Raw genomic sequence first — 288,358 nt, forward strand, 5'->3', positions numbered from 1 at the left:
AAAATTTCATTAAAAAATATAAGAAATTAGATTCTGATTCATTTTTAAGTGAGGGTTGGGCGTTGGACCGATGCTGTCTGCAAAGGAGTGGCATCGTTTAGCTGCAAGGCTTTCGCAAGAGTGCCTAAAAGAGCCAAGCAACTTGCCCTGCACCTTTGGCAAGAGCAGCTCAGGCAGATGAGGAAGGAACAGCCTGAGTGGGGAGGGACAGACTACGAGCTGCAGTCACTTGATTCCCAATAGCAGATGAAGTACTTGTTGGTGGAATGAAGAGTAGCTAGTTGTGGAATGCTGCCCAACAGGGTGGGGCAGCTCATATCTCACTGGGGGAGAAAAGAAGCCTCTTTGGACTTCCAGTCATAATACCAACCTCCAGTTATCTCTGTAGAAACATTTTAAAAACACTTGACAGTAAGATGGAATGCATGTCTCATCAGATCCTGAACCAAGGAAGCAAATGTTGAGATTCTTTACTCTTTGTACAGGGGCTTCGTTTTGTTTCCAGGTGGGGAGTGCTGCGATTAATACAGAACGTGTTCTAGCTGTTTGCTGGCTAAGTTAGTAGTACTGAAATGTTAGATCTCTGCGGACCTCTTTTAAATTTCAGATTACACAGCTGTTCTGGCTGAGGCTGATGGGAGTTGTAGTCCCAAAGATCGAGTCGAAAAGATCGGGCGAGCACCAGGTTGGGAAAGGCTGGTATGAGTTCTTACATCTCAGTGTACCTGTATTTCCACCATATGCGGTAAATACTTTAATGCAGTAAGAAGATACCTTCAGCAGGTCAAACGAAAGATAGGAAGGGTTTTTTCAAGCAGTTGTGATGTTTTCTCAGTGCAGCTGTTTGCAAGTTAAGGCATGGCTGGAACAGTGAGGGACTGAAAGCTGGATACACAAATTTTTCGTTTGAGCACTTAAGCAGAGGGAAAATGTCCTTTCAGCACTGATTCCACCTCATTTACGCATATAATTGCACTACTATGGGGAAAACAGGGGACTAAGGATCTCTGTCCAGGGTGACTCCCCTCAGACTACAATTCCCAGGAACATTTTGGGGAAGCATGAGACTGATTTCTTGTCACTGATTTGCCTTAGCAGAATTTGTTAACCATTATTTCCCTTGTGTTCTGAATGGTCACTTTGCTAAGCAACTGCTAAACATATTGAAGCATGTTAAAAATTAATTTGAAAATCAAGCTTTTCAGTGAAACTTTACACAATTATTCTGGATTGACTCTCTTAATGCAAGTCACAATAGGCTGGTAGCTGTTAGAATAAGATTGGTGTTAACCAGCATCATTTGCTACTTCTGCTGTTTATCTTTTCTACAGCTCTTTTAATTTACATACTATTATACGCAATAACTGTATAGTCTGTTGTGAAACTGGAGTCACAATGTTATAATTTTTGCAGTTACTCATTAGAAAGTTAATCTGTTAAGCACTTAGATAAAAAAAATGAGTTCTGGCATTTTCCAGTTTAGTCCTGCTTATTGCAAAATAAATTCCTTAACTTTATATGTACACAGATAATGTTCAAACTGGACAGAGTGCACATAATTTTGGATGAAATGGTATTAAATGGTTGCATTGTAGAAACCAACAAGACCAGAATTCTCGCACCTCTTCTTGTTCTTGACAAAATGGCTGAAAGCTAGGAAGACTATGCCAGTGAAGGGTGTGTTCGCACAGAATTCTTCAAAACAGAAAGAAGGAACAATGAACTCTGAGGATTCAAAGGCTAGTCTTGCAACATTCCAAATGGGCTGAACTGAACCTTTTCATGCTAAAAGACAACTGAAGGAAGCAAGTGCCACACCTTTACTATCTACCTGTGAAAGGTTAATTAGTTACTGCTTTAAGTTTTTAAGATAACAAAATATTCTCATTGTGTAGCCTGTAATCCAGCTGGTGAAATAAATAGACTCTTTAATAATATATCTGTGTCTCTTTTTTCATAAAACAAAATGAATAAGGCAGGCTGGGAAATGCTAAAAAAAAATAGACAGGTGTGTTTTGACTACATACAAAAGCAACCATGTTTGCCTAAATTGCAGAACTCTAGCATCCATTGTATCTGAAAGTGGACCCTCAACCACAAAACCTTATACCTTAATAAATGTAATAGTCTTTAAGAGTTAACACCCTGTGTAAGTCTCCATCTGACTCTGGTGAAAAGGCTCCATTGTTCACTGAACTTGCATGATTCCTCCCCTAATTCCAAAGTGGGGGGCGGGGCTCAATAGGTTATCTTCTGATCTCTACCATGACCTCCCTGGAAGGGAAACTTGTACCTGGGCCAGGAGGGATTGAACTGAGACTGAAGATGAAAAGATGTGATGATCAGTTAGATGATTTAGCACCTTCAGGGACTGTTTCCTTAAGTTTGGTCTAACCATAAACTTTTCACCTCCATAGAGGGTTCCAGATTGTATGTGGATGTAAAAACCTTTTGAAGAAAACTAAAACGAAGTTTGAAGATATATCTGCAGGGAAGTATTTTATGTAGATTGGGTGTAATGGTTGTTGTCAGGGGATACAGAGCTTTGAGCTACTTAGCTGACAAGATAGCTCCCCTAGAACATATTGAGGCTCTCGAGGAAGCTTGAATAGCAAGGGCAGAACACAGTGAATGTTATCTTCTATCTGTTGGCTTCTTGAGGACAATCTATGGGGATAAAAGCTTTGAAAGCACCATGACCAGGGCATGTAGAAAGTGAACTTGTAGCACTTTCAGAGTACCATGGAAAGTGTATAAACATTTTACTAGGGTCCTCCATGTTCCCTACCTTTGAGGAGGCTCCTTCCTATCTCGATCATGCAATCACTTCTGAAAAATAGGCTACTGATCCCGTTTCATTCACTAGCTTGAGAGCTGTAAGCAAATTCTCTTTGTCCCCCTGATTAAGTTGAAGAGTTTTGATGCCTTTGACCAAAAGCCTGTTGGGAAACCACGTACTTGAATAGGTCCAACTTAGCTACAATGGAGACAACTGCCTCCATCTCCCTCACTTGTTAATGTAGTCTGGGGTACTAAGGGGAAAACATCCCCCAGATGCAAGACCAGAGTGGGAAAAGGAACTAATGATCATACCAGGTTTTCTTCTCCACCATCCTTGGAGAGAGACAGACAGAAGCTATAGGCGGAAAACAAAGAAATGGGACTGACCAGTTCTGTGAAATCCTTCCTTTGCATTGTGTCGAAGAATGAGACACACAGCTATTGATGGGTTAGCTCTGCCTTCTTCAAATGTGCTTACAATGCTTGTGTCTTTGCTTACTCCAAGTAGGACTGGTGGAAGCTGCTTGATTCACTGTGTCAAGAAGCCAGTGGGCTAAGTCAGGATGGCATTTCTTCTGATTCATGGTATGAGTGGGGCACAGAGACGTTCCCCATCTGGAGTTAGCTTAGGAAGACGGATTGCCTATCTGGCTAGTATCGAGGAGCTTACTGGCTTCATTGCATCTTTCAGTGCTCAACGGTACAATGCTACTGTAATGGTGCTTAGTGATGGTTTCGTAGATTCTTCCAAGCGCAATGGTGGGGATAGTTTCCTGGGACGTTAAGGTATTTAGAAGAAACAAATTAGAGGTTGGGATTGAGTGACCACTGAGTTCTGTCACTTGACACCCAAGAGGGCAATTAGAATAGGCAGGACCTATTCTAAAGAAATTTATGGACCTGGCCCAGGAGCTTCATCTAAACTGTTTCTCTTATCCCATCCATACATCAACAGAGAATGGTTTCTTACTAGCAACTCATTTCTGTAGTTTAATGTCAGATGCATTGCTGAATGAAATTAATGTCTAGCAAAATGAATGGGTCTGGCTCAACATTCCATACACCTTTAATGTGAACTAGAACTCCAAGTGAAGATTACGAAGTAGCAACTGCTCAAGCAATCTCCACTCTGCACAGTGGATGGGTTAAGGGAGTGGGGCCTACTGCTGTAAACATATCAGACACAGGACATGGGACATTAATAATAATGATGATAATAATAATAATTTATTATTTGTACCCCACCCATCTGGCTGGGTTTCCCCAGCCACTCTGGGCGGCTTCCATAGAAACCAAAAACACAATAAAATATCACAGATTAAAAACTTCCCTGAACAGGGCTGCCTTAAGATGTCTTCTGAATGTCAGGTAGTTATTTATCGCTTTGACATCTGATGGGAGGGCGTTCCACAGGGTGGGCGCCACTACCGAGAAGGCCCTCTGCCTGGTTCCCTGTAGCTTTGCTTCTCGCAATGAGGGAACCGCCAGAAGGCCCTCGGCGCTGGACCTCAGTGTCCGGGCAGAATGATGGGGGTGGAGACACTCCTTCAGGTATACCGGGCCGAGGCCATTTAGGGCTTTAAAGGTCAACACCAGCACGCGGTAGGCACACAGCAGGTGGCGCTGTGGTCTAAACCACAGAACCTAGGGCTTGCCGATCAATAGGTCGGCGGTTCGAATCCCTGCGATGGGGTGAGCTCCCGTTGCTCAGGCCCTGCTCCTGCCAACCTAGCAGTTCGAAAGCATGTCAAGTGCAAGTAGATAAATAGGTACCGCTCCGGCAGGAAGGTAAATGGCGTTTCCATGTGCTGCTCTGGTTTTCCAGAAGCGGCTTAGTCATGCTGGCCACATGACCCGGAAGCTGTCTGCGGACAAACGCTGGCTCCCTCGGCCAGTAAAGCAAGATGAGCGCCGCAACCCCAGAGTCATCTGCGACTGGACTGAACAGTCAGGGGTCCCTTTACCTTTACCTTTAGGGTAAGGCACACAAGCCCAAGAAGTGCTACCATGACTTACCTTTAAGATACCCAAAAAGCCAATTATCATGTAGGTTATCAACTCAAAAACTATCTCTGTACTTTAAAGGGGCTTGAAGTAGTTAGAGCAAATGTAGCTGCTGCTCCTGTCATCCAACTGCTCACTCTGTGCAACTCTTATAAACAGTGTGGAGAAGAAGAGAGGCATCTTTTCATGGCTTATTATGAAGATGCATCTCTTGATTGACTCTTGGCAACTCTACAGAGACACATAAAAATTACAGGATAATTCAACACACCTAAGAGTGGATTATTAAATATCCTAATAGGTCAGTTCCGAAAACAAAATCTTACCAGCAGTAATGCAACCAATTAGGCATTATAAGCACTTGGGGAAATGACTGTATTCTGGAATATTAATTATTCTAACCTCCAATAAGGGCCCTTCCCTGCATTCAGTTTAAATAGCTGCCTTTGTTTGCTGACAACCCATTTTTGTATAGTGAATTTACAGCTTGATTGCTAAAGTGCTGAACTAGCAAGTGATTGAAATCGGCTTGTTGTGAATGTTAAGAAAGAGTGCATCCCTCTGGTGAACTAAAAGCACCTGGAGATTAAGCAGTTGGTGCTATTGAGAGTAATTTATCTCAACATAATGGTGCATCAGTTCTATAGAAAAGAATACAATTTCATCATCAAGGTTAACCAAAATATGTCTGTATGTGTCATATCCTACTAATGCAATGCATAAACAGAATGGTATAGTGAGAATGATTACTGCCAATCTTACCTTTAAAGTTTTTGCTTTGCATTCAGGTTTTGATAATAATGGTAAATGTATTATATAAGTTTGTCAAGAAAGCAATGTTTTCATTGGGGTATTCCTGCATTGTAGGGAATTGGACTAGATTACCCTCAGTATCCCTCCCTACTCCAATTCTATGATTCTATGATATAAGCACTCTTGTGCCAGCGAAGTATCAAAACCCTGTGAACTTGACACCGGTTATACAAGGATATAAGGCCTGATATTGCAAAGATATGAGTTGCTGATGTTTTTCAATAATGTTAGATTCTGCAGCTAAATTATGTGCAAAACCAATCTTCACTGTAAAAGACTATCATTCCATTTTAGTTATATAAGAAAAATCCAACTACATTTACTAGTGAAGAATTACCATATTTGCAAGATAGGTTCTTTCAAATTAACACAAACCAGGAGTCATCCTTTATTTAAAATATTGCTGTGGTCAATAGGCCAGTCAGGCTAGCAAGATTTAAAACCACCTGACTATTTGTTTGCTGTGCTAGTAACAATGCAAGCTTACAACTATGAAGGATCTCTGACTCTCAGGAGTGGCTTCAAGCAAACATTATGGGCCGCAGGAAGAAGAGGGACATTTAATTCTGCAAGTGTGCAGAATGCCTTGTCTAAGAAGAAATACCAAAAACTACCAGATACAAAATTACCTTGAATCTGAAATGGTTTTGCATGGATTGCTTCTAAATAAATCAGCAAATGCAATTTAAAGAACTGGTCTGGAGTTTATTAACTAATACTAAAATTCACCTGGCAAAGCTGCAAGGAACTGTAAATGTAATACATTGTAGGGCAAAGCAACTGGCTCATGGGACATAATGCATAACAGCCACCTGCTATACAACTGACCTGATTTTTTAAAAACCACTGATATTTGGAGCCCTTTTTGTACTTTTAGAGGAGGTTTGGAAACAGAACTGTGTAGTACAAGACCAAGTATTTTTATTTGAAGAAATAAAGCATTAGAATTCAAGGCACTATTCTGTATACCAACATAACAGAAGAACTAGTAAGCGGTTTCATACGCTGCAAACTTTTTAATGATTAATGTTGAGCATACACATTGGAAATCTTTTTTTAAACTTCAAACTGCAACAAGTTAAATAAATGTTTTTAATATACAAAGAAAATACAACCAAAAGTAAAACTTGCTTTAAAGTGGGCCTTGCACCAGGGATCAGTGTCTTTTAAAAGCTTTATTGTTGAGCTGCACGCACACACACATACACACATACAAGGATTTAATCTTTATAGCAGGGCATTTAGAAATCAAAATGTATTCCCACTTGAAATAATAATAAAAGGTTGTGCATGATTATACGCAAACACCCCCCTCCCAACACTAGCATACTCCTATAGTGCAGGCACCATGAAAGGAAGGAAAGGAAGGAAGGAAAGCTTGAGATGCCCAATGACTAAGTTTTATGGAAGCAGATTTCTGACCAGTTAGCTTAAAGCCAGCAAAACAGGGATCAGTGATGGCAACTGTAGTGTACAGGGTATTAAACACTAAACTTTACACAAATACACTGTTATAAATCTTGTATCAGTGAACACTGAAAATCGGCAGATCTGCTCTTTGGAACAGTCAAACATTTGCTTCAGCTTCTGGTTGCACAAGCCCTTGGAAGCATCACACAGTGTTCTTGCCTTTTTCTTGCTGGCTGTGTAATTCATTGGGATTTGTTTCATTAGCAGCTAACAATTTTTCCATGTGTTTCCAAAGCCTCATGGATGGGGTGGGGGAAAGGCAAGTCTCAGTAGAGCACAGCGTGGAGATTGTATTTTCTGCACATACAACACAAGAGGCTTCACTAGTTATCAATGCAAAACCAGTTTGTCATATCCTGTGTCCTATTCATCAGCTCAGTTGAGATGAAAGCCTTTCTCCATGGTAGCAGCTAGCAGGCGCTCTCGCATAATCTCTTCAGAAGAATACTCAGGCAACTTAAGGTAGTGCACACATGTATTCACAGATGGGTAACTTGCATCCGTAGCATCAACCTGTGAATAAAAATCCACAATCAACTTTTAAAATAGTGAGTGTAGCGCACATTTCCTTTTCAATTCAGTGTTGTTAAAGGTACCCCTGACCGTTAGGTCCAGTTGCAGACGACTCTAGAGTTGTGTGCTCATCTTGCTCTATAGGCTGAAGGAGCCGGTGTTCGTCCGGAGACAGTTTGTTTGGTCACGTGGCCAGCCGCTTCTGGTGAACCAGAGCAGCGCACGGAAATGCCGTTTACCTTCCCGCCGGAGCGGTACCTATTAATCTACTTGTTCCCCAAGGTCTGAGGAACAGTGGACCGGCCCCCTGCTGAAAAAGTTTGCTGACCCCTGCATTAACAGGATCCATGAAGACCTCTGCCAAAGGCCTGACAGGCACCTTGTGGAGTGCAAGCCATTTTCTGAGTACAAATGTGTGAGCTATCTCAAAGACAAGACTTCATAAAAAATATCTAACACACCTTTGCTTAGATATATAGTCAAAACCTTTAAGAAATGGCCATACCTTGCGTACAACAGTGAGACGGGGATGTAGATTAGCCAGACCTCCTGGGGGAAGTGTTGAACAGCCAGTTGTGAATTGCAGGAATGCTTTTCTTTCATCGGAAGACATGCCACACAAAACTCTAACGAATCTCAGGAATCCAGGGCTAAAGCACAAAACAGAACAGATGTTAAATATACCTACAGTGTTGACTATGTGTTGCATAATCAAACCAGCGTTGAACTAGTGCAGAAGCATGCACACACTGCATCTGCACATCACAGTACCTTGGTTCTTGAACTTAATCCGTTCCGGGAGTCCGTTCGACTCCCGAAACTGTTTGAAAACCAAGGCGCAGCTTCCAATTGCCTGCAGGAGCTTCCTGCACTCAATCGGAAGCCACGTTGGCTTCCAAAAAACGTTCACAAACCAGAACACTTACTTCAGGGTTTGCGGTGTACAGGAACCAATTTGTTCGACAACTAAGCTGTTTGGGAACCAAGGTACCACTGTACACCCTAGTTAATAGTTAAGTGGTTCCCACTTCACTCTTCCCCTAGCACAAGCAACAAACCATGCATCTGGTTTAACAGCATTACAGTCAAACTGGGAAACCAGCCATGATATGAAGTCAAAAGTAGTTTGTTTGGACTGAAACAAATGCTAAACCAAAGGACATGGTTTGTTACTGCTGCTCAACTGCTCCATAATGAACTAAGTGTCAAATGGTTGACATAACCAAATGGCTTTTAATGCTTGTCTTTTAATATATTAAATTCCTAAATAAATCACCTTATCAAACATTAGCATTTGAAGATAAAGATATGTCTATAGGTATACTTTTATTTTTGCTCGGGAGTGGGGAGATTATTATTAAAGAAATATTTCCCAAATATTACGTGACAATGTTAGTATGTAAACACAGCATTTCCCTGTCTTCCTCTTTGCTGGCATGAAAGTTTATTTACTTATTGTGTGTTCAACTCCTAAAGCAGTCTCCTCCTCATTACCTACACAGACCATGAAAACAACATACAAGCATCTAGTTTTGAGTCTGTTTAGGACAATCCACATTGTACATTACTCTGCATGAGGTGGACCAATGCTCAGAACATTGTGAAGCAATACCTAGCCATGTACTTTTAAGCCTTATCTTATTTACCTTCTCCTGCCCACCGCCCCCCCAAAAGGAAGACAGATTGCACAATTGAGATGTACCCACGTAGGCATCAGTTCAGTGAACTATAAAAATCTGATTTTGTTTTATTACTGCACCAGACAGATCAAACCAAGTTGTTTGACAATAGTCCATTTACTGTGATTTTCTAAAAGCATTTTCTGTTTTCTTTTCATAATAGACAAATTACACTTTTAAAAGCAGGGACCTATTAAACAGCACCTTCAAATGAATTGCTACAGTGAGGGAGTGACAAAAGTTCCCTTTTATCTTGTGTTTTACACTTGCTATGTTTCTCCTGCACACCTTATGCAGGGGACCTGGTACATGTGAAGAAGAAGAAAACCTTGCTTCTTCTAGCCAGCTTAATAATGAAGCATTCAGAGACAGCTTGATAGAACTATCCAGCCATAAACATCAATGTGGGAAAAGTGTCTGGGTATGCAACCCTGCCACCCACTGGGAGATCAGTGGCATATGCAAAGCTGTAGACACCCATTTGGATGGCAAGTGCTGCTCAAGCTAAGCACCACTGAGTAACAACGCACTCATATCTATAGGAGTGTATGAAGTGTTAGGTGAGGGGGTAGTACCTCTGGTGGAGGACACATCATGCTACTTCTGGGGTAGCCTGTCCACCTTTGGTCCCCCACCCTGCACTCAGCTCTTACCGGAAGCTCCTAGAAGCTGTCAGGTGTAATTATCTAGATTGAATTTTCTGCACTTGCCACACCTTTTCAGTGTCAACACCCCACAATTCTTTGTTGCCAAGTCCTGAAAGTAGCACGAATATCTTGCCACTTGGTGAAGTACCTGTCTCGAGTGTAGCCAAGTTTAGGTTCTGTGTAGTTGATTATATCTTCAGCTGCCCATGACGGTGACTGATTCCCACAAAGAATCATCTGCACTTCTTCATGACTGAAGGAACTCAGCTTTTCCATTGGAAAGACTCTGTTGAAGCCATCTTGAAATAAAAAGTAAAAAAGCATAAGCACGAGCTGAGAACCATGTTATGTTTGAAATTCCTTAACTGATCAATATTTCCTTTAAATGGTTAAACAGCCCATATATGCTAGTCAGTTACATACCTCTAAAAGCATCCATCTGTTTCTGTATGCCAGAATGCATGCAGAAGTCAAATATCAGATCCACGTACTCCTCTGCATTATCCATAGTAACCAACTGTAACGAAATCGATGTAAATGGACAGAGAATGTTTACATTACATCACATCACAGAAGAATTTTGGGGAAATCAAGTAATATTTAACTCTCAAAGAAGAATTTTTCCTCTACCTCATCTTCACCACCAGGCTTAAGATCCACTGCTGAAAAGCCATATACTCTGGAAGAAGGGCAAAACTGGAAATTCAGCCTGTAAGGTAGGAGATGGAATTAGTAGATACACAGCAATAGTGGCAGAAGACATGCTTTGCATGAAAGAGGGCCTAGATTCAATCCCTGGCATTTCCTGGAAGGGTTGGGAATTCTGTCTGAAACTCTGAAATGCTGCCATCAATCACTTTGCATCATATTGAGCAAAATGGAGAAATGTTCTGAGTTTGTACAAGGCAGTTTGCTTTGCTCTTAAGTGGGAATCATCTCACAAAATTTGAAAATTCCAAACAGGAACACAGTAGAAACGATATGGATAAAGCACTTTAAAAAAATAATTCTCAGTGTATGGAACAAAATGTCTAAACATGCATAGGTCAATTTATTACTCCATAAGGCGGCCACATGTATTTATGAGCAAAAGGGGGGGAGTGTAATACCTTACCCTAAATCTTCTATGCTAAGAGAAGGTCCCGATCCTGATGGGTTCTTCATCATTAGTTCCTGCAATTTTGTATTTTTCTCGTCTTCTGAAAGTCCTTTGTTGCTTAATATTAGACGTCTCTTTATTGCAAGGTCTTTAATTTCTTTCAAAAATCTTGCTCTGTGAGGGTTTACCAATTCAAAATCTTCCCACGTTAAAATCCCATTAAACCAAGCTGGGGGTTTAGGCTTTGGTGGATCAAGGATAAATTCTGATTTGGAATCTTCTTCAAAGCTTCCTACTGAGAGAGAATCGTGCCCCTCTTCCGTAGACGCCTCTGATTGACTTTCTGTGCAGTGCAAGTCTCTGTCACCCCGCGACTCATAAATCAATTTGCTCATATTGCTTTTAATGTCTCCCATGCACATGAGTTTAAAGAACGGCTTAGAAATAGGCAAGTCCACCAGTCTGTTGTCTTGGATGCATTTGGCTAAGAAAATCCCCAGAAAGTGAAAAAGTTTGGTTATTCTTTCAAGTTCATCACTATCCTGTGGAAATGGTGCTGTGAACAGACCACAAGATCGCTGTACATAATATCCTGGAGGTTTTAATCCGCCACCTATATCCACCTGTTTTTTAAAAAAAACAAAAAAGTGAAGGGAAGTGTTAAGGCATTTAAAGAGATGCACAAACAGAATCTTATCAGCTCTACTGACTGATTACAGAGACAAAATATACCTGACGCGATTCATCATCCGGAAAGTCATCATCGCAGAGCCATGCTCCCAGTTCTGTCCTCTGGAATTCTGCTGCCACCAGTGCGTAAAACTCCAAGGTGGGTCCCAATCCTGTTCCTTCTTCTCCCAAAAACTCCACCTGGAAACCAGAGACCACAATAATAGTACTAGCAGTCTTTTGGAATATATCTTTTCTAATAAACAATTGTGCTCACTTAACACTACACAAGTGAGAGACACAGTAAAGTATTATTTTTTAAGAAGAATCTATTTTTACCTCTAGGACTGACTTTCTGTCTGCATGAATCTGCATTACATTTTCTGCCCACTCCATCAAGGATTCACCACGTGGAACTTTTACTCTTTCATGTTTAAGGCGCCCAACTCTGAATTCTCCTGGATCATCTCTTCGCACTGTGCCTGTAGTTCGTGTTCGCTCAACAGTGGCCTCACGTCGATTCTGCAGCCACACTATTGCTCTGGTATCAGGAAAAAATGCAGATATATTGCTTTAAAACTCATATGCATCATGACTCAGAAAAGCTTTTTAATGAGACCTTCCATAGGCCAATGTTTGCTTTCAAAAAATGATGTGGTTGTGTTTTTTTTAAAATCTATAGTTTATAAAATAACTAGGTTTAATTTTTATATTGTAGATTTTATCATTGTTCATACCCTGCAACCTTAGGGTGAAGGATGGGTAAGAAATATTTCAAATAAATAAAAAATAAGTGATATCTTTGCAATAGCACTGAGTTCAATGGGACAGGGTGGAGCAACGCTGGGAGAACCATGGGTTGGCGCTCCCTGTCTCCCAGAGATGGCCCACATATCTGCCACAAGCTACCCCCACCTCAACACAACCTCACCCTGCCCCATCCCAGCAAACACAAAGCTGCCACTGCTGCTCTGTCCCTTCCATCCGCACACACTATTGCTGTTGTCACAGCTGTGATCTCCTTTGTCAGTTGCTGTCATTTTTCCAGAGGCTATGCTGGAGAACTGCCTCTGAAGACACTCTCTCTCTATCTCTCTTTCCTGGCTAGCTTTCCTCAGCCTCTGACACCAGTGTTTCCTTATTATCTTTCTGCCTCTTCCTAGGCTCTGGCCAACTGATTGACTCCCCTCATTCATCTGACCCTCAAATGACATGCCTGCGCTTAAATTCACTTCAGTCAAACCCTCTAACCAATCATAAGGTTATCCTTGGAATTCTGAATTCCCACTGGCCAATAACCAAGAATCAATTATTTTTAATAGAATGTGCACTAAACATCCTCTCACAATTAGACCTTTTCCATACTCCCAATTCACACAAAACCTAGATTTTGTTGTTAACGGCCAGAATAGCAAATTTTGCAAATTTGTAACCAAAACACCTCTTGTAGCAGTCTACTTGCTTCCTAGAAAAATGCCAGCTGAACCCCCTCAACACTATCTTTTCTGACTATAGTTAGACATAAAAGACCAGAGTCCCCCACCTTCACAGTGTTAACCATTTTCAAACCAAACAGCATCCATATCATAACAGAATTCTTGTATTTAGGATTTACTACCTAAAAATTCAATTTCTTCACAAGGAAACACTGATATTCCAAATACTGACATTAAAGAGAGAAATTAGTAATTAGCAACAGCAGCAAATAAGCAATTTGCTTGTCAGGTTTCTTACCTTGATGCCCCAAATGCTGTACATGTGAAATATAGCTGTCGAGTTTCGAATGGAATTAAGAAAGGGCACTTGCTAGTTATCTGTTCACACCAGTCTGGCAGAGCTCCGCTTGCTAGTGCCAATGGCTCCTGTAATTTAATACACCCACTGTTTAAAATGCAATGTCTAAAGAACAAAATGTATGATGGATAAATAACTATTTATGCATTCATATTTTCCTACACACTCACCTTATAGCACTAGTTTTTGTACTTTGTAAAAAAACAACCAATTGTTGTAAATAGGATGGTCATAATTAAATAAAAATCTACTACTGTATGTTGTAGGAAATGGTTTGTTCTAAATGCATTCAAACGTCTCAATATATCATCGCCCAACTTGACACAAGGGTTCCCAAGGTGGGGGTGGGGTGGCAGTTTTTGTGGACATTGGGCTGTCAACCACCATTCTGAATAAAGATGGAGATTCAAAATGTGACTTTGGTGTGACTTCATCTGATCCAGGCTTCCTCAAACTTGGCCCTCCAGATGTTTTTGGCCTACAACTCCCATGATCCCTAGCCAGCAGGACCAGTGGTCAGGAATGATAGCAATTGTAGTCTCAAAACATCTGGAGGGCTGAGTTTGAGGAAGCCTGATCTGATCTTTGGCATGATGGGCCCAAACATCACTGATTTCAAACTCAAGATTTCAAACTCGGCAGAAAGGGGTAGCAACAGCCAGTTTGAATAAAGATGTCAGTCTGTAAGAGGACTCTGCCTGATTTTTGGCATTGTTGCTGTTGGCATCTGTCTGTGTCAAGAGACAATGGAGTGTGCCTCTGGGGGTGAAGTCAAACCGCTGCGTTAGCAGCACTGAAGTTACTTCCCCAGGGGGCAAGCCTAGGCAGTGTGTAGGGAGGTCCTGGGCTGCCCAGATGACAAGAACCCACTCTCGGCCTTGGGCTGGGGTGTGTTCACACAGTCCCAAACTTCACAAATTACACTATCCATTTTTTAAAAATAATCCTGCTTTTTCAAATTCCAAGGCAACGTCAGCCACTTCCTGCTAGTACAAAATAAAGTAGTAGTTTTCTTAAATGTTAAGCTGTCATTTTTAATCACTGAATGTGTTGTATTCATTTTTTTCCCAGCTTTCCTCCAAGGTGTTCTAACTGATGGATAACCCACATTTCACCCCCATTTTTATCTGCAAAATAATCCCGAGATAGATTAGGCTGAAAGGAAGAAACTGTCCAAGTTCACCCAGTGAGCTTCATGGTTGAGTGGGAGCTTGAATCTAGTGCCCACAGTCCAATGCTGCAGCCGTTAACCACACTAGACTTCATGCTTTTATAACAGTGCAATTTAAAGAAAATTATAATTCTTTTATGACTTATGTCAGTAAAATCCTACCAATCTATGTTCAGTTTTCAAGATCAAGGCTGCAATTAATTGAACTGTACAACTGACTCAGCTTTGGATGCCTCACCAAAGCTCCCTTCCAGCACATGGCAAATTTCAGTATCAAGTACCTTGGGCCATCTAAATAATGAAACAAAACCAGCAAATAAAGAAAAACCACATTCAAATAATTTTCACTGCTTCCTTTAAATAAGATGATATTTCAGACTTCTACCATCTACAACAGCTTCTATGAAACTAAAATGCCTCAGAAATAATCTCAATAATATATATATATATATATATTACCTCAATCTGTTGAAGAATTTTTGTGGTGATTTTTTTGCTTGTGAATTCATCTGGTGGGAAATTAAACTGAAGCTGTTCATCTCCTTCTGAAATTATTAATAGAAATGAATAATAATGTACTAATAATAGGTTTCCTTTGTGGAAGCTTTTAGAAATGTATTACATCCTACTTACCTTCTTGAGAATTTCGAGTTGAATAAGGGTCACTTGCAACAATATACAAAATACGGAGCAACTGTAGAACATCTTCTACTCCACAGGAATTCTGTCCACTACCAGCTTTGGCTTGAGGCTGTTCTTTTATTGAACTAAGAATGTCTGAGTTCTGAAGTGTGGAAATAGCTCCCTGGCTCAAACTGGACTTTGATCCATGTTCACAAAAATCCTGTGTAAATAAATGAATGGAAGGAAAATAAATACATAGTAAAGGTTAGAATTGCGATGTAATTATTTTGAACTTTGAGATAGAGAAAATGTAAACATGGTTTGCATGACGCAAATACTGAGCCTTTAGCTGTTGTTAGGCACTATATTATTATTAATAATAATATAATACTGTGTCTATTCAAAAGCATACCAAACACTGGAGCTGGTAAAAGTTAAACATGAGGGTCACACGTAAATGTATTTAACCAGAGTAAATCGCATTAGTCACACATCAAGTCCGTCTGTCGGGACTCATAACACGATGCAAAATAAAGCATAGACATTCCCCAAATCAATACTTTTAGATGCAGACATATACCTTGTATGCAGCTATGAGCTGGGAACAATTTCTGTTTTTCCTAATGCTTTTATTAGTGCCGGTTAATTTCCAGTGGCGCAGAAAGGCTGAATCCGCATTCTTCTGCAGGTAGGTTATCAAGTCATTCTTTGGTAATTCATCAGTGCCAAGGTACTGTTCCACATGCTCTATTGACCAGCAACCCTACAACAGGAACCACCAAATGTTGGTATTTCCTGGTTGTAAAGTTTGAAACATTTCACATGCACTACACACATTTCTTTAGGAACATGCATTTACAAACATTCTTTAACATATCTTCCATACAACAGAACTCAGTTAGTGTAGCTTTTTAAAAAAGCTGCTGCTTTTTTTTTAAAGTGCACAAACTGCACAAAAATCTGTTGACAGCCACATAAGTATTGAAAAGTTAAGATTTATCTCACCATTTTCCCACTTTCTTTCTCTTTATCAGAATCCTTCATTTCTCTGTATACAATTCTAAACATGAAAAGATTTAGAGTTATTTATGTACTGGCTTTCTACAACAGAACGCACTATTTCCAAATCAGTATGAATCTTGCGATATAATTTAAATTGTCTTGTGCTTACACTCTGCATACTAAAATAATTCTGAATGCTTTGCTGCTTGCCACACAAGAGTAACATTGGTGAGTCAGCCAGTGATGCTTCTTAATACTAGACTGGCAAAGCAACTGATACAACGCATTCCAAGAATTCAACTGCTGGCGCAACAGCTCTTGAATCTTGTTTTTAAATTCTTTAAACTATAAAAACCATGAATACATTTTGAATTACAGGCCAGCTTGAAGCACAACTATTCATTTTGATGTAGCAAGTGCACTCTTTACGGTAAGAATTCTTTCATCAACACTTATTTGTTACAATTTCAAAAACAGTGTAAGAACCCTAACATTGAAATGTTAAGGCAGGGAAAAAGAAATGATGCCAATGTTTACATAAGACTACCACTATCCAAACACTACTGCCGCACAACCATATCCACAAGATAAGAGATGACATAGCAGCAGTTTTGATATATATTGTAAATGCACATTGCAAAAAATGCAGCCTTAGACTGTTTTAGATACAGCATCGGATTTTAAATGTCTTACGTGTATGTTGGCTCCCAAATTCGTCTGAGCTTATCAGATTTCACGTTGCCATTGCAGGAAAGTTGTAGCAATTTTTGAACATAGTAAAAGATAGTTGATCGAAAATTTGTTAGGGGCAGCTCAACCTCGCGAGATGTACCAAGGCCTGTAACTTTCAAGGTAAGTGCTAAACGGGGAGATGGTGTACACTCAACTTCTTCCAGTAGTTCCAAATGGGGTGTTCCTGTAATCAGTGATAAATCAGTGCAATGAGTAATAGGTTTTTTTTAAGTCTGCAACAGCTTTCAACATCTCATATATATTTCATGATATCATAATTCTGATCTAGACCTGAAAATAAATTCAAAGTAAAGGCATTTGAAATTTCACAAGGGGGAGGAGGAGAGAACAAGCATTTCAGCTTTGCCCTGTTACCCTTACATGGTACCTGACTCACTCATTCAAATCTCACTTGCTTCAGACCCCAACTCCTTTCTCCATTCAGCATCTCATTCTCATCAGCTTCTTCCCTGTGAAAACAGAGTGTGTCCCTCCCCTACTACAACCTTGATTTGTGAAGGGAGAAAGTTTGAGAAGGTGGTAGGCATCTTAGCATGTCCTCCCCCAACCTAGTTGTGTCTCTCCTCCTCCAATCTTGTTCTTCTCTTAGGTTCTCTGACATGCTTGTGTATTTGTACGTGTATCTTATATATTTATACTTCGCACATGGTTTTTCAGACAACTCATGGATATACCTGGGGGAGGGATTTCAAGATCAGTTGTCTGTTGAACATTAGTACGGCCAGGTCTAGGATCAAACGCAGGTACTAAAGCAGAAAACTGACGTTTCAAAACATAATCATCATCCCATGTTCTTCTACGTCCTCCTTTTGTTTCATACTCTTCTTCTTCCTATTATGTAACAAAAATGGCAAAACGAACAAAAAAGTTATTTTCATTTTTTAAACCCACACTGGATAGACAAGTACAAAAACTATCTATTGCTGCTGCTGCTAATTACTAATTAATTAAATTTGTATACTGCCCTTCACCTGACGATCAAAGGGCAGTTCACAAAATGAAAATACAAAATGAGAACTCAAAATACAAAATGAAAGTACAAAAAACCAATAACCCCTTCTCCCACAAACACATTTAAAAGGCCATAGAATGTCCAATCAGCCAAAGGGCTGGTTTAAGAGAAACATTTTTGCCTGGCACCTAAACATATGTAAGGAAGGCACCAGGCGAGCCTCCCTGGGGAGAGCATTCCACAAATGGGGAGCCACCACAGAAAAGGCCCACTCTTGTGTTGCTGCCCTTGGGTCTCTTGTGGACGGGACACACTAAGAGGGCCTCAGATGATGATTGGAGGTTTGGGTCAGTCCGTACGAGGAGAGGCAGTCGCTGAGGTATTGCTGTCCTGAGGCTAATAATAATAATAATAATAATAATAATAATTTTTATTTATATCCCACCCTCCCAAGCCATAACCGGGCTCAGGGCTGCTAACATCAAAATATAAATACATCAAAACATAAGATTCACCAATCAACTTTAAGGCTTTATAGGTGCCTGAAATCATGGGTGCGCGCACTCACGCACATGCACAATCCGGCCCACATAGGGGTCTCTGCAGGACCAATCCCGCTCAGGCAAAGATAAACCTTGCTGGCCTCTGACTTAAAGCATCAATGCTATCCTGTTTAACTTACTTAAAATGCACAAACATAGCTGCCACTTGTTTAGCCAAATTTATAGAGGAAATTATGTGAATTCTCATCCTAGATTCTTTTCAAGCAGAATCAAGACTCAAGTTAATCTGGCATCTACAATTCAGATTTCTAATGAAGATCACATATATGCAGTATTTTTGTGGGTGTGACGGTACTCACCAGTATGAAGTACCAGCATCTCTTTTTAGGCTGTGCATGGCAGCCACTTTGCAGTGGCACCCATAGAAAAATTATCAAAATACAAGTAGCAGCACCTCATTTTTAATCCCCCAAATCGCTACACATACGCATACAGCTACTCAAGACTGTTTGCAGCCCATAAGCCATATCCAGGGCCATATTCTGAAAGAGTTCACCTCAGATAATTTGACACTGATATAATGGAATGGGGGAGGGAAAGTACCAAAGTGGACATTTATTGTAGTAGAATCTATTTACATAATCTGTTATTTAGGGGTTTCTTTCGGCATTCCACTGAACTAATATTATGAGGACTGTTATCATTTGATCTGTAAACAAGGTAGAACTTTTGTAATAAGCTACTGAAATGGGAACAAGCTGCTACTGATACTTTAAAAATGTACACGTTCTCTAAATTGACAAAACTGGTCCACGATGAACAACCTATACTATACTACAAGTTCAGGAGAGTAGAAGGTTTTTTGATATGTCCCCAAATAACTGCAGATCAGACAATATTGTAAAAATAGATATGAACTCTACCATAACTTCTTCATACTCTTGATCTTCTTGATTGTCATCTTCATTTTCGTCATCCTCTTCATCTGGCTCAGGTAGATCTTCGTCATCATCTAACTCCGCTAATAGAGTGCTGGCCCGACAGCTATCAAGAAAATCTACACAGAACACACACAAACCACACGCTAAGAACTCAGTTGCTTGTTGTTTGCTTTTTTTTTTTTTAAAAAAAAAAAGGCTGTAAGGATGAAGACTGATTTTGTTCTATAAATTCAAAGCAGGAACAGGAAAAAGAGGCTCAAGACAGTAGAGAAGAAACCTATTTAAGGAATTTTGACAAAGGGGGAAAGCATTTCAGAAAACAACCTGAAAAGGAATGGGAAACTATTTGGAATAAGGTAAGATACTCAGACAAACTGATCCCATTTGTAAGCACAAACCATTAGTGGAAATGGATAGCAAGCCAATAATTTTGCTACTATAGTTGCAATACATGTTTCATAGAACTTATTTCCTTTTATTTTCAAAAACATCATATAATATTAGCAAATTATCTCATAAACCACTTTCATTCCTGTAGCAATGTGTCAAACCATGAAAAAAGGAACACCTCTAAAATTAGCAGTATTCCAAGTTCTACAATGACAACTACTAATACTGGTACATAGCAGCCCTCCAACCATTCATGAAAGACAGGTTTCCATTTCTTGTTCTGTATTCAGAGCACCCAAAGAACTGCAGGTACACTGCTAACAGCACTGAACACACAACAGTAATGACACATGTAATACCTACAGTTTCAAACATGGAAGGGTGGATTTTTTTCTCTTTGAAACCAATTATCAGTCCCATCAAAAACATAGCAATGTACATCTGCCTACATTGCAGGAGCAAGGCAAGAAGGGAATTGGAAAATGGTGCATTGTTTCCTACACAGGCAGAAATTGTGCATATGTAAAAATCCTAACTCTAGAAAAGTCATAAACTGCACATGTTTTTTACATACAATTTATGTTCATACGGGATGCTTGTCACATATGAAGCAGTCTAAATCCCAATACAGCATAATCTCCTGGTTTTATAGGAGGCATTTTTGCATTTCATGGGTCTTTAACTTTCTTAAAACATATTACGGGCTCATGAGAACATGCAAATGGGACTAACCAACCAGAAAGTCATCGTTAAGCTTGACCTCCCATAACAGCTGAACCTGGGACACTGGCTTCTTACTCTCTAATAACCATGCTCTATGGAGATTTTAACAATATATTCATAATTCAAAACTAATGTGGCAAAAACAACAACTCCTCAGGGATAAAAAAGACAAACTGCTACTCTGATAATCACTTATACCTCAAATATGGCAACTAGCACTCAAAGCAAATTGTAAGACAACTTTCTAAAGTTTATGGTATTAGAACATCAGCCTAAAAGCATCTTTAACAGATACATGAATATATTTGAGAGATGCTGAGAGATGCTGAGAACTTTCAAATTCTGCTTCATACTGCAGTCTGGGAATTCAACAGGTGCCACTTCCAGACTAAAAAATTAATTCTCACTCTAAATTCTAATTTGCAAAGGCCCACATAATTTCTTGAATCAGTCTGTACTCTGAAAGGATGCCTTCCCACAGCCAGTGGCATGCAGCATTTCCCAGTGGCTTCTGCTGATACAATGTGAAGTATTCATTACAATTTCCAGCACTGTCTAGGTTCATTCCCCCAAGAGCTTGATATAATTTCTATCCCTTAATTCTACCATTCCCTTTTGTCCCCAACGCTTCCCCGAGAACTTCCTCTTCAGCTCCTAACTCAAATGGAATGTATCCACGCCAATGTGCGGGTAAACCCTTTGAGGAATCTTACATTTATTCTACAGTAATAAAGCCTTTTGTTGGGGATCTTATCATTTCCATTTTGTGTGCAGTCACCCCTAAGTACCAAACAGGAAATGGGAGAAAACTAGCACTCTCTCTGCAGAGCTTTTCCTTCAACCAATGATCCAGCGGTCATCTGTACAGTCACACAATTTGTTATTATCCGTGTACAAATAACAGCTAGGGACTTCCTAGACCTCTAACTAGTGTAGCAGATTAGGTGATCCCATCCTACCATTCCATCTCCTAGAACATTGCATTTGTGTGTGTGTGCTTTAAAGGGATGAATGACAATCTTCCCACTAAGTTCTCTTCCTACTGCCATGAAAGCAGCTCATGTAACATTTTTTTGCAGCCATCCCCTAAATAAGCTCTTTATTTTTAATGCTATTCTTCTGCCCCTCCCAGAATCTGGGCCTTCAAATCTCCACTATAATGTCTGAAAGACACATTACTATTCAGACTTTTCCTGCACATATATGATGCAACTGATTATTTTAAAGAACTGCTACAGCCATGGCAGGAAAGTTCTGACCTCCAACAGCTCTGACTGTTGCACGTGTCTTAGGAGAAGAATATAATGTTGATCCCTGTGCTTACTGCAAGATATACACCAAGAAACCTAACAGAACCCATTTGCCCAAACTCCAAATCTCTCTTTGGGAATAAGCATTAGCAACCCCAGGAGTTTCTGCTACTAAGACATCATCCTGCGATTTTCCCCACATGGAAAGCTATTTGAAATGACCTGTGTGTGAAAATGATGCAGTTAAGCTTCTGTAGGTCTTTACTATTTCGAAGCAAATGTGTGTATGCCAAGCTGTTTTGTTGTTTCCCCATAAATATGACTACTTATAAGCATGGCACCAGGTGTAAATGTTTCTCTATAACCAGGCCTTTGGCTGATTAAACAATCTATGGTCTTTTAAATGTTCGTGGGAGGAGAGTTATTGGTTTATTTCTGTTTCTCTGTTATACAGTTTGTGGTCTCATTTTGTATTTTTATGTTGTGAACTGCCCTTTAATCTGTGAATGAAGGGTAGTATAAAAATTAATAACAATAATAACATTGGCCAGGTTTAGACCTAATGAACCCAGTTCTCAAGGTCATGTTGGGGGACTTCTGTAGGCTTGTGTGCTCTCTTCTTTCCTGACACATGCTTCCTCTTCTATTTATAGGATTTTCCTAGAGTTTGCTGACATGTTGAAGCTGGCAAACTATGGCTAGCTGCCACTGAATTATGGTTTGCCATGTGATTTCACAGTTGTGTTTGTGATAATGGATCAGTACACCAGTACAGCTGACTGGAGATTTTGCCTGTGACAAGGGACCAGGCTAATGCACATGAAACAGTGAATGTGCTGTGGAGATGTGAAGTATTATTAACTGTCAATGCCTTTCAACTTAGAATTTTGACTCACAGCGGTTCTAAATTCATACATGTGAACTTTGATCCAAAATGTGCTCTTCTATCAGAATATTCCACCCATGGGAGGCAACTCCTAGGAGCCAAGCTCCCTTCAAACCCCTCCATAACATATTTAAGGGGGCTGAACCAAAATTTGATGGGCATTGCCATTCAAATGGTGTGCATGCACGTCTTGTTATCAATTATGCAGGATGGGGCTTACCTGGGGACCCCAAATATTTTATTCAAGTTGGTACCCGTGTTCCCACCCAATTCTGGATGGTCCACCGAACCCCAGAAGTCACTTTTGGAGGGGGGGGGAGGTGAGCAGGGGTTGCAATTGGAAGATGGGAAAGTCTCATTGCACAAGTGGAATTCTGCTCACACAAATTTGGATCTAAGCCACTGTTTTCAATGTGAACTTACTTCACAGAATCAATAACTGCAGCACACCATACTGAAAGACTAGAATAACAGTGATATAATACATACATATATATCTGGATTTCTGAATTTTTAGAAGTTTTCTTAATAGGCTAAGACATTCAAATCAGTTTTCCTACATTTTAAATACCTTTATACTGAAATGCTATATAAAAATATCATAAATACAAAGAATGTAGAGGATTGTGAAGAGCTGATGTTTATAGAAAAGATGACATTGGGAGTAAAAGCCTTTGCTGGGGAACCCTTTATGTAACTAGTAACAGGGTAAACAGCTCCGTTATTTGATATGCTTTAGTAATGAAATAACTAAGTGAGAAACCCATAACAAAAGTAAAGGTGAAAACAGAAAATTATTAATGGGAAATCTGCTTATGTTCATTTAAAAATGAAACTTACCATATAAAGAATATTCTGCTTCCTGACCTGTATCGCTCTCACTAGATGTTGATGTTAGGCTAGTAGTTAGAGTGTTACTAAGTGACTGACCAACAGATAAAACTGTAGTTGCTGTGGCTACATTGCTGCTGCTAGTAACACTGGATGTAGACATGGTCACTGTTGATGTGGTACCAGTTGTAGTCAGATTAGGAAAACTTTGGGCACCCATTAGAGGAGAAGCTATAGATAAAGATATGGTAAGATAAAATAAATGATCCAGAGTAGAACAGTTTGCATTCATGAGTGCTTCAATGTGTTTCAATATTTTAAATAGTCACCAAGTCTATCTTATTCATCAGTGCAGAATTACAGGCCACTGCAAGAAAGGGCTTCAAGTAAAACAAAAGACCAAAATAGAAATCTGCTTGTGTTGAAGTAGCCCACATTCTAGTTTTGAACAAGTACTATGATAAGAACTAAGTGAATGTAATGCTGCTTCAATCGAGGCAGGAAAAACGGTCACTCCAAGAGAAGAGTCAAATAGAGATTCTGTTAGAGTGATGACATTTGTGCCTCTAGCAATAAGAGGAACATACCACCCACTAAGAGGTGGTCCTAGTGCCCTTTGGAGAATACTGAACACATACGTTGGTCCTCCAGAGATAAAAGAGTGAGTTCAGCACTGCTTTTGGAGAGCCCTTTCCCTTTCCGAGCAGATTAGCAGAACAGTTGCATTAACAAATTCCTCTTGGAAGCGGAGGGGAGGACAGGAATGCTTTCAATAGGAACAATAATCTTTTGTTTAATTTCCATGAAGAAATTTGAACTTTTAAACAGGATTGTCTTGAATAGTTGCTGTAAATAGATCAATCCAAGACATAGTCTCACATTTTCAAAAGCATTGGTAGTAATTTAACTAATCTAGAATGAACCAAGAATCATCTAATTTTCTTTATCTGCTTTGGGTCCCAGGTGTGCAAGCAACTGTGTGTGTGGTTTCTCCCTCTTTTCTGAGAATGCCCTCTTAAAGGAAGAACAAACATCTCAAATCATGCTTTCTTAGTGCATATATACATCCCAATCCAGTTTGTTAAAATTGTTTTTGCAAACTAAAATCAAATTATGGTTTCAAGTTCTTACTTGGTACCACTTGAAAATCATGATTTGCCAAATAGTTTAAGTTCAAGCATCACAACAAACTTGGTTTAGGTTTGCAAACTATGGTCTGGTATTACATTTGGACCATCTCACTACTGACTCTAGTGAGTTAATCCATTTTATTAGCGCTTATCATCAATAATATGGGGTGGAAAAATTAAACACAGTAAAATAATTATATAGAATAAAACTATGTTTTACTAAACTCATCTTAGTTCAAATAAGTTTTCAGTCATGTTTCAACTCATTTTTTAAATATAAACATATGAAAAAATGGATTTTTACAATATTCTCTAAAGTGCAAAGAATAACATTTCCAAATAAAGGGAAAGGTGAACAGCAGTTCCCACAAATGTTCAAGTAATAAGGGCAGCAGTTCAGTTTCCAATGCACACGCTAGTTGGCTATTCTTTTCCCATTTCATATCAGGCACTGCTCACCACATTAAAAAAAAAGGACTAGAATGGCTGCACTTCCATGGCTCAACCCTCTGCCAAGCATGGACCATAGTTGACAAAAGACAAAATAGAGAAATAACTTGTCATCTTATTCTTTCAATATAAAACTAAATCAGGAGCAGTATCTCCTTAGTCTATCTAAAGAAGCCCTTTGTCTACATTCTTAACATTTTAGCTTTGTAGCAAGAAACTGCAGTAAAACATAGAAACAAAAATAAATGGCAGCACATATAAACCTGTGTTTGTAACACTCATTTGTTTTTTAAAAGTATGAACAATTTTAAGACAACACTGTTTTCCCTAAGCTTTTTACCTATTTCAGATGAATGAATTTTTTTTCAATATTTTGAAGAGTGAGAATATAAGCACCAGAGTTTCCAAATTAATTCAGATTCAAGTACAACATTCTAAGCAAATTTCTGTGAGACATGCATTTATTTCTAGGAACATCACTGATAGATTAGAATTAAGAAACAATTTAATGCTCTTCTAATCTATCCAAAGGATTTCAGTGCTGTAAGTACCAGAATAGACTTAGCTATGATGTTGTGGCACCTAGATTTCTTCTTAGCAATGATATTTACTTTAATTCCCCCTGAAATCAAACATTAAGTAAATGGAGTAAGTAAATCCTGCTGCACAATTCTTTAATTACTGCAGCAAGAGCAATTTTCCAAGACAATACAAAATTGGGGGTGATATAGCTATTATACCACCCCAGATGACTCTTCAAAGCTACCATTATGTCAAGAATGTCAAGCCCCTTTCTTCCCATTTCACAGGTGCAGCGTAAGTTGACAGGTATTTATTTTTACTTACTTGCAGTGCTCATGACATTTCTTCCTAAAGTATTAGTGTTGTTATCACTGCTACTTCGGCTTAAATTCATGTTGTTAGTGGCATTGGTGCGAGCGATGTTCGCCACTCTCCGGACGAAGGACTCCAAACTAGAGGTTTCTCGTGAGGATAGGTTAGGAACACTTGCACTGGAACTCATTGGAGCCCCAGCAGCCAGAAGCGAACTCACTGATAGTCTGTTACTTGCTGAAGAACTAAGGGGTCTCTGAGAAGCAGCTTCTTTATTCGTCAGCTCAGATACCGAGCTAACATCTGGGGAACTCACACTAACAATTCCCATGGATATAGCATTGGACTCCCCAGTTGTGCGGATTGAATTGTCAGTTCCTAGCTTTCTTTCAACATTTTCATTTCCCACATCGGCTGTCAAGGTGCTGGTACTTGCACTGGACGCTGACCCTACTTCAGTCTGAGGCATGCCATCAGCAGAGGAAAGGACAACAATTGGCTCATGGACGTCAGTGCCTGAAACTATATTTTGTTCCATTACATTTTCAGATCTCCGCTCCATTTTTGTCGAACCCAAGCTGATGTCGCTGCTACTGGCCACGCTACACACAGAACTGCTACTTCCTTTTCTACTTGAAGAGCCTGCAGCAGCAGTCATCTTGTCTGGACAGTTGTTTTTCACCAAGCTGCTCCATGACTGCGTTGTGCCTGAAACAGTGGATGAAACAGGTTTGGGTGATGCCGCTGAATCAGGGTCGTACCCTGGGGCAAGCTTGAGGTCAAATTTTCCTTCTGCGCCCATACGGTAAGAGTTAGAGCCACCAGCATCCCAGGTGACATCAATCCAGCCTAGAAAGGGACAGGAGTTTGTGAGACCCAGCAGAAAGCAGACAGGAGCGTGTCAAGACAGTAGCTCCACAATATGGGATCAGCTTCTCATTGGGCCGCTATCTTGAGTCACAGAAATTACTTAATAGGCTTTAAAGCCAAACAAAATAATAGAAAGATTTGAAATTCAAGCAGTGTGATCATTGTAGGTGTACTACATTAAAATGGACAGCTCTTACCACAGTTCAATTTAATACTAAAGATCTGAGAATCCCGTCAAAAATGTAAAAAAAAAAAATTGTATTAAAAGTAACTATAACTTTAAATTTTTAATTCCCTTAAAAGTAAAGTTTGAGCTATGTGTAGTAGAAGTGTGTGGGCATTTAAATGGTTTTCTTATCAGAATACTTGGTAACTGTTATTATGTTTCACATACTACAGTTACTGGGGGAAATCCATTATTCTATTTTAAGTCAGCTTGTTAAGTATGGTTGGCCTCCATCCTCAGTCGTTGGTCAACCACAGCAGTGGCAAATGCAGTCCAATCTGCACCTGAAACCTGGCTTTCCTTTAGGTTGTGGCAAGGCAGTCCTTGAACCTTTATTTAAAAGGTGGGTGGGAAGGGAGGGCAAACAGACCACACTTGGGTCCAAAAAGCATCCTTGCAACTTCTTTCTGCTTATGATATGAAGACCTTTCTCTATGCATTATTTTAATTACATTTTAAATAACTGGCACTCCAGTTTTTGTTTAACAATTACTCCCTGGGAAGAAGATCTTTAGTTGATATGGGAACGAGAGAGAATTGGTTTTTTTTTGGAACTTGGCCTAATATGGTTCATAGAGTGATGGATTCAGAGTGGGGGAGCTAGTTAATCAAATCTTGAATGCTAAAGAAGACAAGCACATTAAAACATCACCACAAAATTTTCTATCTACTTTTCTACTTCTATCTAATTTTCAACTACTTTTCACAAGTATTTTTAAGTGAATAATTATTAGGATGATTTTTCTGCATAATAGGAGAACGATCATTCTAAAGAAAAGATACACTTGAGATGGAGACCTTGAATGTGGCATCATATCCTTCCTCAAAAAATATTATAAATCTAATTGCTATGCCACTGGAAATTTAATACCTGCCTCTTAGCATTCCCCACTTTGGTTTAATCATATATTAGTATTATGAAAACAGAAACTTGATCCCAGCGAAGCTAGTAAGGTAAGAAATGGCAGAGAACTTGACAAAAGCTGAAGAAAAAGCAAGTTGCAAATGCCAAGCCAGAAAAGGGATAGCAAGGTATTCTGATATTATACAGACAGGAAATATTTATTCTTCTTAGACACTGGATCAATTATTCATACCCATAACGCAACACACAAAATATAGGAGCAGAAATGCCACAGCTAATCTGTATATTGGAGTTGCATGTAATTAGCACAACGTGTATGCAACACTGTATTTTATTGACATGTGAAAATCAAATGTGAGTGGTGGTACTTTACTTCCCCAAGGAATACTGTTCCAATAAGACCTTGTTCTTGATCTCTAACTATCAAGTAACTCTAACATTTTCTTTCTTGAAATACAAGTTTCCCAAAGTACAAGTCAGAATCTCCAAGAACTAGGGAAGTTAGGTGTGACTAATACCTGGGGGAGTTTATGAACCGGTTTGTCCTTCTCAATTTCTGGATGCTTCTTGAGGTCAAGAGGCAAGTGATATCTTAGGACATCTTACCCACCCAGTAATTAAGCGAGAGGTTTTCTCCTGGTTTTTCCAAGGAATTTCACTTACTACTTCTGCAAATCTTACATTATTCTACAGGCTCCCTTTGTGCCCTGTAAAACTTATTTTGAGGTAGAAATGTTTAGAACTCGGGTGCTAATTTTATCTGAAGAAGCTCAAACAGGTTTTCTTTATGTCGGCAGGTCACTATGACAAATGCACTCTTTATTTAACATGACCAAACAATACACTATTTCCTTTCTGTCTTCCTTTTGATTTCTACATTTCCCTAATCACCAAACTAGAAAATGCAGTGAACTACTATAAATAACTTGTGGAATAAAGAGAGCTAATTGTTTAAGCAGTTGCTCACCATTGTGCAATTCGCCTGTAACAGTGCCTTCACCTTGTGAACTACCATCCTGATCTCTCCATTTCCAATCAATTCCTCTGATGACACGGGCACCTGGAACCATGTACTTCAGAACCTGAGAGCGTACCAGTCTCCTCTGCCTTCGCAGATTAGCCTCTGCTTCTTTAGCTGCTTTTCCTACATGCAATCAAAACTAGTGATGAAACACTGCTGGTTAAGCTATCTATACAAGATTTAAGCATTCCAACTTGGTGGCAGGTATTTCAAATATCAAACTGATATTTTGATCTTAAAACGTGCTTAGAAACATGCTCTAGATTGGCATTAAGTTTTTGAAAAAGTTTAATTCATGGCCTACATTACAATAGTTGGTGGTAAGAACAAGAAATAAGTTTATCTACATTGCTTACCTAGCTGATCCTCACACACACCATTCACAGTGCCATACAGTTCAAATCCAGATAGAGAGAGGTAGTGTGTTTGCCCACTGGCATTCTTCCCCATTTGCTTAATTCTTACATGCCTCCAGCCTTGCTTCTCATCCTTTTGTAGATCTAGTGGCCATGTTGCTGTTGACCTTTACATTAGTTTGGGGAAGTTGAAGGAAAAAATTAGGTAATGATAAATTTAAGTGTCATGACAAAAACACAGATAAATATTAATTATTTGTATGGTGGTTTTCATGGATCAAAAAGACCACCAGTTTACAAACAGAAAATTACTCTCTCTATTATACCATCACATGAATTAAATTTTTGGACATGACATAGGGTTGCCATGTTTCGACAGACATGCCCTGGAAATTCCAGACGTATGGCAGCCCTAACGTAACACTAAGCCAAGAATTGTGGTTGTTTCATCTATATGCTAGAAAAACAGCCAAGGCTTGTATGGTTTACCATGTTTAAGCCAAGCCATTGTGGAAGGCCAACTTTTTATTATTCATTGAATTTCAGCACAGTGAAGTAAATCCTGGACCCAATGATATCAAGAGGTTAATTTCCAATTACTTCAGTGGACTGAGAATGGCCCATACGTTATGGGTACTAAATTTATTGTCATAAAGTCAGAAACAACAATGGTCCATGTAAATGGAAATATTTTTACATACCCTGGTTCATTCAGACTGCAGTCATCCACATGAGTATATAGAGTAGTCCAGTTCTGTCCATCCTTAGATACTTGAAAAACCCAATTTCTGAGAGCAGATCGTCCATAACCACGAGCATGGCGTAATGTGTAAGCTGATGGTATCACCCAAAGACCAAGGTCTATAGCAAACCATGCATTTTTATCATCGTTAGTATGACAATTCAGAGCTGAACTGTCACGGCTTAAGATGTCTTCCAAACGGCCATAAGGCAAATTTCTTCCTTCTGAAGATGTAACTACCACCAGCCCATAGGCGGCCGGATTTACCCACTCATAAGCTGTTCTACAATAGAAACAACAATGTCACTATTACTCATGAATATTTGTTTAAAGCATTTTAACTCCCCTCTTCAGCTGAAAAGACTTCCAGAGAATGGGGAAATAATACAGACTCAAGCATCAGATCTTATAAGAAACTGGGATGACAACAGTTCAGGGAGCCTGATGGAATGGCCATAGGTAAGTGACAGACAGTATTTTAAAACCTAAATTTTAAAAGCTAAAAAACAAAAGCTAATATGCCATGCATATTGCAAACTATGTCCCAATAATACATTTTTTTATTTAAAAATGATGCATGGAAAATCCAGTGTTGCACTTGGAAAATATTCAGAATTGGCCTGCAGGTATTTAAATACAATGCTATTTCATTCAAGATTTTAGGACTGTCTCAAACTGATGTTACTGAAATCTTACTTTGCATTTGTTCCAATCCAGTAAATAATTCCATTTTCATCAAAATCATGCTGGTGTCTGAAAATGAATGTCTGGCCTTCTCTGAGTTTTCGTACAAAAACAAATGATGATCTATCAAAGTCATACCACTGCTTTGCCACCTAAGGAAAAAAGAGGCAACAAAAATGCATCATATAAGTATAGAGTTTCTTATCATCATCATTATTATTTATATATCACTTTTTGGTCCAAAGACCCCAAAATGGCTAACAGCAGATTAATACATGATCAAAATATACAGTAAAAAGGTAAAGGGACCCCTGACCAACAAGTCTTAGGCTCTGTGGTTTAACACACAGCGCCACCCGCGTCCCCTAAAACATACAGTAAAGCACAATTAAATGACATAATTCCATCAACAGAAACCATTTAAGATGCAATGTAAGAGAACAAGAAAGCCTTCCCAAGCTGGAGGATTAGAGGGTGCTCATCCCAACCCCACATCTCACACTTGAGGACTAGAAACCTGAACAGACAATGACAAATAACTACAAAAAACCAGTCACCTCAAACAGAAGAATTAATGTACAGTGGTGCCTCGCAAGACAAAAAGAATCCGTTCCGCGGGTCTTTTCGTCTTGCGGTTTTTTCGTCTTGCGAAGCAAGCCCATTGACGGAGTAGCGCTATTAGCGCTATTGGCGATTTAAGGGCTAAAAACGGCTTTTTAAGGGGTGGGGGATTAGCGGTTTTGCTGCTAAAATGCTTTTAGCAGCTTAGCGATTAAAAATAAGGTGTTTTGGAGCAAAAAAAAAAAAAAAAATCAGTTTTTTTCGTCATGCGAAGCAAGCCCATAGGGAAATTTGTCCTGCGAAGCGCCTCTGCAAAGGGAAAACCCTTTCGTCTTGCGGGTTTTCCGTCTTGCGAGGCATTCGTCTTGCGGGGCACCAATGTAATTCTTGCTGTAAACATGATAGGCTGGATCGAGTGCTTGACCCAAATTTGACCTTCCATTCACACAAGTGGCTGAGATTCATAAATGCTCCAAACAGAAAAGGCATTCATCAATGCCTCCTGCCTTTTCCCATACGGTTCCCAAGGATCTCCAGACCCTCCAGAACAACTTTTCAGGGGCATGGGAGAAATGGGAATCTGCAAAAACTGCACTTCCTCCAGTGGAAACTACCATGGGCTGAGCTATGTGTATGGGTAGTCTGAATGCAACCTGGGGAGAAGAGGAGTTTGCTCACCATTTTTAGGAGATATTGCTCTAAAGATTCTACAGTTGCCAAGGGCTCCATTTTCAACATTCGACCTGTTCTGTCTATTAAAGCTGTCTCTCCAGAAGCACGCTCCAAGCGAAACCGCAACCGTCTTGTTAATATCTAAAGTCAAAGCAACAATTTTTTTACTTAGAAACATCCCTTTCATTTATAACAAATACTAATGATTATATTTTCAAAGTCAAGCAAGCATTAATAAATTAGGAAAATCAGCACAACTGACAAATCTGCATAGTCACTATACACACACATTTACACAAATGCACAGATCCAACAGCATTCTTACTCTAGTAGAAAGTCTTTACCACTCATCCGTAGTCTGTTTTGGACTCAATATGTCAAAAGTGACTGACATTGTCTTGTGTGGACAGGCTGCAGCTTTGTTTTAATTCCTATCAATAACATTTTATGGCCCACTAGAGTTCACATGCTTTAGTCTGTATCTTCAATATTCACAGTTCTTTTCATATTGTAATACAACCCCAATTACATTCCAAGTTCTTTCACCAGGAAGTTATTTCACCAGGTCTCGCAAAAGGAACAGCACTGCTACATTTTCTTCTTTCACTCATAGCTCTTTGGACCCGAGCTGATTATTAAAACTTTTATTTATTTAGAATGTTTTTATACTGCCCTTCATTGTATTTAGGGTGGGGTACAGTATAAAACAAACACAAAAAAGGTCAGGGAAGAAGCTCCCACACCCAACAAATTAAGTGTATAGGCTGCTAATTTTTTTACTTAATACTAAGAATTAATATGACCAGAAATGTCTTGTGAAATCACTTTTCTATTTACAGCAATTATTTACACAACCCGTCCTGGATCCCCAACTAGAACCTTCATGCGTACACAGCAGCAAATCTAGATGGTACCCATAAATGTTTTTTATGCCAAACCCACATTCCATAGAACTTTTAATGGGTGACACCCAGAGTTGTGCAAAGTGGAACTTTGTAAACTGGATGCTCTGGAGGGTGGGATTTTTTCTATATTCCTCCAGAGGGCTGGGGGACCCTCCAAAACAACATGGTAGATGGTGCTGGGGGCTATAGAGGGAAGAGAGAATTGGGGGAGAAATGCCCCTCCCACTTCTGTCTATGAATTTGTCCAGTTTGCAAAGTGGAAGACTCCACTGGATCTGACTGATGCATTATAAAAATGAAATAGGTCTGTATCCAACCTAAAGTTGGACAACTGTAATTTATGGAAATTTATAGGAGGAATAGCAGAGAAAAGGCACAGAATCATTCTTATTAGAATGCAGTAAATTTCTACCGTATTGAAAAGTTACCTGCAGATTATACGTTGATCCTGGTGTATCATACAAGTGTAGAGGTAGACGTTCAATAGATTCTAATACTGCTATGAGTTTCCGAATTAATGCAACTGCTGGACGACTATGAACACAGAGAAGACAAATGTTACTGTCTATAATACAAAGGGCTTTGAAAAATGAACAGAAGTTATGAAAACTTCAGAGTACAACTAGAACTTCAAAATGCTGTAGCGATGACAAGCTATTTTTAAAACCTAAACTCTGCCTATTTGAAAACAGAACTCAAGCCAGCTTGCAACAATAAACATAATCCAACAATATATAAAACATAGATATTGCAATGGTTTCCATTATGAGAACAAGTAAGCACAAGCCTCAGACTTCTGTGCTCCCACCACACAATTGGGAGAAAATGTAAACCAACAAAATTTGTAACAAATCATCATTTCTCATTATACCCTCATAGTAGAAACTGCTGTTTGTTACTAACAATATTATATGCTGTGCACGGAAAATGTAGAACTTCCTGTTCATGCTTGCTTGTTATCACAGCAATAATGCATGATTTGGCATACATCTGAATCAAAGCCAGGTGCATTGATTCATCAAACGTCAACACTTTAATTTTTTTTAGATCATCTTAAGCTATGTTTAAAATGCTTCGTACTACATATCAAAGCTCAAAGCTATTTTTAATTATAAAATACTGCTTGGAGAATCTGAGATAAGGAGATCTTGCCATAGTTACACATAACTTACAACTCTACTAGGTTAGATTACTGCAATGTGGTTTTACCACTCTCGTTTTTTATTGTAACATTATTGTGTTGTTATTCCGGCAAATTATCTTGGGGGCCTTGTGAGAGCCGAAACACAGTACAGTATATGCATTATTCAATAACTAAATATATGGGCAACACTCTGTTTAAATGGGATCTACAACTGCAAAGCAACACTGATGCGATAAACATCGGGCAATTTAAATACAAAAAGCTGCAAGTTATGTTCTAGTCCAAGACCAATATGCCTTTTACTATTGAAAACCGAGTATAAATAATAGTTGTGCGCACACATTATTTTTCATAAGGTCAGGAACAACAAAATTACCTTTCATCATCTTCATTTTCACTGAAAGCTGTTTTGAATACATTTATTCTTTCCACTAGCTGACTACAATCTTGTTTCAAATCAAAATCCACATTCTAAATGAAAAAGAGGGAATTGTTAAAAGAATGGCTGCTCAAAATTTGGGATTAGGCCATTATGGCTAACTTAACTCATTACGTAAGGAGAAAACCAACTTCTCAAGCACTGCCTGCCGAAGTGACAATGAGAAAGGAGGAGAAGTCAGATGCATAAATCACACAAGTTTTGAGGAAGAACAAAAATTAATTAATTTTTGCTTCAGAAAGACAAGTATCTCATTCTGGAATGCACTGAAGTTTGTAATAAAAATTGTGACTGTGAGTGACAGTCTCCTGTTGCTCCAAATACCATCAACTTCAACTGCTCAGCTCTTGCAACGAGAAATAAATGTGCAGCCCTATTGAGGGCAAAGAAACAGCAAGTGTTAACAACACCCACCTATCCTAACAGCACCATTCCCAGCATTTTAAAATCTTCTCCTCCTTCACCTCTTCTGATATTTGCTATGTGATTTAATGAAAATAAAACAAGTGTTTATAGTCTGATTGCCAGGCTGCATCTTCCCTCTGAAAACTCTTTGTTTTATGGGCAGCACTGTCTGTCCAAAGCATGGTTAGACCACTAGAGCAGCACTAGGTTAACAGTGCTGGTGCAAACAGAGCTTCAGGTCTCTTGACCCCTGTTCTTTTTTAGGTTAAGTTTAAGTGAAATCATTTCTCACAGCTAATAGACTACACTGTAGATATTCCTTAAGAAAATTCAAAACCTTTTACTTAACTGTGATTAATACAGTTTCACTGCATTCTCCACCTGCCCCGCCCCCCAAAGCTCAGGTGACATACACAGTTATCCTTCCTTCATCCTCACAACAACCTCACGAGGTTAAGTTAGGCTGAAAGATGAAGTTAACTGGTCTAAGATCAGCCAGTTAACTTCATGGCTGTGAATAAAGACTTGGCTCCTTGGCTCCGAAGTTCCCACTCATTCTGCAATAAAACTTACATTATTCAAAACAGTAAGAAGAGCCTGCACCAAGCCACTGCTGCACATTTCATATGGTGAAATAGTATTTTCATCCTTCAGAAGGACAATTAAGTTTTCCAGAGCAGTTTTCATTAAATCTCGCCAAGTGTTTTCTCCCTCAATAAACTGAAAAAGAAAATCAGATAATAGTGGTTCCATTCACTTTATGGTATTACACAATAGCAGTCTAACTGCGGAAACAAGAACTTCACCAAAAAGTACTGCATACACACAGTAAGCAGTACACTTCACACAGCATGGTGCAGATTTAAAACTACCATTTCCAGATCAGGCTGCTATCTGCCACTCACCCTATTTCATATGCAAATTCCTGTGGCCCACTTTGACCTGGGCTTAGTATTATGAGCAGCTGTCAACAGCCCAAGTTAAAAGTAACCTGGAAATACTAAACTCACTTTGAGAATCTGCCAATACCATCAGACAAAGACAGATGGATTAATTTTTATGTCTGAATCAAGTCAACATTAATAACAGCAGCAAATTATGCTTACCACTGCAATTTACTCAATGATACTTACCTGCCTATTTGTATGGAGCTCCCATGAAGATTCTAATTGTGTTGCTATGTTCCTCAGTGTTACAACTACACCTCTAGGCATACTTTCAACAGCTTTGAAATGGTCATCGTACAAGTCTCTTGCCATAGTTCGTACCTGAGCATCATTTAAGAAATCAGGATGAATTTACAATTTCAAACCAAATGAAATATTTTCTTGATATTTATGAATGCCAACCCTGGATCAGCTTCGCTTGGAATGACAGTACATAAGTAACTTACAACTGAGTCAGAATGCTTTGTATGATTTTGTCTACAATGATAGCAAAGGTTGTTTTCGGCTTTACCATTTGAAATGCTTTTGTAAATGGAGCTGACAAAGATGGAATCTGGAAACCTTTATCTACAAAACATGGGTTCTAGCACTGAACTATCCCCCGCACCCACAAGTCAGGATGTCAGTTACATTTCTCCTAATAACCCTATTAATCTTGGTTTGTTAAACCAAAGTCCATTGGGGACTTTGCTCAAGGCTGTCTGCTAAATGTTATGGCTACAGATTTGATGTGTTTTTAAGAAGTGCATTTCCCCAACTTATTTTCAGACCCAATCCAAAATGCTACCTTTGTACCATACCATAAAGTCATAAACAACCTGCTTGAAAGACTCCCAAATGAACTTTATCCATCTGTTCAAGCCATCTTCTGAAGTCTTGCTCCAGGTAATGACTTATTCAAGAGTTTTTAGAACACACTTTTTTTTCATGTTGCCTCCCTGACCCCAGTCTTCCCAAGGATGTCTGAAAGGCACCTTCATTCACTGGGAGATGCAGCCAGCTGTATCCCTCCCAATAACAGAGGGCTCTATGATTCAGTAGAGGCTTCTGGGAGTTTAAAGGGAGGGGGTGATTTTTCCCCACAAATTCCCCCTTTCTCTTGCAGTCCCTTGCTGCTGCTGCCACCGCCACCACACTGTTCCAAAGGGTCCCCCTGCCCTGTTGATCTGATGGCAGAGTGCAGGGAGGTGGGCTGCAGAGGGAGAGGGGAATAACCTCCTCTCCCCCTCATTTTCCACTAATGGAAAATTCTACTGGATGAAAGAGCCTCTCATCAGCAGAGGGGGACAATACATCTCTGAAAATCTTTTTTTTGGGGGGGGGATGGTTGGAAACAAAGGTCTTTGAGGAACTATAATTCTTTGTGATATCTTCTGTAATCTGTTGCTTCTTGAGGGGGACCTCAATTAATACTAATGTATTAATGCATTTTTGAATGGACTTTAGATTTCAAGTGGGTCACGCTAAATACTGATGCAAGTGGAAAAACAAGTTTTGATCCAATGTTGCATGAGTGCAGTACTACTCACACAACAGAACTCCCCCATCTGCCTCAAAATCTGCTCTGCAGGTGTAGGGCAAGTAGGCTTGGCTGAAGGGGAGGCCTGGCGAACCTAACTGGGCTGAAAGTTCCTCACCACTGCTCTAACAAATCCTTTACAAATCTCATCACAGAAGTGAGAATTAATTTATATGCTTTTTAAACATAGATAGGCTAAGTATCTAAACCACCTGAAGCCAGCAACTAGCATGTACAAGAAGCAATACAGAAAGTAACAAACTGAAATCCAAATTCTCCATTAAAATGTTTTTAAAACATACTAACCTTTTGTTTGGTTTTTTCCGACTTTGATTTTGCCTTTCTTCCCCTTTTGCCAGTCCAACCAGTCACAAATTCTGATCCTGCAAAAAAATCCAGATGACAGGATATTATGTTGCCAGTTCATTTCTGTGCCCAATTCAAGGTGCTCACACTACTGTTTAAAGTCCTGTACGACTTAGGCCCCCAAATAACTGAATGATTGATTGCCTCCTTGCCTACAACCCCTCTCCTGTTTTCAGATCAGCAGAGAGGGCCTTCTTGGTAGTTCCATCACACTCAGAGGTTGGGTCTGTGTGACCCTGAAGAAGGCATTCTCTTTGGAAACCCTTAAGTTATGGAATTCCCTCTTCACAGAGGTGCATCTGGCAACTTCATTGTATGCTCAAAACATCTCTCTTTAACCTGGCTTTGACACTTTAGATATATTTTTACGATCCATTCCAGCTGTGATTGCAATTTGTTTCACACTGTTTTAAATGCTATATTTTATATTGTTGTAACCCACCCGGGACCTTCTGGGAAATAAAAATGATGGTGATGGTGTCACCCCTACACTGGCAGTTTAGACATTACAATCCTAGTCTAACATATCACAGTTTGCTAGATCAGGAATACACTGTGACCCCATGTGTATCTTCTCCCCTCTACCCTTGCAAGCTTGTTTAATGTAAGATTTCCCTGGTCTGTTAAACTAGTTTAAGAAGACAAGAACCATCTACTGGATTAAGCTAATGGCACATCTAGTCTAGCATCCTGTTCCTGAAGTGGCGAACTAGTTGTCTATTGAAGCCCCAAAAGAAAACACTCCCCATTTGGGTTTCCCAGCAATTGGTATACATAACGATATTGCCTCTGATGGTGGAGGCAGAGCATAGCCATTGATAGCCCTATCCCCATAGAAAGTATAATCTGGATTTGGAGTCATAATTCTCTTTTAAAACCGTTCTAGTTGGACACCATCATTACTTCTTGCAGCTGCAAATTCCATAGTACTGGCCAGATGGCCAGGGCATCCAAACCAGGAAATTATGGCATAAGTGTTCCCTTCAAACCAGATTTATTGAAAAAAGAATGTAATTTCTGACTGGGCCACTGCAGATATATACATGCGATTACCTTATTACTCTTATCTACATACTCACCTAAAGAGGTTTCAGCAGCAAATGAATGTTTAGTTCCTCTATTGGACTCAAAAACAAAACCTGGAAGATCTTCTTTTAATATTGTAGCTTGCTGACCATCTGAATTGTGAATAGCAATTTCTCCTTCCTTTAGACACGTAAGAGACCAATTCCCCACTGTGAGTTTAGCTGGGCCGGGGACAGATAAAATTGGCTGGCTTGTTGTGGATGGTTTCACCTGGCTTCGGGCTCTCTGTAACTTCTCTAAAAATTCACTTCGACTTTCTGTTAAAAAAAAACACACACAAAAAGAAGTAAAGGCTAACTAGTATTTGATTTTTAACTATCAGAAAGTAATAGTTTAGTTTCCATGAAGCAAAATGGGTGGGCATTCAATGCAAATTTATGTTGTAGATTCAAGTTCTCAGGATAGGTATTTCTCACCGGCCTCGATATCACAATATAGGACAACAGAAAATGTCTACTGGCCAATGGTGAAACTTTTATGTTTTGGAAATCATTATATTACATAATGATTAAATATAAACAAACTGAATAAACTGAGCTAGTTGTTAAAATCCATTTCTACTAAAAGAAATGCATCTAGGGGGAAAAACCTCAGATTTGATGGAGAATGGAAGCATCCAAAATTTGGAACTAAAGAAAAAAGAACTGATTTAACAGGAAAAGAAAACCAAATGCAGAGTTGTAGTATGGAATTCTGGGAACTGTAATTAACTGCTTTAATAGCAAAGATGTCAGTGTTGTTTGTTGTACATAACTGCGTAACATATAAATACATTTTATGTTTATGTATTTACTACTACATTTTAAATCTATCTTTCTTTGAAAATAAAATTCATTACAATGCCTAAATGATAAAATACACATTACCCATGTTGACTGGGCAGACACTAGTGACAGCTAATGAAGTTGAGTTTTGCTATATGGTCATGTCCAAAGTACCTTAAGTAGACATTTAGGGCTGGTTCATGTGGCCTCATACCATCACCTCAAGAACCGGTTAGACTTTCATGGAAGCCCTGCTTATTTCAAGTTGTGCTTTCATATGCACAATGACCATATACAACTGCTGAGGTTTCCATTATAACAATGGCACTATGCAGAAATGCAAAATCACATATGTAATGCCATCACAGCTTGTCATCCTCCATCCCTCACAAAAATGTAAAAAGAACAATCTTAGGCATTCAATGTTAACTCATAAGTTCCCTTTCCAGACAATAAGATTACTTACTATAGTTCCCCATTCTCACTCAATGCTCTCCACCCTGGATGTTCACAGTATTTTTCTGAGCAGGTAGAGGGGATTGACCTTTAAGTTTACAAGCTTCTATACTTCTGTGGACCAGGGCAGTCTCCCAAATATGTATAACTCACTCCTTTACTTTTTGGCTGCCTGTTTTCTTTTGTAGACAGACAAGTAATTCATCACCTAGGACAGGCATGGCCAAACCAGGCCTTCCAGCTGTTTTAGGACTACAACTCCCATCATCCCTAGCTAACAGGACCAGTGGTCAGGGATGATGGGAATTGTAGTCTCAAAACAGCTGGAGGGCCAAGTTTGGCCATGCCAGACCTAGGATATTCACAAGAATGATATAATCTCTGACTACAAGTGTTTTTGTCATAAGTAACTGGGAACCTTCAAATCAAGAGTTCTACTGTGTCTTGTGTTAAGCCATGCAGTGTGAACAAAAAAAAAAAAAAGTTCCCAGGGGAAGAAGGCTAGGAACTCTTTTTAGGTTCTGAGGCCGCTCCCTAAGCAGCCAGCTGATTGGCCTGACCTGAAGGACTATTAAACCCTTGCAGTAGATATGGGATTTGCATGGGCAAACGGTCAGCTAGTCTGGCTGGGTCCTATCTCTGGCTCCCATTCCATTGTCCTTAGGCCCAAATCAGAGAAACTCATGTAGCCAGCCTACTACTTTACCAGGTCTCTATAGTCCAGCATTATAAACAGGTATCCATTATAAATGAAATATCCATTACAACTGATAAGGTGTCAAAAAGTGGATATGAAAGCAGAGATAGCTGGCTTTGCATTTACATGATCCCTGCAGATCAGGAAATTAACTGAAAATTATACTGCCAAGTTATGTTGCTATAAGCCTTATGTTGCTATAGCTTTAAATTCTATCACCCCAAATCTAAAAACTGATAAAATTAGCATGAGATAATTAAAAAGCTATTTTATGAATAAGTAGAGTTTAAGAACTGAACAGAAAAGCTTTGACCAAAGCATCAGAACCAGCCTGTAGCCTCACACTACTGGAAAAAGCAATTTCCTGAGAATTTGAATCAGAAGATCTATTACAGCAATTGTTCAACGGAATAAAGCAATCTTACAATTCACTGCACACTTGGCAGTGAAAAGGGGGCAGCAAGCAATATCAACTATGTTTAAGAGCTACAGATAGCTTAAGTACAATGTGAAACTTCTAGCTCAATGTCTTTCAGTTTCTCAGTTCTGATCCACCTGATGAGAAACTTTGCACCACTTTTCACACACATGCAATTTCATTCTGCTAGCAAGTTGCAAGCCACGTCATCATCATTCCAACTTGCTTTACCTGAAATGCAGTGGATTACCACTAAATATTGCCTTTTAATTACTGTTTGACTAATATTAGTATGCATGGAAAGAAATGAAGACAGAATGAAGCTAAGATGTTCACTGAACACAGTTACAAAGAAGTCAGTTGCTGTCACATGCTAGTTGACAAAAGCATCACAATAAACTGACCACCTTCCACCTGTTTACATCCTTTACTATTTAGTGAGCCAATTCCTGTAAAAAAGAATGTCTCAAAATCAAATATATAAAATGTAAGATTCTAATGATATCTTTAAAGTATTAGTTGAGAACAACATTGTACCTGAACTATCAGATCCTCCTTCAGGGCTGCCACTGGAATACATTGTAGCTAGCTTCCCATCCAAGATAAATCTGAACCAGCCATTGCTACCATTTGATAGCTCCAAAGCTGCAGAATCACTCCAAATATACAAGCAGTCTCTTCCCCTAATGATTGACCAGTCTCTCCAGTGATAGGGTTTACCCTGCTGCAACTCTTTAGCATCTTCTTGAGGTTCGTCTTCCTGTAAAGCAAGATAGTTTAAATTCATTGGCTGTGGAATTCCTTAAGGAATAAATTGTAAAACACAACAAGTATACCTGCAGGCTACATTCTTACATAAACACTTAGAATTTCAGCAGACACTGTCTGAATATAATATACAGAAAGACACTTAAAAACTGGTACAGTGGTACCTCTGGTTACGTTACTTAATTCGTTCCGGAGGTCTGTTCTTAACCTGAAACTGTTCTTAACCTGAAGCACCACTTTAGCTAATGGGGCCTCCTGCTGCCACCGCGCCGCAGGAGCACGATTTCTGTTCTCATCCTGAAGCAAAGTTCTTAACCTGAAGCAATATTTCTGGATTAGCGGAGTCTGTAACCTGAAGTGTATGTAACCCGAGATACCACTGTATCTTAAAACATACTAGAGACACAAGACAAGTTTGCCCTTTTCTCTCCTATCCAAGCAGAAGGCAACAGACTGCAGCACCAAAAAAGTTTCTTAAATGAGTGTTAACACATTAGGTCCAGCAACCCATTACTAGAATTTAATGTACTTTTCACTGATATTTATTCACATTAAGGCATCCCAGACAGCAGTTGGGACATATATGCATTCAAATATTGTGTACTTACTTTCTCTGGTTTAGATTCTTCTTCATTCTCATCGTCAGAGGTTGGTCCTGCCAAAGTTGAAACTTTACTTATCACACCAAGCCTAGCAAGCTGATCCAAGAACAGGTCACCTCCTTTATCAACCAAATCTCTTATAATCTGTAATGCTAGCAAGTGGCCATCATCGTCATCCTGTAAAAGTTGCACAGAAGTAAATTAATTGGGATGTACAGTAATTCACTGTATATCTTGATGTACAGTTAAACATTTATTACATAATTAACACCCACCACTCCCAACAGAAAGGCAATCACTCATGGCCATACCACTGCAGGAAAGTGTTAAGTCTAATTTTTGAGAAGCAATCCTTTCCCAGACAAGAAATGTAGGGCCATTTCACAGATTAACAAACCACTGTACACCCAACAGGGAATCACAATCAACCCCAATTCCAATGGGATATTTCTATAGGAAGCACCACAATCAATCTCTTTGCTTCTCATATTGAATCCACTTAACTTCCTGGACTAAGCATTTCAATGCTCCACCACACATAAAAACTAAACTGATGTCATTAGAAAAGAAATAAAAATATAACAATTACCTCTTGATCTAGAACAGTAGCAGTGATCTCTACCAGAACAGTAGGCAAATTATGCCCAGCATCAGAATCACAAACCTCTTTTAGAAGAGCTTCAGAACAAAAATGAATCATTTTTCTAATGAGAGCAAGACTTGCTTTCCTTTTAGAAAGAGAGAGAAATAATATTTTAAAGAATGAAAAGGAAACATACATACTTAGAAGAGCACCACACATTGGTAAATGCATTGAATTGCTACCCACTTTACTTGCTGTCTATTGCCATCATCAGGTAACAAAATATTCTGACTCTGGCCAAGCTACAAGCTGGACTTGGAGTTTGGTCATTGCTGATTTGCGTTTTCGAATTCCATTCAACATACCACCATATATAAATCATCCAGATTTTACTTTGTTTTGGCTTTGTCATTCTTGAAAATCCAGAGCCTTGAAAGTATTCTAGCCACACAATATAGCATGTGAATCTCCACAAGTACACACAGCCCTTTCCCCTTTGTACCTTATTGAAGGCAGCATAGTTTGTTGAAAAGTTTGAGCAAACACAGGCAGCAGTCTTTTCAAATATATTGGTGCCATTTCTGGATCACCTCTGGGCTCATTTGATTCTTCTTCATCTTTGTTTGAATCTTTCTTTTTCTTTTCATCGCCTTTGTTAACTGGACACATCCAGTCACCTATAATTGTAGACCACTATTAACACTGTTATGAGTTTCAAAATAGTTTTAAAGAAACCACATATAAACAATTTCCTTTCCAATGCAGATACAGACTAGGGTAAGAATCTCCACAATAGACTACTATAGATTTGTCTAGTATTAGGATCTACATCTTATATTCTATTTCCTATCTCTGGGGAACAGTGCACATGGTTATATAGCTGAAAAGGCAGTGTCCATGCAAAGACAGAGGTATTGGCAGACTCTGGAGGAATCCCAAGTTTTACAGAAGTACAAAGAATCTTAAAGAAAAACCCTTGCCTTCCTGCCTCTGTCACGTGAAGAGGGTTGTAACCCAACCCATTCTCCTTCTCATCCACCACCTAAAATGTTTTGGTTTTGTGTGCTTGCGCCTACAGCAGGATTTCAGTTGGCCTGCTCATAGCTGCATGTAAAGCTTCAGAAAGAAGTGAGACAAGACACTGCCATGTCAGGCTGTTGTTACTCTTCTGCCCTAACCCCCACAAAAATATTATGCCACAGACTATTATGGCATTTTTTTCTGGACATTCGGCTGTCATAGCTACGTGAAAAAAACATCTCTTATACTAGTTCCATTTGTTTTGAAACAGGACAACAGTGAGCTTATGGCTGAATGCAGTCTATTTCAAGAAAAATGATAATAAATAATCAAACTGATAATATTTCAGCAGTATATTTTTTTAAAAAAAATTGCTATCTTATGGCGCAGATTGAATTCTACCTTATTAAATTCAACTTAAATTCAACCATTGCTTTACTTTGACAAAAACTTCCTGGAATCTTTTTACACTAACCTGGAGATTGAAGAATAGCCACTACTTCACTGTGCCCTCTTTCACGAGCTTTGTCCAAAGGAGTCTTTCCATCTTCATCTCTCAAATCTGGATTGGCACCATGTCGCAAGAGAGTCTAAAAGCAAGTTATTATTACTGGAATAAAAAAGCTACTCAGTATGTCAATGGTACAATTTAGGTTCCTCTGACTATGCACAGAACAGATTAATGACTTCCTCCCTCCCTCTCCTAAAGGGCACCATCCCTTACTTACTACTTGAATCAAGTCACAATATGTTGTGATATCTAAACCAGCTGGCTACAGTTTGAATTATTGCTCCAAACCAGAATTGATTCTAGTTTGGAGTAAGCACTCCTACTAATTTGCTGGTTCAGCAAATGGCTACATTCTCTGGAGAATGTAAGAACCAAATGGTTAATGTTTTTGATTTTGTGTGGATGGGGAACAGTGGTGGAAGGGGAGATGTTCTACGAGACAATGTAAATTGGTTTCTGATTTCATCATAGCAAACTGGTTTTTGTTTCAAAAACTAAGGAATGCTTTACAGAAGGAAGGAGGACATATACACTGCTCTTGCTCAAAATAATCCAGATCACTGAGGGTTGTCTGAAGGCAGCTATTGAGATGGTGAGATATGTTACATTGTTATGTTTTTGTGAAGAGTTTTGCACAACTTTCATATTTGCCAAGGGCACAAACACACACTAAATAAATGTGTTTCCAAAAAATAAAAATCGCATATGCCAAACATGAAGTATTAAGGGACAGGACACTTTAAAAAAACACATACTTCAGCTGGTCTAAATGCTGATAAGGGATGGAATGATTTGTTATGATAGAAAAGATAAATATTTAAAAATCACCTTTGCTACCTGAGGTCTTCCAAAACATGCTGCATAATGTAAGGATGATGACCGCTGACCCCTATTAACATCAGCACCTCGTTCACAGAGAAATTCAACCTGTTTACAGATGAGCAACAGTTTATTTTTACTTGCATCATTTCCTTTATGCAGAATATCAAAATAATGTTTCTTTTCCTTGTTTACCATTTCCTGAGTTCCAAAAGCAGAGGACCAGTTTAAGAGAGTTTGTCCTACATCATCCATAAAATTTGCTTCAAAAGCTAGAGAAGTGGAAAGGAAAGTGTCATTATATGTTTGCAACGATATAAATGAAAACAAAATGTTAAGTCTCAGTATTCTACCCTGCATATCAAACAAGTTAAAAATAATTTTCAACAAAAATATTATTCTTAGAGCCCATCCATTATAGAGATAAACATTAAGAAGCAAACTAGAAATTACAATGTCAAATAAAGGTCATTTGCTTACCACCTGTGTCAATAGCATCTATTAGGGCATCGGTATCTTTGCTGCGGATGCAATCTATCAGCTGCCGATGGGAACGGTCTCCAGTACTATCAAGTCTACGCAATCCTGGGATTCTGCCTGTAGATCCAGCACTAGACTTTGGCAAGGCTTTCCGTCCTTCAAACAGTAGCACCAAAAGAAGATCTACCAAACGCATGGTATCAAGTACACATCTTTCATCACCCTGCAATGCACTCTCTATAGAATCTGGAAGCTCAGATCTTAGGAGATCCTGGAAATAATTAAAAGTCTGAACAATAAAAATATACAGGACTTTAGAAAATCCAATGAGAAAGGGATTGCATCTCCATATAAAAAAGCTAAATTTATTATTTATTATTATTATTATTTCAATTTACATTCCATCATTCCTCCCAAAGGAGCTGAGGGAGGGTGTATAAGCAAAGTTCAAATGTAGCAGTAACAATTAATATTTTAAGGATTTTAGAATGTGAAATAAACGAAGGTCTACACAAATTTATTCTTATTTATGATGATGACAGAAAATTAAAGAAACAAAGAACATACATACAATATCTGCCAAGAAGTAAAGCTTAATTTTTAATAAAATAGATATTTAACAAAGAAATTCTTACATGTGTTACTACTGGAGATCCTCTGCAGAGTGTTGATAACAGGCTTACAATAGTTGACACCTGGTTACTTAATTTGGAATCTGCAGTTGCAGATGGTGCTCCTGTGCTACTCCGGCCAGGTTTACAGGCTGAAGATGGTCCTGAAGCTGTGCCACCTGCTGCAGCCATTCGAGATAATAGCTCCTCGGTTAGCCCATGTTTGGCTAATGGCGCTGGATCAACTCCACGGCGTGTAAATCGGTCAGCTAACGAAGCAAAACAACGCAGTGCACCATCTGAAACCTGAAGGAACAAATCATATGGTTAAAAAGTATCACACAGACCAAGATTTGAAAGACAGCAAATTTAAAATAAAGTCATCAATATTGACATTTAGTAAATTATACAAGAACACTGTTTCATATCAATCCACAGCTTCTATACTTTCTTAGCTATGAATGATTTCTTTTACGACAACAGTCATTTTCTAATGCAAGTTCTACATAGGGATTGTAATTGGGGAAATGAGACACAGCATTACGTTACAGATATGTGTGGGATGAATAATCTCTGACCCAAACAGCATCCACACAACTGTTCAAGTGCAAATCCTAGCACCTAAGAAAGAATACCACAAATCCTCATTAGAGAGTTACTGTGGTATGGTGGTTAAAAGTATCAGACTAAGACACAGGATCAAATCTACATTCAGCCACAAAGCTCACTGGTGACCTTTGACATCACTTTCTCTTCTACCTCCCAGGATTTATGTGAAGACAAAATGGGGAGGAGATACCATGTGCACTATCTTAAGCTTAAATAGCAGCTAGTGCTTTTCCATAAATACTTCCATAAAAGCTTGTGCAAGAGTTTGCATAAAAATTAGGCAGGTTCTATGGCAGTCCCAAAGCTTTCATTTGTGCAAAAGTTTGCAGTTATGGAGGAAACTCTTTGGCTTTCATTTCACTCTATGTGAAATTAAATTAAAGCACAAAGTGTAACCAGATCACTGTTTACTGATCACCATGAGTAAAATATAACTTGCACATGTAAAAAAGAACATTTTTCCCCTTCCCGTTTCCATAAAAAAGCCAACTGCAATCCCTCTAATTCCCCATAGGAATAAAAAATTAAAGTTACATTAGAGCCAAGGATTTCATGCTAATTGAAACTAATCCTACTACCATACACCCTACTACCATACAACTGTTTACTTGCACTAGCCAATGCTGGCAATATGAACTAAATTCTCTGTAATATTTGTTATACAGTTCTCAATTCTGGAGTAACCTATTTACAGTGCTTTCAAATACATATTCTAAATTGTTTACCTGATGGTCTTCATGTTTTAACAGACTCGAGAGGGATTCAACACAAATCTCTAATGAGGAATCCTGAGGTTCCATTTTTCCACAGAGTCTGGACACTACAGCCATAGCAGAATGCAATGTATCTTTATGAACCAGGTGCCCACTGTCACGAATAAATGTCAACACACAGTTCAGCCCCCCTGCTTCAAACACAGCGCCTGATTCACGGGTACAGATGAGTTCCAACACCTAGAATGAAAATGGAATTACACAGACAATCATACAACAAAGCATGCAATCTTTCCAATTCAATTCTCACTTTTTATTTAAAAATATTATTGATCAAAATCGTCAGTATGAATGCATTAAACCTCTCATGGTGCCAAAAAAGCTATAAACATGTAACAGATTGGGGGCTGTGTATGCTGGCCCTGCCCCTCCACCCCAACATTACCCTGTTGAGCAGAAAGATCTGAAGGGAGTTTATAAGCATGCGTGAATCCATGATCAGGAGCCCTGTGCTGACACACATACAAGCTCTTTTCAGACCTTGAAGCTCAATTTGGCAAGTGGGGGGCGGGGGGCGGGCGGAACTGGAGCACACAGGCATGCACCTCCTACATTTTTACAGTTTTCTAACAACTGATTAGGGCCCCAGTTTAAAAAAGTGTTATGCATATCTAATATTAGAACACCAGAAGCAGTTTGTGTCTGGAAGATACACAAGCCTAAGGTAACTGGATAAGACATATGAGTTTTAACGGGCTATGTCATATATGGCTTTAGCAGTCTCAAGGTTCAAATATCTATGCGCCAAGCAAGATACATTGCAGAAGATCCACAAACAGGATCTCACGCAGGTTTTTACAAATAATGTTAATAGCAATTGTGGAAATGCAATTAGATTTCCCACTTTTCAAGACAATTTGTCCACTAAGGCATCTACTTGAGACTGTTTGGGATAAGGGTATATTTTTGCAGAAGTTTTATTGTTTTGCTTAAAATATCAAAATTTAAAGCAATTATGTCCTGGTCTTGTAAATAGACAACTATTATAAAAACATTTTCTTATCATGGAGCTTTATTTTCTGTAACGAAAGAAAATTAATACACCATACCTTTACACACTGCTCAGCCAAGTCTCTGCTGGTTCTGTTGTTAAGCTCAACAACTACTAAACGATTACAAAGTGCTTTGATAGCACCATCCACTCCCACAATCCGTCGAGTGCATTCCGCTGATACATCCAAATAATAAGTTATAGCACGAGCTGTTACCTCCAATACATTGTCAGGAGCACTTTCATCAAGGAATATTTTGCACAATGCTGGCAAAAAGGTACGAGGGGGACATCTGCAAGAAGAGACAGATTACTCATCACTAACATACACATTTCCATATACATTTCTGTGATCTTCGCCATTGCAGGGGGTCTCAGGGTCCCTTCCAACTCTACAATTCTATGAAAGATTTTATGAGCCACTGTCTAGATTTAACATCTAGGCAAAATAAAATGATTACAAACTGTTCTGGGGTCACAGATATGGGCTTCAATACTAATTTCAGTTTCATGAACAGAACACTTGTCCACTGTCTGAGTCTCCCTCTGCAAAAAAATGTTCCTAATAGTTGGCTGACCCTCTGTAAGATACTCGTGGCACAGGAGACTACAAAATGAAAACAGAACAGTTAACAATTGGAGGGACTTTCCTGCAAGTGCATAACTGCCTTTGACTCACACAAACAACTTTGGATCCAAACCAATATCCACAACTGTAGACATATATTCTGGTTATAAGCACACCATCTATATCTGGAATGGAAAAGGAAATCTAAACTAGTTAAAAGCCTGTATGTGAAAATATTTTTGTGTATTTTTTTCTGAACTTACAGAGGACCTATGCTTTAATTTCGGTTACATAGTAAACCTCCATTAAAAGTCAAAATCCAGTAATTCAAGGTAACAAAACCGCTACAAGCAAATGACAATAGAGACCACTCTGCACATCTGAAACATATTTTGACAGATTTAAGTTCTTTTGTCTGGATAGTTAAATTAATGCCTTCTTATACATTTGACATACTAATTTGATAAACCTTTGAGTACATGAAGGCTTGCCATAATGAGAATAACGGTCAGTTCTCCTCCTTGCCTAGGTTGAATAATAGGTTCAAGATCAAATGTGTGTATGTATGTGTGTGTGTATATGTTGGATATTGTCATGCACTAAATATTGGGGGAGTGCCACAGCTGAACAGTAGACTACATGCTTTGAATGCAAAAGGTCCATGTTCAATCCCAGCACTTTCTGGTATTTATTATGACATTGTCTGCCTCCACTTAACAAAGTTCTCTAGGTGAGTTACAATAAGTAAGTTTTTAAAAAGTTGAACTATATTGGAAACCATAAACCCATTAAAGAGTAAAACTATACAACTGGGTTTTTTTAAAAAAAGAACATTGCACCCCTAAAATTAAAATGAATTTAAAATGAAGCACAGCCTACAAAAATATGTAAAAGCCCTATGTGAATGGAAAGCTCTTCACTCAGTGCTTAAAATACTACAAAAATTGTACCAGACTCCCTGGAAAGGCTATTCTATAACCAGAACTAAAAGGGACTCAACTGCATTTGGCAGGGGCAGCTGGAGTAGGATCTCTCAAGATGGATCTTACATTCAGGTGGGGCTGGGCAAGAACCCTGGATAACCACTTGCTAGTCAATGTAGACAGCAGTGAGCTACAAGGATGAATGGTTTGAGACAGTATAAGGCAGTTTTCCTACATTCCTTCCTGGACTGCTAGAACACTAAATGAATTACGATTATGACACATGAAGTGCATGTTTGTGTTATTCTGTATGTTCACTCCATAATCAGATTTGTCTACTCAATTCTGAGTTTTCAATCCACAATAATGATTGTGCACAGAAAATTGCTTTGCCTAAAGCAATAAAACCTTTTTCTTTAAAAACTCTGAACTTGGAAAATAAGTTAAGGAGCTAAATGCCTTTAAATTTTGTAATGAAATGGCAGCAAGATAAGTGAATCAAGTTTTTTGTACATACTCCAATTCAAATAGGTACAAAATAATCGCCCAAATTACTACTGTGATAAGAAAAGAGGCATAATATTGAAAAAATATGAAATTAATCAGCAATATGTTTCACTATCATCACCATTCTACCTTTCTAAAGGCTGTTTCACACAATATACCTTACATGGAACTATTTTGTACTTCCTCTATAGGGTGGCTTCTCCAGAGTTTTGTATGTGCCTGCCCACCATTCGGAACAGCCCATACATGAGCTGCCACAAGGCACCACCCAGAATGTTTTGAAGATGCCTGGAGATACAGTGGAACCAATTTGCCTGGAAGAGGCAGTAAGCATTAAGTACCTTATTGCATAAAATCATGCAAAGTGGCCCTAAACCACTGAAGGTTTGAGTCAACCTGGATGAACCTGAAAGTTTAGAAATTCCATAAATTAAATCTTTATTCTACCTGCAGTCCTACTGTATCCCTAGAGCCTGTCCCTCTCCACATATGGCAACTCTCCATTCTGTCCTTTTCTATTGCTGAATTGGAAGGATTTAAGTACTGTTCAAGAAACATGAGTCTAGGTAACCTGGGTAATAACTTGTAGTGACTAGCCAGCCATCTTGCTACTCTGTAACACCGCATTTGTTGCCTCAAACAGCAAAACCATTTTACTCACTGTCCACAATTCAATTTAAGTAAATACTATATTATTCACATTTATTTTTATATTTATTTGTTGTTGTTGTTTAGTCGTTTAGTTGTGTCCGACTCTTCGTGACTCCATAGACCAGAGCACGCCAGGCACTCCTGTCTTCCACTGCCTCCCGTTCTTGCCAATTACTCCAAGCAAGCAATAGCATATTAACATTAGTAAAATAGCATTAACCTGGTGCAATCACCCCTATTGTGTGTAACTGTCTCCAGATTAAAGATTCCACCCTCCTTTTCTGTAGGTAAACATGCAAATTGCATGTTCACGTATACATATAAATAGAAGCAGACAAGCCTAGGAACACAAAGAATTCAATGCCTGAGCAGGGCTGCTCATTTTAGCAAGGAATATACTTTAAAACAAAGTCAAAATACACATACACATCATGAAACAATTACAAGATAATTAACTTTACCCCACAGAAAAAGACCAAGAAAAACCCAAAACTCTTGAGTTCTTATTTACCTAACAAATGAATCCAGTATCACAATTAGTTTTAATAGAGAGGGAAATTTAAAGATTTCTGAAATTTACAAACAGAGTAGCAAATAGACAGGAAACACCATGCACCAATGTTACCCATAACCATTTTACTATGGTTCTGCACAACTTCAACTATAAATTCTAGCTCTGTGGTTAAAACTCTGAGAGCGATATTCAACTAACAAGTCCCTCTAACAAGGATTTCCCCGCTCCTCCCCAAATTGGCTTGGTGCATGTCAAAAGAATCCCCAGAATAGTGCTGGGGGGAGGAAGGGGGATCATTCTAACTAGCTGAAATGCTGATGCTGATGGAACAATTGCCATAGAGCTACAATGAATTTCTCCCACCAAGTCTATTCAAAGTATGACTAATACTAGATATTTTTATTATTTATATTTATTTATATCCTGATGGTTTCCCGCACAGGGACCCAAGGCTGCTTACTTACAGCTAAAATAAAAAGCTAAAAACATAGGGCGGAAGCAATCATTTTAAAATTCAGTGGTAACTGCATCAAAGTATATATAGTATTTAAAACTTTCTGAAGTGTTACTGTGAAAAAAATGTGATGACTAATGATCAGGCTCCCTGAATCACAGTCACAGAAAGGTGACTTAACACTACCAGCTAATATTAACAGGACAGAAGGACTGAAATGAACATCATTACCTGTAAAATGCTTTTTGAAAGTCAACAGTTTTACAAACAAATTTCTAACCTATATACCGAAGTGGTTGTCTTTAAACTAGTTAAGTGCACTAAGGACCAGAGTGCAGTGTCCATCTCGCTAATTTTAAGTTTGTGGTTTTAAGGCTCTCAGTCATAGTAACATACTTTTAAATAGCAAAGATGTTCCATTTTCCTTGACTTTAGGTAAAATATGGTTCCAGAACTAATAGACATAGGGGCTCAAGAACAGGCAAGGCATTCATGCTACCATTTCCCCTCTAAAATTTGTGGTTTCTTAAGCTCTCTGGTCACAACAAAGGGTTTACTTACTCTTGGCAGATGTATTTCATTACAACTGGGAAACTTTTCTAGTTCATAATAAAAAGCAGTTTACTGCTCAGAAGAAAACTTTTAAAGCAATATTGTTCTAATAACAACTACTCTTACAAGCTCTTGAAGGAAAGAAAAAAATCCTATTAATCTCAAAAACAAAAGGCACCTTATTAAATCTCCACAGTTCTTTCCTAATGTATCAATAAGTAAAGGTATCTTATTTAATAATTGTTTCCAGTCATCCGCAGCAACTGACACAATTTAGAGACCTTAAAAATTATTAACTTTCAGTTCAGCTTCTCAGAAGAGAATCATGTTTTAAAACATTAAGATATGGTATAAGCACTATAAAACAAACTTGTCCACTATGACCCATAATTTCTAAGGTTAGTACTAAAATCTATTTCTGCTAACAGCTGCAACATTTTATAATTGTTATTTAGTCAGGGCACAGCTGAAACCCTCTGCTAAGTTTTAAAGTTAACAGTAACTGAACCGAACACTAATCTTAAATATTTCAGAGCATAAAGAATTAGAAGAACTTGAAATGAAAAATTGATCTTTTAAAAATGATCTTGCTTCTGTCACCTTTGCTGGAAACACGCTTAATTAAAATTATCTTCCACCCCCCAATAGATCCATATGAAGTAGAGCAAAAGCTGTAATGCAGATGTTTTTGTTATACCCCAGGATCTGCACGCATGCTAAAAGCAGCAAGCAAGCTCCCAAGAAGGAAATTAGTCCAGCTGCCTCCAGAAGAAACATGCCTTTAACAAGAGTACAAACCTGATGTTAAAACAGATAGTGCTACAGTTGCTCTTTTTTTTTTTTTTTTTTTTACTTCTTTTAATGATCACTACAGGTGTCAATGGATTGCTCAAGTCTGCCTAGAAACACTAGTTAACAGATTCAAACAGCAGTATTTCAGCATGATGTGGATGAAATTGATCAGCAGATGTAAGCCTGCATGAAATTATGAAAATAAAAATTTACTTACGTTTCAAAGCATCGATCCACATTGTCAGACATCAAAAGCAGCATACATAACTGCTCCAGAGCTATTAGTTGCATGTCTCTTTCATCTCCTTGCCCCATCTGCAGCCACTCGAGCAATGTATCTGGGTCCACATCTGCCATGATTTTAAAGAGCTGCCTTTTCTTAAATTAAAAAGTAACCCAAAAATATTTTTAAAATATGGTCAGAATAACTTGAGTGCAAAAAATCTTCCACTCTGCAAAGATCCCAGGTTTCTGTAGTCTTCGCCTAAAAAAAGAAAAAGCAATCCATCAAGAGGTGTACAGTCAAATTTTAAATTGTGCTTCCCAACCGTATCACAACATTTTTATGCTGCAATTCTATACATACATACCCAGGAGAAAGCCTGATTGAACTGAATGGAATTTATTTCCGAGTATATGTGTAGAATTGTCAAGCAGATACTTACTGCAAAAAAAATGCACACTTCAGAAATAATTGTGCACCACAGTAACCTAATTCTTGCAGTCAGGATAAACTATGCACAATAGATTATATCTGATGATTTAGTATACTTTATTTTCTTTGTGCTAATCATTGAAAAAGTGCTGCACAGTGTCATCCTTGACCAACAGAATTGGTCTTGTGTTGGAAGATTTCGCAAGGCACTGCTAAAACAGTTTCAAGGTTATCATTGCAGCCATAACAACTAGAAACATGTTTAAAAATATCACTATATAAAAGTGTGTATGTGTGCTGCCCAAAGATGTAGTAAACAGTGGTACCTCGGGTTACATACGCTTCAGGTTACATACGCCTCAGGTTACAGACTCCGCTAACCCAGAAATAGTGCTTCAGGTTAAGAGCTTTGCTTCAGGATGAGAACAGAAATTGTGCTCTGGTGGCACGGCAGCAGCAGGAGGCCCCATTAGCTAAAGTGGAGCTTCAGGTTAAGAACAGTTTCAGGTTAAGAACGGACCTCTGGAACGAATTAAGTACTTAACCCGAGGTACCACTGTAATTAGAACAGTACTCAGATATTAAACATTACTCATGTTATTAAAATAATTTATCCAGGGTTGTAAAAGTGCCAAGTGCCTGATCACCCAAGGATACAGAACTAGTATTGATACCTAAGGATTTTAGTTAGAGGGAGCCTGATGCATAAAAAATTAATAGTGGTTCCCAGGAATTTGATATGCTTTTCTGCCCTAACTTTTAATCTTCTATATATCTTTTCATTCATCATGTTAGAGTTTTGCATACAACACATAGGTTGATTATGCGAAGGTGGCAACAACAAGCCCAGCAGTTCCAAAAAGGGCAACACCAGCAAAATGTCACAATCACAATGTTCCAGCACTTCATCAGTGCTTGTATCTAATACTATGCATTCATTTGTTGATGTTGTAATTATACCTTGTAAGAAATGACTATGGTTGTAAAGGGAAAACGGAACACTAGCAGTTCAAGAACTAACATCCTCTTCCTAAATAATAATCAAGTTGCTTTTTTTTTTACAACTGGAACATCTACTGAAGCATTTTTTATTTTCCTCTTAGGCTATAAGGTACTGACATAATGATCCCCTCCAAGATTCAAGTAGTGACCACATAATGATTAAAATGAATCCTAAAGACTAAGAAGGAACTTTTTCTGCTGCCATAACATTGTTAATTATGACCAAATATTCCTTAAATATTTAAGGAAATAAAGTTAGTGTGATATCCAATATTACTTAGAGTGGACTCAATGCAATCAATGTACTTGTCCATAAGTTACAATGAGTCTACTCTGAATATAACCAACACTGACTATTACCCTAATAAATTTTGGTTTAAAGAATTCCGATTGTTGCTGTTACCATTCACCTTGACACAAACATCCCTCTAACAGACTGCCTATTTGTAACAGAAGGGGTATGTATATCAGTGAAGAGATACCAACAAATGTGGCAATTACAGGCTACACTAGGATCACTCTTTTGGACTGCACTACCCACAGCTTCAGCCCAAGCCAATTCATATTTACTTAAAAGTTTCACTGAGCTCAGAGCTGCATCTTTCTAACAGAACATACCCTAAACTCCCAAGAAAGCTGTCCAGATCCTCCAGACCTTCTCAGTGATCAGAGAAATGATATCTACTGCCACTGCTATTCCACAGGCAGAAACAATCATCTACAGTGAAGGACAAAGGGAGACATTCTGTGGGTATGTCAGGCAAAACCCTGACCCACAGAATCCTACGAAATCCAAAAATGGTGGCAAAACTATGCCAGCCCAGGAACTAGTGTTATTCCCACCCCCACCATAGCAGTCCATGGGTGGGAAATTTTTAAAAACCCAACCTCAGTAGGTAAAAGTAATAGCCACTCCTTCCACCTTATTCACTGACAGGCAGAAAGCAGCAGTGATTAGAAAATGGTGGTATCTCCACCACATAATATCCCATTACTACTTTGGGACTGGATGCCTTGTTGCTAATGCCCCCTTTCTTGGGCAAGGTGCTGGAGTGGCCACCTTTAGGTGTTCTTAGAAGAATCAAATTATTTAGACCAATTTCAGTCTGGCTTCAGGTCAGGCTTTGAAACCAAAACAGACTTGGTTAACCTGATGAATGAGCAGCTTTATGACAGAGACAGGAATATTATGACCCTGTTGGTTCTCTTGGACTTTGTATCAGCTTTTGATACCACTGACTATGGTATCTTGCTGGACCAATGCTGCAGGGTAGGGGGTTATGCTGGACCAACTCTACAGGCGTGGTGTTATGGTAGCTCTGCTTCTACCTGCAGGATAAATTTCAAAGGGCTACATTGAGTCTTTTGCTCTTCCCCATAACAGCTGTGCTGTGGGGATACCACAGGGATCCATCTTGTCCCCCAAGTTATTTATATCTATATGAAGCCATTTAGAGAAGTCATTAAGGGATATGGAGTTGGGTACCTTTGGGTAACGCGGGTGGCGCTGTGGGTAAAACCTCAGCGCCTAGGACTTGCCGATCGCATGGTCGGCGGGTTTGAATCCCCGTGGCGGGGTGCGCTCCCGTTGTTCGGTCCCAGCGCCTGCCAACCTAGCAGTTCGAAAGCACTCCCGGGTGCAAGTAGATAAATAGGGACCGCTTACCAGCGGGAAGGTAAACGGCGTTCCGTGTGCTGTGCTGGCTCGCCAGATGCAGCTTGTCACGCTGGCCACGTGACCCGGAAGTGTCTGCGGACAGCGCTGGCTCCCAGCCTATAGAGTGAGATGAGCGCACAACCCTAGAGTCTGGCAAGACTGGCCCGTACGGGCAGGGGTACCTTTATCTTTACCTTTGGGATGGTGATGGCATGACAACCACTTCTATTACTTCTGTCATCTAAGTCAGCTGAGGGTGTGCAGGCGCTGGACCACTGTAATGAACTAGATTACAGTCAATAAATTGTGACTGAATCCTGGAAAGATGAAAGTCCTTTGGGTTGTTGGTTCTCATGTTGGGGAATGAGGCAGACAGCCTGCTCTAGATAGGATTGCACTCCCTTGAAGGAACAAGTTTGTAGTCCCTGGGAGTAGTCACCAAAGGTCCAAATGGCAATGGCAAATGGCAACCTTTAGCTGCCTCACCAGCTACAACTGCTCCTGGAAAGGCATAGCTTGGCCACAAAAGTGCATGCTCTGGTAACCTGGTTTACTGTTAACTATTTTGAAACTTTTTGGCGTTGTCTTCCAATGCAATGGAGAGATCAGGAAATGTATTTTGAATGCTACACCTTATTGACTTGTTTTACATCAAATTATATCTTTCTATATATGCACTAAGCTATGTATGCCATTCCCACTGCTTCTGGGCATTGCTTACTTATTTATCTGTTCCTAAAGTTCTGTTCTTGCTGTCATTCAATTTTTTATAGTTTTTAGAGATTGATAGTAAACTTTATGTCAATGTTGCTTTTAAAAAATTATTTTAAAGTTTCTTTTTTAAAAATTAATTGGTCTCAGAGATTTGATAGGCTACTGATATGGATTACTATCTTAATGTACTGCTGATACGTTGTATTACTAAGTTTTTAAAAAATTCTGATACACATCACTCTTTCTTATGTATTAAGCCACTTTGGGTATAATTTGTTATAGAAAACCAGTATAAAAACTAATGATAAGCTGAAAAATTCTCATAATTCCCTTGTACTTCAGAAGCTACATGCTATCTTTATTGGCATATTAAAGCTTCTTACTCTAACATACAAGTAATTACCTGTTTTTGTAAACCTGAGGCTGTTCCTGGATCAATATAACCACCACACACAAAAGCACTTTGCTGAAGTAAATATGCCCTTTCACACATTTGCTTTTATCCTTCCATAAATGAATTATATTACAAACATGGAAAAAGTTAACTGTACAAAGTTTCTTCAGTTACTGACGTATTAGGGAGAGGAAGACTCTCTCCAGAATTGTGCCTTTAAAAAATATATTGTCGGGCAAAGTCTGCTTGTGTTTGCTTGTGACGTGTTAGCAATTAATGATGTTACCTTTTAACAACATTGGGGGGGGGGGAGCATTCCAGGAAAAAAACTAGCCTTATGATGTAAAATACTACCCAGTTATAAACAAAGTTACATAGAAATTAGTCAAACTTACTTTCAACTTGGTCTGCATGAGAGACCAAACTAAAAACAATAGAATAATTCCTGCAGGCTGAAAAACCCCAGGTAAGAACAACAACAAACTTTGTCCTGTATTAAATACATATATCACAAAGGTAAATCCTTCAAAGGTTGCCTACATGCACAGTGAAAGACACACTTAGCTTAAATAAATAAAAGTCAAACACACAGTCAGGCACACTCTCCCACAAAGTAATAAATGTGGGGGAAGGGGCCAAACTTTTGTGGCAAAGCACATGCTTTCCACACAGAAGGGTTCAGTCCGCAGTATATCCAGTTAAAAGGATCTTAGGTAACAGGGCTGGAAGTTACCCAAGACTTTGGAGAACCGCTGCCGGTCAGAGTAGATAAATACTGGGCTACACAGACCGACAGCCTGACCATGAGGTACCTTCACACGTTCGTGATATAATTATTTGCCGACCTTCTAGGACGAGATTGAATAACGCCAACGCCAGACAATACAGCCAGGGATGTTACACTGACTTTTACAGATCCGGCTTACAATCCAACCCCACCCGCAATTCTCCGAGAGTAAGCCCCGCTGAGCTCAACAGCATTCCCTCCCGAGTAGACACGGTTAGCATTACAACCCCTAGTCACAAAGGAGAGCCGAAAACAACGTAAGGCCACAAGCTCAGGCACCGAGAGGAAGCCGATCACTTCCCCTCCACAGGGCCCGCAGCCCAGGGCTCAGGCGAGCCCCGAGGAAGAAGCACCTGCTCGCCTCGCCTCCTACTAGGCCCACAGGCCCCAACCAGATCTCTTCGCGGCAGCCCGGACAGGCGACCCCGCTCGCTACCCTCCCGTCCCCAAACCCTCCGTTTCCCCAGGCCTACCAAGCCCCGCCGCGCCTGGACTCGGCGTGGCCTCTCTCCAGCCTCCCCGCTCCAGCCGCCTTCCCCACACGGACCCCGAAGCCCAGCGGCGGAGCCGTCCCGGAACCGCCTGCCTCGGAGCCCCAGCTCTCCCCGCCTCCTCTTCTTACCCGGGCCGGGCCGCGGCGCTCGCGTTGTCTGGCAGCCGCAGGCCTCGCAGGGTGACCCGGTCAGGCGGCTTAGGAAAGGCCGCCGCGAGGCCCCGCCGCGCTCTTGTTTCCTCCTCCCCGCTGCCCGAGTGAGTGACTCGCTCGCTCTCCGCGGCGCCGCAGACTTTCTCCTCAGACGCCGCCGCCGCTGTGGCCGCCTCAGCTTCCCAGCGTCCTTCGCTCACCTCCCTCAGTCCATCGCCAGGCAGCGACGCACCCCGTCCATCTTGATCCTCCCGGCACAAGAGCGGGAGGGGGAGGGTGACGGGGAAGCGAGCGCCACAGACACGAGAGGGGGAGGAGGAGGAGGAGGGAGGGGAGCGGGAGGGGGAGGAGCCCGTCAGCCTCGGAGTCACGCTCGGGCAGACTCCGGGAGATACCGAGGGCCGGCAGAGGGGGCGCTGCGGAGGCCAAGCTCGCGCCGGCGTTTCCTACGCTGTTTTCTTACCCGCCGCCGGTTACTTCTCGGACTGGTTTTCCCTCAGCTTCCTCGCCTCTCCGTAACGTCGGGGAAGCGTCGGGATGGGTTGAATTGGAAGCAGCAGCAGCAGCAACAACAGGAAGCGCCCTATCGCGTTCCTCAGGGCGCAATGGCGAACTTTTATTCTCCTCGCTCCCTCGTTAAAAACGAGGAAGAAGCGACCTCCCCTCATATCATATACTACACAATGTCTCCCCCCTCGGCCCAGTTTCTCCTGTCCAAAGAGGAGCGAACTTGAGTCGCAGCAGCAGCAGGCGAACGAGGGACTGGACGAGAGGGACAGAAATCAAAACCTTTCTTCTTCCCACGAGTCGCCATTACCTTGCGGGATCCGCCGCCCACTGGCTCCTGTGGCTTTAAAGCGGGATGTGAGGGGGCGATTTTATTAACGACAACCAAGTTTCTTGGGTGAGCGGAGGGTCCTCCTAGCTGTAGCTCGGACAACGGGGTGGCTCCCCTCAGGCCCAACAAGCCTGGGGAATGGGCAGGGATTATAAGAACTGCAGGTCCACCTACAAGGGCCGGGGTGAGGGCCTTCAGAAGGGAAATGCGGTTGCCTTCATTATATGTTTTTTTTACAAAAAATAATAATTTAAATATTATTATTTATACTCCGTCCATCTGGGGCAGTGAGTGCACCTGGCGAGTTGGGTCAGCAGGTTGTTCTCCAACTGCATATACTGCACAGACACTGTCTATTTAAAGCACATCGCCCACCACCAAAGACTTGTGGGAACTGTTAAGGGTGCTGGGAATTGTCACTCTAGGAGGGTGAACGACAATCTCCAGGGTTATTTGTAGGAAAAGGAAAAGTGCTTTAAATGTATGGGGGGGGGTGTACACAGTCTAAGTCAGAGATAAGGTGACCCTCCAGGTGCTGTTGGGCTCTAAACTCCTATCAGCCCCATCCAAAGATGCTGGAAGTTGGGAGTCCCAACAATTAGTCTTAGTCAAGGTGGTCCTGTAGTGTTTTCTCCACTTGAAGAGCCAATCTATGTGAGCATGTGGGCAGCAAAGACATCACATTAGAAGGGCAATATAAGGAGTGCTAATTTTACCGCCCAGCATTTAATAATATTTCCTATATTCCTTCTCCCAATGTGCTCAGGATTCAACTCTCCTCACCACAATCCTACAAAACAATTTATACCAAGAGACAATGAGCGGCCAAGTGAGTTTAATTAATTTATTTTATGTTATTTAATTTAATTAATGGTTGAGCAGCCATTTGAGTCTATGTGTCTCCAGTCTAAGCCTTATCTGTCTGATGCTACACTGGGGGGGTTGAGGTGGGTGACATCTGCAGTGTTTCGGACCACAAAGGAAGTATTTCTCAGGGACACCTACATTTCTGACTAGCTCACTGATTCTACATAATATTAAGTAATTGAGTGTAAGTTCAGTTATATACAAAGTATATGTAAATATTAACTAAAAACAAACAAACAAACAAGGACAGGGCTCTTGCACCTTGAATGTAAGAGGGGAATTTTAGCAGGTGTAGCTTGTCATACAATTATCTCTTCAGTACAACTATTAAAGGTGCAGGAGGCCTTTGGAGCTTGCTGCATCACTCCAAAATGGGAAATGGAAATGACACTCTTTATGAAGTAATGTAGTAAACATATGGCCAAACCGTTAATTTACAAGGTATGTGTATTTCTCAAGCAGTTCCAGGGGAGTTCCCAAGCAGTTCAAAAATTTTAGTTAAAATGAACAATTCTCCAGTGAGTACATGTGCTAGTTATGGTCCTTCTCTCTTTAGCATAAAGGTTGATGGAAGCAGAGAATCCATATGTGTATGACTGCAGTCAGTGGCAGAGCTTCATGCTCCGGCACTGGGGGGGGGGGCGAAGAGCAGGCAGGGGGGCGGGGCTGGTGTGCATCATGGGGGTGGGGCATGCTGCCTGCAGGGACGGGGCGCCAAGCGCGGGCAGCCACGATGGCACTCTACTGGGATCGCGCTGCCAGGGACGGGGTGCCCCCCCCCACTCCTCTTCCTCTGCCAGTGACTGCAGTTCCACAGGGCAGGGTTAACTCATTGGTAAGGATTTCAGAGGCGAGGACCTAACCATTTCAGCCTTGTGGACTTATGGGCAAATTGGAATGTAAATCTGAGCATTAGTCTGTGTCATTTACACACCAGCAGAGCCATGGGGACAATGCAAGTACACTAAGTAGAAGGCAAAACAAAATAAAAATAAAATATGTAGAAGGCAGTTCTCTGACCACCTCATTTCTTTGTATATTATTATTATTATTATTATTATTATTATTATTATTAGAATTTATATACCGCCCTATAACCAGAGGTCACAGAAGAAAATCAAAATATAAAACCACAAAATATATAATCAAAATAAAAACAGCAACCCAATAACCCCCCCCCCCCCGCCAAAATAACCCTCATATTTTAAAAGGGCATAGGATGCCAATCAAAACAACCAAAGGCCTGGTTAAAAAGGAATGTTTTTTGCAGTAATCTAACCTTGAGGTTACCAGAGAGCAGACAACAGTAGGCTATCCCTGTCCAGATAGAGGCGTAGCTGGGCCACCAGTCAAAGCTTGATGGAAGGCACTCCCGGTCACTGAGGTCACCTGAGCCTCGAGCAACAGCAAAGGATACAGGAGTATCCCGAATCTATGAATCTGCTCCTTCAAAGGAAGTGTAACACCATCAAGAGCAAGCAATCTCCCACCTATCTGGTCTAGGGAACCACCCACTAACAGTGCCTCAGTCTGATCTGGATTGAGTTTCAGTTTGTTGGCTCTCCCCCAGTCCATTACCAAGGCAAGACACTGGTCCAGCACTTTCACTGCATCGCCTGCCGATGTAAAGGAGAAATAGAGCTGAGGGCCATCAGCATACTGCTGACAACGTACTCCAAACCTCCTAGCAGTTTCATGTAGATGTTAAACAACGTGGGGTATAGGATTGAGCCCTGTGGAACCTTCAATGTGGGGTTCCATTCCCCACAAGTAACACCATTGCATTCCCCAAGTAACACCCTTGGGGAACAGCCATCCAAGTAGGACTGGAACCACCGCAAAGCGGTGCCACCCACCCATAGTTCAGACAGTTGCTCAAGAAGGATACCATGGTCAAAAGTATTGAAAGCTGCTGAGAGGTCGAGAAGAATTAACAGGGACACATTTCCCTTGTCTCTCTCTCTACCGAGGTCATCATACAGGGTGACCAAAGCAGTTTATGGCCTTATCCCCAATTGAAATGGATCCAGAAAATCAGTTTCTTCCCAAAGTGCCTAGAACTGGTCTGCAACCACTTGCTCCAAAACTTTGCTTAGGAAAGGGAGATTAGCAATTGGCCAAGTAGTTGGTTAGGTTTTCCGAATCCAGCGAAGGTTTCTTAAGGAGTGGTTTTACCACTGCCTCCTTCAAACAGGCAGGGACCACTCCCTCGTAAAGAGGCATTGATCACCTCCCTGGCCCAGCCAGCTGTTCCCTCCCTGCTGATTTTTATCAGCCAAGAGGGGCAAGTGTCTAGAGTGCAAGTGATCACCCTGACTGATCCGAGCACCTTGTCCACATCCTTGAGCCTTACCAACTGAAACTCATCCAGCACAACATGACTAGACTCTGCTCTGGTCACCCCATGATATTCATCTGCTATAACAGCAGGTATTGGTAGATGCAGGCGATTTTATCCTCAAAATGCTTTGCAAACAAGTCACAGTGAGTGAGGTACCATTGGTTCTATCACCTCCTTTGGGCCAGCCTGTAAAAGGCCTTGTACAACCCAGAAAAGCTCTGCTGGACTACATAATGATTCAATCAAGGCAGTAAAGTAAGCCATCTTTGCTTCCTTCACTGCCACTAGGTAGGCTCAGGGGTTATCATGTCAATAGCCTGAGCCATTCGGTTGTAAAGGCTTTACAACTTTGACATTATGACATGCCTATGTGCTTTTTTTTTTTTTTTTTTTTTTTTTTTTAGTATTTTAAGATACTCCCAGGAAGCAACCATATGCCATAATGTGTAGTCCCTTCCTAGGAAATATGTGCCTCTGGAGACTACAGTTGCAGTACAGTGCAAAGAAGCCAGTCCAAGGACTACCTCATAAGTACCTGGTTTTTAATTTGTTTGTTTTTTAGTAGAACTGTTCAGTGTTCACTCTTTTATTTAAAAGTTTGCACATGAACAGAGTGTCCTGGACTCGCTTTTGCATGTAGGAGAAACTGACACAGGACAGAAATAGGCTGTTTCATTCATTCCTACACATGAGGCAACCACAGCCTTGAGACAAACAGCTTTCTGCAGATAGACCCACCATGTGAGACATATTTTAACAGGGACTATATACATAAATTGTTGTTTGTTTTCACTATTGGTGAATGTATACACACCATCATTTTTAATATTTCAGAGAATTTCCCTCAGCATGAAAGAGAATGGGCAAACCTTGTTCATATATGGTTGGGTACATTGGATCCCCTCAACTGGGGTTAATGTGTTTAGAAATGGGGGTAAACAGGTTGGAGGTTAGTTAACATTCTTAATTGTGTTTGGTTAAATCTGCATAAAATAGAGCACCCTTTAATTTTTTTTCTTGGTGTTTATTGTGAACTGCCTTAGGAAGGCCTTTGATCACGACATGCATTATGAAAAAAACCCTAACTAATCAGTAAACATTGTGTTACGACCTTCAAAGCTGCAGTTCTGAACATGCATTATATGAAATATAGTTTCTGTTAAATTAAATCTGCTGATCATGTTATAGGATATAAATTGAACTGTCATTCTAGTGTTAGGATTGAGCTCATTCTTTTTAAAACCTGTAATCTATGGTTCTGAGATCCATCATTAAGTAGGAACCATCTACTCAGAACATTCTGTATATAATTACTCTCTGTGATTTGCTGTGAAAAAAGGCCACATTCAGGCACACTGGGTCATCACAGTGGTTCTTTTTGTAGAGTTGCATGACATTTTTAGTGAGGCCATTAGTCACAAAAGAAGTTAATAATATAATTAACATAAGATTATAGTTTATTTAAATAGTGGTGACTGTGCGGCAGATGCTTCCTGTAGTCACCAGGAAAATGGAAGTATGCAGAGAACCTGAAGACAATGGCAGTTCTTCCACCTCACACAGGACCAGGCAGTCACATGTCACTGCCCTAGGCAGACATCATTTAGGAAATCTTTAGTTACTCTGACTGACATGTGATGTGTCAATATCATTATAAGTGTAAAATAATACTGATCTTTAACAACAAGAAGTTATATTTTAATTCCCACTGAATGGAAATTGGGAAGATATGTGGATTGTAAAATATAAGATGTGTATAAGATGTGAAGTATGTCAGACAAAGCCGAGATTAGGGATGGCAGAGGAAATTAGTTCACTTTGCATTTTATTTTGAACCTACCACATTCATGCTTCCGAAAACAATATGAGAACTGAAACACAGTTCTCAGAAATTTGTACTTCTCCAAATGTTGTGATGCCACGTACACACACAAAAGTGCATACTGGTGAAAATCATGTGCAAAATACACTCCATTAAATATTTTGCAAAAATCCCACATACTGGACAACATACAAAAATGTGTCTATTAGGAGATATGAACACAAAGATGCATCTGATTGTTCATGTGGACTTCTTTTTTTAAAAAAACCCAATAACACGTATGTATCTTTTCCACAAACAGGAAAAGAGAGAGAGACTGAAATTGACATTGCTGTGTGGAGTGTTCTGTTTAGTATTCCAGTCAGTTATGCCATCCTCCAGGATAGTCCATTCCATTCCCACCCAGTTTCCATCACCTGCCCTGCCCACATCATTGGTCAGCATTCCATGGCTACAGAGCACATTCAGTCTCCATTCAGCTATTCTGGGTTTTCTTTAATGATCAGGGTGGGGGAAGCTGATTGTAATGCCATCAGCTCCTGTTTCAGGTTCCAGGACAGAACACCAGTAAATATTAACTTAACTTTAAATACTAAATCTGGTAAGACACAAACCTGACTACCTAAACCTAACACAAAGGATTGATAGTATTCCCATGGATGGAGACTAGTTTATGAGCTGGGTGGACTGGTGAAACATGGAGATGGGAGTAGTAAATTGATGGCTTGAGGGGAATTTGTGAGGGTAAGCCCAATGGAACATTTGTCCTTAAGGGCTTCTAAACCAAAATAAATTTCAGGCAGTAGGCAGTAGGTTACCAGGGCCTATAGATAGGCGTGAGCCTTGTGGAAAACATTTTGATCCCACTGTTGGGGACAGAGCTGGAGATAAGTGATTATCAGAAAAATATTTTAGTTTAAATCTTATTTATTGATGCATAATTAAAATGGGGCAAAACCTACCTGGGATAGAAAGCATCAGCATTTATTCCAAATAGTCTACAGTGAAGCAATTAAAAGGCACTGTGGAGTTGATGCTTTTTACCATGTCACTTTTGACTGTCAATCTGCCATTATTCAAAAGATATACAGTTGTTTTAAAAAGTAAAACAAATGGGGATAAATTATCAAAATGGCATTAACAATACAAAATATTTTTATTTTAATCCTTTGGATTTTTGTTTTATTTATGTGCCCCCAAAATATCACAAAAACAGTTCCTGCCTCACACACTTTCCCAATTAAATTTGTGCCATTTTTAAATTTTAACATAAACATTTTCATTAGTCATATTTCAAAACACTGCATGACTGATGCTTCTGTGTATCAAACCATTCCAGGATTCAGAAATCTGAGCATGGTAGAGGTACCCTAAATGACCCCATAGATCTTAGCAACACGGCTTGGAATGACACAGTTTTCCAAGTGTAAGAAGAACAAAACACATTTATTATACTTGTGATCAAATGTTTAGCAATGTTGTTTTTCTGTACTTCTGCTTTATTCATACCTAGCACAGAATGCAGAACATTAACCTTTTCCATCTTATCCTTAAATTAATCACCATATAAATTATTTTCTTAAAGAAACAAATGTTTCAATCTGTTGTGCTTTTTCACAGAAAAAAATCATTTCCTGTTTCAGATTATTCTTGTTACAGTCAAAAGGATTAGCTACTTACTTGATACGTCCACTGAAAGGGTTACACAGTATACCGGTAATGTCTTATTCAGTCCAGATGGCTTTTCAGACATCTTCTTGAAAAAGACTTTTATCCAGAAAAGCAAATCCTGCTTTAAATCTTTTTCATTTAAAAAGGGGGGTTTGGTGAAACTTCATATTAAGATCCCAGCAGTTCTCTTTCAGTTTGGCTCTTGTAAAATCCTAGAACATGTCTGAACATAGGGTCAACTTTGTGGCTTTTCCATCGTGTCACTGTCTGTAATCTTGGATCCCGGTAATCACAAGTGCAGCTACGTCAGCTGTAAAGCACACTGTTTACCATTCACCAGCTTGTGCAATGTGCTGCAATGAGAAGTGTGTTAAAGGTTGACTATTACATTCTTCAAATGTTTTGATTAGTCATGTTGCTGTGGTTTCTGCCTGAGGACTGTATGCAATGTAGGTTTTGATCGTGCACTGTTTTTGAAAACATCAGTCTAGTCTTTATATAGCCGTTTCTGCTCAACTTCCACTTTCAGACATAACTAACAGCATCTTTCAGACAGGATCTTTTTCTGCTTAAAAAAGAATCTATAATGGAGCAAACGTTCTATAGATGTAGCCTCCTCAAGCTTGTGAGTCCAGCAGACAGGAAGTGAACTCCCTGCTTAAACTTCCTGCTTGTGCCGGCCGAAGAGCTGAAGTGATGAGGAAGGCGTCACCTTTGATTCCAGCCAATCAGGAATTGCAAGAGGATGACCTACAATCATTCTGTGAATGCAGAACCACACTTATTCTAGGATGACTAACACTTTTTATGTAGTACAGCTTGGCTTGCCTAACCACAATAGCTGTGTATGCCCTGTGGAACTTTTGACTTAGGGTTTTTGACAATTTCCAAAAGAGTTTGCAAAGTGGTATTTAGCTGTAGTTCGGTGAAGGGGGATGAGTCAGTCCCTGTACTTGGGAACAGAGAGCTGGTCAAAGGGAGAACAGAAACTCCTTGTTAGAACAACACCACTTTCTACCGGTCTGTTTCCAAGCATGATTCAAAGCACTGGTTATCACGCCCTACAAAGCCTTATATGACTTCGGTTCAGTTTGTGGGACATTAGCAGCCAAACCTAACAAATGCATATTATTGCTAGTTAACATGAGAAGGGGCCTAGTCCACAGAGCTATATTGCTAATAGGCAGATACTCAGACCATTGAAGTACAATTGGTAGGGAGGGCTCTATATTATGTCATTTCCCCTCCTCTCCTAGAGAGGATGAAGCATGTGGAATTCTTACTTCTCTCTCTCTTCCTTTGACTGGCATTGGTACACACATGCTTCCGCTTGCTCCAGCTTTAGACACATTCCTGAAGCTGGTTATGCTCTCGCTCTCTCTCTCTCTCTCTCTCTCTCGTGTGTGTGTGTGTGTGTGTGTGTGTGTATTTGCTGCTGCCTTTGTTGTAAGCCAGTGCATAATTATTATCCCAGCAAATGTCCGTTCATTTATTTAAGGAATTGCTTTTTATAAGAGCAATTATGTATGACTGGCATTTACTCTGGCCTTAAGTCTTTTATGACAATCTGAGATATATGTGGCATTTATCAAAAGCACAATTTGATGAACATTTTGTTCTCATTATATTGAGGACACTGATAAAGTATGTTGAAATTCATTGCCAACCAGGCTGTGCAGGATCACAACACTGAAGGCTTTCTGAAAATATCTGGAGACTTCTGTTTTTTTTGCAGGCCGTATCTCAAAGGAAGACTTAGTTTGCAAGTCTGTTTTATTTTGTTGGTGTTGGCTATAGTAATCTGAGCGTCTACTTTTTTTTACTATTTGTTGGTTTCTAGCATTTCACTTATCAGTATTTTGTTTTTTTCTGTGTTTTATTGGAAAGTTTTGTATGTTATGTGCTTATGTTTAACTTAAATGTTCACTAACTTAGGGGAAACATTCTGAAAATCAGGATGCACATTTATTAATAAAAATTTATTAAGGTTTCAAACAGCATTTCAATAAATGCTAAAAACAAGATTTTGGGATACAAAGCCTTTTCCAGTCTCTTATCATTCTTGTATCACCAATCTGTTGATTTCTGGGACGTCTGCACTGTGAACATTGTGAGTTTATATCCATGAGAACATACTGTACATATGTAAATCTGGTCCTGATCTTTCTTCTGTCTCTGAATTAAGGCCCTTCACGTGGTCACTGTTTTCAAAGCTGCTCTCTGCAAGGGTCAACCTATATATGACATGAATTGCATGGATGCACTTAACATGCAAGGTTTTTGTTGTTGTAGTATAAATAGCAACCTCTTGAGTGCAGGGTTGGGCAAGTGAAGTTTATTCCTGCCTCTTTATTCATGCCACAGCCTGATCAAAGCCGCCTCTCTGCACCTGCTGTTTGCTATTCCCTTCTGCAGTACTGTGCAAGAATCATTATGCAGCACATTGAACAAACAAAAGTAGTGAATATCAGAAAGAAAGCTCCCACCACAGATAGCAACAAGAAAGGAAATTCCGAATAAACATCAGGAATAACTTTTTGATGGTAAGAGCTGTTTGACAGTGGAACAGTCTCCTTCAGGAGATTGTGGACTCTCCTTCTTTGGAGGCTTTTAAGCAGAGGTTGGATGACCATCTGTCTTGGATAGCTGAGGTTCCTACATTGCAGGGGGGTGAACTAGATGACCCTTGGGGTCCCTTCCAACTCTACAATTCTACCTTTCTATGATCCTACTATGATTTCACAGTTCTTTAAACAATTGAAAAATTAATGCAGCAAGGAAAGCAATTCAACATTAATCAATCTGATTATAATCAAATATAGTTATTGAACATAGAACATTGTAAAGTTTTTAAAATATCAATTCATAATTTGTACTTGTTAATCTATTAATATTATATTTCACTATATTAAATACATTTCTGTTTACAAAACTGCCTTGACATTGTTTCCCTTCTCAAAACCTAAGGAGTTCAATAAAACTGAAGGCTTAATTATTCAACTTCTGGCACTTTTGGTATCTGGAAAGTTAAATCAAATACTTCCCTTTAAAATAAATTAAGGAATTATCTCCTTATCTCTATTGCCTCCCTGTGGACCAGCTATATCACTACAAGAAGAAAACAAAGTGGAAAATGTAGTGCAGGAATATCCCATAAGGTATTCAGTGTGACAAACTTGCTTTGTCAACTGATTGAAGCAATGGCCTGCCTTTGAAGTTCATGGCTTCAGACTAAATTGGGTACATGGTGAAAGACTCATGTGATGTTTTCACCACATGTCTCACTTCCAGTGCAAGGACATTTTGCCATACCACTGCCCGCCCACTTAATCATGTGGAACCTGACACATAACCTTCCACTTATGCTCAGCTCAGGCTGGGCTCATTCAAATCTACATAATCCCCACACTGAATGCTGAATTTTTTTCATGAGGAGGTTTTTTAAAAATTCACAAATTCTTCCAAAAATGTGAAGAACTGGATTTAAGATTTTAGAAATGAGGAACAAAATTTGGAGATTTGTCCATCCCTAGCCATAGGCCTATGCCCCGAGTCCTGACAAGAAGTACATTGACAGTTCTACAAACGATTGTTTATTACAGTACTTTATGTCTTCCCAGGAAGTCGTACGTATTAGTGTGATGTCTGGGCGCTTCCTTATTCTTTATAATCAACTTATATCTGGCCTATTTCATGCATCTTAAAATCAGTTGTTTTTATGTTTCTATATCAAAGAAGGGATTAGATTATAGCAGAGACAGGCAAAATTGAAGCTTGTTGGATCTAGTTTGTTTTTGTTTTGTTCTTTTACTCGAAGTCCAATATCCTCAGTCTCTAGTTACAAAATCCAGTACACAGCCATGTTCCGCTCTCATGGGTACCATTTCCAAATATAAAAGCTTTCTGTTGTCATCATCCTCACTACCAGCAAAGCAGAGCAGAAAATTAATATTCTGCATTTTGCTATTTCAATAAGCCTGAATCACAGATGGAGATTTTTGAAAAATGAAGAGATTTGTGTCAAGTGGATTACCACTAGCATGAGTTATGACATCAACTAGTAAAGAAAGTAACTGATTTGCTGGAAGCAAAATGACAATTATGAATGCATAAAAACAAAGAAAGCACAGTATCTGAAAGACATTATTCATTCTGGACTTTTAGAATGGGTGTGGGGCTCAAGCTTGGTTCTTCCATAAAGTTCTAATCATGAACACCAAATGTAATTTATCACATTATTCAAGATAATATACACATTTTTGTTCCCACTTTTTTTAAGTAGGCGCAGAGGTTAAGTAGGCATTTGGAGAATTACGTTGCAAACATATGTTGCATGTGAAGTCTCAAGTTCAGAGTTAGATATCAACCTCAGAGCATATCCTAACATCTTTATAGATGTTTGTGTGAAAACCTATGGAAGGATTGGGTGAGATTTTGAACCTGAAATGCCAGCCTCGGGTCACATTTGCAGATATCTTTGTCACACAGATTAAAACACATAAAACATGTTCATGACCAGCCTGGCATTTACCAGCAGCACTGCTGGAGGAGAGGGACAACTGACATTATCATCCCAGTTCTGCATTCTGGGAAGCAGCTAAGAAGTGTTAATGATTTTATGATGGTAATGCCTCTTCTTCTGAATATTCACACTTGCCTTGCAATGCCATAGCTCCCCTGCCCATCACCACTGAGATCCCACCCATAATTCCCTTATTCTGAATAGGATTTCCCTTAAAAAAAGGGGAAAGTTGACAACTTTGTTCCCATCCCCACCCATACTACTTCCCTTCCTCCCAGGCACATAACTCAAAGGGGCTCAAGGGCCAAGTCATAATGGTTTTGATGATATTCCACAGCTACAACCAGGTGTTATTTTCACTTCAGTAGCGAGATTCACCCTATTAAGAACCTCAGCTACCTTACCTTCTAATAAGGTACAGATGATCTAGATAACGCTCCCCCACCTCCCACCCCAAAAGCCACCTTAGTAGATACCCAGCAACAAACCACAATTCAGCCCCTACTGTAGGGCCTACATATATAAAACACAAAGTGCAAAAATCTAGCAGCATTAAGTTGTTATATTGTCATTTCAAAGTGCATCTGTAAAGCACCATTCATGCACCATTTAGCACAAGCATATACTTAACATATTTTATGTGCTTTGGTTTTTTTTTATCTTCTCTACTGGTAATTGACCAGAACTATATACAGTGGTACCTCGGGTTAAGAACTTAATTCGTGCTGGAGGTCTGTTCTTAACCTGAGGTACCACTTTAGCTAATGGGGCCTCCCGCTGCCGCCACACTGTCACCGCACGATTTCTGTTCTCATCCTGAAGCAAAGTTCGTAACCCGAGGTACTATTTCTGGGTTGGCGGAGTCTGTAACCTGAAGCGTCTGTAACCTGAAGCATCTGTAACCCAAGGTGCCACTGTATACAGTATATATATCATACACATACCTTTTAATTTCCATAGTATTCATCAGCAGTATACCTAAGGTGCAAATCAATTCATATCTTTTTATTGGGGGGGGGAGAGGGGGGAAGGCGGGGGAGATCTTAATCTGAGCAGTCCTTGCCTCCTTAACTAAAAGCTTATTTCAGCTGGAAATATTCGCCATCTTCAAACTCCTCAAATCCTGTGTGGAAATATGCTTAGCACGAGCACTCTCTTAACCAATTGGCATGGGAGCCATTTACATATTGAATGAGACCATACTATGTCTGGCATTTATCACTTCAATCTGCTTCCTGCATCCATGCTGGTGTTAAATGATTAGAGCTAATAGCACAGAGGCATTATCAGAGATGCACTGGCATAATTCAAGAGGAACAGATGGGAGGTCTGGTGTTTCTCAGGAGGTCCAGGCAGCTCCCTCTCAAACATGCAGCTTTTCACAGGATGCCAAAATGTTCTTGCTGTGCTTTAGCTAATTTTGGAGAAAAACAGTTTTAAAAAAACCTAGCTCAATTTAGCTTTAGGTAGTAAACTGACTGATAGGTGTTCATAAATAAAGATAAATGCAAAGAACCAAACATTTTGCTATTAAAAGGAATTTTAAAGGCCAGACAGAAGAGAAAATGAGAGAAGTGGAGCGAACGAATGTCTAGTTTCCATGCAGTAAAAAGTAATGGTGACTTTTTGAGTTGGTTTTTAACTGCAGTACTAAATCTTCCTCCCTCAGTCAGGCTGAAAGTGTCACATCGTACAGTTACAACAGTCCTTTATAGTTCTGTTATTGGTAAAGTAGGCGGTCTTAAAACATCTCTTTTAATCTATTAAATAAATTATTCCACTTCCAGCTCTAATTTGCTGCTGTTAATAGTCATGTGCACTCACATTTTTGGTGCGAGCAAATCAAAAGCAGTGAAAAAGAATTGGGACTACAATGGCCTAAATTTTTAAAATATACTTGTATGAGTGGCCAAAGAAGAAAACAACTTGCAAAATGAAACAAACCACACACATACAACTAGTTAACTAAATAAATAGAAGAAAACCCACGACTCAAATCCCACCAGGATTATACTTTTAGCATCAAGAATTAAGCTTAGGCATACGGTAAGTCTTAAAACATTGATCGGAAAGAAGAAAATGGGACCTTGCTTTGGGAGTCAAGAAATACACAAATTTCTACAACCACTGAAATAAACTGAAAGGAAACCCTTTTTTGTAACCTGTAATTAAATAAATATTTAATTGGACTTAAAAAATGTAAAATTTCATTCCACTGCTAATATATTTACTGCATAGAAATTCTCCCCCCCCCATATGTGAAAACTAATGCAGATCCACACGTTCTAAATATAACAATGAATTGTTTCTTATAATTATGTCTCTTGATAACTGAATCAACATCCTGTAGTTAACATCTATGGCAACTCATTAGGAGGGATGAGCAAGCACAGCAAAATAAAGGCAGGAAGTTGCTTTTTAACTTCAGTGGTTACATAAAAAGTGCAAGTTGTTTATACTTGACTTTATGCTGCACTTAATCTTTAAGAGGTGGCATGGCAGTTTTCTAAATTCCCTGGAACTGAGATGGTATCTTCTTCCTAAATGCATTCAGTATAATTACCTATACCCTAGAACCAGCTTAACTAAATCAGTTTCCTGTCTTCTCCTGTAGGCTCACATAAATTTACAAAATATGAGTGAAAACTACTTGTAATAAAGATTCTGGACAGATAAAACACTTCTTCATGTAACACATAGTTATGAACTACAGAACTTGCTCCCACAGGAGGCAGTGATAGATAACAACTTGGATGGCTTTAAAAGTCACAATGGTTTTGTTCTACACCCTCTGTCAGAATCACAGAATTGTAAAGTTGGATCATCTAGTCCAACCCCCTGCAATGCAGGAATCTTTTGCCCAACGTGGGGCTCAAACCCACGACCCTGAGATTAAGTGTCTCATGCTCTGCTTCTGAATATCAGCTGCTGGAAATTGCAAGTTGGGTGCTGTGGTCTAAACCTGCTGATCAGAAGGCTGGCGGTTCGAATCCCCGAAACGGGGTGAGCTCCCGTTGCTCGGTCCCTGCTCCTGCCAGCCTAGCAGTTTGAAAGCACCTCAAAGTGCAAGTAGATAAATAGGTACCGCTCCGGCAGGAAGGTAAATGGCATTTCCGTGTGCTGCTCTGGTTCGCTAGAAGTGGCTTAGTCATGCTGGCCACATGACCCGGAAGCTGTACTCCGGCTCCCTCGGCCAATAAAGCGAGATGAGCGCCCCAACCCCAGAGTCGTCCGCGACTGGACCTAATGGTCAGGCGTCCTGTTACCATTACCTTTACTCCTGTCATTGCGAGTTTCTCACAGGCATCTGGTTGGCTATTTTGAGGAACAAGATATGGGATTAGATGTGCCATTGGCCTGATTCAGCGGGTTTTTCTCGTGTTAATATACATTTGCTCCAATTTAGTGATTGAAAAGAGGCTTTCATTTTCTGGGTATTTCTTATGCAAAAAAGAATGTTCTGTGTGTAGATGCCATTTCTGGATTTTCCCATTGAGCATTTTCTGAGCTGCCTCTGCAGTTCCTGCTCTTGGACACTACAAATGAGACTAGCAGCTACGACAGCACAAGTCATGATGTGGGAGAGGAGTTCTTATCAATCCTTATTTCTGCTCTAATATGTTGCACTGCTTCCAAAAACAAAGGGTATCATCTGTGAACATCAACTGGATATAGGGATCTGGTGGTTTCTTGTGTATGTTGAGAAGGACTGTGCCCTTTGAATCTTGAAAACCTATGCCATAAGAATATGAGAGGTCTTCAAAAGGCGGTGGTGGTGAGGAGATAATGGATGGCCTTAAACAAGTTAAGCAACTTTATTAAATAAATAAAGGTAAAGGTAAAGGGACTCTTGACTATTAGGTCCAGTCATGACCGGCTCTGGGGTTGCGGCACTCATCTCGCTTTATTGGCCGAGGGAGCCGGTGTACAGCTTCCGGGTCATGTGGCCAGCATGACTAAGCCGCTTCTGGTGAACCAGAGCAGCACATGGAAAGACTGTTTACCTTCCCGCCGGAGCGGTACCTATTTATCTACTTGCACTTTGATGTGCTTTTGAACTGCTAGGTTGTCAGGAGCAGGGACCGAGCAACGGGAGCTCACCCCGTCGCAGGGATTTGAACCGCCAACCTTCTGATCAGCAAGTCCTAGGCTCTGTGGTTTAACCCACAGCACCACCCACATCCCATTAAAGAAATACCTGTTGATAAATCCATCAGAGGGAGACAGGCGGACACCCTGAGACTTCTGCTTCTTCTGGACCATCTCCCTCCCACAGCACAAACCCATCAAAAACCTGTAGGAAGGACCAGGACAGGCAGGTGAAGACCTCAAAGTGCCTGCTCCAGCTGGTCTGGTTTTGTTTTAAAAACAGGGTTTTTAATGCAGCCATGGCGTTTTATGAACATTGAGAGCTGCTTTGAGAACACTAGAAAAGAGGGGTACCAATCTGTAAATGAATGAAATATCCATGTTTAGATATACTATACTAACTCTGAACAACAGGTGCTAAGAACAGTTGTTCCCTTTATGCTCTACTTGTAAAAGACTGCTGTCCAGTACATCCACTTCTTACAAGTTCACAGTTATACCACCAGTAGCCACGACTGACCGATTTCAAAGCCTACAGAAAGTTCTACCAAGATGTTCAAAATACGGCACACTTACCGTATATTGAAGAATACTTCCTTAGTAACATTTTAATTCTAAATAAAGCACATTTATCCACACTTACCTTTCCTCCACTCTTTCCAGGCACAGTCCGCAATTTAAAGCTGTGTCTGAGCACCCTGTTTTTTTTCTCCTTTCCCTGTGGAAACCTGCTCTTTAAAGCTCAATAGGAGCAAACTTCAATGGAAAACACGGATTGATGTTTGCTCCGATTCAGCTTTAAAGAGTGGGTTTTCATGGGGAAAGCCTGGGGGATTTATTTATTTATTAAAAAGCTTTGGCACAGAGCATTAAAAGATTCTGCTTGGAAAGAACAGGGCAAATGTTAACTGTAAATAAGCCTATAGAGAAGCTGAATGCCAGGGTACCCCAAATGTGGGAAGGAACAGAAGTAATAGTTTCAGAGACCAACTTGTTTAAAAATGTACTTAAGACAAGGGTTGTAGTTTTAAAAAAATTAAAATCAGGTTTTATTAATAAAATAGCAAGCACACCAATTTAAGTGAAGAAAATTAGCTTTATGTAAATTAGAAAAATGACTTGTTAGAATTTTGTTCAAATGGTCAATTCTGTACAATTTACAATTTTATATACAAAATGTATAGCAAAATACAGTACACATTCCTGAGTCTCAGTTCTATGGATGATATTTTTTATTTTTCTACTAATTATTAGATGGAAATACTGTAATTATCCTAGCATTTGGTTTATTTCAGATAAAACTGGCACAAAAAGGCAATGGTTGCCAATACAATTCTTAAAACAATTAATAGCTCACGCTATTAGTATAGACTTCTATATTAAAATACAATCCACTGCTAAGATGTAACGTTTTGTTTATTCCAATGACTCATTTGCAACTGAATACAATACAAGCCCACCTTAATAAATCTCCCTTTGATTCCTATACATCTGAGTTGATACATCAAATTTGCCCATGGGGAGATCATCAAATGATCATGATAGAGAATGAGGTATCTTATGCAGAAAAACTGTGTATCAGAGCAGTTTTCATATTCTGAACAAAATATGAGAGCTTTAACCACCTCTTTAGCATGATAAATTTAAGAAGATATTTCCTGCCTAGGTGGGATTTTGTGGATAGTATAAGGTATGTTCAATCATAAGTATATGTGCTTAACTTTGGAAATGTAAATCCTTCAGATAATAAGTGGAGCTTCATTACAGTCATGTGAACTTAAAGTCCCCAATAGTACTTCATGTGTGGATTTAAGATACTCGAAAGTAATTTTACACACTTTTATGGACTATTATTATTTTATTTTTATTTATTAAATTTGTATGTCGCCCTCCATTTGAAGATCCCAAGGCAGTTCACAAGAGACCAAGAGAACATCCAATAATTTTACTTAATGATGTCGTTTGCTAAATTAGCAGCTGGAACATGTTACAGCATTGCAAGGAATTTATGAATTAAAATTACAATTCAACTGTGAATGCAGTATTAGTATTTTAAACAACTACTGCGGCTTAGTGTTGAATAGTATCCCAGATTTATGTATTTGAGCCTAGTCAAACGATATTCCAAACCTGGAGCCCTGGTGGCAACAGCTGCCCCCGAATTAACACTCCACCTTGAGCTAGCCACATTTTTGTGCCATTAATCCTAGTGCAAGATATAAATTTTCCTGTTTATGGTCAAAGAGGCACATTTACCATACTCCATGGGAGCTAAACGTGAACACGTACTCAGTAATTCATTAGTATTTTTGCTGAAGAAGCTCTCAATGCTTAACCTGCAAACTGCTTTTAAAAATGACAAGTTGTGGTTGTTTTTTTAAAAATGTTGATAGTTCCACACTGGGAACCGCTAAACAAAGTAATAATGGTAATAAAAAGCAATATAGGGGGGCATGGATGGTTCTGTTACATTGTGCATTGACAAATCGGACATGATTTCCTTTGATGTATTTGTGCTAATATCAAAGTGTGAAATAAATAAGCATGTCAAGGTTCCTACATATCTAATAAAATCTTCATTAGGTTAGAATGCTGCAGAGTGCTGAGAGAGAACTTAAAGAAGCTAGTAGCATGGTAAAAAAAAATGATATAAAGTCTGCACCCTGACTGAGCAAGAGAACCCCTCTTCTGGACTGGGAACTGTGAATACACAGCCTATGGGTTTCTCATGTCCATATACAGCAGTAATGGCTGTGAATGTAGTTCCTACTACTGACTGACTCAGTAGGCAGGCAGGCACATGCATACACATCTCTGGAATTGGGTTATAATGTGCTGATTTTCAAATATTAGCAGAATTAAATTAAAATAAAAACCCTACTTCATTATAAGGACAGCTAGAAATGAAAAGTTTGCCATCTTTTATCAAAGTGCTTCGGATTTAAAACATTATTCACAGAAAGTTGGTCTTTAGCTGAATACTTTTCCCAGGGTTCTTGGAATGCCTAGGTGCTGCCTTGTCCTTGAGGCTTTCCTGATTGCCCTTCACGGCCGATTCAAGCCTCGCCTTCATTGGCGGAGAAGAAGCCATTAGTTTTTTAAAGACCAAGGAATATTGTGGACCAATCTGCATCAGGTACTGTAAAGCAAACTCATGAAGACTCCTTGCTGAACTCGTAGCTGATCCTAGGGCGTTCTCGTCCAAAAGGAAAGAGATAAGGATAGGGAGAAAGCAAGCCACTAGCTGAGCTCCTGTGAAAAATTAAAAACAAATGATTAATACCACTAAACGTCATTTAGGCTGCAGTTCAAAACATAAAAGCAAACCCCACTAAACCCAGCAGGATGTACTTCTAAATAACCATGCAGTGGATTGCACTATTAAAATCATTGTTGCAACTAGTTATTCAGGCTTTCCCCCCTCTGAGTGCCCTTCCTGGGGCCAGTCTCAATGTGGGAGCAGGGGTGGGTTTTGAATGTAAGCCCTCAGAAGGGGCTAACAAGTAGCTTTACTGTGACAGAAGAACCTTTACTTCTCCCTGCATGTAGCAAGTACCCTTCCAGCTGCTTGCCACCTGACCTCCCCACCTTTTCTTAGTGGCACTCTGAGGCCAAATATCTGGAATCAAGCAGAGAATTCCTCCAAAGAGTATTTATATACAAAGAGATGGCCAACTACGGAAAAAGATAAATGCAAAGTTATTAATGGCATTTTAAAACCCAAGTGATACAATAAAATGTATCTTTGACTTTGGCTATAGTCTACAGGCTACTAAACCTAGCATATGTGATTTACACTGACATTTCGCTGACTGGGCGGTTTACCTCCTCTTGCCACCATTTGGTTTGCTTTGTTATTGGTTAGTTTTGTGCTTTTTCATTTTCATAACTGTACTTGTTTTAACTGTGACATTTGTAGCCCTTAAGTTGCAAATAATAAATAAAATATAGAGAATAATCATGCCACAGACTTTTAATGGAACTGAGCTGGTTAAAAACAAAACAGCAAAAATGGATAACTCTAAGTTAGCCCCATCTGTTCCTAGTTGTTTTCCTCTGCAAAGGGAGGGCCATTGTTAATTAGCTGATATATTAACAGTGGCAACACAAAGTTTAAAAAACACACTTTTAATTAGGCTTAATGAATGTGTGCATTTCTCTCTACTAAACAATATTGGCAGGGAGTTCAGCAGTCATGGAACATACTGTCAGTCGTTTTGCAGTCCTAGATGTGACATGCAGGTTGCTAGATAGGAAGCTGGAATCCAGAATGTCCAAGATAAACAAAAACGTTTTAAGCAGGAACCAAAAAGAGTACTGTACAGCGAAGGCAACTACCTGAGATCAATCAGCAGGGAGTTCCAAGGCTGCCATGCTAAAAGACCAGTTTATTACAAGGGCAGAACAAATAAGATGCACCACTTTTAACTGTCCCATTTCCACAGACTGAAGCAGTTGAGTGGGATCATAGAGAGTATTTAGTGATTGACTGCTCTTCTACCACGTCCTTTCTCCTTAAAACCTAATGTAATTGTCACAAATTTAAAATTGCCTAGGGAAGAGTAACACAATGTGGCTGACAATAAACTCTTTCTGTTAAAATGAGCCCCTAACTACCACAGATCTAGATGTGACATTCAGGTTGCTAGATAAGAAGCTGTAATCCAGAATGTTCAAGATAGCTTTCTCCAAAGTGCTACCCATTCCAGGCACAGGGCAAACCAGGCAGTCAAAGCTGAGGGGTTTCACCAAATGAACAAGATGGTGGTGTCAGGAGGAGGAATTTGGATTTGTTAGACTCTGGGTCATGTTTTGGGGGCAAGCTGGGTCTATATAAAAGGGAAGGGTCTCACATGAACAGAAATGGAGCCACACCCCTCCTTGCTCTTGACATCAAAAAAGTGACTCAGCAGCTTTTAAACTGGGGGAAACAGATAGCTGGAGAACATCCATTTTGGAATGAAACTATGAGGAGAAGGATGAAAATGTTTCTGATCATCCAAGTGGGGACAGGGTAGATCAAAGCAATGAGTGTACAGTAAGACAGACTAGCCGATATGACACAGCAAATCACCAGTTTGGCAGCATCTGCTTAAGGTGCACATTCTCTACATAGCACAGCCTCTAGAAGGGTTATTGTGTTCAGAAGGTTTTTCCAACACTGCATGCATTTGCTAGATTAAGTAATAATTTAAAGAATACTTTTAGAAGTAGTTTCCAAGTGATGAAATGTTAACAGATTAGCACTGTCATGAGTCCTCAACATGTTGTCACAACTGAAATTGCATTAACAGAGACATATTTTAATTAGCAACTGATTCAGTTTATTTTGCCCTACATAAGACACTTACGATGTTCCTCCTCAGCGAGAGCTATAACAGCAGCCACAACTTTGATCCCTTCCTGAATAACCTGAAGTTCAGCAGAATTCTCAGGCTTGACTTTCTCCGTTTCCTGCAGTTTGCAAACAATTGATGATGCCAATGAATGAATGTAAGGATATGAGATAGTTCGATTTGGATACTGGAAAATGGTAAGGAGAAGCTGGTAGCATTTAAGTTGCACCTAAAAAGAAAAAGGAAAATTCCAAGTTAAAACACAAAAATGTAGTATTAGGGAGCACTGCTGAACTGCATTTGGGGGGATGCCCTGTGCATCAGTACATTTATCAGAAGCAGAAGACTGCACCAATGTCAGTAGCAAGATCTGCTTTCAGATACGGCAGGAAAAGACCAGACAGAGTAAATTAGGTGTATTAATGCAGGTATGTTGCCAGATACCAGCATATATGAGTACACTCTTTCCCTCTTTCCGGTAGCTGTAAGCTGTTCTATGTGCAGTGATCCTGAACTTAAAAGGTAAAGGGACACCTGACCATTAGGTCCAGTCGTGACTGACTCTGGGGTTGCAGTGCTATACTGGCCGAGGGAGCTGGCGTACAGCTTCCGGGTCATGTGGCTAGCATGACTAAGCCGCTTCTGGTGAACCAGAGAAGCGCACGGAAATGCCGTTTACCTTCCCGCCAGAGCGGTACCTATTTATCTACTTGCACTTTGATGTGCTTTCGAACTGCTAGGTTGTCAGGAGCAGGGACCGAGCAATGGGAGCCAACCCCATCGCAGGGATTCGAACCACCAACCTTCTGATTGGCAAGTCCTAGGCTCTATGGTTTAACCCACAGCGCCACCCGCGTCCCTGAACTTAAAAGGTAAAGGTACCCCTGACCATTAGGTCCAGTCGTGGCCAACTCTGGGGTTGTGTTAGGGACTCCATATTGCCCAAATCAAAATAGAAGTGCTGAGATCCATACAAAAAACAACAATCCTTCAGTATCAAACAGAAGGAAGCATACTTTTTAGCTTTTCCACAAGATGTATTATATACTATATATGCATCACAGGTGAAAATACCCTTTCCACTGTGGCTATTCCCTTTCTTCGGATGGTGGAGGCAGCTGCAAGACAAAGATTTGCCTTCATCATGGGCTGAGAGATTTCCTACTGTTTGGCCCTACTCTTGCCTCAGTGATAATCAGTGGGCTCTGCTGCCTAGTAGGTTGAGGCTGAATGTGGACACCAAAGAAGACTAAGGATGAAGGCAGGAAATTTCACTAGAATAATTCAGGCTCCATAGTGTTGCCATGTTATTACTGTTCCTGATACCAAACCTGGAATGTGAACTTTTATTTTGAGAATCAAGCTGCTTTGAGGGCCTCCTAGGTGAGATAGAAGTATTCTAAATAAATCATTCAAGGCTGAACATAAAAACATAGCAATTGTAGAGTTCTAAACAATAAAAACAATATGCAGGACTTACAATAGGATCTTTAGATTCCATTGCTGACTGAAACTTTTCAATGCAACACTTCTGAAGGCACTCCATGGTAGCAACTTCTGGACTTGTAGACAAAATGAATATTGTGACTGCAGTCAGCAGACTACCTTCATCCAATTCTTGATGAGCACCACCTACCAATTGAAAACAATCTTAAATTTGTGTTCTGAAACTGGAGCATTTCATCAATCAAAATGCATAAATCAAGACACTAAGATCAATTGTATCACAAATCAACAGATTTTTGAGTTAAACACAGTTGGCAGATAAACACATAATTTTAAGAATGTACATTAGATACTCTTAAGAACTTTTACTCAGCATGAACTATTGCTGAAGAATGTTTGAGCCCTCCTCTTCAGTCAGATTTTCCCCCCAGTGAATTGTATGCATTTGCTTTTTATTAAAAAACTACAATATAGAGCAAGGGCGGATAACTTTTCAGAACTTTATAGTCACCTACAGTTAAGGATATGCCATCGATGAGACCTCTGCCTAAGATCATGGAAAGTTGTTGGCCAGCCCAAATAGGCTGGATAATGGGCCGGACAGGTCATCTGTCTTAACATGACAACTTCATATACATTACTACTGCTACTACTACCATGTATCTTTCCAGAGCTGAGCCTTACTCAGGTGTGCTCTGGGAAGCCTCAACTCTGATTAAGTCATTCTTCCAGGGAAGTCCATTGGGAGAAAAAGAAGGAAAGGTGTGAACAACGAGTGGCATCCAAAGGCTTTTGAAAAAAAGAGAAGAAAAGTGAGTAGAAGGCAGGAACAGAAGGTGCTCGGCTCTAAAAAGATGTACAACATCAAAACGGTAGAGAAAGCAAAGACAGGTATGGAAGAAGGGTTTGACAAGGGGAAGAAATGTGTGTAAGCCAAGTTGCCCAAAGTGCAGTGGGATTGAGAGAGCAAAGTAGGGACTCTGGGTAGAGGAGGCGGCAAGGTCTAAGAAGCAGCAGATCACCATAAGGGGAGAAGAAGCCAATTCCCTACCTTCTTCAGCAACCCAACTGTCACATACCAGTTACCAGAAACTTGTTCAGATGCCAGACTTCGTTTTTTGTACCCAGACAGTTCTAGTACTAGACAGAATGTTGCATACTACTTACTAGGAATCACTCATTGGTGTGGTGTTTATGATATTTAATTGCTGGCAGACCTCATCCCCCACTCTTATACTGTCTTGAGTTATAGACCAAACACCTTCCTCAGCCTTAGTACTGTTGGGAAACTGTGTACGTGCAGCTACTCATACAGAGTCAATTAAGGTTTGGCAGACCGTCAGAAGGCAAACTGAAGGAGTTAGTCTGCCTGGTGATAACAGAGACATGGCGACAGCTCCCTGATTGGTCAAGCTCTCTCAAGGGAGTGATAATTAATTGCCTACTAACTGGAATGTGTTAGTTAAGTGTTCAGAGGTTCAGAGTTCTGTGTGTCAGTGTAGGAGTTGTGAGTCGTGTCAGAGAGAGCTAGCAAAAAATCCGTGTTCTGTTCCTGTAAATAGTCCACTGTATATAATAAACACCTAACTACAAGTTCCTGGTTCCTGCTTCGTCTATCCTGTCTGCAGCCAAGTCGCCAATTGCTTCCATGGATTCTGCGTTTACTCTGCTAGGTCTGGCTAAGGTCCTGCAACTAGTCAGAAAGTTGTGAAACACCAATAGGTTTTGCCAATAAGTACCTTGATCCCAAAAGTTAAGAATAGTGACCAAAGCACTGCGGAGCAATTCATTCCAAGCAGTCCGGCTCTTCTCTGCCCGGGCCATGGGAGAAGACAGCACTCCTTTAAGAGCTTGTAATGACGAAGCAACAGTCAAAGGCAACTGGCCTGTGGGTAATTTCACAGCAGTTTCTCTGAGGACTCCAATAATCAGATACAAGATAGTAGGAAGAACGGCAATGCTTCCTGTAGGATATGACAAAGGGGCGATGAAAATATCATGGTTAAGAAGCAATAGCTTCTGGTGCACATTAAAAAAGGCTAAACATTGAGCTTGCATTCCTAGATCGCTCCCTACACTGCCTCTTTCTTCCTCGCAAATGAAACATCTTGGGAGCATCCTACCTTCTGGTGAGCAGACTGCAGGAACATCAGAGAGGATTCCTAATGCCACCGATACTAGTCTGCTTCCATTCTCCGATAACAACTGAGGCTTTCCAGATGTAATTCCAGGGCTGCCTGTTATCTTAGGGTTCAGCTGAGGCAACTGCCTTACGAGAATGCACACACACATCTCCAGGGTTGCAAAGACTAAGGACTTTCCAGGTATCAGTCCTCCTGTGTCTTTGCCTTCTCCAAACTCCGGCAAGGTTTCCTTCTCTTCAGCTCCATCATCAACTAAAATGGAAGGACAGTGATAGATAGGAGTGAGGCCTTGTCAGCATATAAGCACCTGGGCTGAGAGGTCTCCACTTGATCTGCTTACCAGGCTGAGTTCAATGTGTTAGTATATAAAGCTCTTAACAACTTGGAGAGCAGTTTACCTACAAGATCGTCTTACTCCATATGTGCCCATGCAACTGCTTCAATCGGCAGAACTGGCCCTTTTACATGTGGCACATAATACCTGCACCACACCTGAAAGATCTTGATCTTTTAGTGTGGCAGCACCAGGACTATGGAACTCCCTGCCTATTGATAGCAGGCAGGCACCTGTATCGTATTCCTTTTGGCACCTGCTGAAGACATTTTTATTTAGCCCCAGCACCTGGGGCTTCTTTATTTATATAAATGTTTTTGTATACTGCTTTCCCATCATGAGTGGTTTCCATACAACAAAACATTATTAAACAAACACCATCAAAATACAATTAAAACACCAATAATAAAACCTCAAGCACACGTTTTGCTCCTATAGACCAGTAATGAGTCCTGTCAGAGCTAACAGCATTGAGAATATATACCTCCAGAGGAAACTGGACACCAGAGGAAACTGGACACTTTTATCAATGTCGGTCCCATATAAATAATAATAATGATTTTATTATTTATACCCGGCCCATCTGGCTGGGTTGTCCAAGCCATGAAACAGATGTAAATGTTGTGTGCTTGTGTTATAAATTGGGTTTAACTTGGAGGGTTGCTTTTATCTGACACATTATTTTGATACTGTGAATTCTAAGATACCTGGAGTTCTTCAGAAAGTAGGCAAATAAATAGAACAGGACAGTCACTTGCACCCGTGAGGGATAGAAACCTCCTGTGCTTTTACAAAGGAAGGTTCTCCCAGCAGAAACCATGCCACAGAGTTCTTTTCTAATGCCATATATGTAGATGATGCTTTACAAAGAACAGGTCTGACAGGTCCCTACCTCAAGGCTCTTACTGTCTAATAACAGACACAAAGGAAGTGAAAGAGGGAGGGAAATGGAAGCAGAGGTCAACAGGGAAAGAATCTACAATTGCTTCAGCTGTGTGGACTTGGATTTTTCCTGCTGTGGAGACACATAGTTTGCAAAACAGAACTCTATGTTAACATGCATCACAACTCCCAATTTAGCTTCACTCCTCCTATAGCTGTACTACAAATTCAGAGAGTAGTTTTATTCCCAGTTTTACTGCTGTGGCATAGCATGAGGATTTGATAGATAAGAAGAACACTTGTGTAAGCACACCAAAGGCCTGTTTTATCCAGCAATCTCTTTGCCCCACAATGGCAATCTCTACTTAAAAAACTGCTACTTAGAGGTGTTTGCTGCTTCTAAACCCGGAGACAGTACCTAGTCATCATGACTAGTTGTTGCTGGTAATTTTATCCACCATGAATTTGTTTAATCCCCTTTTAAAGCCATCTAAGGGGTAACAAATTCCATCATTTAGCTGCACTGTATGAACTTACTTTGCTTTGTTTGTCTCCAACACTAGAAACTGTAATTTTGTGAGGATGGTGAGAATGTTTGATTTTCTTAACTCCCTTTCACAATTAAAATTGGTGAGGTTCTTGGGGAAGAAAGAAACAACAGTTAAGTTGTTTCACTTGTAGGGTATGAATGCCAACTGTTAAAACAAGCTACAGTGGTACCTCTGGTTACGAACTTAATTCGTTCCGGAGGTCTGTTCTTAACCTGAAACCATTCTTAACCTGAGGTACCACTTTAGCTAATGGGGCCTCCCACTGCCACCGCACCACCAGGTGTACCTCTTAACCCGAGGTACTACTTCCAGGTTAGCGCAGTCTGTAACCCGAAGTGTTTGTAACCCCAGGTGTTTGTAACCCGAGGTACCACTGTATATTAATTCTGAAGCATACTACGCTTAACAGCTATGTTCATTATTAAAAGGAGGGATGGCTTAAATTACCATCACTAACTAAAATAATCCTATATGGGCGCAGCTCCCATTTTCAGAAAGAATCTAATGCAGGACAAATGTGGAAATAAATTAGAAATACAGGTTAAAAATCTACTGTTAGCATTATGCTACCGGTGAAAAGAACCGCAGCAATTTATTTATTTTTACCCACCATGGTCATAAGGTATTTATTCAATTCTAACACATAATAAGAAGGGCCCTGCTTAAGGGTGGCAGGAGAAATTTGAGCCAGAGAAGAGAGAAGCATGAAACCTGTGTGTTTTTATGTATTGTCCTCGATCGATTTTATGTAAGCCACCTTGTGCGTGGAAAGCCAGCATATTAAGTTAAATGCCAGCAAAAACAATACCTTCTGCACTTCTCCGTTTTTCCTTGACATGTTCCTGAGCTGCAAAAAGAATCTGTCGAACAACTTCTAGAGCAGCAAGTTGAATGTCAGGGGACTCTCTTGTCACTATAAGCCGATGTAAAACATTCAGCAGCTCAACACTCAGCTCCTGTATAAAGGGAAACAGGAAAAGTGTGAAACACACAATGCAGCAACACACATGGTGAAATGTATCACAGAGGCTATTTCAAGCGTCCTTCACATTATGTCATGAGAAATCACGATGAGAGAAAACGAAGGAAGCAATTTCTTGGAGACAATTATTGTTAACACAGAACAATTCATAATTCATACTTAGGATTTCCAATAGATTGTTACCTGATCGCCACCAATCTTAGACCTTGGCCAAGGAACATCAAGCAGCACCCGTAAGGCATGTAGGCAAGAAGTAATATTTTCCATTCCTGCATCTGACCGAGGAGAACACAGAAATTCCACACTAATTCCTAAGAAGAGAGGGGAGAAATTATGCTGTGAACAGAATCAGAGTTGAATTTCCAATAACACATCAGTCAATTGACTAGTTTGGAACTATCTGCGCCTGAAATTTGACTTGTGCTCTTCTTATCCATCTTTCGGTGCCAGATTTTTGCACCAGGCATTTGAAATAATTTTTATTGGGCCTGTGCTGGGACGAGTATATATTAGTACCCTTCCAACTGTATGTTTCAGTTTTGTTTTGTTTTAAATTGTTATACACCCTGAGATCATTCAACATGAAGGGCAGATTAGAAATCTTTTAACAAATAAGATATAAGTAAATAAAATTCCAATTCCCAGAGACTGGGAGAACTGGGTTTCAGATCCTCTGACATTCTGGGTTAACAGTTCTCAGTTAGATGGGACAATTAGCTCAATTAGATGGACCACTGGCTTGATTCAATGAAATAATGGTGAAATTCTGTAGTAATCCCATACAATGCAGAATTTTATCAACAGTAGCATATTAACCACTTCGACATGTGCCTAACATCTCATACTGATTTCCAACAACAATCAGAAAAATTACATGAGAAAATAACACCAGGAAAAGTTCATGCATTTACTAACCCAAAACCAGATGAAATCTATCAGTGTTCACGTCTTCAGGTGATTTTACAGCAGCTCTAGATGTTGAATCTTGACACATTGTAGTTGGGGTGACAGGTCGAGAAAGGTTAGTTAGACCTTCATCTGAGTCACCTACAAGAAAACCTGTGCTGGTAAGCCACAATGCTGTTGCATGGAGAATCAATGCCCAGGAGTTTTGATAGTGTGGTCTTGAATTTTCAATTGTCTCTGCAGTATAGAAAGCACCACCTACAATTAAAAGCAACAAATGTTGAGCATATTCCAAACAGCTCAAGGTAGCTTTGTATTTACTACTTTAATTACACTTTTTATGGTTAAACAATGAGGAAGGTTTGACTAGTTATTCTTTAAAAGTAATATTCACAAATCATCAAAGATGACTTCATTAAATTCTTTTTAAATTCTGCAATCTTACAGGCATCTTATCACTTATGCATCCACATTTTTGAAATTTTCATTTAAATTTTTTGCTCACAAGAAGTTATTGGCTACATTCTAATTTACTGAATCAGGCCCAAACTATGTGGCAACAAAATTAGTATGTATTTGCAGAATGTATTTTATGTGTATGTATTTTGATGAACTGAGTCATGAGGGTGGGGAAGGGTGTGTGTGTGTGTGTGTGTGTGAGAGAGAGAGAGAGAGAGAGAGTTCAACAGTGCTTAGTTTGTTTTTGGTTGTTTGTTAATCTTGTTAATCTTATTTTGTGGATTATGAGTGCAACAATGCCTTGTGAATCTTATGACTTGTGATATTTAGCTTAATTTTTAGTTGTTTTGTTAACAATATTGTACAGAAGGTGATTGTTTTACTGTTGATTTGCAATTGTTTTGCTGACGATTTGTTACTTATTTTATACGATTTATGTTGTAATTGTGATGTTCTATTATTGTTATTCTTTGTAAACTGCTTTGTTACTCGTGTGAGTGAAAAGCAGCATAGAAATATAATAGATTTAATGCATTAAATGAAACTGTATTGTTCTATTTGCCTGCCTACCTTCAGCAGGAAGCTGAGAGGCAAATTCTGAAGGCAAAGTTAAGAGAGTATAATCCTGGAGTGCAGCAAGCCAGAGTTTGCTCAGATTGCCCAGATCTGCTTGGACTAGCTCCAGAAGTTCATCCCCTGGAGATATTTGATCCCTGCAGCTCTCCTCTGTCATGTTTATTACCAAGGGTGGTCTGTTGACGTCGCTTTGCTTTTTCTGCCTTTGTACTGCAACTATATAGACCTGTTGAAACAACATGAAAGGACAGTCTCATTGATAGGCCATTGAATATCGGGGCAAGACCTACTGGGAAGTGTTGCTGAGTTGTATGCCTTTTCCTTGAATAAACAGTTAACTTCACTGGCAACTGACTCTGCTTCTTCATGCTGACTTGCATCTGACTCCAGCCCTGACAACTGAATGGACCAATGGTCTGACTCAGTATAAGCAAATAGGAATGCTCTCCAATTCCTTGAACATCAAGGTAAAATCCAGATGTTTTTGCCAAACACCACAGCTCAAAACTAGAAGTTGACCCCTGTAGATATTCAAATGTCTGATCCACAAATTACAATTGCAACGCGCTAGTGCCACCATAAATATGTACATTAAAAAGTACCTCTGCCCAAGCTTTCAACACAGCTAGGATCTCCATAACTGATGTGCCTTCATTGTACAGTTGACTTTGGGCTTCTTGTCCCGCCTGTATTTTGGTCAAGGATGTCACAAGCAATTGATGAACCCTCTGAAGGTCACTAGGGTCACTTACTACACCACTTGCTATCCAGGCACTGCAAACCTAGTATGATAGAACAGCAAACAATATAGTTATTTTTGTAATGCTACAAAACGCTATGCCTGGGTTTGTGCTCTCTTATTTACTTACTTACTTAGGTTATTAGCTTTCTCTCTGCTGTGGCAAACCCATTTTGCAATCATATTTAATGTTCAGAGGTGAAGCAGTCTCAAATACAAATTTTTAAGAGATAAGATAAAGATATAATCTTTATCAAGTTTTACCTGTGACTGGTCAAGAGTTGATAAAATTTGAATTCTATATATATAGTTTTAAAAAACTTGCCTGGCATGCTTTTGCTGTTACATCAGGTGGTGTTTCAGAAGTAAAAGCTGGTCTAAGCGCTGCACCCACCTAAAAAAAATAATTTGATAACATGCTAAAAAATATTTGAATATTTTGAAGAAATTGGCCCAGTTAACATATTCTCTTAAAAGGCAAAAGATGCAACATGCAAAATTATTCCTAATAGTTTGCCAACTTGATGAACATTTCGGGACCAAGTTATACACTTCAGTTGCCACAGAGGCTTTCTGATTTCTGCTACTCTTTATACTGGTAATTTGGTAAGCTAATTTATAGTAACATGTTACAAAATATTTTCCAAAAATTCATTTATTTTAGGCCAGTTCCACCACACATTCACAAAATGAGCTCTTGATTCACTACAGTGAGGGCTATTGTTATAAATTCTATTCAGCCTGTGTAGTAAGACGCCAATAATATATTCCTTTATAACACAAGTTTTCAAGTGCAATGTAGGGTTAACTCTTAATATGCATTTTATTTTTCAAACGCCTCTAGAACCAAAAGCCTACTTACATTTGCTTGATATTGTTCCAGAATCACATGACCTGGGAACTCTGGCTCCGGCACAGCAGCAAACTTCCGAACTAGAATTAACAACATCTGAAGGCCAGAAAGACGAAGCTGGTCACTGTGATCTGTGGCAGCCATGAAAGCCATGCGGATCAAATCAGCTAAGTGCAGTACTAGGAAATCATCTGGCGGGGTGGAGAAGGAAAACATCGTTTTGTTAATATGAAAAATGTAGTTTAGTGTGGATACTTAAAGCATTGATGCCTATCTCCCACCCCCTCTTCTTTCCCATCCTCTGAATTGTACACCTATACATAAATAGGCATCATTTCCTGCTGAACCAGGAAACCACCAATAACAACTGCAGATTGTCAACATTCTGCGTAGAGTCAACATTTTAGGTGCAACATCTGGAAAAGTTTGCTTCAGTAATATTAACTGGAATAAAGCTGTGTTAGTCTGTAGCAGAAAAAACAACAATAAAAAGGTGTGACATCTAAAAGATGTAACAGATTTATTATGGCATTAACTTTATGGACCAGATTTCATTTCATCAGAAGCGTGAACCATTACCCTCAAGTTGACGTTTCTATATGGAAAAAGCAGGCCAAAATGGTCTTAAAATATAAAAAGTCCATGTTAATTCAATTAAAGTTCAAATGTCTGCAAAGTTACACAATAGCAGCGTTGGATGACAAAATCCCAGGTTTACTCTCCAGTCAAAAAAGGCTCCAGAGTAGTCTAAAGCCACAAGTTATAAAAACATCCCCTACCTTGAGGATTAACATCTAAGAGACATTACAGAAAAAGGAAACATTGGGAGGGAGGAGGGGGGAAAGGCAATCTCAGGCATAAATTCATAGTTACAGAGTTACTGAAAATGCCCAGCTGGAATGGAAACAGTTCAAGGAGATGATGAGCAAAATGTCTGGCCTTTCAGCAGAGCTGGCAGAAAGGATTTGTAGAACCATCTCTCTCTCCTATAGTTTGAGGAATGACTACTGCTAGATGCCAGCTTGGTATATGTAGCAGGACAGGAAGCCATACTGTGGTTTGTTTTTTTACTCAAATAGCCATTTGACCCCACTGTTACATTCCCCCCCCCCATCTATATCCACCTGCCAACTAAGGACAATACAACATGTATCTAATAATACTATCTGCATTAAGTTGACTCTAGTCTCTGAAAAGTTTGTGCCATAATAAATCTACAAACCTCTTTGTTCTTCAAGAGTATTCATTTTTCTCTTGCTCACAAATGAGCCTACTAACAATAATCTGAATACACACCTCAACGAATGTCTATTGCAATAGCTGGAAAGAGATTTTGTTGGATCCCGTTAAGCTACAGTTTGTCAAATTAAATTTAGACTGCAATCCTATACCCACTTACTTGCAGTTGATGCCTACATAAACATTAGGACGTACCTCTTGAATCTCTTTGCTTCATTTCTTGTGCCAGAGCTATGTCAAAGTGAGCGTTGCCTGCATTCTCACACTGGCCGATAATTTTACACACACACTCTGCAGCAAATACTTTAGTAGACCATCGAGGATGAGGGAAGGGGTGCAGCTTTTCATTGTTTTCCAAAGCTAATGCAAATTCATCATCCCCTTGAGCTCCCTCTTCTTCTTGGGTAGTGTCCACTGAAGCCACTGTGATGAAATCTGCATTGAGATACAGGGAGGTAAAGTGCAAAACACTTAATGGATCAGAGTACTGTTGCAGCAGTACCCATCAAGGCTTGGGGTGTATAACAGGGCAGAAGGGGAGCAGGAGGAATAGAGATAGGGGGGAGGAGGAAACAGAGCAAGAGGTGTGGGGAGTGATGCAAAGGAAACTTATTTATATTAAAAAATGTAACAAAGCTACAGTCGTACCTTGGAAGTCGAACGCCTTGCGAGTCGAACATTTTGGCTCCCGAACTCCACAAACCCAGAAGTGAGTGTTCCGGTTTGCAAACGTTCTTTGGAACCCAAACGTCTGTTGCGGCTTCTGTGGCTTCTGATTGGCTGCAGGAGCTTCCTGTAGCCAACCAGAAGCCGCGCCTTGGTTCCCGAACGTTTTGGAAGTCGAACAGACTTCCGGAACGGATTACGTTTGACTTCCAAGGTACCACTGTAATAGAAACTACCAGCAGCTATGTCTAGGAAAGTAAAAAGATCTTTCTTTGTGCCAAGAAGTAGGCACCAGCAAAGCTTTGCTAGGAAGAGAATCCCATAAAATTAAGTACCACCACTGAGAAGGCCCATTTCGCTGGGGCCACCTGACTCCCTTCTGATGTCACTGGAGGAGGGCCTGCAATGATCACCCTGCATAAGGCTCCTCCTTTTCCTCTGTGGTCTTCCGACTTAAAAGTTTTTATGAGTCACTCTTCTCACTTATTACATGAAATTACTTGCAAAATAGGTTAAGATATCAGCTGATAGTATGGTCAGTTGATTCATGGATTCATTTATCTAATGAGAAAATCTACTTTCTAGGAAGAAGGCATCAGCACATACCAGCAGAGGCAGCTAGAACATCTTTGCAGAGTTTAAGCCAGAAAGAGAGTTTTTCCACTCCCATTGATATAAGCATATGGCTCAGGGTCTCTCTGATATCTTGGCATAGTTTTGGATCCAGTTCCTTGTCCAATAAGCTCAGTAATGCACCTTCAAGGCCTACTTCTCTGATATTAATGCCTGTAAAAGCAACAACAGTGTGATCTGAATTCATCTGCTGAGAAACAAGCATGAATCACAGCACTTAAAAGCTGACAAAAGATTTTAAGTGCAATACTGTGGCAAAATATTTAACCCTGAAATAATATCAAAAGGCTGTTGCTCATCCCATCTCTCTAGCATCATTAATGCCCAAAGCATAATTAAAACCAAACACATTTCAAGACATTTCCTGCCTCCATACCATGACTCTGATTTCCCCCCCATGATTCCATATAGTAAGAAAATGTCTTGGCGGAAGTGTCATTGTATTATTTTCAAACCTCATTTTTAGAGCTACAGCAATAGTCCAAATTGACTTATTTCAGCCCTCTGTTCCAACATACAGATGCCTTTTCTTTTAATATGACCAACATCCAGCTCTCAGAGATGGAAAGAAAGAAAATGAAAGGAACATCACCACTTCTGACAGAGGTAGTCACAATTTCAGGGGAGGGGTGATGCTGATCCCTGTCCATTCAGACAGCAGACCACAAACTAGCTAGGTCAGCATGGGTAGCAGACTCCAAAAGAAGGGTTGTACACTTCCATACCCCTCCTTCTGTTGGGTTACCTCTATTGCACAAAAGCAGCCATGGACGAAGCTGGTATTTCAACAGATCATGAAAGCTACATCCCAGGTTACAATATAAGGTCAGAAATAAGCTCCTACAAGCCATTTATGTCAATCAAAATACTTATTTATTTCATTTGTATTCCACCCTTCTTCCCAAAGTCACCCAGGACAGCAAGCAACAAGTGATTATACATCTTTAAAGTAATTCCAATACTGGGAACAGTCTCAGCTTAAAGAAGGAAGGTCTTCAGTAGGCATCAAAAAGATAAGCCAGGCATGCCTTTCTGAGCAAAGTGTGCAAATCAGAGACCAATCAGGCAAATAAAAAACAACAAGTGTCTGTTTCTGGACTCTACTGTTTTTGACTGCAAAGTGAGTGATTTCATGCAAAAAGAAAGCAAGAAAGCAAGAAAGCAAGCAAGCAAGAAAGAAAGACCCCACCAGCCTTGCACATACAAAACTAGCATGCAAGACAGAAGACTGAGACAGATTCATCTCTCTGGCATGACAGTTTTATAGGAGGATATAGTTTTTGATGTGGTGCAGCAGTCAAACTCCCAGTCCTTCAGTCTGAAGAACTATAGGTCAGAACAGATAAACATGTGCCTTTTGTGCCTCCAAGCAGTCAGTTTGCAATACACAAATATCTGCAGGATTTTGTATGGCAAGATACAAGTTACACAAAACAAAACAACAACAAAAAAACATTTAAGAGGGGAAAACATGATGAGTGACACCCGGCTATGGTGGCCTGCTTGTGCTAGCAGGATTCTGCTCCTCTCTCATCTCCTGCAATCCCCTGCGTTCCCCAAGAATCAGGTCTGGGTGTTTGGGAGAACATCCAGAGGTGACTCTGGGAGCATGGAGGGGAGAGGAGAGAGAAGTCCTGTTGCATCCACTGGTACAAGGTTGAATCTCAATATTACCTGGACTAAAGTCTTCTCTGCTGTCTTTAGCAAGGGCCACAGCATGTTCAGATACCTCAGCTGCCTCTCTTTGTACAAGCTGATGCAAACAAGCTAGTACTGCTCTCCTCAACAACAGATATGAACTAGAGAGATTCACCTGAAATATATAGACAAAGGATGTGATCTGGGTTGCACTTTTATAGGTGGTATCTGAATGACAGGAGCCTGAAGTTCTTTAAGCAATAACATTTCTGAAACAAAATTAGAAATCAGATATTAGAGAAGAAAAAGCCTGAGGACAGTAGTAAAAATATCTGAGCCAACCTCCACTATCTTGACTGTGTCTGGCTGGTGTTAACAGTTCCATCTATTGTTTCATGTTAAGTTTCTCTGTTGTAAATCACCTTGAACACACTTGGGGGAAAGGTGGGATACAAATATTTGTTTAAAAGCAAATGAACAGAAAGATTTCAACTATTTTAGCTACGAATAAACTAAACCTTTATAAAATAAAAACTACTTTTGGTTGTGGTCAATTAATAAGCATCATTTATTATTTTGCACCTTCAAAGAAATGCCATTCACATCACAGGCATATAATCATTTTAAATAGAACATTACAAATGTTATAATATGGGTAGGAAGTTGTCTTTTACTGAATCAGGCCATTGGCCCATCTAGTTAAGCACTATCCTATACTGACTGACAATGGCTCTCTGGGGTTTCAGACAGAAGTCTGTCCCAACATTACCTATCTGTGAATGATAATATAATAAGGGATGCTATGAATGGTGAAATAGTGATGTCTTTCTTACATATACACAGTACATCAAAGATACTGAACTAATATAACACCAATCCTGGCCTGACTGCATTGCCTGCCAATTAGTTTCCGAGCCTAATTCAAAGCACTGGTTTTGACCTATACAGCCTTAAATGACTCGGGACTGCAATACTTCTCCCCATGTGAACCAACCTGGACCCTGTGATCATCATCTGAGGCCCTTCTTCATACATGAGAGGTCCGGAGGATGGTAAACAGGAGGACAGGCCTTTTCTGCTGTGACTCCCTGCTTAGGGAATGCTCTCCCCAGGGAGGCTCATCTGTTGCCTTCTTTACATATATTTAGGAGCCAGGCTGCTTCTCCCAGGCCTTTGGCTAATTAAACAACCTATGCCTTTTAAACTAGGGCGGGGGGATTACTTTTGTTTGTTACCATGTTACGTATTTTTGTGTTTTTATATTGTAAACCGCTCTGTGATCCTCAGGTGAAAGGAAGTATAAGGTAAAGGTAAAGGGACTCCTAACCGTTAGGTCCAGTCGCGGATGAGTCTGGGGTTGCGGTGCTCATCTCACTTTACTGGCCGGCATGACTAAGCCGCTTCTGGCGAACCAGAGCAGTGCACTGAAATGTTTACCTTCCTGCTGGAGAGGTACCTATTTATCTACTTGCACTTTGATGTGCTTTCGAACTGCTAGGTGGGCAGGAGCTTGGACCGAACAACGGGAGCTCATCCCGTCATGGGGATTTGAACCACTAACCTTCTGATCGGCAAGCCCTAGGCTCTGTGGTTTAGACCACAGCGCCACCCACATCCCTTTGAAAGGAAGTATAGACACCATAACAACAACAACAACAACAACAGGTTCTCTACCAATGGATATGGCATACTACAAATACCCACTATAGCAAAGCCTGCAGCTCTCTTACATTAGCCACCAAAATATTGCTGTTTCAATACTAGTTTAGAGAATTTCATCATCTTAATTTACAAACGCAGACATCTTTAAAATGTACAAATTTTGCAGACTCATTAAAACTACTCTCAATAAATCCCCAAGCATATTAAACTTACTGAATTATATCTAGGCCAGAATGATAGTATCTTCTAAAATTCGAGTTTAAATGGAAGTTCTAAAATTACAATGAGACAAACTAAATGAGCATGGAATTATAGAGGAAGTTAACAAGTTCTTTATCATTTGCTATCTTGTGTCCATTTAGAAGCCTGAAAAATGGGGCAGAGCTGGATGCATGCTACAAAGAAACCTTGTTGGGAGGTCATGTACCTCATTTGTCAATGGGAACTCATCAGAATGATAGGAGTAACAAAAGGAGGTAAAATGGACACAAAAAGTGCTATGCATTCACAGTTAATCAAACCGAGTCTGCATCTAATAATTTCTTACGTTGCTGCATGCTTATAAACTTATAAAGGTAATTTGATGCATAGAAAAATATGCCTAGCACATATTTAAGAAACCAAAAAATAAAAAGATGTTTGAAGTTAAGATTTCAAGTATACAAATGCTTTATGCAACATTGATTCAAGCTGATCTCACACTGAGATTTATGCATGCTTAAAAAAATGCCGGTTCCTTTTTTTTATATGAAAAAGCCAAAACACACAAGCTTAACGGCAAGACAAGTAACAATGCTCATTTCTGATCTCTTTCATTTTTAAGAGACCGAAAATGGCAAAAACAAAGACAGAAAAAAATGCAAGCAGTACATACAAACCACACATACAAACCACACCCACACACCCTTAAAATGGTGGTCTCCTTTATTTATTTTTTAGTTTAAGATGTTTTAAGTTAAACTAATGCAAAAGTAAAATAGACACAAAAATAAAATATACACAGCAAAGTGTGTGTGCCAGCTATAAAAATGTTAAGAAAGAATTTGGTTAGACCGGAACAAAACATAACTCAACATGCTAAAAGTTTTTCTTGACATTAATGGTTAAATAGAGAAAATGAGAAAATTAAAAGAAGAACACTGAAAATTGCTGAAATTTTAACAGTGCACAGAGACCTACCAACACAGAATTTTCCAACAAGATCTCCTGCACAAAAACAAATGATAATCCAGTCATGACAAAACCTAGGTATCAGAACCCATAGTGATCCCAACCTTCAACAATGGAAAACAAATTTACTGCCACAAGATGACCACTTGCACATTTCAATTTTCATTATGTATTACTCCAGGTCCTTAAAATGAAAAAGCCAAATGCCAGTACTAACTGCTGAAAACAGCTTTAATGATTTTACTGTTTTATCTTTTGTAAACCTGCTTTGAGGGTTGTTATTTTAAAAAAAAACAAGCAGTTTATAAATCTTATGAAACAAACAAACAAACAAACAAACAATGAACTGATAATGTTAAATTGCATTTGAAACCAATTTATATTTTTAAATTTACACCAAAGTACTTGCTGCTTTTTTAAAAGAAAAACCAGACCATAATACCTATAGCAAGATGGGATAGTTCATATAAGGTCTTAATCTAGAGAAGCTTGGATGCTATGAGCAGTGGCTGCCTTTGGATTGCAGCCAAAAGTTGTCAGGAGCGATTCACAACTAGTACTCTGAAGTCATAGGACCGCAACCAAAATGTGCTGCCTGAGCTAGACAGAGAGCCTAATCATCACACAGTCTGATATAAAATTATGTCCACCAAATCTCTACACTGGCGCTCATTGTGACTGGAAGAGTGGAAGGCAGGGAGATGAAAAGTAGGTGGAGTCAAAACCCAACTAATTCTAGTTTTGTCCCCATCCTTCTCTCTGCTGACTTCTACAAGGGGAACACGGAGACTAATGAGGAAGAAGCTGACAGCCAAGGCCTCCCTATGAACTGGTTTTAAGTAAGTCATGTGGGGGCTGAGGAAGGCAGAATGGGCTAGTGGGGCAGCACCAATGAACTGTCTCTAAAGATTCATTATAAAATAATATGTGGGAGCTTTTTTCTCTTGGACAGCATTAAGTCCATATATTTCTATTCAAAAATTTCAGTATTTTAGAATGAAGACATGGCAAAAGCATTCACTAACTTCGTATGTTTCCTATGTCTCATTCCAACTCAGGCAACATTATTTTACAGACCTATCAAGGAATCATTCACTAGCACATATTGTAATGTGATACACAGATGCCATGAACTGCTAGCAATGTTTTTCTGCTGCCCACAGGACAGAACCAGTAAGTGGTTACACTAAAGGATAAACACAAACCAGACACCACACTGACAATTTTCAGGAGCCAGTGAGAGGACTTTGCAATATTCCAGGACGCTCTGCTAGTAACCAAAGACTCACCATACTTCCAACAAAAATTTATAAATTGTTTCTTCAGAACAATTTGTTCATTTTCCATTCCCACCCTGAAAAGGCAGGTTTTCAAAGAAATTAACCGGCCTCATGGAAGTAGTGCATGTTTCAGTTTATGCGTCTGAAAAAGTGGACTTTAATCACTAAAAAAGTATAGCATATTAACCATTTTTAAAGCTGCAGTTCCAATGCTCTGTTTCCAAAGTTACAAAAAAGCTTAACATGTAAATATGTACTTACACACAGGCACCGTACGAGGCTAGACAAGTTTACATGACGAGGAGCAAACATATGAAGTTGCTGAAGGCAAGAGATGGCTTGAGCTTGGACAAGGCAGTCAGGATTATCTTGCATCACTGCACAGCCTAGGAGACAAGATGCCCTCAAGGCTGAAACTGTAGTGCTGCTGCCTATAACACAGGACAAAGGAGGAAGGAGAAAGATTTCCCTCTGTCATGTTCTTTTCACTCAGATAGAAGTTAACAACATCAAAAACTGCATTACTATTTGTTCAGCGGGTGCACCGCCTACACTAAATCTTCTAGATTACTTCTAACATTTCAAAAAAACAGAAATACATAACTGAAAAGACATAGGCGCACAAAACATCAAACAATGAAGTTCCTGCGCTAAACAAACCTATATGTAAAAAAACATTTCCCTATACAAAAAGGGCAATAATAGAAATTACTGAGACAAATTGGCTAGGAGGAAGATGTTAACTCTAAAGCCCCAGAACTGTGCAGGGGCACAGGACTAGGCTTTACCCCTTTCCCCATGGCTGCAGTCCTAATTAGGCCCCCAGTGCTGGCAATTTGCATGAGAAAAAACCTGATTAGCTTCATTAGGAGTTCCTTCTCCCGCTGCCCACCCTGCAGACATGAGATCTCAATCCACATTGCAGCAGGCAGCAAGTGGTTGAACACCCAGCTTCCATGCTAGGGTCCTTGAATGACCTCTCACCCTGCACTGGCTATTTCTGCAATAAAAACCACACACCCAAGGGCAAAGAACATGCCCAATGTCACTTGCTTGGGCCTCAACCAGATAGTTGATCTAGGCAATCAGGGAGAAGGGCACCTATATGAACCCAGAGGGAAAATTTGCCTAGACCTCAAGACTAGTAGGGGTTCTCCAGCCAGGGGAAAAGAGCACTGGTCATTTGAAGCACTCAAGAATAGAAGCATGCTGGTCACATTCAATTTATCCATTAAATGAGCTTTGAGGGCTACAAACTACACCAGAGTTTCTGAAACTTGTGTTTCCAGCTCTAGGTGGACTACAACTCCCATCATGCCTAGCTAGCAGGGCCAGTAGTCAGGGATGTTGCTAGTAGTAGTCCAACTACAGCCGGAGACACCCAAGCTAATGATGTGATTGTGCAAGACTTGGGAAAAGAATTCATCTCGATATGCAGAAGTCTGAACATTGTTTTAGTTCTTGCTGTACTCCATACACATTTCGCTAAGTGAGAACTAGCAAAGCATTATCTCCCAACTCCATAATCAACAGCCTGGTTCCTGTCTTGTCATTATGTCGCAAATATGTGCATACCTTGCAACTCAGGACCCAAAGTAGCGATAAGTGCATTTAAACAGCGACCAAGGCTTTGATGAACTTCAGCATAAGCAGGAGGCACAGTCAACAACAACATAAGAACAAGAGAGAGGGTAGGTTCCACATGCACGTGATACAGAGGACCAGCAGAATCAATGACCAGTGACAGAGAATGCAGTGCCCAGGTCTGTAAAATACCAAAAATGCTGTGCTGTCACACATACAAATGCACAAACATAAAATAATTCGCAAACAGTGACCAAAAATAAAATTATTGTGTAAAATGAGTGTACTTCTGTGAGATGGTGCTAAATAATATACTAATAATTCGGTACGACAACATGACTGGAAATGATAGGAGTTTAAGATGAATGACCTGAAGAAACGTAATTGCTCCTCACGGCAGGGCTAAGGGAAGGGAGAAGTGAGTAAGTACCGATTCTGGCATACATGAATATAGACATGATATAAACTGACCTGAACTTTCTTGCCTTCCTCAGTGGCAATAGCTGCTCACTTAACTGCTGATGGGTTTTATTTGGTAGGTGAGGGAATATAATTAACTATATGTTATTCCCCTACAGACCCATGTTGTGGGTTAACAGACAACATGATCAGTTGTATTTTTCTCACAGTCAAACATTCGTCCTTAGCGCCAACAGCATTAAAAATAAGTGAAGGTGAAATACTTGTGTTTATAGCAAAAACAGCTTCAGGCATATGCATGATGCTGGAATGATTGAAGGCACACCTCCTTCATGGCTGGCTGACGACAGAGAGTACTATATGCTTCTTCCTCTCCAGGAGAGGAGGGGGAAACCACATCACACAGAGACTTCTCTACCAATGACGTTTCTATGGTCTGAGTCTGCCTATCAGCAATACAGCTCTATGGCCTTAACTCTTAGAAAAGAATATCCATAGTTAGATTTGTCTGCATTTCTGCCGCACCTGCATCTAAAATGGAGATCAGAATAGATGGCCCTAGCACGTGTAGGAGGAGGGGTGTGGTGCCACGTGGGAATCCACGCAGATTAGCTCTAAGTGTTCGTGCTTATCTAAGAGCTGATGCCCCCCCCCCCCGTGTGTGTGTGTAAGTTCAGGGAGCAAACACTGTCCTTTCTGACCTGAGTTTGAAAATTCCATCACCCTCTTGCCCTCCATTCCTGTATCAGAAGAAGCAAGTAGAGGGTTCAATAAACAGAAGAACTGCAAGGAGGAAAGGATAGTGAATAGGGCACTTTGAACAGACACTGATCCTTCGTCCCAGATTCATGTGCCTTTCATGGTGAGTCTTCACTTCCCCCAACTCAGCTCAATATCAGTAACAGCCAACAAGAAGAACAACCAACAAGAGCAACAACAACCAAGTTAACAGCTCAAGGATTTGAAGTCTGCTTTTATGAAGGAAGACATACTTTACAAAATGACTCTTAAACAATACTCAAACGAGATAACATTTTTTAAAGGTTTGCTTGTTCACAGTTATATACGGGTGGGGCATAAATAATAAAACTGTTATACTACTTTTCTACCTGAAGGTCCTCAAAGCCACTAACACAATAAAAAAAGGAAAAACAGTTGAATCCAATAAATACCTGTACTTCAGGTGAAGTGCTGTCCTGAGATAATGTATAAAGTATTCCAACACAAGCATTCAGGTGCTGAGTGGAGCCTATTCCTCCTAGATATCTATAGAGGGATCCCAGAGCCAAAGAATGTCCTGTTCTTGATATTACATCTCTGGCAGATTTTAGTCTATGTATCATAAAAAATAAAAAATAAACTGGATAAGAGATGCTTTGACCTCAACTTAGTTTTGGGAACACATACATATTAAATCAAACGGAATTAGAATGGTGATTATAGCAACTGAGTCCAGCTTTACAAGATAACTTTCATGAAGCAAAGAGGAAAAAATATGTTACTGGTCTCCTTATACCTAAGTGGTATCCTCTGCCCAGAACCCAGAGGAGAAGCTGAATGAATTATTTGCATCAATATTCACAACGGAAGATATACAGTAGCAGATCTCAAAACTGCTTTTTGCAGTTTGCAAACTAACTTTTGCAGGAAGGGAATCTGATGAACTGAGGCAGATAGTGGTGATGAGAGATGAAGTTCTAGGCCTAATACACAAAATAAAAACTGGCAGATTGCTGGGTCTGGATGGCATCCACCTGTCAAATTGCTGACCTTCTAACAAAAATACATAACTTGCCCCTCAGATCAGCTTCCATCCCTGAGAACTGTAAAGCAGTAAATATCACACCAATTACACTGGGCAACAATTTTTTACTTTTTGAATGTTGTCTAGATTTCTACAACTGATTTAGGGTATTTTTGCACTGCTGAATCAGGAAATGGCATCCGTTTCTCTCCATCAGGTCATGTTTTCTGTAAACTGAATGGTGGGCATTGATAAAGGTAAGTACACGTAAATTGCATGTTGCTTCACCATTTTTCAAACTTCAGGGCTTGAACTTCTGTTTCTTGGAACTCCTGGAATGCTCAGCAGCACGGAGGTCTCTCTTCAGAGTCCAACAGTAGTCAGCCATCATGACTGGGTCCCAGCGACCATGATACCTGGTCTCCATCTCTTTCATGTCCTGATGGAATCTCTCCCCCTGCTCATCACTCATTGAACCCAGGTTCTCAGGAAATCGGTCCATATGTGAAAATAGGTAGTGCATCTTGACGCTCATGTTGCAGCCCAGGTTTCTGAAAGCAGTCAGTATGTTGTTGACAAGTTCTGCGTAGTTTCTGGCCTTATTGTTGCCAAGAAAGTTATTCACTACCAGAATAAATGCCTTCCACGCTTCCAGTTCCACTTCGTTCATTGAGTTTCCAAACTCTGGATCTCTGATGAGCTGACGGATCTGAGGACCATCAAAGATGCCAGCTTTCAACTTCTCCATGGTCAATCCTGGAAAAGCCTGGCACAAGTAAGTGAAGCAGTCACCATCCTTGTCCAGAGCCTTGGTGAACTGCTTGATTAAGCCGAGCTTGATGGGAAGAGTATTCTGTCTCTGTCCACCAGAGGGTCGTTGATGACGTTCCTTTCTTTGCAAGGCACCAATTCCTCCCGCACAGGCCAGTCCTTCTTCGTGTAATGCTGAGCACGGTCCCTACTATCCCACATGCACAGAAAACATGGGTACTTGGTGAAGCCAGACTGTTGTCCCAACAAAAAGTTCACCATCTTCAGGTCAACACAAATAAACCACTTATGCTGATCATAACCAATTTTCTCCAGCATATACTTCACCGCTTCATAGTTCTCCTTCAGTGTACTCGAGTGAGCCAGGGGTATAGAGGCAAACTGGTTGTCGTTGTGTAGCAGAACACATTTCAGTGATCGCTTGCTGCTGTCAATGAACAGTCTCCAATCTTTGGGTTCGTACTGTGGCACTCCAAGCTTGAGCAGAAGCTGCGCAATATCTGCACAGAACACCAAGTCCTTCTCTTCCGAGAAAAAACGGAGGTACTCTTGATGCCTGTTGCGCAAGAAGCTGATGCGAGCACTGTCAGAGAGGAGGTTTTTTCCTTCAATCTGGATGCCAACAGTTTGGCAGAGTCCTTTGACAAGCTGAGGTCCTTTTGGGAAAATGGATGTGGAGCATCATCTTCAAGAACCACTTCTTCTTCTTCATGTCCTTGAACACTGGAGGCATCTTTGTCACTAATGTCAGGAAGTTCTCTGAAGATAGGCACTGGAATTTCATCACAATGAGCTACAGGACGACGTGCTGATTGAAGATCAGGATACTTTGTGGGGCAGCTGCCCCATTAACTTAGTTTTGATCCCCCAACTTTATGCTTTGCTGGACCAATTTATGGAAGATTTCGAGGTTTTATGACTTCAAACTGATCCCTTTTTGACATAATCACCCAGAACTATCGGACCTGAATACTTCTTGTTATTAAAATAATCATTTCCAATCAAAACAATTATTTGACAAGGCATTTTACCCCCACCAACTTCTTCTAAAATGCTCCACACAAGCGTACATGTGAACAAAAACGTAAAAAAAGACATGTGGCCATAGCTCAAAAACTTGACCTGATTGAGCAAAACCAATGTGATTTTTGGATTCAGCGCATCAGATTCATCCTAAATCAGCTGAAAAAATGCAGACAACAAATTTGTTGTTGACCAGTGTTATTTAAAAGGGATACAGAGTGATCCTGGAAATTTCAGGCTGGTTATCTTAACATTTGTCCTGGGAAAACTAGTGGTAATTATGGTTAAAGGTAAAATAACCAAGTTTATAGAAGAGCAAGCCTTGATGAAGTAGAGTAAGCATGGCTTCTGCAAGAGCAAGGTCTGTTTCACTGAATTCTTCAAGAATGTCATCAAGCATCTGGTTGACACAGTGTACCTGGACATTCAAAAAGCTATTGAGAACCCCCTGAACAGCACACAGAGGGAAGAAATGGGAGATTTTTTTCATCTAGCAAACTTAAAAGTTTGCACAGATGGAACATTCATCATAGCATGACAATGAACTCTACCCTTGAAGTTTTTCCTTACTTCTGAGTATATATGCATAGGACCAAGCAGTTCATTTTGTAGTACAGTGCAATGTAACAAAACAATGCAATAAGAAGTGTCTTACTTGTCAAAGCTAATTTGCACCAATCCAGCAGTGAAGGTACTGTCAGCAGCTACTTGTGCAAGTCTGGCTAAGGATTCTGCAGCAGAACATCTTAAGAGTGGGTTACTACTTTCCAAGGCACTCATCATTAAGGTCAGGGCACAGCTTCGAATTTCTTCAGAACCTAAATTTCCCTTGCAGCTAGCCAAGTGCTAGAACAAAAGATTTATTTTTTTAAAAGCTCAGTATGTAGATACAGTAGACAGAATTTTACAGGGATAAAGACTATCTATTAAATATCCCTACAGAAGTAGTTCCAAAGGTCGTATTATTCTACCACTCTAAGCTGCTAAATTTTGGGCAATGATGCCTGAAAAATGAATATAAAATATATAACCCATCTTCTCATGCATGAGCAACTTATGAGCTGTAGAGAAAAGTTTTTTTCCAGACAACATCAAGCAGATGAAAACAGAGGTAGGTTGTACACATAGCAGTATATTTTTCCATTTGACTCTAGATGCAAGAGGAAGATAATTATGTTGCCAATACAGGACACCTCCAGCTATACAAACATGGTTTCTAGTAGAGAGTTTATAAATAATAGTGGAATGTGGATTCCTGCATTGCACCAGTTTTTCTCCTTGTCAATGCAGCGTGTTTTTAAGGTCAGAAAAGACAGTGTCCATCATGCAATTCCATAGTGTGCACAAGGTTAAGAAATAATAAACCGGTATGTGCTTGAAACGTTAGAGAGTCTGTAACATGTTCCCTTCAAAAAAAGAAGTGTATAAAGCACCTCTAAGTCTAAAAACAGAAAACTAGGACAAGATCTGGTGTATGGTAAACAGAAAGAAAGAGAGAAAACATTTTAGAAGGGGCAAGCAACAAATACACATATTTAAAGTTGCATTTATTGAAATTATATTCAAACTCTAAATTTTCTTCCTGGTGATGAATACTTACAAAGAGCATGTAATTTAATACAATGCCACAATAATGTGATTTATTTTCAAGGACATAGAGCTCTCAGAAGTATTATTCGAATTTTCTAATTCACAGAAACAGCACTATAGTAACACCTCTCAATGTTTAAGGTATAATCACTTTTTAGCCAACGGACCTGTTTTTGTAACAAAGGGAGACTTACCTTCAGAACATTAGAAAATGCTGATAGAACATTTTGCTGTACTATCTGCTGCCGTGATCCTTTGGTTTGTTTTATAGATGTCAATAATTGTTCTAATACTTGCAACCTTAAACACACAAAAACAGAAGAGACAGGGGATATAATTAATCTCTCTGTTATTCAACCAAGTTCAGCAGATATCAGGTTGTTGAGCAGGGAACACTGCTTTTGCTGTGGCATGTCCCCTAGTGTAGAACTCACTATTTCCCAATGTGTCCCTAGGGTCCTTTCTCTGGTTGTCTGTTAATCCCAATCTAGTACACCTTTCTTTCTATCTACCCCTTTAAAAAAAGATTATCATCCAACTTTATCATTCTAAGTAACTACTATAACATTGCATATATTTTATTATGTTTTTAAAAAGTGATGCATGTGAACATATTTGCATATATGGATAGACACCCCCACTTCATAAATTGTTTGTGTTCTGCATTTTACAAGATATTGCATTATGTAGGCTTGAGAAGACAAGTAGGAAACCAGTAACCATTGCTGCTGCTCCTACAGTGGCTGGATTAATATTCAAAGTGGACAATCACAAGAGGTCGAACAATATCTTTTAAGTATTCTTCCTCCCCACACCCTATCCTGTTCCTACCTGCTCACCATCAATAGACCCCAATGCTCTTGTTATACCACAGATTGGTTTCACAAATGCTTGTGCACCTGAATTAGAAAATGGCAGGGCAGGAAGGTGAAGGAGCATCATGAGAAGTTTTGTATGCACATGAAATATAAAATTAGAACTAGATTGGGAAACAGAAAAATGTTCACGTATGTTATTTCAAAGGCAGCATTCCTTGGAATGCCAGTTGTTTTCTGGCTGGGGTGGGTGAGTGTAGAATGGAGACGGCGGTGGAGAGCTCTTGCTTTCATGCTCTACAGTGGCCTTTCCAAAAGGACATGGCAGGCCACTACAGGCAACACACTGTGGACCAGGCAGACATATGGACTAATCCAGCTGGACTTCTACATTTTTGGTAGAAGTTTCTGTTCTAAAGGAACCAGAAGGATCAATATGTCTCAGACTTTTCAGATAGACATGAATGGATTTGGATCTGGGAAAATTAATTTCAAATCTCACCTATTCAGAATCAGGATGGGTAACAGCACCACTTTCTCAGCAATTCTCGGTAGCTAATTACTTTCACACATAAGCTAACCTGAGGCTGAAAATTAATTCAGCTTCTGTAGAATATTTTATATAGATATATATTTTACACAGAGTCCTCAGGCCACATAACCATTTACTTTAAAAAAAAAATTCCTATGTGCTGAACATCGCAACACCCTGTTTTACATGCACTAGTCATGATCTTTTTTATTGTTTTTACCTTTGGGACTCTGCAACATGGGAAAATACGACTCCAAAGAGACGGGTTGCTGCTCCAATAATGGATAATGTTGGCGGTAAGGGTTTAGGCACAGAACCACCTTCTGCAGCTCTCTCATAAACCGAATATGGGTCATACTCCAGACTTCCACCAGCTATACTGTTAACTAGGAACAGCTGCAAAGATTGGAGAAGTGCAATTGTTATCACCAGACATCAGACTACCTTCTCTGAATGGGTAAGTTACTGCTGAAGCATACCTGCTCTTCAATAAATCTGTGCTCTGTCTCCTGTAGTAAGGGACCCAGTAAGTTAAGTTCATCCTGGTGACAGAGAGATGGAAGGTAAGCAGCAGAGGGTGACATCTGGTTATCGGGCTGAGTCAAATCAAGCACTAGTTCTTTGAGAACAGCAGAGAAGCTTCCTGTAAATTAAGGAGATAGAAGAAAATTACTTTTATATAAAACTAGTATCTAAAGATATTATTGGCAAGGTGCTTAAGGACGAGATTTCTTTTTTATCTTTAACACAGAAGAATCAAGGGAAGTGCAAGTGCAGTCGACCACTGCCACAGATTCTGCACTCAAGTCAACAGCATTTGGGGAAACTGCAGGGGTCAGCACACCTGGAGTGCAACACACGAGCCTCATCTTCATGATTATGGCACCTCCCTTGCCAAGTACGTATGGTATTTGGGACTTCTGATAAATGTGCCTTTTGGCAAGTCATAACACTAAACAAGTTAAACAAACGTGGAATGTCAAAACTTTATAATACAGTGGTACCTCGGGTTACATACGCTTCAGGTTACATACGCTTCAGGTTACAGACTCCGCTAACCCGGAAATAGTACCTCGGGTTAAGAATTTTGCTTCAGCTCGAGAACAGAAATTGTGCTCCGGTGGCACAGCGGCAGCGGGAGGCCCCATTAGCTAAAGTGGTGCTTCAGGTTAAGAACAGTTTCAGGTTAAGAACGGAGCTCCAGAATGAATTAAGTACTTAACCCGAGGTACCACTGTATCAGGAAAAGGATCCTATTAGCTATTTTGAGCCAAAGAAAAATGTAATGAACAATTTCAGAAAATCCCACTATTTGTAGAGCATCATGGTCAGGTTGAAAGAAAGCATGGGCACAAAAATGAATTCAAGTCCCTACCTATAAACACAAGTTACTGAAGTAAACAAACAAACAAAATGTTTAACAGAATTACACTTTCTTCTTTCACCTCAACACTTTTTAGCTTTTGTAACAGCTTTGTTACAAGTCAGGTTTAGTTGTATTGAACACAAAAGTTACTTTAGAATGAAAGTTATTTTTCTATTCTTATTCAGTGATTATGTGAGCATAAGGCAGCTTGCATAACCAGTCCTTTTATTTCCCTACTCCATGTCTGCAACCTCCACAAAGCTTCTGTGAAGTGTTGGGGAGCCCTCCTGCAATTGGTTTGGTGTGATGTCTGAATTAAGCAACAAAGGCCATCAGAGCAGGCAAGCGGCATCTTTTCCTTTCCCAGGTACTCTAGATATGGCTTAAACTTCATTCAGGTGAAACTCTCTTTCCATAAACCACTGTATAAATGGCTTGACCTCCTGGGAAACAGCTCTCTCAATTAATATTTTGGCTTGATTACTATCCACACATTTGGTATAAATATAAATTCATGATGTTAAATTACTTTTCCATTAAAATAAGACTGGTTTGTCCATTTGTCAATAAAACAAAAAGGACAAGAACAAAACCTTTGGAAGTATTTCAGGGAAGTATTGCTTGATGACTTACCTTCATAGCTCTTTGGAGGCAACAAAGTAAGCAGTTCATAAAGTCTTTCCCTGTACATCACTGCTGATGGTTTTAAAGGATTGCCATAGGTTTTAGTTAGTGAAGGAAGCCTTAAAACATAAAAAAAACACATACTAAAGTCAAAAGAGAAAAACATCTATCCAACAAATTCCAGCTACTAGTTTGCTTTGTACCTCACCTAAAATTCAGTGTCTTAAAAAAAAATTTAAAACCACAGTACAGCACTATATATGTATAGTAGTACCTCGTTTCTCAAACGTCTCCATTGATGAACATTTCAGACCCCAACACCGAAAACTCAGAAGTAAATGATTCTGTTTTCGAACGTGCCTCGGAAGTCAAATGGCTTCCGCTGCATGTTTTTCAATTTTCTCAACTGAATTTGCAGAGAGGCCTTTGTGCCTCGGTTTTCAAACGTTTTGGAACTTGAACGGTCTTCCGGAATGTATTACGTTCGAAAACCGAAGTATCACTGTATAGCAATTCTCAAAATATCACTCCCTCTAATGCTGAACTGGGGTGAATACAGAACGTTGCGTTATGACAAGTCTCATCATTAGTCCATTAAACTTGGTATTGTCTACACTGGCCAGCTGTGGCCTCTCTGGGATATCTGGCAGGAAGTCCTTCCCAGCTGTATCTGGAGATGGCAGGAATTGAACTCAGGACCTTCTGCATACAAAGCAGGTGCTCTACCACTGAGCTACAGCCTTTCCCCATCAGGCTAGTCCAGACAGAATTGGAGCCAAAACAGGACGGCAAGAATCCTGCCCTAAAACATTCTAGTAAACAGTTAAGTCCAGTAAGAGAGACCAAGAAGGTTCAGTAGAGTTTGAACATTGAAGTGTGGTAGGATGAAACAGTCTAAGTGAACTCCTTATAATTTATAGCATTCTGCAAGAAGACATGGTTGTCTAGCTTCTTCTAAAACTTCTTGACTATACAAAAATGATAATACATTTAAAAAGAAGAAAGAACTACTGCTTTTTGTGCTGCAAACACACAAGTAAGGACCTGCTAACCAGTTTCTGTATCGGATATAATCTTGCACTGAAGGACTGCTCTAGAAGTTTCCAAGCAATATTTTCCTCTCTTCACGTATAAAATTTCAACCTGGATTGCCACATTAGTACAACTATCCACACAAAGCCATTACTTGGTTGATATTTGTAGAAAACACCAGAGAAATATTCAGTGATTTTATTTTTTGCTATGAAATCAACAGCTTAAACTTAAAGTTTTAGTTAAAAATGAGCACTGCTCAGCAGCAATACTCACTGTGTCAGTAAAGCAACAGCACATGGGAGGGGAGGAAGCAGTCTTTGAATCACTTCATCTGTAAGGAGGCCCCCACAATGGACAATAAAACTTTTAATAGCTGGGAATAAAGGATACTGACTGTTAAAAAGTAGAACTTCTATTTTTATAATGAATTATAGATGTATACCTAGAAATCCAACAATAGAATTGTTTCATATGTCTAACAACTATTTCTGTCTCCAAAAAAATGTAAAAAGGCTTAATAAAAATAATCTAATCTATAGCTAACTGGTAATATCTATTTCTAAACAGTAGGCTGCTGCAAATGGTCAAATTCCCTTTATTTTACTGTGGAATGTTAAGAACAGTTCTTCTATGTACTTGAATCCATCATTTCTGCCATAAGTGGGAAACCGGGAAAAAGAGATCTCAGGAAGTATACTACATATACACACAAAGTCAAAAAGAGAACATAATTTCCCCTTCAAAACATGAAGAGAGGGGAGAAATTACAAAGCAGCCAAGATAAATTCCACATACCACAGAGAGCACCTGCCCGGCTTTCCAGCGTCACTTGCCATGTAAATGAATCACCCCGGCTTTTCTCAGTTTCTAAATCTTTAGGCGATAATGGGAAAGCACATTTCCACAATAACAGCATTCTTGGAAGATGGTGCTGAACAACCGCTGGACCTATCATGTTAATATTGGACATTTTCTCATATTATTACTATGCACTAAAATTCTGATGTCATCAACGAACCTTCAAAAAACCACCTTCTAGCTGCCCAGAGGCTTCAAGGATGATGGGAACTGTAATCCAACAACATCTGAGAGGCACATTTGTTAGCTGAAATGGAACTTCACCAAAAAGGCATAAGCCACAGCACCCAAATGATCTAGTTGAGATTCCTGCATTGCAGGGCGTCGGACTGGATGCCCCTCCAAGTTCCTTCCAACTCTACAATTCTGTGATTCTTATGAACACAGAGTGCATCTGGCACCTTCTCTATACAGATTTGGCGTATGCTGAAAATGCTATTTGTAACCCTGGCCTTTGATGCCTAAGATATATATATAGGGCTCAACCTACTTTTACAATTGCTGGAACCCTGGGATGAATAATGGGTAATAAATTAAAATCATCACCAACACCGTATTGTGCCATGCTACACAAGCAGTCTGTACAGGAGTGGCAGGTGAATCAAAATGCTTGCAAGCCCATACTACCACCTCTGTTTTAAACAATTGCTTTTCCTGTTGGGTTTTGCTTACATGTTCTGTTCATGACAAGGCTTAGTACAACCTGCTGTTCTCCTCTTTCCGCCATATGTCCTCTTGTGCAACAATCAATACATTAATCTAAGCTCTAAAACTTTTGCTGTAAAAATGAAAATATTTTAACTAAAATCAGGAGTGGCGAGGCCTCCATCTGAAACAGCACATATATTGCAGCTTGGTTGGTGAATATGTAGGCCAGTAAAAGGAGCTAATAGGGAAATGAGGAGCTGGAATTAAACCAATCAACTGTTCAGCAGAGCATAAAGACAGGGGAAATAGAATCCAGCCCCCATCCAAAAATAGGATTCCAGCTTTGTAGATGGGCCTGTGCCTGGGCTAGGCAATTGAGTGTACATAATCCCTAGCTAGAGGTGACATGAATTATTTTGCATAATTACCATGAGCTCAAGAATTCAGGGAGGAATTCAACCTTGTGTCAGGGCAAGCATTTCAGCTTTCCCTCTCTCCCTAGCTCACACACTTTTCAGAGGGATCTCTCAACCCCCACCCCAGCCACTGCCAGGGGGATGAAAAGCCCTGGTATGCAAGCACAAGTCCTTGTCTAGGGCTTCTGCTGAAGGGATTCATTAGTTGAATCTCACACTTACCTTTTCTTGATGCATATTTCAGACTCCCTCCATGCAGATTGCTTTGTTGTTAATGGTTGTTGTTAAAGGGGGGGGGGAGAGTTAAGTTTGCTAACTTAAGACTGACTACAAATGTATGCTGCATATAGCTACCGACTTCACCGTTTCTTAACTCTGGTGCTTATTAAATAATTAAAAAGCCACTGCTATTAGGGGAAAAAAAGTTAAACAATTTAGTACAGTGGTACCTCGCAAGACGAATGCCTTGCAAGATGAAAAACTCGCAAGATGAAAGAGTTTTTTGTTTTTTGAGTTGCTTCGCAAGACGAATTTCCCTATGGGCTTGCTTCGCAAGACGAAAACGTCTTGCGCCTTTTTCTTAAAACCGTCAATGCATTCCTATGGGAAACCGTCAATGCATTTCCTATGGGAAACCGTGCTTCGCAAGACGAAAAATTCACAAGACGAAAAAACTCACAGAACGAATTAATTTCATCTTGCGAGGCACCACTGTATAGCTTAAAAGATGTTACAGGCTTAGTGTGCAACCACTTTTGCCTGTCAGTGCATGAGCCAACTGGATAACTTCCCCACCTACTGGGCACAGTATGGAATTCTGATACATACATGTATGTAGCAAAAACAAAGCCATTTAAACCAGAAATGGGCACACTTTACAGTTTTCAATGTATGCTCTTGTGCTGTAATGGGAACACACTCAGGAGAACGATAATGTTGTAACTATTTAGGTTATCCGTGTTCCCAGGCTAATCACCAGCTGGGTGGGAGTGTTTACTGAGGTGAATAATTAGAATATAAAAAGCCAGGATTTCTTCCTTGCAAAATAAACTAAAAAACCACCATACCAAGCTGATGTGCAGAACGCCACATTCATATACTGAAATAAATAATGAGTGGGCTAGTCAGTCTTACCCAGTGTCATTAAGGCAGCTATCAGGAGCCATCCAGATTGCATTCGTTGTACTGAGATGCGGCTATTCTGAGAAGCAGAACGCAACGAATCCTCCGCTACTGTCATGACTGCCTGTGATAAAAAGTGATGGTTTTTGCATTAACAATGAAAATACATAATTAAACACTTTCCGAGAAAGGCTTGCATATTGTTTCTCTATATTTAACAGCTCCCAATGAGGATAAATGGGAGCTGTTAATAATCGGCAAAATTCCAGAGCAGCCGGTTTTTAATTCTGGTTAGCAAGGAAATCTTGTGAAACCTTAAAGATGAACCAATGTATTGTGGTGAAAGCTTTTGAGAACTCGACTCCATGTCTTCAGATGCTGTGAAGTGGCCTTCTGCATGTGAGAGATGCATATTATGCCTTCTGACTGGCCACTCCTTTGTTAGGCAATTGTGTTTTATTTACTGTAATTCCCTTGGACTGGCTCCAGAGAGGCTGCTTCATGAATGGCTCCTTCTATTCACAGAAGGCGCCAAGATGCAGCAGAGCTCCTAGCTGGATGAACAGGGGTGGGTGGACGTGATGTTCAAGGATCCTAAAAAATTCCTTTTGCCTGCAGTCTTTACATCATTTTTCATGTTGCCCTGAAGAGTCCTACAACCCTGGAGGACAGCTTTTCAGGCAGCTGCAGGAGGAAAGAGGAATCAGTAAAGATCATCTCCCCGTTCTCTCAGAGCAGAACTCTGTTCAGAGAAATTCTGGACTGAACCTAATTGTGATTATTTTAACTTACTCTTGTTTTTCTCTTGTAAGTCACCCCAAAAAACCTCTGGTAGTAATAGTATTTATGTATGCATAAACAAAACAAAATGCTGGTTTAGAGGCTTAGAATGGTGGAGGGGATAAGCTGGCAGTCTCTTGTTCCTGAATAAAATACCCATCAGGACTTTGGATGGAAGGTATGCAATAAGGCTTTAATGGCAAGAGCTGTTGTTTCCATCTGTTTGAACCTCTACAGTGGCAGCAAATGCTTACACTAAAACTGCCTCCTATTTTGCTCGAGATCCCATTGGATATTTTAAAAATGGCAATAGCTTGAATATTAAGTTTTTAACGAAAATATATAAACCACTTGTGCATGTTTTTTTCTATCAAACCTTCAGTTACTTATAAAACATGATTATAATACACAAACCAATGAAAACAAATATGCATGAAAGCACCGTTAATTAAAACAAACATAAAATCAAGAAAAGGTTTAGAACAAATTTCACTACATCATGTGTCTTGCTGGAGCATAAAAATGTTCAGCAGGTGTCTTAAACTGTATAGTAAAGTCAACATCCAGGGAGTTTCAAAGCAAAGGTGCTGCCATACTGTTATCCATTGCTTCTCTTTAATTAGGCTTGTAATTGCAGGTACTGGACAGATAAGCACTTAGATTAGACTTATTGGAGAGTCACACTTCAATTCCAGAGAGGGATCTTGAGATGCATATGGCATGCAAGCAAGCCAGCTGGCATGCAAGCTACCCACTTCAGATCCAGAGAGGTAGCAATGAAAAACAGAAATAAGATCCCTTGCCAAAAAAGCTCCCGTCTCCCATCACAGAGAAGCAACTTATCTGTGGATGTACTTCTAATTAGCCGTTTTAAAAGAAAATCTTTTGCTTGGCAAGGCCAAATGGGTTTCACTTCCATTGTTCAGGAATACAAGGCTCAGATTTTTTCCCCTCCTCACTGACAAAGCTGCAATGTCTGTGGGAAAGTGGTGAGCTATGGTAATCTGCCAATTTAAACTAATACCACGCCAGGATGAGGTTATGGAAGTTTGAGTCTTTTAAAAGAATTTCACCAGCTCTTAAAGAGATGGAGAGAAACTCCATGAATTCAGAAAACATCAAGTGACTTCCTCAGATGAGAATTCCCCCATCTCTCTTAGTTCAGTCTATTATCAAGAGCGGTGTTAATTCTCTATTTAAGAAGCAGTAATTGTTAATATTTTCATTCTTTCACTGACCTCGTGTTTTTGTTTTTAAAAAATCAATTCACAGAGGATTATAGTCTGACCAAAACTAAGGAACATCACACTGAAGCTTACCCGAGAGTAAGTTCCTTTGAAAACAATGGGGCTTACATGCCAGTAAATATACTTGACTGTGCTGTTAGTTATATATGAAGAGTAGAACTCAACACTCTGTAAAAATGATTTATCAGTGTAGCTATATGATACATGGATGGAATAAAAAATCTTAGATCTGGTGCGCTCAGTGGTCTAATACATTGAAATGGACAAACCAGTCATTTGAAATATTCCAGGTTTTTCAACACTTTCTTCATCATGCACAAATATTCCCTGCAGTGAGGAACAGGCTGTTAAAAAAATGTTGTCTATAGCTGTATCAAACAGTTAATTCTGCCTTTGCACTGAATACCAGGACCAAGGTTCAAATAATTACCTTTCCTTTGCAATGTGGAATTCCTAAAGGACACATTCTGACAGCTCCCAGTAGGGCAGCAACAGCAAAACTGTAGCCAGTCACTGCTTCCGGGGAGGATTTGAGTGCTGTGAGCCGCTCGATACAGCGATCCAGAAGTGGCGAGAGAAAGCAGGGCAGTGCCACAGCAATGCAGCGCAAACACCATGCCGCTGCCAGCTGAACTGAAATACTGGGGTGGATAATAATGGACACCACTGCATCCAAAACCCCTGGAAAGTCAGAAATGTTAAAAAATCAGCACAGCGAATTTTCAGGAACGGTAACTGAGCTAGATTCACAACTGACTTCTGAACACACGAATGAACTAAGCAATTCTAGGATGCTTCATGTCATAAATTCTAGGATGTTTCATCTTGCTCTTGACCATGTAACTGCTAGTTTTCTCATCAAGCTCAGAAACTTCAAATATTTTAATTATCTTTTTTTCCTGTTTTCTCCTGCTCTTGGTCAAGCCATCTCATTTTCTCTCTACATACACTATCAAAAAAAATTGTTCACTGTCTTTTGGCTTCCTGCATTGACTACTGGCACAACATTCATCTGATATGATGGTGCCCATATTATAATTTTCTGCTCATTCCTTTACTCTTTTAATTGCCATCCCATCGTCCCTCATCTTCATTTAAGCTTCCTGTACTTTCAAATTGTTCCACAGTCGATATTCTCTCCCTCTAGCCTCTTGCCTTCTACCTAGATACTAAAAGATCCAATCTTCTAATTATATGTAAGATTACTTTCTCTTTTATTTGCCCTTTCACTTGCAGCTCCCTATCACTCAGATGTTCTACCTAACACCCACTTTTCCTTTATGATCGCATCGAAACACATAACACACCCTTTCAGGTGTTTTCCCATGGACACTCCTTCCCCTTTTACCCTGCTTTCCTCTTGAAAAAGTCTAATCTTTGATTAGATTATAAACCTGGAGGAACACCTACCAACCACAATTTCTATACAGGGCATAGTGACTTTAAGGTGCTTTCTAACTAATAAACATTATTATTACATAACACTATTGTCGTGTTGTACAAAGCTACGTTACCTTTAGTAGAGGAAATAATTCTGAGAAACTTGTCACAATTGCAACAATTCAACTTCAGAGTCTGCTGTGAGTAGTGAACAGCTCTTTTCTCATTATATTTCTTTAAAATACTCTTTTTGTAAGATGTGCAGCCAAGTTCTAACATTTTATTTAATTAGAAACAAGTATCGCTATTTTCAGATAACAGTTACTCCTAAGTAAATGCAAATAGGTTAAGGCCTAAATAATGATTATATAGAGAATATACCTATTTTAACTAAGAGCCAGAGTATTTTGTGTCCTACATATGGTTTAAGAACACAGAGTAATGAACTTCAAATCTGTGTTGTTGTTATTTCTATGCTACTCATCTGACTTCAAACAAATTATAAAACCACAGGAAAACATCAAACATTAAAATCTTCCCTAGACTTCCCTTCATATGTCTTCGAAAAGTCAGATAGTTGTTTATTTTCTTGACATCTAACAGGAGGTCTTTCCACAGATTCCCACCCTCCCCTTGACAGCATGAAAACTGATTCCAAAAGCCCACTCATCACAGATCTCCTACATATTATCTGAACTAACACAGAATCTTTATCCAATAAGGATTTAAAACACACACACAGAGAGAGACAATTGGGTTTATCTGAACCTGTATTAGAACTTGCTTTAATCCAGCAGCAAGCTGGATTAGATCAAGGTACCCATAACATTTTGTTTTCTTAAACTGGTTTTTTATATAATGAGTCCAAAGTCTCAAGGATCCAAAACATACATTTCACAAAATCACGGAGAACAAAAGGTATGATCCATTACCTGTACTAGAATCTTGTAGCACAGGTGCAGCTGTAGTGCCTAAATTCTGAATGAGGTTTCCAAGCTCTTCCAAGGAACATATAAGCATATGTTGGCTTGCTACCACATCTGTTGTACCAACGCGGGTTTCCACGTTACTGTCACTCATGGCAGCATCTAGTAATATGACAGAATTGTGTTATCTTTGCTACATTAGACAAAAGAAGAGACTTAAAAGACTAGGAGGAGATGGCTGGTACATCGACCATATCTAATACAGTTTTGCAGTAAAAGCGGGGCTCCATGAAAACACTGACAGCAGGAGACATTGAGTAGCCAAAAAACAAACATCAGCTGACAACCAACTTTGCAGATATTCTTTGTACCTGCGCATGTGTAGAGGAAAATAGGCATGTGCTTGTTAAAAGAGTATGGGAGACAATATTTCGATGCCATGTTGTGGCAAACATATAGGCCCAGAGAATGTTACTCACACGGAAGGACAGCTGAAATTAATGAGTCAAAGCTAACTTACCCTATTGATTTTAATGGCATGATTAACTTCCTCTGAATTTGGGCCCAAGTCAATTGAGAAGAAAAAGTAGGTAGAAGGGCACTTCAGTCAATGAACTGGTGTGCACATAAGCCTCTCCCAATCGCTTAGCCATGGAAGCAGTTCGTGGAATCCCAATCCCAATTGCTTAGCCATGGAAGCAGTTCGTGGAATCCTACATTCCAGTCTCACAGTCCCTTCCCTTTCAAGTGTGAATAGTCCTTACTGCTAGTACCAATCTTAACCACATTTAAGTCAAAGAAAAGTTGGCTATTAACCATTATTTGAATCAAGGGTTTGAAGCCAATTTCAAAATTCTGATTAACAGTAAGCCCTGGTTAAGCAAGTCACCTCCATATCCTGATTCAGAACCAAGCACTGGCCTGAATATTCTCCGTTTTGAAACCTATATATCTGAGTAGCAATGAGTGGCTGGGGGCCCATACGCTTCCAGAGGCCCTGTCTTCTCATATTTGCCCCTGAAGAATGTAAAACTGGTACTGTAGACGATCCCTGCAGTAAGTAAGCAGGACTTGAAGTCATCACCTATCAAGTGGTTGTCAGTGCCTTCAAGCCCACTGGATTGTCATAATCTAGATTCCAGCATTTCTGACACAACGTTCATAGATGCAGTGTACAAACACAAACCTCCCATTCTGAGAGAGACGACTGGACCATATGGTTATTTTATCTTGATGAAGACTAGCTTGATGCCACAGGGAAGTTCATAACCAATGAATATGTGCATGATTCCCACACCTGTGGAAAATCCTCAACAGCTAGAAGTCAGTCATACACAATAAGGTAAAAAGTAAAGGTAAAGGACCACTGGACAGTTAAGTCCAGTCAAAAGCAATTATGAGGTTGCGGCGCTCATCTGGCTTTCAGGCCGAGGGAGCCGGTGTTTGTCCACAGACAGCTTTCTGGGTCATGTGGCCAGCATGACTAAACCGCTATTGGCGCACGGAGGACTGTGATGGAAGCCAGAGCGCACAGAAACGCTGTTTACCTTCCCGTCACAGTGGTACCTATATCTACTTGCACTAGCATGCTTTCAAACTGCTAGGTTGGCAGGAGCTGGGACAAAGCAACAGGAGCTCACGCTGTCACGGGGATTCGAACCGCTGACCTTCTAATTGGCAAGCCCAAGAGGCTCCGTGGTTTAGACCACAGTGCCACCCGTGTCCCTGGTACACAACATGCAGTTCTGACTCCCATGGCGCTTAGTCAGTCATCAGACTTACATTCCACATAATAACCCTAACCTAAATTATGGAGATGGGATGCGGGTGGCGCTGTGGGTTAAACCACAGAGCCTAGGACTTGCTGATCAGAAGGTCAGTGGTTTGAATCCCCGCGACGGGGTGAGCTCCCGTTGCTCGGTCCCAGCTCCTGCCCACCTAGCAGTTCGAAAGCATGTCAAAGTGCAAGTAGATAAATAGGTACCGCTCCGGCAGGAAGGTAAATGGCATTTCCATGTGCTGCTCTGGTTCGCCAGAAGCGGCTTAGTCATGCTGGCCACATGACCTGGAAGCTGTACGCCGGCTCCCTCGGCCAATAAAGCGAGATGAGCGCCGCAACCCCAGAGTTGGTCATGACTGGACCTAATGGTCAGGGATCCCTTCACCTTTAAATTATGGAGAAATATTAAAGGAACTCACAGGTATTTTAATTATTATTCTGAAATGAATCCCAAAGGGCCATGTGGATTTTTCTTTCAGATAAGGCATCGCTGGAGATGCAAACAGTACTGCATAGCCTTCATGAGCAGATTAGGAAATGATACAAAGTACTAGTGAAAAGGAGGGGGAAGGGAGAGCACATAATCTTGTTAGTCCCATACCCACAACTTTCTTCAGCTTCCAGATGGCTTGACAAATCTCCTTGGCAGTTGCAATTTGAGCTTTCCCCCCAAGAAGGCCTCCTACTGTAGCTCGGAGGATAAATGAAATACAGCGGCGGCGACAGATAGCGTCCATCTGAGTCTGAATAGCTTTAGGGTGAGACTGGGAAACGAGGTCCAGAACATGGGAAAGCAAGGCAGAAAAATTCCTTTCAAGCCACTGCCCTCCCAGCATGGAGATAAATACCACATATGCCTGAAAGAGATTTGATTAAAATGCAATGTTTTTACATCAAAATCTTCTCAAAAATATAATGCAGTACTAAAGAAGTCATAAAGGCTACCATTAAATAATATTAACAGGACACCAAAATAATTTTGTTAATATTTTTTAAGACAACATGTTTCCAGCTTCATTATGTGAAGTAAGGTGGAAACAAACTGGCTTTTAGTCATCTAAGTCAAATTTAGATGCTATGTTGGGGGCAAAAACTGCTTTAAATTCAACCAGTAGCGACAAGGCAGCTAGTTCATTCAGCCTCTTCCTCTCTTATATTTAATAGCAGAACAAGAGAACAAGAGAAACAGCTGTTACTTGTTATGTAAACTGTTGCATTTGGCATCAGTATGCAAGAACTTCCAGCAATTTAATATTCTGCATGTAGCACCCACATTTAGTGCAAAATGAAATTTAAGAATTATTAGGTTACAATAAACTACACACTTGTGGGAATTAGGGCATTTTTACCCTCACCCTACAGGTTTTGTTTTTTTAATGTTTGCCATGACTGGACTATTCCTCCCTATTACAAATGAATTTTAACTGTTTGCAACTTAATGAATCAGAACAGAAGGGAAGAATATAGAGAGCCCTTATTCTGAAGAAAAAATTATCTTACTGGGTATCAACTTCTACTCAATGCAGTTAATAGCTCAACCTCATAAATACTACATCCACATTGAGAATCACATTGGGAAGAAACACACCCAGAAAGAAAATCAGTGTTGCACAATGCTGACTGTCCTATCAGCACAAGCATTGCAGAATGCCAGATAGAATTATCCACCTCTCCTCCTCCTGAGCATTGTTTTCAGGGTTCTCCTGCACCCCACACCCCAAAACAATTTCGGGGTCATGGGGGGAAAGAAAACCCATTGCATAAGTGGAAGCCCTCACACAGGACTTTTGGTGACAGGACTCATTAGGTGTATCCCCACCAATATATTGAATTAGTTACGAGAGAGTTATTTTATGGCAATCTAACTTTAGAATTTTTAAAAAAAACAGGTTTCAACATTATTTTATTTGAGCATAGAGAAAAGAATAAAAAGTAGTTGGAGTAGTTTAGCTGAATACATTTTCTAAGCATAATCCCTTCAGGCCTTAGACATGAAAACACAATTATTTTTCTTCAAAAATGTGCGGCAGAAACAGCCCTAAAATAATTTTCCTGAGTAGCCTGCTACAGGTTCTGGACTTCCATGTATGATGGAATTGTTTAAAGAAGAAACTGTAGCTTTATTTTTATTTTAGTTAGGGTATTTTGAAGGGACAGCTGGCCTCAACCATGCAGCAGGGTGCATTTGCTTGTTGGACGGTATGGGGAGAAGAGAAGGAATGAATTAGTGTTTCAATAATACAGCAAGATTTTTTAAAGCATATGCCCTACTGGGGAGGGGATTTGGGTGTCACTTCATACTGGCACCCTATGAAGGGCAATCAATTAACAGATGGCAAAGAATTAATCCCCTCCCCAATACCGGATTTGCATTTATGTCACAAAAATCCTCAGCTCTACTGACTCTGTAACAAAAAGTCTCAGAGACTAAATTGCTAAATATGAAACTGCTCTGAGATTAGTTAGTTCTCTCTGCCATGGCTCTCTGTCCTTGACAGCCACTGATCCGAAAAAATGTGAAAGATGTGTTATTTTAGTTGCTTTATTAATGCTTAATCAAGGAACAAGTTCTTTCAGACATCAGCTAAGAGCAATTACATGTTTGTGGGAAACCAGTCAGGCTCATGGTTTGTTTCTCACACAGATCACGAGTGAAAGCCAAGGTTTTAGAGAGAAACAAATCATCAGCCCAGGTTCAGATGAGGCAACAAGTCAGACCAGGCCTGGTTTCCTGGCGGTGCAGCAGCAGCAAGTGAAGGAGGAGCAAATCTCCTGCGATTTCAGCAGCATGCACAAGCGCACTGCTCATTCACATCAAGCCACAGTTTATTTTAACTAAGGTTTAATGTGACACGCGAACCAGATCGCAGAGAAGGCCTCACCATTGCAAGCTGCAGAATATAATAGCTCTTAAACGAAGGCAGAAGGGTTTTTGAATGTTAAGAAACATTTTTTTAAAAAAAATGAAAAGACAATGAACTAACTCAAACATTATGAAAGAAAATTATAAATAAACATTAAAATAATTTCATTATTAGCAAATTAATTTCTCTTTCAAAAAGAGAAATAAGCACCATTAGCATCCAAGTAAAACACTGGGAAATATTAGAAGACAAGTAATTAGTCTTCTGTATAAGCCTGTAAAATATTAACATGTAAAATCAATTAACTCGTTCAATACTTTCACAGAAAAAAAAATAAAATAGTAACTTTTACAATATATAACATAATCAAACCTGAGTGACTCCAACTCTAACATCCCTGCTGACCGAGCTTGTCCCTTTCAGAATATCACCACTGGCTCGTAGAAATCCTGTACTTCCCCGAAGGAAACCTGTACCCAGAAGTTCCAAGGCTTCTTCAAATGAGATCTTGCGAACATTTTGTCTGGCAGATGCTTTTTCAATGAGGGGGGAAATGCATCCACATTTATTTATTAGTTTCTACTGTGTTACAACAAAGTCTCAGGTATCATAACTAAACTTAAAACATTCAGTTCATACGACATAGTTATTGGGTTAAAGGTCTGAAGTTCAGTCTAATCCTATGAACATTTATCTGAAGTAAATCTTAATTCATTGGACTTTCAAGTATGCACAGAGGATCATGGCGTATGTGTTTAAGCCTTATGTAACCACCTTGAAAAACCATGGGCTTGAGACTTTGTTGTAACACAGTAGAAACTAATAAATAAATGTGGATGCATTTTCCCCCTCATTGAAAAAGCATCTGCGAACATTTTGTCTGGCAGATGCTTTTTCAATGAGGGGGAAAATGCATCCACATTTATTTATTAGTTTCTACTGTGCTACAACAAAGTCTCAGGTATCATAACTAAACTTAAACATTCCGTTCATACGACATAGTTATTGGGTTAAAGGTCTGAAGTTCAGTCTAATCCTATGAACATTTATCTGAAGTAAATCTTAATTCATTGGACTTTCAAGTATGCACAGAGGATCATGGCATATGTGTTTGAGCCTTATGTAACCACCTTGAAAAACCATGTATACCACCTTGAGCTCCTTGGAAGATAAAGGAGGTATATAAAACAAAATGTGATGAAGTTACAGTGGTGCCTCGCAAGACGAAAAGAATCCGTTCCGTGAGTCTCTTCGTTTAGCGGTTTTTTCGTCTTGTGAAGCAAGCCCATTAGCGGATTAGCGCTATTAGCGGTTTAGCGGCTATTAGCGGCTATTAAAGGCTTAAGGGATTAGCGGATTAGCTGCTAAAAGGCTATTAGCGGTTTAGCGGCTTAGAAAAAGGGGGTGGGGAGCGGGAAAAAATCTCAAGACTCGCAAGATATTTTCGTCTTGCAAAGGAAGCCCATAGAGAAATTCGTCCTGCGAAGCACCTCCAAAATGGAAAACCCTTTCGTCTAGCGGGTTTTCCGTCTTGCGAGGCATTCGTCTTGCGGGGCACCACTGTATTAGTGTTCACTGGAGACACTGGCTGAAGGCACATATGGCTAAATATCAACGGACATAAGCTTTGGGAGGAATACACACAGTTGTCAGGGCATGCACTCACAGGAACATTTTCGTTTGGTTTCCTGGATGAGGAAGATGGCTTAGCAAGGCTTATAAACAGTATAATTCCTGATCTAGGTAAACTACAGGGTTGTTGTTTATTTTTACTACAGTACGTAATGGAAGAGATGAGTGAAAACAAACACATTTTACTGGTAGTTTCAGGCTTAGAAAAAAATACTATTGATTTCCAAATTTATCTAAGGGGAGCAGCAGGCCTAGAAGTAAAACTTCATTGGACGAATCACGAATCATTCTAAGTGTTATTGAAATGAGAATGGAGCACATTAAAAGAATCCAAGTTGGATCAGTTGTCCACTAAGGAGTGCTTCGATTAGGAACAGGCTCTTCAAGTTGAAACATGACTTCACAGTCAGTCCTCCCCTATATTAACAGCCATTTTTCTCTCTTTCCTTCTGTTATTCCCTGCCTTGTCTGCCTTGGGTCTTTATCCACAGTGATGCCCGTTTTGCAACACGATAGATCATGCCACGGATAAACTGTTATAGATTTATTTACATCTATAATTGACCTCTTTAGCTACAGCTAAATGCATCATATGTATATTTCTCTCATTTAGGCCTTAGAAGCATCTCTTAGAATAAGCTAGCCATCTGGAGTCAGTTTCCAGTTGTCAACTGGAAGTATAGATGTGGTCAGGTTTACGGGTGGGTTTGTATAAGAATGGAAAAGTACAAGCACCAATCTTGCTGAAACACTCAGCACACATCTGATTTCTAGGCAGTAGGGCAAAGTCACATGGGAGAAAGCTCAGACAGTGAGCCAGTGGGGTACTGCACTTGAGGTACACCACCTTGTACGGATGCCAAGGTTTTAAAAACTAGAGAAGTGTGCTCAGGGTGTGTGTGTGTGGGTGTGTGTGTGTGTGTGGGTGTGTGTGTGTGAGAGAGAGAGAGAGAGAGACAGACAGACAGACAGACAGACAGGTCTTTAGGACTGAAACCCTGCTCCTATCGGAATGAGTTTGAGAGTATGGGCTGACAGAACACCATTGCTACTTTTAATTTCTACTACCCTGAGAATGCAAGAAACATATGTTTTGTTTCTTCTTTCTATGTTTGTGTGAAGCTGTGTGAATGTCTCTTTCAAATGAAGCCATTGTTAAATCCCAACCGTATATGTTCTGATTGCATTTTAACTCCAGCAAGTGACCAAAACCTTCACATGGCAGGGGGATCATATACAATATATTGCCATTTGTTAAAACCACATCTATTTTGAAGGCTGCTCACTATTTACTGCAGTTTGCCAATAATTTCTACATTACAGCCCTGTTTAGGGAAGTTTTTAGTGACTGATGTTTTAATGTATTTTTAATCTTCTGTTGGAAACCGCCCAGAGTGGCTGGGGAAACCCAGCCAAATGGGTGGGGTATAAATAATATATTATATTCTTCTTCTTCTTCTTCTTTTTATTATTATTAGTATTATTATTCTTATTTTCGCACATCAACATAGGAAGAAAGAAAGCCTAATAAATTTACCTGTGCCGCCTTGTTTAGATGTTACAGCACTCACTAACACACTGCCTAAAAGCTTAGAAACAGCAATCCGTACACCATAATTCGACCCTTCAAATGACTTAAAACACAAAGTTACAACACTATCCAGGTCTGTACTCCACATAAAACTTGCTTCGCTCTGCAGTTCAAGAAGACACTATACAAAACAAAAACAAAAACAGGGAAACAAGAAAAGGAATAGGTTCAGTCTTTTTTGCACAAGTACAATGCAATGAGCTGTGGAGTGTCTTCTGCCAGCTTAAGCTGGTGGTCCAACTAACACCCTTATCTAAGCAAGGATAACCTGGCTAAAGTAATCATGTTCTGCTGATCTCAAGATTGCACTACTGAAATGTGCTTTATACGGAGCTGACTTTGAAAATGGTTCAGAAGCTTCGATTAGTGCAGAATGTGGCTACACAACCATTGACAGGTATGAGGCAAACAGATCAATTTATTTTTGGGGTTTTTTGAATTCTTGTATGTTGTAAAATCAATTACCGTATTTTTCCGTGTATAAGACTAGGTTTTTTCCCTAAAAAATAATGTCAAAAAGTTGGGGACGTCTTATACACGGATACATCTCCCTCCATTTTTTAAAATCAGAGTCCCCCAAAATATGGGGCGTCTTATACATGGGGGCATCTTATAGACAGAAAAATACAGTATATAAATAAAAAATTTTTGTTTAAAATGAAAATAGTTTGGATTTGGATTTGATATCCCGCTTTATCACTACCCTAAGGAGTCTCAAAGCGGCTAACAATCTCCTTTCCCTTCCTCCCCCACAACAAACACTCTGTGAGGTGAGTGGGGCTGAGAGACTTCAGAGAATTGTGACTGGCCCAAGGTCACCCAGCAGCTGCATGTGGAGGAGCGGAGACGCAAACCCGGTTCCCCAGATTGCAAGACTACCGCTCTTAACCACTACACCACACTGGCTCTCAACCTCACTGGTGTACATTATTTTAAAGTATTCTAAACTTGGCAGGGTGATCCACTTTGGCGACAAGATATTCAACACCTTCTGGGCCAGAGTGCTAATATAAGTTTGTAATATATGGGAATGAATAGTAACTTCAAACCACACAAATTCAAACGGTGTTTTTTAAAAAAAATCTGTTCATGTGAATTTATACTTTCCTTATAAATTGACTGTAGACTGACCACAGGAAGAAAACTTAAGCTCCTTGAGGAAAAGGTGAGATATAAATGTAAAGGAAAAAGAAGGATAAAATAATAAAACTTGACCCGATTACTAAAACATGTGCTTTTTACTCTAATTTGTGGGGCTTTATTTATACAATGGCAGTCAAGACTGCAAAATCCTATGCCCTTTTAAAATATTTTTTTGGGGGGTATTGGTTTGTTGTTTTTATTTTGATTATATATTTTGTGGTTTTATATTTTGATTTTGTTCTATGAACCACCCTAAGATGTCCGGGTATAGGGCGGTATATAAATTCAATCATAATCATGATAAAAAGTACAGCTGGATAAGATGTACAAATTCTACAATACAGGTTGCACAGAAAACTGACCCAAAATACATTTATGTTCATGGTGGAAAAAGCTTCCTAGCAAAAATATTACATGGATGTATTTTTTACCAATTGAATTGCAAAATGTAACAAAAATCTTTTCTGTGCCGTGAGAGAGAGGGAGACAATTGATTTTCTTTTATCCTCCATTTAACATATGCAACTGTATACAGGAAGATTAATTACTAAAAACAATTAATAGGGCACTTTACCTTTGCAGCAGCACAACGAACTGCCATTGATCTATCAGTTAAGCATGAACGGGCAGCTTTGTAAATATCTCTGTGACATGGAATAGCAGCAACTCCCAGACCTTTCAATATATTTTGCAAACTTAGCATGATCTCATACCGCCCTTGAGACTAACAAGACAAGAGAAAAAGGTCATGTGGTTTTCAACTAAAGGACATTATTTTATCTACTCATTAGTTACATTTTCATCCCATTCTTCCTTGAGCAAGTTTAATGTTTTTAGCATTACTGAAATCATGTGAGGTAAGCTAGATTGAGAGATCTTGCCGAAGGCCCCCTTAGTGAACTCCATGGCAGGAGTGGAAACTGGAAGATTAATTATCTCACACAAACCGCAGCATTCTAGTCTCTGCACTATTCGAGATCTCAAAACCTGTAGGAGGAATACTCTTCTAAAGCAAAACAAATTTATTTATGAAGTTTGATTCAAGACTAAAGTAGCTTTGCAAGTATGTTAATGAATTAATAATATTATTTCATCTTATACAATCATTTATGTTTATTTAAAATTCATTCATCCATTCAATTTATATTCTTCTCTTCCTCCCAAAGGAGCCCTGGGCAGCAATAGAAAGATGATTCTAAAAATATGCACCCAAAGGTAATTGTCAAGCCTCATATTCAAACAGTACTCTCCTACTGGGAAACATTTTCTCCTAATAAATATAATGTTCTAGAAATAAGTCTTCTTTGGGCATTTTTTCCAACTGTCAACCCACCCAACTTGTTTCATGCTTCCTTACCTCTGCATTCTTCATTGCTTTAAGGATATTCCCGACAGTATCCACAAAGCTGTTGCCCAAAATTCTTCCCAGTTTTTTGTACAAATAGCCCAAACAAACCACTGCAGCACTTAAAAACAACAACAGAGAATTGGAAATGGGGGGAGGAATGGCAGTCAATCAACATATGTTTAACAAAATGTTCTTAGTAAGTTATACGATGCCAGCATTTTATCGTGCACCACTGAAGCTTACAATTACAAAAAGCAATTTAGTATTAAATTACTTAGGAAGTAAACTACTGTATTGCTAAATTGCATGATCAACACTTAAAACAAAAAAAGCTAAACTGATTTCACAATCGTACAGAAAAGAAAAAAAATTGGATGATCCTCTTTCAAGGCAGTTCACAACTTAATGGATCTATCTGAATAAATAGATCTATCTGAATAAAGAAATAAGCCAGATGACCAGGGCAGCCGTGTTCATCTACACTGTCACAAAACAACAGCAGGAGGTCTGTGATACCTAAACCCACCCGCCCCCCAAAAAACCAGCAAAGTGACACTGGCATAAACTTTGATATCAGGCATGTCTGAAAAAGTAGGCTCTTGTCCATCCCTGTCAACATCAGTTAGCACAGCTGGATATCTGTCAGGGCACATAGCTGAAGCCCAGCTGTAGTGAGGGGGAGCAACAGCCACTGTTGCTTACTGTTCTACCCTCCTGATTAGCCTTGCCACCCATTAGAGTGTGTCCAGCAAATGCAAGCAATGGTGATGGCCATAACAAGCAACAAGCCAACATAAATGGGTGTGACGGACTAGCCCATGTGGACCTGCCAATGAGCAAAGCTACGAGGCCAGAAGGATCCCAGCATGCCTTTCCTATCTCATTGGGATTGAGCTTTCTGGTCCTCATCTGAGCCTGAAGGGATTTTTCTCAGAAGGACTTCCTCCTGCTCTCTTGTGATTCCAATACCATGTCTGTGTTCTACTCCCCCTTCCAAAGCCTTCTGGGACATCCATATCTTGTGAATTCATCTCCATAGACCTAGCAATGATAACATTTTTCATGGCAGTCTCTGCTACCATATCAGCTCAAACTCTCTAGCTGCACCAAGGAATATGGGATCTGTTTGGACCATTCTACTCCATCACACAATTCTAGTCTCATTCCTGCAAAGGGATGTAATCAGAGAAAAGGACAGGAGGAAAGGGGAGGAAAGGCCTGTGCATAGTACAGTATAGCAAGTGGAGCCCACTATGACTCTCTTGCCTGGGTCGACAGAACCCGGAAGTCACTCCTACTATCAGTTACAGAGCTCGTCACTTTGCTGTTTTAAAATGAAGGAGGAATATTCTAATAAGACTTCACAGGACCTTTCCAGACTTACAGTTTTGTAGGCAGATAACTTGGTGAATCATCTTTACTGCGAATAAGTTCATTGCATTTATCAATTGTTTGGTGCACAGAAAACGTGTCCCCAGTGCTATATATTATAGCAAGATTCTTGGCAATAAGCTGTCTGGCAGGAGGTCCTGGGGAACTGGTTAATAAAGATATCAGCTGTTCAACAAGCTTGCTCTGTTTTTCCTTTATATCAGCCTGAAAACAAAAAAAGAGTAAGCAGTGCATTTATTTATTTAAATTCATATACCGCCCTTCATCACTAGATCTCTGGGCAGTTCACAGAATAAAATATAAGATAAAATACACAAGTTTAGTTTTACAGTTAGAGACAAGGCTAAGTTCAAATTGTGGTGGGGTCTGAATGTGAACATCCTCTGCTTGAAAAGCCTCGCCCCTTTCTGAACTAGGCTCAGACCCATTCAAGTCTAAGTCTGTCTCAAAATCAGATGCACACACACCACACTGCTCCTGCCATCTAGCCAACCCTTAACAGTCCCCTATCTTTGGCTAAACAACGACTTCTCCCTAGCACACACTGGTTAGGATTGTGGTCCACTTAGGGGACAAAAGTATGTAAAAAAGACAATTTTCTCAAAATGTTATTTTATTCCAGTTGTACAATACTCACCCGGCTGGTTACTGGCAAAAGTTTTTCCAAAAACCTCAGCCACTCGAAAACAAACTCTGCTTTCTGAAATTCGCCCAGTTGGTTATAGGCCTCTTTATTAAGCAAAAAGCTGTGAGCCAACTCCATGCCTTAAAGCGTTTCTTTTTCACTATCTGAAAGCCACTCATGAAGACACAAGACTGTAGCTAAGGGATATTAGTATTCACAGGATGAATGAAATGGAATACCTGCACAAACACAAATATATTAAATCACAGAAAGCTTAAATTTTAATGCTCAATCTTAAGAGCTTCTCCTCCAGCAAAACAAAAAAAAAGTCAGAATGAGGTACAGTGATCACTTTTGCTAGAACATTTGCAACATATTGCTGTTATTTATTCAATTTACACCCCATCCTTTCTCCCAAAGGAGCCCAGGGTGACACATTTCAACTGAAACAGAACCTGTGGAACAGTCACCAGCATCATAGGTACAATTTTATAGCTGCCAAACATCTAGAAAGGATGCATAAGGTATTTTGCTTCTTCTCAATAATGCTCATTTAGAAGACCAGGGTGCCATAAATTAATTTTCAGCATTGTTCACATCATATGCATCAGAAGAAGAGTCTGTTGGATCAGGCCAATAGCCCATCTAGTTCAGCATCCTTTTCTCACAGTAGCCAATCAAAAATGCCTATATAGGAAGAAATACTGTGACAATACACCTTACTACTTTATGAGAAGAAATAATTATTTGGGAGTTTGAAGAAAAACAGATAAGCAGTGGTATCACAACTCACAGAGATTTCAAGCAGCAAGTTGCATTTGCTAATAGGCCCTGACCCACACTATTGAGCAAGCACACAATTAGCAATACAGTGGTACCTCAGGTTACATACATTTCAGGTTACATACGCTTCAGGTTACAGACTCCGCTAACCCAGACATAGTGCTTCAGGTTAAGAACTTTGCTTCAGGATGAGAACAGATGAAATCGTGCTCCGGCGGTGCGGCGGCAGCAGGAGGCCCCATTAGCTAAAGTGGTGCTTCAGGTTAAGAACAGTTTCAGGTTATGTACGGACCTCCGGAACGAATTCTCATCCTGAAGTAAAGTACTTAACCCAAGGTAATATTTCTGGGTTAGTGGAGTCTGTAACCTGAAGCATATGTAACCTGAAGCGTATGTAACCTGAGGTACCACTGTACTTAACCTGAGGTACCACTGTATTGCAAAATTACATGGAAAAGGTAGCTAGGAAGGAGCAGTTAGACAGACCAGATCATGTGCTCATATTTACTGTAACATTTGCTGCACACATCAAAATGGAATAGCTACATGTTACAATAAACACCAATTCTACATGAACAAAATGTAGATCAATATACACCAACATCCTACTGCTATAAATTAAGTTTGCACCCTATTTTTAACTGCAGAATTACTCATGTCAACAACACCAGAACCATCCAGGTTAAAGATGGTTGATCACATCTTTTAACACACATCCCCTTGATCTGGAGACTCCAAGGACTGTGAAACAAACAAACAAACACACACACACACACACACACACACACAGAGATGGACTAAAGAAAGGGCTATGCTTGAAAAATATATTCACCCAGGTTCAAATTACACCCAGAGCTAGTACTTGAGCTAGGAATACAACAGTACTGTAAATGACTCTATCTTCTGAGCATGAATCAGTTATATGACGAACCACAATTTATTTCTGCTTTCAGTTTTAATTGGAATTTATAAAGGAGGCTACAAAATGCAAAATCTGGTAAGTCCCGCCCCCCCATCAAGATACAGAGGTCAATTTACTGTATTTCTATCTGGAAGTAGATTTCCTCAGGAATACTGGTTTTGGGGTACAAATATATGTATCTTGGATGGGACAGAGGGAACAGAAAAAATAAAAGAGGATTCTCCATAGGACACAAGGATTTCTTCTTTATTTTCTAACAGAATGAATTAGTGGAGGTAGAGAGGAATTTCTACAGCTCAGCTGAGAGCTAAACATGAATGCAACTGGGCAGTCCAGTGAGATCTGATTATCTGATGTAATTCAAGAGAAAGGTCCTATTTATTATTTATACTGTTATGCTAGATGCTTTCTAAACATAGAAATAAACTCCTCTAGTGTACAATTTAAGTTATCTATAATTTACACTTAGGTTGTGATCTTTCTAAGCTCACTTAGGAAGTATTATTGAAATGCATAAGCTTAATTCCAGGTAAACACACAAGATAGACCTTTCTCATGGAATTTTGCAAATTGCTCTACATAAAAATGATGCCTATATTGCTGAAGTTATATTTCAGGGGTAGTATGGCAAAGCAAACGGATTTGTGAGCTGTGTGATTCCTGCTATTCCCCAATGCTATGCAGCTACAAGGTCCAAACTGGCACAAGTCTTTCAAAGACACAATAAGACATTTAATGCTATCCAACGTCTTAGGAATTCCAGTGGCATCTGATCCAAAATCTGACCTTGCAGGCCAGCGGCTGAAGAAGGAGCCAAAAGGGTTTTCTTGTGTGTGTGATTCTTTGTGGCTGATTAGCTGCTCTCCCTGTGCAAAGGTCAGAGGGGGCAGGGTTTCTGTTGAGGCAGGTGATTAGCTGTGGGAGGAGCTTATCAGACCTTGGAGGCCAGCGGCTGAAGAAGGAGCCAAAAGGGTTTTCTTGTGTGTGTGATTCTTTGTGGCTGATTAGCTGCTCTCCCTGTGCAAAGGTCAGAGGGGGCAGGGTTTCTGTTGAGGCAGGTGATTAGCTGTGGGAGGAGCTTATCAGACCTTGGAGGCCAGCGGCTGAAGAAGGAGCCAAAAGGGTTTTCTTGTGTGTGTGATTCTTTGTGGCTGATTAGCTGCTCTCCCTGTGCAAAGGTCAGAGGGGGCAGGGTTTCTGTTGAGGGAGGTGATTAGCTGTGGGAGGAGCTTATCAGACCTTGCAGGCCAGCGGCTGAAGAAGGAGCCAAAAGGGTTTTCTTGTGTGTGTGATTCTTTGTGGCTGATTAGCTGCTCTCCCTGTACAAAGGTCAGAGGGGGCAGGGTTTCTGTTGAGGCAGGTGATTAGCTGTGGGAGGAGCTTATCAGACGTTGCAGGACAGTTTGATCCATCTTTTAGATTTAGGGGAGCTAGTCTCAAACGTTTGTTGGGGGAGACCTAGGTTTTTTGGGGGGGAGTTATTAGTCCTGTCTTCACACTTTTTATGATGCAGGACTGCTGTAGCCACCCCCAACGACACGTTCTCAAGATGGAGGGGGAGGGAACAGCTGCAGTCGCCTGCAGTTCCTGCGCAATGCTTGCCATCTTGCCAAAGGTTGCAGGCAGCTTTACATGCAGCAATTGCATGTTGATTGCCCTCCTAAAAGACAAAGTCCAGCAACTGGAGGAACGTGTAGCTACACGCCAAAGAATTAGAGAGCTGGAGCTCTTCTTGGAAGCAGCAGAGCACACCGTCTCCACCAAGGAGGAGACAGGAGACTCCCCTGGGAAGGAGGCTAGTTCACCAACACAGGAGCCCGATATGTGGAGAAACGTGACTCAAAGAAGTAGGAGGCCCAGGGTTCGCTCTGATTGTTTAGAAATACACAATCGCTTTCAGGTCCTCTCCCCTAGCATGGAAGACGAAGAGCAGACTCCATTTGAGGATCTCTCCCTCATTACAGTCGATCAGGTATATGAAGATGAACAGCAAAGTCAGTCCTCAGAGAATGTGCAGGCGACCTTGGAACGGACCACTCACGGAAGAACCCCGACCAAACCTAAGAGGAGGCGTGTAGTGGTGATAGGGGATTCCCTACTGAGGGGAACAGAAGCAGTGATCTGTGGGCCTGACAAGATGTCTCGGGAAGTGTGCTGTCTCCCCGGGGCTAAGATCCAAGATGTAACTGAACGACTGCCAGGAATCATAAAACCCACTGACAAATACCCCTTCCTCTTGGTTCATGTGGGAACCAATGACACTGCAAGCAATAGCCTCCAGAAGATCAAAAGAGACTACGAGGCTCTGGGCAGGAAATTGAAGCAATTAAATGCACAAATCGTCATCTCATCTGTCCTCCCAGTGGAACGACGTGGCCCAGGGAGAGAGGGGGAAATAGTGGAAGTAAACAGCTGGCTTCGCAAATGGTGTAAACAGGAACGGTTTGGATTCTTAGATCACGGACTGCAGTTTCTTGAAGATGGACTTCTGGCAAGCGATGGGCTGAACCTCACAACGGTTGGGAGGAATGTTTTTGCCAAAAAACTCAGAAACCTCATCAGGAGGGCTTTAAACTGACTAATGTGGGGGAGGGAGACAGTTCTCCTGAAGGTAGGAGTCTATCAATTGATGAAGATAATCATCCAAATGTCATAGACCAAATGGAGCAAACAGCAAGCAGACCTAGTGGTGGGAGGAAAAAATCCTTAAATAAGAGACACGGGGGAATGACTAATGGACTTCAATGTCTGTACACTAATGCACAAAGCATGGGAAATAAACAAGATGAGCTTGAGCTCTTGGTACAGCAAACTAAATATGACATAATAGGCATCACTGAAACCTGGTGGGATAAGTCCCACGATTGGAATGTAAAAATGGAGGGATACAATCTATTTCAGAGAAACAGACCAGACAAAAAAGGAGGAGGAGTGGCGTTATATGTCAGGGATGTGTATAACTGTGAAGAGATCCAAGATTTAGAACCTCAAAGCCAAAGTGAGAGCATTTGGGTCAAAATTAAGGGAGAGAAGAATAACAGTGACCTCATTGTGGGAGTTTACTATAGATCCCCAAGCCAAACGGAGGACATAGATGATGCCTTCCTGGAACAGATGGCCAAGCATGCAAAAGGAAGGGAGATAGTAGTAATGGGGGACTTCAATTACCCGGATATTTGTTGGATGTCAAACTCAGCCAAGAGCATAAGGTCAAACAGATTCCTCACTGGCCTTGCAGACAACTTCATTGTCCAGAAAGTGGGAGAAGCAACAAGAGGAACAGCCATTTTAGATCTGGTCCTAACCAATGTCGATGACCTGGTTAATGGGGTAGAAGTGGAAGGATCATTAGGCGCAAGTGATCATGCTCTTCTGAAGTTTACTATACAACGGAAAGGAGCAGCCAAGCATACTAGGACTCAATTTCTTGACTTTAAGAAAGCCGACTTCATAAAACTTAGGGAAGTGCTGGGTGAGATCCCATGGACAGTAATACTAAAAGGAAAGGGAGTTCATGATGGCTGGGAGTTTGTTAAGAGGGAGATAGTAAAAGCACAACTTCAGGCAATACCAATGAGACGGAAACATGGAAGGTGCCTAAAGAAGCCAGGGTGGCTATCTAAAGAACTTTTAACTGAGTTAAGATTAAAAAAGGATGTGTACAAAAAATGGAAAAGGGGGGAAACCACCAAAGAGGAATTCAAACAAATAGCCAGCACGTGTAGACACAAAGTCAGAAAAGCTAAAGCACAGAATGAACTCAGGCTTGCTAGAGAGGTTAAAAGCAACAAAAAAGGCTTCTATGGGTATGTTCGTAGCAAAAGGAAGAACAAAGAAACAGTGGGGTCACTCAGAGGAGAAGATGGTGAAATGCAAACAGGGGACACAGAAAGGGCTGAACTCCTCAATGCCTTCTTTGCCTCAGTCTTCTCCGATAAAGAAAACAATGCCCGACCTGAAGAATTTGGAGCAAATGATTCAGCAGAGAAAACACAGCCCAGAATAACTAGGGAGATAGTACAAGAATACTTGGCTAGTTTAGATGTATTCAAGTCTCCAGGGCCAGATGAACTGCATCCAAAAGTATTAAAAGAACTGGCAGATGTGATCTCAGAACCACTGGCAATCATCTTTGAGAATTCCTGGAGAACAGGCGAAGTCCCAGCAGACTGGAGGAGGGCAAATGTTGTCCCTATTTTCAAAAAGGGGAAAAGAGAGGACCCAAATAATTACCGCCCAGTCAGTCTGACATCAATACCAGGGAAGATTCTGGAGCAGATCATCAAGCAAACAATCTGTGAGCACCTAGAAAGGAATGCTGTGATCACCAATAGTCAGCATGGATTTCTGAAAAATAAGTCATGTCAAACTAACCTGATCTCATTTTTTGACAGAATTACAAGCCTGGTAGATGAAGGGAACGCAGTGGATGTAGCCTACCTTGATTTCCACAAGGCATTCGACAAGGTGCCCCATGATATTCTTGTAAAGAAGCTGGTAAAATGCGGTCTTGACTATGCTACCACTCAGTGGATTTGTAACTGGCTGACTGACCGGACCCAAAGGGTGCTCATCAATGGTTCCTCTTCATCCTGGAGAAGAGTGACTAGTGGGGTGCCACAGGGTTCTGTCTTGGGCCCGGTCTTATTCAACATCTTTATCAACGACTTGGATGATGGACTCAAGGGCATCCTGATCAAATTTGCAGATGACACCAAACTGGGAGGGGTGGCTAACACCCCAGAGGACAGGATCACACTTCAAAACGACCTTGACAGATTAGAGAACTGGGCCAAAACAAACAAGATGAATTTTAACAGGGAGAAATGTAAAGTATTGCACTTGGGCAAAAAAAATGAGAGGCACAAATACAAGATGGGTGACACCTGGCTTGAGAGCAGTACATGTGAAAAGGATCTAGGAGTCTTGGTTGACCACAAACTTGACATGAGCCAACAGTGTGACGCGGCAGCTAAAAAAGCCAATGCAATTCTGGGCTGCATCAATAGGAGTATAGCATCTAGATCAAGGGAAGTTATAGTGCCACTGTATTCTGCTCTGGTCAGACCTCACCTGGAGTACTGTGTCCAGTTCTGGGCACCACAGTTCAAGAAGGACACTGACAAACTGGAACGTGTCCAGAGGAGGGCAACCAAAATGGTCAAAGGCCTGGAAACAATGCCTTATGAGGAACGGCTAAGGGAGCTGGGCATGTTTAGCCTGGAGAAGAGGAGGTTAAGGGGGGATATGATAGCCATGTTCAAATATATAAAAGGATGTCACATAGAGGAGGGAGAAAGGTTGTTTTCTGCTGCTCCAGAGAAGCGGACACGGAGCAATGGATACAAACTACAAGAAAGAAGATTCCACCTAAACATTAGGAAGAACTTCCTGACAGTAAGAGCTGTTCGACAGTGGAATTTGCTGCCAAGGAGTGTGGTGGAGTCTCCTTCTTTGGAGGTCTTTAAGCAGAGGCTTGACAACCATATGTCAGGAGTGCTCTGATGGTGTTTCCTGCTTGGCAGGGGGTTGGACTCGATGGCCCTTGTGGTCTCTTCCAACTCTATGATTCTATGATTCTATGAAAATCTCCTAGCAATGTGTGTAGGCATAGCTATCTTTTTACCAGGTGCAAATGTGATTCTGCAGACAGATAGTTTCCACGATAGCCCGATGTACATGCCCAGTTTGCCACCTATACAATCAATTTGTCCTGCACGTATTGAAACAGTGTTTATATTTCAAACCTGAGGAGTCAATCCTATACACTTACTTAGGAGTAAGCCCTAGTGAACAAAACGGGGTTTACTTCTGAACAGACATGAATTTGATTGTGTTGTTACATTCTAGCAAACACATGAAGATAGTAAGGAGTTTAAGTGTTGTGTGTTTGGTCTTTAACTTAAAATCTATAAATTATCTTTGATGGCTTTCCATATTACTGTCTGGATAATTTCTTCATGATTGTTTGAGTTTTCTCTTTTTTCCTGTGCATCCACAAGTACCACCGAGACTAAGTTCATCGTAAAGTCTTATGTGTCTTGTTTGTTATTACATAATTTTTGTTTATTTGAGAAATATCAATAAAGTTTTCTGCACAGGACTGAAAAAAAGCATAGGGAAAATCTTCCTGCATCATAATGTATGTATGTAAGTACCTATGTATATTATTTATTTAAACCAAGAAACCTTTTTACTGCCAAAATCTGTAACTTGGGGGGAGGGGAAGTGTTGTGTGTATGTGCTGCAATTTCCATGCTTGCTCATATAAAGGAAACACCCTTTTTCTGACTAAGGCTGCAATCCTAACTCTATTATCTGGTAGTAAGCCCAACTGAATTCCACAGAACTTACTTCTGAATAGACATGGCTAGGATTTCATTGTAAGAATAATTGCATACATATATAAATGACAGTGCAACTGCAACAAGGAAATAGATTGTTTATACAAGGTGATATTTTCTATTAGCGGGTGGCAGGGTATAAAAACTTCTTTCTACTGTAGAACATATACATTAATGAATGGCATAACCTAGATAAACCCAACCTAAAGTTTCCCGCTTTCCCTGTTTCATTTTGGTGCATTCAGACTCTACATTTCTGAGATTATATCTACCAAATTGACAAACCTAACTTGAAATTATGATTGCCTTTGCTCTTGCATTGCTTTGTAAAAATTTACTGAGTTCATCTTTACTTCTCAGGACAAGACAATGTCCAGTTCTCCATTTCCAAACTTCAGACTTAATTGATGCTGCTTATGTTGCCAAAACTGCACCGTCCACAAGAATGGAACCCTGAGGTTTGTGGAAATACCAAAAACCTTTAGGGCAGGGAAAACATAAGGAGAGGAGCACCCAAACACCCCACTGTGGCTCACTGGCCACAGAATGCTGAGTGGCTGTTGAGGGTGGGAAAGGAGGGTCTTTGAGGAGGGTTTGGCCGACTGGCTGAAACACACTGAACAAGAGCACTCCACCCTGCAAAAATATGTTGCAGGTCCCACTTGGACTGTATATTCCTATTCCCATTTTGTCAGATGAAACAACATGTCGGTTCTATTATTTGTAACTATGATAAAATAGCACTGGAAAACGTGATTGTAAAGAAATGGAATACATTTAGGGAACAGCTCCTCCTGATCTAAATGCCAAGTGCTATGTATTTTGCCTTCCTTTCACCACCTATCCCAGGGTGGACGTCAGATTGAAGCCCACAGTACAATAAAAAAATATTAAATAAAACCTTTAGGTTCCTAGTCCAGCCGTCCATTTTTCTTACATGCTTTCCAGATACGGAGGTCATAAGGGTTTCTTTTCAACAGCAAAGCTGTGCCTTTTTTACTTCATGTAGCAACTTTCAAACTCTCATTTGACATAGCCACATCAGCAACTAGAAATTGCTTCTGCAGCTTGGTAGATTGTTTTTGCAAAGTTGTGCTTTGCTCTCTCTCCGCCTTGTTCCTCAAAGAAAGGCTGCAATATTGCACATGTCACCATTCAAACATCACAAACAGCAGGAGCATCATTTTCTTGCTGGTATAAAAGAAAGGAGGATGTAGCATTTGACTTATTAGGAGTTAACTCCTAATAAGCATCCCTCCCACCAGGCCAACCAGTCAGTAACTGGTTACCAGGCTGTACCATACAAGTCAAGAGTCAGGCAATAATGCATATAAAATGCAGACCACTCTGAGAAATATATTGATACTGAGCCGTAGCTGCTCAAGACGTTTCACTGACTCTTTACTTTAAAAACTTCTGTGTGTGAGTGTTACCACCTGCTCTCTTTCATGAGAAACTTATGGTGAAAATGAAAAATGAATCCCACCTTTCCTTCAGAGTAAACTTTCCCAAACTGGCACCCTCCAAATGTTTTGGACTACAAGGATGATGGGAGCTGTAGTCCAAAACATCTGGCAGGTACCAGGCTGGGCAAGGCTGCTCTAGAGAATTCATGATGGCAAAACTGGCAGCCTCCCATTCCAACGCTGACTAGACTCAACCAGTGATAACTTTAACAACGCTGTTGCATCATTTGCCTTCAGACTATACTGCTGGTCTAAATGGATACAACACACACAGAAAGATATCCACTAGGCTGCATATCACTATATATACTAGCAGAATTAATACTTAGCCACTCTCATTCTGTCTTAGACTTTACGCAACTTTGTGTTCAATACTCCCCAGTAAACCACTGAACTGTGCTGATTCTGAACATGAGGCTGCCTTCAGAAGCAGCTGCTAACGGGGAATGGGTGCTGGAACTATGTCTTCTTGGTGTTGAATCAGCTTCACTGACTCCTGATCCATTTCTGAGCTTAATTCAAAGTGGGGGTGCTCACTTTAAAAGTTTAAATGCAAAGTACTTGTTGGATCATATTTTCCTATACCAGTCTGACCAATATCACCCTCAGAACTTTCCTGAGTGTGACTCCATCTTCTAAGGTATGGAGGGTAGCAACTGGGGAGACAACCATTTCAGTGCTTTGGGAAGTTCTTCCCAGAGAAGAGTCCTCTGGCATCTATGTTGATGTCAACTTGGCACCAGGTATTTTTATTCACCCAAGCTTAGGCACTGTTTAATTGTTATCCACAGTGTCTTAATTATGCTGAATGTTCATTTACCCTGCAGTTTTGCTGATTTTGTGCAGTTCATGTATTGTTTCTATTTTGCTAGAGTGAACCCCTCCTTCCCAGGATGTCCATGTGATGAAGGTGTAGCTAATTAATCCCATGAATAAAAGCAACAGGGCATTTCCTAACGTGCACGCTCAAGATCTCTGTGTTGCTCCTTAACACACTATGCAGCTTTATACACTTGTAAGCCTCAGTGAGTTCAACTGGGAGGAAGATTGCAAGCTTTAAGCTTTTCTACCAACCAAGTGGTTACAGGGTGGTTAAAGGGTGGGCTTTTCCAACACTTTTAATCTGGGTTGTATGTACAAACTTCTCAGGAAGAAGTAGTGATTGCCACCGACTTGGACAGCTTTTAAAAAGGATTAGAGACAAATTCGTGGAGAATAAAGCTACCAATGGCTCCTAGCCACAGTGACATACTGACTCCAATGTCCGAGGCAGCATGCCACTGAATGCGAGTCGCTAGGAATCAAAGAGTATACAGGTGGGGGCCTGCTGTTGTGCTCAGGTCCTCCTTGCAGGCTTCCCATAGGTATCTGGTTGGGTGCTATTGAGAAATGGATGCCAGACCATTGCCCTAACCCTTTAGGGTTCTTGTTATGTTATGATGAACTCCAGATTGACTGATCCAAAGTAAAACAAAACAAAAACAAAGTGTCCTCCTCTATGTCCTCCTAGAGGCCTGACAGAACACGTTTTGTACAAAGCAACGTGATACGGGGCAGCCAGAATCTCTTGTCCATTAGGAGCCTGTATTTATTTATTCCACAAGCCGCAAAATTACACCCTTATAACTTGCATTTGGTAAGTCTAGAATAGCCACCCCCCCATCCTGCTCCATACTCAGAATCAATAGAGGCATACAAAGATGATTACTTTACACATAAAAATAAACATTCAAGGCTACCAGTCACCCTAATAATAAAAATTAGACAGCAAGTAACTCATCCTCAGCCTTAAGGGACCTCGAGTCTGTGCTTAGCTCTGCAGGCAGAAACTAGTGCTTATTCCACATATCCTGAAGGCTGACCCTACGAGGACTTCCACTAGCAGCTTTCCTGGGGGAGATAAGCGCACTTCCCTTGGCTTCCGGGGCTTGGGAATATCTCTTTTTCGACCCAAGAAACCCCAGCCCTTTATAAGACGCTGACACTTTCCTTCCAACCCGGCTACACTTTCCTTCCTTGTCCGGAGGCTTGGCAAGGACACCTGAAAACTTTGAGGGGACGGGTGTCCTGCCTTTGGCTAGAAACCAGTTCCAAGGGGGGACTGGTCGCCGTGGTCCCCTCTCTCGACACCAGTTCTTTATTGAACCTAAAGTCTACCCCCCCAGCCCGCCTCACACTCCACCAGCGGGGAACTGACGCGTGTGTCCCCCGAGCAGCTGAATCCCCTCAGCCCGCCCCAGAAACCTCCCCAGCGGAACAGCTTACCTCCGACCAGCGCCCCGACGGGACTCCCAGCCGGCCAGGGTCGGCTCCTGCGCCTCGAGAAAGAAAGAAAAGGAGGAGCTGCCTCCGCTCGCCGGCCTGCAGGCAGCTTCCGCGGGGGGAGCCGGGCTGCGTGGCTGGCTCCGCAGGGTGGGGTCCCAGGCAAGCCGAGCGCTCCCTCCGCTGCCGCTTCTCCCCTGTGAAGCAGGGAAGCCCCGCGCCCTCCCCGCGGATCAGCAGCAGGAGGACGAGGAGGAGGAGGAGCCGCCTCTCGGGGCGCCCTCCCTCTTCCCCGCGGGAGCAGCCGCTCAGGGCCGTGCAATCGGGCCCCGAGCCATCGAACGCCCACGGCGGCCAAGCGCAGGCCTCGCGCCCCGGGAGAGGCTCCCGCGAGGAAGGCGGCGCGGCGGGCCGAGGCTCCCTTCTCGGGTGGCGGGGCTGCTTCAATTCGCAGCAGGCGCCCCCTTCTCCTCCTCCTCCTCCTCCGCACTGCCTGCTTCCCCCCCCCTTCCTCTTTCTCTCTCTCTTCTGACAACGCTATGCTGGTCTGTGCTGTAATCAATAGGCGTGCATGTATGTTTTATTTATTTATTTTAACTCGCCTGAAAGGGGTGAAACCGTTGTCATTTGTTTTCGCAGGAATTCTTGACGAAGCCGGATCCTCTTCCCCGCTGCACCATGTTGTCTTCTGTACTCACACACCTACTGCGCTCCCTTTGCCAAGGCTGAAAAGTCTCGGCCTCCACAAGGATGAATTGGTTTGGAGCCGGCCCCAGGCAACCACAGACAAATAACTCCGCTAGTTCCGCTCTGGAGTCAAACTTTTCTTTCATTCAGGGCCAGGGCCATTCCTTTCCTTAAAAGAGAGACGGAGAGTGAGAGAGTTGGGCTTCGCTTAGCAACCAAAAGATGACGACAGGGGAAAGAGTCTTGTCTTTTTAGCCTGCATTATTTTTTTATTTTGAGAAAACATTTCCTTGTGGCACTGCCTTCTTTTAAAACATCCACATTCCGTCTTGCGCTGCCACAACTGCCCCCTTTGAAATGCATTTGATCTGCTACGTTTGATCAAACTGCAGTCACACACACAATTCTGTTCACAACCCAAGTGCGGGGCAGCCCACAAAATGTTTGCTTCTTTGGACTTGGATGTTCCAATGAACTCAGCAGGACCTGGTTAATACATTCAATACATTTCCAAGATACTTTGAAAAACATGTATGTGAATGCTCTTAAGCTTGATAATTGGCTCTGGTCGTTGACAGAAACCCAACAACCCAAACAGTAGCAAAAGTGATTGTGATAGAAAGTCACTTGGGCTACCTGGAAGCAATAAAAGCATTATAGGCAGTATTGAAATTTACCATAAGTGGCTGAGGCTTGTTTTCCATGCAGGCACAGGTCAAAGTGCTGGTGCTTATCTTCAAAGCACTCTACAGCTTGGGATCCAGGTTCCAGAAGGAGTCCTTTAAAGACTGTCTTTATGTTACAGTGGTGCAGCAATAAAATTGCTAACACATTTGCAAAGTTAAGCAGGGTCCTGTATGGTTTCAAACTGGATGGGGAACATGCATAAAGATTCCTGCTTTGCAGCGGCTTGGACAAAGTGGCCCTCAGGATCCTTTCCAATGCTATCATTCTATGATCCTATGTTGCCCTGGCTGAGCTAAAGTAGGTGGCAGTTGGGGAGATGTCATTCTTGATTGTAATGATCTGCCTCTGGAATGCTTTCCTCAGAGATGTTGCCTGTTACTTATAAATCCACATAAAAGTGGATTGAGGTATTTTTGGTGCCAGGCACCATATCATCTATTTTAATTGTATACTATTCACAACTGTGTGGTCACACTTTAACCCACAACATGAGTAAAATACCAGAGATTCCTCAAATAGGCAGAATGCAACTCTGAGGGTCTCTAGCAGGCCAACCAAATCCCCTGTAAATCTGGGTAAACAAATACACATTGGAGTTTCTGATGGTTTTATTCCTGAAGTGCCTTGCAAACTAGTCACATCAGACTGCAGAGACTTCAGATGTTGCAGACTGTTAGGCAAGTTTGACCATTACCTTAACCACCCAGAATAGCTCTGCTGGAGGGCAACTGAAAAAGTAATTTAGATTTGTTGCCATCAGAGTCAGAAACAAGTGCCTTCATGCTGGTCAACTTGTTTCTCCAAATTTGGTGGGCGCAGTAATGCCCACTGTTTGCTCTGAGTGTTTTTCCCAAGGCCAAAGTATCCCTACAAGCATTGTAATGATGACTGTTGACTGAACTCTATCCAAAAAAATGTGAAACAACCTGAGTCACTAGCTTCATTCACTTTGTGCTTAATATTACTCATAATGACCTAAGACAGCTGACTGTAACACGAAGGAGTTTTTTACCGTTAAATGCATGAGTGGAGAATGGCGTTTACTAATGCACTGAATGAGCCAACAATCTGAAGTTCAATCCAGATAAGGCACTCTTGGTAGGTGGCTCCTTAGACTGGATGGAAGGGAGGTTGCCTGCTCTTGAAGGGGTTCCACTCCTCCAAAGGTGCAGATATGTAGCTTGTATGTACTTGTATGTACTTCTAGATCCTTTGCTGTTGCTTGAGGCTCAGGTGGCCTCAGTGGGGTGGAGTGCCTTCCATCAGCTTCAGCTGGTGGCTCAGCTGCACCTCTAGCTAGACAGGGATAGCCAAACTTCTATTGTCTATGTTCTGGTAACCTCTAGATTGGATTGTTGCAACACTCGTATCTATAGAGCTGCTTCTAAAGAATTTGGTGACTAGGTTGCTCAACAGTGCAAGATGGTTTGAGCGTATTACACCGATCCTGACCCAACTGCACTGGCTGCCAGTGAGTTTTCCAGGCCCAATTCAAAGTGCTGGTTTGGACCTATATAGCCTTAAACAGCTCAGGACCGTAATACCTCAAGGACAAGCATCAACCTGGACCCTGGGCTCATCATCTGAGGCTCTTCTTTGTGTGCCTCTTCCACACGAGGTCCAGAGGGCAGCAACACGAGGCCTTTTCTCAGTTGGTTAGAGCAAGGCACTGACAATGCCAAGGTTGCAGGTTCAATCCCTGTATGGGACAACTGCATATTCCTGCACAGCAGGGGGTTGAACTAGATGATCCTCAGGGTCCTTTCCAACTCTACGATTTTATGATTCTGCGGAGACTCCCCATTTGTGGAATGCTCTCCCCAGGGAGGCTTGCCTGGAGCCTTCATTACATATCTTTAGGTGCCAGGCAAAAACATTATAACCAGGCCTTTGGCCGATTAACATTCTATGTCCTTTTATATGTGTTTGTGGGAGGGGGTTATTGGTTTGTTTTTGTTTTATTATGTATTTTGTATTTTTATGTTTTGAATTGCCCTATGATCTTTAGATGAAGGGCGATATAAAGATTTAATAAATAATAATGAGGGAAGCTGATTATTATAGTCTCCACAATAGCATTCCACCCTCCCCTCGTCCGTAATCCAAAATATGTTGTAATCTCTTTCTAATGCAGCACATGGCAATTGATTAAGCGCCTTACATGTTACGATATTGAAGCAATGATGCTGCAAGCTGATTGGTGGGAAAAGTCATGTGATGTTGGGAGTGTCTGTGGGAAACAGACAGCACCGGAATTAGCTCAGAGTGTAATATGAGCTGCACAGGAAGTGCTTGTTGGAGTCGTCTGCTGGAGGTTGATGAGAGCAGACATGATTTTTGTAACACTGCAGAGACAGAAATAAAGCCATGTAAATACGTTTCTGTCTTATCTCTTTCCCCTGCCGGGGGGGCAGGAAAGAGTGGTGTGTTCTTCTCACGCTGAGAAGGATCGCCTATCGCGACCTCTGCCTGGTCATTGCCGGGAGAGCAGACCGGGAGGTCAACAGGAGACCGAGCCGGGTGCCTGGGAGAGATGCCAGTTTCTCCTGATAATGGCTCGGAATCCAACATCTGGTAGCAGTCGCCGATGGTTTCATTCCATGAAAGCAGCGAAAGAGGTTGGTGGATCGTAACTTCATCCTCTGCTTGAAGATAAGGGAAGATATGGTAGCGGGCAGATGCAAGCTGCAAGACCGGCAGAGCACCGGAGCAATCAGTTTTGCTGATAAGCAAACGAGAAACGGAACCCCCAAGGTATGCTGATTTTATGGGCTAAAAGGGTGAACGCAGATTGAAGATTCTCTGGTTCACAAGAGCTGTTTTCTTGGATTAGAAACGGCACTGAGAGAGAGCCACATACTTCGCATACCAGGGCCTGATAAGAAGCTTGTTGTTCAGGTTTGGAATGTCCAGTTGCTAAGCAACGAGACGTCAATCTTTTCAGCTACTTCGGAGATAGCTAGCTTGAAAAGGAAGTGGAAAATCACTGGCCAACCGGAAGAGGCTGGGACTGTGAAGAGGCTGGAAAAACACTGAGTAAACATTCCAGCGTTTGTTTTGACTTATCTCACTACTCTTGGAAGGGATTTTCCAGAGCTGCCTGCGTTTAGCTGCCAGGTGCAAAAAGGCAGTAAACAATCCAACAGACTCTTGGATTTTAACAGGCTCGAGAGTGAGAGCTGAGGCTTGGATTCAAAATGGATACCAAGAAGGGGGGAGGCTTACCTTACCCACCTCCACTGACTAATGACAATTATGCCTCGTGGTCAGTAAAGATGAAAGCCCTGCTACAGAATCAGAGGATTTTTAGGGTGATTGAGAACCCCATCCCTCCTGCACCGACGCCAGGTTGGAATTCACAGAATGTCAGAGCCAGGACGGCCATAATTCTGTGTGTCTCAGATGATCAACTCGTGCATGTTCAGGATTTGGAATACGCACGTGAGATTTGGGAAACGCTGCGTAGAATACATCAAAGAGATGCTGGTTCTTCAGCGTTGCTGCATTTTGAAAAGCTGACCAATCTAAGGCTAGCGCCTGATGGAGATGTGCAAGCGCATTTGACTGAGATGAAATTCTTACGCCAGCAGATGGCGCAACGCAATTTCCCTCTACAGGAAGAGATATTCTGCTTCATGATTATTAACAGCCTTAATCGGACTTATAAAACCGTTGCAAGTCAGCTTGGTTCGCTACCAGCGGCCGATCTAACTGTGGAAAGAATCTGTTCAGTCGTTCTGAACGAAAGAGACAGACTTGCTGCAATAGATGTCAAAGACAGGGGGAGAGAAGTTCGGAATCCTGACACCCCCACTGCTATTGCAAGTGAAGAACAGGCTGTTGCTTTGAACGTTGTCCGTTGTTTCAAATGTGGACAGACTGGGCATCTTCAGCGGAACTGTAAGAAGCCACGTAAACAGAAAGGAGCTAAGGGGAGCTCTGCAAAGCCTGAGGCGTCAGGCAAAAGTCGTACCAAGTCCCAGGTGAAACCTGAAAAAGCATTGCTGTCAACAAAAGCCGAGTTTTCAATGGAGAACGCTTTTGTTATTGACACGGGTTGCACGCAACACATGACGTCGCGCCGAGGACTGTTTTCAACGTTTAAGAAGCAAAGCTTCACTGTGAAACTGGCCAATGGCCAGGAGCTGAAAGCGATCGGGTTTGGGACTGTGTATCTTGAAAGTCTGAACTTGACTATAAACAATGTGTACTTGGTTCCTGATTTAAAGTACAATCTGCTGAGTGTGTCGCAGATCGCAAAGAAAGGACTGAAATTGTCCTATGATGAAGAAAGCTGCAAAATCTTCAAAGATGGAGAACTGTATCTTTCTGCCAGAGAGAAAGATGGACTGTATTTGTTGACTTTTGATGAAAGCGATTGCATAAAATGTAATGCTTCTGAGTCTAACATGACTTCTCTTGCAGGTACGACGAATAACGTCAAGGAGACGAAGAGAGAAACCAAAGCTTTTCAGCGAGTGTATGCTGATGTGATTGGTCCTCTAGCACCGTCTAGAGGCAATGCAAGATTTTATCTTGTGTGTGTGGATCATTTTTCTCATTACGTGTGGTTATTCATGTTGAACAGACCACAAGAAGCCTTAGAAAGGTTTAAAGAGTTTTGTGGCAAGGTTAAGGATATTCATGATGCTAACATTGATTGTCTTTTCACAGATGAAAAGCCAGTTTTTCTTTTACAGGATTTTCAGAATTTCCTGCATAAGAAAGGAATCAGGCACAAGGTTGCTGTTTCAGCAGATGCATGGAACAGAAGTGTCTGTGTACAAGTGAACAAAGAATTGCAAAATGGGATGAAGGCGCAATTGCTGAGTTCACATTTGCCACATGAGTTTTGGGCGGAGTCTCTATCATGTTATTGTTACTGTTGGGTGAGAAAGGTTTCCAAAGGCATGGAATGTTCTCCTTTTGAGAAGCTGTTCCACAGAAAACCTTCTGTCGCACATTTTAAGGTTTTTGGATCTCAAATCAGGACAGAAACTCCAGATGGGGTGAAGAATGCCAGAGGCATTTTTGTGGGTTATGAAAAGGGTCTCTACAGAGTAATTTTGTCTGAATCTGGTCAGGTGATTCTCACAAAATTTCTAGAGAGTGCTCCTGAACAGGAGAGAGTAATTGTTCACACATTTCCCACTGAGGACGATTCAGATGATGATGATGATTTCACTGATTACAGTGGTACTGAGAGTGATAGTGATAGCTCGAAGAGCTCAGTTGACACAGTCATTGAGAGGAAATCTCACACAATGGCTAGACCTTCACAGGTGGAAGATGAACCACTGTTTACTATTGGAACTGGTTCTCCAAAGAGTCCTGAGACTGAACCAGTGAGCAGAGAGGATCAGCACCTCTTACGCAGGTCCGAAAGAGTGACAAAGGGAGTACCACCCAAGAGGTATTCAAAAGAGTTTGCTAACTCAGCTGTAGCATGTGTTACTATTGTTAACAACTCAAGACAGGTTAGAGCTGTGTCTAAGTCAGAGACAGAGACACAACAGGGAGTTGCAAAGCGTAACACTACATTCCCTAGCCAAGGAAATGCAGATGCACTCATTCCTTGGAAATCAGACAACCAGAGAGGTACACTGGGGAAACCAGTGGCGGGTAGTTCCAAGGGTGGAACTGAAACAACAGGGGAGTGTTATATGTATAACAACTGTTTGTTTTCTTCTCTGGATCTCGCAGCACACATTGAATCAAATGGGGGAGGATGTTACGATATTGAAGCAATGATGCTGCAAGCTGATTGGTGGGAAAAGTCATGTGATGTTGGGAGTGTCTGTGGGAAACAGACAGCACCGGAATTAGCTCAGAGTGTAATATGAGCTGCACAGGAAGTGCTTGTTGGAGTCGTCTGCTGGAGGTTGATGAGAGCAGACATGATTTTTGTAACACTGCAGAGACAGAAATAAAGCCATGTAAATACGTTTCTGTCTTATCTCTTTCCCCTGCCGGGGGGGCAGGAAAGAGTGGTGTGTTCTTCTCACGCTGAGAAGGATCGCCTATCGCGACCTCTGCCTGGTCATTGCCGGGAGAGCAGACCGGGAGGTCAACAGGAGACCGAGCCGGGTGCCTGGGAGAGATGCCAGTTTCTCCTGATAATGGCTCGGAATCCAACATTACATTCACATTTTAATATGTATGGAATTAAGAAGTTATATCGTGACCAATATCCAAATACAGTTAAAAAGAACATGATGTACTACTATGAAATTTAGAGCAGTCAAATAGTAAAAGATGTGCAGATCAAAGCTATGCTAGGGAATTTACTTTTGTTGATTTTGCAAGTGGTTTTCAAGAGAACGCTGTAATATAAGCAAGTGGGGAGCCAACTAGTCATCTACTATCTCATTACATATTGAAAGATAGAATCCCATCATCAAGCAACATGCATGCCTCTGGAATGATAAGAAACAAGTACTACAAGAGAACAGAACAGAAATTATTTCTTTTCTGTAAAAGAGAGTAACTTGATCACATGATTCACCCCGGAGTATCACAGTGGAAGCAGCACACAGGTCAATGTCGCAAACACTGGAAATCAAAGATTCAGTACAATTTCTTCACCATTAACAAAGTGTCTATATTTATGATGGAGAATGTTCAATTTTAAAGTCCTAAAAAAGGAGCCGGGGTAGTTTTTTTTTTGGGGGGGGTGGTGGCATAAAAAGTGCTATCACCAAAAGCAGGAAGAATTACATTCCCTAAATTGCCTCAGCCACCATTTCTCACCCATGTTGATGTAGAAGTGCCAATCTCTTCAGCCAGCTGACTCATGCATCAAAGGCTAAAGATGCAAAACAGATCCCCTGTTCACCCTTTCACTGCTGCATCTTTCCTCAAAGCCTGTAATGCTCTGCTGCTGATAGAAAAGTTACAGAGCTATAGTTTGGTTCAAGGATGACCTAATCATTGGCACAGGCTGAAAGCAAGTAGAGACCATGAACATGTCTCTTCATCCTTCACTCTTGTTATGGTGGACATCTTGTTTCTTTGTCATGTTAAGAGTGCAACAAAAATAGAATCCTGGGAACTGGCTATTACTATACTTATTTATTCATTCATTCATTCATTCATTCTTATACCCAACCCTTCACTGCCCCAGGGCAGGTTACAAAAAATCAACAATAAAAGAAAAGGTATGAACTCAGTCTACCTTGGCCTAGCAAAGCAGCACTGCAGAATAGCAGTATGTAGGAAAAGGGTGGATGTCTGCTCAGCCAAAGGCCTGGATAATGAAGTTTGTCTTGACTGAGTGTCAAAAAGCACACGGTGGTGGTGCAAAATGGACCTGATGCCACAACCTGGGAATCTCCAAAGTGGTGGCCATCTCCTGTTCTATCACCCCTCAACCCACAGAGCGTGGTGGCATTACCAACAGAATAGATTCAAAGACAGTTCTGCAGCTGGGCCTCTTTTTGTCAAAAAACGAGAACCACTGATTGGTTAGGTCCCATACACGAAGGAGGAAGACATTTTGAGGTAATTTAACTCACAAGAATTAAATTATTTATTAGCTGGGCTTACTGAAATCTTTTCCTTGCTCTCAAATGCTTAGAATCAATTGAACTATATTCCTTAACACAACTGTGCAACATTCCTTAGGCAGTATGCATGTCCTTAAAAAATAAATCACCTTTTCCCTCCTCAAAACTCAATCATATGACTGAAAGGTCCATTTGTATCCACTTTCAACACCTGCCGGTTTCCATATGTGCCGTACTTGAGAGCAACCCCAGCCTCTACACATTTGGTATTTGCAGTCAGTTCTCGTTCACACTGAGTCACAAACTGGGAGTACAGCTCCATCCCAATTTCCTTTTCAATGTTGGAATGATACTGCATTCTTCTCCCCTTCAGTTTGCCACCCAGCGTGGCCTGGGGTATTACTAATATGCTGCCTGGCAAATCCAGAACAGACACGTATTCGCCGCTTTCCGTTTCACTCAACTTCACATTCACGAGCGTATTGACTGCAAAGACAGAGAAGGGAAAAACAATTGCAGTTAGTAGGTTTGTGGTCATGCATTAGCAATGCAGCAAGTTAAATTCTGCCCGTAAGGACAAAAGTCAAGACACAGGCATGTGAAACAGGGATAGTACCTGAATTCCAATGTCCAGTTTCCTCTTATACAATAGTGGAGAAGAAGCACATTTACCTGTACATTAGCTCCCTCTACTGGCTACCTGGTATATATTTATATATCAAGAAAAATGAGAAAGTAGAAATACTTCTAACCGAATAAGGGTTAAGCCCAATTAATTTAATAGTTTTTTACTGTATCGTAATGGGCCATGAATAGAATTTCTTTTGAACCCTTATTCTGAAGGCTTAAAAGGGACAGCTATGTATTCTCACTTCATTTCACTCTCCTGCTAATCTGGCGGGTCATGGATTATGCTAAGAGACAAGTCTGTCCCTAAGCTTCAAAACTGTGAAGGGATCTAAGCTGGGTTTGTCCTCACTCCTGCATTGCATTGCAGTACACAAGGTGGTACTTTGTAATAACACAAGTTATTAACTAATTTGGAAAGACTAGTCCAAGCTCATAGGGTTGCATCCAACCAAACTGTTCTGTTAGTGCCAGGACTTGCACTTGTGCAACAGAACTTCTCCTCATTCTCCCTTCCTTGGTTCACGCACCACACCACCCTAAATCTGCTCTGGAGGAACCCACAGAACAAATTGGGGAGGGCATGTGGGGGGAGCAAAGAGAGGGGAAATTCCATTGTGCAAGCAGAAGGCCTCGTGCAAACAAGACTTCTTTGGATAGAACCCATGATTAAAATCCTACTTCGCCTTAAGTACAAATGCAAAATATTTTTTAAGAATCAACCCCTTTGCTGCTCTTCATCACCCATATCATTTGCAAAAGAAGATGATCAAAAGGTAACAAGGCATAAAGGTGTGAAGCCCTTTCTGACATGTTCATGCAGTGGGAGCTAAAGCCAGAGGTCTTTGGCAACAAGGGAATCAGCAGTACCTGTTTCTTGGAAGAACAACACTGGCTACAAGCATTCTGTAAAGAGAAGGCTTGATACTGAGTGTGTGCCACTTAACAATTTTTATTTTCAAAAGAAACTGCAGTATAAAAGAAAAGGAGGACAGAAAGTAACAAACATAGTTACTGGTTCAAGCTACATTTCAATACTGCCTCAAGCCTTCAGCTAAATATGGCACTGTATTAATAACGCACTCTGCATCAACAAGCTTATTAAACAGCAAACCTTAATAAGAACAAGTTAATTAAAAAGCACATCGGACTTGTATGCAGAACGATTCGGAATGAAATACTTGCTTAGAACTTTCCCTGGAGAGCAGTTTTTAATGATTCAAAGCTTTTCATTACAAAAATCTCATGAAACAAGTTCTTATTACTATTTTATGATAGGCTCAATGATGCAGCTGCAGTTATTTGCATATTTTAGTGCCGTTTTAAAATGGCTGTTTTTAAATACTATTTTATCTAAACACCTACCCATTTTGGGAATAATTTCTTCACTAGCCCCTTTGAAGAAACATACATAGATTATAAGTCCTCGCTGTATCTATTCAAAATAACAAAGAAATATATTTACACATCCATATACAATGTTTTTTACTGTAATTAAAGAGATCTATTAATATTGTGCATGAAACCACAATCCTATGCATGTCTTCTTAGACATGCATGAGACTTATTCCCTGGGAAGTATGTCTAGGATTTAAACCTTAATTGGAAAACTCATTCATTTCAGTAGATGTAAACTGAAATGTTTCTGTATGCAAAATAAAAGCAATTTATTTTCCGTGTCTAGATTCTGAAGTAATAGGTAATCTAGGTCTTAAAAGGTCACAAGCTAGATTTCTTTTAGTGGAAAGTTGTGGAAAGTACCATAAAGACCACAAAAATAAAATTAAACATTTTTATATCTGGGATACATATTTCTTTGTGCCTCAGACATCATACATTTAAAAACAACTTCTTCCATGATAGAGAACTGAATGTTTTATTTTCTCTGTTTCTTGAACAAATAAATAAAAGTTACATAGTTTATTTTGAGGCATACACGTCTGATACACTCAAAATATACTTAGGTTTTCCAAACTGTATTCAAATTGTTAAACAAAATCAGCCAAAAATCAGCCAAGCAGCAAGCATGTTCCATACATTGTTAGTCTCCGACTATCAGTTGAATCTCCAGTCACAATCTTCAGAGTACAAATAAGCTGATCTCAGAATAAACATGAGGTGTATTGAAACAATAATGCCTAATCTGCAGCTTAGGAAAAGATAATTAAAAACAAAATAAGCCAACAATAATATTAATGTCATTTCACAATGTCCTGTAACATCTGGGGGATTGTGTAAATATGATTTTAATAAAAGAATGATAACTATCCTCATTTTTATAGTGTTGCAACCACCCTGTAAGGTAGGTCAGAGATGAATTTGAATCCAGTACGTCAAATCTGAGATGTCAAATCTTCACTACTCCAGGTGCTTTCACAATTTGCATGGCCAACGGTCAATGGTAGACTGCAAGATTCAATTCCTGGTGTCTCCCGGTCAGCCTAAGAAAGAGTCCTGCCCCAAACTCTGGAAATCAGCTGCTAGATGAACTAATGCAGTGGTTGTTCCTAAACTCTGTCCCCTGCTCCCCACAACCTGAAAATTGCTGAGGAATCACTTGATTTTTCTGCCTGCTGTAGCAACTGTAAAGTACTGTGCTACATGAATCTACCCGTAATTGTATTTTTAGACATGCTGTGGACCACCTGAGTGAAACTCATGGAGTACCAGTGGAAAAAGTTTGGGCTGCTTCCCAAGTTTCAGTAGGGGTGTTCACACATTACATTAAGCAGATGTACTTTCTGTGCACTTGTGTACACTACAGTCGAACTGCACCAACCAACGATTATGCTCTCTTCCATACTAGCACCTGAGAACGTGCAGAGACAGCTCGTACCTGTGTTCAGTGTAACGTGTGAAAAAACCTGATCTCTACTCAGAATTAAGTCTCGCCGAAATGTTAAATGTATATTTTGGTTACTAGGCAGTTCGCTCCATGACGATCGTTCCCCATGCAAAAAAAGAAAAAATGAGGGGGGGGAGGGGGAGACGCCTCTGTAATGTTAAGCAATATGAGAAGAAACCGTGGCTTTAAACTTCACGCGTGAAAACGTCCACTATTCCGTTTCAGGATTTTTCCTGAGTTCCGGAAGCGATGGGAAAAAAGCCATGGAAGCGAAGTACTTCCGGCACTTGGTGGGGGGATCATCACGATTATTACAATAATCCGTATTGACATCGGGACATCTTGATTTTATTTTAGGAAGCAAGCAGGGTGATGTGCAAATTGAAGATCAATTCGGCGGTAGCAACATTATTATTATTATTATTATTATTATTATTATTATTATTATTATTATTATTTTGGTGGGGGTAGGGACGAGCAGGCAGACAGGAGCAGAAAGCGATGATCTCTGCTCGCCAAGTCGGGGGATGCCTTATTGAAATCAAAGCGGGGCAACCCCGAGAGATCTGCCCGTGCAGACGTTACCTCCACCCACTCGGCTTCGGAGCCCGGCTCGGCAGGCTTCACCTGCAGCCTCGCGTGCAGGCACTGCTGCAAAAGGGCCCGGGCAAAAGGACCCCGGGTCGAGTCGGCCATGGTCCGCGGCGGAGGAAACCGGAGAAGGATGGCGGTCCCGCCTCCCGACCCGCGTTTCTTCCCTTCTACTCCCTGCTTGCGGTCGCTGATGGCCGAGGAAGCCGAGCGACAAGCGTCAGGAGCCTGGAGACGGGACTTCCTGGTTCCTTCTTGATTTCCCCCTTCTTCACGTAGGCGGAAGTGAAAGCTGCTCATTGAAAACAGGATTGTGTCTTGTTAGCAAAGCCTGGAAGGAACAGAAGCCAGAGATAGAAATCGGAATCGTGAAAAGTGCTCTGGAATCATTGAATGAAAGCTCCACAAATACTTGGTCAAATAGCCAGCGTTTATTTGTATGCCGCCTTTTGATTAAAAATATATATGTTCAAAGCAGCTTACAATAGCAAGGAGAGGACAAATCTTGGCCGGAGGAGGCAGTTAGTGTTAGTAAGGTTGCCTTGCTGGCATGAGTCACGTAGGGGGAAAAAGGTCCTGCAAGGTTGGGCCTTTACATTTGTTTTAAAGCTACAGTATGAACAGTTGATAATGAATGGAAAAATACGGTAATTGGGCCTTATAATATGCAAATAATAAAAGAACATTGGTAAGAATACACATTTATTGGTAGTGATGAAAATGCAAGATCTCACAGAATTCAGAGACAAACTAGACATAAGAGGCACAGAGATGCTGCAAGTCCATGTCCAATGCAAACAATTTGTGCTATGAAATTACGATATTGGGCATGTCTCACAAGCTGCTTGCCATTGATTCCAGAGAATGGGGAGATACCTAACACAATGGCTTCACATCACACTTTGTATCAGATGTTATAAGAAACAGCAAAGATGTATGTAGTGGTGACATCTTGTATTAACTATTATAACCCTTAATTTTTTTTTACAAAAACATGTTGGCGCATTCTACCTGAATGTCAAATCTTGTAAGATTTATGAATATGCAGTGACTGGAAATAAATGGGAAAAGATGCAAGAATGTATTAATATATCAAAATAAAAATCAGATGATGTAATGCAATGGGGATAGGGAAAATTGAAAGCACTTCAATAACTTTCTCCAGATGTGCTGATTCTCCCGGTTTACTGCTTTACTACCACGTGATACGCAAGAACCAAAGGTCACATTAATCACACCAAACAAACTAGCGATCATGTTACAAGAGTTCATAATGATTTTGCAGAACATCAGTTCTTTCCCCCTTTTTTGCTGGTACTTAGGGAATATTGTACTGCAGACATAAATAAGCTTTCTCTGTTGGTGTGTGTGTGTTCATGTGCATGCAGAAAAGCAGCTTTCGTATCAACAACACATATGCAGTACTGCTGGAGAGAAACAGGAGAAGCGAGGTTTAAGTATTTTAAATAAACCTTTTTTTAAAAAAAATGAAGGGGTGGCAGGGAAGATGAAGGCAGGGAAAGGTAAAATAAGTGCAAACTGCATAACCGGCAAGACAGTATATTTGTCTGGAATCATTTTTTTTTTTTTGCCTAAATGCACAAATTTCAGACACACCAAAAATGTAAATTTAATTACATACAAGGGTAACTTCTGTTGATCCATATGAAGATGCTACCAGTCTGGTTTTATATTAATATGCCAGAGTAAAATCTTTAAACTAGAGGTGGGAAACCTTTTTTCAGCCCAAGCGCTGCATTTCTTTCCAGAGAACTTTCAGAGGGGCATATGCCAGTGTAAATGTAAATTTCACCTTTGTACAAGTAGGCTAGTTTTTATACACATTCCAAACCCTGTTTTCCTGTTCAGACCACAAGCATTCAAAGAGACAAACCATCTGGGCAAAAATACTCGCAGTGCAAAGCAGGAGCAGTAAGGGGTGTGTTTGGAGGACCAGATAGAGAGACCTGCTCTAGTCTAAATGGAACTTTGCATCTCAAGGGTTGAACAAACGGCCCTTCATGCACTCTGACTGTGAAGACTAGATTACTATTTTAAGTATTTCTATCCCATTTTCCTCCAAGCAGTTCAAAGCAGCAAACATGGCTCTCCTGTTCTCATTTTATTCTCAGAACAACCCATTCAGCTAGATAAAGATTTAGAAAAAGTGACCTGCCCCAACATCATCCAGTGAGTAGAGATCTGCAGCAGCCTCATACCTAGTCAACTAATAATAGGGACATGCACCAAATACACATCCACACATCATCACACAAAAGACAACACCTGCCTGTCTGCAATCCATCAGCCCCAGAGGCACACCTGGCACTGATCCTGTTACACCCAGTCCTCACACATCCCTGCAGGCAAATATTTGAGGTCACCTATGCTGCTCACACTGTTTTCGAAATTTGTGGGAGATTTTTGCCTATTAGCAGGCGCCTTCTTTGCCAACTTTTAAATCCCTGCTGAAAACTTTTCTATTTTGCCGGGCTTACACATGCAATTAAGAATGCATATTTCCACAATGGTTAATTGATGTCTGTTTTTATAGTACGGTTTAGTGTTTTATTGCTGTAAATGGCTTTGATTTTTTTATGACATATTTTTTTATAAACAAATAAAAGTAAATATTATGAGTGCTATTCTAGTCTTTTCCACGAGAGGGAGCATGATGAAAACCCTTCAATTAAAGAAAACCTCAAAGTAGATTAAAAGCCCTGCTTCCCTGAGTGCAAGGGGGAAGTGGCTGCTTCTTACACAAGGAGCTGCTTCTGCTGGCTTCCATAACTACACTCTCTCTTGGATGCCAAGGTGGTGGATCTATTGCACCTTGGAGGGAGGTAGGGAGAGGAAGAGGAGAGGGAGAGGGACTAAGCAAGCAAGTAACCAGAAGTAACCAGTTCCCTCTGAGCAGTGCTATTGGGCCCTCAGGGAATGGGTGCATATGATAAAAGATAAACAAAGCACAGCCAGTGCCTGCTGGTTCACACAAGACATTCAGAAAGAGATGGTATTAGTTAAAAGCCAGCCCACCCTCCTGCTGTGTATTTGGTGGTGGTGCTAAGCCTAGTCATCAGACTGCCAGAAAAGGAAATGTGAGAGCAGGGGTTGTGTCCTATAGGGAAAAGATGGGCAAAATATTGGAAACAGTAGCATCAGCTTTTTCAGGGCCAGCCCAAGATATTTTGTTGGCTAAGGCAAAGAACCAGTGTGGTGTAATGGTGAGAGTGCTGGACTATGACCAGGGTTCAAATCCCTACTCACTGGGTGACCTTATGCCTGTTACTATCTCTCAGCCTAACCTACCTCATTGGGTTGTTGTGAGGATAAAATGGTGGGGAAGAGCGATGTGGGTGGCGCTGTGGGTTAAACCACAGAGCCTAGGGCTTGCCGATCAGAAGGTCGGTGGTTCGAATCCCCGCAATGGGGCGAGCTCCCGTTGCTCGGTCCCTGCTCCTGCCAACCTAGCAGTTCGAAAGCACGAAGTGCAAGTAGATAAACAGGGACCGCTCCGGCGGGAAGGTAAATGGCATTTCAGTGCACTGCTCTGGTTCACCAGAAGCGGCTTAGTCATGCTGGCCACATGACCCGGAAGCTGTATGCCGGCTCCCTAAGCCAATAAAGTGAGATGAGCGCCGCAACCTCAGACTCATCCGCGACTGGACCTAATGGTCAGGGGTCCCTTTACCTTTAGAAAAAGGTGGCATATAAATGAATGAATGAATGACCTCTCCATGTACAAAAAAGCCGACTGGAATGAGTTACTGCTCTGCAAGAAAGGCTTCTACATGTGCTTCCATGTGAGGATGGAGGCAAGACCTCATGGTCACTACAACCACCCTGCAGTGTGTCCGCACAGGTGCGCTTTTAATGCTTTAGCGATTTTGTCTGTGTGAACCCACCCACTCTGCCTATCTCTGGGCAACAAACTCCAAATATGTGCACCCACAAATAGAGAGGGAGGATGATCCAGACAGGCAGGAGACACTCCTTGCTCATGAGAGCACCTGTGCCTAGCAGCAGAATTACTCCTTAATTTCTGCACATCTTTGAGTTTTTCAGGATAAAAGCAAATGTCATTTGCTTTCCAAGCTTGAGGGATATGCGATGTTGCTGCGGTCTGGCCCCAACCTCCCACCGGCCGTGGACCCTCAATAGTTGCTGGCCAACGATTGATCACATGTGGGCCCTCGGTAGCTTTCTAACGTGACGCTGACCCCTGCATACCAATAGCCTAAAGCCAAGGCAGTGCTAATAGTCTTTGTCGCTAAAACGGGATAAGTCCCATTTGTTGCTTGTTTGCTTGCAGCCTCCGTTGCCCGCCCCTTTTGGGGGCTGGGCTGAGGCGAGGCTACGCAGATCCATCGGCAGGCGCTGGGAGGGGTGCTAGGATGGTGGCGCGAGCTTATGCATTGGCGTTACAAACTGCGAAGAGAAAAGCCTTGCCATGGCTCCGGCCAGGCTGGGGTGGAGCCGCGACCTCGGCTGTTTCCGCCTGCTTTCGGGTAAGTGACGCGTGGAGAGCCATTTTCATTTTGGATGGGCACGAGGCAGGCGGGAGCTCCGGAGCATGTAGTTGTACGGTGCGTCCTTTTCGTGCCTGGTGGATGAAAGGGGTTCTAAACAGTGGTTGGCGCTATGAAATCCCCTTTTCAAATTAATTGCACTGCACAACCCTCCCCCCCTTTAAAGTGTGTTGGTGAGATTGGTTTCAAGTGACATTTCTATAGCTCCATACGAAGGATTGTTTGGGGTTTTTATTCCTTCTCTTCCTTGTTCACGTTCCAATCCCTCTAGTTCATTTTACCAACCTTACTTTTTTTACTGTCTCCAGTTACTTTTTGCACCACCATTCAATAACCATAATTGCATTTAAAGACTCCACGCATATACATCTGCATTAACTCTCACATACATATACAGTATATGTAAACAATCCCCTCCATTCCTCTTCCATGGACACATTTGCCCATATTCTCTGTTCCACATGCACACCTGCCTCCATCTGTCGGGGTTTTCTTCACTCCCTTTTTCTGAATTCGCACCCAGTTCTGCCAGTACCTCCCCCCTCCAGCACTGCACTTTCTTGCTATTGCTAATCGGAATGTGTTCCTCTGATTTCCTTTCACTTGCACACCCGCATTTTCATTCTTCTCTAGCAGATCCTATGCTCTGCTGTGTGAACAGACCCAGTCACGCAGCAAACTACCCTGCGATTCTTAGTTGCACCCATTCCTCTTACACTTCAGGAAGTACCGTCGTTGCCGAGGAGGTACTTCCGCCTCGCCTGCACCCATTTCCGATCGGACCGAGAAGGCACCTAGAAGTGCCTCGCTGGGCGGCGATTCTATCGTTTTAACCGCTTGCAGGCAGAAGCTTGCTTTTGCTAGATAAGCTGCTGCCTCCAAATCTATGGCTTAACTTCAGAGACGCCACACGGGCATGTATGATGTATTTTGATATGGAAATAAGAGGACTGAAAGCGTTGTTAGTTGCTGGCAGTACCTCAAGGATGCTAAAATTACTGGCTGCAAACTTTAAAAAAATGGTAAGCCTTCCTAGTTATGCCCACTTGCAGTTTGACACATCTCATTGGTGTCATGCTTGGCTTACAAACGTGCCCTAGGCTAGAGGAACACAGAGATAATAGAAGTCTTGCAAGGCGTCAGACGAAATAAATGTGCCAGTAGTTTTAGTGGAGGAGCTGGAAACTATTTTGCTATCTCTCTCTTTCATACACAGATTTTGGTGTATGAAAACAGTTTAGAATTAGCACGTTTCTGTTTTGTTTTCAGTCATCAAATGCAAACGATGAGGTCCTCAAAGAGAAGCGTAGCAAAATCATGGCTAGAGGACTTCCAAAGCAAAAACCGATTCAAGGAGTTAAGCAGGTGTTGGTTGTAGCTTCTGGAAAAGGAGGTGTTGGGAAGTCAACAACTGCTGGTAAGTTCTGTGTATTTGATTCAGTATATTATTTACCTTTAATTTGCTTGTAGATATAGGTGTGCGGATGTAACAAGCTCTTATCTAACAATGTACACTTCCAGTATATTTTACTTTTAGTTTGGATTTAATTTGAAAAGGTTTTTAAATAAATGTTACTCATCCTGAAATAAGCTGTCAGATATAAGCAGAGTTCTTGTTTCATTGTTATTCGGTACAATTTGTGATGCTCCCTGGATCAAGTACATAGTTGAAACTAGTTCAATAATTATACTGGGAGCGAAAGAAGCTACAATGAGAAATTATCCTCATGTTCTATTGACTTGAGTGTGTCCATAACACTACTTGCATTTCAATATTTCATTTTATGTATTGTAAACTATGAAAATCCTGACTTTCAAATAGCAAAGAAAGGGAAAGAGTCATTTTAGGATTGTCTGTGACTGATTTTTATTAGAAGATGCAATACACAGTCATTAGGTTTAAGATGAATCTAGTGGAAGAAGGAAAATACTGACTTCATACACTTCCAAATAAATTCTCCAATTAGCCATTATGGGTTAGGAGTTTAGGTTCTCTTATGAATCAGCAGCTGATTTAAGAAACATGGAAGTAGGAGATAGGAATAAATCGTTTTTACAGTGAAGTGGATTATACAGTGCAGTGTCCCAATGATTTGTATTGGGACCCATACTATTTTCCTTATTCATAAATGATCTGGAGTCAGGGGCTTCTTTCTAAGAAGTGATCTCATTTCCAAGAGGCTGATTCTGCTAATTTTTGTGTTCTCTTTTCAGTAAATGTAGCCCTTGCACTGGCAGCAAATGATTCGGTAAGTAATTGCCTGATTATTGTTTCAATATTGCTAAATATAAAAATCAATAAAAAGTTACAGATATTAATAAACACTTTAATAGCTGGTATATAGGCAGAGATATTTTTAAAGGTTGTTTCTGAAATAGTAGTTTTAATTTCAGTAGCTAGCTTCAAATGATATAGTTGAAAAAAAGACACCATTTCTTCCACCAGGATTCTCCCTAATACTCATCTTCACTGTGCTGCTATTTCTGTTGTGCATTCTTATGAATTTCACTCCCTGACTACTATCACTGATAGGGAAAACTAGCATTACATTAAGTAAATCTGCTTATTTTTAATGTTACGATAAATTTCATGATATGGGTACGTGTGTGTAGTTTTCTAAGGGTAAGGTTCACAGGGCCCTATGAAAATGATTGCTAGACTTACCTTTTAATGTCTTTGCTAAAGTACATTTGTGAAATATTTCTATAATAAAAAAAATCCACTTTTGAGAATTCAAAGCACTTCACATACATTATTTCAGTAAATCTTTACAGAAACTTGCCTAAGGCCACATTGGCACAAACCACATATTCAGTTAAATAGGCATTCAGTGGGAAGACATGACTAACCCCATGTCCGCTCTATATGCATGCTCTGGAGAAGATGTAAAAAATCCTGTGTGTGTACAAACTATATTGTAGACTCTGCCTATGTATTAACAGACCCTGGCTATTCTAGGGACTGTGATCCCAGGGACAAAACTTAAACATGCACATGTCTGTATGTTCATAGGTAAAGGGGACCCCTGACCATTAGGTCCAGTCATGACCGACTCTGGGGTTGCGGTGCTCATCTTGCTTTATTGGCTGAGGGAGCCGGCGTTTGTCCGCAGACAGCTTCCGGGTCATGTGGCCAGCATGACTAAGCTGCTTCTGGCAAATCAGAGCAGCACATGGAAACGCCGTTTACCTTCCTGCTGGAGCGGTACCTATTTATCTACTTGCACTTTGACGTGCTTTCGAACTGCTAGGTTGGTAGGAGCTGGGACTGAACAACGGGAGCTCACCCAGTTGCGGGGATTCGAACCGTCGACCTTCTGATCGGCAAGTCCTAGGCTCTGTGGTTTAACCCACAGCGCCACCTGTATGTTCATAGTCTCTTTAAAATGTGTAGATTGGTCAGAAATGGAATTGGAAGTTGTGCTTCTGATGTATATTTTAGCTTTTTTTTTTTACATTTATATTCCACTTTTCTGTCAAGGAGCTCAAGGTGGCATACACGATTCTTCCTCCTCTTAATTTTATCTTCACAACAACCCTGTGAAGTATGCTGGGCTTAGAGACTGTGACTGATTCAAGGTCACCCCTTTAGCTTCATGGTTGAGTGGGGATTTGAATGCTGGTGGTGCTGTGGGTTAAACCACAGAGCCTAGGGCTTGCTGATCAGAAGGTCGGAGGTTCGAATCTCCGCGACGCAGTGAGCTCCCATTGCTCGGTCCCTGCTCCTGCCCACCTAGCAGTTCGAAAGCACGTAAAAGTGCAAGTAGATAAATAGGTACCGCTCTGGCTGGAAGGTAAACGGCGTTTCTGTGCGCTGCTCTGATTCGCCAGAAGTGGCTTAGTCATGCTGGCCACATGACCCAGAAGCTGTCTGTGGACAAACGCCGGATCCCTCGGCCAGTAAAGTGAGATGAGCACCGCAACCCCAGAGTCGTCCGCAACTGGACCTAATGGTCAGGGGTACCTTTACCTTACCTACCAAGTTTAACACTCTAACCACTAAACCATACTAGCTTGCTCTGTAGTTGAATATGCGAAAACCGCAAGCGCTGAAATTGGAATTGGGGATTTCTGGTTCATTGCTCAGTCTCTAAGTCACTGCTCTTTGTTATTTATGCCTGGGTGATATAAATAAGGGTTTAGTGGTGCAATGCAGTAGGCAAGGTGGTCATAATATCCCCTGTTGGCATTTAAGAAAATAACACACAATCCATGTGAATGAATAAAAAATGTTCCTGAAACATGGGAGCATTTGCAGCAAATATACTAGTATTAGAACAAGGCTGTCAAAACAAGGTTAAAATGTACTGTGCGAATTTAACAGTGAAAGTTCAAGGCTCTTGAAAAATCTGTCAGGTTTACAGGGGGGGAAAGGCAGAGGCAGAACTTGAGAGTAGCAGATGTTGCATTAATATTTGATACAGAAGTAAATTTTTAAAATCATTGTATTGGAATTAATTGCTTGATTGACACTAATAGGAGTCACCTGGCAAGTTCTCAAACACTGCATAGAAAGTGTTTCATAATTAATGCCTGGTGTTATTGCAGTGGGTGAAATTTACGATCGTGACACAATGGGTTAGCAAACAATGAATCATCTTTGTTTATAGCACTTGTGTATGCTGTGTGTGTGTTTGTGTAGTTCTGCTGTACCCCTCAAATAGGAGCTGCATAGTCATTATTCTTCAGTTTATTTCTACATTGTTAAAATAGCATTTTTAAGAACATGTGGTCATGTTACATTTCCCAAGTACTTACTGATCACAGAAATCTGCATGATAAATGTGGCGAGTGGCGCAGAATGTCAGAGAGTGATTTGCAGAAATGATCTTGCAAGTTCCTTCTCTAATCTTGCCTCCTGCCATCAGATCTCACTTAATTGGCCTTGGACAAGTCACTGTTCTCCTAGGAGATAAAGATAGCCCTCTTCAGCTATTCTCCCTCAGTGTCACATGATCACCATCTATTGAGAGCAGGGACCGAGCCTGTTGGCCGCCACTCTCTCTGTTGCATCATTGTGGTCAATGTCACCGCTTTCCATGTTCTGCGAAAGAATCCCTGCAGTAGAGAGCCTGCTATTGTGTAGGCTTCCTGTGTGATTTAGAACCCTGCTATTTATTTCATTTGACCTCACCATTTCTTTCTAAAACTGTGTGTACACATACACCCACTTCTCTACCCATTACTCAGGATAATACTTAACGCATCTGAGGTTGACTAGTCAGTGAAAGCTTATACAAAAATAAACGTGTTAGTCTTGAAGTTGCTTTGTTGATTAAATTTCAACCAACTAAGAATATACAAGGTAAATTGAGGTTGTGGAGTTGCCTTTGCCTCATCTTTCAAAGTTGATGGCACCGTATTTACAATGGATTAGAAATGCTAGATTCGTTCTTAATCTGCAGTGGATCTTGTGTATCAGGAATGGGAGGTTTAATAATAATAATAATAACGTTGATGATGATGATGATGATGATGTTGTTGTTGTTTCTCTTTGAAGCCCAATTGGGGAACTAGAAAAATATGCTAGACATAGCGCTTGGCTTACTAGATTCTGCTTATCTATTTGATGGAAATACATTTGCTGTTATTTCCTGCTGGCAGGCAGCACTGCAGGGATGTTGTGGTTTGAGGTACTGAAGGATTCCCAATGCTAACACTAATGACTCTTACTCTGCTTGTGTCTCAGAACTATAAATCTAGTCTTAGGCTTAGAAATTCCAACTTGCCTAAGAACCGACTAGTTTATTAATGCTGTGCGTACATGTAGAACTGAATCTTAATTATTGCAGTTTTTTTGTTATAAGATCTTTTGTTCTATTGGGTCCGTAAGACACACCCACACAATGGTTTCTTGTGCACATGGTTGGACAATTGTGTGTTAAACCAACAACATGAGAAGCTTTCAAAAATAGTACGTTCATAGTTTCCATAGTGCACATGTGGACTAGGAAGATCTGTACACTGGATATCTCTTGATTTTCAAACCTGCCACATAGACACGTCTGTACTTTAGAGTGGATGTGTGCACTATTTCAGTTTGATTTTCTTAAATCTACAAAGGTAGAGCTGACTTTAGTACTTGGATTCCAGAGCTGTTCTGAGTTTGTGTATGTGACTACTCACTGCAGATGAAATAATTTAGTTGATGGAAGATTCTGATTCAGTAACGAATGTCAAGGTCATCCATGTCAAGTATTACTTAAAGCAAAGAGAGCATTCGGTCCAGTCCTGGCCCTCTGGATCTGTAACAACTTTGAGTTACCAAATCATTACAGCTGGCTTAGTTAATTAACGACAAGAATGTGCAGTTCTCCGAGGCTGTACTGAGATTTCTAAACTTCTGCTGCTTTCCACCTGAAGCGAATCGGCTTTGCCCAACTATCCTCCTCCTTAACTGCTTTTTTAGTTTTGAGAGGAGATTCTTTTTAACCCTCAGAAATGGCAGTAGCCAATTCTACTCCCCCAGGAGCCCTGTAGGAGAACTTTTGGCTTTTCTGTCAGGCTCACTCGCATTCACATTAAGACAACTGTGTATGAAAGCTGCATTGCCCCAGACAATTTATTATAGCAGAAAGAACTCAAATTAATAGAAGCCAGGCATAATACATCAAGATTGCTTGTTTAGGAACACTGTATTTTAGTGAGCAAACACCAGCTGTGCATGACTGAGGATGGCCCAAATCCAGTTGGGAAATTGTGCTTATGCTGTCATTGTGCAGGAAAACTACCTATTCAACCTGTTTTAAAAAAATCTTTTTTACTAAGGGCTGTGATCTAGCCAGCCCTCCTCCCCACTCCCATTTTGATTTGCGGCAGTAGAAGAGTACCCTTGAGGTTCTTGCAGAAAATTAGTTTTATATATAAATAAATGTGTGCCAGCTACAGCATAGCTGAGTCAAGTATCCAGCACTGAAGATCATATGCAGCTCATTTGTCTGTGTGTAGTCAGCACAATCTTGCATGAGACATTCATCTTTGGTTGGTTGCCTATTGCCTTTATCATAAAGTATAAAATGCACAGGTAAAAAAACCCTATACTTTGCCTTTGGAAAACCATTGCGTGAGAGACAGCAGTCATTGAGGGTTTGGGAGAGAGAGAGGCCAAATTTCAGAGAGGAAGATGGGAGTACTCTTGTCACGTCGTACAACCTGGTCCCAAATCCACTTCCATACAGTCTAACACCAAAATGCATGCTTGCACACACACACACCTACACATAGCCTGAAGGCTCTGTTGAGGTTTTTTAAGGAAACCCCCAAAATTGTTGCTTTCTTTAGGAAAACCTGAAAGTTGTTGAGCTTTTGTTAGACATACACCAACCAAAGTTTACAAAAATACGGTTTTTTAAAACTAAGATCCAGGACAAAGTGCCTCCTTTCGGAAATTCCCCTCGGATGTCAATTTTGCCTTTGAAATCCCTGTAATGTCCATGAAAATCCGGACATATGGCAGCCCTAATTCATTCACTATTCCACAGCTTGCCTTACAGTGGCCTATAAAGCAGACAGTATTAGTAAACTGGGCCCTTCTCAACTCAGAGATTTATGGAGACTAGGCAGAGAAGTCTGCAGAAAGGCCATTCTGAACACTTAGAATATTTAAATAGCATGTTCTGAAAAGGCAAAATAGCAGGGCAAGAAAGCAGGGAATGAATACTACCAGGAACAGTTACCGGTATCTGGAAATCAGAATTGGCCGGGCTAGCAAAACCAGGCCATTTTCAGTAAAGAACACTTGTAACAAGAGAGGTAGCCAGCAGAGGGAGTGCTTTTCACCATTTTCCTTCCTATGGCACTCTGGTCATGACATCATCAAATTAAGTTTTTTATTTTAAAAATCCACACACAGCTCTTTATTAGCAACAGAATCAATTTTAAGAACAGGAAATGGAGGAGCAGAATAAAAACATGCTGAATAGTCACATCTGTGAGACTCAATGCAGAGTTGCAGATGGATCAAAAACTTTCTTCGGCATGTTGGTTAGCTTACACTTCGCTAGATAACCTTGTGCTTGTGGTACCTGCTTGCCTTTTGCTGGTTTCAAATACAGTGGTACCTCGGGTTAAGTACTTAATTCGTTCCAGAGGTCTGTTCTTAACCTGAAACTGTTCTTAACCTGAAGCACCACTTTAGCTAATGGGGCCTCCCGCTGCCACCGCCACACGTTTTCTGTTCTCATCCTGAAGCAAAGTTCTTAACCTGAGGTACTATTTCTGGGTTAGTGGAGTCTGTAACCTGAAGCGTATGTAACTTGAAGCATATGTAACCCAAGGTACCACTGTATAGCATCTTAAATTCTTGAAAAACAAGTCATCCAGGAAAGGGAACATAGGTGAAAATGGCTGCCAAATGAAGTTCAAATACAGTTAAGAAGGATAAAATTTCAGGATCAAAAGTTAGGTCTAAGTTTTGGTGTATGTTAAGCCTCATGATTTTACCTATGAAGTCATACCAACAAAGGAATGGACACTTATGGGCATGAATCCTGTCTGTAGGTCATGGCTGTCCTTGTTCATGCACTCTTGCCCTTATTTAGAGAAGATCCTTATCTTCCATCAACTAAATATCTAGAAGAACAATACTGCTTTACCATACAACAAATAAACAGCAGGTCAAACCAGCATTCTTCTGTGCACTGATTTCTTGAAGGGGTAGGTCTCATTATTCACTGCTTTTGACAGCTTAGTTACTTAAGCCCATGGAAGTAAATCAGTATGGTTCAGAGAACCTCCATTAAGCAAAACATTACTGTATTATCTTGGGTTGCTATCCTATGCACATTTGAAGTAAGAACCATTGAACACAGGGGCTTGTGGGACTGGGTTGTTAAACAAAGTTATATCCCCCCCCCCGGCCACACACTTCCACCCAAATGAGCGGCTAATGAGAAAGCAGCAAAATAATACAATTAAAAACAAATAAATATTGTAATGAAAATTGCTAAGAACATCTAAACACAGTCAACCACCCTCACAGCTGATAATTTCAAGGTTGCTAGGAATAGTGTATTTGCTTGGGTGAACACAAATGTTTTGCTTTTTAAATTCCTCCTGAATATTGAGGGAGACAAATTTATCCCACCAGGAGGGCATTCCCTAAATGGGGAAGCTCTGCTGCAAAGGTCTCCCCTACTGATTGTCTTGCCTGAGATGCTTGATCTTGATATATTGAGAGGCTCACTCTTAGGTACTTGGGTCCCAAACCATTAAAACCTTGGCATACTAACACCTTGAATTTCAGGCCTGGTTACACAATGTCCCATTGGGAAGCCCTGCTTACCAACCTAGCAGCTGTATTCAGCACTGGTTGCAGTTTCCAGACCATCTTTGAGTGCAGCATCACATCGAGCGCATGGCAGTGGGAGCACAATTGGCCCTTTAGGAGGGTTGTTGCTAAGCATGGACAGCCAAGGCCACCTGGACTTTAACTGACCCAACTTCTTTCCAGTAGTGCAACGTAGGCAATGAGTGAATAACAAGGCTTCCGGACAAATTTTTCCAAAGCAAATTGTGCTTAAGATTTTAGAAAATGTAGAACAAGCTAAACAGTTTAAGAATATTATTTGAGGGGAGGAAAAGTAATTTATGGTTTGAGTAAGAGCGGGAAAAAGCAAATGTTAATAAAGGCAAACACATATACCTATTTAAGAGTGTTTCCTAATAAATTCAGCATTTACTAATTTGCATTCGTTTGTTGTCCGATCCTGGCTTTTCTCTCTAGCGCTTTCCAATACTTCACCTCTCTTAAAGTGTGTTAGAGCTCTTCAACTTTTTGAATCCATGGCTCTCTTTCTCTCTTCCGTTCTTCCTCAGGGGTTCTCAAATTGTTGTCTGTGGATCAGCAGTGGTCCGCAAGCTTCACTCAGGTGACCCATGGCATGCTGGTATTGAATATTCATATTGACTTTTAATTGTACTCTTTTTGCTTATTTTGTTTCTTATTGCATTTTATTGTATTTAAATTTGAATACTACGGAATGCTAATTGTAATACAGTGGTGCCCCGCAAGACGAATGCCTCGCAAGACGGAAAACCCGCTAGACGAAAGGGTTTTCCGTTTTTCAATGCGCTTCACAGGACGAATTTCTCTATGGGCTTGCTTCGTAAGACGAAAATGTCTTGCGAGTCTTGAGATTTTTTTTCACTCCCCACCCCCTTTTTCTAAGGCACTAAACTGCTAATAGCCTTTTAGCAGCTAATCCGCTAATCCCTTAAGCCTTTAATAGCCGCTAATAGCCGCTAAACCGCTAGTAGCGCTAATCCGCTAATAGGGTTGCTTCGCAAGACGAAAAAACCGCTAGACGAAGAGACTCACGGAACGGATTCTTTTTGTCTTGCGAGGCACCACTGTACAATAAAATACAATGTAAGAGATAAGCTTCCAGTGCAGCTCTTTACAAATGCTGCAAAAGGCAGAAAAATTATTATGTGGTCTGCCAAGTCTGCTGGCAATTTTCAAGTGGTCTATGGGCTGGGGGTGGTAGTTTGGGAACCACTGATTTAACATGTTTTTTCAACTCCCCTCCCAAACTTTTAATCAATCAAGAGGAGAGGAAACTCCTGGTTAAATTTTGGTTTCCCCTTAATTGCAGGTTCTTAGGTTGAACTTAGACCCTCTTGTGCAGAGCTGTTTGAGCTAAGCCTCTCCTCAAACTCCTGTCCTTCCTTTGAACTTCTGGCCCTTCTGTGTAGGAGAGGTTTTAAAGCATGGGTAGGCAAACTAAGGCCTGGAGGCTGGATCCAGCCCAATCATCTTCTAAATCTGGCCCGCGGATGGTCCGGGAATCAGCAGGTTTTTACATGAGTAGAATGTGTCCTTTTATTTAAAATGCATCTCTGGGTTATATGTGGGGCATAGGAATTTGTTCATTATTATTTTTTTTCAAAATATAGTCCGGCCCCCCACAAGGTCTGAGGGACAGTGGACTGGCCCCCTGCTGAAAAAGTTTGCTGACCCCTGCTTTAAAGCAAAAAACAACCATTTTACAATCTGCTTTGCAACTCAAAAGCCAAACACAAAATGGTTGAAAGTCTTCCTGCTTCACGATTGTGTTGATTCTTGCTGTATTAGGCTACATATGTAGTTTTGTAAAGCCACTTGGAAATGTTTTGATGTGCGTTCTTCACCACAGTTCTTTTATTTATATATCTATGTGCATTGATGGAGTAAAGCATACAACTGTGAACTATTTTTTAAAAAGTTTTGAGATGTTTGTGGTGTCCAAAGATGGCATTGCCATTGTCATTGCAAAGCTTTCTCTCCCCTTTGCTCTCATGTCCATTCCCGAGTATTCTTTTGGTTTGTTAAAAATGGGAGAACCTGTAGATGGAAAAAGAGTGCTGCTTAGGTTTAAGCACAAGCTAGGCAGTTTTCCAAATATTTATCCTTCAAATGGTAATTAGGGGATAAAGCATTAGAGTGACTATTTGAAGGGGTTTGATTAGCTGTGCATGCAGATAAAAGAAATGAGTCATGAATCTTCATAATCAGGTAAATTATGTGTTTTGTCTGAGAACAAAGGAGTTCGAAAATGGTGTTGAAGTCTTTGAAATCTGGCATGAAAATGTGGCTTCCCGATCTCTTAAATTGCAGCTTTCATACAGTAGACACGAAACAGCATAATCTGTCAGAGTAACTCCAGTGGGTTTTTAAATAGCTTTGTGCATTATAAAGAAACATGATTTTTTTTTAAAAAAAAAAAGAAGTAGTGCTAAATGAGATATTTGCTTTGATCTACATGATTACCTGAAATGGTACTGCCTCCCAATTGACATGTATATCAAGAAGTTCACAGAAAGGAATTGGTGGAATGTGCGGTGATGATGCTAAGCAATGGCTGTGAACAGACATTAATTCTTTTACAGCCTTCAAGATGGCATGATAGAGGTATTATTGCTCACAGAGCGCACATTCATTCCCCCCCTCTCTATTCCACTAAGGCTTTGATCAAACAGGATTTGCAGGTTTTTAGTTCTTCAAAATAATAGAAAGCCTGTCTCACCATAGTGGGAGGGACTCTTCCCACCCCAATATGTGCATTGATGAAACTGTTATTCTGCCATTCTCTGAAAAGCTAATGTCTGCACTTAGGCTGTGCTTGACATAACAAGCTATTGAAATAAGTCAGATACAGTGTTTGTATGCATGTTGATAAATTGGCAGAAAACGCTAATGGGACTTGAGGCCGGCTCAGGACATTTTAATATGTGAAGTTGAACATGCAGTGGTGTGCCTTTTCCTTCTCATTAATCAAGGATACAACCCCTGAGAAGTTACTTGGTGTCAATGAACTGAAGCCTTGGAAGTGCTCAGATTACATTCTAGTAAATCTGATATTCTTGCCACACTTAATGGCAACAGACTCACCTTATTATGTATTAGGGCTGCCTAGAGTGGAGCAGGGCTCTGTATAAGGTGTGCATGTGGCTTTTTATTATTATTTTTAAAATAAGGTTTTGCACTGCTAGGTAAAGGTAAAAGGACCCCTGGACGGTTAAGTCCAGTCAAATGCGACTATGGGGTTGCGGCGCTCATCTCGCTTTCAGGCCAAGGGAGCCGGTGTTTGTCCACAGACAGCTTTCCGGGTCATGTGGCCAGCATGACTAAACCGCTTCTGGCACAACAGGACACCGTGACGGAAACCAGAGCGCTCAGAAACACCATTTACCTTCCCTCCACAGTGGTACCTATTTATCTACTTGCACTGGTCTGCTTTCGAACTGCTAGGTTGGCAGGAGCAGGGACAGAGCAACGGGAGCTCACCCCCTCATGGAGATTCAAACCGTCAGCCTTCTGATCGGCAAGCCCTAGGCTCTGTGGTTCAGACCACAGTGCCACCTTTTACATTGCTAGACAGAGTGGTGTGGTGAGCTATTACTGTTAGCTTTAGGAACACCCTCTATCAAGGACTGAGGTTCTGTTTGCCCAATGGTAGTAATGTTTTACATCTATATATGTAAAAGTAATGTAATAGATTTCCTTAACTAAGGATGTCTGACATTTCACCAAAAACACAGCAACCACACCCTTAATCTGCACAAGTAGAAAAAACAAGCTCCTCCCCCCCACGAGGTACCCCTTACAAGGCTATACAACTTGAAAAATCACAACTGCAAAAATCATCTCTTACAATCCAATATTTGGATACACAGTACTGGAGATGAAGATGCTGCAGTTTCTGCTTATAAATAGCATCATATGCAGGGGTCCACCAATACGTTAGACAATGGCATCCATAAGTTTAACATGGGCAGCCAGTGGTGAAAGCCTCTAAAAGGTGCCACTGTAGAAGGAAGGTTCTTTAAAAGATGGTGGCAGCATGGGGAAGCAGAGAGTACCTCTTTCAAAATGGGTCAAGATGCAGCATCAGTATAATGGATTGGGGTTTGTTACAAACATATGTGCCCACATCTCTCCACAACTCCTCCCTCTAAACCCAACCCCCCCATTAGTAGGCATCGGATGAACATAGTCTTTTGAACAGGGAACCAGAAACCTGACCCTTATTAACTACCGGAAACAATAGCTGACAGTCAAGCCGATCCAAAATTTGTGGCCCGCCAGCAGCAAGCATAAATACAATGTTAATTTACAGCATCAGATAAAGGCAGATGCTGATTATGGAACACTCAGCTTTTGTGACAGATGCCGCAGAATCAAGTTGCAAAGTTGGTACTGCTGAATATCGTGGCCTGGTCAAACCTCAGAATTTGGTGTTGGGTGGGAGTGGAGCTAATGATGGTTTCTGGTGGTTAGGGGATTAGGGTTTTGGGACATGGTTTGGCTTTACGTGCTGCGGGATTGGGCTGCCATATTTTCAGCGGGACTCCAAATAAATAAATAAATGAAAAATCAGTTATTCCTTAATAACCAAAACCACTTCTATAACCCTGTCGCTAAGCTCATGTGTGACTGTGCATTTCAGTGTATCTGAATTATCAGTGTTGAGAAAGGTACAAGTTGAATAAGAACAGCTATTTTTAAGTTCAGAAGCATTTATTGCTTATAATGGAATCCTGCTTTTCAAATACCAGCTTTTAATAATAATAGCTTTAGGCCAGCACCCTGCTGTGCTAACAGCGGTAGGCTTGTATCCAAAAGTTTCTTGCACAAGCAGAAAGATGCTTCAACTCAGGCAGGGCAGGCAAATGACTTCCAGTTAAGCTTCTCTTAGTGGGCAAGCGGTTTATATCCCTGCCCCTCCACCTCATGACACCCCCACCCCACCCCCACATGCTTCACCAAAGGGAGTTATAATTTATTTCCTGCCCGCTCGCAGGGCAGGTTAAAACAGTTAACCTACAATGTTTAAAAGTGGTTTAAAAACAACTTGCAATCACAGAAGTAAGGTTGGTTCCAAGAATTATACATCTCAGGTGTCAAAAGGCGGGGGCAAAGAAGTGTTGTAGTAGCTGCTGAATGGCATGGACTGTTGTGCCGTTTTAGATGACTTTTAGAAGACACCTGAAGGCAGCCCTGTTTAGGGAAGTTTTTAATGTTTCATGTTTTATTGTGTTTTTAATGATCTGTTGGGAGCCACCCAGAGTGGCTGGGGAGACCTGGCCAGATGGGTGGGGTATAAGTATTAACAACTTCTACTTCTTCTTCTTCTTCTTCTTCTTCTTCTTCTTCTTCTTCTTCTTCTTCTTCTTCTTCTTCTTTTCTTGTGCAAAGGTTGCTCAGGTAGAAGGACAGCAACCCTGCAAATTGGACAGAGTCATTCTCCCTCAGCCTGCTGTATTCAGCACCATCCCCTGACCATTGGTGGGGAATTGTGTAGGGCGTTGTGTAGGTTGTGGTGGGAAGAAAACCCATCTTCCTCCAGCCATGTTACAGTAGCTTAACTTGGGATCCAACTCATTCTGGAGTCCAGAACCGGGTTTAGTTTGCTCAGGATCTCAACCATCCCCAGTGCCAAGTCTAAATGCCATCCTGGTTAAATGCTGCCAGAAACAATTAGCGATTTCACTTCATCTTCTTTTAAACATCCAAGGAAAATCATTCACAGGTTTCCAAAGCAAAGTTTTCTCCATTGCTGAGCAATTCTTTTACAGCTCGAAAGCATTTCTAATGTTTAAACCAAACCTTCTTCAATTTCTTGCCTTCTGTCCAGCCGTATGTAGTAGTTGAGAGCAATTATGCTCTATTATCCTGGTGGCTATCTCTCTTAAAAAAACCTTGCAGAAGTGTGAAGTTGGAAGGGCAGACCTTAACAGAATAGCCCACATTCACTGGGAAGTAGTGCTGCAAATAGAGGTCTTGAACTGCTAACGTGTGCTGTCCCTGCAGGGTAAGGAAATAACTTGCTAAAACAAACCTAAAGCTAGTAAACTGTGCCAAACGCTACAGAGAAGATAATGCCTTGTCTATTCTGGTCTGCAAATTCTTTTTTAGCCTGGATACAGAACTGGCTATATTTCAGCATGAAAGCAATATCTGTTTTCTTATGTGTTGTTTGTATTTATCAGCTGCCTATTATTCTAGTCCCTTTAGGCAACACACAGCAAAAATCAATACAATAAAATACTGGATCAGATAAAACAAAATCGGCGTATAAAATCTCTCTCTCTCTCTCTCTCACTCACACACACACACACACACACACACACCACTATCGAAAGCACTACAGTAATTCCATGGAAGTTAAAATAAAATGCTCAAATGCTGCCAAAGCAGAGACTATATAATTAGTAATATTGACTTTAAGATATTAAATTTGTTTAAAGATGTTTAAAAGGCTTGGGGGTAAACAGATAAGTTTTCACCTGCTGCTGAAAAATGTCACTATAAGCACCAAGTGGATCTCTCTGGTGATAATGTTCACAACCAGGGGGCCACCACTGAAAAGACCCTCTGTGTTTGGCACCCTCGATATTACAGATGAAGAAGGCACTACAGAGTATCTTGATAAAGATGAGTTTGAAGTATAGTCACCATATGTCACCTAAAAGGGTTAGTTGAAATGTGGCTACTAGATTGTAGCATCAGGAAGCTGATGGGTTTGAATTCAATAGCACATTTTGATACTATTGAATAGGGCATAGTTATGATTGGGAATAGCTCTCCCACACCAGTAAAGTTTTTCTTGCTAGTATTTCATCTGTGACAAATGACATAAGACCAACTTTCCTCCTCCTCCTCCTCTTCTACTTCTATTATCATGTGTGTATGTGTGAACGTGTACGCACCACCGTACAATGTGTAATATTCCTTCATGCAGTTCTTAAGTTACACTCTAGTCTAGAAAACCTTATGCCACAAAGCTTATGGATGCTATGGACTCACTTGCTACGTAGGAACATAAGAAGCTCTCTCAAGGACTGTCTCTCCCATATGAACTGATCCAGACTGTAATCATCATCTGAGGCCCTTCTTTGTGTGCCTCCTCGGCAAGAGGTCAAAGGGCAGCAACACGAAAACAGGCCTTTTCTGTGGTGGCCCCCGCTTGTGTTATGCTTTCCCCAGGGAGACTCACAAGTTGCCTTCGTTACATCTTTTAGGATCCAGGCAAAAACATTCTTCTGCTTGTAGACCTTTGGCTAATTAAACAACCTGCAGTCTTTTAAAGTGGGATGCAGGTGGTGCTCTGGGTTAAACCACAGAGCCTAGGGCTTGCCGATTAGAAGGCCGGCTGTTCGAATTCCCACGACGGGGTGAGCTCCCATTGCTCAGTCCCTGCTCCTGCCTATCTAGCAGCTTGAAAGCACGAAGTACAAGTAGATAAATAGGTACCGCTCCGGCGGGAAGGTAAACGCCATTTCCGTGCGCTGCTCTGGTTCGCCAGAAGCGGCTTAGTCATGCTGGCTGTACGCCAGCATGTACACCGGCTCCCTCGGCCAATAAAGCGAGATGAGCGTTGCAACCCCAGAGTTGTCCGTGGCTAGACCTAATGGTCAGGGGTCCCTTTACCTATGGCCTTTTAAACTGTGTGTGGGGTGGTGGTATTGTTTTTGTTTGTTGCTATGTTATATATTTTTGGTTTTTATATTGTAAACCGCCCTGTGATCCTCGGATGAAGGGCGTATAGAAATCTAATAAACGAATAAACATACTGCATCAGCTCTTTTGGTCCACCTGGCTTAGTATTGTCTACAGTGCTTCACAGCAGCTTTCCATGGTTACAGACAGAGGTCTCTCCCAGCCCTAACTGGAGATAACAGGGACTGAACCTGTGTCTTTCTGCTTGCAAGGCATAAGCTCTACCACTGAGCCATGGCCCTTCTCCAGCAGTTATCATGCGAAAGAAGTAATAATCCATCCTTCTCTGAATCTTTTTATTAATATCTTCCATTTATGCTGAGTTTTTATTTTACTTAAGTCTCAACATAATCTTGTATCAGTGACACTAGTCCAGCTTTAGTTACACCTGGTAACCGCTGGATCCAGGTGGGAATGTGCTTCCACTTCCTATACTTCCATTTAAGCACATCTTCTGGCCGTGCATGTATCTCCCTTGCTGAGTAGGGTAATTGAGTGGTGTTCTTTCTAGATTTAAAGCACCACTAGTTAATAAGTTAGTGATGCGGGTGGCGCTGTGGGTTAAACCACAGAGCCTAGGGCTTGCCGATCAGAAGGTCGGCGGTTCAAATCCCCACGACGGGGTGAGCTCCCGTTGCTCGGTCCCTGATCCTGCCAACCTAGCAGTTCGAAAGCACATCAAAGTGCAAGTAGATAAATAGGTACTGCTCCGGCGGGAAGGTAAACGGCGTTTCCGTGCACTGCTCTGGTTCACCAGAAGCGGCTTAGTCATGCTGGCCACATAACCCGGAAGCTGTACGCCGGCTCCCTCGGCCAATAAAGTGAGATGAGTGCTGCAACCCCAGAGTCGGTCACGACTGGACCTAATGGTCAGGGGTCCCTTTACCTTTACCTAGTTAATAAGTTACAAAAGTTAAATTAGAGCTGAAATTAAAGTTTGCTTAGAACTGTTGCACATAACTTTTTCCATTAAGAATGATGTGGCTGTGTGTTTTCCTTCCACAGACAAAAGCAGTTGGTTTGCTTGATGCAGATGTGTATGGGCCTTCCATCCCAAAGATGATGAATTTGAAAGGAAGTCCAGAAGTGACACCAAGTAAGTTTGGATGGATCTTACTCTGTGATGAGGAAATCTTGAGAGGCAGTGATTATTTGTGGTTGTGAGAGTAGGGAAAGATGCTCCTTCCTATCTTGCCAAATGACCATAGGTAATCCTGCTATGGTAACATTAATAGACTTGCATTGCATAAGGAGCCGCCTTTGACCACTGTTTGAAAACTGTAGTTCGAAATCCAGCTTTTAGGGTGTTGCCTTGGGCTGGTTAATGAGAACATACATAGCAGCACTGACAGATTCACAGACTTCTGGTCTACTTCTGAGCACAATTGAAAGTGATGTGGCTTACTCCTTAAAGCCCTATATGACTTAAGACTTGGGGATGTGTTCCCATATCAACTTGCTCATGAGTTGAGATAATCTTTGGACCCTTGCCTTCAGGTGTCTCCATCATCCTAGGTAGGACGTGTCGCAACTAAATAGCTGCCATTCTCAGTGATAACAGCTGGCGTTCTCTTCCTGAGAGGCTCAACAGGCATCCATGTTAACTTTTTGGTGCCAAACAAATGTGAGTCTTAATCCTTCCAGACTTCTTTTAATGCATTTATAGTGGTACCTTGGTTTTTGAACATCTCCATTGATGAACATTTCGGTTTTTGAATGCCGCAAACCCAGAAGTAAATGCCTCGGTTTTCAAACACACCTCGGAAGTCGAACATGCCATGCGGCTTCCTCTGAGTGCAAGATCGTGAGGCCTAGCTGTAGGCTATTGAGTTTTTGGTTTTCGAACGTTTCAGAACTCAAACGGTCTTCTGGAACAGATTGCATTCGAAAACCGGGCTACCACTGTATTTGAAAGCATCCTAGTTTCTTTTTAAAAAACCAACACCATATTTTAACTGTGTTTGTAAATTGTCCTGGAATTTAGCTTTGCTGAAGGTTGATACATAAATCTTTAAAACAAATGGAAGTACGTAATAGGGATGCAGTTTCCTCAGTGTGGGCGGCACAACTAGGATGGAGTAAAGTTGTCTGCACTAACAAAAAAGCGGAAATGCTATAGTTCTGGTGTGGCTCCTTACCATGCATTCTAGGGTAGTGCTACAGTAGTGTGGCGATGGGGAAATGTGATCACCGTGCAGCTTCCAGTGCGAGCCCAGCCTGCCACTTGATTGCCCGACCATACAGAGGTCCAGTTCATGTTATCTTTTGGCAGGGTGGTGGTGGGAAAGATTGCACCATCTGGGCCTCTGCATTGTTGGTCAGTGTCTTTAAAAGGGAACTACCTGCAAACATGAGGGACGCGGGTGGCGCTGTGGGTTAAAACACAGAGCCTAGGACTTGCTGATCAGAAGGTCGGCGGTTCAAATCCCCACGACGGGGTGAGCTCCCGTTGATCGGTCCCTGCTCCTGCCAACCTAGCAGTTCTAAAGCACATCAAAGTGCAAGTAGATAAATAGGTACCGCTCCGACGGGAAGGTAAACGGCGTTTCCGTGCGCTGCTCTGGTTCGCCAGAAGTGGCTTAGTCATGCTGGCCACATGACCCGGAAGCTGTACGCTGGCTCCCTCGGCCAATAAAGCGAGATGAGTGCTGCAATCCCAGAGTCGGTCATGACTGGACCTAATGGTCAGAGGTCCCTTTACCTTTACCTTACCTGCATACATGTATTCCCGCCTACTTAATTGGAACTCTGATTGTGCGGGGCTCTCAGTTATGGCAGGAGCCTATAGGCGTACAACTGATTCCATCCACTTCACAGGCATTGCCTCCCGAACTTGTGAGGGTGGGGGCCTCAAAGGGCCCTGCTTTTCTGTGCAATAACAGTCATGTGATTAGAGCACCCAAATAGGGCTTATTTGTGTGGAAATGAAGATAGGCTTGTGCTGCTTTTCCAGTGTACAGTTGCAGTGCTGCCACCTCCCCCCTTCCCCGGCGACCTGGAGTAATGAATTGTGGCATAGTTGTCAGAATAAAAATCCTATAACTGAAACAAATTATGTGTGCTGTACAAATATTCAGTAGCTTGGACAGTAGGGCATGCATGTGGCTAGAGTTAGGCACCGCTTTTGGAACCAGGTAATGCAATAGTTGAGCCTTGGAATGCAAACCAGATCTGTAAAGACTAATTGTGAAATGATCTGTGTCACATCCTACCTGGTTTGCTAACCATACGTATTGATGTGGAAGATCCTATGGTCAGGTCACCATAATAGAGACCATTACAAGTGTTTAATGGCTGAGAAAAATTATCTGTGCTCGTACTTAGTGTTACAATAATGTCTCAAACCTTTGTGGGATAAGAGATTCTTACATTAGTGACATATATTGTTTCATCTTCATGTGAAGATTTGTTATCCAAAGTCCTGGGAATGTCGTGGCATAGGACTAGGAGTAGGAAGAACACCAAGTAATTGGTTTTTGGAGCTAATCCACACCTTCTGAATCTTCTTACCTGTTAACATTGGGTGTGTGTGTTATGGCTGGTTTTATCTGTGTAGAACACAAAATCTTGGAAGATGTAGATTAGGGCCCTCAGTAGTTTAGTTTAGAGCTCCCTTCCCCCCCAAGGGAGCCCCCCCCCTTAGTCCACAAATTTTTATTAATGAATTACCGTATTTTTCGCCCTATACGACGCACTTTTCCCCCTCCAAAAATGAAGGGGAAATCTGTGTGCGTCTATGGGGCGAATACAGGCTTTCGCTGAAGCTTGGAGAGCGAGAGGGGTCAGTGTGCACCGACCCCTCTCGCTCTCCAGGCTTCAGGAAGCTATCAGCAAGCCTGGGGAGCCCTCGGGAGTTCCCGCAGGGCTCCCTAGGCTGCAGATAGCAGCCTGCCACCCGGCGCGCAAGGCGCGCTGAAGCAGAGCGCCCCGTGCGCCGGGCAGACATCGGCCAGCCCCACAAGCTCGGGGGACAGCGGGGAGGTGGAGCGCTGCCATACCGCTGTTCCCCGACCTGGTTTGGTTTCCCCACCTGGTTTTTTTTGGGGGGGGGATAAAGGAATCCCCCCCCTTTATCCCCCCCCCCCAAAAAAACTAGGTGCGTCCTATGGGACGGAGCGTCCTATGGGACAAAAAATACGGTATTACATGTTTTGTTGTGCCCTAAATGCCAGGCTTACTTAGCTGCCAGATGATTCCTTCCCCTTCAGAAAGAGGTGAGTGGAGTGTCTACTGACAGATAGTTTTTGGGTCCATACTATGTACTTTTGCTTGCAGGTGACACAGGGAGCGATGGTTGGGAGGGAGCCTACGTATTCCTTGAACGATACTGCTAAAATGTACCCAATATTGTGGTAGTATGAAACTAGCAGAAATAAGCAGTTGAGCCGGAAGGACCCTAGGGAGGAATAGACGGTCCAACTTTCATATTTTGTACCTAGCAATGAAAGAGAGATTTCCTCCGAGACTACCCCTGTTTGATTTCTAGTAGCAGCACCGTCCTAGTTCAACTATTCCAATTTCTTATAAGAAAACTTTTCAAAGAATCTTCAGGAGAGATTAAGTATTTAGTCTTGGAGTTGCAAGAAAAGTAGCTGGACTAAACAGCGGCAGTTTGTTTAATTTGCAGGCAGAAAGTAGTAAATACTGTCAATGGAGCTGTCCCCAGCTTGGACCAGTACGTACTGAATTGCTTTCTGAAGTGAAAAAGCCGTACTGTCTGATTTTAAAACACTCATTTAGAAGCACCATGATTGTAATTCAGATGTGGTTGGTAGCTGTATTTTACTTTAGTGTAAAAACACATACAATCTGCAATGCATGTAACATGTTGCGTAAGTTTTTAGAATGTTGGATTGTTTTGATTGATGTTAGCCGCCCTGAGCCCAGCTTTGGCTGGGGAGGGCGGGGTATAAATAAAATTATTTATTATTATTATTATTATTATTATTATTATTATTATTATTATAGGACAGAAGGAAGTTTGTGACACAGAAGCTGGAAATTGTGGCTTTACATGCCAAAGAAATAATAATTTGGGGTTCTGTGAGGCAGAAAATGGACAATCTGTACACACTCGTATCACATTCATGTCACCCCATGTGTTGATGGTTGTCTTTTCTTTGGATTTAGCCTGTGAGATCAAGAGATGCTAGGGAAGTTTGATTCTTCATATCGCCACCAAGGCATCAGGCCACAAAGAGGGCTCTTTTCTTTTACTTTCACTGGAGGGAGCCTCATTATCTTACAAAGATGGATGATTGCCAGCAATATAGGACTGAGGTGCCGGATGATAAATAACTGATCTCTGTGGTAGGGAAATGATTTAGTTCTTAATTCAGTGTTCTATTCTAAAGCACTTGCAGTGGCTATAGCAAGCTAAGTAGAAATTTAAGTGTTGCCCTTTTCAATTTCTGACATTTTTCTTAGGTAAGTTTTGGCATGTTTAACAGAGTAAACAATTTTAAAACAACCACTTTAAGGCTGATACTGTTTAATTTTTTTTTTAAAAAATGTGTATTACAGTTTAGAAGTTCAGTTATGCTCCTCCCTAGGTTGCTAGGTTGTCTTTTGTGAGGTGGGAAGATTTCTGAGTGAAACATAAAGCATACCTGCAACCTTGTTGCACCTTAAAGGCTAACAAATTTATTATGGTGTAAGGTTTCGTGGACTAGAGTCTATGTCACTTGATGCATGTAGTTCCTGAAAGCTGATGCCATAGTACATTTCTTAGCCTTCAAGACGTCACAAGATTCTTTACTGTTTTTGCTGCAACAAACAGAAATGTCTGTGCCTTTGAACGTATTTGTTGTATAGATGAGTAAATTTTAGCAGCGATGTGGGATATTAAAGGCACTCAGAGCTTTATAATAGACCTTGTTGCTGAGCATTCTGTACTGTACACGTTGTTCCTAACAATGAAAAATAGGTAACAAGTGTTATTTTGTGTGTTCTTCTCAGTCTTTAATAACTGGTCTTGGCAACACAGCTAGGCTAAAGCACTAATATTTCCAAAAGCATGGGGAGGTGTGTATGATACATGCATTTTTGTGATGGCCTGGGATTCGGACTCGGAGGCTGAACCTGAGGAATCCCAGCCTGCACAGGAGTCCCTGCCTCCAGAACCAGCTGAGCCGGGGTTGGGGCTTGAGCCTGAAGGGTCCTCACCTGTGCTGGATCCTCAGGTGCTGGCACCAGCTGAGTCTGCTCTGGCTCCTGAGATGATGGAGGACCCGTTGCCTGCAGGTGCTCCACTCTCAGCCCCGTCAGGAGAAGCTGAGGTTGCCTCTGGGTCCGGTAACCCTCCAGCCTCTCCTGAGCTGCAGAGGCTCAGGGCAGAGAGGCGGAGGGAACTATGTTTCCGCAGGAGGAGTGCTCGCCTCAAGGCCAGGAGAGGCGAGTCACCTGTGGACTGGGGCCGCCCTATGCCTCGGGGCAGATAAAAGCCAGCCAGCCCCAGTCCCAGGTTGTGGGAGCAACATTGTTGGTAGCCTATTCCTGCCTGCATCCTGTTCTGCTCTTCTGCCAGAGTTCCTGACCTCACCTGACTCCCTGCCTTGGACCCAGCTTCAGCTTTGACAGAAAGCCTCCATACCACACCCTTGACCTCGGACTGGACTCGGACCTCGCCGCACAGTTAACCCTCGGGACCAGCCCAATTTTACTGTGATGGAGGCAATGTGGAACACTTCCTTCTAGGTGTATTACTGGTGATGCACATCTTGAATTGGGCCTTATGTCATTGAGAAGAAGACAAATCTTAATTAAATCAGAAATGTGGAAGAATAGTTAGAGCAACTGTTTTAATGCTTTTGCTATCATTAGATTATAAGGCAAGGGGGAGAAAAATAAGCAAGAAAGCCTCCCAGTTGGTTGATTATACTACCTTTTTTTTTTTTTTTTTTTGCTTTAGGCACAATTTAAGCAGAGATTGGATGGCCATCTGTCATGGATGCTTTAGCTGAGATTTCTGCATTGCTGGGAGTTGGACGAGATGATTCTAAGATTCTACTCCATACTCCTAACGTGGCAGTTTTGGTATTTCGTTGCTGCTGACTCAGGACAGGTCCCTAGAAAATAGGGACTGTTTCAAGTAAACAGGGATAGATAGTTGGACCATTTATTTGCTGCTATTAAATATGCACAAGGACACATAAATGGAAATCCTAATTGTTTGGGAAAGGGCTAGTGATGGACAGAGGACCTTCTTCCTTTCAGTAGAAATTTTATTTGATTAATCACATTGTTCACAGATGGCCTTCAGATCTCCTGAATTCACATCCTGTATAGTCTGTGCAGCTGCCAGGTAATAAGAGTTCAAAGTTTATGCTGCAATACTCCCCCTGAATAGCATTGTGGCAAGTGATACCATTTGTCGTGGTAGTCTTTTGTGCTCTTCCTGATGAGACATCATGAAAAAGTGAGGAGGTGGATAATAATGATGATTTTGAGTGGTGAAAGATTTCAGCTCTACAAAAAGGTGGTGTTCATGATGCAACAGATTCCCAAGCTTCTGAGTAAGCTCATGCTGCAGTCTTATTTTTAAGTACATGTGGAGGAGTAACTGCTCAATAACTATGCACTGAAATATAATTTTGGAGAAGGGAAATTAATAGTTGTAATCATGAACTATTGTCAACGGCACCAGCCACTTTAAAATGCACCTTTTAAGTCCTACACTTGTTGCAACATTTTACGTCTGTGGTTTGTTTTAAATTCTAAGGCTGCAATCCATGCTGGTACCTCAACTAGAGCCAGGGCTTTTTCGGTTGTGGCTCCGATCTGGTGGAACGCTCTGTCACAAGAGACTAGGGCCCTGCGGGATTTGACATCTTTCCGCAGGGCCTGCAAGACAGAGCTGTTCCACCAGGCCTTTGGTCAGGGCACAGCCTGACTCCGTCCTTTGGAAATCTTCACAGAAGTCTAGCCCAATGGTTGTCATCAATTTGATTTGAATTAATTTTATAATGGATGATTTTAGAATGTTGTACTATTTTATTGTTGTTAGCCGCCCTGAGCCTGGCTTCGGCTGGGGAGGGCAGGATATAAACAAAATTTATTTATTTATTTATTTTATATTATTATTATTATTATTATTATTATTATTACCGCATCACTGGAATGCCAAATCTCTTTTAGTTGTGTTTGGTGTTGCAGTTGCCACTGCTGAAATGGCAAGCCTTTTTTAAAAAAATCTGAAAAGTGGCTTGTCTCTGTGGTGGTGGGAACCTCTATGGAAGTAACTTGAAATAAAGTGCTAGCTGTATGTCACAGTTTCCTCCTTCTGTACATATCCTGTCTGTTTGGTTTCCAGATTCCGTCCCCCTCCCCCAAGCATATGAAACCCAAGAAAACATGATATAGAATTGTCAAGCCACACAAACCATGATGATCTACTGAAACGAAGTACAAAGTTCAAATATAATGCTAAGTCAGGAATCATGTTTTTGCTTCTTCCATGTGCTGGAAGAAGCAAAGCAGCCCCCATTGACACATTAATGGTAAACCATTCACTGCAGCTTACATGGCGGGTGAACTTGGCTTACGTACTTATAGGTTTTAAGTCAAAAATGCAAACAAGTATGTCTTTGCTTTTGCTAAAGACCCATTGATGTTGGTGTGTTTAATCAGTCTATAACAGTGCAGCCATACTCTCCTATGGTTTTTGGCTTTCAGCATAACCAAGCATATAGAGAGAGCCATTTTAAGAGCATCCATGGGGCTATTCTGAGTGGTGAAGCATGCATAAGGATTAACTGCAATATTAGGAGGCCATAGAGAGGATTGTCAAGAAAAATTGCAGTCTGTGTTCTTCCTGTTCCGTTAATTAGAGAAATAAAATAGAAGGCTGCCCATTTGATGACTTTTGTTCCAGTTCTTCCTGATAAGCATTTTTGTGCAGTCTGGGCACCCTAGCATAGGCTGGTAACAATGAATTTTATTTTATTTTATTAACTGCTGAATATTGCAAAAAATAATAATATGCAAGTGCAAGGTTTCTTGAGGGAAAGTGCAGTGTCTGAATGAATGCAAGATGTTTTGCTTCTCAGTGACATGTCCTATTCTGTTTTTCATCAAGTAAACTCTTGTTAAGAATCTTAAATGGTACCAAACTTCAGAAAGAAATCTATGGAGTAGAGTTGCAATATAATAATGTCAGAAACCACATGTTTGTTGACTTGCTGATGCAGCATTTTCTTGGGACTCTCCTTAAGTAAGCTTTAGCTACCTTTTTAGTTTGACTGGTAGCAGGTCCTCTCTCTGGATAGAATATTCTGGCTTTAGAGTCTGGTTTATTGGACTCGTCTTCACCCATGTTAAGAAGGTTCTTAGCAGATCTCTAGGTATCAAGCCTAATGTAGAATTGATATAGCTTATTTTCCCTGAGGGCAGTTAGGGAGAAAGATCTAATATCTTGGAAAACAGTCCAATAACAATAACATATCACAGTTACAGAATCCAGAAATTACCATGGTTATAGTGTATATGTGAGATCTTACTAGGTTAAAGCAACAAACTGAATCGTGCTAACCTTGGTTATATGTTAATGTCTTGACTGACCCTCTGCTTTGCAGTGAAGTCATAAAACTTTGAGAGGGTGCATATTGCTGTTATAGATGCCTCTAGTTTCTACACATTTTCACAGTCATAATGAACAGAACTTACAATAATAATTTCTAAAAATGTATTTTTAAAACACATTTTCCATTCTAGAAAACCTAATGAGGCCTCTTGTGAACTATGGAATTGCATGGTAAGCAATCTGTAGGTTCAAATCCATTTTACATATTTTCTTTCTCTATTTTGCTCCTTGTAACCTGTCTGAAAGTTGAAAAAAAAAATTGCATTTCTCTTGTAGTATGTCCATAGGTTTCTTGGTAGAAGAGACTGCACCAATTGTCTGGAGAGGCCCCATGGTAATGTCAGCCATTGATAAGCTGTTGAGACAGGTAAGGAGTCATATAAACATGTTGCTTTTTGAAGAAATTGATTCCCCCCCCCCCCGCCTTTCATTGATAAACCAAGAAAAGATGATAAAGTTATTCGAGCCAGTGCTGATCACTGTATATGAAAGCATTTTAAAAGAAGGTGGAAATACTGAGAACCAGATAGAAGGATCCTTCTCTCCTCCCCTCTCACACTGTTCTGAGGATTCTCCCAACCCTTCAGAGCTGATTTGGGGGATGCACAGGGGGAGTACAAGGGGAGAGAGCCTCATTGCGTGAGTTGGAATCCTTGTGCTCCCTTCTGCTAGGGCGCTGGGTTAGCTGAATCCATCCCGTTGCTCTCCATTAGTGGAGAAGGACCATAAATTGGTGTCCGAGCTTTGCACACAGAAGGTCTCATCATCTCCAGGTAGGGCTGGGGAAGACCCCTGCATTAAACTCTGGAGGACAGTTGCCAATCGGTATAGACAACACAAGGGCAAGGTACCACTGTCTGACTTGCTATTAGGTAGCCTTCTGCATTTAGCAACTTTCTAGTCAAATAAATAGCTGCTGAAATTTGCTTTCGCGGACAATATCTATATTAGATCTTTGAAGCCAAGGCTAGATGATATGGCGGACATAGGGCTTCTGCTGAAAGAAATTGCTCCTTGTCTCATTCCCCTTTGTTGTTAGTAACTTCTAATGGCAACAATGCATGGTGGGACATAATTGGACAATTCAAGCAAGCAGTAGCCTATGAAGTGGAACTGAGGCAGAACAAAAACACTCAACGTGTGATGGTACCCATTAAGCCATTATTAGATGTTATGGAGGTGATGAAGGGCTTCTGTTTCCCATCTGCTGTAATAGCTAGTTCCAGCCTTAATTTCTGCCAACCACCTAAAAGTAAGATTTTACTCCAACCATTGCTGTTCTTAGTACAGATAAACATAACCACGTAGCACAACTGGATAAGGCGTCTGCTAGTACTGGGAGATTATTATGTGTTCGGAAACACTATTTCTTTTTTGGTATTTAACATATCACAATTGCCTGTGGTGGCGTCTCTCCCCCCCCCCCCTTCAAACATGCCTTATTCTTATTCGGTCACTACCCAAAACATAATATACCACATTTTCTGACATCAGTACCTGCTTTACTAACAAGCAAGGCTGAGGGAGGCCAAGGATGATTTGTGGGGGTGGGGTTGCAGTAACTGCAATATTGCTTTAGTCAATGGAATTCCCAAATGAGAAGCAGATGGCAGTTTCTTTCTCGTGGGTGTTGATAATGGTGTATACTGAGTTGGTTGTTACCTAGCAACTAAAGATGCAGTTGTAATCTAGCAGATCCAGAAGTAAAAAAGAAATAGTAGTGCCTTGACACGGGGCCCGTTAATGATTTTCCCTGACAATGGAATTTCACTTGTAGCTGCAAGAAGGCTTTAAGAAGGACTTTCCTCCAATCAAAGCATTTTCCTTTTGTGTATAAACTATCTGCTCCCTAATCCTGCATCAGGACAAATGGAGTTTCCTTTCAGGAAAACAAAATGCTTACAGATACCAGCAAAGACAAGTGGAATCTGTTGAAGAGGAAGGTTTTATAACTATGCAATTGTATACATATAATTGCAGTGTGTTTTCATGCGTGTGTGTTTAAATCTTACTCCTGCTACAAGCAGTAGGTTATCACTCATAGTTTACCAGATTTAATTCTGTGACCAGGACATTTACATTGTAGAGATTCAGGCATCGCATGCAGTAATTAAATAAAATATTTTATTGTTCCAAAGCTGGGTTTGATTGGATTTTCTATGACTCTTATATCCACATTTTGTTACTGGTCACCGTAGGTTAAACTACTGTTCAGAAGTTGTTTTTAAGTTTAGAGCTTTACAAAAAAAGGGGGTGGGGATTAATTATTTTGTGCATTAATAGCCTGGTTGTAACTTTCCTTTTACAGCAGAATTGAAAGTAATAGTTCGTTCTGCTCCTCCTTTTCTGGCTATATATAAGTCACATAAATTGCCTTCTTAATCTTGGTTTATGATAGAATACGTTGAGTTTAAGGGGCTCCCAGACATTGAGGCAGGGTTATAAAATATTAAATAAAGATCTCAAGAAAATTAAGTCAGTCAGATCTAATATTCCTAATGCATTTTATTGCAGCCAGTAGAAGTCCATGGACTTGCATATAAAACTAGGCAATATTGTGAAATGGCCTTTAACATCAGTTTTAGAATATGAAGTTTCTTCTATAAGGGTGCGACACAGAAAACTATGGGGTATATCAAGTTGCTGGTATTTTTTTCCTTATAGAATTTTAGCAGAATTAGGTTCTGCAGATACTCCCAAGGCAGGTGCAAATACAACTGTCTGATAATATTAAAACTATTCTGTATATATTCTTTATGGATTCTAAGAGAGCATGGAACATTTAGCTACTCAGGAAAATAGACTGCTGCATTGAGACTTCATTATGCTTCTGGAAGAGGTATTCTGGGACATGACAGTTGAATGACGATTCCCAATTCTGTAGTCGAGCCCACTGAAATAGATGATATCCTTTCCATTAGTGGTTGGTGCAGACATAATGATGTGTATCCCCTAGCCCTGCTGCAAATATCCGTAATGTAGTGTAGCATTACCTGGGGGAAGATGTGAGCTCTCACATACTTCCTCTCCTCTTTGGAAACATTCCCCTTTCAGCCTTAATCATAGTTAACATCTGTGCTCTTAAAACAGTTAATTCTAGCTAGGGCTCGCTCTATTCAAGACTCACTTTTCAAAAACTGCTTAAGCCTCTATATTCTTGTATATGCCGTCCCTCTGTAGAGGCATTTTCAAGCTTAAATATCATAATTATTATTATTTAAATAGGCTGTAGCAAGGCAATTATTGTAAATACAAATTACAATATACGTTATGGGAAATAACCAGCAATTCAGTAAATTTTAATGGTCGCTAGAAAGCCATCACATTTTTAAGAGATCAGTTGGAAATGTCAACAACCTCTTACATTGTTAGCCTTGAGATTTTCCAGCAGAGTGACTTCAGAGTGAATGCATTTCATCCTCAGATCCATCATTCGGTGTAAAGAATAATGTTTTTGATAACAATAGTTAATAACTGCAGTTAATGGCACCACTGAAGAACCTGGTTATTTTGTTTGAGTGTGCAGGCACCTGTTTTTGTTGGGCTTATGCTTCGAAACAGATAAGTATTATTTAACAGTTGTGTGAGTAGAAGATGGCTCACACAGCAGACATTTATCTTCTTCTCTTTCCCCCTCCACAGCTACTGCACTCTTTGAAAAACCTCTTTAGAGAATAGGGCGGGGGGTAGGGAGACTTCCGGTCGGTTTGGGCTAAAGAAAGCTGCAGTAGAGGGTGAAGATGTGGGAATGTTAAGGGATAGTAGGAAGGGATATATTGAATAAGTCTTGTCCTTCCTTCACTCACGCTAGTATGTGATGTAGCAGAGTAGATTCTCCTCAATATAGCTGGAAGCTAGATTGCAGATTCGTTTGAATCTCTTAGTTAAGATTATTTCCTGGTGTCCCCTTTGATCCCTCTTAAAAGAATAAAGACACGAGAATCTTTCTGAGTAAAGCAACAAAAAGTTTACTCACATTTCAGTTCACGATTTGATCCCTGAAAGGCAGGCTTTACTTAATAGTTATATAAGAAACTGAGTTCATCTCTTATATTGAGACTGAACTCATGTGCTGCTGGCGGACAGCAAAATTACACCAATAGAACAAAATGGCTGCAGGAGAGCGGCATGGCAGCAAAAGAACAGCAAGCAAGGGAACAAGTGAAGCAAGAGATCAAGACAAACTAGACAAAACTGCAAGAATCAAGACTGAGAAAATGGCTGCATGGTTCGGCTCTTTTATGGAGTCAGCCAGAGCCATGCCCATTTTCCAGATCACATGCAGGGAGAGGATGCTCCAGACCAGTGGAACAGGAAGTTACACTGACTGGATGTTCCCCTGCCTGTACCCACTCTAGGGAAACAAGGAATGTTGTATTTGACTGTACAGTGGTAATTTGAGTTACAAACACCTCAGGTTACAAACACTTCGGGTTACAGACTCTGCTAACCCGGAAAGTAGTACCTCGGGTTAAGAACTTTACCTCAGGATGAGAACAGAAATCGCACGCCGGTGGCGTGGCGGCAGCAGGAGGCCCCATTAGCTAAAGTGGTGCTCCAGGTTAAGAATGGTTTCAAGTGAAGAACGGACCTCCGGAATGAATTAAGTTCGTAACCAGCGGTACCACTGTACCAATGGATTGCATCCCACAGAGCATACAGTACAACTCATATGCTTCAAGAATGTCCTCCAACCTTCTGGAGTGGCTGTCTGGAGAGTGCAGGGCCTGAAAGGGATAACTGAATTTTGTTGGAGGCACAGCCTTCCACTCATGCAGCCATTGGATACCAAACCTTGGCTGTAGGAGGGAGGATTGGTCTCTAATCTGCTTGAAATGGCAGGTAAACCTCCCCAATTTCCCTTGTACAAAGATGATAGACACTGCTGTGATGTTAGCATTTCCTACGCTAATACTAAGTTCTTAACCTGAAGCACTATTTCTGGCTTAGTGGAGTGTGTAACCTGAAGCGTATGTAACCTGAGGTACCACTGTATTCGCTTACATAGGAGCCAATATACAGAAGTGGCTCAAGGAAATTATCATCATGCAGCGCTTCACATAGTGCAGCTTGGCTCATATACATAATAACCAATATTTTGAGGACTAATAATTTATGCTCATCCAGATCCTTCTTTCAGAACTCACCTTTCCTGTAAAGACTGGCTTAATTGCTTGATCCTGATTCCTAGCTATAACCAAGCCCAAGCACTTTTATATTTATGCTTGTATGTCACTTGCCATCCTTGTCTCACCCTGATCTAAATATGGTTTATTACTGATTCAAGCCAAAATTATCCCCCATTCAGATATAACGATGAACTCTGGTTAGTTTGAAACAGAGAGGTAAATGCTTCTGATCTTCTTGTGGCTACATCAGAGAAGAAGAAGAGTGTATGAGCCTCAGGCATGCTTACGTAGTGCTAAATCATGGTTTAGTGTTCATCCGAAATGGGTTAAATTACCGTATTTTTCGTCCCATAGGACGCACCTAGTTTTTTTGGGGGGGAAATAAAGGAAAAATTTTTTTTCCTTTATTTTCCCCCCCCAAAACCAGGTCGGGGAACAGCGGGATGGCGGCGCTGTGCCTCTCCACTGTCCCCCGAGCTTGTGGGGCTGGCCGATGTCTGCCCGAAGCGCGGGGCGCTCTGTTTCAGTGCACCCCGCGCTCCGTGCAGCAGGCTGCTATCCGCAGCGTGGGGAGCTCTGCAGGAGTTCCACGCTGCGGATGTCTGCCCGGCGCGAGGGGTGCTCTGCTTCAGGGCGCCTTGCGCGCCGGGCAGCAGGCTGCTATCCGCAGCCTATGGAGCCCTGCGGGAACTCCCGCGGGCTCCCCAGGCTTGCTGATAGCTTCCTGAAGCCTGGAGAGCGAGAGGGGTCGGTGCGCACCAACCCCTCTCGCTCTCCAAGCTTCAGCGAAAGCCTGTATTCGCCCCATAGGACACACACAGATTTCCCCTTCATTTTTGGAGGGGGAAAAGTGCGTCCTATAGGGCGAAAAATACGATAACGGGAATAGGCTGTTCACAAAACGTAGCATTAGTATAAGTGCACTATTCTCAGCTTTTCTTTGTTATTCTTCAAATGATACACGTTACAGAATGTGTTCTTAAACAGCATTCCTGTGCATCTACACCTTCACAAGTTGCTTGTGTTGCATCATGAGGAATGTGGTGTTTACGCTACTTACTTAGAATATACATTATGTGAATATCTATAGTTTTTAGTTTTAATTTGTTGGTTATACCTGGTGATTGATTAGAACAATTTGCCACAGAAGTTTTCGCGATGTTCCTGAATGAGGGAAAATACACAGACACCACATGGCAGTTAATTACACCGCTTTAACAATAAATGTCAAGGAAATGCTTTTTTTAGAAGAAAAAAAAAAAGATGAATGCTGCGCTTAAGCAAAGTGCAATTACATTTCCAACATCTGAAATGTTTCACAACACTGTACGTACTCAAGCAGTGAACATTTTAGCATTTTCCACACATGCACAATGGCTGACAGATGGTGGGTGTTACAGGTATAATTTTGTAACCAACACTCACTTGTTTGTTTGCAAGAGGGAATTCCTGTTACCATAATGTTTTGTTAATCTGAGCTAATTTATTCCTACACAAAGAAGTATTTGCATATAGACACATTTCTTAGAACTGATCTTAGAAGAGGGATTAAGGTCATGATTTGGTAGAATGTTGCTTACAAATGAGATTTGCGTGCAAACTTCCATTTTCTGCCTGAAACAGTCTGCAGTCTAAAACAGTTTATTTGCACACATTTTCTCTAGCCAGAAACTACTATCAGTCTGATTGAGATGGTTTATCGTGAATGGAAGAAAAGGGCTGATAATGTAGAATGCCATCTCTTTTTAATAAGACACAAAGATGTCATCCACAACCATGATATGTGAACACACATGCATCTTAGTAGTAGGGTATACCACATAGTACAGCAGTTCAACTGTCGACACTGCAAGTATTGGCCTGAACAGTCTTCAATAGCTAAGAAGCTAGCACCCTGTTATTCCTGTGACTAGATGCAAGACACCTGGAAGCCGCTGCAACTATTCTAATTTAATTTACAGCCTTTTCCTTGCTACACATAGACAATAGGTATCCTAATTTCCAGATATTCATGATATTTGCATGGACATAGCCACATTGTTCTGTGGTGTGATAGGTCACACCCTGTGATTTGAGATCCTAAGGTTTTAGATCATTTGTTTAAACTGGCATTTTTATATTACACAGAAAAAAGTTAAATGCATATTAAACAGGAAATTATTATGAATCTAGAACAAAGTGGCATACTGGGATTAACTGGGACCTAACAGATTTTCAGAAAACTGAAAAAATACTGATATCCATTAGATTCTTTTTAAAAAACTATTTGATTATAATAATAATAATTTGGGAATCTGATCTAAATAATACTCAACTTCATTTCTGGCATTTTAATAAAAATTGTAGTCAAGGCCTACTTGAGTCCTGTGGTTCATAAAAAGGGGGGGATGGGGGGAGTAAAAGATGGAGCTACACCTCCAGCCGTCCTGTGGTGTTGTGAGGAGGAGGAAATTGAGGGAAATAAGGTTATCAAGCGCTACAGTTTCCAGCCTTTTTGGACCAATGGGCACTTTTGCAAACTAGAGAAACTGTCATGGGCACCTTACATATAACTGCAGGCAAGCCCATACCACAGCCCTATCCTATTGGCTACAAAGTAATGTTAATTTCAAACCTAATATCGGGAAGGGGAACCTCTGACCCCTAGGGAAGGTTTCTGTGGGCGCATGTATGCTCAGGGGCACTATGTTGGTGACCCTGGTACTAGAAGGAGAAGTGTAGAGAAATGTTGACTACATCCCCAGGTACTGTTGCTGTGCAATTGCAATCTTACTTATTTTGAAGGTTCACAGGAAGCCCCTTTAGAGTGTATGAAGTTCACATGTCGTCTAAAAATCAAACTCCTGTTCTGTTGATTGGCAGTCTTCCAATCAAATTGTGAGCTTAATGTACACAAAAGGGGGGTGGGACCAGGACCGGATTTAGGTTTGATGAGGCCTTCAGCTACTGAAGGCAATGGGGCCCATTATATGTCCAGTTGTCCTTTGCTAACAACAAATTGTTGCTGTTTTTTGTGTTGAATATATGCTGTATGGTAATTTATGGACCTAATAGGTATCTAAAGCCATTTGCATATAACAAAATATGTATTTTATCAAAGTAATTGTTGAACTGAAATACAATTAAGAAGAAGTATATTAATAGTGAATTTTTTCTGAGGGAGGCAAGAGAGTGGGGCCCTAAGCTATAGCTTGTTTAGCTTATACGTAAATCCAGCACTGGGTGGGACATTGCTTTCCTTTCCTGCTTTTCTCCAGCTTTTTACTGTGTTTTAAAAAAGTTAGAATAAAACTATCTAATGAAAAATACGCTCAAAAAGACATCGCTTAGTTACTAATACTATGTTTTCATGCCTAATGTTTTTTTCATTCATATCTAGTTATGTAAAGTCTTGGAATACTTGAAGTTTCAGAACTGCTGTGCCTGCTTGCTAGAAAAGGAATTCAGTGTTTTTCCCTTGAGTTCACAGGATAAATTTATATCTCATCTCTTGCAATCACTCCAGGCATTATTAATATGTTAGAATTAAATGCTCTTGATTTTTACCTGCTGGATCAGTACGCTACACAGTACTTAAGCTCTCCAGATAAATCTCCACATCCCCATTTTCAAGTTGGGGGTGGGGAGATATGTCACACTGTTCTTAAAACATACCATTGGCACAAATAAATCTTCTCAAGAAGAAAAGATAATGGATTTAGGCAGAAAATTGATAGTTACTCTTGTTTCCTCCATGCAAAGGGCAACGGGTCATACTGTGATCACTGCAAAGGGTGGAGTCCCCAGTGGTGTAGACAAGTTTACTTGAATATGGTATGTGGGTAGCAACGGTGCAGATTAGTAAATGCATGTAGTTTGGGGGCAAGGCTTGTTAGTTCAGTGTGTGGAGAAGAAGGCTATTGAATTCCAGCAGGTAGCAAGACAGAAGGAACACCTATGGCTAAATAAGGATTGCTTTCCTGTTTTATAATCAAAAGACATTTTCTTGGCATTTGCTATTATGTTGTGTTTTTATGCACTTTTATACTGTAAACTGCCTGATGATGATGATGCTAATTTATTTATACCCCGCCCATCTGCCTGGGTTTCCCCAGTCACTCTGGGCGGTTCCCAACAGAATATTAAAACAGAATAAAACATCAAACATTAAAAACTTCCCTAAACAGGGCTGCCTTCAGATGTCTTCTGAAAGTCAGATAGTTGTTTATTTCCTTGACATCTGATGGGAGGGCGTTCCACAGGGCGGGTGCCACTACCGAGAAGGCCCTCTGCCTGGTTCCCCGTAGCTTCACTTCTCACAGTGAGGGAACCACCAGAAGGCCCTTGGAGATGGACCTCAGTGTCCGGGCTGAACGATGGGGGTGGAGATGCTCCTTCAGGTATACAGGACTGAGGCCGTTTAGGGCTTTAAAGGTCAGCACCAACACTTTGAATTGAGCTCGGAAATGTACTGGGAGCCAATGTAGGTCTTTCAGGACCGCTTATCCTTGGATGAAAGGCAGTATATAAATGCAGTAAACAAAATATACAAAATATCAGATTCACCCTATTTAAAGTCGTGAAGTTCAGTGGGTAGCCTTGGTAGGTTGCCCCTCTCTTAATGACTAACAGGAGTCATTGTGAAGATAGAGTTGGAAAATAGTTTCAATCTTCTGCTCCTTTGTGGAAGCATGGGATAAAAATATAATAAATACTTGAATAAGAAAAGCTGGTGGGTTCCTGCTGGTCATATTAAGCACCAATTTATACTGAAAAGTGTTCTTAGGTACTTGGCTAGCTTTTTCGTTGCGCATTGCGCACCATCTCTCTCAAATCTTTCAGCACATACAGACCTAATCTACTGCCAAAAAGCACATTTGACTTTTATGTAGCTTTTTACTAGCTTTCTTTGACTTTGTTCTTTTTTAAAAAATAGGATTTTTAAAAAAAAGAAGTTGATATCAGCTTCTCCAAACATAAATAGCTTTGCAATATCACTCAGCGATAGATTATATAAGTAAGGTCAATTCATATAGCCTCAAAAATTTCTATAAATGTGAGTCAGTCACTTTTGAAAGCCATACAAAACACTGAATAACGTTGGATTATGAAATGTACACTGTAACCCTCTTAATACTCTTTCTCCATAATTCCTCATTCTGTTCATATTCACTGAAAAAGGCATTTTACCTGGAGTGGTGTTGCTCATTTCATTGACTCCACTCTTGTACAATCCGTTCAATATGTCTGACGCCATTACCCTTTTTGACAACACTTTTTTTTAGCCACTTCTGACCTGTGGGCCTAATGAGGCCTGCAAGGCTTCTCCATTTGGCCCACGAGGCCATTTCAGGGAAGCCACACTCATCTCTCCATCACCCAAAGAAGGAAAGACACAGATTGGGTTGCAGAGGAACAGTTGTGAGTGCACACTAAGCTTTGAGAGTTCGGTGCTATTTGAATATGGTGTGTAACATGCAGGTCCTGCTACTCTCTTTCTCCTTACGCGAAAGAATCAGTTATCCAAACATACCCTCCCCCTCTCCTTTTTATGAGGATTACCCGCTCTGGGATCCCACAGCTAATTCTCCCCTGATCTCCTCACTGGCCCAAATAGGACTAACTTAACCAGCTAGCTCTAGTCATCATCTAATGTTTATTTAAATTGATTTTTGAATTCTGAATTTATTGTTATTCACATTTTATACTGTATTTTATGCTGATTTTTGTTGCCTCAATTAAGTGTTTTAAATTTGTTGTTAGCCGCCCTGAGCCTGGTTTTCTGAACTGGGAAGTGCAAGGTATAAATAAAAAATTATTATTATTATTATAAATAATAACAACTAATTATGCCCAAACATCGCTATACGCACCACGCCCAGAGTTTGCCCACATTCTTACTTCCTTACTTGTTTGTTTGTGCTCTGCTGCTTGGCTACAGCCATTTCATGAAGAAACCATAGAAGGGGGGGGGGGGAGATAGGAGAAATGATGTACAGCTTCCTGCAGCCAATCAGAAGCTGCGCTTTGGTTTCCGAACGTTTTGGAAGTCAAACGGACTTCCGGAATGGATTCCGTTCGACTTCCAAGGTACGACTGTATTAGAAATGTTCCCATAGGAATCAGTGAAAATTGTGGATTAGTTACGTGAACACTCACCTAATGAACCATTTCCAGGGAATACGTTGTGCTCAGTAAGTGGGACCTGTGTGTATCTTGTTGCGCTGCTTTCAGAAGGAGTGGGATACACTCAAGCAGTTGAGCTCCTGTGTGTGTTTACTCCCTGATGAAAGCAGTGGAGCAGAGTAAAGCACCAAATTCAGGCCACCTCAACAAAGGAAACATCGGGAGCACACTCTTGAGTCTACTCTTGCAGACACAGCTTTGCATTACCTGTGCCTTTTTTGGTGTATGCTTCTGTTTTTAGCTAATTCATTACTCATTTCACCCAAACACAGAATGATGCTTAGAGTTTACTATTGTGTTTTGGCTCTTGAGTACTGCAAGACCTGCTCCCTGCCTTGCAGGCCTTTTCCCACCTGGCCAAGAGGGGCGGGGCCCTGATTGACTCCAGCTGCAAAAGCTGAGGCTGCTGAATGGACTCTTGGGCTGGGGTATTGTTTAGGGGTTTTTGTTGTCTGGGGCGGGGGGTGTTGTTGCTATTATTGATATTAATTTTTGCATCTTTATTTTAGATCTTAAGATTTATATGAAAATTGTTCAGTTTTGGTATTATTTTGTTTTATTTATTACTTATTACTACTTTTGTTATGTTTGCTATTACGTAATTTTTCCCCACGTTGTAAGCTGCCTTGACTGTGGTTTTAACGATGGAAAGGCAGCATACAAATAAAATGATGTATGTCTCTTTGTAATTAAGCATGGACTGGTCTGAAATAAATGAACAACGAATTGTAGGTTTTAGACAACAGGCAGTCAACTTTTGAAAGGTCACGCTTTTTAAGGACAGTCCCCTACCACTTTGAACTCCAGGAAGCTAATAAAATGGGCATAATGTTCTTTCACAAGCAATTAATCTAGATTGAACCATGTTGGCTACTTTGTGCCCCTGACTCATTTCTCTGATATGCATTTTAAATTAATAAATATTCAGTTGCTTGGGTCTCTGTGCTAATCTGACCTCAGTGGTTGGGCAGCCACGTCACGACTACTGAGGAAGGTTTCTACTGGCACAGGGGACAACTGGCTTGAAACCAGAGTGCTAGAATGCCCCTGTATTAACCTGTTAGGCTTTTATGTCAATGGTAGCATCTGATGGAGCTTTGAAGCCAACAGGATCTCCCCACCTCACCCCCCACACTCCACCCCCAGACCATGATTCTGAACCCTTGCTCTGTGACCTGCACAGGGCTTTATATTTATATATATTTATATATACAGTATATGTAACATAAGCAGGTGATCCTTGGTCTGTGGTACTGGTGCTAAGAGACCTGCTAGACTATAGTATGTTTGACCCATACATTTAAAATTCATTCTTTCCTGCTTCATCCGTGGCCTTTTCTAGGTTGACTGGCACCAGCTGGATTATCTGGTAATTGACATGCCACCTGGGACAGGAGATGTACAACTGTCAATCTCACAGAACATCCCAATTGCAGGTATCTTTTTTATGGACTTACAGTGCAAGCCTAGCTGCCCCTACTCAGAAGTAAGTGCTGTAGAATTCAGTGGGGTATATTCCTTGCAGCCTTAGTTGTGATTAAAGATGAAAAGCGCCAAGAGGCTTTTTGAATGGCAGTAACAATTTCTTAACTTTAGGTGGCATCTAAAGGGATCCAGAGTGGTGGAGCCATTTCACAGTTTGTCTCATCTCTCTGTGTTGTCCTTTCAGAATGCCTGCCCGCCTCCCTCCATCAGAAAAGGTCTTAACTCCCATGAGTTTAAAAATTAGCCATCCATTAAACGTCTCCTATTTCCCCTTTAAATCTTAAATTATTTTGGCTCTGGAATTTAAAGAGCAGTTTGATTTGAGGGTGGGAGGAGTGATGGGGAAAGGGATCTTGAGTAGCAAATATTGAACATACAGGTTGTATTTTATTGTTGTGACCTGGTCTGAGATTTGCTCAGTGATGAAGGGGGCGATAAAAGTTTTGCAAATAATGATGTCTGAAGTGAAGAACCATGTTTTGCAGTCACCTGGTGAAGTGGAATTGGAAACAATGCTTTTAAGTGAATTGGCAAACAACAGTAAATGTTTCCAATTCATATACAAACACTGGGTAGCAGCTAGGTGTTCAGTATGAGATATATCTGTGGTCCCCAAGTAGCAGCCATGCACACCCTAGCATGCTCAGCCTGCCAAGGCCCCTAACTCCCTATACATCTTGTTGAAAAAATGTATATAATTACTCTAAAAAAGAAGAATTAAGATAAATTACTGATTAGACTATTGTGGAGAGACCACTGCACACCAGAAGCTGTCTGGCTTGGTTTGCAAAGAAGCAATTTAGATATAGCCAGAAGGAATCCTGCATTGAAGAGCTTTTAAAGTAGGCTTAGATGTCTCTTTCTGTTTGCCTTATAAGAATCGAACTGTTTTCAGTAAACTGGCTTTTTGCTATTGGCGGAGGGCTGTATAAATAACACCAGCCATAAGTTTGGTTTTTACTGAATAATGTTGAAGGCAGAGCAATGAATTTCTACATACAAGATTGTGAGCCAGCGTCAGGACATGTCAAAAGAAGCATAATCCAGGCAATGTCTTGTTCATTCAATCATCCTTAAAGTAGTTCATCTCTGAAAAGTGATTAGGTAAAAATTATACATTCTGCTTAAGCAGAGCTGTTTCTCAAGTGAATTTCAGTCGCATTTGCTGATTTTAATGATCAAAATAATTTCATACTTATCAATCCTATTAATCCTGCAGAGGCAATACTGCTTGAGGGGGAAGAATTTGAATCCTGTTTCTCAATGAGATTGTCACATATTTGATTTATGAATATTTTACTATGAATGAATGAATAAATGTGTTGGGAACTGTTAGGGAGTGGGAGGGAAGGAGTAATTGCTAAGTAGGAAATCATGTTTATCTCAACTATAATGGTGGGTTTTTATATGTTTGGTTAGGTGTAGGCAGGTTCCAGAATTGGAAGTTGCCTGAAATGCCTGTAGTAACTTGTGGACTTTAACTTCAGTACTAACCATGTGAAAAGAAAGCAATTGAGTTAATGGAGGCAAAGTTGTCATTTCAAGTCATTGGTTTTCAGTGGCTGCTTCGCCATAGTAGAAAGTGCTTTCACTTGCGTAAGTTGAGGCACCGTATTTTCACTGATTCCCTCCCACCCATGAAAACTTTTCCAGAGGGTTGGGAGATGCCTTTGATCGGAAGGGGAAATGACATAGAGAGCTGCAGAATATCTGGTTCCTCAATTTGCATGAACGGAGGCACTTTCTGCTCAAGCAAAGCCACCATTAATCTTTAATAGCGTTCAATATGTGTTTGCGCATGGCAGTGTTCTGTGGAACGAAACAGCCTAATTAAGCTCAATACTAGCATTCTTGACAATATTGGCTGTAACAATGGCATATATTTCCTTTCCCTAGGGGCTGTGATGGTGTCCACTCCTCAGGATATCGCTTTACTGGATGCACGCAAAGGAACGGAGATGTTCAAAAAAGTGAATGTGCCGGTGAGCCTTTACAAATGCAAGTTTTGTATTTAATGGGTATGTTTTAAGATGGGCATGTGTGGTCCAGGGGCCAGACTGGTCACCAGAGCATTTTTTTTCATCTGGCCCTTGGAGGCCCTGTCAACTTGTAACCAAGGGATGGTGATTTCTTTTTTTTTGCCTGCAATTCAATCTTAAGGGAAGATCTGCAGCTTAGTGGGTAGAGTGCATGGTTTGCATGCCAACAATATCCAGTTTGATCCCTCATGGGTCTGGGAAAAACTGCCAGCTGCAGTGGGTGGGTGGTCTGATTTCAGTATAAATATACCGAAGAAAGTCACAATTTTGCTTAGAAGTAAAATCACTTTTCTTCAAAGTTGAAGGAAACCCACAAGGCTAATTGTTCTGCCATTGTAAAGCAATTAGTATTAGATGCATGGTGTCTGACCATTTGTGATCAATCTGTGGAGCAGGTTTTTGACTCGCCCCCACAAAGCCATTTGAATAATACAGTGGTACCTTGGGTTACAGATGCTGTAGGTTACAGGTGCTTCAGGTTACAGACTCCACTAACCCAGAAATAGTACCTCGGGTTAAGAACTTTACTTCAGGATGAGAACAGAAATCACGCCGCGGCGGCAGCGGGAGGCCCCATTATAGCTAAAGTGGTACCTCAGGTTAAGAACAGTTTCAGGTTAAGAATGGACCACCAGAACGAATTAAGTTCTTAACCCGAGGTACCACTGTAGTGGCCATTTAGATAATATCATCTTAATAGTACAGAAGGTGATAGTACCCTTTCTTTAAGAAGTTTATGTTTTTCATATGTTCTAGTTGTTGATACTTTTTTGGGGGAAGAAACTTGCCTGTATGATATAAATAACAGATGAGCTCTGAGGTGATAGCAAAATTATTTCAGAAGTGAATTGTGGGTGTACTGCTTTGCTATACTAAAATACAGCCTTTGTAATCCTAAATATACTACAGTACAAATTAACCTGAAAGTTGCCAGCTATACTCCTACATAGCACACATGCAGTTTTCCCTTATTTAGGTATATTTGAGAAGTTTGAACGAATGAGTTTTCCATACAGAGAATTTAAACTTTTAGCTGCATGGCTAGCAAGGATGAATACAAATTCATGGACCTCCTAGGTCTGGCACTTTCAAGACCTGCCATAAACCAGGGGAGTTGAAAATGAAGGACAGTAAAGGGTGCCAGTTGATGCAAATCTTGAGAGTGACATTGTTACTTTACAGTGCTTCATAAGCAAACAAATTGAAAGCTCCCCCCCCCACCCCAGACAATGGGGGAAGACAGCAAAGATGAGTAGGGGAAAATATTTTTTTGAGAGACACCATTCTCAGATATTTTAATCTGGTCTTCAGAGTTGGTGAGGGTTTCTACCACATGTTTCTCCTCTCACTGCCAACAAACCCATCGTTTGATTTGAAACATACAAAATCTGAGAGACAGTAATATTCATTGGAAGAACCACTGATGGTTAAGTATGAAGCTAATGGTTAAACATGGTAATACTTTAAAGCACAATGAAATATGGAGAAGTAAATAATAAATCAAAGGAGGTATGTGTTATTTCACAGTGTGTTATACTTGTACAGCTAGTACTTAATCAAGACACAGCTTAGACAAAAACCCATAAAAAGGCTGTTTATCTTCTGCAGTTCCTTACAGAATTACTCATAGAATTTGGTATCTGGGGCAGGATGTTCCTGAGAACAGAACAAAAGTCTCATTATAAAATAGCACGGGCTGAAAGTTATCGGGACATCGCTGGTATACATACTATATAACAAGTCAGTTTCAGTCATTTCCACACTGCTGGCTCCCCCCCCCCTTTTTTTTTTGGTAGACCTGTTTCATTTAAAGATGAAAGTGTTTCAAGACAGATAAACAAATTATAAATAGGACAGAGCTGAAGTGCATTGCTTTTCTGTGAATATGTTTAGCAGCATCAAAAACTTTATCCACACCCCTGGTGACCTCCAGAATTTTATATGAAAGGGTTCAAACATGTTTGCCGGCACAGGAAGTATTGCCGTCATTCTTACAATGTTTGCCTTCTATGATAGCATTAAAGAGCCAAATATAGCTGTATAGAGCCATGGTGCCGTATTCTATAGGAGTGGCAGACCTGTAGCCCTGAGCTAGATCTTTCCCACCAGATCCAGTGTACTGGCAGTGGCAAAACCTGCACAGAACAATTGCCACCCCAGGGAACATCAGAGCAGATTGGAGTGCTCCTACCTGCTTCTGGAATGCTCAGTCTTGTTATGGTGGCAATGCAAAAAGGAAACAAGGTACCTTGTTCTGCTCCAATTTGCCACAAGCGAGGAGGGCGGAGGCGTGGGTTGAGTAGCGCTAGGCAAGAAGGAACACTTTTTAGGTTCCCCCCCTGCTCTGGGAGTGCTGGCCACAGAGTTGGTTTTTTTCTTCCTAAACCTATCAGAGAGCGCAGGGGGGACTTCAAAGGGCTTTCTTTCAACCCACCATGCCCGTACCATTAGAGCTCTCCAGCGGGAAAGGGACAACGGGTTGGTGGCCTTTGTGTGGCAAGAGTACAAGTGTCTGGGTGCAAATGGCAGTGAGTTTGGGTTGGCAGCGCCCACTTTGGCAGCTCCTACCACTGGCCTTCCAGGAAGAAGAAGGAGTTGGAAGTAGCAGCAGATTGAGCAGGTCGTAACAAGGAATTTGGGGTGGGTGGGAATTGGGGTGGTCTTGAAAAGAACATTTTTACCTATGTTTGGCACAGCCCTAATGACAAAATATAGATAACCCACACTATTGCCTACCTTTAAGAACTATTATTCACGTGATGTACCCTTAAGCTTAATTAAGAATAGTATCAATCATCTCTGTAAATAGTTTCCTCTTTTTTAAAATTAAACTCTGGCAACTGTGGTGCTGGTTCAATTAGAGCTATGCCCAAGGAGTTCACTTGACTTCTCTTGAAACTGGAGTAGCTTATACTGAGAATGTACTAAGTATCTGATATGGAATCAGAGCTGAAATATCTCATTGGGCATTTGATATTTAGCATCAGTATAATATTATCTTTGATGCAGTTGAGTTGCATCTTATGCTTGCTTCAGCAGCATATATACATAACCAGCTCCATTTCAGATCCATTCCAGCCCTTTTCTTCTGCCTCTGTCTCCCTCTGCTCCTCCCTTCTGCTTTCGTCATCCTCTGCCTGCCTGCCTGCCTCCTCCTCCTCCCTTCTGCTGGTTGGGGAGAGGGAAGGCAGTGGAAACACAAGGCAAGCTCCCACCTGCCAACCAAGGAAAAGGTAATTTTGGTTAGACGTGCAACCCGTGGAACAAACCCTTGTGTATATGATACGTTGCAACTGTACTTCCTATCCGTGTTTGGTATGACACTGTATGCTCTGCCTGAACCTCATATGATGGCAAAACCAAAACACCACACTTTAATGCCACAGGTGAAAATGCAGTCAAATAAGCTCCCTTCAGCTTCAATTATCCAATGCATGAGGTGGGCAGTGGGGATGAGCATGCTAGCTTTGCCCCCCCATTCCCCCCCCCATTCCCCTCAACTTGTGCAAGGAAGGTGTCTGCGTGAAGCAGTGAGCCTTCTGTATCTGTGGAGACACTCTGCACATTTTGGAACCCTGATTTTCTAAGATTCTGTTGCATTTGGGGTGCCTTCACAGATACAGGCAGCTCCCTGCTTTGCACAGTCGCCCTCCGTGAATTGAGGGTGACAGGAACGACAATTGGAGGTGGGCAGAGCTAGCATGTTTCTCCGGACTGCCCCTGGCGTTGCTTGGAACATGCTGCATGCTCAAAGCTCATCAAACTGCCTAATAACTGAAAAGCCTGCCTAAACAAGCAGCTGGGCAAAACTTACAGATAATTTTTCAGGGCTGGGTTATTTGAAATAGTTCTTTTCCACCTCTCCTGTGCTCAAGGCAACTCACACAATATTTCAGAGATAAAAAGTAAACATTGCGGGGGGGGGGGGGTACAGCAGCAGTCATCAAGACACCTTCAGCTCACAAAAGACTTCCTAAACAGATGGGTTTCATAGCTGCTCCTAAAGGCAAGAAGATTGTTCCACAGCTACTCAGCTTCTTAGTGCAGCTGAGTTGATTTCCTGCGATTATGATATTCAGACAGGATATCTGAAGTGTAGCTCTCTCTCTCTTGGTGATCACTCATGGCCAAGTAAGATTGTCTTCCATGAACGCAGGTCCTGATGCCCTTGGGTCCCATCTTCCTGGTGAAATTATATTTGAAGTAAACCTTCTATTGTCAACAGAATACTTCTTTCACCATAATCATGGTGCAGGGGTGATTTCAGGGTGGATGGGTTTACAGCTGGGGAGGGGAGCTTTGTGGCAGGCATGTTGTGCCCATATGGTTTTCAAATGTGCCCATGGGGCCCACAAAGGTTGGCAAACCATGATCTAGAGCATTTATGGGATGGTTAGGGCTGACTGAGTGCCAGATGGAAATAGGGAGGAGGGATGTTCTGCTGTATATGTGACAGACACAGACTATACAAAAGAACAGACTGCTGTGACTTCTAATTAGGGCCTCTTTAAAAATGGATGTTGGCCAGACCATAGAAATTAAGATGAAATGAGCCTGGTTCATAGCTGTATTACAAGAGCCAAACCATGCTCATAACTGCAACCGCAGACTGCAGCCGTAGTCAACCTATATGCTGGCAGGGGAGGTGAGTGTCTGTATGGACAGAGGTGCGTTTGACAGTTTTTATGGCAGCCAATTGCCTTGAATGTGAACGCTAGGTTTCAATGGAAAAGTGGCTTGCTCAATCAGCCCAGTGCAACATAAACTGTCAAAAACACCTCTGGATATGCACACACTTCTTCCCGGCTCATGCATACTGCCGCATAGAATTGCAGCCCTAATCTTGTGCTGCATACCAAAATCAGTTATTTTGTCTGCATTTGTTTTACAGTTTGGCTATATGTGTTTTAAATATTTATACTGTGCCTCCAAGTATTACTATTAGATATGAGAGGAGAAGAGACATAATATTTGTTGTACTTTTTCCTCAATTGTTATGCGCTAAGACACACTGAATTGGTACAGGGAGAGGCAGAAGCTATGGAAAACAGTGGTGAAAAAGGTCAGCTTCCTCCTCTCATCTTATAGCCAGGCCCAGAAGCCCCTTCGCTGTAGAGATGAAATTGCTGTGTTGTTTCCAATCCATTGTTAGTTTCACCTCAACTCTTATGCTTTTACTTAACACTACAAAATGGCTGCTACTTCCAGGCTTTGATGCTCTGTTGGTGTTACCCAGAATTTTATCCCTCCGAGAACCCACTGAGTGACAGTATTGCTTCTCCAGCCATTAGCACTCTGGGAATTCCCAACTTTTGATCTTAGACACCACCCTGTGGTTTATGAGTGTTTGCAAAAGGCAACATTCCAGAAGATGAGAGATACATATGTGCACCCCTAGATTGCCTTTCAGTAAGTTCTTTTGAATTCTGGCTTCTGTCCTAGTGAACTTCCAGTATTACGTCTGCGCACCCCCTGAATAGTATGCACATCCAAATGTCCTTTATGCAAAACTCAACCCAGTTTAATAAGTATCCATAATTGGGCTTGGTGAGTTTTCTTTTGGGAGGGGGTTCATTGCCATATGTACTTTTGGGGATTCCTCATACAGTCGTATCTCGGCTCCCGAACACCTTGGGAGTTGAATGATCTTGGCACTCTTGGAAGTGAGTGTTCCGGTTTTTGAATGTTCTTTTGGAAGCCAAACGTCTGACGGGGCTTCCATGGCTTCCAATCAGAAGCCATTCTTTGGTTTCCAAATGTTTTGGAAGTTGAACGGACTTCTGGAACGGGTTCAGTTCAACTTCCGAAGCACGGCTGTATTTGAATTTAGCAAGCATAGCACACATGTGCTAGGTTTATATTACACCAAACTCTTAAGTTAGCCTCAGAAATATAATTTGAAACACTGAGTTCAAATCTGTTGATAATAAATAGGCTTAATACCGCAAGTAAGAGAGGCGATTCTAATGTTTTTCTAGGCTTGGGCAAAGGGGAGAGAAACTCTAGTGTGCAGAATGTGGTTTGAGTGATGAATAAAATATAATTAGTCTCCCCCCCCACTGTCCTTATTAAGAAAGAAAGAATTGATGTTACATACAGCCTTGCTAACTTTCCTGACAGGTTTTCTAAGTTAACTCAGTTCATTTAGCTTTTAAAGCGACATCTAATATAAGTGCATTAGGTTTTCCTTCAGTAATTTGTCACATCATGCCAGATGTCATTATTTCTGTTGTTTGATTTTTAAATATGTTTCTCTTCTTTAGAGTGAATAGAAAATCATAGTTCTTTCCTCCCTTCTCCCCCCCCCCCTGTAAGTGGTCCAATGAAACTGATGCTTTAAGGGCATAGATAATATTACAGAGAATGTTCAGTTTTCCTTTAGCTTTGGAATAATTTGGCTACTAACAATGAGTTCACACTCAATCGTCAGTCAAGGCAGCAGATAGCCTTATTTATGTAGCCTGTTGCTCTCAACATACCTACTTGAGAGTAAGCCTCGTTGCACAAAGTTGGATGTACTTCTGAGTGTACATGCTTAGAATTGCACTGTTTGTTCAGCTCACATCATTTTTTGCAGAGGTTTTAAGCTCATTTGCTTGGTGTGAGTTGGAGCTGAGAGACTTAGAAAGTTCACAGTTTTGAATTTGAGAAAGAGTACCTCTGACTCGTCAGAGCTTGAAGTAATAATAATAATAATAATAATAATAATAATAATAATAATTTATTATTTGTACCCTGCCCATCTGGCTGGGTTTCCCCAGCCACTCTGGGTGGCTTCCAACAAAGATTAAAATACATTAAAACATCAGTCATTAAAAACTTCCCTAAACAGGGCTGCCTTCAGATGTCTTCTGAACGTTAGGTAGTTGTTTATCTCTTTGACATCTGATGGGAGGGCATTCCGCAAGGCGGGCGCCACTACCAAGAAGGCCCTCTGCCTGGTTCCCTGTAACTTGGCTTTCAGGGAGGGAACCGCCAGAAGGTCCATGGCAGTTGCTCCTTTTGAGTGGGCAGTGATTTGAAATGGACGCTGCTTACCGATTTTCTTTCTGCTTGCTCAACCTGTGAATTGTTAATAAAGAGCTACTCATCAGAACTATAATCTTCCCAAAGTAACTGATCCTGCCTGGGATCTTCTTACTGCTCAGAGAATTGTTTGTACAAAAAACATAATTGTAATGGATGGAATTTCGTGTTGCGCTATGACAGTTCTTCTGTCTACATAAACAGCCTGCCAAATGGAACCATCCCGTCTCTTCTCCCCCTGCACACAGCCCTCCAGAAGTGCTGATTTGGGCACCAGATTGTGGGTGCCCAGCGGTGTGCGCATTGCTCTGCCACCACTGCCATTGCAGTGGAGCCAGAGAGCCAGCAGAGGTAAGGCACTGAGCAGTGGCAGCCAAGCAGCCCGCATGTGTGCGACGTGACAGTGGGGCACCCCCAGTGGAAATTTTGTGGGTGGTGCCCAGGCACCCAGGTCCCCCAGAAATGGCACCAGTGCTACCCCTGGGTGTTTCCCCAGTCCCCTCCCCCCGAGCCAGTGGGGGTGGAATGGGGAGTTTGGGGAGAGAGGAGGGGGAGGAAATCCCTGGCGCACAAGTGGAAGTCATTGCTTAGGGCTTCTGCTGACAGGGTTCGTTAGAGTAATCCTGCACAACATATTTTATAGCATGCTTCATTATCCTATTCATGATGTCAAAATTGTGAAATGTAGACATGAGAATAATTTCCCTACTATCTAGAGTGGGGGCACAGCTTTTCTTTTATGAGTAATTGGTAAGTGTCTGGATTTATTTCTGTAAGGTTGGCTAGTTGGAAGAAACTAACCTTTTCTATTTTTTTATTTAGCCTCTTTCTAACCTTTCTGAGTTTTTCTATTTGCCAGGTCCTGGGGCTTGTTCAAAACATGAGCCTTTTCCGGTGCCCAAAATGCAAACACGAAACCCACATTTTTGGAACTGATGGTGTGAGGAATCTAGCCTGTGATCTTGGTCTGGATGTTTTAGGTAAGAATGCGGTGATTGAAAGTATTAAATAAGAAAGAAGTAGAATTAAATCCAGAATTATTTGACTGCTGTTTAATCCTTTTGAAATAAATGGACTTTAGGCACTCAACTTCTGGCAGTGTGTTCAGGACTACTGTGTTATATAGAAGGAACTGCAGAATATGAATTATTTGGCCTTCATCCTCCACATCCACTGATTCACATCATACATGTTTCCAAGTACAGTGTTAATATGATTGGACTTGCATGTACCACATCATAGGAACCTTTTTTCTGATGAAATTGTGTTCAGAAAGCATCTGACTCTTTAAAAGAGGGAGCAAGGGAGAGAAAGAAGGTTGCTGTAGTGATCTTCTGTTTCCTGAAAGAAGATGGCTTATCGGCTGGATGAGAAGCAGGTCTCCAAAGTTCTTCAGCTGGGGTGGAACAGACCTTCCCCAGCCAGGTTTCTTGCGAGGGCGGCTCCCCATGGTTGGATTTGTAGGGAACAGTTCATATGGCTCCATATCCCTCACCCTAGTTGAGGATGAGTGATAGATGCAGGAAGATAGGACTGAGGGGCGGGGGTCCACAACAAAGAGATTTAGTCAGACCAACAGATTTACAGGCAAACTTTAGGTAAGAGTGGGTTGGTTTAACCCCATCTGCCCTTATCCTACCATACTGTCCAATCAAGGCTCTAAGTTGCACCTTCCCTAGATGAACTTTGCCATTTGAGGTCGTTACCTGTTGCTGCCCATCTTGTGGTTTCTGATGGCTTACCTGGTCAGGATGGAAATGCAACAGCTTCTGTTGTCTTAACCTCTGGCTGCAGCCTTCATATTTCAACCTCAGGTGTGTCATTAGCAAGAGGAGCTACACATTTTTCTTCCCACAGCTTGGCTTCTTTCTCAAAAACTCCTACCACCACCACCACCCCTTTCCCCATATATCCTCTGTCCACTGACTCCTCTCACCTCACAGCTCCCTCTCTGCCTTTAACCCTGGTCTGTAGCTCTGCCTGCCATGGCCCCTTTCCCCCAACCTACTGCTTTCTTTCAACAACTTGCTCTGCTCTGGAGCCCCTTCAGACTGTAGCTCTCTCAGCTCATAGGATAGCAACACAGTTATGGCTGAGCGAAGCAGCCACGAGGGCAATTTGACCAGGAGAATCTGGCCCTCCACGCTGAAAATAATTAACAGTCCCCAATGAAAATCATTCTTCGGCGTTGAAGCCTGCAATGTTTCAGGTATAAGCCGGTAATGAAATGTAAAATGTGGCATACCTCAATTAAGCTGGTAAATGAGATAATTGTGCCTGCTAATGATTTATATTTTCACACCGTGCTGTAATTATATCAGTTCATACAGATTATCCATTTAGAACCAGGAAGTGAACTTCATAAAAAAAAAAGTTGTCATAGAAGCATTAGGGGCTGACAGAGACCTAGCAGAGCAAGGAAATCCATAATTAAAAGTACACAGTTGGGTTAGCTTGGCTGTCTGCTGGAAGCGTAATGAGGATTGGAGTCTGGGATCTTGTTTCAGCTGTCACTGGTACTGACCACTGGTAAAAAGCCTCCCATGGCAAAACTTCCTGCAATTAGAGTTGATTCATGGTCCTTCTGACGTGCACCTATATATTGGAGCACATAATTAGTGTACAGTTATCTGCATCGGATACGCCAGAGAGTCATGAAACACGATTGCATCCAAAGTAACACTGATCAGCATGTTCCATCAGTGCGAGGGTTTTGAATCATTGAATTATAGAGTTGGAATGGACCTCAAGAGTCATCTAGTCCAACCCCCTGCAATGCAGGAATCGCAACTAAAACATCCATGACAGATGGCCACCCAACCTCTGTTTAAAAACATCCAAGGAAGGAGAGTCCATAACCTCCCAAGGGAGACTGTTCCACCGTCGAAGAGCTCTTACTGTCAGAAGGTTCTTCCTGATGTTTAGTCAGAATCTCCTTTCTTGTAACTTGAATCCATTGGTTCAAGTCAAACCCTCTAGAGCAGGAGAAGACAAGCTTGCTCCATCTCCTATGTGACAGCCCTTCAGATATTTGAAGGTGGCTATCATATCTCCTCTCAGTCTCCTCTTTTCCAGGCTAAATATACCCAGCTCCCTCAACCATTCCACATAAGGCTTGGTTTCTTGCACAACAGGATCCCCCTCTGTAAATACCTTCTGGGGTTCCCCCAATCCCCTAGAGGAGATTTGTGTATGGGGGGTCCCCAATCTAATGCTTCTGGCTCCCCAAGACCACTGATTTTGACATCAGTAGCAAAAGGTGTTGTTGTGTTGTTTAGTCGTTCAGTCGTGTCCGACTCTTCGTGACCCCATGGACCAGAGCACGCCAGGCACTCCTGTCTTCCACTGCCTCCCACAGTTTGCAAAAGGTAAAAAGATACAAAGCAAGAATGGCATTGGGACAGAGAGGTTTAAATTTCTCCACCAGCCCAGCACCTTGAAAAGGATATAAATCGCATCTTCTCCGTCATCAGTTTGATCCTTTTACAAGCAAGCAAAGGATAATAACCCCTTCTCCTCAGTCAATATGCACATATAAGCTGAGGAGAGGACTGTGCAAGTGGGCATGTGAGATGACATCCTTGGGCCAAATAATGGTTAGTAACCCCTGGAAAAGTGTAAAACAACAGACAACAATTTACAGACATGTAGGAATGAACTTTCAACATCAATAATATTTTATCCAGCTTCTGCAGTGTGTGTTTTCTAAATTTTAAACATCAGGTATCAATATTGGTCATCCTTCACAGGTTACCTTAACTTGTTTTCATTTAAGGCCCAAGCCCAATATTTGTGACAAACTTTATGTAACAAACAGGGTACTCAGTACTTTTGAGAAGGGGATGGAATCACTGCAGAATTATGGGTGACTGACTTTTGAGAACTTGGACTGAGCTGCTGGATCCCCAGGCCCAACCTTTCATTACAGCAAGGGGACCAACAGGGGCTTTTGTCTCATGGATGGCAGAGTTGTGGCTCCGGCCTAGGATGCTGCATTAGCTGTGGCAAATGCACCATCAGCTATAGAATAATGGCAGTGTAGCTTTCTGCCCCAACACCTAGGAAGTCTCTTTACCCATGGGCCTCTGCACCTGTGGAGAGGGCAGTCCACAGCATCATATAGCTCCTCAGTCACCCTTGCAGGGAGCATCAGATTTCTCCCTTAAAATTGCTTTCTGTACAGCTATTCTTACCATTTTATATATAGATTTGATTTATATTCAGCCATTGCGTAATAATTGGCATTGTTGGAATCTGCAAAAGTTTAATTTTCCACAAGAGATTTTTGTTTTTAAAGGATGGGACCATCCTGTGTGTTATTGTGCCATTTTTCTTTATTTCCGTGGTGGTCCCCTGCTGATTAGAAAAGCACAATACGCAGTTGTTAACTGTTGGAAGGGAAATTAATTGAATATGTAACAAGCACTTAATTAAATCAGTGGTTCCCTAATAACAATAACACTTCCTTTCATTTTGGCAATTAAATATTTAAGCCTGTATTTGAATATTGATTAGGATGTTACAGTTGTGGAAATCAGCAGGGAATGAACTGCAGTACCAAAGAAATAACGTGGGGTGTGTACTAGCTGGAAGCTGGGAAACTTTACTGCGGACCTGTTCTGTGAGCGCTAGGCACTGCATGCATTCGGCTGGCCTTTTAGCTTGAGTTTTGGTATAGCAGGGCCACGGAATTCTGCACTGCAGCACAAATGAATTCAAAGCCAGTTTTTGGTTCCAGACCAGAGTGGAGACTGGAAAGAGAAACAGAATGCCCAGTGGTGCATGGAAGTCCGACATGCTTTCTTTTGTCACCCTAAATAGGTCATCGTCTATGAATTTTTGTTCCCCTTGGGTAATTGCAGTAGACAAAAAGGGAGAAGACTCTCCATTCTGTTGATTATTGTAAGGCAGGGTTCTATCTAGCAATAAAATAAAAAATATGAATAATGTTTCTTTAACGAATAGTTTGAATGACTTCGGCAGTGCGTGTATTTCAGCTGATTTTCATTCAAGTCGTGCTACTTACTGCACTGAAATATGAGTAACACCAGTGCTAGTTGAATTTAGGGCGTGTATAAAATATTGAGCTTAAACATCAATTTATGGTCTTCATACAGGTGACATTCCTCTACATGTCCACATAAGAGAAACATCTGATGCTGGCAAGCCTATTGTGGTCTCACAGCCCCAGAGTGAAGTGGTGAGTTTTAATATAGTTTGCGTACAAATCTCGTCCTGTTCATTTTTGCTTTGTTTATTACAGTGCATGTGCCGCAGCTCCCAGCAGAATATTAAAAACACAATAAAACATAAAACATTAAAAACTTCCCTAGACAGGGCTACCTTCAGATGTATTCTAAAAGTCAGATAGTTGTTTATTTCCTTGATGGGAGGGTGTTCCACAGGGCTGGCACCACTACCGAGAAGGCCCTCTGCCTGGTTCCCTGTAACCTCACAGTGAAGGAACTACCAGAAGGCCCTTGGCGCTGGATCTCAGTGTCCAGGCTGAATGATGGGGGTGAAGACACTCCTTCAGGTATACAGGGCCAAGGCCGTTTAGGGCTTTAAAGGTCAGCACCAACACTTTGAATTGTGCTCAGAAAGATCCTTCTATGCTAAGAAATAAAAGGAAAATTCAGAAGATTTAATAAATAGACCTTGAAGAACACTTTTCACATTATTAGAATTATTCATAGAAAAACCGAAGGCTCAGTTCTATCTGATGATGAATGGAATATTAAACCTGCACATATCCATTAGAAAATGAAGATATTTATAACATGATACGCACCCTGTGCAATCCAGCTACCATTTTAAGCCCCCAAAATGTTCCAAAGTGGGGTGAAAAGAATTTGCTCATTACCTTCCTATCCTAATGTCTAATAAGAAAGCCAACAAGATGCAAAAAATTTTTAAATGTTGTTACTTTTCACAAGTTTAAGGAAATAATATTACCTGTGCATTCTTTTAAAATAGAAAATTAAGATATTTATTGGGTCATATTGCTGTGCTTAGGAACTCTGAGATACCTGTTTGCCTCCTGTGTTAGGTGATATAAATACATGTGCAAACCTCATAAGGGACCCAGGCATGCAACTTGCCATGCCTTATAGTTTCACTGTTGCAACTGGCATAGCTGGTTTCGTTTCAGTTTTAAAATACTTTGCATGGAACTGCATTGGTGAAAACTACAATGTACGTCTTGACTCTGCATGTGGTTTTACTTACCCACACACAGAATGGTCCCTTTGGAATGTGTCCCTTGTGCTTTTTGTGCAGGAGAGTCTTCAGAAATCATAGTTTAGGAAGTGGCCAGGAAGAGGAACCTCTCTTTATAAATCTGTAAAGCTTTAAAGCAAGATAAAGTTCATGCCTTATTTCTGAAGTTGAGGCCCCAAGGTCTTTTGCAGTCCTCTGTTCATCTGTAGTTACACCTTGATAGCATTTCTGCCATTTCTTGGCTGTTTTATTTCTCTTTGCACTACAGAGCAGCCCTTTGGCCTCCAATAGATGGGTCAGCAAATTGTTAATGTTAAGCTGTCAACTTTTTCCTTTGCTAAGGAAAACGCACACCTTTCTTTGTAGAAAGATGAGCTATAGAAAATCCCATTTAGAAACCTCAAACCGAAAAGAACAGAAAAATCTCTAAACTGAGAACATAGTTTATTAATATGAAGACAGTTCAGAATGATAAATGAGAACTGTAAATTTCTCCTTTCCATTTCCCTCCATTAAAATTCTCTTGTTTCACTTCAATCCGTCTTGTGTTGCTTAGAAATGATGGCACAAACAGTTCAATCCAGCTTTATAATCAGATAAATAGTCCATTAGGAAGAAAATGTGTAGGAGAAAAAGTTCAGCATGTGTACATGTTAAGTTTATGAAAAGTGGAATCTAGGTTTGTTGTGGTTTTTTGCCTGCTGATGAAGGATGGAACAAGAAGGGAAATACCTTATGAAAAACTCACAAATTATCCCCTCCCCCCCAAATAGCTAATGATCCTATATAGGAGTTTCGGTGGGTAATTGCTAGTGCAAGGTCTCCCCATCCCATCCAGCGAACCGAAATTTCATGGCACAGAAGCTTTATTATTTGTCAACATTCTGTTGGTGACTCATTTTTTCTCTTACAATTAGAAAGTGTGTAAACGTTTCATTACATAACAGCTCAGCCAAGGGGTGGGAGCTGGTTTGCTGGTGAAAGAAGACAGCCAGTTTGTTGCCTGTTTTATATAATATTTTATGCTGTTTTACTCTGACCTAGGAGGTAAACACATTGCCATTTTAAATATTTTTACAGGCCCAAGCCTATCTGAAGATTGCTGCTGAAATAGTGAAAAGACTGCCAGTTTCTCCAACTTAAAGCCATATTTTTGAGGTTCTGTGACCAGAACTCTACCATTTGAAGTGTGGCGTAGGATGTGACAGAAGAAATGATATATGGAACATGCTTTATTTTTTATTTTGTCTTGGAAAATTAAATGTCAGTACCAACTTAGTGCGATTGTCATATCAAACATTTGAAACAAACTTTCAGCCTGCTTTAGCAGCAAAAAGCACCAAAGACCCAACATGTATTTGGAACTCAAGATTTTTAGTGCATCATTCAGTAGGCCTGGTATTAAAGAGGAAGAGATATTTAAAGAGATATTAGCATCTTTGTGTAGGTACACTGACAAACACCAGAATGCACCACTGCATGTGTGGTCAGTTTGTTTCTCTCTGTCATGTGTCTGAATTAAAGATGAAGATACTAGAAATGTAAGATAATTATGCTCAGCTTTGAAGAGTTATCATTAGCCAGGATTCACTTATAAGCAGTCAAACAATTAACTAAGAATCCCAAGAACTGGCCTTTTTATGCATTGTCTTATCAGCTTATGTTCGATCATAAGATAATTTTCTTATTGTAATTGTCTGGGGAAATTGCTCCATTTCCTTTGTCTTGTTGAGCCTGAATAAACCCAAAAATCAGCAACAAGCTCTTCATTAAAATTAGATGCATCTGAGATCAGGTTGCCAAAGGAGGAAACAAGTGATAAAAATTAATTACTGATGATTGCATATATGAATATTTTCCCGCTAGGAAATAATAGCCCTGAATCTATAAACAAAAAGATCTAATTGCCCTTTTTTTATCAGTGCATACTGCGTGGTTTTATCTGAATTTCCTACTGCCTTAAGTCTTGCATCATTATTTTCTGCTGATAGAGCCAGTCACAGCAGGGGGAGGGGGAACTGAATATGAATGCATCTAGGATTTAGGCTTACATAAACTGAAAGTGTGTTTGTACATAATGGTGTATTAGTGTCTCTCTATTCAATTCTACATCTTTTTGGTTTATGCTACTATTTGTTCCTGTTACATAGGTACTAATGATAACGTACAATGACTCATACACAGAATAAGCAAGACAACGGGTTGTATTCAATCTAGGTGAACATTCCATCAGCACAATAATTTATCCTTCATGGTGAAACATTCTCCTCCCCTGCTCTCACCCCCCTGCTTGCCCTCTAAATCTGTTTCCTCTGCCTTGCAGATCTGGAGGTAGCTTGTTCTAGTCCAAAAAATTAGGCCTACAATTTTACTGGAAAAGGGTATGTGAGTAGCTGTCTGATTTTCAGAGTTTAGACTGAATTCCTGCCATTTTGTTCTCCAGCATATATTATTCAAATAAATACAGTCTCCCTATGAATGCACAGGATCTGAGATAAAACGTGGTAATGATACTATAGGTAATGGTAAATAAGCTTTCTAGCAAGGCTTTTCCAAAGCAGGCTTCCCAAGGGAGCAAAAGCGAGATAGATTGTGCTGAGGCCTTATTCCAGGAGTGCATCTCTCAGCACCACTAAGTTATTTAGTGGTTCGTTTTGTAGGGGCAAGGTGCCTCCCATTCTTCCTTTATACTGAACTTGACTACAATGACTTTTATAGCATTGATTGGCTTTTTCTCCCTCTTGTTTATACTGAACATTGGCAAACTGATTCTATGATTAAAAGTTTCCTAGAGTGTCCATGAAATGTTTCTTTATTTTTGTGTTGCAAATTTATGTGTTGTGTGTTTAAACAAGAAAGAAGGAATTTCGGCAATTTAGTAACCATATAAATCAGCAATACTGATTTATAAATCCTTGCATCTTTTATCCATTACAGGATCAAGGTAGCCTGTGCATGCATGTATGAATGCTATTGTTGCCATGTGGACTTCTGGTTGAAATACACTAGTAAGAGTTGTTTGGCATTCATCTGTCTCGGGAGACAATGGAAGATTATGCTTTCCGGGGTGAAGACAAACCATTGGAGAGTTACAGCACCAGCTGTGGCTGTAGAGACGGATATGAGAGAGACATGTTCTGTTGCAGCTGATGCATGTGTAGCATGGTGTTTCTTCTTTCTGTGCTTCACTCAGCGGTCATTCCTTATCTGGTTGCTGCTATGGATACACAACCTGATTGTCTCCAGACACTGCAGTTGTCTGCAAGAGATTCCCACATGGTGGGGTTAATGTTGCCATCACATCCTTGCATGTGATGCCCCAAATCTTCCTGATGCAGCGCATGTGGGAGGCATCATTCCTGGCAGGTGTAAGTTGCCCATGTCTCACTACCGTAAAGTGGTGTGCTCAGCACGCAAGCCTGGTAGATCTTCATCTTGGTATTGGTCATTGGCCTCACATTCTCCCATACCCTTTTGGAGAGGCGAGCCGTTGCTACAGTTCCTTTGCCAAAATGCTCAGCGTTGATGGAGAAGTTTTGGTTATGGAGGAGCCCAGGTAGACAAAATTGTCTAGCACTTCAAGTGTGTGGTCACCAGTGCTGATGCTTGGAGTGCTGGCGATGTTCTGACCCAGGATGTTGGTCTTTGTCAGGTTGATGGTAAGGCTGAACGCCCTGCAGGTTTGGGCAAAACAGTTGATGAGACTCTGTAGATCTTCCTCAGAGTGTGCTATCAAGGCTGCAAACAGCATCTCTCAGATGACCTGCTGCATGGAGAAATGCCAGGTTGAACAGATCCCTGTCGCTCCTCGAATGGATTTACGCACTGTCTTCAGTCTCATTGAAGGTATATGAAAGCAACAAGGAGAAGAATATGCACAAAGAGTTGGGTTGAGAACACAACCCTATTTTACACCACTCTTTATAGGGAAGGTATCCGAGGATGAGCTATCATATCAGACATGTTTTTTGTGGAAGGACATAGTCATCTGGTGGAGCTTCCTACTTTATTGAGCAGTGTGAAGAGTCCTTTTCAACTGCCCACCCATTGATTTCAGTATTCTCTTGCTGGTATTGATTAAATTGCTTTTTAATCACTGGTATATGTTGGATGGATTTATTGTATTTTTGGAACCTGCTCTGTGATCACTTCATGTGATGAAAGGTGGTCTCCATTTTTTTGAAGCAAGATATCATTTAAAATATCCATACATGTTTCAAATAATGAGAACGCATCAGTTCTACTGTTTACTGTGTGTTGATATTTTCTTGTAAGTTATCCATTTTATTAGTTGCTTTTCCAATGCTGAAAATTCAGTATTATTGCTATTTCATACATGCAGATGTGTTAGTTGATTACAAAACTGAGCTGCTTTACTTCACTTTTCTATCTAAAAATAAATGTTTAGTGTTTTTTTAAAACAACAGCAGCAGCAATAAACTCTTCAATCTTACAGTAAAAATTGCAAATGTTGCTAAAGCTAGCCGCTGCAGAAAGCCATTAAAATACTTCAAGAAACGGAGCCAAAGACCTTCTGAAATAGAACAGTCTTATATGACCAAAGACAAGTAAAGATGGAACCAGGTGATTTGGAAAATCAATAAAAAATAATTGGGGGGAAAAGACAGAGCCAGGTGGACCTCCTTTGAGAGGTGTTCCAAAGTCTCAGCAGAAAGAACACTTGAGGGCTCCTAACTGAATGTGTGAAATGCTTCTGTTGAAAAGCACAGTGTTTTGATGTGATACAGAAGTTCTGTTTCGTACGTTTCGGCATTTAAGAGCTCTTATGTGAATTAAAGTTGAAAAATGACCATAAACTTGGTGGGAGGTTTGGTGGTGGTGGTGGGGGACTTCTAGGTGCCTGGAGAAAGTTATTTTTGTGGAACACTTGATGGAAAATTCTAAACAAAATGTGACCCCAAAGGACGATTCAGCCCTGAAATAAATATTTTTCCAAACACCTGGAGCTCCTTCCACCCCATCATATATAAAATCGTCAAGTCTTGCATGCGTCTGGCAAATGACTCTGCCTGCATTTGAAATTATCCGTGGATAATGGACAGTTGCATCTGGAGACACTGCCAGGACCACAACACTGATTGGGAACACAAGCTGTCCCAGTGTAAAAACCAGGCCCAGGGCATGGTCAGTTGAGAAAACTAGGACTAGGAGGGTCAGGCAGGGACCTTGGGCCTGACGGTTTCATTTTCTGGAGAGATGGAATATAGCAGCATTGGGGGTCCACCTTGGAGTGTTGCCCACAGGTAAACAGCGTGGAGAGAGACTGGGACAGGATGAGTAGAGAAAGCCGGCTGAGAAAGAACCAGTATGAAGTAACAACATCTGTACTAAATCCACAAAGGAAAGCAATTTTTCTGAGCAGCTTATCAATTATAGGAGTGGAACTGACTGCTGAGTGAACATGTATGGGTTCGAGCATCTCTTTTTGTATTTACCACACTCCTAACACAACCCCCCCCATGGGTGAAAAAGCAGGGGGGGCTGTTTTGAGGGCAGAAAAAGTGGCTGATGGTGAGGTGGTTAAGGAGTACTTCTCCACGATTCTTTCCTGCAAACTGGCACCCTGTTTCGTTTATTTTAAAATAATCTGACTTTTCATGTTTCCTGTGCAATCTCTGATTTGGCCCCATCCTAAAACACTTTCCATGCTAGTTTCAGGAGACTGCAGTCTAGGGACTCTCAATCCTCCATGTCGGAATGATGGCAGCAGCTCCAATCCAGCTGGGCTTGATGTTGTGAGAATAGTTATGTAAAAGTACCAACCATGCTGTGCAATTAAACTTCCCCTACAGAGTAGGAAGAGTAGTCATGGCATAATTGTACACGTCATATAATTGTGCTATTAGCGCAATTAAATGCGTATTTATTTCTCTGGCTGTTTGCTCCACTCTTTATTTTTAGCTGGTGTTCTAAATAAAACTGCTGATAGGGAAGCAAATTAACCTCAAGTGTTTCTTCACACAAAATAAGAGATTTAAGTATACTGTTCTTGAGCTTCTCCTCTTTCCTTTTTGGTAAATAAAGCATTTCCTCAGATTTTGACGGGTCAGACACATGTGTGGTTGTGTTTAGCAACTTAGGCCACATTTTAACGGCTGGTGTGAATACCTTATAAACTGCTGTATGTACTATTGTGTATCCTCAAATTATGTTCAATAATGGTAACATTTGGTAAATGTTTTGCCAGTCCTGAAACTTCATAAATGTATTTTTGGCTTGCAGATCTTGGGGATTTAAGGTCCTTGAGGCAGCTTTGTGACTGTGGCACAAAGCAAGTATTTTCAGATAAATCTGTATCGCTTACAACACTATAGCTACACTGTTTGCCTGTGCTTTGTAAGGTTGACAGTATCATACAGAAAGAGCTATAGAAACACTTGTTTTTCCATACATCATATGTATACATTCTGTCAAAATATGCTCATGTGCATCTCACCTTTTAAACAGCTGTGCATAGGATGCCTTTAAATCTTTCTAATGCAGCAGCAGGCTTGATTTAAATTAAACAATTGTTTTAATGGGCAGGTGCTCAATAATAACATGTTGGCTTTACTATGTATGCTTACCTGCACTGCTCCAGCCTATATTTTGGTTTTAAAGCCACTTCACTTACAGAAAGGCACTTTTATTCTTGTTTTAGTCTAGTTTTAATATGAAAATGAATTGCAACTTACTAGTCAGTTGGCACTGCCCTTAGATTTAGGCAGCTGAAGATATGCATCTGCAGGGACCAATTTGTCAAAGGATTCTTATCAGCTGTAAAGTAAAATTGTTCAGTGGTCTCCAAGAAAAAGATGCAAGGGTGGAAGAACTAACCTAGAGGCCGGGAACCTGGGCCCTTCAGATTTTGTTAAACTCCAGGATGTGTAGTGGGCGTTACAGTACAGCAGCAGCACGGGTTAGCAACCCCTGAACTACCCCAACACAACATTTCCAAGGATTGTGGGACAGCGATGAAGATCTCATACAGTTCCAAACCCCAATAGCTGTTATTCAAGGAGCTGTAGCTCAGGGATAGAGTGCAGGCTTTGCCTGCAGATGATCTTAGGTTCAAACTCTGGCATCTCATGTTCAAGTGATGTGAAAAACCCAAGAGGGCCACTGCCAGTAAGAGTAGCCAAGAGATGGACAAAGAGTATGACCTGATATAAGGCAGCTTCCTGTCTTTCTAAATCTAAAAAAAAAGTTGGGTGTTCCAATCACAGATTTCATGGGTCATAGGCCCTGAATTGCAGGCAAAATTCTACCATTTTCTTGAGCCACATCTGATGGGGGACAATTTGGATTTGAGACCTCAGTATTATCTGCTGCTGCATAGCAAGTATACCTGCTTATTTGGAAGTGAAGCCTCTCCCTGATCCCCTGGCTGATATTTCAATAAACTTTGCACATTATGGTATGGTTGAATATTCAGCAGTCTAGAAATACTTCCTTAGTGGCTCTCCCACTGCAACTAACAGGAAAGGGACTCTTTGGGTTTCATGTTTGCACATCAACAGCAGTCTTGACCTGAATTTGACCCAGGCTGACGTTCTCCGAAACTGATCAAAGATCAAAACAGAATATTATATGGCTTCCCATAATTGCAATACACACTCGCTGCTATAGTTTCTTTTGGTTTGTTTGTTTTATTTTGTAGTATTATTAGTCTTTGCATATTTTTTATTTATTGTGTAGGGACACGGGATGTGATCAGAAGGCTGATGGTTCAAAATCACGTTGTGGGGTGATCTCCCATTGCTCTGTCCCAGCTTCTGCCAACCTAGCAATTCGAAAGCATGCCAGTGTGAGTAGATAAATAGGTACATCTGTGGCAGGAAGGTAAATGGCGTTTCCATGCACCCTGGCTTCTGTCATGGTGTTCTGTTGCGCCAGAAGTGGTTCAGTCACGCTGGCTACATAACCTGGAAAGCTGTCTGTGGACAAACGGTGGCTCTCTCGGCCTGAAAGCGAGATGAGCGCCGCAACCCCATAGTCGTCTTTGACTGGAATTAGGGTCCTTTACCATTACCTTATTTATTGTGTATTTGAAAGATCTATATTTTCGTTACAGAAGTGAAAGTAATGATTGCCAGCAATGACTAAACAGACCACATCTTTTTTCTGGAACAGGATAGTTCTAAAAGCAGTAATAAAACCATGCAAGGAAGTTAAATGTTAAAAACTTCCATTTCCTTCTCACAACAGCTGCATCTTGGAGAGGTTCTGATAAGGGGCTGAAGAACAGAAAGGCGCTTGCAGCCAAACGAGAGTAAGTGTGAGCTCTTTTGTGCCATGTTGTGATTGTCAGCTGAAGGGCGGCATACAAATTCAGTAAATAAAAATAAAACCTGTGACCCTCTGCATGCATGCCAGGTGCTCTGCCACTGAGCTATGACCTTTCCCCATTATAATGGCAGGCCTCCTCTAGATTGTGGGGCTCAGCTGAGAAGGTTGAAGGAGAATTCAAGCTGGGGAGAGTCAGGTGGAACAGAGGCACTGAACACTTTCTCTACTGGTTGCTGTTCCCCCAATGACTTCCCCAGGCTGCTTTCTACCTAAAAATAAGCCCAGTTAGGACAGAAGCACGTGTGTGGGGGGGGGGGGGGGAAGGCACAAACAGGGTGGCCTGTGGGTTAAACCACAGAGCCTAGGACTTGCTGATCAGAAGGTTGGCGGTTCGAATCCCCGCGATGGGGTGAGCTCCCATTGCTCGGTCCCTGCTCCTGCCAACCTAGCAGTTCGGAAGCATGTCAGAGTGCAAGTAGATAAATAAGTACCATTCTGGCGGGAAGGTAAACGGCGTTTCCATGCGCTGCTCTGGTTTTGCCAGAAGCGGCTTAATCATGCTGGCCACATGACCCGGAAGCTGTACACCAGCTCCCTTGGCCAATAAAGCGAGATGAGCGCCGCAACCCCAGAGTCGTCCACGACTGGACCTAATGGTCAGGGGTCCCTTTACCCCTTTACCTTTACACTCCCAATACACCTTTGTTTGAAATAGCTTATCCACTCCATCACTTTAAACCAGGCTTCCTCAACCTTGGCCCTCCAGATATTTTGAGACTTCAGTTCCCATCATCCCTGACCACTGGTCCTGCTAGCTAGGGATCATGGGAGTTGTAGGCCAAAAACATGTGGAGGGTCGAGGTTGAGGAAGCCTGCTTTAAACCCATTAGACACCAACTCTCTTAAGTTTGGCAGCCTGTTATAGCAGTTCGTGTTCTGAGACATTCTGCCACCTTTGTGATTTTGTCTGAATTTTTCAGCCATTGACCTCTTGCCTTTATTTCTGATTTGATCATATTAGGGGAAGGTGATTCAAAGATGATTATAGCAATATTTTTCCAAGCTCATTTTTGTTTTTATCTCCCTCCTGTTATCCTTTGCATCTGTTTTAGATTTGAAAGAGGGGATGGCTATCTCATATTGCACCATATCTCTGCCAAAACTCCAAAAACAGCTTGGGTTTTCTCTCAGATCTATGGACACAGAACCATATTTTATGAGCTGCTATATTTGTAGCCAAGCAGGAAAAGGACTAGGAAGCAGTCGGTCACTAAATGGAAATAATCGCAGATGTGGTATTCATAACACTGACTTGTTTTGTCTTCAGTTTATGCATTACTCTGTGGTTTGGATCTTGATTCTTGACTCAATTTATTACAGTCAAACAGCTACTATTTTCTATTATAGCTAAATTAAATTGTATTGTCTTTCTAGCAAAGAAACCTCAGCTTCCACTTGTTAATGTACATTTTTACTTATATCTTTGTTTATAATCTGGGACTGAATATTCCCTACGATGACTATAACTAAATCACTTCTCTTTTCGGCCATGTATATGTTTGGGCAAGCTTGTTAGGGAAACATCTCTTGTTCTTTTTATTTCATTTTGGAAGTGATACTAAAATTACTTTGATTTAAATAGTACCAAGATTTGGGAGCTTGTTTCTTGCGGTCTAGATTTGCCTCATTTCCCTGTAAGAAACTAAAAATAACATTTAAAATAGCGATGGATTTTTTTAAAAAAGGATCTTATTTTACAATTTATTTTGGGGAAAATATTCCTGCATTGCAGGGGGGTTGGACTAGATGATCCTTGTGGTCACTTCCCACTCTACAATTCTATGGTTCTAATACTAAATACCTGTGGTTAGTGATTTAAATACAGATATTTTCTGTAGGATGTAAAGCAACCATTTTAAAATCCACAAGCAATGTCTGTTGTGGCTAATTTTTGGAGAAACATGGCAATTGTTATGTTGGTGTCACTAGAAAGGCTAAATCCTTGGCCAGAGTGTCATACTCCAACTGTAGCCAATCTCAGTTTCTCTCTCTCACACACGGTGCTTGCTTAGGCTCTGTACACACGATACACGTAAAGCACATTCCCCACTGCAACAACCCTGTTAACTGTAATTTGTTAAGGGTGCTGAGCAGGGCCAGATTTAGGTTTGACGAGGCCCTCAGCTACTGAAGGTAATGGGGCCCTTTATATGTCCAGCTGTCCTTTGTTTTTTGTGTTGAATATATGCTATATGGTAACTTATGGACCTAATAGGTATCTAAAGCCATTTGCACATGTTGCCATGCAGCCAGTCCATGCAGAATGTAGGCACCCTGTATATAGAACTGAGCAAACCAGGGATATTTTAGGGAGCAGGCTAGCAGGTGGGGCCCATTACTAACATCATAGGAGCCTACACAACACAAAACACTGTTGCTGGTTTTATTTGATTTGATTTTTATCTTATATTTTGGAAATGTACATCCAGGTTTTTTCCCCTTTAAATTTTTTTGGGGCCCCCAAGAGAGTGGGGCCCTGAGTTATAGCTTGTTTAGCTTATACATAAATCTGGCACTGGTGCTGAGCGTTAGACCTCTGTGTGGGGTAAGCTACAGTTCACGGGAGTCTGGTCTGGATGTGTGCTTAAAATGTACGGTGTGTGCACAGCCTTAATCTCTTTAGTTAGGGCTTGCCCACACTTCCATTCACCCTGTGCCTAGAAAGCACAGGATGGAGCAGCTTTGCATTTGTCCTGCCACCTTCCCTGGGAAAACCCTCTCTGCCCCTGAATTGTAGCACAATCCATAGAAAACCCAACTGACGTTTGCTGCAATTCAGTGGTGAAAAATGGGTTTTCCTGGGGGAAAGCAGCAGGACGAGCAGCAGGGCACACCCTTGATTCAAGCAGCTTTGCAGGATTGCAACCATTGATTCCAACTCTACTACATGAGAGCCAGCATGGTGTGGCGGTTAAGAGCGGTGGACTCGTAATCTGGTGAACTGGGTTTGCGTCTCCGCTCCTCCACATGCAGCTGCTGGGTGACCTTGGGCTAGTCACACTTCTCTGAAGTCTCTCAGCCTCACTCACCTCACAGAGTGTTTGTTGTGGGGGAGGAAGGGAAAGGAGAATGTTAGCCGCTTTGAGACTCCTTGGGGTAGTGATAAAGCAGGATATCTAATCCAAACTCCTCCTCCTCTCCTACTACGGTTGAGATACTGTTATTTAAATTATTTGCAGCGGTCTCATGTATTCTCTGATTATATTATTCAAAATTATTGTAGTAAACAGCTCCTTTGAATTGTTTTAATTGCCAGAAGAGCCCATATGCCATCTCAATATAAACATTATTTTAAAGATTAATGTTGGATAAACGTGTTAGAGCTATGTAACGTTGACTGCTGCAAACAGCATGTATGCATTTTAGGTGTATTTATTTACATTCATATATATGCTTCACAGTGTTCTGAATGCTTGCTTCCAGTGCTCTCTGCTATGACTAATATTAGAAATCTTTTTTCTTTTTAATGATTTTCCATCCACTTAAACATGGGAGTCATTTCCCTCTCAACTGACTATGGTTCTGTTCAGCAGTAAAAAGGACTAACCTTAATGTTTTTGATTGCTGTTGTTGCGCCAATGTAATGACACTTCATTTTTTTCCCCTGTGAGAGCCAGCCTACGGAGAGAGCTTGTCCCCAGATTCCTAACTGTAGCTGTGGTGATCTTATTGGCATTCTCTGACTGCTGCTCATTCTTACACATGAGCCCATCCAAATGAAAAGTTATTATTTCTAGTTCCTTGGTAACTTTATCGCTGCCTCTGTGGGAGGTCTGCTCCCACTTGACGATAGTGGCAGCTCCAAAAATGAAGTTTGTTCGCAGCAAATTGATTATGTTTATTGCATTTTGATTAAGACAAATACTCCAAGTTTAGTGATACATTATGAAAAGGAGTTTGGACTAATTCCTGGAATCCATCAGTTACTACAGGCGTAACCAGTGTGACAGTTCCTCAGCAGTGGAATGTTTGCCTAAAAGGATTTAGCAAAGTATCTGCTGAGAAGGGTGTAGAGGGGGGGAAACTTCACAAATTTAAATCCCCTGGCGAGCGAATAAAAAAACCCCTGCAAGTATCTCAATGTATACTTTGATCTTGTTATGAATCTGCAAACTCCCTGAGCATAAGAGGAGAGAAACCAGTTGGTGAGGCAGATGCCTGAACGACAACATCAGGTGAGCAATGCCTGATGAAAATGTTCCAAGGAACCTGAAGGGCCAAGGTGAGCAAATCTCATGACTACCATTCACCCATTATGCTTAGTGAAAACCCTAGTAGATGTCATGTATGAAATATTTGCCCTGCTTTTTCATGTCAGGTATTCCACAGAGCAAGTATTCTCACTCCCTTGGATTCTGTCTGCTGATTCGTAGGTTACATACCTATTCAAACATTCTGAGCGTGGGTAGAATCACAGCATCGAAGGGATTGCCACATCTTGGTGAGCTGTTAGTGTGCAGAGGTTGTGTGCCTAAGCTTCCATGGTCATGGGCTCTCTGGATACAGAGCCAATAAATTCTTGGAGGTTGGAGTGGAGCTAGTGGGCACCATTCCGTTAATTCCAGCGCACGTTGACTCTTTACCAATATTCAGAACAACTGCACTGGATTATTGGCTGAAGGTTTTGTGTCTGTAACAACAACAACTTATTATTTATACCCTGCCCATCTGGCTGGGTTTCCCCAGCCACTCTGGACGGATCCTAACAGAATATTAAAAACACAATAAAACATCAAAATTCCCTAAACAGGGCTGCCTTCAGATGTCTTTTAAAGAGAAGATAGCTGCTTATTTCCTTCACATCTGAAGGGAGGGCGTTCCACAGGGCGGGCGCCACTACCGAGAAGGCCCTCTGCCTGGTTCCCTGCAACTTCACTTCTCACAGTGAGGGAACCGCCAGAAGGCCCTCAGCACTGAACCTCAGTGTCTGGGCTGAACGATGGGGGTGGAGATGCTCCTTCAGGTATGCTGGGCTGAGGCTGTTTAGGGCTTTTAAGGTCAGCACCAACACTTTGAATTGTGCTCGGAAACATACTGGGAGTCAATGTAGGTCTTTCAAGACCGGTGTTATGTGGTCTGTGTCACTCTTATGCCTCTTTTTTGTGGAAGCATGATGATCTTGGCCTTCATGCCACTCCTATGATCTGGCATGCACTCTGATCATGGAAGATGTCATCATCATAGTTGTGATCTACCAATTGACAGATTTAGGGATGATCCTTGCATCTTCAAAAACCAACGCCATAATTACAGGCAAGGAATTTTGTACAATGGTTAAACTCCTTGACTAGCATCACTGATCAAAAAGAGAGGCAAGTTTTAATAGGTGTCAGGCCAATCCTGTTTGGTTTTCTGAGATGGAAAACTAAATATAAGAACCCTGCTCGCAGTAGAGCATTGAAATGGTTGGAAGCCTCATTATTTTCTGCTCACTTGTTTCTATACCACCTTCATACCAACTGCTGTGGAAAGGCAAGCACAAAAGCAGCATGTACAGCTGGTATGTGGGGGAAAGATAATATGCAACCCAAACTTAGTTCAGACTGAAAAGTCGATAGGTCGAAGATGTATAATCATTGTATGCTCTTACGTACTATGCAGCACTGTTCCAGGATTTTTATTTTTTCACATTTGTAAACAGAGATATTTTGCTCACTTATGACTACATTATTCATAATCGCTGTGCTCCATTAGCCAGATTCTTTTTTAAAGTGTTCAGAACAAGCCAAAATAACACCCAAGCTGTTTATCTTACGATTATCTAATTAGGTCTGATTTGACTTTAATAGGATTTTTTTAAAAAGATCAGATTATATTTGCTCCTTATGTTTATTGCTCCTTATGACTAATCACAACATGCATGTAAGCTGTTATCGCTGAAGCAAGGGAATTGCAATCAAGAGAATGATTTGTATTGTGACAATACCTCCTCACGAAAAGCTAGTCTTTCTGCGGCATTAGAGCTTGTTTGCGTGTAATTTCATTTGCACATTTTTAAGCTTCTTAAAAGTGATGAGAAATGCATTGCAAATAGTCGCGGAGGTGTAAATCTTGTATGTTGCGGAGAACGGCGGCATTCATGCTACAAATGGCGTGGGAGGAGCAAATAGCGGATTATTCCCCCTCAGACACATAACGCTGGGACAGCGGGTCACCCATGGAAATTAACTGGCAACTAGGTTGACAGACACGGAGCCCTTATTCATGCAACATGTATTTAAGGCTTCAATTCTAACTCTTCCCCACTGCTGAATGGGAGCTGAACTGTGGAGGGACCACAGCCACACCTGCAGCCCTGCCACACACAAGCAGGGCAAGAGGCCAGTCTGGAGCTGAATGAAATCTGGACTGGCTCAGCCCTTCCTTGCATGTGGATTACCATTTCAGGGCTTTCCGCTGGTTGATGTTGGGTGGAATCCTGCCAGTGGCACTTTCGCCCAGTTCAGCAGGTGGAAAGGGAGTCCCATGCTTGTAGAATGATGCTGGCAAAGGCCAGGATGGCTGGGCAGGGGAATACCTCTGCCCACTTGACAGCGCCCACCTCCCCAGCTTGGGGCAAAGGAGCTTTGGATTTTTCTCCCCTTTATGGAATTTATGGTTGTAAGACATGGTGATAGCTTCTAGTTTGGATGGTCTTAAAGAACGGCTGTTATAACCACCAGTTGTTGAATATGAGTTTATTACCTCCAAGATCAGAAGTGATATGCCTCTAAATACTATTTGCTGGGGTTCCCATAGTCTTCTGGTGGGCAGCTGTAGGAACAGGATACTGAACCACATGGGTCTTTGGCCTGTTCTTATGACAAGCAATAGGAGGGAACAACTGTCTTCCTGCTATATTTGTTCACTTCCTGTTACTCTGCCCTCTACGGCAAACAAAATGCTCTGTTGAAAACCCTTATGTGATGTAACATGACTATTACATGTGGCCCTTGATGTCATTTTGTTGGCCCTCGGCAACATTTGAAAGCCCCCAGCCCTCCCACTGACTTCCCAAAGCCGCATAAGGAGGCACTGGACTTTAGGAAGGAGGTGGGCGGGGGCTCTTGACGGGATCCCAGAGTCCTCCCACCTCCTTCCCAAAGCCTAGTTAGCCCTCTCCCAGCTTTGGGAAGGAGGTGGGAGAGCTCTAGGACCCTGCATAGCCTTATGGTTCCTTCCCAAAGCCCATTGCCTCGCTTACCCAGCTGTGGGATGGCAGTGCGAAGGTTGGGGGGTGTCAAATTTTGACCTTGCTTCCTCCATCCCCGTGCAACAAGGCTGAGTGCAGCATGTGGGTTCCATGTCAAAGTACTCTTGTGGTCCACTTGGTATGAGAAGCTGAACTGCCTAGATATAGATCGAGTCTGAAAGCAGTTATATAACAAATGTGTATTAGAACCACCAGTGTCTTTTTATTTACTGTACTTATGTACAAATGTATCTCCTCTACCAGTTGTTATAGTTTGGATGAATTTGAAATGAACATATGACGTGAAAGAACCGCTCCTATTCTGCAGACTTACCCAGCAATTATCTATTCTGGGCATAATTACTTTCTGGGGCAAAATTGTACCTGATTGTGGATAATACCTGAACAGTACCTTAGCAGTGCTCTTCTGAAAGCATTCTGATGTGAAACAGGCCATTTTTCTGAGCCTCACAGAATCTGTTAATTCCACTAAAAATATAGCCGGCCCAACTATTGTTAGCTCTTTCAAATTATGCATTTTACCTTGACTTGGGCTGCACAGAAAATGATTTGTGCAGAAGAAAAGAGTGGAAATGGATGAGATGGGCTTAGGCTAGAGAAATGAGGCATGGCACACTTGGAGCTGCTTTTCCTGATGTTTCTATTAATTTTGATGGGGGTGGGGGTCAAAATGAAAAAAAAGGAGTGTGTCATGTGGTCACTAGTTAGGTACCGTATTTTTTGCTCTATAAGACTCACTTTTTCCCTCCTAAAAAGTAAGGGGAAATGTGTGTGCGTCTTATGGAGCGAATGCAGGCTGCGCAGCTATCCCAGAAGCCAGAACAGCAAGAGGGATTGCTGCTTTCACTGCGCAGCGATCCCTCTTGCTGTTCTGGCTTCTGAGATTCAGAATATTTTTTTTCTTGTTTCCCTCCTCCAAAAACTAGGTGCGTCTTGTGGTCTGGTGCGTCTTATAGAGCGAAAAATACGGCACATTGCCAGGAAGCTCCCACAGGGAGATTATATTCTTGCTGAAACTGGTTGAATGTTTGGGAAATATTTTCCCTGTTGATCTGATTATTCAGTGTCTGGATTCCTTTATTTTCCGTGCAGTCATTTTGCTGCAGATTTTCACTTGTGAGCGAAAGAGTCAGTCCTTCATAAGAGTGAACCCTGCATGTGAGGATGGATAAAAGGAAAGGAGAGGAGGCATGAAGCTAGTGACTACCTTGCTTTAGTGGCAGCAATAGGGGCCAGGCTTGAGGCTGATGGACATGCATGGATCCTAACAGCCAACACTTGGGGGGCGGGGTGGAGAGAGTGAGCCAATTGAAAGTGCTAATGAAACGTATGTTTACTTGTTTGTATTGGAGGAGAAATAAAACTCAAAATTATACAGATTTGCCCCAAAAATAGTTTCCTGCACTGTACCAACTCAGAAAGTTGATGCAAGTTAATGGTTAATGCAGGGGTCTTATCCACACCCTGTCTCATTTTTTTACGCTGAAGTCATTTGGCCTTCACTCATTTCCAGTTCTGCTTTATGTAGGCACTGCAGGTAAGTTGCTTCTTCAGTTCACATTAAATGGGATCGAATGTGTGGCATTGTAGATAAGCCATTAAATCAAATGAATTATCTAGGTCGTTGTGTCCCTTGGCACAGCTGTTCTGCAGCAACATGGAACACATCGGCCAATCTCTGTTTTCCAGTGTAAAATGCTGCATTCTGGGCTAAATGGTTGGCTTAGCCTTTTCCGCTGTAAAGCAGAGGCTCTGTCCCTCGTTCTTTTAGTGTTGCTCGCCAGTGACGCCAGCTTGCCTTTTAAAAATCCTCATACCAGCTGAAATCTGCTTTCCAACAGTACAAAAATGTTCAAGCCCTAGCAGTGAGGCTGGTCTGCATTAGCAGACAAAGAAAACCAGCTGTGAAAAAGTGGCTACAAGTACCCCAATCCAGTAAAGGCAAACTGCATGCAGAAGCAGGTACTTACTTACAGGTACTTACTTACTTTGCCAAACCTTCTCAGAAGCCAGAACAGCAAGAGGGATCACTGCGCAGTGAAAGCAGCAATCCCTCTTGCTGTTCTGGCTTCTGTGATAGCTGCGCAGCCTGCATTCGTTCCATAAGATGCACACACATCTCCCATTACTTTTTAGGAGGGAAAAAAGTAAGTCTTATAGAGCAAAAATTATGGTATTTCTTTTATTATCATAGCAGTATAGGAACATAAGAAGCTGCCTTATACTGAGTCAGCCCATTGGTCCATCCAGCTCAGTATTGTCAACCTAGAGTGGCAGCAACTCTCCAGGGTTTCAGGTAGAGCTTATCTCCCAGTCCTACCTGAAGATGCTGAGGACCAAACCTGGGACCTTCTGCATCCATAGGAGTTGTTCTTCCCCTGAGCTATGGCCCCATCCTCAGTACATGATTTTATCAAAAGCTGAGTGCGATTGTTAATGAACAAAATGGCTGGGAATGAACAAAATCATGATCCCTTAGTCAACATTTCACAATAATATTGCTAACCAAAAGCTTATCCGAAAGATACCGTTTAATCTTCCTACCCACTATAATCCTGGGTTAAAATAAATATAAAGCGTATTTCCTTGATCTACCTCGTAATAAATAAAACATATCTATATCTATTTTCCATAATGCTCCTTCACAAATAGTAGTACATCATAAATCTTATTTGGTTTTAAACCACATCTTTTACTATAACCAATAAATTTCTGTCATTTTGCCATGAAATTGTCTTGCCTCTTTCCTCTTTCTCAGCCTCTTGGAAAATATGTTACTTTGGCTGTGACTGCAAAATCCCACTTTCCCCTCCATTCTTTGATGGTTGGTATGATTTATAACCTCCAGGATTTAGTACAAAGAATTCTAGTTGCAATGACTACACAAGAAACCAACACCTACCACTTGTTCCTCTGTGCCTTAAGAAGAAGCTTAATTGTGTATCAACTTTATCAACATGCATACTGAGCAAGCTCAATTAGCATACCTCACTTGTAAGATTTACAACAGGAGCTTTATCATTTGCACCAGGCAAGTAGCAACAGCAGGGACAGAAGAGTAATGGGACGTCTTTCCATCCAACCATTTTTCAGAATTGGGGAAAACATCATTCTCAACCTATACATGCTGCTGTTCTGCTGGAGGGCTGCAATGTACACCAGCTATAAGGCACTCACCTTTGCTAGATCACAACCACAGCCCACTTAATATGGTTAGCTTTTCCTGGATTTTGTCACTCTGGAATGCAAGTGGGATGGGAGATCATGGATTTGCATGCTCTGTTATAGGAAAAAGGGCCTGGAAGTTTCTCTCTTACATAAAAGACTTCCATGTGCAACTCCCCACAGTGGGCCCTTCACACATGCAACTTCTCACCTGGATCTAGAACAGGGGTTGTCCACCTGGTCCCTACCGCCCACTAGTGGGCATTTCAGGATTCTAGGTGGGTGGTAGAGGGTTCTATGGCACAATGTGAATCCTCCTGCTATCGAGCACTGGTGGGTGGTAAGGGAATTTTTACCATCAAGAGAGATGCATTAGTGGGTGGTAGGTATAAAAAGGTTAACTACCCCTGATCTAGAATGATAATCCAGAAATAGTTTATTTTGGCTGATTTCATACAGTAGTGGCAGCCAACATGATGCTGCTCGGATGCTGAGGATTATAATTCTCATCACCCTGATCATTAGCCATGTTGTCTGGGACTGATGGGATTTGTAACTTAAACATACCTGGAGGGCACCAGGTTGTCTATCCATGGGATGCAATGAGCTGTGGTTGCAGTCAAAGGAAGCCTGTTTTTTTCCATTTCTTCCTCCGTGACACTGCTCCTTTGTCCCACGGTATTTGAGATAGTGTATATTTTTGCTGAGCACATGTTGTTGAGAAACAAAGTTGAAAATAACCAGGACACGTTCCGTGCAAAAGGACAAAAAAGAAGGTAGGAGGCAGGAGGCGTAAAAACCTCTTCTCACCGAGCCAAACGTGAAAACAAAATGAAATGATGAGTGAACAATCTGTTTCCTTTTCCATGTCTTCAAATGCATGAAACGTCGGTAAGATTACTCAGATGATTGCCCGATTGTGCGTAACACACACAAAAAAGCAGCAACAAAGCGGCTCAGAGCTAGCAAGGATTTTGCTGAACAACATGACCAAATGCAGAGTTTATAAAAGTACCTAAGATTTGCTGAGAAGACAAGGCAAGCCTAGCATCATGTTAAATGGCAATATTGAATAGAATGAGAATGGATGATATTCAGTGCCAAGCCACACAATATATGGAAACTCTTTTTTAAAATGCTGTAGATGAGTCGATTGGGGCTATGGTGTAATGGTTTAACTTTTCCACACTGTCATCAATCCAGATTACCCCTTTCTCCACTTGAGCTGCTTAACCACTGAATGAAAAAATCCCCGGATGACTTAAAATATTTCAGTGATGGTTTATCTGTCCATAATATGGTAGAATGCAGAGGCAGGGCCATAGCTAGATACTTAAAACATTCAGGGCATCAGCCATAGGCTGTATATTTTGGAATGTTGCTTACTATGCATTTAGACACTTTAAGATATTGTAACCATCTTTGACACAATAGGTTCCTGAGATCAAGGAGAAGGCTTTTGTCTATGTCTGGATAAAATTGGCTGCCATCTTGAATCAAGATGGTGTACTGAACCTTTCAAAATCAGTGGTTTTGACCGCTGATTTTAAAACTGCACAGATTTTAGGGTTTCGCAGAATTTCCAGTTAGTCCTGGGTATAAACCTGCTAGTAAACGATAAATGAGGTTCTAGATCAGGTGGTTATTGTTGCACTTGGTTTCCACTTCATTGCATTGCATTTCAAACATATATTTTATTGAGAGGATGTCCAGGGGCGCATTTTCAGATTGTCATAAAAGGTGGTAGTGGTGTTTTAAAAGGGTGGCCAGAAGCAAAAGTAGACAGGGCACCTTCAATAGTTGTGGGGATTTAAATAGGTACCATTTGCACGGCAACGTATAGTTGCTGATTCCCCCTCTTCTGCACAATGATAAAATGGGCAGGAGCCTTGCTCTTTTTCGCACCTGGGCACCGTTGTTGGAAGACGGGGGTCTGCTACTGCCACCACCATGCAGTTTATCCCCAAAAGCTATCACTAAGTGTGTTGTGTCTATGAGTTCATAGATGCCACCATACTCTGCGTTGTTTTAGGAGGAAATTGAAAGCCTGTTACTTTTTGGCAAATGTGCACCATCACCAGGCCAAGGCAGAGGCTGGTTCAGCAATATCAGTCTGCAAAACAGGAAACATGGTAAGCTTGGATGATTTAATTCATTCATGGTCAACATGACCTTTTTGCTCTGCACTTTGTGTCCAAACTGCTACTTTATTGTATGTAAATGATGTTTTGCTCATTTGCTCCTGGAAACTTTCCTCTTTTGGATTATTGTACTGCTGTATCGACAGACAAACAAAGTTGTTTACAGTGGAACTAAATTAAAATTCCAAGCAGCTTTTAAAAACGAAAATAGCCCCAGCTGCATTAATTCTTAATGTTTCTCGAAAGGAAAAAAAATTGTGTAGTAAGCCATGCTTAGTGATTGATTAATTATAAAAAAATAGGGCAAAGTCACTTTCAACATGCTGGAAGTTGCTTATACCATTGCAATAGATGTGTAGGAAAAATGCTTGCATGGTCTTGTGCCAATAATTGTCATGTAACTAGATAGCCATTGTTCTCAAACAATGCATTGCAGGATTTGTCAAGATGCACGGAAGACAGCCTTCCTCTGAAGAAACTGTTTGCAGATACTATTTTTACAGTCTTCTTGTCAGAAGTTCTCTGTGCTGCTTAATGCTGGTGGATGTTGCAATTCAACCAACTGGGCTGCTGTTGCTATGTTCCATTTTTTTATGCTCGTATTTGTTGATCTGTACGGCTTATTTCTGATCAGTTGATCATAAAAAACTGTTGATGATGATACTAAAGTAGAAGAACACCCAGAAACAAGTAAATAAACAGTAGCTGCAGCTCCTGGTCTGACAAAATGTATCATTCTGCTGATTTGTAGGACATTCTGTGAACTGCCCAGAGATCTTAGGAAGGACGGTATATTAATCTAATAAATAAATGAATAAAATAAATAAAGAAGATGAGCCTGGCTTGATCTTCCTGTTCTCATTGTGGCCAATTAGATGCCTATGAGAAGTCTGCAAGCGGAAGCTGAGCACAACAGCACAACCAACACTTGTGATTCCCACCAACTGACATTCAGAAACATATGGTAAGTAGAAGATAGCTGTCATGTCTAGTAGCCACAGATAGCCTTGTGCTCCATGTACAGTGGTACCTCGGGTTAAGTACTTAATTCATTCGTTCTTAACCTGAAACTGTTCTTAACCTGAAGCACCACTTTAGCTAATGGGGCCTCCTACTGCCGTTGCACTGCCGGAGCACAATTTCTGTTCTTATCCTGAAGCAAAGTTCTTAACCTGAAGCACTATTTCTGGGTTAGCGGAGTGTGTAACCTGAAGCGTATGTAACCTGAAGCGTATGTAACCCGAGGTACCACTGTATTTGTCTAAACCCCTTTTAAAGTCATCTAAGTTAGTAGCCATTACTAGTTCTTCTGGTAGAACATTCCATAATTGATCTATGTGCTATGTGAATAAGAAATACGATAGTTCATACTTGTGAAAAACCTTCATGGTTTTGATAAAATTCCACTGTGATAAAGCAGTCATTAAGAATATGAGGGCCTTCTGGACTTAGTAGAACAGATGCCCTATCAGTAATTTCATTAACGGAAGCATTCAACTCAGAAAATTCCCAATACTGTTTTATTTCCCCTTCTTCTGGGGAGTGGCCTTGTAGCAACCCTAGGAAGCAGGTTTGATTGGAAGATAATTACTCCCTCTTCTCCCATTCAGTTTTAATTTGGGTGGCAGAGGAATTTCTTCACTGATCTTCAACTGTGCACCAGCTTAAGGTTTACTGATAAATAGTGCCATGTAACTACAGGCAAATTACGGTGCAATTACTTTTATTAAAAAAACATTCCATACTAATTGGCATGTAACCTGTGTTCCTGTATTGTGAGGGGAAAGGATATAATCCTATAATGACATGTTTCTTGCTCTCTTGCTAAATCTGTTAGTGCATGATAATTTTCCTGTAGCGCTCGTTTCCATATGTGTGACACTGTCAACTTGTAACTTGAAAAGCCCTTCCGGTAGCTTAAACCAATGACATTTTCAATTGACTCTGTTTTCCATTCGTGAAGCTTACCGTTTTACACAGAGTAGATGGGTCTGCTTTGAAGCGTGCAGGTAGCACACAGCTGGGTGGGAGCTGTAAAAGGAACGATAAGAGAGGCAGTTTAATTAGCTCCTTTGCTACATAGGTCAAGTACGAACTAGGTGTGCTCTTGGGAAGCAGACAGTTCTCAGACTATCAAGTGCAGCAAATGATCACATTAAGAAGCAAGGCACATTAGTGAGGATCAAACAAGCACCACCCTCCTCCAGACAAAATATAGGGTATCCAGCTGTCAGCTTCCTTTCCAGCCAAAATCTCTCTTAATGGTTTTGCTAAATGGTTGTTGATTCTATTTTTATATGCATTTGGTGGCGATGTTTTAGGAGCAAGTGTATTAAAATTATATGATTGATTGGAGACACTCCTCCCTGTCATATGTGGGCATTTTGGGGCAGCTCTACATTTACAGTGGAATTGGGATGTAGAGAATGAGCGTTGCCTGGATTTTTCATACGGAGGCAGGCTTTCATGGGTGGGGGGGCGGGCAGAATCTCAGATTTGTGTTGATTTTGATTGATTTAGGGGGGACAGCTGCCCCCCGCGCCCCCCTGGCTACACCCATGAGATAGAGTGGACTGTACCATCAGACTGGAGGTGGGAAACACTATTTTTGCATGCTTTCCCATTGTGGAAAAAGTAGCCCCTGCAAATTAATTAATTAACTGGGGTGGCCAGCTGCAAAAATGAGCAAGGCTCTTAAACCTTTCATCCCTGTATATATGAGAAATTTCAGAAGATGAGGGCAACATTCATAAATGGGAACTCTTTACTCACAGCCTTAACTTAACCCTTTCCACCAGCCTGTTCCATTACATGTGCAAACCCAGCATTAAACACAGAGGTTTGCTGACATTAGCATACAATGAAATGGTAAAGATCCAGATTATATTCACATAAGTAAAGATTTACTGCATATTTGCGCATGGTTATTGTATATTCATCAACCCAGAGCTTTGTGGCTACTGAGGCATGTCTTTTATCAAACTGATAGAATTATGTATCCATTTTCTGCTCATTGCAGGGACTGTAAATCAGCTGCCTGTGCTCAGTGCTGAAGCAGCAGCCTTGCTCTGAGGCCCCTCTAGTTCGAAAGAGGGAGAAAGTGAAACTTGAGTCCACATCTTGATAACTTCACTGCCCCGGAATATTTTCAGTTCCCAGATGGGAAGTTATTTCGAGTCCTGTATTAAAAGGTACCATGGCACCTACCGTGGGCCTTTTATTATTCATTTTATTTCATAAGGTCTGTATACCAAATCTCTGAAACATTGTAATGTTTTACAAGAATGCTTAAGTGCTATAATTTTCTCAGTGTAAAAGTCTGAAGGAACTTTTAAATTTGCTTGTTTGCCTTTTGCACCAGGGAGTGTGTGTGTGTGTGTTCTCTCTACATAGTTTTAGCTATACTAGCCCAAGTTCAATAAATGCCTGAACTCTATTCCTTGCTAATGAATAAGGTTTGCAAAGTTGCTTGCTTGTCCATTTGCTACGCATCTTAAGATAGTATAATCAAATTTTGCATGTTGGTTCTTCAGATCAAGGAGCAGATCTTTGTCTACGTTTGGATACAACTGGCCACCATTCTGAACAGATCTTACTTCAAAGCTGCACTGATAATCTGGTTTCTTAGAATTCCAGAACAACACCCATTATGAGCTTGCCAGTCAGTAATATATAGATAAAATACAGTTCCCACACTTTGAAAGAAAGTGTGGAATACAGCGGTACCTCGGTTTCTGAGTGTCTCGAAAGCTGAACGTTTCGGTTTTCGAATGCTGAAAACCCGGAAGTAAATGCTTCTGTTTTTGAATGCACCTCGGAAGTCGAACGGCTTCTGCTGCGGGGTTTTTTCCAATTTTCTCCACTGACTTTGCAGACCACGCTTTGCGCCTTGGTTGTCGAATGTTTCAGAAATCGAACCGTCTTCTGGAACAGATCACGTTCGACAACCAAGGTACCACTGTATTTACAATGCAGTCAAATCAACAATGCATGTTTGCCAGGTAGGCACATGATAGGTTAAATTTACAACAGAGATTTCCTGTAAGTTTGCTAGAGAGAACTCTGAGAGCCACTCCCACTTTGCCCTGACTGGGGGAGAGCGTATCCACATATACCGTATTTTTCATTCTATAAGACGCACCAGACCACAAGACGCACCTAGTTTTTGGAGGAGGAAAACAAGAAAAAATATATTCTGAATCTCAGAAGCCAGAACAGCAAGAGGGATCGCTGCGCAGTGAAAGCAGCGATCCCTCTTGCTGTTCTGGCTTCTGGGATAGCTGCGCAGCCTGCATTCGCTCCATAAGACGCACACAAATTTCCCCTTACTTTTTAGGAGGGAAAAAGTGAGTCTTATAGAGCAAAAAATACGGTAATCTCCTCACCTGGCCAGGCACTTCTTCTTTGCTCTTTGACCTCATTGCAGTAATTAGAACATATGCTAAGTCTGAGAATTCCATTTTAAACTGGACTAAAGTATGTCTTCGTAACTGGATTACAATTTTAAGCCTTCCTGAACAAAACTGTTGTATCTGTCACTCTTCAACTAGTATTCTGAGTGAATAAATGTTATTTTTTTTACCTTTTATAAGATTGTTAGTGTGATTGTTGTTTTAAAGGGGGGGGGAGGGGAAATACCAGGATTATCCAGCCTGCCTCAAAGCATTCTGGATTACTTAAACTAAAAGGCTAAAACTTCCCTTTTAAGATGCAAAGGGACGCAGTCTGAACTCACAAATGTGAGGAAGGAAGGATAATATCTAATAAATATATCCTCTCTTAGCATCTATGCACATCCCTACAGGGACAACCTGTTCTGTACCTTTAGCAGCTGTATATGGGGTGGAAATCAGCAGCTGGAGCTTTTCCAACAGGAAAATGTAGTAGTAGGAAAAGCTGCAACTGTCAAAGGCACAGGAACATATGCTGTAAAAAGAAATCCAGCCATTGAGACTTTCCCCATCACTGCATGTGAATATGGGGGCAAGCTTTTTCATTATGTAGCTGTGACACATGGATTTTGTTTCCCTTTTGTACAATGTCTAGGAAATGTCACATTTGTAGGTGGCCAGCAAATCCTTGGGTAGAAGAGGCAAAATTGCTTGCCCCAGGGTACCAGTCACCAATGCTATGTGTCTTATCTTTCTTATCCCCATAAGGAAGTTAGGAACTGTAGATACTTGCCTTTATGGAATGGGTTGAAACCCAGTTGTGTGGCACATGCGGAATTGTGGCTTGTGGGTGCTGCAGGAATAATACACTTTAGACAATGGTCTTGGGTGGAAACAGATCACAACTTTATTTGTTTATACAGTCAGTAAGCAGGGTTGGCACGGCAATAGGACAAGGATCAGATCATCATTCCACATAGTACTTTCCTTGCTGTTGGAAAAGGGTTCAATCCAATGGTTGGGCAACACTCAAGGCATTCTTGGGAGTTGACTGTTCTTGGACCCTGGTGTGGTGCCAATTGACCAGAAACATGCTAGAAAACTTGGGGATGGGTTTGAGCAAGGTCCGTGGGCATGGGGTGAGAAGGCTGATGCCCAACCTGTCATCCTAGAGCCACTGGACTGCCAAACAAAGACACCCCACTCCTAGGGCTGTATGGAGCAGTAATAGGACTTGGATGATGTTACTAAAGCAGGCATCCCCAAACTTTGCCCTCCAGATGTTTTGGGACTACAACTCCCATCATCCCTAGCTAACAGGACCAGTGGTCAGGAATGATGGGAATTGTAGTCCCAAAACAGCTGGAGGGCCGAGTTTGGGGATGCCTGCTCTAAAGCATATTGAAGTTAGCAAATGAGTTGCACAATTTTCACTCCAATTGTTGTTTGTAGGACGCACATATTCTTCTTGGCCATTATTGGTCACCAATATACAGCCACCTAGTTTTTGTTATATAGTGACAATTGAATCTACCATATTATATCTGTAGGTATGACAAAGCTATCATTGGAGGTGAGTGTCATCCAGTGAACAATTAGTGGATTGGATCTGAATACAAATTATGGGATTTTTTGAGGCTTGGGGATTCCAGTCCCATTGAATTCAATAGGGCTTACTCCCCAGAAAGTGGATATAAGATTGTAATCCTATACCCACTTGCCTGGGAGTAAGCTTTATTGAACTGAATGAGACTGGTACATTGAAACCATGGTACTTCCCATAACTACCTTTTCCATTTCAAAAATGTTAAAACTATAATTTGTTTGAGATTTCAATACACAAATCTGTTTGGTCGTATTTGAATGTTAATATTTCCAACTAACCTTTACCGGCTAATTTTGGAGGATTAGCTGCCTGAAATAAATACACTGACACAGATACTTCACTGTTATCATGTGGAAATGAGGTGCAATTATGCAACATCACTCTAAACAGTATGTGGATGTCAACATGTCCTTGTTCATCCTACCAAGAGTTTCTTGACAGAACACACTGAGCAGAAGATTATCCATTCTTTTCATCTTGGTTACATGAATATTAGGCTTGCTTCCCTTGTCACTTGCCATAACTAAAAATAGAAAAAGCAAATCGCTGTTACAGGGTGCCACTAATTGACTCTTAGAAAAGCAACATTTACAAATATGCAGATACAATGAATTGTACACAGCCTTGAGTTTACAGCATAATGAGTAAATGTTTACACTTCAGCACTGACATTCTTTATAGGAGTGAAACCGAAAGGCTTCATTGTAGGTCTGCCTGAAACCCCGGAAACTTGCCGTCAGTCAGTGCAGGCAATACTGAGCTGGACAGAGCATTGGTCTGACTCAGTACAGTGGTACCTTGGGTTACAGATGCTTCAGGTTACAGACTTTGCTAACCCGGAAATAGTACCTCGGGTTAAGAACTTTGCTTCAGGATGAGAACAGAAATCGTGCTCTGGCGGCGCAGCAGCAGCAGAAGGCCCCATTAGCTAAAGTGGTGCTTCAGGTTAAGAACAGTTGCAGGTTAAGAATGGACCTCCGGAACTAATTAAGTACTTAACCCGAGGTACCACTATATAAGACAGCTTCCCATGCGTTTTCTAATTAGTGCAATTTTGAAGTGCTGTTTGTAAAAACTGCCTAAACGTGACAGGAACACTACTTGAGGATCTTTCATGGATCTGCCTATCTGAGCAGGATGGGGCTCCTATACATTTAGCAGCTGGGGCAGATGTTCAGCAGGTGAAACTTGTATATAGGGTTGAGAAAATGTGCAGTGACTTAACTCACCACTTCTACATAACTATTAGATTTCTGCCTTTTTTTTGGATCCCAAGACCCTACCCAGACTTCACGGCCACTTCAAGTTCTCAATACTCCATTCATGCAATCTACAGGTATTTAATTTCTAAATGTCATCCCAGCACACAAGCAGATGAGTTGAGTTCTCATCGCATACTTGTTGAACAGAAGAGATTAGTTCATTGTCTTTTATAGTAGTAATAATGAAATGAATAAATAATAACGCAAACATATATGTAGTACATGATGGGAAGTACTCATTTCTTCCAGTGAATATCTGGTTGGTTGGTTGGTGGGTTGTTGTTGTTGCGTTTAAGAAGTAAAGTGTCACTCATAAGGGTTTAAAGCTGTATTTTAAATAATTGTCACCTGCCTTGGGACCTTAGGATGAAGGGTGGTTAATTAAAATAATAATAACAATTGGCAATTTCAGAAAGATGGCTCCCCATCCTTCGCGCTTGCTTTACAGTTCCATGGTAGAGACTGATGTGGTGTGGCCACGTGTTGTACTGAACAGGGGAATCCCTCTCTTTGAAGGGCTGACCTGGATGGGCTGGTCCACATTTGGTTTAAAGATAGGGAGAGCAGTGGCGGAGGAAGCTGCTTGGGCACCTGGGGAGGTGCTCCCAGAGGCGGGGCAAGCTGCCCATAGGGGCGGGGCCTCTGGAGTCTGCCTGTCTCCTCCCACTCAGCCGCCCTACAGCTGGGAGGGGAGGCAGCGGGCAGACCGTTTGGGCAGTGTGGAGCCTGCATGCACCCAAGCCACTGTGTCTTTCCCAGGAGAGAAGCAGTGGGTCGGGCACACTGCAGGCCCCGCAGTGAGTGCCGCCTGGCATTTTGTCACTCACCCTCACTGGTGACACCCGGGGCGGGCCGCACCCACCGCACCCGCCTTCCTCCGTCCCTGAGGGGAGAGCACAGTTGACCCCACTATGGTGAGTTGCGTTATGTTTCCATTTTAATTATGGTAATTATTAATTGCTTCTAAATTTGCATTTCCACATGGAAATTAGCAGTTGTATAAGTTTATGCTATCTATGTCCTCTCTTTTTTGGAAATTTGTAAGTGGCCAATCTACTCTGATGTTCAGTTTCCATGCTTACAGCTAACTGTGAGGATGATCCAGATTTTTTTTAAATTTGGCAGTGTTTCTTTTTGCTTGGTTTTTTTGAAGCTGAAATTCGTTTGATGCTTATATTTAAGAGATGCAATGTAATACTAAATTATTTAACATATAAGCTCAGCTAGGCCTGGCAAAAGAAATAGAATAAATCGCTAGGCGTGTAAGCAAATCCTTGACATAAGAAATCATCAGATGACATTTGAAATCAATAGATGCCTTTTTCACCATAGAAAATGGGGGCGGGGGACATCCTTTTGGTACTCTCATAATATTGATGCAGCTACAATAGGAATTAGTAATTGGTAACCACGTGTCTCATATTTAGTTCTGATAATATGTGCACATTTAAAAATGCTTATTACAGTTTTAGCCTATACTTAGCCCCAAGTAGATACCAGCATAAAACCATCACTTCTACCTGCAAATAATAATGACATTTTATTGCCTTACTTTACTGTAAACTAGTGAAAGGATTATTTTGTTAAAAAATAGGAAGTCTATTTTTATGCATTGATTGACAATTCTAACCTTTAACGTTCCATCCATGTATGGCTTCCATGTCTCCTAGACAATAGGAAGGCATTGTCTAATTCAGGTAGATGCTGGAAATGTCTTGCTGAGGCAAATAATGTTGGCATCTCCAGTGATATTTTATTTGAGTTAAAAGTTCTGCATATTTTTGATATCTGTGGATGTTCCCGTTTTTAAATTTATATTCCTGTGGTATGGGCATTGATGGCAGGACAACAAAAATTGCCTTTATGGGCCCTTATGGTCATTACAAAACTTGTACTTAAAGGCTGGAAGAAGAAATACCTTATTTTTCCATGTATAAGACTAGGTCTTTTTCCTTAAAAATAATGTCAAAAATTAGGGGGCATCCTATACATGGATACATCTCCCCCCATTTTCTTAAATCTGAGTCCCCCAAATAGGGGGGAATCTTATACATGGGGGCGTCTTATAGATGGAAAAATGCGGTACCCATATTCTGATAATATGTGCACATTAATGAAGACCTTAATGCCCTTGTCACTTTTGAACATACTTTTTATAAACACTAACTTTGCCTGGATATCCATTTGGAGGACAACCTTTTGATCTGTACATGTAAACTAATACGTATATATTGATGTTTATTGCATTGTTCGATTTTTATTTTCTCATTCCCCCCCTTTTTTGTCTCATATGCTTGCGTTAAAAATCAATCAATACTAATACTAATACTAATAATGCCATGTATGGCTGCTACATTTTGACGGGAATAGTCAGTTTATTGATAGCAATGTCAATGAGCAACTGCATATCTCAGTTGAAATACTTGTCCTCTTCATTGTGAAGAGGGTTGCATGCTGATCAATGCAGCTACAAGACTCATTTATCTATTTATTTAATCGGCATACCGCTTTATAGTTCCAGAAATCTCTAGTGGTTTACATATCTCAATATCTATATATTATATAAAAACACAAACATTGTCTCTTGAGATGGATGCCGGCAACAATTAAAAATTCCCCCCTTTAGTACAACTGCTACAACTAATAATAATGATAACAATTTTTTTTTACTACTCCCTACCCCTTTATTTTATTTCATTTATATCCCACCTTTTTCTCCAAGGAGCTCAAGGTGGTGTACATGCTCATTTAATCGCCACAACAACCCTATGAGGTAGGTTGGGACTGAGAAGCAGCGACTGGTTCAAGGTTATCCAGTGAGCTTCATGGCTGAGTGGGGATTTATTTATTTTTAATAATTTTTTTATTAACAGTTTCAACATAACAAATTATCAAAGCAAGTCATCTTCATTATTTCCCCCCCTTTCCCCCTCCCACTCCCCAAAGATCCCTCCCTCCCTCCCCCTCAAGACTTCCCTCAGCTCCTCTCTCTGATTTCTCAACTCATGTTGTTCTCTGCATACTGTAAAATTGTATACATCCTTTTATTATCTATCTACTATATTAACCCTCAATAAATTTGCGTATGTTTATTCAAAACCTGCCAAGGAATCCAGTTCATTTTGTTGTGGCTGAGTGGGGATTAGAACCCTGGTCTCCTAGGACCTAATCTGACATGCTTAGCGCATTTTAAGAAATATAATTAAACAACAAACCTCTCAAGATAATGTAAACAAATATAAAAAGTGAATCCTGTACAAAACAACAAAATTACATCTGTTATGTGTGCTGGTGGAGTCTGCCTTCCGGGGCAGACAAAATGCCTCTGTTGAAATTGCTGCCATTCAATTCACTTCATGAAAGAGTGCCTTAGCACTTGCTTTCTCTCCTGCAGGCTTCTTTCACATGGCCAGCCATATGTTACTATCTCTTTAGAAAGGTGACCCTTGCTCCTCTGCAAGGCAGCTCAGAGAAGCAACAAAGGCTGTGCTTCTTTTACCACGTTAAGCTTCGTTTTGCAAACGCCGCAACCAACAAAACAAAAACCCTCCTTCCTGTTCTGCTCTGCCTTCAGTGTTTGTTGACTTGTTTTTGAGACGATAAATTTACTTCTCTGTGTTAAATAGTTTTACATTAACAACCATGTTTTCAGAGCCGCTTAAAACAAAGATAAAAATAATTTTTTTTAAAAAAATCGATAAAATATATTAACAAAACTACATAAAACCTAGGGTCTAAATATAAATCAAGTCTACGTTTCCAGGTGCCATAAGAAAGCTGTAGAGATAGTGCAGGATAGTATGCACCCCGGAAATGATCTCTTTCAGCTTTTGCCTTCTGGAAGAAGATACAGGATTATAAAGACTAGGACTAGCCGCCTGAGAAAAAAAGTTTGTATTCAAATGCGATTTTGGTTTTAAACGCAGTATAAGGTAGTCTCTATGGGAGTATATTGTATTTAATTATGGGGTATCGGAGTTTTTAGGGGACTAACCAGGCTTGGATAGCTGGGATAGCAGGCTTTTTGGTTTCTGAATGCCTGATGTAGATTTTCAATTTCGTTGTTCTGTATGGGACAATGACAATCGTATCGTAAAAGGGAATTTAATGCCCATTTAAAGGCATGGAAAAAAAGGAACTTAGGCTGCAATCTTAACCCTAAGAGTATGTCCCACTGAATTCAACAGGCCTGCATTCCTGTGACAGTTCTCTGAGAGTAAGTTCCATTGGACTCATTAGTTCTGTGGAGGCAGGCATAGGATGGAGCTACCGGTTTTTAAGGTTCCACAAGACTCAAACATTGTAACAGTGGCTCCTTTACTCTTCTGGATCAAGTAGTCTAGTATCCTGATCTCACAGTGGCCGACCAGAGGCCTGTGGGAAGCCTACAAGCTGAACACGAGCACAGCAGCACTGCGATACCCAGCTGTGATTCCCAGCACCTAGCATTCAGAGGCATAACACCAGGGTGTCATCATGATGAACAGCAGCAATACGGGCACACACTTTGTACACGTGCATTTAGAAAAAGACACATAACAAATAAATATGGTGCAGAAATTTAACAACTGCCAATTAGCCCAGGGAAATTTGAATAGTAACACATGCAAACGAAAAGCAGGAAACATATGGCTATTACACAAAGCACAAATAGATAATTGGGTAATTTTTATATATCCTGCTGGCAATTTATTTTGTTTTGTATTTATTATGATTTTTTTTTAAAAAAATAAAAAAACCCTATGCTATGCAGCACTTTAAAGGAACATTGGGATATAATTTTGCATCTGATCCGTGATCCAAAACCATGTATCTTCTATTGTTCTGCCTTTTCTTTTTCTTTTCCTATATGAGTGCCTGATAATGTGAGTGTGGGTGGGGAGAAACACGAGAGTAGACCCCTGACAATTTAGACCCCCAAACCCAGGAATCCAGTAATCAAATGCTGAGATTTTTTTCTCCAGCCAGATCTCCTGTTTCACTGGTAATACATGTGAAACCTAACAGATTAGGCAGTCCCCTGTCTTCTCATGGAATTTCTTTCGTAAGAAATGCAACGTTAGTCCTGCTTTTGAAAAAGCCATCCTATCTTTCTGAAATACCATTCATGCCATTCAAGAATGCATGCCCTGGGCTGGCTGGCTTCCAATGGATCATTCCAACTTTTTATACATTTTAATTCTGTGCTTTTTTGGTAGGTGTCTACACAAGCACTCCTCTTTGGATGCCAACACGTGTGCAAATGGGTGCTGCCTGTGCATAGTCATGCATAGTCATGTTTTCAAAACAAAAAACAAAGCCAGCAAAAGCTCTCTATTCCCATCTAACAGTTAATTGTCAAAATTGCACCCACAGCCCTAACAGTTAGGTATGCAAATAGCGGGTTCAGGGCTAGAGTTTATGCAATAGTGAGATGTTTGAACTATATTCTGCTGGATTTAAACAACTTCAGCTACTAGTTGATCAAGTTTATTATTATAGGACACAATCCACTGTAACATTGACCTAAGCAAATCCCAATGAAATTAATTGAAATTAATAAGAGAACAATGATAGACTCACTCTGAGAAAACAGAGTAGTAATTTGTTCATTCACCATTGATGATTATGGCTAGGCTAATGGATTCCCATCAAATTTGCATCCAGTATAATTATGAGTTACAATAGCCATGGAAAAATATTACAGTTGTCTTGTAAATGGGAGATTTGATGAACATTTACATATATATCTCCCCAAAATTCATTAATTCCGCCATACGAATAACACATATACCAGAAAAATCAATAGGAAGCAGATACGAAATAATAATATAGTGAGGCATTTTCCAATTTTAGCAGTTCTGCTTGGGGACAGGACTATTAATTGCATAAATTCCTTGCTGCCTTGAAAATCAATGATACTGGAGCTTGTTATAAAAAAGATGACACAAAACAGAGATGAATATTCTTTGCTTTTGCTTGGTTCGCTCTGCAGTCCCAGTATCTGTGGGGTGATGCAGCAAAGATAATAGGTTTTCATGTTAGAGGGGAATATTGAAAAGTAGTGCTATGCTTCTGAATACCAGGGGTCCTGAGGACAAACAACAGCAATCGCCTTCATGGGTGCTTCCAGATGGCGGCTTAATATTGCAATAGGGTCATTGAGATATCACAAAAAAATGGTTAGTTGGCCACAGGATTTTTTAACATCAGAATTTTCCCAGAAAGGGGAAAGAAAACATGGAATGTCATTTTTATGTCCATGACATCATGTGGATGCTGGGCTGTCAGGATATACATTTAATAAATGATGACATTAAATTAAAGTATGTATGCATGAGGAGCACCAGTCCCACAGTAAACACTTCAGATCAGAATGCACCCGAGATCAGTCAGAATGACTGCAAAGGGGTTTTATAAAGCCTTTAGTAGTGGATTTGTAATTGAAATTTAATCATATTTATTTAATGAATGGGTTTTTTAAAGGAGTGGGCAGAAAGAGGGTGTCATGTTTGCATTGTTACACATTGACCTGGTTGATTCATGACACTAAGCTAAACCATGGCTTAGTGACACTAAGCTAAACCATGGCTTAGTGAAACATGCGGGTTCCTGGAGATGGGATTGCAGCCATTTATCCCTTCCTCTGGTCCTGCTGCTGCTATGCTGCTATGAACTAAGCCATGGTTTGCATAGGCAAACTCTGGTCCTGTTAGTTGGGATGATGAGAATTGTAGTCCCAAACATCTGGAGGGCCAGAGTTTGCCTATGCCTGGCATGGAGAGAGGTCCAAATCCAGGCTCAAGATTTATTTCATTCCAGACAAACCACAAGCTGTAAGTGAAGGCTAGATCTAAGGCTTACCACCTGTAGTTTGTTTTTTGGAGATAAACTTACGAGTCTGGCTTTGGACACAATGCTAAGCCTCGAAGGCCACATGTTTGTGCTGAGTCACGTTTTGGATTATAGGTACATGAGAACTGGGCCACTGTAAACCATAATGTTTCCTGAGGGTTCTTCTTTTGCCTCTGTCAAGTAGAGGTTCCTCGTCTAACAGTAAGGGCCAGTAAAGTAAAGGTAAAGGGACCCCTGACCATTAGGTCCAGTCTTGGCCGACTCTGGGGTTGCGGCGCTCATCTCGCTTTATTGGCCGAGGGAGCCGGCGTACAGCTTCCAGGTCATGTGGCTAGCATGACTAAGCCGCTTCTGGCAAACCAGAGTAGCACCCAGAAATGCCGTTTACCTTCCCGCCGGAGCGGTACCTATTTATCTACTTGCACTTTGACGTGCTTTCGAACTACTAGGTAGGCAGGAGCAGGGACCAAGCAACGGGAGCTCACCCCGTCACGGGGATTCGAACCGCCGACCTTCTGATTGGCAAGCCCTAGGCTCTGTGGTTTAGCCCACAGTGCCACCCGCGTCCCTAGAAACCCGTGGCCAGTAGAAAATGGCAATTCAATTTGAATAAATTATCAAATAGGCAGGGAAAAAATGCATTTGTATGGAGGGGAGTCAAGAGGCGTTGGTTTAACAACCAACAATACTAAAAGGTAGCAGATACACTGCTGGGCAGAAAACAAGATATGTTGCGAGGTACTTCTCATTATTTCCAAGTGTCCCTAGAAAACATATTGTTAACAACATTATTTAAAAGCATTTGCGGATGGTAAATGGGTACAACTTACAGGGGAAAAATCTTAACCAAATGAATGCCTCTTCAAAGAAAAAAAAGATCAAGAAGCAAGACTCTGAAAGGACAAGATATTGTGCAGCATGGAAGGCACTCAAAATTGAGCAAAGCCCAAGCGTGAAGAGCGGCTAATATATTGTTATCTGCTAGGCACAGTGCAACAGCAAGTGGCAAATGTTCCCCCTTTAAGCTGTCTCACAGTTTGTGTAAGAAAGATTTCTGTTTGACAGTAGCAAAATATAAATATTCACCAGGAAGATGGATAACTTTAAATGTGGCAAGCAGAGCAATTTATGTCTGTTCAGAATCTGTTCAATTTTAGACACAGAGAGACACATTCTCTTTGGCTTTTCTGCGGCATCTTGACACAATCAGATGGTGCTGGAACTCTTAGAAGAGATAGAAATTTGGGGGTCCCACATCACCATGTTTTCATTTCTATTGGATGAGAAGGTCCACAGTTCAATAGTAGAGTAAATGTGTTCCATGCACAAGATCCCAGGCACAGTCCCTTGTATTTCATGATAAGGGGGTACCATGTAGTACCATGTAGCAGGCTTGGGGGAAACCACAGTAAGAAGCTGCTCTCAGTCTGACAATACTGGACTATGATCCAGCTTGGTATAATACAGCTTCATATAATAATAATAATTTATAATAATTGATTATTTGTACCCCGCCCATCTGGCTCGGTTTCTCCAGTCACTCTGGGCGGCTCCCAACAGAATATTAAAAACACGATAAAACATCAAACATAAAAAACTTCCCTAAACAGGCTGCCTTCAGATGTCTTCTAAAAGTCAGATAGTTGTTTATTTCCTTGACATCTGGTGGGAGGGTGTTCCACAGGGCAGGTGCCACTACCGAGAAGGCCCTCTGCCTGGTTCCCTGTAACCTCACTTCTTGCAGTGAGGGAACTGCCAGTCTAGCTGCTGCATTCTGGATTAGTTGTAGTTTTTGGGTCACCTTCAAAGGTAGCCCCACGTAGAGCACATTACAGTAGTCCAAGCAGGAGATAACTAGAGCATGTACCACTCTGACAAGACAGCTGGCTGTGTGTTGTGTTTTGCACTACCCCAAATGGTGAGAAGCCCCGGGGCAGCTCCTTTGGGGAAATCAATCTGACCAAAGACTATGACATTTTTGTTTATTTACAACTATACAAGCCGAGCATAGGCAGAGATACACAGCTTAGCACCATTCCACAGCAGATGGCCTTCTAGTCTTCTAGAGCTCAGATGACTCTATGACTCTTTCTCTTCCCCCTTTGTATTTGGTGATGAGTGGGGTGGGGTGCCTGAAGAAAGGACGGTTAAGGAAGGGTGCTGGGTTCATGCATGATGCCAAGCTATAGTTATAATAAACCAAGGTTTGCAAGCCACAAATTATTGCTTCAGATCATGGTTTGTTAGCAGTAAACAAACCATAGGTAAAGTTGCTGGGTCAAGCAGCCCTCCTGTATGCTTCAGCCAATCCTGGACTGTGGAGAGCAAAGTGCATGTGTCACTGCACCTGTGGGTACCAGATGGGGACCGAAAAAGAAACAGATTTCCAGCAGCTCTTTGCTCTCAGCCCACAGTGGGTTGGATAAACAGAAGAATGGCAGAAGTATTAAAGGGCGAGTTAATCATTTATATTAAAACAACTTGTGAGTACAAACAGCCATAATAAAATGAAACAGTCATGGATGTTCAGTTTAGTGTCTTGGGGAAGACTGAATAAAAGTGTTAACATTAATTTTAGTATTTTTGTTGTCAGCATCGGCACACAGAATTAATTTATAGCTAATGAATCTACGAAGCACAGCCATGATATTGCTTGGAAATGCTAATTGCCTTTGTGGTGTAGAATAATTAACGTGAACTGCCTTCACTCAATGTTAACAGCAGTAATAATTCCTTACAAAGAAACTGATCACAGATATTTCTACCTATACATGGGCAATCACAATTAGCTTCCCAGACCCAAGCCTTGGTGAGACTTCCTAGCAAGTATCAAGTGATAATCAAAACCTATAGGACGTTGCTGGTGTGAAGAGCAGGTTGGCACAATTGACATTATACTTGCACAGCTCATGTGTGTTGCAGGCTAAAACTGGATGATGCCGATGGTGGTAATGGTGGTGATGATGATTTTAAAAAAGAAGAACAGCAGGGCGGGGTTCATCTCCACTCCCAATTCTCTATGCAGCCTCCAGAAATCTGCTCTGAAATATTAGGGTTGCCACCTCCCACTCTAGAATCTAAAAGAGGCAACTCTCTTCCTTCCATTGACAGAAGCCTCCACTAGATACAAACCTCTTCCATGAATGAAATGGCACCATTGGAACCATTGGAACCATTCATTTTACATGCAGGTGCAATTGATGTGGGGATATGCAACTAACTAGTATTAATCATGGCTTCTCTGTAGACAAAATGCTTCAGCACAGGAATGGGGAACCTGGGGGAGACTCCAGATGCTGATGGACTCCAGCTCCCATCAGCCCCAGCCAGCATGGCCGATAGTGAACAATGGTGGTGGTCAGGCCCCTGCAGAGCTTGTCTGAGGCCTGGGGCAGGACTCTGGGCCCCCAAGGCCCAGGACAAGTGCACCTGGCTGCCTCACCACCTGCACAGGCCTGGTGGTAGTTGTAATCCAACAAGATCTAAGGGCTCCAGGTACCTTACTCATTATTATTTTTTGCGTTTGCGATCACTTCTCCTACCTAGGCAGTTATCTTTCCACAAGGGCCTTCCTTTGTTAGTATGTGTCAGAGCTGGCTCCAGGTCCCAGCTCACAGAGGACCAACGCTAGCTGGCAGTAATGTACAAAAGTCTTTATTGAAGTACAGTTTCCATTTTCCAGCCGCAGCGCCCCAGCTCTACGTCTAGGGTTAGATCGGCGAAGCTCCATCTGAATCTCCGCCCCCTGTACACCAGTTTAAGACTCTAGCCTTACTCCACCTCTTCCGTCTCTCCTTTCTCCTCTGGGTCCTGTTACCCCCCGGGGTCCCTTCCTTCCTGGATTCTTCTGACGCTGACGTTGACCCCCCTGACTCCTCCCGCTCTTTCCGGCGGGCTTTGGGACCTGGCTCCCTATCCGGGCTGCCAACTGTGCCGCCCTCCTGCACCTTTGAACTTGGCGCGCGCGCGCAGCCTTCAACCTTCCTCTTGACCGTTTCCTCGCTCCCCGATGGAGGCGTGGCCAATCCTGCCTCATGTCCTCCCGCTGGCAGTGCGCCTCCTGATCCCGATGCCTGGGACTCCTCCCCCCTACTGCACTCTGGTGTGGACGCTGGTCCTGATTTCCAACTGCTGCTCTCTGAGTCCCCTCTGGCCCCTTCTTCCTGGGGTGTCCCCCTTGGCACCCCCCTTGCCCTGACCATGGGGGCCCCTTTCTGTGAATCTTCCGATTCGCTGGAAAGACTCGGAGACCTCGGACCGCTGTCATCGCTAACATTTCCTTCGGACTCCTCCCCCTCGCTCTCTATTTCCTCCCTTTCCTGTGCCTCTGCTCCTGAACCCCTGACATCCATCCCCCCCTCGAAGCCCCCCCTTCCCCCCTGCCCTCCTTCAGGTGTGGGTGCTGGGTGCTCCGTCGTTGTGGGGGTGAATGCCGGATACAGTTCGTCCCCCTTGGCGTGCATCCAACCGGATAAGTCCGGCTCGTCCTCCATGCTCTCGCCGACCTCGATTTCCTCTGCTTCCATCTCTTTGCCGCCGTGCACGAACCCAGGGTCCTCCCCCAACACGTCCATGTCCGTCTCTCCCCCGGTCTCCTCTGGGGACGTTGCCTGCCAAGGACCCCTCAGCCACTTCCTGTGCCACTGCTCCTCTGGTCGATCGTCCCACCAATAAGAACGGTCTGAGGCAGACCCCGCGGGCGATCCCTCCGGGGAACGTGTTTCTAGTGCCGGTTCTTCGTCTGAGGTGAACCCCTGGAACGTGCTGGCTGACAATGTGGGTGTGAAAAGCCAGTCGTCGAAATACGCGGCTGGCATGGGCCTGTGTGGGAAAAGGGCATGAAACTCTTCCTTGAGAAGAGGCTCGTCCAAGGCATAGTCCGGCACCCAACGGTTGGCGCTGGCCGGGGTACCTTCTTTGGCGAGAAAATATTCTACTCCCTCTTCCCCCCATCTCGAGTCTAAAATCTCTGTGACCTGGTTGATGGGTTCCCTTCTTGGCGACCCCCTCCTTGTGGGCGTGTCCCTGGGCGTGTCTGGTGCCGTGCCCGGCTCCTGAAATCTGTGAGGTGCTTTGTAGGGCGTGAGCACTGATCTATGGAACACTGGGTGCATTCTGGATCCCTCCGGAAGTGTCAACCGGAAGGCCACTGGATTGATCTGTGCCTCGACTTGGTAAGGTCCTAGCTGCTTATGTCCGAGCTTCTTCTTCGCTAACGATCTGGTCGGCACTGCCTGGGCTGCTAACCAAACCCAGTCTCCCACCTGTATGTCTTCCCCAACCCTTCTGTGCTTGTCAGCCTGCAGTTTGTATGCGTGCTTTGCTAGTTCTAACTGCCTCCGAAGCTGTTCGTGAACCTCCTGCAATTCTGACGCTAAGGTTTCCGCTGCCTGTGGCTCCCCCTCCCCCAGTCTCTCTAATCCCGGGAAGGTTCTGGGATGCCTCCCGTTGTTGGCGAAGAACGGTGTCACCCCCGTGGACACGTGCTTCGTGTTGTTGTAGGCGAACTCAGCGAGCGGCAGGTAGTCCACCCATGTTGCCGGCTGCTGATTTGCGTAGCATCTCAGGTACTGCTGCATGATGGCGTTGACTCGCTCCGCTTGTCCGTTGGTCTGCGGGTGTCTTGCCGACGCTAGGTTGATCTTGACGTTCAGGAAACCCATCAGCTTCTGCCAGAAGTTCGAGATGAACTGCCGCCCCCGGTCGGACAGGATAGACCGTGGCAGACCGTGAACCCTGAACACGTGGTCTATGAACAGTTTGGCGGTCTGTTCTGCCGTGGCCACCTTCGCGCACGGAATGAAGTGGGCCATTTTGGTGAACATGTCCACCACCACTAGCACTGCCGTCTTGCCCCTCGAGCCGGGTAAATCCGTGACAAAGTCCAGGGCCACCCTCTCCCACGGTTCGCTCGGTGTCTGCAGCGGTTCGAGCAGTCCCGCTGGCGGTTTGTGCACTGACTTGGCCCTTTGGCAGGTGTCGCACCTCGAGACGTAATCCGCGACTTCCCCCCGCATCTTGGGCCACCAAAAGTCTCTGGCTACTAATTCTACCATCTTCTCTTTGCCAAAGTGCCCGGCGGTGGGTGCGTCATGCAACTGCTGCAGTACTTTCGCGCGGAGGTCGTCTCCCGGTACGTAGAGGGCCCCTCTGCGGATGAGCAATCCGTCGCGTATCTGGAACTCGTCGTCCTTCGCCGTGCCTCTGTGCACCTCCTCCATCTTGGCTTGTGCGAAGGGGTCCTCCTGCAGCGCTCGACGGACAGCATCCAGGTCCACGGTCGCTGAAGCGCACGCCCACGCTTTCGGTGCGAAAATGTGCTTGGCCGCTGCTGGTGCCGCCTCTTCGAGGTATTGCGGCTTTCTGGACAGTGCATCCGCCATGATGTTGTTGTCGCCTGGGATGTACTCTATCCTGAAGTCGAAATCCGCAAAGAACTCCGCCCATCGTATGTGCCTCTGGTTCAGGAACCTCGCCGTGCGCCAGTACTCCAGGTTCTTATGGTCCGTGCGGACCTGCACCGTGTGTTTGGCTCCGATGAGGAAGTGCCGCCACGCCTTGAATGCTGCATGAATGGCCAGCAACTCCCTGTCCCAGATGGTGTAGTTCTGCTCTGACTTGCTGAGCTTCCTGGAGTAGAAGGCACACGGTCTCCAGTCCCCATGCGGGTCTTGCTGTAACAGTACTGCTCCCACGGCTCTGTCTGAGGCGTCCGTTTCAACCCTCATCGGTCTGCTGGGATTCACATGCAGTAGCTGCTCTTCGGACGAGAAGAGACGCTTGAGTTTCTGAAAGGACTGCTCTGCTTGCTCCGTCCAGATGAACTTCTTCTTCTTGGAGCTGAGCGTGTCGGTAATGGCCGCCGTTTGCATCGCGAACCCCTTGATGAACTTGCGGTAAAAGTTGGCGAAACCGACAAACCGCTGGACCTCCTTCCGATTGCGCGGGCTCTTCCAGTCCAACACTGCGCGAACCTTGGCGCTGTCCATGGCGAGCCCCGTGTCTGACAACTTGTAGCCCAGGAAATCTACTTCCTTCATGTCGAATTGGCACTTCTCCAGCTTGGCGTACAGCCTATGCTCCTGCAGTCTCTGCAGAACTTCCTTGACGTCTCCCTCGTGGGTCTCCTCTGATTCTGAAAATATCAGGATGTCGTCCAGGAAGCAGACGCATTTCTTGTAGAGGAGACCCGCCAATACGTGATGCATGAAGGCTTGAAAACAGTGGGAGCCATTTTGTAATCCGAAGGGCATAACTCTGTATTCGTAGGTGCCCAGGGGCGTGAACATGGCAGTCTTCCATTCGTCGCCCTCCCGTATGCGAATCAGGTTGTACGCCCCTCGCAGATCCAACTTTGTGAAAACGCGTCCTTTCCTCACCGTTGCGAGCAGGTCGTCTATTTTGGGCATGGGAAAGGCTGTGGGCTTGGTTTTCGAGTTCAAGATTCTATAGTCTACTACAAGCCTCTTTTGGGGCGTGTCCTTCTTCTTCACAAAGAAAACCGGACTGCCCCCTACTGCCTTCGACTCCCGGATGAAACCGCGCTTCAAGTTGAGGTCAATGAACTCCCTGAGTTCCTGCAGTTCATCTTCAGACATGGAATACAGTTTCCCGGTTGGCAGCGTCGCCCCTGGCAGGAGGTCAATCTTGCAGTCATAGGACCTGTGGGGCGGCAGCTTGTCCGCTTCCTTCTCGCAGAAAACCTCCAAAAACGCTGCGTACTTGAGTGGCACTGCTTGCAGCGTGCCTAATTGTAGCTGCGGGTCATCCTCTTCCCCTTCCGGGCTAGGCAGAATGCAATGTTCCGCACAGTAGGAGGAGCCGAAGGTCAGTTGGCGCTGGTACCACGCCAATGCTGGGCTGTGCCTGTGCAGCCAACTCATGCCCAATACTACAGGCGTGTCCGACAGTTGGGTGACATTGAAGCTGATGATTTCTCGGTGATTCCCAATTTGCATCACCATCGGAGGCGTTTGCTGCACCACCTGCCCCCCCAGCAATTCCCTGCCATCCACCGTGACAACCTTCAGAGGCAGCGTGGCTGGCAGTAGTGCTATGTTGTGCTGTTGAATAAAATCCAGGCCTATGAAGTCCGCGTTACTACCAGAGTCAATGGTAATCGGCACTTCCATAGTGAGTCCAGTGGGTAGTTGGAGCGATGCTGTGAGCTGCACCACTGGTTTGGGCGGGAGGGGGTCTGTGGGCTGCAAAATTTCTGGGGATTGCTTCACTGACTTGTCTGGCTGGACCCCAGTGCCTCTTCTTCCAGCCAGACTCTGTCGTTTCCCTGCTGTGGTTCTCTCTGCTGAGTTGCGTCTGTTACTTTTGCTGAGGCTGCAGTGTGCTTGTGGAGCCTCTGGGGACACTCTTTCGCCATGTGCTGAGCACTGTCGCAGATGTAGCACTTCCTGTTACCTCTAGGAGGCTTCGCTTTGACTGCTCCCGGTGTTAGGGCTCTGGTAGCTGACTGAGCCCTGGCGCCTCCAATCTCCATCGGTTCCTCTCCCCCTCCCTGCGGAGGTGTGGATTGCGCACGCGCTGCATCCGTGGGAAAGAGGGGAGGTGCTCTCGCTGGCGTACGTCCCCAACGTCCTTCTTCTCTGTTCCATGGACGTTCTTCCAGACGCACCCCAATTTCCAGTGCCCTGCTGAGTGCTCTTTGGTCTCTCCCCCCTTGCAATCTCATCTTTCACATTTGCATTCAAGCCTTCCCAAAAAAGGTCTCTGACTGGAGCAGAATCTTTCTCCCATCCCAGCGCATGGACTAATCCAAAAAAGCGAGAATGGTACTGCCTTACACTGGCTCTACCTTGTTTGAGCCCATGTATGTCTTTTCTGGCGATATCAATGTCTATATTTGATAGAAAACACGAATCCATTGCTTTAATGAAAGCATCCGCATTTTGGAGCGCCGGATCCTTATCTCTCCACAGGTTCCGCTGCCACGCTTTAGCTTCCCCATGCAGATGGGACCAGATAAACCCCACTTTCTCTTGCTCATCTCTAAAGTCTTTATCCAGCAGCTCCAGCGCAAACAGCAGGTCTGCTCGGAAGTTAGGGTACTGCTGTAAATTCCCATCGAAATGAGATGCAAGGCTGCCTCCTCTTTTCCCCAGCCCAATCCTCTCTGATTTGGGTCCCGGTTGCCCCTGTTTAGCAAACACTTCCAACCTGGCTTGGAGATCCCTGCAGGTGGCAGCCGCTTCCTCTTCCCTCTTCTTGGATGCAAGTACCTCCGCGTTGAGTTGTGTCACTGCGTCTTGCAGGGCCGCTAGTTGTTGTTCTGTAGTCATCTTGCCTGACTTTTGTGAGCTCGCGGAGCACCAATCCTCTCCCCTCGCTGCGTCCACTCACGTTACGAGGTTTTCGGTGCAAAATTATAGGAGATGGAGCTTACTGTCAGAGCTGGCTCCAGGTCCCAGCTCACAGAGGACCAACGCTAGCTGGCAGTAATGTACAAAAGTCTTTATTGAAGTACAGTTTCCATTTTCCAGCCGCAGCGCCCCAGCTCTACGTCTAGGGTTAGATCGGCGAAGCTCCATCTGAATCTCCGCCCCCTGTACACCAGTTTAAGACTCTAGCCTTACTCCACCTCTTCCGTCTCTCCTTTCTCCTCTGGGTCCTGTTACCCCCCGGGGTCCCTTCCTTCCTGGATTCTTCTGACGCTGACGTTGACCCCCCTGACTCCTCCCGCTCTTTCCGGCGGGCTTTGGGACCTGGCTCCCTATCCGGGCTGCCAACTGTGCCGCCCTCCTGCACCTTTGAACTTGGCGCGCGCGCGCAGCCTTCAACCTTCCTCTTGACCGTTTCCTCGCTCCCCGATGGAGGCGTGGCCAATCCTGCCTCATGTCCTCCCGCTGGCAGTGCGCCTCCTGATCCCGATGCCTGGGACTCCTCCCCCCTACTGCACTCTGGTGTGGACGCTGGTCCTGATTTCCAACTGCTGCTCTCTGAGTCCCCTCTGGCCCCTTCTTCCTGGGGTGTCCCCCTCGGCACCCCCCTTGCCCTGACCATGGGGGCCCCTTTCTGTGAATCTTCCGATTCGCTGGAAAGACTCGGAGACCTCGGACCGCTGTCATCGCTAACATTTCCTTCGGACTCCTCCCCCTCGCTCTCTATTTCCTCCCTTTCCTGTGTCTCTGCTCCTGAACCCCTGACAGTATGTAAGCCTTATATGAACTCTGAGTATTTTTCACACTGTTTATGTTAGTGCTTGGTTGTTGAAAGACTGGAGGAGAGTCATTTGTAATGCAAATATGCATCTTGGCCAGTATTCCTGTTTATTTTATTACAAACTCACTTAAACAAGAGAAGAGCTCCTGCTTTAGGACTATTTGTGACTATAGGTAGCTGGGAGGTACAAAATGCATTCTTGCCTGAGTCTGTTGACACATACCACACAATCCTAATTTATTGTAAGATGGTGCTTCCAAGCTTTTTTCTTATTAGGCCACAACTTAGCTGAAGTACACATGAAATAAAGAACCATCATCTTTGAAACGATGCATATGAATTGCCACTGTAGTACAGTGGTACCTTGTGTTAAGAACTTAATTTGTTCTGGAGGTCCGTTCTTAACCTGAAACTGTTCTTAACCTGAGGTACCACTTTAGCTAATGGGGCCTCCTGCTGCCGCGCGATTTCTGTTCTCATCCTGAAGCAAAGTTCTTAACCCGAGGTACTATTTCTGGGTTAGCGGAGTCTGTAACCTGAAGCGTCTGTAACCCGAGGTACCACTGTAATCTCATGACCTTTGCTTTAGTAACAGGAGAAAAGTTTTCCTGGACTTCTTAGACCAAGCTCAATGCATCGGAACCAAAAGCAAACAGAGCAATGCAAGATTCAGAAAGAAATGGGAAATCTAGACACAAGTGGCAAGGGTTTTGTAATACATTTGCAGTGCTAGCAAGGATCTATCTGTACTGACAGATATGTCCCCTTCCAATTAACACATTTGATAATCAGATAGAATGGTATCAGGGTATAATGTGTCAGAGAAGCCAAGCAAACCAAAGGATAAGCTTACAACCTTGAACAAGGACAACCCTTCAGATGTTGTTAGACTACTCCCATCAGTCTGTGCCGGTACAGCTAATGATTTGGCATTATGGTAGTCCAACAAAATCTGGAGGGCCCCATGTTGTCTACCCCTAACCTAGAAGGTTGAAGCAGCACCCCCTGAGCTTAAATTAGAATTGTGGAGGCTGGCACAATGTGAACTGACTCCTTGTAAGGAAGCAACAGTTATTTCATGGGTAGCAAGGCAAATGTAGCTGGCTTCAGTTGCAGTGGTACAAGTTAGTACATGTCCTGCAGTTAACACTGATCAGCAGAGATCTTGGTTTTCAGCATGCCTGCCTCTTCCCCACCTCCAGTCTCGCCATCTCAGATGGTTTCAGGGAACAGTCAAAATGTCCTCAAATCTAACCACCACAGCCTTGCCGCCTTTAGGTAAACCTCAGCTTTCTGAATTTTTCTCATTGGTGTCCATCCAGCGCAAATTAACTCAAGTTTCATGTTCTTTGTCTGAATAATGTCTTATTATTTCATGTGCCCAAATGTTATTACAAGGGTTTTCCTGTCTTCTAAGCAGTCACTTGGCCTCGCAGCATGTCTTTGTAGGGAAGAGAGACTATATTCTGTATTTTTCGGGCTCTTGCTGTTTATCATTAACAAAGAGCAGCTGGATATCTGAGTTACATTGGAGCTAGAATCTGGGCAACATGAACAAAAAGTGCTTTCACTTTTAACATTTATTTTTTCAAGCCCTAAAAAAAGAAAAGAAAAAAGTTCCCATCTTTCAAGAATTTACTTGCTGTGGTGCCAGGTGTCAGCCTTGTTCCACTCATCATTTGGATATTTGCCAGGGATAAGCTGCTGAGACTTCAAGCTGATTGAAAATATATGCTATGTATTTTGAGGGGCATAAAAACAATTTCAAATTGCTTTGCCTGATTCCAGAGTGTGTCTTCAAATGTCACTGCTGCTAAAAGTCTAGGAACTTAGCATATGCTCCAAAATAATATTCAAGTTCATGTCTCGGATATAGCATGGCATTGATTTGGGACATCTACCTGTCCAAGAAACAACAATATGGTGACAACTCATGTTCTGATCCTTTGTAGTCCAGGCATCAAGCAAGGCGATTAATGGGCTTCAAGGTGTGAGGCAATCCAACAAGAGACTGCAAAAGAGATGTCATTGAACACCCATGCTATGGAACTTGGGGCACATGAAGAAGCAACCTTGCCAAAGTTGAAGCTAAGCAGAACTAGGTATGGACATTATCTCTTCTTTGGCAATCACTCATGGCCGAGTAAGATTCCACAAACACGGTTTTAACAGTGAGTCCATAAGTGACTGTGGAGGCCAATTCTGGATCCATACGTCCTTCCACAGTGGGGACATAGGTTTCCGGGTGGGAGCTGATCACAGTGAGGGTTTGCCAAATGTGCCTTCCTCTTAGTTTGTTTCTCCTTTTCACCCTGAGTTTGTACTTCAAAGTCCACGACACCTTTGGAAAAGGCTGTTCTCCAACTGGAGCGCTCGCAGGCCAGTGTTTCCCAGTTATCAGTGCTTATACTACATTTTTTAAGCTTTGCCTTGAGAACATTTTTAAACCTCTTTTGTTGTCCACCAATATTTTGCTTTCCATTCTTAAGTTGGGAATAGAATAGTTGCTTTGGAAGACGATAATCAGGCATTCACACAACATGACCAGTCCAACAAAGTTGGTGTTGAAGAATCATTGCTTCAACACTGGTGATCTTTGCTTCTTTCAATACACTGACATTAGTTTGCCTGTCTTCCCAAGTGATGTGTAATGTGATGAACCAGCGAGTGAGGGACATTATCTAGGTGGAAGATCACCCAGGAACCTTATGCAGGCACAAAGGAAGAAAGGTGGAATATAATTACATAGAGGTTCTTCTTTTTGGGGGTGGGAACTGCTTCCTGTACTTCTGATTAGGTAAAATTGCATGACCAGCAGTCATGGGTGTAGCTTAGGGGGGCAGGGAGGGGCAGCTGCCCCCCAATCAATAGAAAACAATAAAAATACATAGCAATCTGAGGTTCTGCCCCCCAACAAAAGGCATGCCCCTCAACAAAAATCCAGGCTATGCCTATGCCAGCAGTATGAGAAGCTACTGTCTAGATCATGGGTAGGCAAACTGAGGCCCTGGGCCCAGATCCGGCCCAATTGCCTTCTAAATCCGGCTTGCGGATGGTCCGGGAATCAGCGTGTTTTTACATGAGTAGAATGTGTCCTTTTATTTAAAGTGCATCTTTGGGTTATTTGTGGGGCAAAGGAATTTGTTAATCCCCCCCCCCAAATAGTTTGTCCCCCCACAAGGTCTGACAGACAGTGGACTGACCCCCTGCTGAAAAAGTCAGCAAACGTTTTCAGCAGGGGGCCGGTCCACTGTCCCTCAGACCTTGTGGGGGGCGAACTATATTTTTTGGGGGGGGAATGAATGAATTCCTATGCCCCACAAATAACCCAGAGATGCATTTTAAATAAAAGGACACATTCTACTCATGTAAAAACACGCTGATTCCCGGACCGTCCATGGGCTGGATTTAGAAGGCAATTGGGCCAGATCCGGACCCCGGGCCTTAGTTTGCCTACCCGTGGTCTAGATACTGCAGGGCAGCTTCAACATCCATATCCTTTAACTATGAAATGTGTCACAGTTTTCATAATCTTAGACACAACAATCGCTAAGGGAGGCATTTCACACATCCAAGTGAGAATCACCAAGTGTTCATTAAACACATAGTGAGAGACTGAGATGTACATCAACAGATTAACAAACTCAAAGCCTTCATCAAAAGAGAGAATGTATCTTACCTTTAAGCACACCTCAGAATTTACCTATTTGATATGGCTCTGTTCTAAGATATGCATAAGGACATCCGGAAGAGAGGGAACTGCATTGTCGTTTTATTATTAGTTTTACAGTAGTATTAGTATTACTGTAGTATTGTTAGTATTACTGTACTCTAGAGACTGGGTACCTCTGAAATGATTGCTCTGCCATTTTGAGCACTCCCACCCTCGCATAGCACACACAACAACAACAACAATGCACAACCCTAGGAATGGGAATTGGTTGAATGCGCCTATCTTGAACTGTTGCTAGCTAGAGGAAACAGAGGTTCAGATCTATTTGCAGTGATAAAACCAGCCTTCCTTCACCTTCCAGATCAGATTGGTTACACCAACACAGAGAGGAGAAAGAAACAAAGCAAAGACACATATAAATGGATATACCATGTTCATCAGCCAAAGGTCATTTCTGCCTGGCACTTAAATATGTATATTGAAGGTGCCAGGTGAGCCTCCTTGGGGAGAGCATTCCACAAACAGGGAGCAACTGCAGAAAAGGCCCAGTCTCATGTTGCCACCCTCTGGACCTCTTGTGGGGGAGACACATGAAGAAGGGCCTCTAATGAACATCACAGGGTCTGAGTAGGTTCATATTGGGAGACATGGTCCTTGAGGTATGTGGGTGTTAATTTGCGATATTATAATCTTGGCCGATGCCACTATAGTGCTTCGGACCATTTTCCTGCAGATTTTTGGTCTCCTTGGCTTTCGCATGCGGACCTTAGCTGAATGCTCTTTCGCCCCATATTAAGTGTACTTCTTGTTTTCTGTTTGCTGAAGAACTGACATCTAGTTTCTTTGAAACTGGCTATCTGCAGATGGGATTGCTGTGAAAATACATCAGTCACAGTAGTTTGGGCACTGCTCTGCTTCATAAAGTTAGAGCGATATGAGGAATACCAGATATATGGAGCTATAAATAGTGGTTAATATAAATGTTGCTGCTACATATTTAAAATGCAACATGACGATTAAAGAGACTTTGAAAACACAGGGCAATCTATTCTGCAGAACTATTATGATCGGAAAACTAACAAATCATTTTCCCCCTGAGTTTGAGCAGCTAAAGATGAGATACTAATCATTCCAAAATAAAGAATAACATACTGGAAAGATTTAGGATTAAATAGACGTTTCTAGCTAGGGAGTTATTTATTTTACTGGTGTCTGGTCTGGTCATTTACTGCATAGGGACAGATGCAGCTATGAGAGAGATCAAAGCTGGGCTGGCTGGGCTGTCAAACTACTGCTGGGAAGCTTCTATGGGATGGCAATGATGGTTCAAGGAGAAGCATTTTCTGGTATTTAAATCAAACAGCATCAACAAATAATATCCATCTTGAAGCTGAGGTGAACTCAAGTGCCATCTAATTCCCGTTGCTTGGCTTTTCATCTCTCTTCCAAAATAAGCTTCACACCATTAAAATCTGATTAATGGATCCTCCAGGACAAAATACTTGAGCACTATTTTAAGTGTTAATTCTGCTTTTCCGCTCTTCATTATATCACACATTACACAGCTTTGCTATCAAGGGACTTGGCAAGAAGATAAGCAAGATGAGATACATCTGCCTTAAATTCCATGTTGCACTTAGGAGACAACGGCTGCACTCCAAGCTCCCTTTGTGCAGGGCAGGGCTGGGGTGGCGCCGCTTGTGCCACAGTGGCACTCCCTGTGCTGAACATGCCAAAGGGCAGAAGTGCCACCATTGGAAAGGCTCCAAATGGGGAGGGCAAGGGTTGGGCAAAGGCTGAACTGGCTTGGAATCGACTGGATCTTGACCCACTTGAGATCATTGGGCCCAACTCAGGTCCCACTGCTGTGTCACCTCCAGATTCTTCCCCCGCCTTCCTTCCCAGCTGGTGTGAGCAAACATGCGTAGGGTTAAGAATATGAGAACTGCCCTGCTGGAAACAGTTAAAAGCTCAATCCAGTGGAAACTGGTAACAAAAGAGTTTGGCAAGGGGTGACAATGCTCTGGTTGACACAGTTCAAAAGATTGTAGGAGAACACACCTCCCACATTTTAGACCACTGGAGTCCATTCATAATCTGTTGGACAATCTAATATTTGAAATTTTACATTAGTTCCTTCTTGCTTTATATGTAAAATTGTTTTCTTCTTTTTTCAGTTTCTCTCCTCTTTTTGATCTCTTGATTTCCTTGACTTCTGTATGCACTTATTCAATTCTAAAATATATTGATTGTTGTGTTTAGTTGAGTCAACTAAATAGTTGTGGTAGTAGGAGCCAACACAACAAGTTCTGATAGCGCAACAGGAGTTTCTCTTCCCCTGTGCCCCCCACAACCAGCCAGAGGTGGAGCTAGCTGCTCTGGCACCCGGAGCAGCGCACATGCCGTGCACCTGGGGGCGGGGTTAGCCGCTTGTGGTGAGTGTCCCAGGGGGTGCCGCAGCGATGTCACCCCCCCTCAGGGATGACACCTGGGGCAGACCGCACCCCCTTCCTCTGTAAGTGCAACCAGCACTAGGGGGTGTTGGGAGAACCCACAGAACGGCCCATGGGGAGGAGAGGGGAGATTCTTCCATCAGAAAAGCAGCAATCACCTTAGCATTCAAATTCCATCCCTTGAGTGGAGTGAAAAGTCACAGTTGCATGTTTAGAGTTGCTTGAAAAGTCCATTGCGGGATGATTAGAAGTGGGTTGGGATGGTTACAGCTTTGTCCTTCTGACATGGGTGACCAGACGTCCTTGAATCCTTGTGAGTAGTGAGACCCAGCAGAACAAGATATTCCGTTATGCTTTTATGGTGGTGCTCAAATTATGGGAGAAGTGTCTGAGGATCTGTTAATGAAATCTATCAACCCCATACCTGATTCTCCCCAGTTTTGGACCCCAACTTCATGCCCCCCCTGTGCAGCTTTCTAATAGCAGTATACAAGGAGACCATTAGAGAAGTTCAGAAGCCCAAGCCTACTCTATCTACTTCCCCCCTTCTTTCTATTATTCAAGCACTGCTTTGGGGGGTCTTTATAAGTAGGTAATGAGCTAAGTGCTCTTCTCTCAGACTCTAAACAGCAAATACCTGAATGAAATGGCTCTGACAGCTTTAAAGTATTTCTATTCACAGAAAGATGCTTCACCGTACAATAGCTTATTTCAAAAGTGTAATTTTTGGTGATAAGGGATGTTGCCACAAAGAACCTCTTACAGGTGTATATGTATTGTCACTCATGGACTATTGGAAGGTTAGGAGACACTGCAAATTAAGTACCACCATTCATAGGCAACATGTTCCAAGGACACAAATCCACATTCAGACTTGCCTCTAAATCAGACAGCTTCCAATTCATTCTAATCAAATCCTTGGTCTAATAGTTAAACATACAAGGTGGAAAGGGGTGGCACATGCTACTTAGACACATTATAATCTTTGTGAAGCTCTTGTAGGAGACATATTATTAACACTGGTTTATAAGATCCTCTCGTCTGAGAATGCCAATCAGTTGCATGCGGGGAAAACGGTACACACTGAGCTGGATTGTGTTGACCTTCCTGGCACTGGTGAGTACTTGCGCCAGTGAATTTAAAATTAAAGTGATTCATTGCAGTAAATGTTACAGGACTGGAAATAATAAGGCTCAGCAAGCACATTGACTCCACTGGAACTGTTTGTCTGAGTAAATGCACACAGTGTAGCCCAAGGAATCTTAATAACAAATGCTCTGTTCCCAAGTTAAACACATCCCTACTATGCCATGGATAGTCACAAGGACCAAACACAGCCGCTCACCCATCTCCCTTCTCGTGACAATTGGGCAGATATTTGAAAAGAGGTTCCATTGTGTAAAAAGCACTCGGCAAGGAAGGAGCAGTGGGTCAACGCTCCTTGCAGGCAGACCCAGGGCAATCACACTAACAGCAGCACACCAACTCAGTGCAGCAGATCAAGGCACTTTATATCAGAAACTGGCCCAGGTTTGGCCATCTTCTGTCTTATGAACATGCAAAAATGCCTTATAGTTTAGCTCTTTGTTGTTTGTTTAGTCGTTTAGTCGTGTCTGACTCTTTGTGACCCCATAGACCAGAGCACGCCAGGCACTCCTGTCTTCCACTGCCTCCCGCAGTTTGGTCAGGCTCATGTTTGTAGCTTCGAGAACGCTGTCCAACCATCTTGTCCTCTGTCATCCCCTTCTCCTTGTGCCCTCCATCTTTCCCAACATCAGGGTCTTTTCCAGGGAGTCTTCTCTTCTCAAGAGGTGGCCAAAGTATTGGAGCCTCAGCTTCAGGATCTGTCCTTCCAGTGAGCACTCAGGGCTGATTTCCTTAAGAATGGATACGTTTGGTCTTCTTGCAGTCCACGGGACTCTCAAGAGTCTCCTCCAGCACCATAATTCAAAAGCATCAATTCTTCGGCGATCAGCCTTCTTTATGGTCCAGCTCTCACTTCCATACATCACTACTGGGAAAACCATAGCTTTAACTATACGGACCTTTGTTGGCAAGGTGATGTCTCTGCTTTTTAAGATAGTTTAGCTCAGTGTTGTCTATTGAGACTACCGGCACCTCTCTGGGGTCTCTACATCACCTACTATCCGATTCTTTTAATTGGAGATGATGGGGGTTACAGATTCTGTACATACAGCATGCAGATTCCCTGGACCAGGAGAATTCTGGGCTATTACGCAAGTGAACTGCCTTCCAATTGGAGCCCTGTGGCAGGGATGATATGTGTAGCAGGCATAACCAATGAAATTTTCAACCATGCAAGCAAATTGGCAGAGGCGGATTTAGGGGACCGTGACCAGTTCCGTTGCAGTAGGCGTGGAGCCTCGGGGGTGTTGCCGGAGATGCTGCGACTATTATTTAGGACAACTGGCATATAAAAAAAACCTTATTTACATAAAAAGAGACCCCTCATCCTCAACAGTGTTATCCTGAGAGGTGTACTCTTCAATTTTGCGAAGCTGCTACCTCTGTTCTTGATCATTCAGCTTGGAAACGTAGTTTAATTTTTCACAGATACCTGTCCATAGCTTCTTTTTTCTAATGTTTAGATCACCAAGGCCACAAAGGCTTCGCTTCAACTCTTGCCTATCTTGTAGAGATCCTGGCTCACTTCATAGAAGCACAAAATCCCTCTGAGGAATCCCTCCTTTAGGAGTTGTACAAATCTTTTGCGCACCTCTAATTTCTATCTGCTTTACCAATTGTCACAATAAACTTCAAAACAAATAGTCACCGGCAGTCCCGGAAGAGTCAACAAATGTTGTAGAGTAATATACAATTTGACAACAGTTATACAATTTTTCCAAAACCGTCATGCAGAAAAAAAGCCTTTATCCCCCTCAGTCTTCTGAAAAGAAGAACTAAGCAGGTCATCTAGTAAAGAGGAATTGGATATATTATTCCAGTGTGATTTTTGTTGTTTTATTCTCTGTCCCTTTGAGAGCACATTTCAGGTTCTTTTGGGGTGAATATTTTAATTCCTTTTGACATCTTAGTAAAAAAATAATCTAGGTGCATGACAGTTTATAATTTAACCACATTCTAAATTGTTCACTGTTTTATCTTGTCCTTAGGTGGCAAGGAGTCTATGTTCTGGAATTCATGGGCATCACTGTTTTCCAAAAGACAATGTTTCACTTTTTATGTGTAAACATTCTGTAAGGAAGGAAGGAAGCGCTGGAATATTTGGTGGTATGTTTGTGCCTGTGGAGTACCCTTGAGTAGAATGGATTTTTTGGACCTACTCCTCTTTTTAGAATAACACACCAGTTACTCATAGCTTTTACTTCTATGAGGACTTTACTCTAAATCTAATTGTGAAGTATGTTCCCTCCTAGGTAAGTGCCTCTAGCGTTTGAGGAGTCAATCAGATATTTCCACTGCTAATTTCTTCATGTAGATGTTTAGGTGGCGCTGTGGGTTAAACTACAGAGCCTAGGACTTGCCGATCAGAAGGTGGGCAGTTCGAATCCCTGTGACAGGGTGAGCTCCTGTTGCTCGGTCCCTGCTCCTGCCAACCTAGCAGTTCAAAAGCACGTCAAAGTGCAAGTAGATAAATAGGTACCGCTCCGGCGGGAAGGTAAACGGCGTTTCTGTGTGCTGCTCTGGTTCACCAGAAGCGGCTTAGTCATGCTGGCCACATGACCCGGAAGCTGTATGCCGGCTCCCTCGGCCAATAAAGCGAGATGAGCGCCGCAACCCCAGAGTCGGCCACGACTGGGCCTAATGGTCAGGGGTCCCTTTACCTTTACCTTTACATCTTAAATATCCAGTGTTGGAGGACATCTAATGCTTACACAACAGGGTGAGAGATCCACAACATTGTTTAGGTCAAAGTATTATGATTTGAATCGAACTGAATGAAAGGTTCCCATGAAACCATCTATTGTATTATTGTTTGTCTGTACAGTGTCAGGTGCACACTCAACATTTTCTAAAATAAAAGTTTGAATTTTAACAACTTGGGTTGGTTGATCTTGAAGGAGGAGTAGCATTGTTTACCATCTGCCTTTGCCCCAGGTTGACCTCTGTTCAAATATCTCTATTACAACTATTATATTATGCCTCTCAAAATGACTCCCCTAGGATTTTGCCAGTAAACAAATTGTCCAATTATGAATGTCTTGGCTAATATGTACTGTAATACAAATGTTTCACAGCTTCCCTCTCCCTGTGAAATGTCATCTGCATCTCGGTTTCTAAACATAAGCATTTAATCCAATTAATGGAATAGAATTGCTGGGAGAAATTATCTTGTCAGGAACGTCATTTCATTTGGTGGCAAAGATCCCACCTCCTAAGGGTTAAAAAACAACCCACACCAAACCTTTCTTCTCGAAAGTTTCTATGGTAACAAGATGTAATCTATAATGATATTGTACTTAATCAAATGCTTCCTTCAGACCAGCAGAACCAATGTGCACTCTTTAGCAGTGATGGTTGACTTCAGGGGAAGAGAACAAAGGAGAGCCTAGCCTGAAGTCTATTCAGAAGTCATGTCCGAATCCCAGGTGTATGGGAGATGGTGGTCCACATTCTGCACACAGTAAATTTTCTTATCACATTATATTAACTACTTGACTTCTTTTCTTTTTCTTCTTACACTGATATCCCACTATCCAAGGAGCAGAAGGTGTTGCGAATGGTTCTCCCTACTCTGACTGGCAGCTGCCCTCCATGTCCTCAGACGGGGCGGTTTCCTCTCACCTGCTGAACTCGACACCTTTTGCATGCAAAACATGAGTTCTGTCACCAAAATTATGGTCCCTCCCCTTTGTTACCAGGTTGCAATATAGGTTGCTTTGACCTACAAGACATCTGTTTCCAAATTCATAACACAACTGAATTACCAAATTAATTTTGTTCAGAATGCCCCACTGTACCAAAGAAAGCTTTAATCCATCCTTTGTATATCAGCTTTCGACTAGAGAAAATGCACATATAAAAACATTAACCAGGGATGTTGTATTCGTGTCTCAAAATTGTGTCAGTGTCGTAGCGGGTTACAACAGAGTCATCTGCGTTTGAGAAAAAGGCAAAAGAGCAATGTTCTGCAATGGAAAAGGACAAAAGGTGAGGCATTTTATCTTCAAGCTTCTGAAATGGCATTATTAAAGGAAAATAAGGAACAGGTTCCTTACAGTGTCCTTGAAGCTTTTATACAACCTTGCAAAGAGAGAACACAGAAGTAATTTATTTCCAAAAGGTGGAACACTATAAGCTATTTTCATCACATAGTGGAGATTTTCTTCCTCTTTCTCAACAGATACATAAAAACGTGCAGTATTCCTTTACTGTCACTTTTCATTTGGTGTTCTGGTTTCCACAGTTATTAATATACCAAACCCCACATCTAGAAGTATTAAAGTCAGGCCACCTGAGTTGGTGGGGAAGCTGGAAGGACTTTTTCATATAGATATGATGTCATTTCCTGTTTTTGAATCAGTTTCTGACACTTTCTAGGTAAAAAGGGCAAATCAAATATAGTCAGGACTGCATGAAACAGGAAGTAACATAATATGTACATCATGTGGCAAGAAAATTGCAGTTTCTGATCTCCTGACAATTAAAAATGATGTTTGATTTGCAGTAAATATGGATTTACATAGACTTGCTGGATTTTGACCATCTTGGCTCATTTATAATTACTCAAATCTTATTTATTTTTAATGGCCTTTTTCTTAGAACTTTTTTTTTAAAACTAATGGTCTCCCTAATATTCGGATTCCAGTAATAAATATGCCATATGGACAGAAATGCTGGAAGCTTTGGGTTTGGGATACATATCATAGGTGTCATTAACATAAAAGTCACCTCTAGAAGCTAGAATGCCACACACAAGCTAACAGGAATTATTATCTTCCATAGTAGAAAGGCAGCATGCAAATAAAATGATATATGCATGTCTGTATTTGCAGCAGCCAGTGGTCCAGTTTGCAAGTCACACTAAACAATGGTTTACCACTATGTCATTGATTTAGAATGGGCCAGAACAAAGCCTTCCTCTTCCTCTGCATAGCTGGGACAAGGACTTTTCCAGGATGTCATTTCCCTTTCCTTAACCTTGGCATATTGTGTATGAACCAGAGATTGTGATTTATCACAAACCCGGGTTAGTTTAGCAAACTATATTTTGAAACTGGCTTATTTTGAAATGAACCAGAGTTTGCGATCTTCAGGGATCTCTAAAGCTAAATTTTGGCGTACAATTATATGGAAAGATCAATATGTTCTAATAACTTGCAAATCTAAATCTAGTTATGATTTCTATTGAATGGTGCCTAGCTGCTTGTTAACCACAATAAGAGCTCAGTAAGATGAGATGTTACATAAAAACAATACAAGGGCCACTTTTGTGCTGAGTTAAGTTGGTTCTGGCCACAGTGTCCTTCCAGTCTTCATTAGCATACTCCCTTAGTGTATCTTAAGACCAAAAACAATGATTATGCTAACCTTGGCATTATTCTCGCCCTGTTTCAGCACTGGAACCAATTAAATGTGGCCATCCTGCCATTCTCCTTTTATGAGACACTGTGGGCTTCTCAGTACACACACAGGAACTTTTTTTTTCTCCTCCAGAACATTCTTTCTTACCAGTCATGTCACTAGGTGACCTAATTCCTTCATTCGCACACATTTATTTTTAGTGAATGTCAGATAAAATAAGAGCATCATTGTGCAGCACTAAGAACAAATCAAAAGGCCTGAACTTTCTTTCTAGATGGGCAGACTCTGTGGGGAAATTAACACTGATTTATAATTACAATATTGCTGATAATAATTGCCTCCCCCAAAAAAGGTTACATTTCAGGGCCAGGGAATCGACTGTACACTGTTCCAAAGTACATAAAGTTAACTCTCTTATACCTGAAACTAGGTCTCAGTTCCATATTTTAAATACTTAAAGGTCTAAAGTAAAGTTTCCCCATTTCACTGTGGAAAAGAGAAAGTCCAATTTCCATAGTAAATGGTGTTTGCCAAGGGTGACAGAGCAATGCCTTTTGCTTCCAATGATTTGCTTATATCAGAATCTGATATGTTGATGATCCAATCAATATTGCATCAAACTTTCATGTGAATTAATTCTGTATATTTATTAATTTCTTTACATATTTTTATACCATCATCACATAAAATATCAGAGAAGTTTACAGCAAAATGTATGTAATAAAACTCCATTAGCAACAATACAAGATAATGATTTATGTAAGTAGAGATTAAAAAGAAGAAGCTGTAAACAGTTGCAAAACTTTAACTGAGTTTTGTGGGTTTGGATATGTCTTTTTTTATACAATAGATTGAGTTGCTCGCTGCTGTGGCTATGTATGAACCATAATCTCTGCTGCTGTCCCCCTCCCCAATTGCTTATCTCATTTTAATTGATGGATGTATTTCTAGCAACTGAATTGATTTTATTGTATTATTTTGTTCAAAGCCTTGAGCTATAGTATGACAAAGGCAGTTTAGGTACTTCAAAAAGAAAGACAGGAATATCATAATGGCGTTATCAAATATTGGCAAATGCAGCATGCACTCCCCCAAAATAAATGATACATTTTTGACTGCTACAAAATGAATACGAATATTACTTGTAATCAGATTTGCTCCCAAATGAACTCTGGATATTATAGAGCTGTGGAAGCATCTGTATAGTTAAAGTGAGCATTTTGTTTAAAAAAGTAGTCTGTGTCATTAAAAAGGCTGAAAAATCTATTGCTCATAAAACAAAAACAGTTTGTCTTATCAATAGGAAACTTGTCATGAAGAATCTCACTTGTTAGGGATATAATCCAATCAAATTCCACAAAAATCTTGTGAAGAATTTATTTTATAAAATTCATTTCATGCTCTTCATCATAAAATGGTTTCAAGGTGAGTTTCTCTCTCTCTCTCTCTCTCTCCCTCACCCACACCAATTAAACAAACTACTGCAAACTCCAAAATAGACACCCTAAAACCCTATGTCTGTCCCAGCATATTAAATGAGCTAATGCAGAACAGGAATGTTTTCGGCTTATGCCAGAAATTAAATGATGGTGCCAGCTTAACTTTTGTGGGGGAAGGTGTTCCAAGAAGTTCGGGCTTCATTAGGCAATGATAGAATCAACAGGGTCTCCTGGGTTGGCCTTAAGTCAAAGGCAGAACCGTACAGGGAGATATGTTACACCAGAGAGCTGGGTCTTAAGTCATTTAGGGTTTTACATGTCAGAACCAGCACTTTGGCCACTGTTGATCATTGACACTCTGACACGATTGCACAGCCAAGCCAGTCACCACCTGGGTGGAGACATTTTACACTAGCTTCAATCTCTGACTTGCCTTTAAGTACTGTACAGCTCCCTGCAGAACGCATGGCAGTAGTCTAACCAGGTTACTAGAGCACAAATTACTATGGCCATGTTAGCGCTGTCCACAAATAACTGTAGATGACAAACCAGCTAGGGTTGGAAAATGGTACTCCATGCCACCAATGGCTGGTTTACAACCATTTTCAAAGTTTGAACTGTTTGCATGCAATGGGCTACTGTGTTTGTGTTTGGTGTGCTGCTCCACGTTACTATATGTGTTGCCACATGACGGACTATATTACATGTGTTTTCATGTTGCTGCACGTATTGGTGTTTGACTTTCTAGCATCTTTGCATGTGTGACATGCTTTTATACCACTCCATGAGTTTGTGGGTGGTGTGCTGAATGCTGCTGCTGTGTGTTTGTGCTGCTGTATGTTCTGACATGTGATAGTCTACTGCATCCTTTTGTGAGTGATGTTTTGCTGCATGCGCTTCCGCACTGCATGTTCCTGCAGGTTTTCTCCTGGGTACTGCATGCCTGTACATGTTTCCATGTGTTATTTTGCCACGTTTGCAAGCATGTGGATTGTTCCTACACACTTCGCATGTGGTGTGCTGGTCAGGGCCAGATTTAGGTCTGATGAGAGGCCCTAAGCTACTGAAGGTAATGGGACCCTTTATATGTCCAGCTGTCATTTGTCAACAACAAATTGTCATTGTTTTTGTGTTGAATATATGCTATATGGTAACTTATGGACCCAATAGGTATAGAAAGCTATTTGCACATAATGAAATATGTATTTTATCAAAGTAATTCTTGAACTTATTTTATATTTTAGAAATGTACATCCAGTTTTTCCCCCTTTAATTTTTTTGGGGCCCCCCAAGAGAGTGGAGCCCAAAGCTATAGCTTGTTTAGCTTATACATAAATCCGGCACTGGTGCTGGTTGTGTTTATGTGTGGTGTCTTACTGTGTGTTTACATATGGGGTGTTGCTGCATGTGCGTTTGAGTGAAATGCTTCTATGTCTGTCTTTCAGCCTTCTTCTTTCTCTGAAGGCTGGAAAAATATTAAAGCTCTGGACACTATGGGGACAATGGCATATTAAACCTCTGCTTTCCTTATATGCTTACATTTAGGTAAAATGGCATAGTTCAGTAGTGATGGGTTGTATATTTGTGGGTAGAGGAACAAGGTTGGTAAATGGAGGTTGCAGCAGAGAGGGATGCAAGGCAGAGTTGCAGATGGGTATTGGTGCAAATTGCAACTGTCTGTTTTGTCATGAGACAGCAGAAGTCGAGCAGAGAGCAGAGTAAGCTGTGCATTTATGACTAAGCATGCAGAAGACTGGCCTTTTCAACAAGTAGGTTTTGTATACACTGAATGTATTTAATCATTAGAATTTCAAGCACTGCAGAGCAAGCCTGCAAGCATGATGTTCTGATAAGCTCAAATGCCTACTTTTCTGCTTCTGCTGTTTCCTTTGCGTCCACAAGATTGTGCTTTGCAGCTCTAGATAAAGTATGCAATTGATTGGTTGTCAGAATTCAGAATTTAGAGTTTGAAAACACATATCTTAAAAGTTTTAGCAGAATACCCAGATTCAAAGTTGGAAGAGGATTGGAGCTGAAAGACCAAGGTAGACTAAGTTATAAATGCGTACAATATTTGAGACTGCACAACATGTACTATGTAATGTGGGCACCTTAACTTACCATTTCCATGCAATTTGGTGCCTGAGGGATGCATAATTGCCTGGAATCTTCTGTTAAACCAAAGTTTTAAATCCAAAATACACTATTTACTTAGTTAAATTATCATGCTTCTGATAGCCAGGGGATGAGAAAGACCTATGCTGCCTATGGAAGCATTCATCATTTAAAATTAAGGTTGCCAACTCTGGCTGAAGAAATTTCTGAATAATTTTTTCGAACAGAGATCAAATTTTTACATGTTGCTTTACCCCTCAAAATGCTGGCTGGAATCCAAAGACCCAATCTTATTCCTTCAATTCACCTTTAAATATTAAGTCCTGAGGAGAGTAGTGGATCATTCCAGGACTCGGCTACACTTGTCAATTCTATTGTTATAACAGCGTTATAAAAATGTGACACCAGATGGCGCTATAGAGCAGTGACTCATCGCCAATGGAATTTTGCATTAAGAGCTTTTATAGCTTTTTTTATAGAGCGCTTTTTTATCAGCGTAGATCCAGCCCCAGACAACCACTTATTCTCTGGGACCACTTCTGTCACCCTAAACTTGTTGTATTCTCCCTCCCTACAGCTCCCTACACCTCCCTGACATGACATCTTCACATTGAAATACTTGAAATTAAATGTGATGTTTTCACCTTAAAACTGGGTTGTCCTCAGCTTCCTCCCTTTTACATTTGTATTTGATTCTGCCTCTTGCTGTTTTTAGCAGAGCTGGGTTCTCTTTTAAGAAGAATCTCTGCACAGGTCATGTTAATGTTCAGTTGTACCTGCAGCTCAGTCTTCATAACACTGTCACTCAGCCTTGTTCCACAGCTGTACCGTTAAATTGAAAACTTTATCACAGACACAGGTGCAGAAAGTATTAAATAGACCAGTTCCTTCATTTGGTGGCCATTACCCTCTGGCATTCGTCTGTAAACCTTCGCCCATTTTTGCTCCTTCAATACAATCTCTTATTTCATTTGTGCAATCATACAGCTTGTCAGTGATCATCTCAATGTGGAGTGCTGTAGCAAGAGGTTCTCAGTTTGCCCATTTCGCACTGTTGTGGAGTGAGAGCACTGCCTTTTTTTTAAAAAAAAAGCTGTGTTTCAGCACCATACCATTTCTCCAGGTATTCAATGTACTACTGTAACAAAATCTTACTTGCTTCTCCGCTCAATGTTCTGTTGTCAGATGAGGAGACATTCTCTAAAATGCCTTCAACTGATTTTGAACTTTCTTATTCTCTTCAATTTTGAATGGAGGCTGTCCATGACACTGTGGAGTTCTGTGTAGCAGTCATTGTTACATTTCAGCTTCTTCATAGTATCCTGAAAGAATCCTATCAGGCGCTGCAGAAAGTAAACCTAACAAAGAGGGAGAGATTCATGTTCTTCCTCACTGAATGCTGCCCACGCAGCTTCACACATTCTTCTTCCCCCTCTGAGAAGATGTATGCTGTCATTACTTGCCAATGTGGCAGTAGCTGTTCAATAGCTGGTAGAAGTGGCAGCGACCTTGTTTGTATGAGCTGAAGCACAACTTTGTATTTCATTTCTACACACTCAAGAAAAAGGGCAAAGAGGTTGGTTCTACCTTTTTGGCCAAGGAAGAAAACTCACTATGTACTTGGAGGGTATGGTAAGTGTTTCTACATCAAAACTCTAAGCCTCCATCCCATGTGTATGTCAATTGTGCATTACATGATATTTGCATCCCCCTTGTATCTGGTGATCATTAAGCTGCTTTAATTTCTGGCACGTTGACGTGCATCGTCAGCCACATAAGAAGACACACTTCTAACGCTGCAGTCGTTCTCCTGTAGAATGCTAGAGATCCATGTCGCAATTACCTCACTCGTCCCATCATTGCCATTGTAAAAACCAAGCAAGTCATACTTAATTCACTCTGTCACATAAAAATAGCACAGAGTTACATGCTTCCTGCATAGCTTCTTACTGCTTTTCTTCCCTCGTATTTAACTGAAAACTATCGGTGGCATAAAGTGCATTCTGCTGTAGCTGTGCTGACCTTGTGAAGCCAGTTTCTGAATGGTTCTCCCTCACACCATTCTTCATTAAAACCACACACATTGCCTTATTTATCGTGTCACCGCAATGTCCTTCATCATCACCACTGTCTGACATTTTGGTGTTCTTTAAATAAGGCCTCTCTGCACCATGCTGGAGTCTGTGTCTGAATGGCTATCTCCTCCCTGTCCCTCCTTAGGTTGCCCTGGGTCCTCTCCTAGTCTTGTAACTCCATTTTGTAATGTTTACCTTGAACTGGTTTCCATGATTTCCCCCCTCTCTGTACTGACAAAGCTCTCCCTCCCCATCTTCTGCACCTTCCAGCTCAAATTCCACTTTTTAAACATTTGCTCCGGAGTGGTTTCCATGGCTTGTTTCCCCACTGCCCTGGCCCCCTGACCTTTTCTTAAAAGCTCAGCCAACTAGTGATGGCTAGGTAGGAGCACCTGGTACATGCTTCTGACTAGCACTCCCTGGTGTGAGACAGTAAAGGTGGCTTGTCAGTTCTCTAGGACTGACCTCAGGAGATTCCTGAAGATGGAGGTTGATTCCTGAGGAATTCAGGCCAAACCTGGGGAGATTGGCAACCCTATTAGGAATGTTGTCCAGTGTTATCCTTCCCCACCCTAGGTTCTGAAATTTTACACACCATCAAGCCATTTGCATGCAGGATTTCTCTACAGTTACATGGATCTGAACTAGCAGCATGTAGGAACATAAGAAGCTGTCTTATGCTGAGTTCAATCATTCATTCATCTAGCTCAATATTGCCTACACTGGCTGTTAGCTGCTCTCCAAGATTTCAGGCAGAGGTCTCTCCCAGTTGCAGTCCTACCTGGAGATTCCATTAATTGAACCTGATACCTTCTACATAAGAGGCAGATGTTGTATAGCTGAGCTTGGCCTTTCCTCACTTGGGACATTTTATGCTCAGAAAATGTCAAAACCTGACTGGCAAATCTGCCCTGGCCTCATCTATGCTAACCCCTTAAACATGCAAGCAGTTCTGCTGACTTTTGTGGAAGCGATCACATGAATAAGTGCAGGCATACAAACAAACATTGCGTCAGCTCCTCCTCTCTTTGAATGACTGCTAGAAATATCAGATCAAACAAAAAAAATGCTTAGGGATATAACTCACCGAAAACTCGTTTGGACAAGCATTACTCATACAGTAAGGCTTATCATGATTGAATGACTAATTGCTCACTTAAATATAAGCAAGATTGCACAGAACTTCTCAGGCCGGAAGTGGATGTGGCGGGCAGAGGACAGTGGAAGAGAACAAATGGGAGCGGCAAACACAGCTGAGAAGGTGGCAGAAGCTGTCGCAGGGGCTCTGGTCTAGCCAGTGAGGTGTCGTGCAGTGGCTAAAGTTCTGCATCCTTCTCAGACATTAAACCCATGAGGTAGTGTTGGGCACATCATGGTCTCTCACCTATCTCACAGGGTTGAGAAGATGCTTAAAGGGTGGGTTGTATATAAGCAGTGAGAGTGAGGGGGGGAGAGAGTGTCCTTGGTGTGGGTTTGTCCTTGAACTAATACAATCTATTGCTCTATATTTGGTGTTGTAAACTGCTCTGATGGCTTGTGGTGACTTCAGAGGTGGTTAAATGCCCATCAGTTTGGTATTCAAAAGTAAGGTACGGAATTCCACAGGGATGGTAAACTCCCTATATTAGTTTGTAAGTTAAATTAAATATAAATTAACTTTCCCCAAAGGGCCCATCAAGGACCTGAGAGCTCCTAGGACTTGTGGAATGTTGACAGCAGTTGAGTTACTGCTAAGTGAGTCAGTCAAAGCGGGGAATTGGAGGAAATGAGGACACTGGCTTGCTTGATGTCTTTACTGTTTATAGTTCAATACCTGAGATTGACCTCTGCAGGAGTCTGTTCTAAACCTTCTGGTGTAATGGCCACAATGAACATTATTCATATAGATGAACTTGCCTTCTCAGCTTGCACCCCACCCTTAGGCTCTGCTCCCCAGGCAACACACAGGAGATTCAGGTGCCTTCATGACACAGTTGGGTTTTTTTTACTACCCCACATCTATTCTGAGGAAGAAGAAGAAGAGTTTGAATTTGATATCCCGCTTTATCACTACCCTAAGGAGTCTCAAATCGGCCAACAATCTCCTTTCCCTTCCTCCCCCACAACAAACACTCTGTGAGGTGAGTGGGGCTGAGAGACTTCAGAGAAGTGTGACTAGCCCAAGGTTACCCAGCAGCTGCATGTGGAGGAACGGAGACGTGAACCTGGTTCACCAGATGACAAGTCTATCGCTCTTAACCACTACACCACACTGGCTCCATGTGACACACTGCCTCAGCCACAAGGCCTGCACTGAGAGACAGTGAGCTCCAACAGAAAAATGCAGGCTCTCTTAAGGATATATACTGTACACATATAATTATATGTACGTGACATTAGCAATCATCTTAGGGACTGGGGATATACTCTGCAATATTTGGGTATGTATCCTGCCTTGTATACCTTCTATAAACAAACTTACAAGTAACAACACAAGATCATAAGGAAAAGTTCAATCAGAGGGCTTTGTTGGATGCATATAATTAATTTTAGTTGTTCCTGCGTTAGCAGTGGAAGGTTTAGGAAAAAGCCTGGAGCCGGGCAAGCAAAGCACTACTTTTAAACATAAGTATGCATGACCAAAATGTTGTTGTTATTTCTGTCTGGAGTCAGGCAAGCAAAGCACCACTTTTCAGCATGAGTATGTGTGACTAAAATGTTGTTGTTGAGTCACTTTTTTCACAAAGGTGAACCTGGAGAAACAAACATTAAATACAAGAGAACAATAACCTAAAAATGCTCACCAATAATATATATTGAAGAGCAGGTCTAGCTCAACCTACCCTATTAAAATATGAGCAGAAAATTTAGGCACCCAAGTGTGGGTGAATGAGAATATTTTTATGCCTGGGGAGAGCATTGCACAGCTTGGCGGACACCATCGAGAAGGCCTGTTCTCGTGTCACCAGCCTGTGCACCTCTATAGTGTATAGGGAAGTTTTTAATGTTTGATGTTTCTTTATGTTTTGAAAGCTGTTGGAAGCTGCCCAGAGTGGCTGGGACAACCCAGTCAGATGGGTGGGGTACAAGTATTATTATTATTATTATTATTATTATTATTATTATTCTGCCCGGACACTGAGGTCCAGCGCCGAGGGCCTTCTGGCGGTTCCCTCATTGCGAGAAGCAAAGCTACAGGGAACCAGGCAGAGGGCCTTCTCGGTAGTGGCGCCCGCCCTGTGGAACGCCCTCCCATCAGATGTCAAAGCAATAAACAACTACCTGACATTCAGAAGACATCTTAAGGCAGCCCTGTTCAGGGAAGTTTTTAATGTGTGATATTTTAGTGTATTTTTGGTTTCTATGGAAGCTGCCCAGAGTGGCTGGGGAAACCCAGTCAGATGGGCGGGGTACAAATAATAAATTATTATTATTATTATTATTATTATTATTATTATTATTCACAGATAACATACATACATCTTGTTCACTGCCATGCTCCACTTGAAGATAAGTAAGCCATTTCAGTGCTTTTTTTTGTTACAGAACCCCTATAGCAACTTTCCAGTGACGCATGTAATATTTTAAGGGAGTCAGCAATTTGGATGGTAAAGTATTACAGAACAGAATTTCAGAAATGATTAAAATATTACGGTATTCATATTTTTTTTTAAAAAAGCTTGCATTGAAGTGGTTTTAAAATTTTGCTTTTTTAAAGGTTAAAAAATTCCTGACATTTCTGTCAGGAAAGCAAATATATAAAAGCTCTCCTTGGGTGATATTATCTTATATAAACACATTTAGGGGGCAGATCTTGTACAGTCAATGTTTATAGTCACATTTATGTTATATAAAACCGTTCACCAGAAAGATGTCTATATTTGACCAGAAGATAATGGATGTACCGCTTTGCATGAGGCAAAACAAAGTAATACGGTATATAACAACCAGAAAACAGCAAGATCAAAGGTTGAATAAGGAGGGAGGGGAGACTTATTCCAAGTCGGCTTCAGTTTTAAAAAGGAAAAATCCACTTCACCCCAAACCAAAAGGTAAATGCAAAAAAAAAGGGAGAGAGGTTAAAGTAAGAGGTAATGGAACATAGAAACCCTTAGGGACATGTTGTCAAAGCAACTCACGAGGTTTAAATTCAATGAAAGCTGACGGGCGCCACTAAAATTCCATGTAACACTTTATCCTGAGAACAGAGGAAAGAAAGAAACCAACAGTCAGGTCTCAGATGTGAACATTTCCCATACAATAATGAAATTGTGGTGATTATTTATTGCATTTATTTGTCGCTTACTACCACAATGTCTCTGAGTGACTTACAATTATAAAAGCATATGTAATACAACATTTAAATTGCACCAAAATGACAAATGAACAATAATTGGCTAAAAGTGCTCATCCTGCAATAACATAAAAAGGGCAAATCCACTCTACTAAAACGCCAACAGACACTAGGGTATCATAATACCACCTGACCCCCATATTTTCTCCCATGGTTCCATAATTAGGAAACATAATTAGGTGCTGTGTTCCTATTGGTCCATGCAGCTGGCACTAATAAACAGTGGCTCTAGAATCACCAGTGGTGAGACAAATGAAGTAGGTCTATCCTGAGATCCCACTTCAAAATTGCCATGCATAATGTCTAGTGGGGAGCAGGAGTGAGAAGACAAGATACTTCCTCAGACCGTCTAAGCTCAAGTATACAGAAACCTTTTGTGACAAACTGCTAATGATCTATTATGTTGGGAAGCAGAGAAATTGAATTCATTGAATTTCTGGATGCAGCTGGACTGTGATCTCATCAAAGTCTAGAAACTAGCAAGGTCATTACAAAACAGAATGACGTGGGGTGGGGGTGGGATCCAAAGAGCACACACGCTTCAAAAGAAGGCTTTGCTGGCCACGTTAGATCTTAGCAGACATCATTATTTTTTTCTGAGTCACCTCGAAGAGAATGCCCTTGAACAGGGGTTCTTACATTTTGTTGCAGTAAGTCTCAAAATGTTTGAGACTCCAAGGAACCACAAGAGCCAAATTTTTCTTCAGCCTTTGCATTTCACTGGCAGGGAATCCTTAGGCCTGGATCACATGTGATGGATATTAATGATATAGCATAGGAAATGACCTCTCCATAATGGGTGAATCTGCCAGTTTTGGTTTCTTTCAGTTTCTCATTTTCCACTTCCTGAATTCTACATTTCCACATCAGTGGAATCCTCATGAAAATTTGTGATATTTTCCTCTCATACACATTTGTATACCTGGGACAGGGAAGAGCTCATTCAATCCACTTGCCTGCTCTGCTTCCCCTCCCACTTCTGTTGATGAGAGGTCCTGGGACGAGGAAGAAGCCATTCTCTCTGCTTGCCTGCACAATTCCTAGGTGCCTAGACAGCCAGGACACTGTTGCTGATCCCAGAGGAGAAGAGTATAATTCCCAGTGGCTACATGCAGGGGTGAACCTTAGTAATATGCCACCCTGTGCAAGGTCAACATTTGACGCCCACCCCATAGCCCTTGCAGTTCTGGCTTAAGCCCAGCTTTGGCAAGGAGGTTCAAGGCTCTGGCCGGGTCCTAGAGTCCTCCGATATCCTGCTACATGGCTTCTTTCTGGCCTGCAGGCTAGATAATGTTGCTGTGAAACAGATCTTTTGAGATCTCCATGACAGCACTACCTCTTTTAATTTTGTACTGTGGAATGTGTTATCCAGTAGGATAAAGTGAGCGGTGTACTGTTGTGCAGTGATTGGACTTGTGTTTTGGCTGCACAGAGTAAGAGTCTGTGTTGTCATGGTTTGGTGTGAGAGACTGAACTGATCTACTCCTGGGTGGGAACCTGGGAGGGAGTGGTTCTGTTGTTGTTTATATGACACTGCATAGCCCTAGACGGAAGTGGGTGAATGAGCTGGTTGTAAACTATGCTTAACGCTGGTATGTATTTTAGTAGACCAAATGTTTGTTCTTTAATGACTGGTTGCTTGAGGATTAGTTATCTGCATAGCTGGTGGAAATACATGAAAATGACACTTGCATGTAGGAAGATGACTAAGGATGTAATTGGAAGAGGTTGCTGTGTTGGGTGAGGGCATTGTGGGTGCAGCTTCTATTTCAGTTACTGCGTTTCATTACTAATGATGCTGTTTTGTGGAGTTATTTTATTTTATTTTTGCATTTGATTTTTATCCGTAACGTTCTGATGCTTTAGAGAATATTTTATTTCCCTGTTAATGATGCTGCTTTAAGAGTGCTTGTTATATTTGATCTACATCTGCAGTTTTTTTAATATATTTTGATATGTTGTAATGTTTAATGGATGCTTTAAGTTGTAAACTCCTTTGAGATTTGTTTAAAAAAATATTGAAGTGGCATGTTCATTGGCATCCGTCTGTCTCGGGAGAAATGATCTAAAAGGATATGCATCCTTTTACAAAGCTATTCCCGTTATATAATGCATTTTGGTACACATTGCTTACCAGTACATTCATTTTTGTGCACATTTTACTGCAGAGGTAATGCATTTTTGGACACCTTAATTTGCTGGAGAACACTGAAAAATTCAGAAGTGTGGATTTTGAAGGGTGGTTCTCATATTATTTTGGAAAGTGCAAAATAGTGAGATTCACATTTAACTGCTAATTGAATTTAATTTCTTCCCCCTTCCCTAGTGACAAGTGATCTTGTAATAGCCTTTTCACATTGTGGTGGGGCTGTGCTCTTTACCAGTAGTTGTAGTAATGGATAGGTAAAAAGATGGAGGCATGGATAGAAAGAGAGTGTGATGACTGGCATATCAATTCCATTCATTGTGAGAACAGGGTGCTAGGCTAGATGGGCCATTGGTCTTATCCATCAGGCTCTTCATATGTTCTTAATTAATACAAGAGACTGTGCAGGAGGAGTTAACCCATTGCCCCAGAAGCAGCTCACTGGCTGGGATGGAACCACTATGCTATCTTACTGACCGATAGGGAGGGGGAGGAGTAAGTTGTCCGGAAGGTTGATGCAGTGCAAACACACCAGCAGGAGTGCCACATCTTCCCCGCTGCCTAACTCTCCTCCTCCCAGGAGGCAATAGCAACCCATCTGCCGGGGAGCTAGCATAGTGGCCCCACCTCACCTGTGATCCACTTCTTCTTTGACCTCATATCAGTTCTTGAGGGCTATTTGTATCAGGGCAGTGTAGGGCCTAAACGTTAAACTGCCTCCCCTGTGCTCTGGCCCATAACCAAATCATCCACCATGCAGCATTTTTTATTTTAGTGGGAAGGGACATTTCAGGAGCTCCTGAGATGGAACTCTCACACTGCACTTCATTTGGCATTGAGAATGGAGAAGTGGCTTGGGGGGAGGGGAAGGGGGGAGAACACCATATTGTAGAATCATAGATGACCAAGGGTCATCTAATCTAACCCCCTGCATTGCAGAAATCTCAACCAAAGATTCCATGACAGATGACCATTCAATCTCTGCTTAAAAACCTCCAAGAAGAAGAGCCCACAACCTCCTGAAGGGGTCTATTCCACTACTGAAGAGCTCTTACTGTCAGAAAATTATCCCTGATGTTTAGTTGGGACCTCCTTTCTTGTAACTTGAAGCCATTGGCTCGAATCCTACCCTCTGGCGCAGGGAAAAAGAAGTTTGCTCAATCTTCCATGTGACAGCACTTGAGATATTTGAAGATGGCTATCATATCCAGCTCGCTCAACCGTTTCTCATAAGGCTTGGTTTGCAGACCCTTGATCATCTTGGTGGTCCTCCTCTGCACATGTTCCAGCTTATCAATTTATTTCTTAAACTGTGGTGCCCAGAACTGGATACAATATTTCAGGTGTGGTCTGACCAAGAATAGAGTGGTACTATTACTTTCCTTGACCTGGACACTATACTTCTGTTGATGCAGCCTAGAATAGCATTAGCTTTTTTTGCTGGTGCATCACACTGTTGACTCATGTTAAGCGTGTGGTCAACTAAGACAGAACCCTGCAGTATCCTATTTTTCACTTTTCCCCCAGGATGATGAGGAGACATTAATAAGTACTCTTTGAGTTTCGTCAGTCAACCAGTTACAAATCCACCTAAGTTACCTTGTCCAGTCCACCTTTTCCTAGCTTCTCTGCAAGAATGCCATGTGGAGCTTTGTTCAAAGCCTTATTGAAATCAAGATACACTACACCCACTGCATTCCCCTGATCTACCAAGCTTGTAACTCTACAAAAAATAAACAAATATTTGTCTGGCATGACTTGTTTTTGAGAAATCCATACTGGGTCTTAATAATCACATCATCCTTTTCTAAGTGCTCACAGACCAACTGTTTAATTATCTGTTCTAGGACCTTTCCTGGTTTTCGATGTCAAGCTCACCAGTCAGTAGTTACCTTGGTCTTCTCCCCCACTTTTGAATTTCGGGACAACATTTGCCCGCCTCCAGTCCGCAGGGACCACACCAGTACTCCAAAAATTCTCAAAGATTGCCGCCAGAGACTCTGAGATTACATCTGCAAGCTCCTTTTGTACCCTTGGGTACATCAGGCCCTGGAGTTTGAATTCATTGAAAGTAGCTTCAGGCCCTGTCTCAGTTATTGTTCTGAGCTGCTTCTATGTATCTGGATACATTGTTTCTATAGGGAATTACTAGAAGATAACTGATATATGTTGTAATAAAGATCTAGGAGAAAAATAGATGTAGGTCACAACCCCCTGAGACACCTTCAGATTCCCCGCTGTGTTTCAATGGAACAAGGTGCTAGGGTTTGCTGAGATAATGGCATACCTGAAGTGCAAGATCTGGAATGCTACAAAACCTTGTTAATAGTCATATTCCAATCTGGCTAATGATTAACTTCGGAAATTACCCTGGTGATAAAGTCCACCCCAAATAACATTACAGTTGGGGCAGAAATAAATGTCTGAAATGCTTTGGAATGAAATCAACTGTTGCTAAATGCATTCAAAATATTGTTGCTCTCTTTTTTAAAAACACCCTTTACAATTGGTCTCTCCCCCTCCTCCTCCACTGTTTAGATCATGCAAGAAAGTGGAATCAGGCAGCAGGTATTAAAGGCAAAGTTTGCCTTCAGGCTTCCATGAAGTCTCTTCAGTTGCTTGTTCTTCTGAGTCATGCTACAGTTTAGGAAAAGGGGTAGGAGCTGACCTTTTCGTAACTGTCTTTTTGCTGCTGGTGCTGCCTGAGGAAAAACCATGCAGAACAAACAGTAATTGTGCTTAAGTATCTCTTTACTGTGTTTCGTTCTACCTAACTCTCTTCCCCATGCACCTTAGCATGAAAACTGAATTGTTGCAACTTGATGTCTCTGTCTACTTCTTGCCTGAAATGAAAAAAAATATTGATATTGAATGAATGGCCATAAAATCAAGGAAGAGAACCAAAAGAAAAGACTCCAGAATTCCAGTCAGCCACCTATGTAGCTGCTTGTGTCCTAAACCTTCCCAAGGATCCTACTATTGAGGGACTATTTCACCTCTTGACAGTACAAGCAGCACCCTTCTAAAAATAAGGCTGTGTACACACCAAACACTCACAGTACCTTTAGAGCACATGACTCTCTCCCAGAGGACCCTAGGAACTATAGTTTGCTAAAAGGTGCCGGGGTTTTTATCTATGTGAGGGGTAAAACTACAGTTCCCAGGATTCTCTGAGGGGAAATAATATTCTTTCAGTGTGCTTTAAATGTATGGCGAGTATACAGGAAAAATCCCCCAAAATAGGACCCTGCAACTCTTTATAGCCACAACCGAAATATATTCTTATACTGCCTGCCATTGCTTTTGGGCTTTTCCTGAACCTTGGAAAAGATCATAGGTCATGTGTTGCATGAACCTGAATTCATCAGTAACAGCAATGAGGGGTAAACTACGGTTCCCAAGGATGCCAGGTGCTTTAAAAGTATGCTGTGTAAGCAGTCAAAAGTTAACACTTGGAGACTTTGAACACTTGCTGCTGCCATGCGTGTGTGTGTGTGTAAGATTGCAGCCAGGCCCCACCCTTCATAGCTGAAATGGAATTTACAAGGACTGACTGAATGTCTGCCACTCAAGTCGCAACTAATCCTGGAATCAGCCTTGCCAATGGTAAATCCTCCTGAGCGCAAGACAAATGCAGAAGGAGCAGTTCTGACACTGAAACTATTGGGCTGTATCTGAGCAAGTCACTCTCAGAGTAGATTCATTGAAATTAGTTGACAAATGACTAACTTAACACATTGATTTTAATGGGTCTAGTCTGATTATAAGACCCGACAACATTGAGATTAAGAGTCTCATGCTCTACCAACTGAGCTATGAGGACTTTGCCTGTTTCACAGCTGCCGCACACTGGGTCAACATCTTCATCAGGCTCTCCACTACAACCCCAAGGTCTCATCCCTGGTCACCCACCACCAGTTCTGTCTTTTACAGGACTATCCTATACATGTCTGCTCAGTCATAAGCCCTATTGAGTTCAATGAGACTCCCAGCTAGGTGTATATAGATGGGATTGCTGCCTCTGCATACAATAATATACATACAGTGGTACCTCAGTTTTCGAACGCCTCCATTGACAAACATTTCGGTTTTTGA

The 288,358-nt window shown here is 41.5% G+C and overlaps 4 protein-coding genes and 2 long non-coding RNA genes across 63 annotated transcripts; 3 read left to right on the forward strand and 3 right to left on the reverse strand.

Moving 5' to 3' along the window:
• Nucleotides 1-6,599: 6,599 nt before the first annotated feature.
• HECTD1 (HECT domain E3 ubiquitin protein ligase 1) lies at nt 6,600-67,844 on the reverse strand. Of its 50 annotated transcripts, none has more exons than XM_083451700.1 (43): nt 67,184-67,824; nt 53,998-54,264; nt 48,878-49,112; nt 47,781-48,008; nt 46,471-46,752; nt 45,836-46,124; nt 45,551-45,627; nt 45,365-45,463; nt 44,501-44,615; nt 43,508-43,682; nt 43,012-43,150; nt 42,429-42,599; nt 41,590-41,812; nt 41,460-41,501; nt 38,711-38,974; nt 37,572-37,648; nt 35,933-36,067; nt 35,373-35,519; nt 34,332-34,426; nt 33,240-33,345; nt 31,913-32,047; nt 30,686-30,825; nt 29,949-30,272; nt 29,248-29,414; nt 28,838-29,014; nt 25,922-26,758; nt 23,505-23,726; nt 19,398-19,531; nt 17,694-17,850; nt 16,960-17,182; nt 16,270-16,324; nt 15,845-16,027; nt 15,274-15,484; nt 15,100-15,185; nt 13,410-13,537; nt 12,015-12,216; nt 11,739-11,876; nt 11,022-11,629; nt 10,538-10,616; nt 10,331-10,424; nt 10,056-10,206; nt 8,087-8,231; nt 6,600-7,581 (listed from the first exon to the last, which is right to left on the reverse strand). In XM_083451700.1, exons 2-43 carry the CDS (start codon nt 54,135-54,137, stop codon nt 7,444-7,446), a joined length of 7,773 nt encoding a protein of 2,590 aa, XP_083307826.1. In that variant the 5' UTR covers nt 54,138-54,264; nt 67,184-67,824; the 3' UTR covers nt 6,600-7,443. The 50 variants fall into 50 exon arrangements, with proteins under 50 accessions (XP_083307826.1, XP_083307832.1, XP_083307837.1 ...); XM_083451706.1 differs by having other exon boundaries at nt 25,922-26,617; nt 45,836-46,106; nt 67,184-67,572; XM_083451711.1 differs by lacking the exon at nt 67,184-67,824 and adding an exon at nt 59,612-59,893 and having other exon boundaries at nt 41,457-41,501; nt 45,836-46,106.
• On the forward strand, nt 60,139-92,381 carry LOC310683649. Its single transcript, XR_014514472.1, has 3 exons — nt 60,139-60,539; nt 61,240-61,302; nt 91,024-92,381. It is a non-coding gene; the product is annotated as an uncharacterized lncRNA (long non-coding RNA).
• Nucleotides 76,805-142,795, reverse strand: HEATR5A (HEAT repeat containing 5A). 4 transcript variants are annotated; one of them, XM_083452282.1, is made up of 37 exons: nt 142,318-142,795; nt 130,550-130,776; nt 129,905-130,116; nt 128,530-128,638; nt 127,747-127,896; nt 125,976-126,150; nt 123,179-123,339; nt 120,544-120,799; nt 118,169-118,324; nt 116,287-116,537; nt 113,842-113,953; nt 111,581-111,733; nt 111,059-111,158; nt 109,760-109,869; nt 108,240-108,403; nt 107,981-108,156; nt 106,608-106,713; nt 105,479-105,669; nt 102,458-102,617; nt 100,857-101,046; nt 99,543-99,712; nt 98,011-98,037; nt 95,206-95,344; nt 93,505-93,684; nt 92,428-92,667; nt 91,003-91,184; nt 90,466-90,534; nt 90,004-90,183; nt 89,396-89,627; nt 88,376-88,624; nt 87,644-87,771; nt 87,287-87,434; nt 84,691-84,963; nt 84,307-84,531; nt 82,602-82,753; nt 81,137-81,350; nt 76,805-79,037 (listed from the first exon to the last, which is right to left on the reverse strand). In XM_083452282.1, exons 2-37 carry the CDS (start codon nt 130,673-130,675, stop codon nt 78,739-78,741), a joined length of 6,165 nt encoding a protein of 2,054 aa, XP_083308408.1. In that variant the 5' UTR covers nt 130,676-130,776; nt 142,318-142,795; the 3' UTR covers nt 76,805-78,738. The 4 variants fall into 4 exon arrangements, with proteins under 4 accessions (XP_083308408.1, XP_083308409.1, XP_083308411.1 ...); XM_083452283.1 differs by lacking the exon at nt 98,011-98,037 and having other exon boundaries at nt 142,318-142,709; XM_083452285.1 differs by lacking the exons at nt 129,905-130,116; nt 130,550-130,776; nt 142,318-142,795 and adding an exon at nt 129,531-129,836 and having other exon boundaries at nt 128,530-128,630.
• Nucleotides 142,796-150,127: 7,332 nt separating this feature from the next.
• Nucleotides 150,128-155,758, reverse strand: DTD2 (D-aminoacyl-tRNA deacylase 2). Of its 2 annotated transcripts, none has more exons than XM_083453443.1 (3): nt 155,251-155,758; nt 153,186-153,255; nt 150,128-151,679 (listed from the first exon to the last, which is right to left on the reverse strand). In XM_083453443.1, exons 1-3 carry the CDS (start codon nt 155,554-155,556, stop codon nt 151,354-151,356), a joined length of 702 nt encoding a protein of 233 aa, XP_083309569.1. In that variant the 5' UTR covers nt 155,557-155,758; the 3' UTR covers nt 150,128-151,353. The 2 variants fall into 2 exon arrangements, with proteins under 2 accessions (XP_083309569.1, XP_083309570.1); XM_083453444.1 differs by having other exon boundaries at nt 155,293-155,737.
• A 3,841-nt stretch (nt 155,759-159,599) lies between these two features.
• NUBPL (NUBP iron-sulfur cluster assembly factor, mitochondrial) lies at nt 159,600-217,207 on the forward strand. 5 transcript variants are annotated; one of them, XM_083453337.1, is made up of 11 exons: nt 159,601-159,764; nt 161,055-161,202; nt 162,000-162,034; nt 177,772-177,862; nt 186,478-186,517; nt 186,623-186,713; nt 198,983-199,076; nt 201,022-201,107; nt 209,050-209,170; nt 213,308-213,390; nt 215,490-217,207. In XM_083453337.1, the coding sequence occupies exons 1-11, from the start codon at nt 159,651-159,653 to the stop codon at nt 215,550-215,552; spliced, it is 966 nt and encodes a 321-aa protein (XP_083309463.1). In that variant the 5' UTR covers nt 159,601-159,650; the 3' UTR covers nt 215,553-217,207. The 5 variants fall into 5 exon arrangements, with proteins under 5 accessions (XP_083309465.1, XP_083309463.1, XP_083309464.1 ...); XM_083453338.1 differs by lacking the exon at nt 159,601-159,764 and adding an exon at nt 160,558-160,807; XM_083453341.1 differs by lacking the exons at nt 159,601-159,764; nt 186,478-186,517.
• A 5,325-nt stretch (nt 217,208-222,532) lies between these two features.
• Nucleotides 222,533-224,846, forward strand: LOC310683770. Its single transcript, XR_014514531.1, has 3 exons — nt 222,533-222,681; nt 223,811-224,564; nt 224,606-224,846. It is a non-coding gene; the product is annotated as an uncharacterized lncRNA (long non-coding RNA).
• The last annotated feature ends 63,512 nt before the right edge of the window (nt 224,847-288,358 follow it).

This window comes from Podarcis tiliguerta (genome assembly GCF_965153285.1).
Source record: "Podarcis tiliguerta genome assembly, chromosome: 1".
Lineage (NCBI taxonomy): Eukaryota > Metazoa > Chordata > Lepidosauria > Squamata > Lacertidae > Podarcis > Podarcis tiliguerta.

Excerpts from the sequence above, each read along its gene's own strand:
- NUBPL (XM_083453337.1), top strand. The coding sequence starts at position 159,651 with ATGGTGGCGCGAGCTTATGCATTGGCGTTACAAACTGCGAAGAGAAAA. Across the intron at positions 161,203-161,999 it reads TGGGAAGTCAACAACTGCTG|TAAATGTAGCCCTTGCACTG; the intron begins GTAAGTTCTGTG and ends TTCTCTTTTCAG. Across the intron at positions 213,391-215,489 it reads CACAGCCCCAGAGTGAAGTG|GCCCAAGCCTATCTGAAGAT; the intron begins GTGAGTTTTAAT and ends ATATTTTTACAG.
- DTD2 (XM_083453443.1), bottom strand. The coding sequence starts at position 155,556 with ATGAGCAGCTTTCACTTCCGCCTACGTGAAGAAGGGGGAAATCAAGAA. Across the intron at positions 153,256-155,250 it reads CCGAAGCCGAGTGGGTGGAG|ATACAGCGAGGACTTATAAT; the intron begins GTAACGTCTGCA and ends TATTTTGAATAG. Across the intron at positions 151,680-153,185 it reads AGAAATTATTCCCAAAATGG|TCAATACGCTCGTGAATGTG; the intron begins GTAGGTGTTTAG and ends CTGTCTTTGCAG.
- HECTD1 (XM_083451700.1), bottom strand. The coding sequence starts at position 54,137 with ATGGCAGATGTGGACCCAGATACATTGCTCGAGTGGCTGCAGATGGGG. Across the intron at positions 29,015-29,247 it reads TGTGTGTGAGGATCAGCTAG|GAAAAGCAGCTAAAGAAGCA; the intron begins GTAAGCAATGTA and ends GATTGCATGTAG. Across the intron at positions 17,183-17,693 it reads TCTTGAAATCCCTCCCCCAG|GAACACCCCATTTGGAACTA; the intron begins GTATATCCATGA and ends CACTGATTACAG.
- HEATR5A (XM_083452282.1), bottom strand. The coding sequence starts at position 130,675 with ATGGAGTTGGCTCACAGCTTTTTGCTTAATAAAGAGGCCTATAACCAA. Across the intron at positions 123,340-125,975 it reads ATCTAAACAAGGCGGCACAG|CATCTGCCAGACAAAATGTT; the intron begins GTAAATTTATTA and ends TCATTGAAAAAG. Across the intron at positions 89,628-90,003 it reads TGTTGAAAGCTTGGGCAGAG|GTCTATATAGTTGCAGTACA; the intron begins GTACTTTTTAAT and ends TTGTTTCAACAG.